This window comes from Rhinatrema bivittatum, chromosome 2, assembly GCF_901001135.1.
Source record: "Rhinatrema bivittatum chromosome 2, aRhiBiv1.1, whole genome shotgun sequence".
Taxonomy (NCBI): domain Eukaryota; kingdom Metazoa; phylum Chordata; class Amphibia; order Gymnophiona; family Rhinatrematidae; genus Rhinatrema; species Rhinatrema bivittatum.
The window spans coordinates 494,311,194-494,558,483 of NC_042616.1; the positions used below are offsets into that span (position 1 = coordinate 494,311,194).

At 43.6% G+C, this 247,290-nt stretch overlaps 1 protein-coding gene across 1 annotated transcript; it reads right to left on the reverse strand.

Annotated features, from left to right (window-relative positions):
• Positions 1-59,827: 59,827 nt before the first annotated feature.
• CAGE1 (cancer antigen 1) lies at positions 59,828-236,736 on the reverse strand. The gene is made up of 11 exons (XM_029590619.1): positions 236,725-236,736; positions 233,131-233,259; positions 230,749-230,850; positions 201,897-202,111; positions 170,966-171,065; positions 159,951-160,504; positions 154,104-154,289; positions 128,167-128,271; positions 115,977-116,047; positions 110,413-110,481; positions 59,828-60,059 (listed from the first exon to the last, which is right to left on the reverse strand). The coding sequence occupies exons 4-11, from the start codon at positions 202,107-202,109 to the stop codon at positions 60,044-60,046; spliced, it is 1,314 nt and encodes a 437-aa protein (XP_029446479.1). The 5' UTR covers positions 202,110-202,111; positions 230,749-230,850; positions 233,131-233,259; positions 236,725-236,736; the 3' UTR covers positions 59,828-60,043.
• Between the last annotated feature and the right edge of the window lie 10,554 nt (positions 236,737-247,290).

Sequence of the window (247,290 nt, forward strand, 5' to 3'; positions counted from 1 at the left end):
TGTACTGTAGGATGTTGATGCCACTTGTCTTGCCACTTTGCCTGTCATGCTGCCTTCGAGGGTTCATGCATCTGTTATCGATGCTCTCTTTTGAAGCTGCGGTGTGTTTTTGACACTCTCGCTGCTGCTTTGCACCTCTGTTAAAGCACTCTTGCCACTTCTGGTTCCCCTTTGTCCCTTTAAAGTGCCTTAGGCTATTCATGCCACTTTGCCACAGTCTAAGTACTTGGAGCTCTTTTCTCATTCTGATGATTTCTCCCCAGAAGTTTCATCAGAATTGATAAGAAAACTCCAATTCTGCAGCCAAAAATAGGCTGCAAATACTTCCCCCATTGACTTTAATGGGAAATTGGAAAACGAATAAAACTAATCAATGAATTGGTTTCCCCCCTATGAAATGAATGCAACAGATTTGGGTCCCGGCGAAACGAATACCAAATCAAAATGAATTGTTTCCTTCTGCACATCCCTATTGCTCATGCATATAGAAACATATGGGATGAGACTGGTGAAACTTTTTGAAAACCCTGTGATCTATGATATTGCATTAGCAATGAAATTGGCTTTATGATCCTTATCTATTGTCATATTATAAGTTGCATTTAGGTCCTTTAATCATTTGAGCTTACAAACCCTGCTTTATAGTCACCCCTCTTCCTAGGAATAGACGTGCTGGAAAGAGTCTGTATGGAAGAAAACAAGGAATAAATTAGAAACAAAAAGAAACCGTTCTCATTTTATACATGGCCAACAAGGTGACCATGGAAAAGAAATATAGAGGACAGTTAATTACTTTTTTGCAGATTATTTATATTATACTACTAACATATTCTGTTATTTGCCAATTTGCTCATTTTAAATGAATGGTACATCCGGCCTTGCATGAAAATACTCACAAATTTTGGGGTATTTTCATTTTGTTGAAAATGGCCTTTTTGAGGATCTCCAAACTTTCTCCTGCTCCCCAAGAAAACCATGGGGCATGGGCCTAGCCAAATGAGCTGAACCAAAACCAGATGGGATCTCCCCAGGCTACTTGGCCTCCACTTGTTCTTTCCGTGGAGGTCTCGAGATGAAAGGTGCAGGAGCATTGCCTTTAAAAATGGAATCAGCAGCACCATTATATTTACAGCCATTTTGGTTTTGTTTGTTTGTTTAATGTTTATTTTGTTTGGGAAATTAATTGAACCAAATAAAATATTAACCAAACTGAAGAATGAAAAAATAAAATCTACCCAAATGAAAAAATGAGCCAAAACGAAATTCTCTGTTCTGCATATCCCTACAATTAGTCATGTGTCTTGATTGTCATATATATGTGTTGTGAGGCGAAGTTAGTGAGCACTTGGGCCACAGTTAAGTTTGTACAATCTATCTTGTGCTTGCACAAGATAGGCCTTAACAGATGGCAGCTGGTACACCATGAGATTAGTCATTCTGCCTGACCAGCCACCTCCCCCTTGGGTTAAGCCCATAGATTCTGGCAGCCAGCAGGACTTTCTAGGCTAGGAAGGTAGAAATCAGCAAGGTAGTGGCCAGGCTGAGGTGGAGGCAGGCAGACAGTGAAGTGGAGTCAAGGGCTAGGCTGAGTTCAAGACAGGTGGAGAGCAATGTGAATTCAAGGTCCAGGCTGAGGTCAAGGCAGGCAGAGGGCAAAGCATAGTCAAGGTCCAGCCTGAGGTCAAGGCAAAGAGAAGTCAGGCCAGAGGAAAGAAAATACAACAGGATAGACAGGAGCTGACAAGGCAGGAACAATGCAGGGCAAGAACACACACAGTAACAAAACAGAAGCAAGATAAGAACACAGGAGAAATCAGGAACTAGGTAGGAACACATTGAAGCAATTAGTACTGCAGAAAGAGCAGGATACCTGCTGCAAAGACATTGAGTGGCAGGGCCGGTGGAAACACTAGACGAATTAAGCGGGGCCAGGGGCAGCAGCAGCAAGATCCAGTGACCCATCCATCCTCACCCGATCCAGCACTTCTCTCAGCCATGCGGTAACCTAGTCCCGCCCCCTCACCTCAACTGTGGCGGCTCTCTCAGGCTGGACCCCGGCTCGCACCACTTCCTGCCATCTTGCTTTGGCTTCCTCCGCGTGGAGGAGTGGGAGCCCGGGCGGGGCAAGGCAGCATGATGGAGGTGGGTGGGCGCAAGGCAGAAGGTGCCTAGGGCACCTAATACCCTTCTACTGGCCCTCTTGAGTGGTAGTTCTGAGCTTCCTTATACTAGGCAGGATGTGATGTCATCAGGACGTGTTACAGGAAGTCCAAGTAGCAGGGTCTATCAAAAGGGTTCAGGAGCTGCAGGAAGTTCAGCCATGTTCCTGGGATGTCGCATGATTCTTGAGGCTATGTTGGAGGTGCTTCAGACTAGTGGTGAGGGGCATTACAATATGTGACCCAGCTTTGCCTGTCACTAATATTTTTCCTCAGTTTTCCATCATGGACAGTAGGAAGGGATTTTTGGTTTCTGTGAATCCTTCCCTGGCTGTAATCCCATCTTTTTGGGTAAGTCTTCCGTGGGGTATAAAATCCCCTGGGGTGTGCTCAGTGATTTAAAGGGAAGGAGATACATAGAGGCAAAGGAGTAGGAGCTCTTTATGGTCATTGCCTCATCTCTATGGGCCAGTGACAGCAAGGAGGAAGAGGAGTTACATATTTCTGAAAAAATTGATCAGTATGGGACCTTGAAGGACTGCATCAAAAATCTTTTTGCCCAAGCAACCAGCCACAGCATGGGTGAAGAGAACTACTGACTCTTGAGAAGAGGCCTCAAGAAACTTGAAGATTTTTAAGAGTTTTTAGATTATAGTTGGATGTTTGGCTTGTTGGAGTTTTTTGGGATTTTTGAACTTGAGGATATTTTTCCATCTTTTGAGCAGTGTATGCAGGAACTACACTCCAGTTCCTTAATATGAATGGTGGTGCAGAAGGTAGGAGACCAGTAAGGATATATAGAATAAACAAGGAAACCATGATTCTTCTTACATTCATTTTTATGATGCTATTTCTAATTTTTACCGTCCTTGCCTGGATACTTATCTTTAAGTTAAAGTAATCTGTTCGTTTTGAACATCAATTGGACTTTCTTTGGTTTATTTCTGTCTTGCCCTTGCTGAATGGACAGTGAGTGTGCTGGCTGCTATTGGACATTTTTATTAATAGTCTTCTCTTTGGTTTTATTCTGGGTTTGCCTACACCTGGTGAGCATCATTCAGTTGGGGTGTAGACTATTGGATCTGTACCAGACTGACCACATTAGGAGCCCAGGAAGTTAGTTCCCCCCCCCCCCCCCCCCCCCCCCCCCCCCAGCAGACTTCAACCCAGTAAACCACAGCAGCCCTGGATGACTCAAACATTCCAAACGGGGAACTGGCTACATATATGTTTACTTTGTATATTTCTACGCATACTGTCAGCATTACATGAAATATGTTTTCTTTTTCCACCCTAAATGTTTTCTTAAAACTCCGGAAAGATATCAGCACAGTACTGCCTATGGTTCTTCCAAGACGGATACTTAAGGTGCATGCAGACACAATTATGACAGCTGTATATGCTCACAGATAATTAAATGCAGACATGGGAAATTAAAGGAGTAGGAATTTCCTGCTGGAATGCAAGGTGTTTCTCGCTGTTTCTTTTTTCTTTGAATGTCCCTTCCTATTCCTACTGTTACTCCACATATCCTTATCAGTCCATTAAGGCTGAGTGGATGAGGATCAGACAGAAATATCGATTTACTCCACAGACTCCAGTACATCTAAAGAAAAATTATTCTGAGGAAGAGGAAAACAGGAAAGTTAAGACTTGTTTAGTAAACAACATGTAAATAAGCATTGCTAAAATTAATTTGATCATTTAGCCCTATCATTTCTCTGGATACTCAGATATTGTACCGCTTTTAAGTATTCTATATGGGAATGTTTAGAGGTGGTATGTTAATAATACTGAAGTCCAAAAAACAGTATAATGTAACTCATTGTACTTGGACACATCGACATTTCTGTTTAATTGACACTTCCTGAACATTCAATGTTTCCCTCTTGAAAGACAATACATTTTATTTTATTTACATGCATAGGCATTTTGGTTGAACATACAAAATTTTCTGAAGTGAGTATGCAATAAATAACATTTCGGTCCATACTCAATAACTGGCCGGATTGCAAAGTTAGCCGGATAAACATATCCGGATGTTATGGCCGCCGGTTGCTGCGGTCCGCGACCGGGGCTGGTTTCTCACCCAAGGCAGCGGAACACCTCAGACGCACCTTCGATCATGGCCACCGGCCGCGGTGGTCCGCGACCGGGGCCAGGTACTGGCAGGCCTCTTTGGTCCTCTTCCGGGGCTCCTGCTATGCAGGCAGCCCTCTCAGACACTCCTTGTGCGGCCACTGCCACTGCTGAGCCTGGCCGCATGGATCCTGCTCGGCCAGGCTGACTCTTCTCCCTTCAGGCTGTTAGAGCCGCGTGCGGGCTGACGATTTCATTTAAAGGGGCCACAACAGGAAGTTGTCGTGGCTCCTTCCTGTAAACTCCTCCCTTGACTTGGGTATTTAAGGCAAGGTCTGCTTCTCAGACCTTGCCTTGGTATTGAGGCTTCTTGTTTGGTTGGTTTCAGTGCCTTTGTTCCTGGTTCCTGGTCTCATTCCTGTTCTTCGTCCCACTTCTGCTCTCCTCCCTCGTTGGACTGATTCTTGGCATCTGACCTTTGGACCGACTTCTGTTCTTCTCTTGGCTCGACCCCGGACCAGCTTCTGACCCTTCTCCTGGCTTACTCCTGGACTGGCTTTGGACCTCTTTCCTGATTTGCTCCTGGACCGGCTTACGACCCCTCTTCTGGATTTGACCATTGGACCGGCTGCGGACCATTCTTCAGCTTCCACTCCTGGACTGACTACGACCTGCTGGAGGCGCCTGCATCCAGACCTATCTTCAGTCTTCAGTGAGTCTCCTAATTCCCAGCGGCCAGGTCCCTACGGGCTCCTCCTGGGGGGACCACGAGCTTCCACGAAGTCTTCATTCAGCCGTTGATTCACCTGGCCTTGCCCTCCGACGGTAGAGACCTCAGAGGGTTGACTCTCTCTTTGGTAGCTCTAACTCTACCTTGGAATAGGGGTCCACCTTCTGATTCGTAACACGGCTAACTTTAGAGGATATTCAGTAGTGCAGCCACACTATTGAATATAGATGGCTATCTTAAAGATAGCCTGAAAAGTTTATTTGGCTAACTTTAAGACAGCTCTTCGGCTGATCAGAGTTAGCTGGATATCAAAGTTAGCTGAATAACTTAGCCGGCTAACCTAATTCCTCCCAGAAATGCCCCTGGATCACTCCTAAGTTACCTAGCTAAATTTTAGTCAGATAATGAGATATGTGGCTAAAGCGTAGGTGGATAAGTGGGGGAAATATTCATGTCGGCATTTAGCCAGATAACTCATGAGTTATCCAACTAAAATGCCTCTGACTATGGACCTCATAGTTGTTAGAGCAAGATTCTCTGTTATCTTGATAAAAGGCCCTATGTACTAAGCAATTTTTCCCATAGAAACAAAATTGGAGAAAACCTTAGTACACCGGCCTCAAAGTCTTAACACAGAAAGTGAAGCTGCTTCCCTGTAACAGATGTTCTCCATGGACAGCAGACTAAATCAGCCAGACAAGTGGCTGATGTTATTTGACTGCACCAGCATAAAAAAAAAATCGCTCTCAGAGCTCAGAAAAACTGCACCACCACTCAAATCTCTTCAGTCATTTACAAGCTGAGCTTCATCTAGGAGAGGTGGGATGGGTTTTTTGTGGCTTTATTTATTGATTTATTTATTTAGTTAGAATGATTTATCTACTGCCACTCCAAAGATCGTGGCAATTTACAAATAAAACCTACATAATTTACATAAAATTGTACATTCCTCTTCATTGATCAGATACAATTAAGTTAAATAGACAGGTGGACTCGTTCAAGCCTCCCGCGAGGCCACCGAGGCGTCCCTTTAAATAAAAAAAAAAAGGGCCACGGAAAAAAACGGACGGCAGACGGAAACGCAAAGCTTGAAAAGAAAAACAAAAAACAGGAAGGGAACCGGTAAGCCCGCCCTGGAAGCCCCGACGTCTCCCTCGGCTCCCCAGAGCCCTTTAAAGGGCTGAGACAGATCCAGGCATTGTGCGCCTGGCATTGGGCGCCGCAGATGCACAACAAAGGGGCTGCCCCTTTGTGCGCCCCTAACCTAAGCGCTCCTACAACAGCTCTCCTCAAGCATTCGCCCAGCAACTCCAGCATCCATTCCAGACACTCCAGCATTCATCCAGCCACTCCAGCATCCATTCCAGCCACTCCAGCATTCATCCAGCCACTCCAGCATCCATTCCAGCCACTCCAGCATTCATCCAGCCACTCCAGCATCCATTCCAGCCACTCCAGCATCCATTCCAGACACTCCAGCATTCATCCAGCAACTCCAGCATTCATCCAGCCACTCCAGCATCCATTCCAGCCACTCCAGCATTCATCCAGCAACTACAGCATCCATTCTAGCCACTCCAGCATCCATTCCAGCCTCTCCAGCATTAATCCAGCAACTACAGCATCCATTCCAGACACTCCAGCATTAATCCAGCAACTACAGCATCCATTCCAGACACTCCAGCATTATTCCAGCAACTACAGCATCCATTCCAGACACTCCAGCATTCATCCAGCAACTCCAGCATTCTTCCAGCCACTCCAGCATTCATCCAGCAACTACAGCATCCATTCTAGCCACTCCAGCATCCATTCCAGCCTCTCCAGCATTAATCCAGCAACTACAGCATCCATTCCAGACACTCCAGCATTAATCCAGCAACTACAGCATCCATTCCAGACACTCCAGCATTCATCCAGCCACTCCAGCATTAATCCAACAACTACAGCATCCATTCCAGACACTCCAGCATTAATCCAGCAACTACAGCATCCATTCCAGACACTCCAGCATTAATCCAGCAACTCCAGCATTCATCCAGCCACTCCAGCATTCATCCAACCACTCCAGCATCCATTCCAGCCACTCCAGCATCCATTCCAGCCACTCCAGCATTAATCCAGCAACTACAGCATCCATTCCAGACACTCCGGCATTCATCCAGCCACTCCAGCTCTTGTCCAGCAACTCCAGCATTCACAACAGTATCTCTACCCTCTCGCAACATATTTCCCATCAACATCGCCACAAAGATGCACCTTTGCACCATACCTACAATCTGGAACAAACGCAGAATACACACACAACCTGCATATCATCACGTTGCACGACAACAAAGGCTAATACCAATAATGATATCGCCAATCACTCAACTCTTAGGTCTCTCTCTGTTTACTCTAACTCTATTCAACACCCAATCGCTCTCCAAAAAAACGCACATCCTCAATGATTATCTTATAGAAGTCAACCCTGACGTCTGTGCAATCACAGAAACCTGGTTAAAAAATACAGACATTGTACTAACAAACCAGCTTCCCACACAAACTTACGACCTCTTCTCAGTCCCCAGACCCAAAAAAAGAGGTGGAGGGCTCCTTCTGGCAGCAAAAAAAGAACTTGGCATAACTTTACAACAAACAAATACCTCCACCAAACTAGAATTCTCCCTCTTTAAATCTGAACAACTTCAATTAGCCCTCATCTACGCCCCTCCAGGAACCTTAGAATCCCCATTGATTGAGCTTATAGCCAAACACATTAACGCTGATAAACCCGCAATAATCCTAGGAGACTTTAACCTACATGTGGATGCTTCTCCACAATCCATCAATTGCGCAACAGTTCTCTCCTCACTCAGTCACTTGGGTTTCACTCAAATTGTCAACAGCCCCACCCACAAGGCAGGCCACACATTGGACCTCATCTTCATTAACGATAGCTTTACCATCTACTCCAATCCCACCTGCTCTCCAGTTCCCTGGTCAGACCACCGGATCATCTACACAACCCTTAAGGTCAATAATCAACCACCTCAAGTCCCCACCAAATCCACCATCTACTTCAGGAAACCATGTTCAGTAGACCTAGTCAGCGAAAAGATATCCAAAGCACTAAACCAACTAGACCTCACAGACGCAACCACAGCAACCTCCTCATGGATCAATCTCACCAACAAAATTGCAGATCAAATCTGCCCAACATCAACCAAAACCCTACAACCCGCATCGGACAACAGAAAACCTTGGTTTACCCCTGAACTTAAATCCCTCAAGCAAACACTAAGAAATAAAGAACAAAGCTGGAGAAAAAACCCAACCTCTTCATCACTCAATATTTACAAATCCCTTCTCAACACATACAGGAACGCCATCCTTAGAACCAAGAAAGATTTCTACGCAAAAAAAATCCACAACTTCATTTTCGACTCAAAGGCTCTTTTCTCCTACGTCTCCTCACTTACCAAACCATCCCCTCCCACTATCCCAGACCACCAAGCACTCAACAAAGCCAATGAACTCGCCAATTATTTCAAGACTAAAATCTCCAACCTTACCTATTCTCTCACAACCAACAGCCTCCCTCCAATACATCACCTCATAACCCTGCCTCAACAAAATGCTAGTCTCAAGTCATTTGAGCCCACCTCTTCTTTGGAGATAGAAAATACCCTCAAGAAACTCAAACCATCCTCCCACCCATCAGACCCATTACCCGACAAACCTGCTCATCGCCATCCCGAACACCATCTCTAAACCAATTTCTGAAATTATTAACAAATCGCTAGCTCAAGGTCTAGTACCTAACCAGTTAAAATTGACAATCCTCAAACCTCTGCTAAAAAAAACAAACGCCTCTCCATCGGACCCAGCTAACTTCCATCCAATCGCAAACCTACCTTTCATTGCCAAATTGATGGAAAAAATTGTCAACAAGCAACTGTCAGAATATCTGGAAGACCATAACATTCTATCTCCGGCTCAGTACGGCTTTCGCAAATCCCTAAACACCGAATCTCTCCTACTATCACTTACGGACTCCATCCTCGTAAACCTGGAGAAAAAACAATCCTACCTGCTTGTTCTATTAGATTTGTCTGCAGCTTTTGACACGGTAAAACACACAATACTTATAGACCAACTAGCCAACATAGGCATCAAAGGCTCAGCTCTCAGTTGGTTTCGATCCTTTCTGAACAATAGGTTCTATAAAGTCAGGATAAACAACAAGGAATCTCATCCCATCCTTACAGACCAAGGAGTCCCTCAAGGATCTTCACTTTCACCCACCCTCTTCAATATCTACCTCCTCCCTCTCTGCCACCTACTCGCAAACCTTAGGCTTACCCACTACCTCTATGCGCATGACATACAAATCCTTATCCCGATCACGGAATCCCTTCAAAAAACTATTTCCTACTGGTATGACTGCCTTCAGCCAATTAAAGACCTACTCTCTAGTCTCAACTTAGTTTTGAATGCCAATAAAACGGAAATGCTCATTATCTCCCAGGACCCTTCCACCATCTCATCAAGCTCCTCTCAATCAACTAACTCAAATATCAATTTCTCTCCTGACGTCAGGGATCTAGGAGCTTGGCTAGACAACAATCTAAACTTAAAAAAATGTATAAACACTACCACTAAAGACTGCTTTTACAAATTACAAGTCCTCAGAAAGTTAAAACCCCTCCTACACTTCAATGACTTCCGGCTAGTACTCCAATCCATCATTCTATCTAAGCTAGATTACTGTAACTCCCTTCTACTTGGACTCCCCACAAATACTATCAAACCCTTACAGATGGTACAGAACGCGGCCGCCAGAATCCTCACAATCTCCAACAAAAGAGAACATATCACTCCAATCCTCCGTAACCTTCACTGGCTTCCTATCAAACATAGGATCCTCTTCAAAGTTCTTACAATCGTTCACAAAGCGACTCACAAACTCGCACCCATCATGTTAAGCACACAACTTCAACCTCATACATCTTCCAGACCCATCAGAAGCGCTTACAAAGGCACACTGTATGCCCCGCCTGCAAAAACATTACTAAGGAAACGAGCACTATCTTCAGCAGGCCCCCACCAATGGAACGCGCTCCCCCCAGATCTAAGACTTGAACCGAGTCATCAGGAGTTTAAAAAAAAAACGTAAAACCTGGCTCTTCCGCCAAGCCTTTCCAGACACTTAACGCTACCAAGATGCTCGCATGCTCACATACTCCCATACTATATATTCAATAGTCACTCACGTCAACCCGTCCACTTGTTCCCTATTAAGATACTGCGCTTTATTGTATATACTGTATTCATATATACTTTATTGTATATACTGTGCATTATTGTTTTATTTGTCACTATACTATGATACTTATTGTTTTAGTTGTTACTATACTTTGATACTGAGTTCAAATGTTTCTTGTAACTATACTTTTCTAGGTTCAATTTGTACATTGTTCTATTGTTATATGTAAAGCCCCTCCCTTTTTTGGGCATCTCATTGTTTTATGTAAACCAGAGTGATTTGTATTTGATTCAAGAACCTCAGTATATAAAAATTATAAATAAATAAATATATGAATGAACAAAACAGCTTAAACCTGCAATTCTCTCTTCAAAAGCTTGTTGAAAAAGCCATGTTTTTAGTGCTTTTAAAAAGTTTTCAAAATGGCCATGGTTTTAAGCTGTTTGGGCATTTTGTTCCATATTAATGGGCCTGCTCTGGATATAGCATGGTTTCTGACTTTGCCCAAATGGGCTTGCGGGACACTCAAAACTGTCAGTAGGCCCTTGTTGGCTGTCCTTAGAGTGCAATGAGGGGTATAAATGTGTAAAGACAATCCTGCCCTTGATTACTATAATTCCTTATATGCAGGCCTTCCTCAATACGTAATTAAACCATTACAATTAGTTCAAAATGCTGCTGCTGCTTGTCTATCGACTGGTACTAGATATTTCATCACAGTACTCCAACATTACAAGAGCTACACTGACTCCCGGTCCAACAACATATCCATTACAAACTGGCTGTCATTCTTTATAACCTATTTATTTATTTATTTATTTATAATTTTTATATACCGACATTCTTACATTAAAATGCAAATCATACCGGTTTACATAAAACAGAAAAAGCAGGAAAAAATATTTCCATAGTCAAATACAGAGAACATATATAATAAAATTGTTAACAAAGGCATAACCTACTCAGTAATGTCGGTTTGACCATGGCTTTGCTCCACTCTCTAGTTATACATACTGTCCAGAATATTAGGCTCTTCATTATTTGACATACCATCCGTTCATCATGCCGCCTTGCGATAACCAAAGAGAAAGAGCTTTTTCAATAGCAGGCCCCCGAAAGTGGAATTCCATGCCAGTGGAGATCCGGTGCATAAAATGTACGAAAGACTTTAAAAAGCTTTAAAAACTCACCTTTCTGAAATTGCCTTCCCAACACTGGACTAACTGGCCTTTTTACAAGACAGTGTGCATGCTTGCTGTAATACAGACTTGTTTTGACTGCCCTTTTTGTAAATGTTGCCCTGCATTTGTCTTCTGTAAGCATTTTTATGTACGTACAATTGTAATCCACCTCGATCTGTGCAGGGCGTGGGATGTAAATATCTTAAATAAGTAAAATAAATAAAAGAATCATTACTATTGATTATTTTGTGGATAAGTGTTAGCACTTTGTATTGAATATGAAACTGGATGGGCAAACAGTGCAGCACAGATAACATTGGCTTATTTGTTCTTCTGCCCACAGAGAACACCCGTTACAGGGAGCAACTTTGCTTTCTGAATGGATAAACAGGAACTAAACAACCTGCCAAGCAAAGAGCTACGTAGATGTTTGCCTTTTAACTACAGAGGGCGTGCAGCCTTTAAGATGCGGATGGAAGTTGAATCTGTTATCAAAATAAGTTTTGTAGATCTGCATGGCCAAAGCTACTATCAGTACAAGAATCCTGGTTCATGCAGAAGTCTTCAGTAATAAGCTTGTATGAACATCCAAATGGCAGCTTTGAAAACATATCCTGAATAGAGAGGTGGATGTAAATGCACTACAGGAGGTTGCAGTGGCTCTTACTTAATGAGCCTTAAGCTTTTGCAGAAGTTGAATTTCTGCTTATGTGTAGCAAAAAGGAATATAAGAGGAAAGCCAAGATGAAAGCATTTGTTTCCTGACCAGACATCCTTGCCTGTTCACATCATATGAGAGATATAACTAGGTACACTTTCTGAAAGGCTTTGTTCTGGCCAGATAAAACAACAAGGCCCTTCTGCAATCCAGAATATGAAGAGACTGTTCAGCTAAGGAAGAATGAGTCTTTGAAAAGAATACTGGAAGTTAATAGACTGGTGCAAATGTCAATGAGATCACTTTAGGCAGGAATTTTAGATGAGTTGTTAAAATAATTCTATTGAGAAATATTTGAGTATAAGGAGGATACACCACCAGAGTTTGAAGTTCACTTACTCTGGGGCTGACGCAATATAGTGCGCAGACATGAGCGCACTGTTTAACCCGCTGTCGGACGCAGAGTGAATGAGATAGCGCTCGTCATTAGGGATGTGAATCGTTTTTTGACGATTTAAAAAAATCGTCCGATATTTTTTAAATCGTCAAAAATCGTTAGAGTGCACAATACAATAGAAATTCCCCCGATTTATCGTGAAAAATCGTTAATGGGTTAGTGTCCACTAACGGGAGTTATTTCGGGGGAGAGCGGGAAAACCAGCACACCAAAACAACCCCTAAACCCACCCCAACCCTTTAAAACTAAACCCTTACCTTCCCCCACCCTCCCGAACTCCCCCAAAACTTTTTACGAGTACCTGGTGGTCCAGTGGAAGCCCCGGGACCGATCTTCTGCTCTCGGGCCATCGGCGCCATTTTGGCTGCCACTAATAAAAATGGCGCCGATGGCCCGATAAAAAAAAAAACCACTGACACTTTAAAAATGACCCCTTTGCTTCCCCCACCCTCCCGAACCCCCCCAAAACCGTTTTAAAATTACCTGGTGGTCCAGTGGGGGTGCGGGGAGCGATCTCCCGCTCTCGGGCCGTCGGCTGCCACTAATAAAAATGGCGCCGATGGCCCTTTGCCCTTACCATGTGACAGAGTATCTGTGCCATTGGCCGGCCCCTGTCATATGGTAGGAGCATTTTAGCGCCAGCCATCCAGTGCTCCTACCATGTGACAGGGGCCGGCCAATGGCACGGATACCCTGTCACATGGTAAGGGCAAAGGGCCATCGGCGCCATTTTTATTAGTGGCAGCCACCGGCCCGAGAGCGAGACATCGCTCCCCGCGCCCCCACTGGACCACCAGGTAATTTTAAAACGGTTTTGAGGGGGTTCGGGAAGCAAAGGGGTCATTTTTAAAGGGTCGGGGTGGGTTTTTTGTTTATCGGCTCAGGTGCAGCCGATAAACAAAAAAACAATCGTGCCGGACTATAAAAATTGTAAGATTTGAATTGGAACCAGAACCGAACTGATTCTGGTTCCGATTCATATCTCTACTCGTCATCACATGCAAATGTATGTGAATGAGGCTATTACTCATTCATATTTCAAGGCAAATATTATCAGCAAATTTCCGGAACGGCCATGGGCGCAACCATGGCCCCTACCATTGCTAATCTCTTCATGACAGAATTTGAACAAGAGTGGATTTATAATTTACCGTTTGTTTCTAAGATCTTTTTTTACAAACGTTATATAGACGACATTTTTATTTTGTGGAGTGGTACTGAACAAGAACTACATTCATTTGAGAAGTGGATCAATACTTGCGATGAAAAAATACAATTTGTATTAAATTACAATTTTGTTGAAATCTCTTTTCTGGATGTTTTATTGAGAAAAATGGAAGATGGCGAAATTATTACCAGTGTATTTAAAAAACCTACTGATCGTAACACCATGTTGCACTTTGATAGTGCACACCCTATGCCATTGAAAAACAGCCTTCCTTTTTCGCAATTTCTGAGATACAAACAGAACTGTTCTAACACTGCATTATATAGACAACAATCAGAAAAGCTCAAATTGGATTTGAAGAATAGAGGCTATCCCAACAAATGCATCAAAACAGGATTCAAACGTGCATTGTATTATGATCGGGATGCGTTACTTACACCACAATCAAAATCCCAAGATGAGAACATAATCACGTGTGTAACCCAATACTCACCTTGGTCACGTAAAATCATACAAGCCATGCGTCATCATTGGTTTTTTATTAAAATGATACCAGGCATGCAAAATATGGAATTCCGAGCAGCTTATTCAAGATCACAAAATTTGAGGGAAATCTTAAGTCCGTCCACGTTGAAAGATATTGAACATCCTCAAACAATTGATGGTACTATACCATTGGGTCATTTTAAATGTGGCCACTGTAAAATCTGTGACCAAACATTAGAAATGAAGGAATATATATGCACACACACACAATACAGATATAAAATGAACAACTTTACCACATGGCAGACAGATCATGTGATATACATCATAAGATGTCCATGCAACAAAATTTACGTGGGACAGACAATGAGATCATTCAAATTAAGGATAGGTGAACACAAAAGCTGTTTGAAGAATAAAAAGACATCTGCTCCAATAGTGATGCATTGCATGCAGGAAAACCATGATATCAAAGAGCTGAGATGGTTTGTCTTAGAACACATTAAACGTGACATAAGAGGAGGCGACAGAGAGAGATTATTATACAAAAAAGAGCAAGAATGGATTTTTAAATTAAAATCCGAAGAACCAGATGGTTTGAATTCCAAAATAGAATGGAACAGCCTCATCCATTGAATTACCTTTATCCTTATTCATAAAGTCATCGCTAAGTATGTTAATCCATTCCACAACAAAGAAGTAGATTTATGACGGTCTGTAACTGAGTTCAACATCAAAGATCTTTATTGACAAGTAGCAAGCGTTACATTGCAACAATACGCATGGCATTGACAGCATAGCACAACGTCAGTACGTTGGCAGCTTGTAACTGAGAACACCCATTGGTGATTTTTTAAGCCAATCAACAGTTTAAATCTAGCGCGGCCATTTTTTGAAAACAATTTCAGTTCGAGCCCGACCACAGTAGAAGAAGTTTCTCTCTACAAATCGTAAGTAAATTCAAGTTCGTCTCAATGCAACAATTGGCTTTTAAAACGATATATAATTTTTTCATTTATGTGTTGTTTAAATCTAGAGTCCGCCCTGAAGCAGCGTGTTTTGCGAAACGCCGGCCGCGTTGGCGGCGGTTATTAGACCCTTTCGGGTCTCAGTCACGGCAGAACAAAGTGAAAGAACAATCTATAACGTTTGTGATCATCAAACCCATCGAATTTAAGATAAGTGTTCTGCCGTTCATAAACATTGTCGGGATACAAAATCATATGAGAGACGATGTGAATCATACCGTCCGTCTCATATTCAATTGCAAGACTGAAATTGGATTGCTCAATTTGCATTATATATTCGGCTGCAGAGAATTTTATATCAATTTCTGAGACACAATGTCATTGGACTAGTTTCATACAGGTTTACCAGTCAACATTGTGGTTTATTCACACAGAGACATTAAGAGTTTAACAAATTGCTACAAAGTTGCTGAACATTAACATTATGTTACCTTTTTGAGATGATCGGGTCCATCAGCATAACATAGCTAATTGTTTGGCTGAGTGAATGATTTGTCACCTTGGTTCATCAATGCTACAAAGTTGCTGAACGGCAACACCATGTTACCTTTTTGAGACGTGTTAGTCCATTTAATCAGCACTACTTAGCTAGTTGTTGAGCTGAGTGAATGTTTTGTCACTTTATTTCATCAAAATTAATTATAACAAAGCATCAAGAACCTCAATTAAGAGGCAACAAAGCATAAACAACATAAATTAAGAGTGACAAACCAACTTTATTAACATTCAGGAAACAGTGTTTAAGAATCCATGAACCAAGCTTAACATCAAGCAAATCAATAATATTCAATTCATTGAAATTCACAATGTTGCTTTACTAGTGCCAACAGACATTAATTTTAGTAAAAAGTTTAAATTAATAAAATAATTTGTAAGTTTGTTACTACAGTAATATTTAATAATAAAATAATTTTTTATCAAAATCAACAAAATTAAAATTAGAGATTATAAGACTGATGATTGGACCAATTGGCCATCAGAAGTTTCTGTTAATTCAGATCTCTTGCCAAAACTGAGGTCTTATCTCTATATTAACATTCATGTTTAAATAAAACAACACCATACAGTTCTAATATTAGTTATATTTAGAGATCAATTCATTATTTTCTTGCAGCCCATATCAATTACATAGCTAGTTATTTCCCTTGTCTTGATTGTATACTAGTTATATCCCTTTATTTTGTTGGTTATTACTCATTCACTCCGCATTCAAAAAAATAAATGTGCATCTTAGACGCACATTTATCGCTCAGATACTAATGTCTGCCTGGAGCAGGCGTTAATAGCTGAGCACATTGAAAAGAAGTACAGAAAAGCAGAAAAAACTGCTTTTCTGTACTTCTTCAGTAGAAAAACAAACAAACAAAAAATACCTCGGCAGACTGCTCTACTAGCACTTTCTTATCGGTGGCCATTTTCATTACTGGCAGACGGCCGGTTATGAAAACCGATGCTGAGTTTACTGGCCTTCATAACTGGCAGCCGCCTCGGGGTCACGTTAGCAAGGAGGCGCTAAGGTTGCATCCTTAGCACCTCCTTGCTAGCGTGACCCCCTAATTTTCCTATTGCATGGTGCCCCCCCCTTGCGAGTGCCATGCATGCGTTAAGAAAGCGGGTGCTGAAAAGTCAGCGCCCGCTTTCCGCGAAAATTATTGCATCAGCCCCTCTGTGTGCTGATGTGTTTCCAAAGGGGCCCACCCACCCTCAACAGGGGCGGGGAGGCCACAACCAGATAGGTGCTCCACCTCGGGAGCAAGGGAGGGGGCAGGGGTTGGGGGATGGGGCCAGCAAACAGAATTTAAAGGATAAGGAAAGTTCCTGCTATCTCTCCTCATACCTGGACCCCTGGTTTTTTCTTCGGGAGCCTGCAGCTGGTCAGCGCATGGTTCCGGCGGTGAGGCCCCCAACTTCCTGTCCCAGTTTCTTCTTTCTTTTTTCATCTTTCCTCTTTCCTCCCTCTTTCGGCCTACCTTTGGCCTTCTTGGCCTTTCCTAGATTGAGATCCTTCAGCCTTTTGTGCAGCTTAGCGTATCCCCTGGGGGCTCGGTCGGTCTTCTTCGGATGTAGGCCCTTCAAGCGGCGGGGGCTGGCTGCCTCCTTATGTCCCGGGTTCAGAAGGCCCAAGGGACTTGGTGGTCAGAGTCGAGCCACTCACAGATTGGGGGTAACATCCAGGGGCCGCGGCAGAGCACCTGATGGTGCTTTCAGTGTGAAACGAGGCCGCGTGGCCTATCGGGGGAGCAGCCCCCTCCCCTTTGGCAGTCGGCGGTGCTCTGTGCCCAGAAGGCAGCTGTTTGGTGAGGCAGGGCACTTTCAAAAGTACTCCTGGGGTTCGCGCTGTCCTGTGAATGGTGAAGACCTAAGAGGGGAGACCCATCCCCAGGTCACCAACCATGCATCTCGGCATGCGGACAACGGACTGCGGGGTCGGGCAGTGGGTGTTTGATGAATGGTGCCAACAGGCCTGCTCCAGTAGAGCTCTTTCCACTTTCCTTCAACTATGCAGTAGGGATGTGAATCGTGTCCTCGATCGTCTTAACGATCGATTTCGGCTGGGAGGGGGAGGGAATCGTATTGTTGCCGTTTGGGGGGGTAAAATATCGTGAAAAATCGTTAAAAATCGTTAAAAATCGTTAAAAATCGAAAAATCGAAAAACCGGCACATTAAAACCCCCTAAAACCCACCCCGACCCTTTAAATTAAATCCCCCACCCTCCCGAACCCCCCCCCAAATAACTTAAATAACCTGCGGGTCCAGCGGCAGTCCGGAACGGGCTCCTGCTCCTGAATGTTGTCGTCTTCAGCCGGCGCCATTTTCCAAAATGGCGCCGAAAAATGGCGGCGGCCATAGACGAAAAAGATTGGACGGCAGGAGGTCCTTCTGGACCCCCGCTGGACTTTTGGCAAGTCTCGTGGGGGTCAGGAGGCCCCCCACAAGCTGGCCAAAAGTTCCTGGAGGTCCAGCGGGGGTCAGGGAGCGATTTCCCGCCGCGAATCGTTTTCATACGGAAAATGGTGCCGGCAGGAGATCGACTGCAGGAGGTCGTTCAGCGAGGCGCCGGAACCCTCGCTGAACGACCTCCTGCAGTCGATCTCCTGCCGGCGCCATTTTCCGTACGAAAACGATTCGCGGCGGGAAATCGCTCCCTGACCCCCGCTGGACCTCCAGGAACTTTTGGCCAGCTTGTGGGGGGCCTCTTGACCCCCACGAGACTTGCCAAAAGTCCAGCGGGGGTCCGGAAGGACCTCCTGCCGTCCAATCTTTTTCGTCTATGGCCGCCGCCATTTTTCGGCGCCATTTTGGAAAATGGCGCCGGCTGAAGACGACAAGATTCAGGAGCAGGAGCCCGTTCTGGACCGCTGCCGTTCCGGACCGCCGCTGGACCCGCAGGTTATTTAAGTTATTTGGGTGGGGGTTCGGGAGGGTGGGGGATTTAATTTAAAGGGTCGGGGGTGGGTTTTAGGGGGTTTTAGTGTGCCGGCTCACGATTCTAACGATTTATAACGATAAATCGTTAGAATCTGTATTGTATTGTGTTCCATAACGGTTTAAGACAATATTAAAATTATCGGACGATAATTTTAATCGTCCTAAAACGATTCACATCCCTAGGCAGTAGCTGCGCTCCAACAAGCATGATTTTGTGAGAGGGAGGTGCAGGACCACGGGATGTGCAGGCCTGCGGCCTGTAGCAGGGAATTTGGTGCCACGTGGCAGATGCGGGAGCAGTCCTTTGGGTGTGTGCAGTTGCAGGCCGCGTTTCCACTGCTCATTTGGAAGCATGGCTGCGAAGGTCTTGCACCATAGGAAAGTGTGAACCGAAGCCTGCAGGTGGAGGGATGCATGGGTAGCTGCTTCTTGAGCTGCAGCACGTGGTGAGACCCTATGAGGGCGCCCTGTGTATATATATTAAAAAAAAAAAAAAAAGCTTGTCAGCATTGCTACTACCAATTTCTGCCAGAGATGGTATTGGGGGGCTGGTGGCATGCTGGCGCCTTGTGGGCCTGCAGAGAGAGTTAGGAGTCAGAGGTTCCTCGCACCGAGGCCCGGATGCAGCTAGGACTCATTGGGGTAGCGACTTCCGTTACCCGAAGTTCTATTGTAAAAAAAAAAAAAAAAAGTGTGGGGAGAAGGAGAAGCTAGTATTGAAGCCAGAGAGACGATTTTTGGTTGGATTCACCATCCAGCACTGATTGGCACAGGATGCACATGGGATGGGAGAAGTCACGCAGGCGTGCTGATTAAAAAGGAGGAGAACGAAGAAGGATGTGTGCACTCTGGGCTTTATGTCTCTCTCCCGCCCGCATAATTCTGTGCTCCTGCATCTGGGGGGTGCCGGGATCCAGGCTGGTAAGATCTCTACTAGCACTGGGGCTCTTTCTGCACTGGGGGCTCCGGGGAAGGCGGGGGGGGGGGGGGTGTGTGTCAAATCGCAGCAACATTTGATGGGTGTCACGTGCAGGGACAGTGCAGTTTAGGGTAAGAGCTGCATGGGGTTGGGAAAATATCCACACAGCCCTCTGCAAGCAAACGGTGCAACAGTTCCCTGTGGGCAGCACCATGAGGTGTCTTATCTGCATGGCCATAGCTACATGCTAACTGAAGGCAGATAAAGACCATGATGCATCCAGTCTGCCTAGCAATTTGCTTACAGCTGTAACTGCTGCCCCATGCTGGTTACACCCACCCAACACACACGCCTTATATTAAGGGTGGTAGCTGCCACCTCATGCAAATTACCGTCATGCCTCCTGCTAAGGGTTTTAGCTGCCTCCCAGTGCAGGTTAGCCTCCATGCTGCTTGTTAACAGTAGTAACTGTCGCTTTGCAGGTGACTCCTCCCCCCCCCCTCCCAACCAGAATTTATACCCAAATTAACACAGGTCACCTCATTTCCCCTGCTGTACTGTACGTTTACGGACTAGCCCATGTGGAGGCTGGGTTCGAGCAGCTCTAGTTCTGGCTGATGGCCTTTTGAGGAGACGGGAAAGCCCCCAGTTGGGGGAGGTTGCCAATGGCCTCTAAGCTGTGCAAGTGCCCAGGAGCATGGGGGTGCCATACACATGCAGCAATGCAGAACTTGGTGCTTTCCATGTTCTCCATAATATTTTGATTTATTCCCATCATTGGATCTGTGCTGCCTAGGGGAATATCCACTTGCTAATGGAATTTGGCTTGGGATCAGGTGCTATTTGCCTTCGTGCCTTCTTCTTTTCATAAGAAGTGTATATTTTGGAGGTACAGGCAAAGCATGGCGGCTTAGCACCAGTGGTGACTTGATGTGTCATGGCTTCTCTAGCAGTGGTGCCTGCGTAGCTCAGCCTTTGTGACAGTGCACTGGGGCCATATCTTCAAAGCTGCCCAATAACCTTGTTCACCAAGTCAGTGGCTGCATCCAGGTACCCATTATTTGCAGGGGATAGCATTTGCTGGTGGTGCTCAGGCACCTCTTCCCCGGCACTGGGATGGCAAAGCAAGGGCTATAGGCGGGACTCTATTGGCCCCCCTGCCGCAGGATATTATTTATTATTTCTTTAAGAATATTTGATATTCTGCCTTTCAGTTTGGTCAGAGCGGATTACAATAAATTCAAATGAACAGAGGAGGCATTCAAGCGAAAGGTCTGGCGGGCACTGCCAGGTATCCCAGCTCTCTGGCTGGAGTAGAGCTTCTTGCTGGCCGAGAGGCGAGTGCAAGGCATAACACAAAATTAATTTCTGTGGCATGTTGTAGGTTGGATCTGTTAACCATGCACAACTGGGGCGGCACAGGCCAAATGCAAAGTATTAGTGAGATGACTCACTTTCATAATTCCCTATTGAGACCTCATTTGGAATGGGTACGGCCTCAGAGACTTAACTGAACCAGCTGACTGCATTTTCATATACATGGAACCTCCTCGTCTTTAGTGCCCCCCCAAGCCTCTGTTTTATACCCAGACTGAGACAGACAGAAATGGGGTGCAAGGAGGAGTCCAGGACATGACTCACACTGAGTTTTGAGCTCTAGCAGCTATATGCAATAGCCTAGGTAACTAACTGAACCAGATGCCTGCACTGCTAGGATGCCCCCACCTTCTCTGGCATTGGTATACAACCTTATTTGGTATGGAGTCATAATTTCAGACTACTGGCATTGTCATCCAGAGATTTGGAATGTCTATGTTATAGGAGTCCTCAGCCAGCTTGTCAGCAGATCATTCAGGTAGTTTGGAGTTTCTTTCTTTCTGAAGCTCTGGTATTTAAGCTATTGTGGTCAGTTTTTACCTGCAGGCTTGGTACTTAAATACTCCTCACTCCTCTGCATAAAACTGCTCTTGCAGGCCTGATCAAACATCTACCCGGGCAGCAAAGGTCTGCAAACCCATTTTCCTACTTTCACATGGCAGCTAACAGTGATAGGCTTGTTCCAGGGGCTTCATTTCCAGCTCTGGCACGTTAGCATCTTATGTTTGTCATCTTTCCTTTCTCTCTCAGGTCATTGGACATCCAGGCACCTGTCGCAGGATGTGTTTCACCCTGGCCAGTAGTGCATATGTCTTTTAGCCTTCGGTCAGCTTGCACTTTTCTGTTTATGCATTTGCATTGACATGAAATTTGTGGTCAGCTTTGGTCAGTAAGTGATTTGTTGCACCAGGGCAGAGTCTAGAGTCCCAGCGCTAAGCAATTTGGCAGAGCTATTCTTTGCTGAGGAGTGCCTAAGGTCTAGCAGGCAGATTTTATTTTCTTGTGTGCTCTCCTGCTTTGCCACTCATCACAGATCGATGGCAAAAGTGTTATTTGGCAGTTGGCGGTTTGCCGTTGAGGTAGCCGCACTTAGGAAAGGCTTGAATGGGCATGGACGATTAACAAGATGGACTTGCGGACTCCATTGGAATCCATCGATCTCCTATGGGTTCCTGCCAGGTACTGGTGACTGTTTAAAGCAGGATACTGGGGCTTGACATACCTTGGGCAATCCAAGTAAGGCAAATTCTGTTCTTACGTGGATCCCCCTGAAACAAAGTTCTTATTCCCTGCCCAACTGCATAGGGCAATTTCAGGATACGGTGTCAAAATACCTGAGACTTGGCACCCTGCAGTTCTGACACTGTGACAAAGATATCAAATGGAGGCAATCAAGGAGATTGGTGACAATATGCAGTATCCTCCTGTGGAATTTTAGAGGGCTAGTGCTATCTCCTGAGGTTTGGGCAGCCCCACACTCGAGGAGATGTGTGTGCTCCCATTTAGACTAGGGATCCGGTGCTTTTTGTTATGGGGAGATCTATTCCTGCATCCTTCATTGGTGTTGCTTCCTCATCTCAAAACCTGTGCTACTTACAGTGGGGTTTGCCTTCTGCACATTCCCCATAAGGCTTTTGACACAATTTCAGTTTAGCCCTTTGAGTGCTTTGTGACGTGTATTATCCAGTTATGATGGAGAAAGGCGCTTGGTGGATCCCTTGTTAGTCAGATTATTATTATTATTATTTATTAGTTGATGAATCTTATTGCTTACATATGTAACTAAAAGCAATGCAATTCAGGAACACAATATACCCATAAGGCATTTAGCAGTTCAATGTGGCCATAGGCTGAGAAGCAAAGTAAAACATTGATTTCGATGTGTGCTTATCCTGCAGCTCTAGCAACCTGGTAATCAGGCATGTGATGGGGATGCTACTTATATTAGGTACCCATTCATTTTCTTTACTGAACATATGTGTTTACATCTCTTTCGGCAAGGTCTCCATCCCAAATACTAGACAATTTAGCGCTATTCATCTATGCTTTAGAAATGAGCTTAGTGGACCACGGGCAGTTGGGGTGATTCAGGATGACCATATTCCCTTTTGATTATTACTGCATTCAGCGCATCCAACATAATAAACCCCATAGGTTTCAGGATAGAGAGTTCGACAGGCACGTGGCGATATTCAGCTCATTCTAGAATGGAGACAATCAAGGAGACTGGTGACAATATGCAGTATCCTCCTGTGGAATTTTAGAGGGCTAGTGCTATCTCCAGAACAGTGTGCATTTTAGGTAAGATACTGAATAAGAGCATCAAGAGTTGTTAAAGCTCTAGGCAGCATCAGTTGGTTGTAAGATATGGCATGGGTGGCAATATGCAGTATCCTCCTGCGGATTTTGGAGGGATGGTGCCATCTCTGGAGCAGTATGTATGTCGGGTAAGATATTGAGCCGGTGCATTAAGAGTTGTTTAGCACTTGCCAGAATTAGTGGTTGTAAGATATGGCCGCAGCTAGGTTGATGGGGAGCCCACGGCAAATGAGGTGTCACTATCATGGGCTTGTGGAAGGGGTTGACCATGACCCAGAGTGCATGTACAATTCTGGAAAGCTAACTGGGCAGAGAATACCAAGTAGCATGGTATTTCTGCTCCTATGCTGCATCGGTGGGTGACAGCTAGATGAGTTGACTGTCAGGTCTTTGGCCTTGACAGCCGGGATTGGCTTGCGCATCACCCAAAATGATGTTGCATGCTTAAGGAGTGACAGCTCTATTACAGAGCAGGACTTCAGTACACTGCTGAGAACTTCATTGGTAATCAGGATCAAATGCAGGACAACTTGAGGAACAATGCTTCGATGACCCTGTGTCCCCCAACGGTGCTACTTTGCAATAGCAGGATCCTATTGAGCATTTAGCGAATTGAAATTCAGCAGTTGAGGGCATAGTCACCCCTGGAGATTGAGAATATTTTAGTAATTGATGTCTTGTAAATTGAATGAATGTAAGTAATTGTTTTGTAATATATAATAGCTGTAAGCTATGACCTATGCTTGTGTTGGCATGCTTAAAGAGTGGCATTGGCTCTTTTACGGAGCAGGACTTCAGCGCACTATTGAGAACTTCGTCAGTAATCAGGATCGAATGCAGGATAACCTGAGGGGCAAGGCTTCGATAGTCCTGTGTCCCCCAACAGTGCTACATTACTATAGCATGGTACTGTGGAGCCCTTGTGAAATTGGAGCACGGCTTTGACGGCCCTGTGTCCACAGCAGTCCTACATTGCAGTAACAGGATCCTATTGAGCATTTAGTGAATTGAAATTCAGCAGGTGAGGATGTGGTCATCCCTGGGGATTGCAAATATTTTAGTAGTTGATGTCTTGTAAATTGAAAAAATGTAAGTAATTGTTTTGTAATATATAATAGTTTTATGCTATGACCTATGCTGCGGCCATATCCATCCAATAAAGATCTTCTTTAGAATAATGGATTGATAGTATTTTCTTACAAATATGACAGCATGGGACAAGGGTGGGAATAATTATAGATAGGTGAGATGAGGTGGATGTACTTGAGATGGTTGTGAGAAAATGAAGTTTCCAAGTGAACCACTTAATGTCTCCAAGAGTTCAAACAGGAGTTTCATTAATTGAGAAAGAGCTACATTAAGATCCCATTGGGAAGGAGGGATCTTGATTGGAAATTTCAGATGATACAATCCCTTAATAAATTTAAATGCTATGGGATGATGAGATATAGACAGACCTTTTGATTGAATATGGTATGCCGAAATTATATTTAGATAAATTTTAAGTATGACTTCAAACCAGAGTTTAAAAGTTAAGAGATATTGAAGTCATGTTGACTTAAACCATACAAATGGATTTCATTGACCAAGGAACACCAACTAATCTTTTCCTTTTGAAGTTATAAAAGCATTTGGTGGCAGGCTTCTTAGCAGCGAGTATAATCTGTTTAAGTTCTGACAAACATGGCATGATTCTACTTTGATTTCAATATCCATGATGTGAGAGCTAGAGATTGAAGGTTGGGATGGAAAAGAGAGCCCCATATTCTAAACTGCAAGTCTAGTAAAGGTTTGTGGACAAGGACTGCTCTGACATGTTTGGAGGTTGAATGAATTTCAGAACTTCTTGAAATTCCTCTATCTGTTGAGAATTTTCCTTCAGATGGAAAGGAATATCCTTGGATTATCTTCTGCAAAAAAGCTAGTGTAGCAGTACCCCTGTTTGTATTGCTGAAATCATCCAGAGTGCTACTGTTTACCGTGGTTCAAGTCTGGTGGTGAGGGGAGAGCTAACCTCCTGGGCCCCTGGTGTGGTCAGCTTGTCTAAGTCCAAAGATCCACACTCCAGCTGGATGATGCTTACCAGATGTAAGAGAACCCAAAATAGGAGCAAGGAAGTGAATATCAACAAAAGGGTCCAATAACAGTCAACCCACTCTCCATCCAGTCACCAGAGAAAGCAGAAAAAATAACCAAAATGGAGTCCCAGTTACTGTAATTTTTGTTTTAAATATCTTTATTGAAGTTTTTTATAACATTTATATAACAAAACTAACACTTCATTCAAATTACTGAATTGGAAATACATTCCACAAACATACTCATGAAAAAAATCCCTCCCCTAATTTCTAGGATACCATTTAGTCCATTCTTCTTCTTTTACTTATGTTATTATTATTGTTTGGGTGGTGCCTGCTTAGTATATTCTCTTTCTTAATCCTAATTCCAGTGAAAGACATATAACTTAAAGATGAATATCCAGGCTAAAATAGTAAAAATTAGAAACAGATTCAGAAAATGTAAAATAAAAAAGTTCATGGTTTCCTTATCTATTCTCCTTACTGGTCTTATCCCTAAATCAAACCCTTCTGATAGCATTTATTTTAGAAGTAGAAGTTCAAAGAGTTCAGTCTGGCTTCCCACGATCCTCCCACCTGCTCCCCGGTTCCATCAAAATGTTACAGATTCAGCGTCCCTGTGCCTCCCCCTCACCCCCCTCATTCCAACCCTAACCCTCCGAGTACCTTTTACATTTGAAATTTTCTGCCCGGATTGCAGTAGGCTACTACTATGATCCTAAGCTGATGCTATCTTTGTTGCTATACAGCAACGCTCAAATTGTAAGTAACCAGTGTACACTAAGTTAGTAAAATGTTTCTTAATCTGCCAAGAATGCCATGATTGGAATGTAATTTTAATTGTTAAGTTATTTTATGCTATATTTTTGTTCTATGGAGAGAGGTGGTGGTGGGTTAAATAATTTTTTGAAAGCATGTAATGCCTAGCCAAGTAGAACAAAGCTGGTGAAAGCCCCTTCATAAGAAACTGGCAGCACATCACTGATCACGTAAGAATCAACCAGTACAGTTTATCCCTTTGGCTCTTCTATTGTGCTTAGTGCCCAATTTTTTAAAAATTGTTAGGGATGTGCATTTGTTTTGAACAAATGCGAAAAACATAATGAATAAGGCCATTTTGGGTTTGTACCATTTTCATTTTGTACAAATGACACGAACAAAAATAGGCCTCAGACGAATATAATTGACAATTTGATTGTCATACATATTCATTCCATAACCCCCGCCATAAAAAAAAACATACCTTCTGCAGGAACAAGACTTAGCCTAGTCCTGTCGCCAAGGCCCAGGCCTGGGTCTATGCATAGGTCTGATGCAAGGGCTCGGCCAAAGCCATAGAATAAAATGGCACCATCCACCCTGGAGGAAAGTATAGCAGCAATATCACCACAGTGTGTCCTTCGAGCAGAAGACATCATTTGTAGTCATCAGCTCAAGAAAAGAGGATATTGGAAGGTCTACTTTTGGGCCTATGGGCCTAGGCCTCAGGTCTGAGCTTAGCCTTCGCCTGGGTCCTGGCTTTGGCTGGGCCCCAGCATCAGGCCTTGGCCTCAGTGACCAGGACCCAGCCTCAGGCCAGGCCCCGGCATTGCGCCTAGGCCTAGGCCCAGGCCAAGGTCTCAACAACTGGGTCTGCCTCGGCTGGCCTCTGGTGTCGGCCTAAGCCTAGACCCTAGGCCTGGGCCTTGGTGACTGGAACCCATCTTCAGCTGGGCCCTGGCATCTGGCTTGGTCTAGGCCCATATCCATGCCTTTGCAACCAGAACTGGCCTCAGGAGGGGCTCCAGCATTAGGTCTAGGCCTAGACCAAGTTCGGGCTTTGGCAACTAGGTCCCAGCCTTGGGTGGACCTCGAGGTCCAACCTACGTCTAGCCCCTAGGCCCAGGTCTTGGTGATCAGGACCTGGCCTTGAGCACAGCCTAGACCCAGGTCCATGTCTCGGTAACCAGGACCTGGATTTGGCCAGGCCCTGGTATCAGACTCAGGCCTAACCTTGGGCCTAGACCTTGCATCCAGGCCTAAGCCTTGGTGACTGGGATCCAACCTTGGCCAGGCCCTGGCTTTGGACCCTGGCCTAGGGCTGAGCCTCGGCAACTCTAGCATCGTGCCTAGGCAACAGCAACCTGGCCTCAGCCGCATCCTGGCTTCAGACCCATGCCTAGGCCTTTGTTTTTATTTTACAATGAAGTCAATGAGGCTTTTCGCCATTGACTTCATGTAAAATCAAAAAGAAATGGAACGACTGAATGAATATTTCTTTTGTTCCAAAATAAATGAAATTAACTGAGGTACGCACAAAACAAACCAACAAACTGAAATTAATTGTTCGAGGCTGCACATCCCTAAAAATTGTTCCCAAAAGTCCTGCAGAATCTCAGTAATGCTAGTGTGCTTTAGTGCCATAATGATGGCATTGGACCCAGTTTAAATGGCAATTTAAATTGGACCCAGTTTAAATGGCAATTATCATGTGCTTATGCTCATTGCCTGACAGACCCAAACATGGCATGCTGCAGACACCAGCTGCAATAATGAATATGCATGAAATAGATTTGTGTACACTGGGTCTCCAATGTATGCATATCAATCTCATGCATGTTCATTATGGCATTATTTCAGTGTGTTAAATTTATTGAAGAAGCTAGTGGAGAAAGAGGAGGCAAGATGGTGTCAGCTGAGCACTGCCAGTCATGTGGGCTCCATTAAGTCCTTGCCCAAGTTCTGTTTTTCTCCTCTATTTTTTTCTGTCAAGATGATACGCCAGAGGAAGGAGAAGGTGCAGTCTGACTCTTCTGGCCCTCCACCATTGAGGTATGGGAAACACTATGGTACATTAATATATCTGGGGAGGGGAAAAAAAAGGCAAGAATAAAATTGGAAATTGAGGACTTGTCTGCTCAAATTTCAAATTGTACTATAAAGCTGCAGTGCTTAAGGTTTCCAAAGATTTTTAGGACCAGTGTCAGGATGTTCAACAGATGCCATTTGAAGGTTGATCCTTAGATACTAAGAGGTGGATATTCTAATGCTTCTTAGCCAGATAAGTAGGGCTTATTCAGTGAAGTGGTGGCCGCTGAATATCCAGCTATGTTCAGCTATCACCACTTAGGTGGAAAAAGTCACTTACGTGGCTGAAGAGTTAGCTGGATAATCAGTGGGTGAGCAGTGGCATAACTGGGCAGCGCTACTTATCTGGCTAACCTAGTTAAGCGGATAAGAACTTAGCCAAATAAGACTTATCTTATCTGGCTAATACAGGGCTATTCAGCTGCATAGCAATACTGCTGAACATCCTGAGTAAGTTAGCTGGGTAAGTCTTATCCAGCTGACTTGCATAGCCAGCTATGTCTGAATATTGACCTTTAAGGGTTCATATTTTTATTTATTTTATTTATTCATTCATTTATTTAGATTTATATTCAGCTTTTCGCACTTTTTTCAGTGCTTCAAAGTGGATTACATTCAGGTACTGTAGGTATATTTTAGCAGTGTGCTAAGAGGAAAGTTAGCAGAGTAACGTTAGGACAGCATTTGCTGCGACCAGACTTAGCCATATAAATATAGCCAGGTAGCATTCAATAATCAGCACTATCCGGTCAAATTTAGGCCATGAACCTGGAACACCCCCTGCCCGCCCTCTTTTTATCTGGCTAAATCTTATCCATGCAAAAAGTTCCCTGAGTCAAATTTATCCCATCAGCAAGGCAGGAATTTCAAATACTATGAAGATAGCGACCCCTTTATGAAAACTGTAATAAGCACAAAGAAAGCAGTATGGAGGAAGCTTGGCATGACAGGGAATATGTTCCCACACAATAACGTAGAACCTTACCGCTCGTTCAGTGCCATGGGATTCAGAGAATGGATAAATACTGAATTCAAGGGGGCTGCATGAATGGCACACCTGTCTGAGAAAAGCATATTTATAGCACAGCAGAGTGAAGCTAAGATAATGAACATAAGAACATAAGAAATTGCCATGCTGGGTCAGACCAAGGGTCCATCAAGCCCAGCATCCTGTTTCCAACAGAGGCCAAACCAGGCCACAAGAACCTGGCAATTACCCAAACACTAAGAAGATCCCATGCTACTGATGCAGGGAATAGCAGTGGCTATTCCCTAAGTAAATTTGATTAATAGCCATTAATGGACTTCTCCTCCAAGAACTTATCCAAACCTTTTTTGAACTCAGCTACACTAACTGCACTAACCACATCCTCTGGCAACAAATTCCAGAGCTTTATTGTGCGTTGAGTGAAAAAGAATTTTCTCCGATTAGTCTTAAATGTGCTACTTGCTAACTTCATGGAATGCCCCCTAGTCCTTCTAGGGGGCATTCCATGACTCTCATGCCCTGCTACCAACATTTTCAACTCAGGTGCTTTGCTATGAAAACAGATCACAAAAGAAATATATTGAGGGCTATACACACACACTAGAAAGGTGCTTATTTAAAAACAGAAATATCCAGATTAAATAGGTTTGTCCAGTGAAGTTTGTGACTTGGCCAGGCAAACCTGGGGTTTTAGATATTCCTCCACTGATCAGCTAAGTTTCATCCCAGTAAACTGGCTAAAATTTTCCCAGCTACAAAAGAGGCGTTCTGGGTGCGGGACTTAAAACTATCCAGATAATTTTATCCAGGTAAATCCAGCCATAGCCCAGAGCAGGTCTAAAGTTATCTGCTACATTTACTTGCATAACTTTAGACCTAAGTGGCTATATTCAAATATTGCCAGTTAAGTAAAAAACAAACAAAAAAAAAAACCTAGCTTCCAAACAAGCCTGATTCCCCATCTCCATATTCCCCAAAATAATTCTAAAAAAATATTGGTGCCTAGCATCTGACTCCCCTCTCACTTACCCAAAAAATATTAATACAAGCACAGTCATAGCTACCCAAGACTCTCCCCCCACCCACCAGTATTAAATTCAAAGGCCTACCTCATGCCCCTGCCCCACCTGAAATGCACACCTTCACCGTTCAGAGCCACAGAAACTCTCTAAGCCCTCAAGGCCAAGATGGGATGTGGTCCAGCGCTGCTCTTACAGCAAATCTAGTTGCGTTCACTACCAATGTTGCTGTTAGCGTTTTACCAGCACACATTACATTCCATGTCTTTTCTCTGCATCCTGCCTTTCTGTTCCTTGCTGATGCACATAAGAATAAGTGTTACCCCCCTTATATCTGTTTCTCACTTCTTTGCTATTTTTCCCTGACCACCCAGAGCATGCAGATTGCAGAAGCCTCTCCAAAGGGCTGGTGTTTGCGGTCTAGGGCGTCATTCACCTAGAGGATGAATGCGGGTAGGCATTGCCATTCATGCATTCCCTGGGCGTTGCTCTAGAGGTAGAGAGATTCCCACTACTAGACATGTGGTTGCATGTGCTGCCTTTCTTTCTTGCTTTACACCTGCTGCTTTCCCAAAGGCAATCCTCACTGATGGTTCTTCCTTCTCTCTTTCTGCCTCTCTGTAACATGGAATTGCTCTGCCTCGAGGGGAGGGGGAAGAGGGGCAGAGAAATGAGGAGGACCCCCCCCCTTGGAACTGGGGACAGGACTCTCAGCTTAAGAACCACTGAGCCACCCTCCTCTTCCTCTCCTCCCAGGATGGGGAATAAAATGAAATAATTTAAGTTTTTTTTTTAAATAAAAAGTTTTATTTTTGATAACTTCAATGTCCTGGGAGTGTTAATGAATAGGCATGAGTGAAGGATCTGAGTGCCAGAGTCTGAGCACGAGTGCACCATTTAGTTGTGGGTAGTGTAGTTGTGGGTAGTTGTTGCTGCAGCCATCACTGTCTCTTTAATAATTGCAAGGAAGGGCTTTGAAATGGTACTTTTAGCCCAACTCTTTATTGCACTCTTTAATAATTCCATTCAAATGGAATTTGACAGAATTAAACAAGAGTGTCCTGGCCTGACTCCCATTATTTTCCATCGGAGGGCAAGAAAATAAGCATGTCCTCTGTCCTGCCATTCAGAATAATAGGAGCTACACAGGCAAAAGGAAGGCCAGGAGTAGATGCAGTATATTCAGGATAGAGGCCCTGGAGAGTCAAATAAAAGCCATGTATCTAGGTGAGGGAACAGCTATTTGTTTATTTATTTAATCTCATTTATTAACCGCCCCTCCAGAAAGAGTCCGGGGCGGGGCACAAAAAAACCCAATTCATTAAATATCCCAAAACAAACAAAAGACAAGCATAAAATAAAATAAAATAAATAAAACAAAAGACAAGCATTAAATAAAATAAATAAAATTAAAGCTTTAAAAACCAAAAGTGGAGCAAGTAACTGAGCTCCAGCTACTGAAAAGCATCATCAGTCATGTGGGTTATCAGGAGCTATTGGGAGTGGAGCTCGAGATGGCGCGAAGTCTGACACGAGAGGATTTCAAACCACACCAAATAGCACCTTAATATGCCCTTTTATGATACTAGATATTTGGGGAAACTATATTCCTTCACATTTTGCCAAATGGAAGCTCAAACCTCCAGGGCTGACAGAAGCCCAATGTCACAAAGAGCCTATAGGAATACCAGAAGACCCAGGAACTCACATGCAAACCCATCTCAGCAAGCAGAGGGTATGACTCTTCATTCAGGAACTTGATTTATCCGTCAGCGCTTGTATATGCAAAACTGTGAAGAGTTGCAGTCTAATTCCATCTACATACACGCCGAGATCAGGGAGGGCTGTGGCAACAGACGTATTCCACAAAGAATATTCATTCTACATAGCAGGCAGTTGTGCTCGCCCAAATTAATGCAGCTTGGCTACGCCTATAGCCCGGAGCACTGCACTATTTATTGACAAAAGATGCTGAGCATTGATGAACAGCAGTAAGGTGATTAAAAATTATTAAGATACAGAGTTTGGCAAATTTTTGCATTCTAGCCCCAAGGAGAATGATTCAGATTTGAATACCATGAAAAGAACTGCAAGCATCATCCTTTGGCGATGCACTTGAGTTAAGCGAGAACTCTACAATATATTGAGTTTCTCATGGAAAACTGATTTGAACATTCTGGAAATTTTGTCAGAAATGTTAGAGGTGTAAGGCAATACATAACCTGTGACCTAAAAATAAGCAGGAAATGTATTTCTGAAAACGTCTTTGGTTCTGTACATGTGATGCAGCACCAACACAAACATGTATATAGTTGACGCTTGCACAAAATGCAAGCAATATCCAGGACTCTTGAGACAAGGTTCCTTGCTGCATGAAAATATGGAAATCATGGAATCTTTCAAATAGTTGCAACAAAACTCCACTGGAATCCTTCAACAAGTTACTGCACCTAAAATTACTTGGAATGTCCAACCGGGTTAACATGAGTAGACGGAACTGTTTCTCCTCTCACTCCTTCTCAAAATGTCTCACAACACTCAGTAGGCACACATTGTTTTGGAATGTTAAGGCCGCATCTTTATAGTAGACAAAAAGTCAAGTATCCAAAGATTGGATGGACTGTCTGCAAATTTGCTCCCTCAGCCATGCCCGCTCTGCCACCGAACTAGGCCAACAAATATTCCTGAGTACTCCATCATGTTTCCAAGCTAGAGAGCTCTTTACTGGCTTGGCTGTACCCAACCATGCCACACTGCTTGCCAGCATTTTCCCCATGTTGTCCAACCTAAAAAAATTCTTTTTAGGCATTCTTTACCGAAGGTAAGCAAAGAATGGTTAATGGGGAGGCCATGTCCATCTCTCTGTGTCTTAGTATCAATGGAGAAATGAGCAAATGGATTCACATGAAATTGGAGATTGGAGAATTTTACAGTATGAAAGTATGATTTTTTATTCTTAGTTGGTTATTAGTTTTAATTCTCTAATTTGCTCCTTATTCTGTAGATATTCCACATGTACTAGAAGTTGCCAGGAAGCCGATAAAGGAGGGTGATATGAAAACTCTTTTCCATCTAAGGAAAGGAATTGCACTTGTGAAATGCAACAGTATTGTCTTAGTATGAAAAGAGGAATAATAACGAATGAGGGGACATTTTTCTTTTATTAAAGAATGCAGTTGTTCTCAGCTGCAGGCCCCACTTTCTGGAATATCCTCCCTGTTCAATTGAGATCCATGAGGCACCAGGTGCTATTTAAGAAAGCGTTAAGGAACTTCCTTTTTAAGAAAGCATTTGAGGAGGATGATATATATTAGTAACTCTGCTAAGAATTGGTATTTTTCTTGCAGGGATCCTGGAATTTCTGAGTTTGTTATAACCTGGTTTGTAATTTTATTTTATGTTCTTTTATTTTGTCTTACTTTGTTGTCATTTTTATTCTTAAGTGTGTTTTTATATTTTGTTATTATTTTTTTAATTTATTTTATGGCTCTATTATGTATGTTTCCTTCTAATCCTCCTTGAATCATGGAAAGAGTGGAATATACATCTTTTTAAAATAAATAAAGTATGTGTACAATCCTTGAGAATACACCCTGTCTACTTGTTGCTCTATTGTTTCTATATATTTCCTATGAACATTTCATGACAACTGATACCATTTTTTATTTCTTTAGTGTGCTGTGATGCTTGAATTCAGAATATTTTGTTTTGTTATCAAATCTACCTATTTGAGTTACATTATAGCTGTTTCTGTGGCAATTCAGTGATTCATCACCCCTTCCACCCCTCCAAAAATAAATTAAACAACAAAAATGGAAACAAATAAATAGAAGCAAGGCCTGATTTTATATTGGGGTATTTCCATAGGCATAAAATGGGACACCCCCCCCCCTAATAAATCATCAGGCACCTGCGGTGTACCTGCAGACAATTCTGCAACTAAAAACCCCCATTCCATACCCCAAACATGATGATCCACAAAAGTCCTTGAATTCGATTTTGTTTTGCATTCTCATTAGTTCTTCATACCTCACCTTTCCTCACTCATTTGTCTTCCACCATTTGTTCAGTTTAGTTTGGAAGCTCTGGCCTGATGTTTGATGTCTGTATATTTGTCTCCCAATCAAAACACCTCATCTTATATGTTTCTCTCAGCTGCTGTTTTCCATGTCACAAAATCTGTAAATGTAGCACAATTTTAGTATTGAAATGTGCAAATTACATATTTACCTAGGATGTAGATGTCTAATCTTACCTTATGTATCCTGTGGTCTGCTATGCAACCTAAAGCTGTTTGCTTTCAATTGATCTTAAATAAAAACAGATCTAGAAATGAATGATAACTTAAAAGAGTGAGTTTTATGACTCTTAAGACCTGTACAGTATGTTACTTATTTATAAACATTCAATATCCCACCTTTTCCAATCAGTTCTCTAGGCTCCTGCTCTTATGGAGTGGGATGAAGGGGATGGAAGGATGTATGCAGTTGATGGGCATGTGAGGATAGGTGAACGAGTGTGTGTAGGGGGCTGTGGTGGATAGGGGAAGGGGTATGAGGGTGCTGGGTGTGTGGTTGAATGAGTGGAGGGTGAGTAAGGGGGTGAGGATTATGAGAATATGTGTGTGGGGGGGGGGCTATGGGGGTGGGGTAGATTGTGTCAATGTGCTGGGGGAGGGGCTCTCCTCTTCTCCTCTGGTGGTTTCCAGTGGCTCCGCCTCTTCTTTGGCTGGTGGGGAACCCCAGGCACACAAAGTCAGTGGAGAGAACCCAAAACACAATATCAATGGGAGCCTCAGAGTTAGGGAAAACAGTTTAATGTCCAGAGTCTTAAAGCTGTTCCAAGGAGCTTTATTAAAGTATAAAGAAAGTCATTTCAATATTGACAGGTCGGTTGACGGGCCACCTTTCGAAGAACTGCATGGGGAGGGACCATATCAGGAATCGGAAGTCAAAAGACTTAAATGGCAAGTTGCTTTCACAGATTTAACTAAAGCATTCAAGGACACGATAAGTAAGGAACAGCTGCGGCTCCTAGTGGGGAACCCCACCAGGCCCCTTGCTTCTGCTAGTAGTGATTCCACTTTTCGGACAGGCAGGACCTGGGGAATACCACCTGCCACACTGCTTCCCCATGGCAACATATGTTTTCTGTTTGTGCGCCACTACTTCCCATCCGTCATGTCAGTGTTGCAGATGGTTGGATGGACAGACAAAGCCAAAACGAAAGCACTTTCTTTATTCCATAAAACTTGCTAAAAATTGAGAGGCATGATACTCCAGTACCGGAAGTCATCGCTTTTTACAACATTATCAGTGGACCACACAGCACGGCACCATATAAGACAGAGCAGAAGTCTGCTTGTGCTTGGAGGCAGAGTATGAAGCTGAAAAATATCCTCAAAGTCACAAGGTGACTGACAGAGAGGGGCAATGGACCTGCACCAGTTTCACAGCTCTTTGCACTGACCATTTCTTCAGAGCTGGCTCGAAACTGGTCTGCCCTGCAGCCAAGAAATGACCAAGAAAACGCTTATTATAGGAGAACTAGCACTAATATGTACATACAGATAGCTAGCCATACTTTACAAAACAAGGTTCACATCGACTTGCTTCTGCCTGTAAATCAGAAACTTGTTCTTTTTTACAATCAATAGGATGCCAGAGGGTGGATGCCTGGCAGTACCAGACCATACACCCAGCACTGGAGGAGCTGGAAAATCTTAATTCACAGGCAACCAAACTATGGCTGGAATAAAAGATTAAAAAGAGCTCCCCACTCATTCGTACCCATGGGAACCTGAAAGAAGCCGAGCATAATGTGAGTGCTACACCCAAGAAAGGACATGTAAAAGCCAGGTGGATTTTTTTATTATTATTATTTCACCGGAGCTGTGCTGTGAGAAAACCTCTGCTGCCAGCAGTTCCCATAAGACAAGCCACTCTCTCTCTCTCTCTCTCTCTCTCTCTCCCTCGTCTTCAAGTGTTGCAAGGGGATATGCAAAATAAATATGGCACTTCTTTTTCAAACAGTTTTAGCAAAAATCAAAACAGGCCGATGCTGCAGAGTTTCATGTCAAATGGGACTGAATAAAGCGTGGCGGGGTTTCTGTTTCATGGGAATGGTGGTATTCCCTTTCCACCGCAGGAGGGGCTGAGAGTGAGCGCTCTCACAGCCACCAGGCAACTGCAGCAGCAGAGCCCTTCACTTACCACTTCTCTGAAGCAGGACCCTTTCCTATGCCAAACGTAGCAGCCCAAAATAGTTAAAGTGCTTTAAAACAAGCCATGAACATTTAAAGATCCTCCATTGTCACAAGAGCAGTTTTTCTAGAATAGGCGAAGCTCTCCTACTGGATTCCTGCCACAGAGCAGAAGAGAGCAGAGAACTACTGTGCTGTTCAAGCTTTATTCACTCATTTTCTCAGAAACATATATATAGAAATGACGGCAGAAAAGGACCAAATGGTCCATCCAGTCTGCCCAGCAAGCTTTTGGCCATACATAATTATCAGCTTCCCAGACTGTCAAAGTCAGGGCCCTTATTGGTTGCTGTTTGAGTCCAATTGAATTTAATTAAAATAAAATACAATTTCAGCAAACATGAACTCTGGCACTGGTTTAAGCTTCTATGTTTTCATGCACAGCTTTATGAAAACCTCTGCCACATACAGAGTGAGAGAACCATTGTTACATTAAATTATACAGTACTGTATTATACTAAGGACAAGTTTGAATTTTGTGTATCTTCCATTCATTCAATTTGTGTCACAGCAGCAGCCGCCTCTTTGGGAGTAATAGTTTTATTTATTTATGTTATTATTTGATTTATATTCCGCTTTTGGGCACTTCAGGTTACTGCAGGTTCAATACAACTGACTGTTCCATCTATTGATGTGCTTCCAAACCTGGACCTGGAGCCTCATCTCACTGCTCTAGTTCTCAGGATCTTCACCATGAATATGCATGAGAAACATTTGCATGTACAAACTCCGTCTACGTCATGCATATTCATCATGTTAGTTATCCTGAAATTACTTCTAAGAACTGAGTAGTGGCTGAAGCAATTTTTCTTTGTATTGATATACCTCAGTGTTTCTCGCTTCTAACGTCACACATCCAAGAATGACCTACACAAGGCATTCGTTGATGTGCGGAGGATCTTTAAAAGTTGTTGGCATTTTTAAAGCAGGATAATTACTTTGGGGTTTTTTTTAAAGGGAATCAAAAATTCTATGTTTGAAGGTATTTACGAAAAACTGCCTTGTGTAGGTCATTCTTGGATGTGTGAAGTTAGAAGCGAGAAACACTGAGGTATTACGGCAGTTCCATCTGGACCACCCGAGTAAACCCGGACCGGCTAAGAGGGGGCGTAAGAGGGGAGGTACTGTTGCGGTTCTGGCCGAGAGCACCGCGACCAGACCCTTAGCTCTGTGTTCCTGGACCTGTTCCTGCTTTCATTGGCCTAGTTCCTGGCCTGTTTGGCGGCGTCCTTGCGAGGGCCGCACCGCTGGGAAGCCTTCTGTGGATGCCCTGTCTCTAGGCGCGTGCGCGCGCCACTTGGGTGCTTTTCTAGGCCATTTACCGCCAGTGGTGACCCCGCCCAATTCCTGACATCAGACGCCGCGGCCTTGATAAGCTGGCCGCGGCCATCCAGTCTCGGCCTTGCAATGGGCTTACCTACCGGATCCCTGTTGCGCTGTGCCCCAGAGCAACCTGTCTTGCTTATTGCTCCGTTCCTGCTTGCCTGCTACAGTACCTGCCTGGTTCCTGTTTACCTGCCTGGTTCCAGTACCCGAGTCCTGCTACAGTTCCTACCTGGTTCCAGAACCCGATCCCCGGTACAGTACTGACCTACTGTCCTAGTCTTGTTCCAGTTCCCAGTCCTGATCCACTACCGCCTACGTCCCAGCGGCCGGGCCCCTACAGGCTCCTCCCAGGGGGGGCTTCGGCTTCCAAGGGTGAAGCCACCTAAGTCTCAGTGGTTGGGCTCCTACGGGCTCCTCCTGGGGGAGTACCAGCTTCCAGGGTGAAGAACACCTCTACGTCCAGCCAGAAATCTGCCTCCCGGCCTGCCATATACTAGAGACATTGACCATCTTCTCCCAGTCTCCTGCAGGTCGGCCTAAGGGTCCACTAAACAGAGACTCTCGTAACAGCTCTACTCTTCCCCAACACCTCTAACAAAGAAGCCTTTGTTAGAGATGACATCATATGTGACCTGCCACATTGTAGCTAATTTCCCTTTCCCTGCTAAAGTCATTGAGAAAGCTGTCACTGTACAGTCCTCCTCTTGTTTGGAGAAGATGTCTGGTTTAGATCGGTCAGTCAGGATTTACGAAGGAGCATAGCACAGAGACAGTTTTGCTGGCAGTGGCGGAAGAGGTATTGCATTGTAGGGATCAAGAAGCATTCTACTTGATCTTTCAAGCACATTTGATTTGGTCAATCATGAGATATTATTGGATTAATGTAGGCAGATGGGGGAGTGGTCGATTAGATTGCCTCGTTCCTGTCAAATAGGGCCTCAATTGCAGCAGTAAGGAGTGAGTTGTCTGAGCTATTTAAGATCATTGTGGGGCTTCACAGGATTCCCCACTGTCTCCACTTCTGTTTAACATTTATATGCACCCAATGGGAGCCTTGGGAGGCATTATATGAGCTTTAAGCATAGCAGGTTATTTATATATACTGATGACATGCAGCTGGTCATCTACATGAGCTGCTTTCTTGCAGCCATGATAGGTTTAAAATAAATAATGATATGAGGGTAATCTCAATATCATTTCTAGATAGTCATTTGATCTTGAATGTTTGAAGAATTGGGGTGGGTCAATAGCAATCCCACTGCATTCAAGATCTATTTCAGTGATAGTCCAAATAGTCTTTTTAAAACTCAGACAAGTCTGGAAGCTTTGTCCCCTGCTGAGTAAGTCTGCGTTGCAGTCAGTAGTACAGGTTTTAGTCTCCTGCATGTTGGATTATTGTAACTGTTTGTAAATTTACCAAGTAAAAGTGTGCAGCATTTACATGTACTACAGAACATGGCGGCAATGTTTGGTTGTTCTTGCAGATTCAGTACAGCACCCTTATTGTGCAAGTTACATTGGGCTACCCATAAGGAGCAAGTAAAGTTTAAGACAGTGACTTTGATCTTTTGGGTCATCAAGGGTGTAAGATCTGGGTATCTGCAAAACTTACAAGGTTATGTTCCAGGTAATAATCTGCATTGGGCTCAAGGTGCTTTACTGCAGGCTCCTTCAAAGTCAGGGACACAAAAGGTAGCATATTGTGAGAAGGCATTTTCAAGGGCAGGAGTGAAGCTATGGGACTCCGCCCCCCGTTGCCATCAGGTCAGAGTTGAATTATATGACATACTGAAAACAGGTGAAATCTTGACTGTTCTCAATTAATCAACTCAATAGTGTGATGGAGAGTTAAAACTGAGCATGGTTGGTTTGATGTGGTTTAGAAGTTGGAATGTAGGTCTGATATAAATCTGTGTGAGGTTTGGTGTAATACAATGTGGGGGTTTGTGGCAGTAGGGAGGTTGGGGGAGGAATTGTAGGTGGAGGGGGTTTTCTTGTCTTTAATATTTTAATTTCCATCAAGTCTCTCTAGGATACTGCTATGTTTTTTATATTATTGTACCTCACCATGGGCAAGTTTGTGCTTGGTATGGCAGTACATAAGAAATAAATGAAATGTCAGGATTAGATCACCTCATGCTCAGGCCTAATCAAGAACCCACAGAGATTTAGCCTGCTGTAAGGCAACTAATTCTTTAATGGAAATTCTCTACCGGCTCACAAATTAACAGAAAGTCTCCAACAATAACTTCAATGGAACATCTCAGTGTGAGGAGCCACGCTCCCTGTGACAAGGTAAGGGCAAAGGTGCTCGGCGCTCACTGGACCACCAGGTAATTTAACATTTTGGGGGGGGTTCGGGAGGGTGGGGGAGTGTAAGGAATTTGTTTTAAAAGGTCGGGGTGGGTTTAGAGGTTGTGTTGGTGTGCCGGTTTTCCCACCCTCCCCCAAATAATTCCCGTGCCCTATTTAACGATACAATATAAATGCTCCTGACGATAAATCGTGGGCATTTGTATTGTATCGTATACTCTAACGGTTTAGAACGATTTTAAAATTATCAGACGATAATTTTAATCGTTCAAAAACGATTCACATCCCTACTTTTTATTGTATTCCCTGCTGCAATCTATTCTCAGGATAGACTTCATTCTTCTCAGCTCCCTCCAGCTGCTCAAATCAGTCCCTTTTCTCTGTGCCTTTTCCTGTGCTGTCCCTAGAGTACCTACAGAATTCATTTCCCAGTGTGATACACTGAGACTTCTTCTTCTGAACCCTGAAGATGCAACCACCTTCTCTGTGATTTTTTATTTATTTTATTTTTATTTATTATTTTTATATACCAAATATCACTCTTGCAACTGCCCAAACCCAATAGCTTTTTTTCTTCCCTCACACTGCAAACACTTTGAGGCAGGAAACTTCTCACTTGCAGGACCTGTGTTAAGAATTTATTATATTCCTGTATTGACATATATGCTTACTTGATGCATCGCTGTGTATACTCTCTCTATATATATCAGTTAAATTATGTAAATCAGGGGCTGGTATCCCCTTTCAGGACGCCAAGGATCATACCTCAAACTCAGTTCTAGCTGTTACAGTCCTGTCCTGGTGTTAGTTTATTCTGAGTATCCAGAATTCCTTGTCGTGTGTGTGTGTAAGTGTGTATGTGTGTGTGTGTGTAAGTGTGTGTGTGTAAGTGTGTGTAGGTAAGAAAGAGATATTCCTATTCTAGGCCTTGTGTATTTTTAAAGTTGTTTTTTTTTTTATCAAGCATTAAAGCCAATTGTAAATAGCACTAATGATCACATTGGAAGCTGATGTGGTTTATAACTTAGCTTTTACTGATTAAGGATGAAAAAGGTTCCTTACAGCTCTTGATATCTACAGAGTTCTCATTACAGCTTTAGATCTCTAATAAACTTGTGACCATATTCTCCCAATCAATTTATCTTGTAGTTTAAGACAATTTCAATTATGTACTTTGTTCCTTATCCTATTCAAACATAGGGGTAGTTTTTAAGTCTCCTTCCAATAGATGGTTAGCTCCATTTAGTTGGGTTAGTTTCAAGTCCCATTTGTCATACCATTCCTGTGGTCACTCCATGTTCTCCTCCTTCCTTTGATTCATACCTGGGTGGTACCTTCATTTTCCTCTCCTGTCTAGATGATCTCATTGAAATGGTTGTGGATATACCTGAATGTGACACTGGTCTTCACCTCTCTCCCCATACTCGTTTCCCCTGAGAATGAATGCAAATTTGTTCCGTCATGAAGACACTGATAGTCTGTTGGTTCTCTCTCTGTGAGAGACATCACTTCCTCCAGCTGGTAGAAAATTGAGTCTCTGGGCCCTAGAGTACTCAGGTAAAAGACAAAAAGGCAATTCTTTACAAAAAGAGGAAAACAAACAAGAGGCAGGAAGAGTGGAAATATTTCCTCCCCGCAACAGAAAAGTTTCCAACAACCATGGCAAAACTAGATGAAGGTATTCTGTCTCTTTTCATTACCCAGGTCTCAATCCCAGAGACCCCAGCATCCTTTGCTAGGAAAAATAAACCAAAATGGGAACAGCAATGGGAACAGCAACGGGAACATACTGCCCCTGGGAGGGTCAACTAAAGATTCCACAACTTAAGACAGTGGCAGGGGTTTGCTAGGAGCTCACCATCTCAAGCTCCCACATGGGGGAGCTAAAACCCACAACACTGCTATGTCTGTTCCCACTGTAAAATTGGACCATTCCTCTTAGTTGGAATGCTCAGGATACTCTGCAATTATAATAACTGCAGCAAGTCTTAAGCTATATAAATGATATTAACTGCTTTTACCTTAGCAGTGCTGCTGTGTTTAAATGTATATGAGATGTCTGGTTTTATTTCTTAATTTCCATGAAATAAGATTACACCCAATGCTTATTATTGCATTGAAATGTCCTAAATAGAATGTTTTTTCTCCTGCCCAGCCCTTGCATAAAGAAGGTTTATAAACCTATTAGGTGTTGCATTTACAAAGGGCTTTTACATGTTTTGATGAGTCTTAGGCGTGGTTCATGAATGCATGGCAGATGCCAAAAAAGCCAAACACAGAGATAGATGTCTGCAGGCCTGTTAGAGCTGGTTGGGCATGCTTCAATCACAGTATCATCCTGAAGATACAGGTGTCCCCATGCTAACACACCTTCAATATATGCACAACTGGTTTTACAGGCTTCATCTACACTGCAGGATGCTGGTAACAGATGTTCTAACAAATCCAGGAAAGCATTAACTGAAGAGAAAATCAATGGTCACTCAAGCACTGCAAGTACTAATCCTGACTTCACAAAGAAGCTATATTTACACAGCATTGCCACACATACTGTGAATAGGAACATAATTCCTTAAGTATCTATACATTATTTTGAAGGATTATTTTTTAGTGTTTGTTTGTGAGGTCCCAATAGGCAGTTTTCTCTTCCTGCCAGCAGGATCTCTGTGGGCTTCTGGGACTATCTGGTCAGTCCTCCCAACTCCTTGACCCACACTTCCTGTCTGGATATATATAATTTTCAGGCTTCCAGTCAGCAGGTTGCCAGATATTGGTTCTCATTCTCTGGCCCTGTCATTGGATTTCTATTTGCAGAGTTTATCTTACCGCGTTGACTCCAGCGTATTCCTTACTTCTTTGGATTTGCTGATTTGTGTCATCTAATCTTGTTTACAGTGTTTTCTTGTGCTTCCTGCTTAACCCTGGCTCCAGGTCTATTACCTAAGCCCTGCCAGCCACCAGCACCTGAGGGCTCATCCCAAGGGGAAGGTGGCCATGTAGTGCAAAAGACACCCTCCTGCTGTTCCAGTTGAAACCTGTCAGACTTGCCTTGCTGGCATACCAGCCACTCTTGCCCTCAGGGAAAACAACTCTGGCTGACCACGCCATCACATTATTAATGTGAGCACTTAACAAATGGTGGGCATAATGTAAACAAGTGCTCTGAAGATTTCCCCCACAAAAGTCTGGTGGTGCACCTTACCCATGGCACCTGGGTATTCTGTTTTGGTGAATATCTTAAACAAAGGGCTCTACTGGTGTTTTATTGCAATGTGCAAAAATAAGTAGTAGTTTGTGCGTGTAACTCCCCTCCCCCGCCCCTTCACTTGGGGGGGGGGGGGGTCACATTTGGCAACTGCAGGGGTGGGAAAACCTGTTTGCAGTCCTGGAAACCAGAGCTCATTCCACTGGCAAGAGCTATGGGGGCCCATGGAGAAACTTGCAGACACAAGAAAATGTTCATGCCTATGTTGTGTTACAAAGCAGGAAAAAACCCAAGGAATTTATTCAGAGTCCAAAATAAGTACAGTCCAGAAAAAAAGGCAGAAACTTCAGCATAGAGTTCAAAAAACACCAAATGACAGGAAAAAAAACCCAAAGCTTCTTAGTCAGTTTCACAGAGTTCAGAATTGTTACTCACTTCTCAGATCACTTGGGTACTGTCCCATAGAAGGCTCTTTCCTCCTTCTTAGTTTTCACTAAGGCTTTTCCTTCCTTCAAGCCCCAATGAAAAGCAGGAAAATTCTCCTTTGCCAAATACTCAGGCTGTAGGCTTCCCCAAGCAGAATGGTGTCCCTTTGCTCTGAAGGCCCTTATCTTCCTGGTTGGCTTTCCAGTCTATATTGAAGGGAACTCCCTATTGCCCCTCCAGCAAATCCACAACTTCCACACTTCAGCTCTTAACTACTTGTGCTAAATGCAGACCTTCATAGCCTCTCCCAGGCTTCTCTTCTCTACTCTCTCTCTCTCTGCTTTGTGCCTCTTGGGAAGTACCTTTTGGGGAAGACAACCTCCATTCACCGCTGTCTAAGCACCCACCTACTTACACTTCCCATTACTGGAAAGTTCCACATTGTACCTGATTGCTCATGTACCCATTAAAAAGGAGAAAAAAATATTCTTCTCTTCAGTGCCTTTTGCTGCCCTTTGGGCTCACCATGGAATCAGTTATTCTGAATCCTGCTCCGATTAAAGGACAGCATTGACTTAGGGGGAAAGGAGAAAGAGAAAGAAACAGTGATTTGTAGCATTATTTTGTAGTAAGTATTAAACATAAAAATCAAATGGCCTGCAGTACTATGCACATGCAAAGGTGCATCACGTTCAGTCAGCAACCTGAGTTATTCTTAACTTTTGGTGACATTGCAGGGACAGTTTCACATTATGGACATCACAATAATCTGAATGAATATTCCATCTTTAAAGTGCAGATATGCTTTACATGTAGTTTGTGCTTCTGCAGTGAATCTCTATTAGGCCACAGACAATTGGATAAACGACACCTTTAAATCCACCCTATATCTGTGGACAACTAACTTCTAAAACGTGCATCGCATTGAGCCTCAGCATTGCACACTGCATTAGTGTTTTACTAGGTCAGTCTGGCTGAAATTCCTTTTAACTTAGGTTAGACTAATAGGGTGCATGGGGAGAGGTAGAACCAGTAGAAAAAAGGAGATGATACCTCTATTCAAATCACTGGTGAGACCTCATCTGTTCTACTGTGTCCCGTTCTGGAATCAATATCTCCAAAAGGATGTGCAAAGGTACTGCAACAGGAAGTAATCTAGCTGGGCCTTAGAGTCCTTATCTGCTGTCAAATTCTGTGTATCTAGAAGCAGGCCAGGGTAGGGTTTGGACTTTAGTATCTAAGAAATGAGATGTATGTAATCCCCACCCTCAGGACACATAAAATGATGGGAGGGTTTTTCCTATTGGAGTAAAGGTCCATCTCCCAAATGTATTTAGTGAATTCACAGTGGTCATACAACTGCTGAAGTGGACCCGAAAGGAGAACAGTGCACGTATGGAGGAGAATCTTATTTCTCAACTGATCAAGGGAAACTTCAGCTCTTCCCCCTCCATTGAACTCCGCCTCCAGCTCTGTAAAAACTGGCATGGATATTAGCAGGAAACCAGCAAAGCCACTGCAAGTTACAATTCAGCTCTTAACTTTATTGGATTTTTTTTCTGGATTGTCCAAGCAGAACAGAATTTTTGCTTTTCCAATAATCAACACACAATAGAATCTGTCAGTCATACACTCTGTCCCAGGCCCTCTCTTCTCTGCTGAAAAAAAAGCCCTGCTTCTTCTGGTGAACCAAAGTTTCAAATCTGACACCTCCCTCCCCCCCCGAAACTTATCTAACCCCCATCTGCAACCCCAAAATTCCTAAATTGTGCAAAAGTGATCCCCAGGTGCTCCTGCCCCACCTCCTGGTATGTAAAAATGGTGCTGGCTGGTCATGTAGTCGGCATCATTTTGCAGTACAGAAATATATGCACTGCTGTGGTGCCACCCAGAAAATCCTGCAATAAAAGACACTTGGAACCTATATGATATTAGTCCTACTGTAATGTGTGTAAGGTATGGGTTTGGCCCTTGGAAAACTTTGAGTAAACTGAATTACAATATAGAAAACTTCTCATACCAAAACAATACTAACTGCCAGTAACAACCCTACATATGAAAAAGCATCACTGCAAATTTAACACCAGGCCCTAAAACACCAATACACCTCTTATTAGGAAAACAGAATAAGCCAGGCTGCTATAGATCCCTACACAGAAACTGCACACTAGTAGAATACCTCACCTCGATCACACATGTAGAACACAGATGGACCTTCACCAAATATAGAATGGAGACACCATAAGTATAAATAGCAATATATAGACAGAAACCAAACTGGAAACTGCAACAAGTCAGACTCTGTATACAATGCAACAATGGAAAAACAGAAATATCACTATTCCTCATAAATTGAACAATACAATCAAGAAATATAAATCATAATAATAAAACCACACTAATAAAAAGAATATTTCCAAAGAACCATGAATAGAATAACATCCAATAATTATGAACTCATAAAAGGTTTAACATTTTTTGAAAGAGCAATAAAATATTTAAAAATAGTAGATATATCAAACATCCAATAATTAAAACTAATAAGGATAAAAAATATCTACCATTCTCCATACCTGAACCTTTTGATTTCTAGTCACCCAACGCTTGTCGTCGTTTATTGGGGCAGCACAAACTTTCTTCACACACAGTCCAAGCAGGCATCCATTTTCAAATACACACACACACACACACACACACACACACACACACACACATATATACCCCATGCAGGCTCCTATTCACACACACACACACAAACAATCCAGGCAGACTCCCATTCTCTTTCTTACCACATATACAACCTAGACAGGCACTCATACACACACACACACACACACACACACAAACAACCCAGGCTCCCATTCTCTCTCTCACCCGTATACACAACCTAGGCAGGCACCCATTCTCACTCACTCACACACACAAACACACACAATCCAGACAGTTCTCTCCTTTCGCTGGCAGCCTCACTGGGGCTTGTCTTATACCTCTGCTGCTGCTGGTGCCTTTTTGCAGGAACTTGCTCTGCTGCTCTTCCTCATGTGCAGCCCTGTGGTATTCCAAACTCGTGGGGCTTGCGCTTTTTCTATGCTGATCTTATCCATGCACTGACACCCTGGGGTCCTTTCTAAATTCTTGCCTTGTGTCTACAAGGAGCATTGAGGAATCCTGAAGATGAGGGTGGGATGGGGAAGGGAAATGCACTGAGACCCTCGTGTATCTGAGCAGGATCAGCAGTCTTGTATATTTTCAAAATCCTTCTGTTGTGTCTGTGAAGGGCAAGGAGGGGTCCTAAGATTGGGGGTAGGAATGTCTGTCTAAACCAACCTTTGTCCCTGTATTAGTTAAGGACTGAATTTTTATTATTAAAACCAGCTGTTCTGTGCCATTTTAAAAATAATTGGGCATACAATATAGGAATCAAAGTACAAATGTTTTTGTTTTATGTTTTTATACTTATTTAAAACATTTTTATAATTTTATGTTTATTTTATTTGATTGTACATCGTTTTGGGTGATAATTTTATTTGGAAAGTTATTAATAAATGCAAATAAATAAATAGGTGCTAGAAATGTGTTGTTGTTTAAGCTTCCAGATACTGGGAGCACAGTATTCTGATTTTCTGTTAATTTTACTGTCTGTGGTGACACCTAGTGGTGCTGGACATAGTAACATAGCAGTTAATTGCAGAAAAAGACAAATTGGCCTATCCAGTCTGCCCGAATAATTTAATCTTTTATTTATATTCCACCTTTCATGACTAGTCAGTCACTTCAAAGCAGATTACATTTAGGTATTGCAGGTATTTAATTGTTCCCAGAGCATTTACAATCTAAGGGCCTGATTTATTATGGATTTTCTCTCATTCTGTATCTATGGGAAAAATGTTTAGTAAATCAGGCCCTAAGTTTGTAATTGAGGCTGTAGGGGGTATAGTGATTTGCCCACAGAATGTCATTAGCATTTGAACCCTGGCTGCGCTCGTTCATAATCTGCTGCTCTAACCACTAGGCCATTCCTCCACTATTCCTATCCCTCTGCTCACTTATCCTGATCATACTGCAAGGACATATCCCAACACTAGAAGCTTGACAGCTTGCAGGACATCCCTGCTTGAAAATTCAGCTTTTGTTTGTTTCTTTTTAGGTTCTCTATTGTTCTGGTTAAATGACAATACGAGATTCTGTAGCCTCTGTCCTGGTCAAGTGTTGGGCACAGGATCACATGGGGAGAGTCACAGACCATGTAAAGCCTCATGGCATCCGAGGGTTCCCACACAGGGGGAAAACAATCTGTCTTTTCAAGGCCCTTAGGGTTTTTAGCTCTCTGGGGCTCTTCTGCACACCAGCTCCAAGCACTCCAAATAATCACGCCCCACATCTGTGCTATTGTTCACAAGAAAAAGACTTTACTGAAGCTGATGGTAGGAACACAAGTTCAAAGATAGTACAATACAAAACAGTGCATATCTGCATCACAAAGTCCAAAAGGGTAGCAATAATTCAAATTCAGGCTCTCTTCACCTTCTTGCACCTTTCCCCAGCAAGTAAGCTCTTATGGGCAAGTATCCTTCCACCGTGGCCCTCCCAGTACCTCTTGGGTGATACCAGTCTTCTTCTCCTTAAGGGCTCCTTTATCTCTTGAGTCTCTGGCTGATTTTTGTTTGAATCCATCTTTGACTCTGGTGAACTATCCCAGGCATGATGTCTCTCCTCTGGCACCTTCCAGGACACTCATCCCCAGCTTCTAGAGAATCCCTTACTCCCCAAGATTCAGACCCTTTCCCTTTCACTCTCCGGACTCCCAGAAATTACCTCCTCCTGTAGCCCTTCTCCTCAGACCTCTTGTGAACCTTCTCTGTAAAGTAACAGGCACACTGCTTGCTGCCAGAGTGAGGAGAGAGTGCCAAACACCACCAGGACTCCAGACCTTGCAATCCTTTCCTTAGTGCCTCCCCCCCCTTCACCACTAGGTGCAGAGGTGTTTATACCCTCACATCACTGCTCCCCAGAGGGGATGGTGCTCCTTCTTAGCACTCTGACACTACACTGATGTCACATGAAGGGCAAGTCTAGTGAGACCTCTGTCACACTGAGGGCACTCAGACCAACTGAAGCCTCCAAATGCTTATTTGTAGGGCAGGGCTAACATCTTAGAGACAAAAATGGGCTTCACCCCCTACAATCCCATCCCTAATCCAATAACCTTCCTTCCCAGCCATGCCCTACCACCAGGTGCCAAGTTCCATAATAATGTAGAGAGCTACAAATGAAAAACTAGCTTTCTAGGTCTACATGGCTTTGATGGACAATACCCAGCCACCACCAATCTGCCAGCACCAACACTGTTGTTTTCTAGCGAACTGTAGCCTGTTTCTACCAATCTGGCTACCTCTTGGCCTGCAGTAATGCTACATTGGGCTTTCTTACTCTATCTTTATCACTTTTCCTGTTGGTTCTTGAAAGAGTGAAGAGTGGTATATTTGTATGTGGAGACCCCCCAAATTTATTCTCTTTTTCAGTTTTAGTCATATCAGATATTTTGGGTGGGGGAGACCCTTGGATTTTCCTTGTTTAAAAGTTATCTAAAATGTTTTAACTGTTTGTGCATTACTACTGATTGACCACAGGGTGGCATTTGCTATTGGGGGGGGGGGGGTGTCTTATATGATGTCTTAATGTTGTGAATATTGGGTGGTGTGCTGTTCCCTTTAAGAGTGTGGCCTTATGTGATTGGTGGAATACTGTATCCCAGGACGTATAAATTCTGGGACTTTTCCCTTTCTAGGATGGAGCTGGTAGAGGACCCTCCAGAATATAGTTGATCTGAAGTAGCCAGCCTGCAGGCTGGTGGGCTCAGGGCCACACCAGTTAGGAGTGAGAACCTGCAGGGATTTTTATCTTCAAGGGAAAAGCCCAAGGCTATGGAGTAAAGGAAGGATTTCCTCCTCCCAGGGAAATGGGAGAGACAGGTGTTTCCTCCTCTTGAGGGAAGGGCTGGCATAAGATGGAGATGGAGGTAATCTGAGATGAGGAAGACTCCAGTAAATTCTAGAGAGAGGAGGGGCCCAGGGACCACTACACACTGCTGGAAGGATGGAGAGGGGATGGCAAATGAGACGTTCAGGGGAAACTGAGGAGGTGTGAGTACAGCAAGGAGATGGTGTATGAGGCCCAAGATTTAAGGGTTGTAACAACCACTGATACCCCAAATTGGATCTTTGGATAAACAGATGAGGAGTTTGGGAGTAAGGTGCCTAATCTGAGTGGCTATGTTTGGTTGGGATGTGATGGGAAGTGTACAAAAGGTGTGAAGATTTGAAGTACCATTATAGAAAGGGATGTAAGCAATATATTCCAGGAAGAATATTGATAAGGGAGCTGGGATATCTAAGTTCATTTCAAGTGAAGACTGAAAGTCTGTGAGTGTCCTTTCACCTGTGGGGAAGACCTGATAGAATGCAAATGGAAGATTTTACTTTGCGGTATCCCATGAATACTGATATTTTCAACGTTGAACTACATTGACTTGCTCCCCTGATCATGGTGCAAGAGTATTTAACACCGAAGACAAACCTTCAGTTATGCATCCCTCCTCCCAATTTACCTATTGGCAACAGCTCCAGCACAAAACTCCCTCCTACTGGTGGAAGTGGCTCTAGCACAATACTCTCTTCTTTGAAGGGATTATTTTAGATGCTGTATCATTCATCTTTTGGATAATTTTGAGTGACTTTTTACAAGTGTTTTTGAAGGAATCTGTTGTGAATAAATAGAAAATATTTTATAGATGTAAGTTTGGTAGGCATTTTCTTTTGTTAAACTATTTCATGAGTGCTTCCCTGAAAATGTATTCTATCTATTTACTACAATAGCACTTTATATGATTATGAGCCTTACATTTATCTTTGGACTACATACATATATCTATATATATGTATATACACATGAAGACTCAGCCACAAACTGTGAAAGATTGCAAAACAATTCATGGGCTATCCCACAGGAGAATACAAATTTTCAGGTTTAATGAGTGTGGACATACAGAACATTTTATACATCCACTAGAAACCTCAGATCCTCCAATCAATTCTTTCTGGATATCCCAGTCACAAGACATACTTGTCTACCTCACTCATGAGAAGTCTTTTTCCATTGTTGGTCCAACTTGTTAGAACTTACTTCCTCTAGCTATCTGCTCCCTTACAGGTCCAAAGGAATTTAAGAAGGCGTTAAAAACCTACCTGTTCATATTTGCCTTCAGCCCTTAGCACTTTCCCTCTGAGGGGTGACCTGACTGGAATCTGTGCTACAATCACTGTTTTGTGCTGTTTTACTTATGCCATGTGCTCGTTTTGTGCTTTATTTTAATTATATCTATTTTAATTACCTTTATTTCATTTATGTTTATTTTAATCATGTTTCTTGTTGATGATTATATATGTTCTGATGTAACCCACTCCAAACTTTGGAGGGCATGGGTATAAATCATTGCCAAATAAATAAATAATTTTTCTACACCTAAATGGTCACGTAGATCAGACAAACAATTTAGAGAGATTCTTCGAGCTTACAGGTCATAAATAAGAGGATGCTAGGCAATCCTTAATGACGCTTCAAAATATGCCAACGCAGGGCCAGATTTAAGATACTGGCATCCATAGGCAGAGGACATAAAGTTAAAGAACTGGAAAGCAGAGTGTAGCAAAGGTAGTCCCAGTTTTTGGGTGCCTTCAGAATTTGACACCCAAGGCATGAGCCTATGTAGCTTATATCTAAATCTGGCCATGTGCCAATGTCTGTAACATGATCCACTTGATTAAATATGCATTAGATTTAAAAGGTGAAATGCAGATAAGCTAATCAGAGTTCAGCTATGGACAAGAAATTCTTGAATTAGATTTCAAAAGGCACATGTATCATTTGAATTTACAATAGATGACTCCTCATCTAGAGGGACAGATGGGCAACCAATCCAGAGTCGTTCCTCGATGGTGTCATCTGAGGTCATTTTCTTGCACCAGAAACACCTCTATAAATTGTGGCACCTTGCTGACCCAGAATGGGGATATCATGAGAGGCTTGGATTCCATTGTTAGCCTTACCAAAGGGACAGTTGGGGAAGTCAATCTGGAGCTGCTCCTCAAGGGTGGCATCTGAGGTCATTTTCTTGCTATGGGAACACCTCTATAAATTGTGGCACCATGCTGACCCAGATTGGGACAGTGTGAGAGACTTGGATTCCATCATTGGCCTTACAAGGGGGATAGACGGGTTAGCCAATCCAGAGCTGTTCCTCGAGGACGGCATCTGAGGATATGTTCTTGCACCAGGAACACCTCTATAAACTGTGGTGCCTTGTGGCACACCACCAGCAACATGCTGTCAAAGCTGCTTGCCAAAGGGGCACATCCTAAGAATGGATTTTCATTCCCTCTGTATTGTAAGTAGTCAACTTTTTGTCTTAAGGAACTTCTAGGATGGGGAAGAAAAGATAGGGTGTAGTGTGGTCCCTCCCACCTGGGTCTGCGTTTTCCCCTCCCCTGGCTTCTCAACCAACAATAGAAGCCTTTATGACTTTGGTGAATCAGAGTGATTACATTTCAGGACAGTTGGGACTTGGAGGTGCTTCTTCCGTCCATAATGAGACTTCAGTCTCTTTAAGACCTGGATCTCATTCTTTGCCTCAGCCAGGAGTTGACATTTCTGCAGGCTCTCCGGTAGGGGAGATTTTGATCCAAAGTATACAATTTACCTCGCCAGATGGTGGAGATATGCCAGCAGATGAGACAGTAATAAGGGGTGTGAAGATATCTACTCTTGATGTTACATCTAGAGTTTCTGTTTGTATCATTCCTGTAGATTGCCCTGGAGACATTGTGGATAGCAATAGTGGGTCGTGAAAGCTCCATAAACACCAAAATTGATAATGTTTTGTCTTGAGTGAATGAATTATCTCTGGTCAGGTATCTTCTCATGCTCAAAAATTTAATGGTTATGATTTGATGATTGAAGAACTGATGGAATAGAATAAGGAGATCAAAAACTAATTTTGCTTTAATCAAGGATAAGGAATTTATGAATCGTAAAATGGAGAATTGTGAAAATTATATGAGGCAACTTAATTTGAGGTTTTTTAATCTTCCTAGATCTCCATTGATCGCTCCACTGGAATTGTTGAAGAAATTCTAAAGGTTTTGCAGGTACCAGCTGACTCTTTTCCCTCCATATCTAAGCTTTATTATCTTCCAACTCAAGGCTCAGTCTGATAATAATGTGCAGGGAGGGGGGCAGGGGGTGAAGAGTGGAGCCAGTCAGTCAAATTTGATTTGTCTCATTTCCTGCAGTATTCCAAAGCAGAATTTAAAGCCACCTTATTGGTCGTTTTTACCTTGGAGCATGATAAGGAATGGATATTAAAAATGTTTTTTCATAGTAAAATTAAGAATTTTGGGGGCCATGTGGTGACCGTCCTCCCAGACTTATCCAGAATAACACAGTCTAGAAGGAAAGCTTTCTTTTTGCTTAAAGAGAGAGATATTGCTTTGGGATTTAGTTTTATGTTAAAGTTTCCATGAAAATGCTAGGTGAAATCTGGGAATACTAGGTTCATACACTATGAACCTAAACAACCGGAGGGTATTTCTTCAAGCTTCTTCCTCTTCTGTTTCTGTTCACTCATCCTAAGGATATTACGGAATGCAATGCATATAACTCCTTATGTTAGTTTTTCTTGTGATATTGCCTCACTCATCTCCTCTAATACTGAGATCTAAAATTTTGTTAATTTTTTTGTGTTAAAATTGAGATAATGTTTTCTATATATTTTGTATAGTTATGTTCCTGATGATATTAAATTCAATAAAGAGTAAAAGAACATTTTATTAGCTGGTTTTACATGATTTATGCAAGCTAACAAAATGGATGAGCAATTTATTGAAAGAGGATACTCGAGTAAGGAACCCTTGGTTTTCCTAACTAATCGGAGTGCACCAACCAGCTTGAGAGGTTTATATAGAAATTAGTAGAGAGGTTTGGGTCTTACTCCCCTATGTAGGAGATACAGATGGTGTATTCTAGTTGTTTATCATCCCAAAGCAACATCTGTCCTCATGGATTTTAGTTTAGATTATGTTGAAGTAGGAACACTTTGGGCCTCATTTTCTAAAGTATCTCAGGCCTGCGATACTTTAGGGAATGAGGGGCGGGGGGCAGAAATGGGGGGCAGGCCTGCACTAGCCAGCAGTGATCGCACTGTCGCGGTGCGATCGCTGCCTGTTTCGCACCCGATAGCGCCACCATAGGAGGTGTAGCTATTGGGCACGAACACAGATGCGAAAAGGGCCTTACCTTTTCGTCGTCCGTCGTGTCTTCGCGGAGTCGGCCGCGGTGACGCCCTGACTCCTCCTCTTCCGGGGCCGACTCCACCCCCATTTTGGTATCTCACGCGAAAAGGGACATTTCGCGTGCGAAACGTCCCTTATCGCGTGCGATTCGTTTAGAAAATAAGGTCCTTTGTCTCCTGTCTTTCTTCTTATTTGTGGGAAAAGAGTAAGGAATTTTGCTTTTTGGAGTCAGCCTCCTGTCTGACCTGCTTAGAACTTGTTTTGACTCTTATAATCTGTTTTTGGAGAACTCCCTGTGAGAGCTGGTCCCCCTTATTGCAGTGGTTTGCTTACTGAGTCTCTGTGTTCAAGAATGGATTTGGGGTCGGGAAGATCTGCAGTAACCCAATGCTATCTCTCCTTTAGAGGATAGACCTGCCAGTGACCCAATGCAGAGGAGATTCTACTTTGAATTAACTGTCCTTTTGCATTATCACCTCTGTTTGAGGCCAGGAAGATTTATTCCACCTTCCTGTCTCTTGTTTGATTTTTCCCTTTTTGGGATCAGAGGCTATTTTTGTTCCACTGGGAGCTGATGGCCCTTGTTACCTGGGACTCAGTAACTAAATCTTTTAGAGAGTGGCACCTTTCAACTTTTAAGAAGCTGGAAGTATGGAGTTTTTTTGTTTTTTTTTACAGAATATTGAAATGTATCTCTCAAGAGTTTAGTGCAATTGTATACCTACATGTTACCCTCCTCCCCCCTCCCTTCATGTGTGTATGTGTGTGGGGTCTCCTTCTCAACCTTGGGAATCCCTAGGTTTACTGAACTGGGGTGGGGAAATACACACTCTGCTTCCCATGGATTGGGGGCAGGCTATTCTGCAAGGCTAACTGGGCAGAGGTTATTTATAAAAATAAACACAGACCACACAGTAGTTGGTGCTCTAAACAAGAAAAAGGTTTATAGGAAAAATAAATAGCTCAGCAGGAAAAGCATTTTCAAAGCCATAGCAGAAACAATTAAGTAGAAAGAATACACAGTCCAAAATTCCTCCAACTTACTCTCCAAAAGTCAAATCTTACAGAACATAAGAATCTTCCCCAGGCTCTCTGTTGTTCACAGAAAGTTGACAGATTCTGCCCAGTCATTGCTCGTAGTACTTGCAAATCTGCTGACCCAGAAATATCCTCCCCTTTGTACCAGGCAGACAGATGATCCAGGTCTAACTTCTGAAATATCCCAAAGAAATGGGTCGTTTCCTTTCCAGGAAACACTCCAAAGGACTGAAGAGGCAGACCAGGAACCCTTCTTCTTATAGTTCCTCCTTTTCTCCCAGCTGCTTTATTCCCAGCATTAGATCCACACCAGATCAAATCTTCAGTTCTTCACTCAACTGTGCCAGAACTCCTTCAAGAATCTCTCTTAAGACTCTCCGCAGAAAATTCCAATCAATCATCCAATCTCCTCTTGTGTCTCGTGGAAAGCACTTTTTATACCATTGAAAAATCCCAACCCCTTTGGGGGAAGAATCTTCTTGTCACTCAGCTAAACACACTAATAAATACACACACACTCTGAACTCTTCTCAAACCTCCTAAGCTAAAGTAGAAGGTTCCTCATTTTACCAAATAGTCCAAACTTTAACACACAATTCTGCCCTTTTAGTGAATCCTCCTAATCAGAATATTCTCCAGTTTGCAGGATGGGACACAATTCAGGAAACCTCTGCTCCTTTTCTGAACCCTCCAGGCTGAAAAATTCCTTGTAATTCAGCATAAATTACATTCTACTATCATTTACACTCACAATTTTTCTGATGTCCACATTACTGAAAAACATAAAGACATACACAAGCAGCTCAGCAAGACGGGAAATGTCCAGTGCCTCTAAGTGGCCAACTTAGTGATCTGTATCCAGCACAGAGAACAGCACCTGATGACAAAGAGTTAACACATCACAACATTTCACATACATAGCAATACCGCATTGTATTTTCTTTAGCCAAGAAGATAGCATTAATATGCACCATTTTTCATCCCATTCTTTACATTCTTCAGATCTCGTGAGAGAAACTTTTACTTCCCATCTCCATAAAATAGCATAGTAAATTTTATCACTGTTGGATTCGTGGATCCTTGAGCCGACTAGGACAGATGATGATGCACTGTGGGAAGGCCCACAGTGGATGTCGAAGCCGGGAGGTGGCACAGGCAGGAGACGGGAGGGTCTTCACCACTGGAGACCCGAGGTCCCCCCAGGAGGAGCCCGTGAGGACCCGGGCTGCTTGGACTTATGAGCGGTCTCATGTGGACAGGTGTCAGAGGAGGAGTTCCAGAGGATAGAGGAGAGTAGAGCTGGAGCCAGGAGGCCAACTGGAACTTCACCACTGGAAGCCCGCTGTTCCCCCGAGAGGAGCTCATGAGGACCCGAGCCACTTGGACTTAGGCGAGACCTCCTGGATGAAAGCCGAAGTCAGGAACCAGTGGACGAAAGCCGAGGTCAGAAGCCAGTGGACGAAATCCGAAGTCAGAAGCCAGCGGATGAAAGCCGGAGTCAGAAGCCAATGGATGAAAGCCGAAGTCAGAAGCCAGGAACAGCAACTAGCAACTCTAGGAAGAGTGAACCTCGTTGCAAGGCAAGGAGATGTTTGTTGAGCCAGTTTAAGTACTGGCAGCGTCTGACGTCACGTCCAGAGGCGGAGCAGGGTTTTCCCGCGCTGGTCCCTTTAAATGGCAGAGCCCCTGTGCGTGCGTGCGCCTAGGGGGCGGGACCAGCCCAGACGTCGGTGACGTCTCCCTCGCTGAGGGAACACCGCAAAGAAGCTCACCGGTTTGACCAGGCCTCCGGGATACCGCTGCAAGCCGTCCCGGGGTAGGTGGGGGACCGGCCCGCGGACCTCTGCGGGTCGGGCACATAACAATCACATAATACTTCTAAGTTCTTCATCTATCATAGACCTCACTTCTGCATGATTACAACAGTATAATTCTTGCCTTGACGAACTTCCTTGCTCCATCTTTGTCCACAATGAAGACTGCATTTTTCTTTATACAGCAGGCCATTTGCCACTGTGCATTTTGCTTGTTAATGGTAGCAGTAATCAGTGGATGATCCAGGGAGTAATGCTTGTAGGCAATGTCTTTTTTCATTATATTGTAGAGCTCCTATCTGGTCCACTCTTCTCTCTGTATCACTACCATGCTCATAGCAGGCAAAGGCACATAAGGGTATGAGAATTCCCTCAACTCATACACCAGCCTGTGGATTAACCTTTTTTCATGTGACCAAGCAGGCAGTCGTTTACATCCTGGGCTACCCTGCTCAATTCATAGTTCTAATGCTAATTCTGAAGTGATGGGTATATGTAACCCCTGGGCAGGAAAACCCTGATAGTGGACCCAAAGGCTCACATCTCAGTTCTGACCCTATTTTTACAGTTCTCTACAGGTGTTAATTCAACTCTGAGTGAATTAACATTGTTTACTTCCAAGTCACCTGTCTAACTCCTTGAAAACAGCAGCACTGACAATCTCTTAAAAGGAATAGCAGCAATGAACACGCTGGAAACGGAGTGAGTTCCAACTCAGTTTTACTGCTATGCTGCAAAAGTGAATTAGTGATTCTTTATAGGTCTTGTTGATGATAGTTCAATTTATTCTCACAAGATAAAACTTAATAAATTTGTGATCTTATTCTTCCAGCAAAGGTCTTCAGAATAATTCAGCAAATTCTTTTAGTACTTTAATCCCTTACTTCTCAAAACTGTAATGCAACCTTTAGCTTCTCCCCATTGGTAATGGTTAGAAATGTATCCCAATTGATTACCAGAATAGAAAAAAACACAAGTCCCAATTTACATGCCTCTCCTTTAGCATTCACTAGTCTTCACTTCTCTCTTAGTACTGGTTGGGCACTGTATTACCTATTCCTCAGAATGATCCTTTCCTGGATCCGCAACAAAACTTCTTAAACCAATCTTCCCATCTCCTTTACACTGGAAATGGATGTAAGTCCATTCCTCCTCAATGAAACAACTTCTCCTCAGGTCCCTTCTAAGTGAAAGACACCTCATCCCCTGCATATCCATAAATCTAAGTCCCTGGGCCCTACGGTTCTCAGTCAATAAAACACAGACAGGAAAAAAAATCCTACTCAAAAGGAAAAACCAATGAAGAAAAAGGAAGGGTGGAAAAAAGTCCTTTTCCATTAACCAAAAGGTCTCCAAAACTCTGAACCCAAAGTAGGATTATGGCACTCTGTCTCCAATTCTGTACCTAGGCCTCTGTCAGAGAGAACCTCAGAGTCCTTTTTCCCAGGAAAATTAGAGATGGGGACTGCATAGACAGGGCTGTCCCCTATCAGGGTAACTCAGGAAAAATTGAACTAAGAATCCACACAATGAGATACTAGCTGTGATTCTCCCACATGGGGGAGCCAAATCATCAACCTTTAATCACTGATAACTTTATACCTTTCCAGGAACTTGGTTAAATCATTCTGGTAAGGAAACCTGGGGTTTCCTACATCCTCCCTCTGTTTTTTTTCAAATTTGGGACAAAGTCACAAAAATAATATAGCCATAGATATAAAAATATACATACATGGAGAACATAAAGAAGACCCATTTTTATCATGACTGTGTGCATCAGTCATATGAGGCTTTACACCTGGTATAGGTATTCTAATACATAAGCTTATTCCCCACCTAAAACAAAATTTTAATGCATTAATAGTCTCTATATGGATTGAATAACCTTTTACTTTTAACCCGTACATTCAAGAAAATTCCTTACACCAAATACTAACAGCCCAGGGCATGTCTGGACAGCAGGCTGCCATAATGTGAAGCAGGACATCCAGCACCTACTGCTAGTTCAAAAGAAGAAGTTTAGCACGTGATTCATCACTGAGCGTGATAGTCACTCACCATCCCTGACACAGACCAAAAGCAGACAGCCATGCAACTTCTGGAAGGATAAAAGAAAAAGTGTATTACTACAAAGCATTCTCACTGCTAGGTTATGACAGATCCTTTCTCAATCCAGATGTATCAGGATGCTCTCACCATCCTGTAAATTAAATCAAATAACATTTTTATGAACACTCCACCAACATGCAAGACTACATCCCACCATAACCTGGAAAGGCAAGGAAAGATCATGATGTCACCCGACTTCAACTTCTTCAAAACTTCTCCACTTGAAATAAAATTCTTATAAAACTCAAGAATGAAAAACATTTCCCATTGTAGCCATTAATAAGAAATATTTCCTCATAAACACTTAACACAAAAGAATTTCACATGCACACAGAAATACCCTTATGTTATATTATGTTATATAATCAATATCTTCAAGGATACACGTGTGACAAAGGTATGAACCCCCAAAATATCACCATCCACAGTTCTCTTCATACCACAACTTCAAATCCTTTCAGATTCTCTTCCTTGGATTCTACACTCCTCCTCCCTCACATTTAACCTTAGGTCACAATTTCCAACTCCAATCTTCCTATAAAAGAAATTATTCATTGCTGCAAAGGAAATAGGATTTAGTAAAGTTAATAGCTGCTTCCAATAATCCATACCCCTAAAAATATGAAATATGTTAATAAAGCATTGGGCATAGGAAAAGTTGTCAGAAACTGATTTAAAAAATTGTATTCATTTTTATAGCAAGGTTTTTTAATCAATTTTTCTTCGTAAACAAGAATATGTTCATAATCAGTTTTACCACATACTTCATTGACAAATACCTTTTCAACAACTTCAACATTAATGTGGATCAGAACAAAATGATGATTTTTTTTTCGTCTATATAGTTAAGTAACAAAATTTCCAGGTATGTGACTGAATCCCCAAATCTGTTATGTAGTGTCACAGTGACCTGCGTTTTTCTTGTCACAATTCTGTATCCAGGTTATTACAAAGTTCAGTCCTGAGGTGCAAACTTTCAACAATTTTGGTCTCCTCCAGAAGGACCTTTGGGGACATCAGGGTCTCAATCTGGTCACCTTACATGGGACCTGCAATCAAGCAGAGGAGAACACACAACTACAACAACAATGCAGCATGATAATATTTATTTATTTATATTTATCAATCTCCTAACTGCCAAGGCTCTAGGTGATGTACAATTTCGAAAAACATAATTAAAATAACAGATTGGACACAACACATAGGCTATATAACTACAAATCAATACATGTTATTGATATAAAATTACAGAAGTAGCACTGATCACAGCATTAATCTCAATAAAATACCAAAGTTCACAGAAGCAGAGAAAAAGAAAATAGCATCCAGTTTCAAAACAGTGATAAAAATTAAGATAAAAGCTGGGTGGAGCTTGCACACAGTGGTCCCATCTGGCAAGATCTTTTCTTCTAATAAGTATCGCCTACCACCTCCAGGTAATACATATATGACATAATGTTTATGTATGTTGCAACCCAGTTTCGTTTCCTTTACTCACCACTCCACGGTCTGCTGGAACATTGGATGACTGTGGGTATATTCAGCGTACAATTTATCTTTTAAAAGCTGGGCTTCAATATGGTCGCTCAGGCACTCATCATGCATCTAGGGGTACTGGGCCCCGAAGATCTGCATATGTTTGAGAGCAAGGCGATCTGCTTGGAACAAATGAGTCAAAGTCCATCCCTCTGGTGAATTCTCAGGGCTTACCTAATGCCCATTCTCCATGCCTCCAGTATAAAATGGTAGAGAAGTCTACCTCAGGTAAAGATGACAGCTCGCTCCACTCATCTCCTAAACTCTTAAGACTTTGGCTGGTTTTTCCTTTCCCCTTAAAAGGGGGAGAAAGATCTTTGAGACCTATGATTGCCACAAACAATCCCTTCACCTAATTCAGAGGAGGAGGCGGCTCTTAATCCAGGTCCATGTATTCCTGGAGAGTCTCTGGCTTGGGAGGCAGTAAAGGTGGATCCTTTCTAATACAAGGAGATTCTTCCTTCCAATTCTCCAGGGATATCTCTAATTGATTCCAATTCTCCAATGCCTCAGTCCATTGTTTGATGGCATCTGACTCAGAAGTAGGCAGGGAAGGCAAACAATCCAACAACTTCATGCTCATATACCTATATCAATTCACTGTATCCTCTTCCCAGAGAATGCACTGGAGCTGTAGTTGGTAAAGATCTGTGTACCCCTATGCCTTCTTGCACCTCAAAGCTAGTAGGCCCCAGTCATGAAGTAGAAACAGGTATCTCGTTCTCCCAATGCTATGGCCAAGATCCAAACTTAGGGCAGATAATAGGGCTACTAGATGTGCGCCCCGCTTGGGTTCTTATTCTTCTGATGCAGTTAAATTGAACACAGACTGAAAGGTGATACAAGTCCATTCTGCAACAACTGTAATCACAAAGTCTTTGGGACTTGAAGGCTCTCTTTCAGGTTTACTGTGAGCACTGTTGCTTCTAATGGCCAGTGATACTCAAAAGCCCCATGTGGCTCTTCTAACTAGGTGCACAAAATCTTGTGTTGAAGGCAACACTAAAGAGTGAGATGCCTGGTCTGATCCTTCACTGAGAAACAAGATGGATTGGCAGCCTTCACAATGTAGGATTACTGGCAACCACCATTGTCGCATATGACAGCAATTACACTCCATACTTATATGGGGAACTGCATGAACCAGGCCAACCACTCTCTCCTTCAACTCAGTATGCATTAGGACCATACCTATAGGGATCATGCATGTTAGCAGCTCTTGTAATAGCAATGAGGCCTTCAGAATGTGGAACCTAATGGCATCTCTCATCTTGGACTAGCCTTAGCTGCTCAAGTCTCAGTCTTGGTACACAATGGTCCTAGTGTTGGAATTTCGAACCTGTTTAATGGACTCAGTGATCTCAATTTGGGAACAGTGATGACAATTTCAAAGTCTGGTTTAGCAGAAAAACTTTTTTCTGACAAAAGGCTCACAGCACAATTCACATGTCTTCTCTATTCTGCCTATGCTGCACCCTGCTCCTCTCATGCTTTTCGACATCAAGGATGTGGTTTACATGCTGTCACAGCGATCTACGTTGTTATACTCAGATTGGTCAGCACTCAATGATGCTGAATGATGACACTCTAGGATGCATAATAAGATGTTCCTCATGGTCACTTTTGTGCACTTTAGTCTCTAAGATGTCCTCACGGTAGGAATGGCAGCCAATGTTGCAGTTCACAAAAAAATAGTGGTTTCATTTCAAAACATGGCAAAAACACTCAAAAACAGTCCAAAACCCACATCTCACATCTCAGTTCTGAACCTATTTGCACTTTTCTCCAAAGGTGTTAATTCAACTCTGTCAACGGCTCCCTATGGGGGGAAGCCTAGTTTTAAGGCCCTTTTACATTGTTTACTTCCAAGCCACCATGCCAACTCCTGTAACAGCACTGACAATCTCTTGAAAGGATTAGCAGCAATGAATATGCTGGAAACTGTCGGTTTTAACTCAACTTTACTGATATGTTGTAAAAGTGAATTACTTATTCTTTACAGCTCTTGTTGATGATAGCTCAATTTATTCTCACAAGATGAAATTTAGTACATTGTGACCAGGGGCATTGCTAGGTACTTCAAGATCCAGGGCACAGGCCCAGAGGTCCATTTCTTCAGCTCACCCTCCACCCCCCCCCCCCCTCCAGGGTTGCCAACTTTTCCATAGTCTAGGACTGCATAGTTGAAACTCAGTCTCTTCAGTTCTGTAGCCCAAAGGATACATGCAAGTGGCTGTGTGCTGTACTGTGTCTTGGTCCCTCAGCCAGCTGTGAGCGCATCATAAGACAAGATCAAGTGAAGGGTATGGATGATTGATGAACTCATATTTATGAAACTATTGTGTGATTTAACGCTGAAAATAACTACACCTTTTTTCTTGGCATTTGTTGCATCCGTCGGTCTCAGATGGCTTTAACCCTTGTGCCTCACCTTTTTCTCTGCTCTCCCCACTAGCCTTGGGAAGATGGCTACTGCCATGTCTGCAAGCCGCACTCTCCGGCGTCCCCGGAACGGCTATGGCGTTGCCTCCCACCATGTTTCTCCCAAGGGCCTCCTAGGGTGTGCGCGTGCGCGCTACCCACGTCTTTATTCCAGCTATGGCGCGAACCTCGGGGGTGTCCCCTCAAGTGACGGCACACCATCCACAACCATCCAGGTATTTAGCCTGCCCAAACTTGCTAGCTAATCGAGTTAGCAAGGACTGGAACATGGATTGGATTTGTCCAGTCTAAGCTACTCTGCTGCTTCCGTGAAGTACCCATGTAGGTGCGAGATTCTGAGTCAAAGTCAGAAATATATATTTTTTGAGACTTCACAATTACGTAAATTTCTTGACTCCCATACCCATGAGGCTTTAGCTTTAGAAGCCGAGGCAAAGTGAATATAATCTAGGTGCAGTCTTCTTTTCAGTTGTTTTAAGGGGATTATCCCTTTATTTCCTTTAACTGCTTATTATTCCTTACTTTCTTCCTGAGGATTATTTTATATACTATACAGATAAGAAAGTAAAGTGAGATATATATATCAAATATTGTTTTGTTTATTAGACAATGGAAATATCTGTATTTCTTATTATTTTTCTGGTATTTGTATTGTAAAATGCATAAATAATAATAAAAAAAGAAATGGACGCAACCCTCATGTCTAAAGGCTCTCAGACGATTTCGGGGATTTACCAACTACTATAGAACATTCATCAAGAACTACTCCTCACTAACTGTTCCACTTACAGCTATGACGAACAAAGGTGCCAACGTTGCCAATTGGTCTACGGAGGCAGTAACAGCATTCCAGAAACTGAAAGATGCCTTCTCGAGCAAGCTGTGCCTCCGATATCCGAATCCAACTCGGCCCTTCATTGTAGAGCTTGATGCCTCAGACGTTGGCGTAGGGCCGTGCTAAGCCAGGCCGGTGACTCCAAGGCCTTACACCCATGCTCATTTTTCTCCCATCGCTTCTCGTCTGCAGAGAAGAACTATGGCATAGGAGATAAAGAGCTCCTGGCTATAAAGATGGCTTGAAGGACAACATCAAATCACAGTCTTTACAGACCATAAAAATCTGGAGTACCTCCGCCACGCATAGCACCTAAACCATAGGCAAGCGAGATGGTCCCTGTTCTTCAATAGATTCAACTTTGTGCTGAAATACCGCCCTGGAGATATGAACATCAGAGCAGATGCCCTATCTCGCTCATTCCTCTCTGAGGATGTTCCAGATAAACCTCAGCATATCATCGACCCGAAAAGAGTTATCTTGTCAGCTACTCACCCAGTACCTATGGGTAAGACCATTGTACCCAAGAACCTAAGGAAAAAGCTGTTAGCATGGGCTCATGACTCTAAACTGGCTAGGCACCCTGGTCAATGAAGAACTCTGGCTAAACTCCAGAAGTATTACTGGTGGCCCACCATGAAGGAAGATACATTCTCCTATGTTGCTTCGTGTTCTAATTGTGCCAGACAGAAACTGCCACCCGGTCATCCTTGGGGCCTACTCCAACCCTTGCCAGTACCAGACGAGTCATGGACACACATTGCTACAGACTTTGTGGTAGACTTAACACTCTCATGAGGAAACAGCATGATCTGGGTAACAGTAGATCATTTCTCAAAGATGGCTCACTTCGTGGCTCTCCCTGGCTCACCCACAGCCATGGAGCTTGCAAAGCTTTTCATCACTCACATCTTTCGCCTACACAGCATCGCCTACACGGCATCATCTCTGATCGAGGAGCCCAATTCACAGCTAAGTTCTGGAAGGCATTGTGCAAAAAGTTTGATATCTCTCTTGACTTCACCTCAGCATACCATCCACAGTCTAACGGGCAAACGGAGAGAATAAATAGGACACTCAAGCAGTTAATTCCTGCCTATGTGGGCACTCACCAAAATGACTGGGCTGAGCTATTGCCCTGGGCTGAATTCGCCATCAACTCTCATCCAACAACATCAACTGGATCAACACCATTTGAAGTGGTCTATGGACGACTACCAGCACCACCATTACCACTTCCACTTTCAGTGTCGTCCCGGCAGCTCAATCTACTGCCAAAGATATTCAACAACTATGGACTAAGACCAAAGAGATGCTTCATAAAGCAGGATAACGAGCAAAGAAAGGCTATGATGCTCATCACTGCAAGGCTCCAGAATTTCAGCCTGGTGATAAAGTCTGGCTTTCCACAAAACATCTCAGACTCAAGCTACCATCAGTTCATTTTGCTCCACGCTTCGTCGGACCCTTTCCCATTCTCCGACGACTAGGTACTCTTACATACAGTCTGAAACTTCCACCAGCACTGAAGATTCATAATACGTTCCATGTCTCACTATTGAAACTATTAATCCTTAGTGAGTTTTCAACCAAGACACCTGAACCTATACCTATTGATGCAGAAGAAGGCATTGAATACAAGGTAGACACAATTCTTGATGTGAGAAAGAGAGGCAGAGTATAGGAATACCTCCTGTCATGGGAGGATTATGGACCTGAAGAAAACTCTTGGGAACCTTTTGCTAATATCATGGATAAAGAGATGCTTCAACAATACCACAGAATGCATCCTCAGAAACCAAGACCAGATAGGAGGTCTGGAAGAGGCCCTTTGAAGGGGGGTACTGTTGCATCCGTCGGTCTCAGATGGTTTTGAATCTTGTGCCTCACCTTTTTCTCTGCTCTCCCCACTAGCCTTGGGAAGATGGCTACCACCGTGTCTGCAAGTGGCACTCTCCAGCGTCCTCGGAATGGCTATGGCGTTGCCTCCCGCCATGATTCTCCCAAGGGCTTCCTAGGGTGTGCGTGCGTGCGCTATCCACGTCTTTATTCCAGCTATGGCGCGAACCTCGGGGGTGTCCCCTCAAGTGATGTCACGCCATCCTGGTATTTAGCCTGCCCAAATTTGCTAGCTAATCGAGTTAGTAAGGACTGGAACATGGATTGGATTCGTCCAGTCTAAGCTACTCTGCCGCTTCCGTGCTGCCACTGGAAGCTCTCTCTCTGCCCTTTGGGGTAATCTCTAACTTGGGTACCCGCTCCTCACGGGCCTTCTGCTTTATTTCAGGTGCCTTACTGGGATCAGGTACTCGCTTCTCGAGGGCCTGCTCTCCCTGCCTCGGTGCCTGTACCATCTACTTCTGCCTGGTGGAATCGCCAACCTACAGCTACCATCTACTGAGTAATCTAACTCTCAGGCTGTCTCATCTACAGCATTGCCTTGCTGGGAAACCTACACCGGAATCCCCCTATACCAACGGGATGAGATGGGTTCCCTCTGCCGAGGGCCCCGAGACTGCTACATCTGGATCACCTCACTACTGCCATCTCTGGTGGTACACATCAAGCAGTACAATAAAAGATTTAATTCTGTGTTTGTGCATCCTGAGTCTAGCCCAGTACTGTGGCTCCCCACGGGCTCCTCCCCGTGGGCGTGGACATCTGGCACAGTACCCAAGAATCCACCCAAACACGGCTGAACCATAACACCATTATGCTTGCAATAGCTGTAAGGGGAGAGGAGGGAGGGAGAGAGAGAGAGCGCCTTTATGGAGGCCCACTGATTTTTGAACTATTTATGCCACTGTAAGAGGGGGCACTAGTAACTCAGGGTGAGGTTTGTGGGGTTAGTTGGCCGGCGCCATTTTCTAAGATGGCACCGGCCATCCATTGCTCCTTCCATGTGATAGGGGCCGACCAATGGCACCGGTAGCCCTTGTCACATGGTAAGGGCAAAGGGCCACCAGCACCATTTTGTTTACTGGCAGCCGATGGCCCGAGAGCGGGAGATCATTCCCAGGATCCTCACTGGACCACCAGGACTTTAAGCAAGTTTTTGGGGGGGTCAGGAGGGTGGGGGGGGGGGTTTGTAATTAACTAAATTTGAAGGGTTGGGGTGGGTTTTTTTTCCTGTTTTTTTCGGCGAAAATTACTGGGGAAAAAAAAACGACCCGTATCCCGACCAGGCAGATAAAAACAAAGCACATCCCTATTCAACAGTGCAGCCATACTATTGAATATAGCCATCTATCTTGGGTCTAGATTCATCATATTAGAGATGTGGTTCGGCCTTCTTTATCAGCTGGCCGCGGGAAATTTTGTTTTCCCGCGGTTCGGGACGATTTTATTTCAGCTGCCCCCGAAAAGAAGCCCGAAACCTGCCCCAAACCATCAAATTTAATTTACAACAGGGCGTTGTAAACCCCCCCCCAAAACCCCCCCAACCCTTCAAATTTAATTAATTGCAACCCCCCACCCTCCTCACTCCCCCAAAACTTGCCAAATTCCCTGGTAGTCCAGCAGGGGTCCTGGGAGCGATCTTCTGCTCTTGGGCCATGGGCTGCCAGTAATCAAAATGGCGCCGATGGCCCTTTGCCCTTACTGTGTGACAGGGGCTATCGGTACCATTAGCCGCCCTTATCACATGGTATGAGCAATGGATGGCCGGCGTCATCTTAAAAAATGGCGTGGGTCATCCATTCCTCCTACCATGTGACAGGGGCAGACCAATGGCACCGATTGCCCCTGACACATGGTAAGGGCAAAGGGCCATTGGCGCCATTTTGGTTAGTGGCAGCCGACGGCCCGAGAGGGAGATCACACCCGGGACCCCGCTGGACCACCAAGGACTTTCGGTAAGTCTGAGGGGGGGTCGGGCAAGTCTTGGGAGGGTCGGAAGGATTGGGGGGTTACAATTAATTCAATTTGAAGGGTTGGGGTGGGTTTGGAGGGGATTTTTTTGTTTTAATGTGCCCTTTCTCCCCCCCCCCCCGAAATACGATAAGAAAACCACACAAATTTTTGTGGGTTTTCTTATCGTTTCGTCGCCCCCCCAAAATGCAATGAAATAGGAAATATCGTCTGTATTTCCTATTTCATTGCAAACGAATGTAAATCCCTATTATTTATTGATTTTATTTGAAACACAAATTGAGTGCTGTAAATATTATTCAGTCATCAGTAAAAGAAGTTGGAAACCACATTTCTTCTCAGTGTGCTTTTTGAATATAAAAGACTTTGCTTCTTACTAGTGCTGTTTGCGATGGAGGGAGGGGGCTTGTACTGGGACTAATGCAAAAGCTCCTTGGAGCTATTATTCCCCCTCACAGGGAGCTCCGGAACTCAGAATGTGAAATGCTATTCGCGGAGAAACTGAGAGACTTGAGTGCAGAAAGGGTCCCATCTCCTTTTCTGTGTGCCCCTGGGTGCAAGTTAAAGGATCCATCCCGCCCAGGGGTTATAAAAGCATTGACCGTTTCATTCAGAGTAGGCCTACAAGCAGGTGTCAGCAGCAGAACTAATAGCATGACAGATGGCTGCACCAGTACAAACTTCAGGCACATGCTGATACTGGAAATCTTCCACATTGCTAATTACTGATTACCACACAGCATGCAAATGTGGGGAAGCACCCAATATTTACCTCTTTTGGAGTTATAGTACACAAGAAGATTTGGGTGGGGGAGATCCTGCCATTATCATGTTGAATATGTTCGGCTGTTTTAAACTGCAGTACTGCTAAAAGACCACTGGATGGCATTTTAGATATGCGAGCACTGTAGTGTAGTCTGATAATGTGCTTTGGGGAAAATGGGGTGAATGTTCCCTTGAAAGTTTGGGCTTTTACGACTGGGTGCTAAAATGTTTAGCGGGATCTATAAAGATGGCAACTTTTGGCAGGTTTTTGTCCTTTTCGTTCCTATCCTTTCCAAGCTAAGGTGGGGGACAGGGACCTCCAGGTATGTAATCTGCTGGAGCAGCCAGCCCGAGGGCTGGTGGGCTCAGGGTCCCCGCCAAATGGGACTGGGGCCCTGCAGGACCTCTCCTCCTCATGGGTGGCCATGGAGCGGTGTGAGTGGGTTACTTCGTTCTCCCCGAGGAACTGATCAGGAGGTGAAGTAAATTAGAAGCCCTTCTTCCTTCTGAGGAAAAGGGCCAGGTGTTCCGGTGTGGGGAAGTCCCAGAAGACACTTGTGCCCCAGAGCGTCCCTTAGAGTGCAGTGATCTGGGGACCTGCACCTGGGAAAGGTGTTGTGCAGATCCTTAAGGAAAGTCAAAGATCATGGAAGCGTGAGTAGCTTATGTAAACGTGAGTTGCCTTGGGTTCCTTTTGGATGTGAATTTTGGAATGGGTATACACGTCATTCCTTACAGGGGGTTTGGTTTGAAGATGCTTGAAAGCAAGTCAGGAGTATGGATTAACAGTCATGCTGGGTCCAAAGACATACAGTAATAGTTTAGCATGGGATGTGATTATTAGGTTCCCAGAGGCAAGCGGTTAATAAATATGAGTTACCCAGCTGTGAGGCCCATGAAATTCTGATATATACAGTCAGTGGTTAGGTATGTCACATTCTTTCACAGCCATGTATATAGTTGCTGGCTGGCTCGTCCAGAGAATAAAGTTCAAGTTCGGTGTTTGAAACATGGTGTCAGTTTCGCTTCTTTAGTTAGCACTTTTGGAATGCATGGGAATAGAGTTTCATGGAGAGGAGTTGATGGGGAATTTTCCCTATCCAGTCAGGATGAGAGTGATGGGGAACATTCATGTTGTCACCTCACAGGTCCTCTTTACCATATTCATGACCGTGTATTGAACCCATCAAATTTGGGATGGAGGACCTTAAATCAAAAGGGAATTCCAACCCATCATTTTATGTACCCAGTAAGGGAGTTACACAAACAATTATTTTTACATAAAATGGGACATAAGCTTCAAATGCACACCTTAAATGTTTATTGGAATCATTGCTTTGATGGGAAACCATAGAAGAATAGCTGGTGGACCTGGAACCACAATGAGCATACATGAGTTGGCACATTTTTGTGCATCAATCTGTAGAATCCAATAGTGACCTCCACTATGCCAGCATGCAGATTTAAGGTTTAGGTGTTCTACCTGTGGATTAGATTGGTATAAAAAAGTCTAAATTAGGAATTGTATCTATATTGTTAAAATTAAGGGGCCAATATTGAGCGCCACTTAGCTGGATAATTAAGGATTTATCTGGTTAAGTGGCAGTGGCTGAATATCTGGCCATGTATAGCAACCACCACTTATCTGGATAAGTGATAGGTGGGAAATGGGCATTTTGGGGAGAAGCTACTTATCCAGCTAACTTAACCAGATAAGTAGCAATATTTAAACTTATTCGGTTAAATTAACTGGATAAGTTAGACCTGCTCAATCACAGGTCTAAAGTTAGCCAGATAAGGCGCATCCAGTTAATTAGTGACTTATTCAGGGATATTCAGCAGCATAGCCGTGGTGCTGAATATCCCTTGTAAGTTAACTGGATACGTCTTATCCGGCTAACTTACTCAAGACATTTTCCTTTGAATATCTACCTCAGTGCTTCTCAACCCAATCTTTGGAGCACACCCTGCCAGTCAGATTTTCAGGATATCCACAATGAATATGCATGAGATAAATTTGCATACAATGGAAGCACTGTATGCACATCTTTCTCATGCATACTCATTGTGGATATCCTGAAAATCTGACTAGTTAGGTGTGCTTTGAGGACTGGGTTGAGAATGACTGATGTACCTCAAAGTAACTGATTATGCCCACAGACCATCTGAATAACTACTTTCTTTTATTCATTAAATAAACAGTTAACCAATAAGGAAACATATTCCTCATAAAAGGACAGTAGAGTTTTAACAAATATGAGGTCCACATTCAGTAAGCCGGCAAAGGGAAAAGTTATCCTCATACATTTATATAACTTTATCCAGATATTCAGCAGGACTTATCCAGATAATTCTGCCGCTGAATATAGCCAGATAAAGTTATTTGGATTATTTTATCTGGACAATTTTAGGACAGGCCTTCACCATGACCAGACTTGTCCGACTAATTTTAATTGGCCAGTGCTGAATATCAATGCTGACCATAATAAGTTTTGCTGTGCCCTGGCCAGTGGCATAACTAAAGTATCTGGCATCAAGGGTGGATACTTTCTTTGGCACCCACCCTTCCCAAGGATCCTCCTCCATTCCCCCAATGATCTCTGGTTCCCCTTTCCTTCACATAGGCTCCCTCATTCTCTTGCATACACGCACACACCTTCACATAGACTCCCTCTCTCATTTGCACACATACAGCCCCTCTCACAGACTCACCCTCACACAGGCTCCTTCTCTCTCACACATACACACACACACACACACACACTCACTCTCACACAGGCTCTCTTTCTCTCGCACACCCCTCCCCCTTTTTTACAGGCTCCCTCTCTCTCTTGCACACACTCTCCACACCCCTGCACTCAGGCTCCCTCCATTTCTCTCGCTCTCTCACACATACACACCCCTTCATACATCTCCATCTCTCACACACAAACAAGCACTCTCACTCCCAATCAGACATACATGCTTGCAGTTTTTTACATACATACACACACACACACACACAGACACATATGCGCTCCCATACACACATACACAGAAGTTCTCAAGTCTTACTCATATACACATACGTACATCTACCTTATAAATGGCCTGTGACCGACGGCCCGCAAATGCGCAGTAGAGACCAGCTCTACCGCGCATGTGCGGGCGAGCACGTCGCTCTGAGGCAGCTTCAGAAAGAAAAAAAATGGCGGCGTCCAGTGGCAGCAGCGGGCGGCGACGGCGGTAGCGACGGCGGTAGCGAGCGGCGGCGGTAGCGGCGACAGCGGGCGGTAGCGAGGGAGGGAGAAGAGAGAGAGAGAGGGAGGGACGGACTGAGTGGGAGGGAGGGACGGAGAGAGAGAGTGGGAGGGAGTGACTGAGTGAGAGGGAGGGACTGAGTGGGAGGGAGGGATTGAGTGAGGGGGAGGGACTGAGTGAGAGGGAGGGAGTGGGACTGAGTGAGAGGGAGAGGGGGGACTGAGGGAGGGAGTGGGACTGGGAGAGAGAGGGAGGGAGTGGGACTGAGGGAGAGTGAGTGGGACTGAGTGAGAGGGAGGGGGGAGGGAGTGACTGAGTGGGAGGGAGGGATTGAGTGAGGGAGTGGGACTAAGTGAGAGGGAGGGAGGGAGTGGGACTAAGTGAGAGGGAGGGAGGGAGTGGGACTGAGGGAGGGAGTGGGACTGAGGGAGAGGACGGAGGGAGTGGGGACTGAGTGAGAGTGAGTGGGACTGAGTGAGTGAGAGGGAGGGAGAGAGGGGGGAGGGAGTGAGTGAGACTGAGTGGGAGGGAGGGACTGAGTGATAGGAGAGGGAGGGTGGGGAGGAGTGGGTGAGGGAGGGGGTGGTGAAGAGTGAGGGGAGAGAGAAAGAGGGGGAGGTGAGAGACAGAGGGATGTAGCCCGTTTTAACGGGCTTAACGGCTTGTATATATATATATACACACACACACACACACACACCCCTTCCTCTCTCAATCACATAGGCTCATGTGCTGTCATTCTGGGCCTCTCCCTCTTCAGCTGCAGGTGGGATGACCTCTGCCTGCGGCTATCCAGTTGCTCTTTTCCCTGTTTTCCACCTCAAGTGGGATGGAATCTTCTCACAACCCGCCGGATCTTGCCACTCCTTGGCTGTGAGTAGGATGGGCTCCGCTCGTGGCCCACCAGATGTCGCTGCTTCTCAGCTGCAAGCAGAATGGGTTTCGCTTGCTGCACACTGGGCCTTCTTCATCTTCTGCCGTGAAGAGGATAAGCTCCACACGTGGCCCGCTGGATATTGCCACTCTGTGGTGGACCACCCCATCACTTCCCCCCTTGGTATGCCACTGGCCCTGGCAATGCCTCTGGACCCTCCTTTTTATATGGGCAAACATTTGCCTGGACAAAATTTATTCACTGAGTAGGGGGCAAATTTTAACCATGAAGATTTGTCTGGCTAACTCCCTTTATGTAACTAACTAATCAGATCATAAAAATTCAATAAAGATATACAAAATAATGACCATTGGGAAAAGCTCTTAATTCTCTTATACTCTGGATTTTATAAGCCACTAATAATGAAGCTATTCAAACTAGGAGGGATTTTAATATGGCCTTCCGCTCCAATATGTTTACGTGAAGTTTCTGTTTTTGTTTGGACCAAGTCCCCTGGGAACTGATTGTGTTTAGGTATGCTCCCATGCTTGAATGGAGGCATCTGTGGTCAAGATTGCCTGAAACAGTAGATGACGGAAGAATTGACTGGCTAGGAGATAGATTTAACTGTCCTATCTCCTCCATAAGGTGAATTTTAAAAGCGTTATTTGCATTAAAAGGCCCATATTTGTGAATATATGTCTCGTGCATGAGCAATGCATATTTTAAAAGCCACAAATTATGCTTATGAGCTAAAAAAAAAAGGGGATGGACTTAGGGCGTGTCAGAGGCATTCCGAGATGGGGCCAAGAGTTACGCAAGTAAATTCGTTTTTTAAATCTGGTGGCCGCAGCATGCAGTGGGTTGTTAGCTGCACATGTTTACTTTTGCTCTTGATGAGTTGCCTCTATAAATTTCTATTTAGTCCTAAATTGACTGGGTAAGAAGTCTGGATCAATTGGGGGACGTGCAGGCTGAGGAACCAGAGAGGTCTGGATGACTTCAAGTTGGACTGGGCAAACTGGTAGACTAATTGGTAAAACTGGGAATGGCCTTCACACGAGCATGTTTTAAAATCTGCTTATCTGTGCGTCTTAAAGCCAACAAAATCCTAAGGAAGATCCACAAAATATGTTTTCTCGAGCAGCCACACATTTGTGCGGTTTGCGTGTTTTAAATCATACATGCATAATTGTGAGCATGATCTAAAATTTAAGTGTATGGGCACTCGCACACCCATACACATGCTCATTTTAAAGTTACCATCTAATACTGCATTGAGAAGCTGTCATTTTAAAGCCCCATTCATAAATATACATTTGCAAGATCAACAGAAAGTGAACTATTGCTTTCCAAAATAGTCATCTGCAAGCAAACTGATAGGGATCTGAATCATTTTTCTGACGGATGAAAATATCGTACGATATTTTCTCATCTGTCAGGTATCAGGGGGTCCCCAAAAGTGATAGGAAACCCCCACACAATTTTCGTGTGCTTTTCCTATCATTTGGGGGGGGGGGGGGGCGGGAAGAAAGGGCACACAGAAAAACAATCCCCAAACCCACCCCAACCCTTTAAATCAAATTATTTAGAATCCCTCACCCTCCCAACCCCCCCCCCCAAAAAACTTTTCTAAAGTACCTGGTGGTCCAGCTGGGGTCCCGGGAGCAATCTTCCACCCTCGGGCCGTCGGGTGCCACTAATCAAAATGGCGCAGATGGCCCTTTGCCCTTTCCATGTGACAGGGGCTATCAGTGCCATTGGCCGGCCCCTGTCACATGGTAGGAGCAATGGATGGCCTGCGCTATTGGTGCCATTTTGATTAGTGGCAGCCGACGGCCAGAGAGAGGGATATCGCTCCCGGGACCCCCGCTGGACCACCAGGTACTTTAGAAAAGTTTTGGGGAGGTCGGGAGGGTGGGGGATTCTAAATAATTCGATTTAAAGGGTCGGGGTGGGTTTGTTTTTTTTTGGCTCGGGACAGCCGAAAAAAAAAAGCATTCAGAACCACGGGAAACGAAGATTTCAACGGTTCTATGAACCCGATACTGGAAACGAGTCTGGTACCGATTCACATCTCTAAAAACTGATACTTTGATATCATAAAAATTTCTCTCTGTATTTTTGCTAGGTGGTATAAGAACATAAGAAATTGCCATACTGGGTCAGACCAAAGGTCCATCAAGCCCAGCATCCTGTTTCCAACAGAGGCCAAACCAGGCCACAAGAACCTGGCAATTACCCAAACATGAAGAAGATCCCATGCTATTAATAGCAGTGGCTATTCCCTAAGTCAACTTGATTAATAGCAGTTAATGCACGTAAAGATATGACAGACAATATGCATTAGGCCCAGCTAGTTTGCTCAAACCTTATGCAAGGTTACAGATTTATTTACATTCCACTTTTTGGCACTTCAAAGCAGATTACATTTAGGTACTGTGGGTATTTCCCTATTCCCAGCAGGAATACAATTGAAGTTTGTATCTGAGGCCACTAAGGTAAAGTGACTTACACAAGGTTACAAGGAGCAGCAGTGGGATTTGAACGCTGGTCTCCCTGGATTTATAAGGCCTCGAACAAAATTCTTTTGCCTTCTGAGGAAAATTTTGCATGCAGATTCAAGGCACTGTGAAAGGCGCTGTGATTGCCCCTGATATCGCCAACATCTGTGTGATAGCCTTTGAGTTTCAACATATTCATGGGAGCAAAAGGAAAGATCAGATTTGCTGTTGGAGGTGCTACATTGAACATATTTTTGTTGTCTGGAAAGGCACGGTTGACTCCCTGGTGCAATTTCATCAATGGCTTAATGAGAGAAACGCTCACTTAAATTTCACTTTGAATTATGACAAATTTCAAATTGCATTTTTGTTAGCTTTATAGTTAAAGATGGCACTCGTTTATATACTATCCTTCACAGGAAACCAAATGAAAGAAATAACTTGTTGTATCAAAGCTTTCATCCATCTATTTTCAAGAGGAATCTACCTGTGGGAAAATTCCTCCAGTTATGAAGAATATGTTCCTATGTATTAGAGTTCAAGCAAGAGGCCATCCCAGTTTTTAGAGAGGGGTTATCCATTACCAACGATCAAATGGGCGTACCGTAGAACTCTATTTAATAACAGAGTTGCTCTTTCTGCCAACCAATCATGAAAATGATGAGCATCATACTTGTGTTTTGAGCATTACCATATTATCTCTCACAATTTGTCTCATTACGCATCATCATTGGCCCATTTTGAGAACATTTCCTACTCTTCACTCCATTGTTGAGGTTTGCTCTTTCTCATGGAGGCAATATTAAAGACTTGGTTATTCATTCAAACTTTCTGCTTGATTCTACATTACAGGATGAATCAAGCAACATGACCAGTACTGAGTCTGTTATATGTTCCTTACAGTGCACAGACACTTACGTTTCTTCATCCAATGGCAGGAAGCTTTCAGTACAGCAGGTTTCTACATGTAGTATAAAGTACATTGTATATATGCTTCAGTGTCCCTGCGGATTGCAGAATGTTGGAATTGTTCTATACTTTATTCAATATAAACACCTTTTTTATGGATAATGAATAGTCTATTCTTGAACAGGTAAAGAAAGACTGGAGGGGCCATCAGGCCTGAATGTTGAAACTGAGTGGAGGAAATTGTCATTACATTTACTTTTTATTTTTACCAAAACTGGGATTGTGATGATTAATGTAACTTGTGCAATTATACCTCTTTGAAATTGAAACTGAGAGTACAAATTGCTGATTGGGAAAGTAACCATCTCAGCTGGTTGCCATTTGTATTCATATGTGACAAAAAGGCAGCAAAAAGAAGGAAAGCAGCCATGGAAAAAGATCAAAGATGGAAGACACTTCTACAGAAAAAGAAAAAGATCAGCCGGTATTGATTGTATCAGAAGATGTGGCTAAATATCTCACCAAATGTGTGACAGAAGTTTTGGAGGACAAACTTGCAAGGTACAATTGATGACCGAGGAATTTCGAGAAACTGCTGTTTTCTATAATCAATGAATTACAGCAATGGAAAATAAATGGAAGGGCAGGAAATAGAAATGGTGAGCCTGAAAGAAAAACTCCAACAACTACAGAAAAGAAACAATAAATTAAAAGAACAAATAGATGACCAGGAGAATTGGAGCCGATGGAAAGATATCAGGTTCATTGGTATCGATAAAAGAACATGAGTTTCAAAATCTTTGGGGTAGATTTTTAAAAAATACGCACGTGCATCAATGTGCGCATGGTACCCGGCACGCACACATGGACGTTTAATTTTATAACATGCGCATGCCGGTGCACACATGTTATAAAATCGCAGACAGCACGCGCAAGGGGGGTAGAGTTAAACAAAAATTGTGCAGTGACGCATCGTTGGGCTTCCCCAGTTCCCTCACAGTCCACTCCAATTAAGGAGCAGACTGGGAGGGAACTTCCATATTCCCTACCCTAAACTCCCTTCCCCTTCCCCTCTCCTACCCACCCCCTTCCCCTACCCTAGGTACCCCTATTTTTTTTTAAGTACCTTTTTGCTCCTTCAAAGGAGCAGTAGCACGTTGCCTGCACACGATCCCCCGGCACAGCAGCAAATGGCCGCTGTACCAGGTGCCTCCAGCCCCGCCCCCCAAACCACCCCTTTGCCAGGGCCTGGCTATTATGTGCGGGCCATTTAAAATCGGGTCTTTAGTGAATTCCTAAATCCTGGAAAAATTAGGCTTGCAGTCAGATCAACTACCATTACGTGACGAACATGCTCACCGCATGGGGCCTCTCCTTGAAAACCAACAGCGAGCCAGGCCAGCGATAGCACATCTGCTTAACTATGATGATAAGGTAAACTTATTTCAAGTTTATTGATCAGTAAAACAACTGGAGCATGAAAGCAATAAACTACTTATGTTCCAGGATTTTTCAACACAAGTTGTGGCTAAGCGTAAAGAAATGACACCGTATTATACTAAACTTTACCAGAAAGGGATATGTTTCACACTTCAATACCTGGCACAATTGCATATTTATTATAAGGGTGAAAGTAAACTTTTCAGTGCTGCAGAGGAAGTGAAGCAATTTATGGTCACAACTGATGACACTTCATGAAGATGTTTTCTGCCGAGATTGCAGGTGCTTTATATGGTGTTGATGGTATGACACAGTATGAAAATCCAGGCTGTATTTGAGTTTTGGGGTTAAAATATCAATATTTCTCAGTGTAGACCAATTTATATGATACTAAGAAGATAGTTTGTCATTTAAAGTTTATTATTTTTAACATGCTTTCTGAATTCAATAGAGCTCATATGGATGGTTGAAATATGCTACAACTGATCTCAGTTTCTATCCATGTAGTTTTATAGCAAGAGTATTGTTAACAATTGCATAAGAACATAAGAAAATGCCATACTGGGTCAGACCAAGGGTCCATTCAAGCCCAGCATCCTTTTTCCAACAGTGGCCAATCCAGGCCATAAGAACCTGGCAAGTACCCAAAAACTAAGTCTATTCCATGTTACCATTGCTAATGGCAGTGGCTATTCTCTAAGTGAACTTAATAGCAGATAATGGACTTCTCCTCCAAGAACTTATCCAATCCTTTTTTAAACCCAGCTATACTAACTGCACTAACCACATCCTCTGGCAACAAATTCCAGAGTTTAATTGTGCGTTGAGTAAAAAAGAACTTTCTCCGATTAGTTTTAAATGTGCCCCATGCTAACTTCATGGAGTGCCCCCTAGTCTTTCTACTATCCGAAAGAGTAAATAACCGATTCACATCTACCCATTCTAGACCTCTCATGATTTTAAATATCTCTATCATATCCCCCCTCAGTTATCTCTTCTCCAAGCTGAAAAGTCCTAACCTCTTTAGTCTTTCCTCGTAGGGGAGCTGTTCCATTCCAATTATCATTTTGGTAGCCCTTCTCTGTACCTTCTCCATCGCAATTATATCTTTTTTGAAATGCGGCGACCAGAATTGTACACAGTATTCAAGGTGCGGTCTCACCATGGAGCGATACAGAGGCATTATGACATTTTCTGTTTTATTCACCATTCCCTTTCTAATAATTCCCAATATTCTGTTTGTTTTTTTGAATGCCACAGCACACTGAACCGACGATTTCAATGTGTTATCCACTATGACACCTAGATCTCTTTCTTGGGTTGTAGCACCTAATATGGAACCCAACATTGTGTAATTATAGCATGGGTTATTTTTCCCTATATGCATCACCTTGCACTTATCCACATTAAATTTCATCTGCCATTTGGATGCCCAATTTTCCAGTCTCACAAGGTCTTCCTGCAATTTATCACAATCTGCTTGTGATTTCACTACTCTGAACAATTTTGTGTCATCTGCAAATTTGATTATCTCACTCGTCGTATTTCTTTCCAGATCATTTATAAATATATTGAAAAGTAAGCGTCCCAATACAGATCCCTGAGGCACTCCACTGTCCACTCCCTTCCACTGAGAAAATTGTCCATTTAATCCTACTCTCTGTTTCCTGTCTTTTAGCCAGTTTGCGATCCACGAAAGGCCATCACCACCTATCCCATGACTTTTTACTTTTCCTAGAAGCCTCTCATGAGGAACTTTGTCAAACGTTTTCTGAAAATCCAAGTACACTACATCTACCGGTTCACCTTTATCCACATGTTTATTAACTCCTTCAAAAAAGTGAAGCAGATTTGTGAGGCAAGACTTGCCCTGGGTAAAGCCATGCTGACTTTGTTCCATTAAACATGTCTTTCTATATGTTCTGTGATTTTGATGTTTAGAACACTTTCCACTATTTTTCCTGGCACTGAAGTCAGGCTAACCGGTCTGTAGTTTCCCGGATCGCCCCTGGAGCCCTTTTTAAATATTGGGGTTACATTTGCTATCCTCCAGCCTTCAGGTACAATGGATGATTTTAATGATAGGTTACAAATTTTTACTAATAGGTCTGAAATTTCATTTTTTAGTTCCTTCAGAACTCTGGGGTGTATACCATCCGGTCCAGGTGATTTACTACTCTTCAGTTTGTCAATCAGGCCTACCACATCTTCTAGGTTCACCGTGATTTGATTCAGTCCATCTGAATCATTACCCATGAAAACCTTCTCCATTATGGGTACCTCCCCAACATCCTCTTCAGTAAACACCGAAGCAAAGAAATCATTTAATCTTTCCGCAATGGCCTTATCTTCTCTAAGTGCCCCTTTAACCCCTCGATCATCTAACGGTCCAACTGACTCCCTCACAGGCTTTCTGCTTCAGATATATTTTAAAAAGTTTTTACTGTGAGTTTTTGCCTCTACAGCCAACTTCTTTTCAAATTCTCTCTTAGCCTGTTTTATCATAAGAACATAAGAAATTGCCATGCTGGGTCAGACCAAGGGTCCATCAAGCCCAGCATCCTGTTTCCAACAAAGGCCAAAAACCAGGCCACAAGAACCTGGCAATTACCCAAATACTAAGAAGATCCCATGCTACTGATGCAATTAATAGCAGTGGCTATTCCCTAAGTAAAATTGATTAATAGCCATTAATGGACTTCTCCTCCAAGAACTTATCCAAACCTTTTTTGAACCCAGCTACACTAACTGCACTAACCACATCCTCTGGCAACAAATTCCAGAGCTTTATTGTGCGTTGATTAAAAAATTATTTTCTCCGATTAGTCTTAAATGTGCTACTTGCTAACTTCATGGAATGCCCTCTAGTCCTTCTATTATTCGAAAGTGAAAATAACCGAGTCACATCTACTCGTTCAAGACCTCTCATGATCTTAAAGACCTTTATCATATCCCCCCTCAGCCGTCTCTTCTCCAAGCTGAACAGCCCCAACCTCTTCAGCCTTTCCTCATAGGGGAGCTGTTCCATCCCCTTTATCATTTTGGTTGCCCTTCTCTGTACCTTCTCCATCGCAACTATATCTTTTTTGAGATGCGGCGACCAGAATTGTACACAGTATTGAAGGTGTGGTCTCACCATGGAGCAATATAGAGGCATTATGACATTTTCCGTTCTATTATCCATTAGAGATGTGAATCGTGTGATCGATCGTCTTAACGATCGATTTCGGCTGGGGGGGGGAGGGAATCTTATCGTCGCGGTTTTGTTATTTAAAATATCGTGTAAATCGTAAATCGGGGGAGGGCGGGAAAACCGGCACACTAAAACATCCCTAAAACCCACCCGACCCTTTAAAATAAATCCCCCACCCTCCCAAACCCCCCCAAAATGCCTTAAATTACCTGGGGTCCAGAGGGAGGGTCCCGGTGTGATCTTTTACTCTCGGGCCTCCGCTGCGTTGTAGAAATGGCGCCGGCGCTATCTTTGCCCTGTCATATGACAGCAGGGCAAAGGTAGCGCCGGCGCCATTTTGTTTTTTTGTCCCCCGACGTCAGGAGCGTAGGAGATCGCTCCCGGACCCCCGCTGGACCCCCAGGGACTTTTGGCCAGCTTGGGGGGGCCTCCTGACCCCCACAAGACTTGCCAAAAGTCCAGCGGGGGTCCGGGAACGACCTCCTAAACTCGAATCGTTTTGCCGTACAATATGGCGCCGTCCATATGCCGCATGGCCGGCGCCATTTTGCCGTACGGCGCCGGCCATATGCCGGCCATACGCCGTACAAAATGCCGTACAAAATGCCGTACAAAATGGCGCCGGCCATACGCCGTATGGCCGGCGCCATTTTGCCGTACGGCAAACTGGAATAGAAAACCAAAAAAGCCACTCTGCATGCAGTGCGAACCTGGAGAAATGGAAAGAGAAATACAGCACCTAACAGACTCTCAGGATTTACAATAACGCACACAGACTAATCCGCACAAAGTTACACCTGTATTATGGAACACACTCAAACAGTAACAACCCTATCTAAGACATACAACTATTAAACCAGGCCCTAAACACTAATACATTTCCTATTGGGAAAATAGAATAAGCCAAGCTGCTATAGAGCCCCACACAGAAATAATTGTAAAGCTATACTAAAAATGTTACAAAACAGCTGCTGAACAGCATAATATCCAACAATTAAAAACTCATAAAAATTATAAAACATGTCCAAATATCAATAAAATATTTCAAAACAACAGACATCGCATAATACCCAATAATTAAAATGGCAGTCAATCAAGAAAAATACATTTAAAAGCCACCTTTACTTACCCTCTCCAGCAACTTTCCTACTCCTTTCCCTTCCAGGCCAATAGCATTCACCAGAAGCAGCAAGGGCTGCTGAAGCTCTGTCCTCACAGTCCTCTTCCTTAGCGCCCACAACCAGTCACTCACACACCCCCACCCCCAATTAGACCCCATGACCAGTCTCGGTCTCTCTCACACAGTCATCTTCCTGAACAGTCTCTCTCTCACACAGAAACCCATCACCTCCCTGACCAGTCTCTCTGTCAATCACACTCATGGTCTCTTATATACAAGCTCTCAATCACACACAAATGCTCTTGCACCCATTCACACCAGCTCTTACCCAGGCTTCCATTCACACCTACACACAGAAGCTCTCACCCAAGCACCCATTCACACCAGCTCTCACCCTGGCACCCATTCACACCCACAGACACAAGCTCTCACCCATGCATCTATTCACAACCACAGACCCAGGCTCTCACCTATGCATCCATTCACACCCACAGACACAAGCGCTCACTTAGGCACCCTTTCACACCCACACATACAAGCTCTCACCCAAGCACCCATTCACACCAGCTCTCACCCAGGCTTCCATTCACATCCAAATGCACAAGCTCTCACCCAAGCACCCATTCACACCAGCTCTCACCCTGGCACCCATTCACACCCACACACACAATCTCTCACCCAGGCACCCACACACACCAGCTCTCATCCAGGCTTCCATTCATACCAGCTCTCACCCAGGTTCTCACCCAAGCACCCATTCACACCAGCACTCACCCATGCATCCATTCACACAGACACACCAGCTCTCACCCAGGCACTCATTCACACACAGACACACAAGCTCTCACCCATGCACTCATTCACACACAGACACACAAGCTCTCACAAAAAACTTATTCTTCCTTCACTGCAGGGATGGGCTCCAGTTCTGCCACGGCTTCATTCCGGCAGGCCTTCTTTTTGTGCCAGGCCCCAGGCATCGCAGGCCTTCCAGACCCCAGAGCAAACCCTAGACAGTTCGCAGGCGAGACCCCGGCTTCGGAGCGGTCTCCAGGAAAGAGGTAAGAGGCCTCCTGTAGCAGCTACAGGAGGATTCATAACAGTATGTTTATGTATGAAAGGGGTATGAATGGGGAAAATAAAAGGAGAAAATATGCAGAGGAATTTACTATTGGGTTGTAAATGAAAATAATTTGTGAATCCAATATCATTAATATATATATTTTTTTGTATTTGATATGCTATTATAATTATGATGACCCTTATGCTACTATGGATTATTGGATGGAACAAAACATGTTATCTATTTTTGGATGTGTCATGTTTATTCTGTATTAATAAAGATATATTAAAAAAAAAAAGAATTACCTACCTTTCTTTTCTTTTGAATCAGGCAAATACACTTAAAGCTGGATTTTGTAAGGCGAGTAGGCCTTTCAAAGTTCCCTCCCAGTCTGCTCCAATTAAGGAGCAGTCTGTGAGGGAACTTTCCTATCCTCCTACCTGACATTCCTCCCTTTTCCCCGACCCCTAAACCTATTCTAACTAGCGTACATTTTTTTGTTTTCTATCTTACCAGCTCCTCCAAGCAGGTGTAAGTTTAGCGTGCCAGCATGCTGCCGATGCGTACTTCCCCTGTACAGGGCCTAATGGCCACTGACCCGGTTGGCCCCTGCCCTGCCTTCGCCCCTCTGGCCGCCCCTTTCACCAAGCCTGGCACTTCTGCATGTATTGGGAAATACACGCATTTTTAAAATGCATTCGGTGTGGGGTAGATTTTCAAAAAGCGCGCCTTCGCGTACTTTTGTTGGCGCATCAGGCGCAAACAAAAGTACGCTGGATTTTAGTAGATACGCGCGTAGCCGCTAAAATCCTGGATCGGCGCGCGCAAGGCTGCTGATTTCGTGTAGCCGGCGCGCGCCGAGCCGCGCAGCCTGCCGCCGTTCCCTCCAAGGCTGCTCCGAAATCGGAGCGGCCTCGGAGGGAACTCACTTTCGCCCTCCCCTCACCTTCCCCTCCCTTCCTCTATCTAACCCACCCCCCCGGCCCTATCTAGACCCCCCCCCCTACCTTTGTCGAGGGATTTACGCCTCCCGGAGGGGCCTCTAGCGCGCCGAGACGGGACCTGGGGGCAGTTCCAGAGGGCGCGGCCACGCCCCCGGATCGCCCCGGGCTGAAACCACGTCCCCGGGCCCGCCCCCGAAACGCCACGTCCCGCCCCCAAAATGCCGCGCCGATCCGACACGCCCCCCTCGAAAAACCCCGGGACTTACGCGAGTCCCAGGGCTCTGCGCGCGTCGGTAGGCCTATGGAACATAGGCGCACCGGCGCGCAAGGCCCTGCTCGCGTAAATCCGGGTGGATTTACGCGAGCAGGGCTCTTAAAATCCGCCCCTGTGTGTACTGCCCAACCACTCACATATTCCCCGGTTTTTGCGTGCGCGGACTTTTTAAAATTAGGGCTTTAGAAGCTAACTTTCAAACAACTGTGAACGGCAGCATATACACACATATGTCTACATGCATATTTGCTATAATATTTTAAAACATAGGTATATATGTGCGTGTTTACTAAAATATGCGTAATTCTACTATGCAGCATACGTGCGTATGTAGGCATTTGCACAAATACATGCAATGCATTGAAACCACGTATATCAATGGATTCAATGCACGTACTTTACCAACTTTTTAAAAATATATGTTTGCATATATTTTAGGCGTGAAAGTAAACTAGGACATACTCACGTAAGACCCAATTTAGAAATGGAAGTTGGCCAGTTTTAAAACATGTGTGTTGAAGAAATTAACCAGTCTACCAATTATTCCACCAGTTCACCCAGTCCTTCTCCATGCCATTCAGACCATCCTGGTTCTTCAGCCTGAACTCTCACCAGTCCACCCAGACTTCTCACCCTGTCAGTACTACACAATAAACTCATTTAATAGTCACCTACACCACATAATTAGCAGGTGTAAAAATACGCAAGTAGGTTGGAAAATGTACACATTTAAGTGTACACTATTTTAAAAAACACATTTAAGTGTTTTTTAAAATAGTATCTTATGCATGTAACTGTTAGCCCCATCCCAGAACACCCCAGATCAACCCTTTGTTATAGATGCAAAGGTGTGGTCGAAAGTGAATATATAAGCGCATTTTCAACTTTTATACGCGTGTATAGGCTACTTATACACGTATATGCTAGATTTTAAGCACACAATGTTTTGAAAATTTACTTTACAGAATTAACTACCTCTCTTTCCTTATTACTCAGGCAAATAGAAAAGAGAGGTATGTAATTCTAAGTGTGGTTGTGTCATTAAAAAGAAAGAAAGGTAGGCAATTCTAACAAGTGAATTTTCAAAGGAATTACTTGGGTAAATGTTAACATACTATTGTAGCAAATTTCAAAAGCCATTTCTGCGCATAAAGGGGTAGATTTTAAAAGAAGCGCGCACGGCCTACATGTGCGCGCACTACCCGGCGCGCGCACACGTATGCCCGATTTTATAACATGCGTGTAAGGCCCGGTGCACGTAACCCTTTTAAAATCCGGCCCAAAGTGCACGTACATGGGTAAATCCTAGGGACAATTCAATGACATATATTGTAGCAATTTTCAAAACCCCACTTACACAGGTAAAATGTATTTATACATGTAAAACCCATTTTTAAGCACATAAATGCTTTTGAAAATCAGGTCCTAAGTGAGGGAGGACATCCATGTCAGTGGCAGATGGCACTCATCTACTTGTGGGGCTGAATTTATTAGAACATATGAACATAAGACTTGCCTTACTGGGTCATACCAAAGGTCCATCAAGTATCCTGTTTCCAAAGTGGCCAATCCAGATCACAAGTACCTGGCAGGATCCCAAAGGGGTAGATAGATACCAAGCTGCTTATCCCAAGAATAAGAAGTGGATTTCTGCAAATCCACCTTAAAAATGATTTATGGACTTTTCAACCAGGAAACTGTTGAAATCTTTTTAAAATGCAGCTACACTAATAGCTTTCACATCTTCTGGCAATGAATTCCAAAGCTTAATTATGCAATGAGTAAAAAAACATTTTCTCTTATTAGTTTTAAATGTATCAACTAGTAACTTCATTGTGCCCTAGTCTTAGTACTTTTTGAAAGAGTAAACAACCAAATAACATTTTATTCTTTCCACCCACAATTTATAGCCCTCTATCATATCGCCCCCTCAGCCGTCTCTTCTCCAAGCTGAAGAGACCTAACTCCTTTAGCCTTTCCTCTAAAGGGGGAGTCCCCTTTATCATTTTGGTTTCCCTTCTCTGTATCTTTTCTAATTCTATTATATCTTTTTTTGAGATGTGGTGACCAGAACTGCACACAATATTCAAGATAAGGTTGCACCAAGGAGCGATACAGAGGCATTATGATATTCTCAGTTTTATTCTCCAATCCTTTCCTAATAATTTATAGCATTCTATTTGCTTTCTTGGCTGCTGCTGTATGCAGAGCAGAAGATTTGAACATATTATCAACTATCATGCCTAGATCCTTTTCCTGAATGGTGACTCCTAATGAGGAACCTTATATTGTGCAGCTATAATTTGGGTCACTCTTCCCTAGGTGCATCACTTTGCACTTGTCCACATTATATTTCATTTGCCATTTTCATGCCCTCTCTCTCAGTTTTGCAAGGAGTTCTTGCAATTTCTCACAATCCTCATATGATTTAACAAGTATGAATAAACTGGTGTCATCAGCAAATTTGATCACCTCACTCACTGTTCCTATTTCCAGGTCGTTTATAAATATACAAGCCGTTAAGCCCGTTAAAACGGGCTACATCCCTCTGTCTCTCACCTCCCCCTCATTCTCTCTCCCCTCACTCTTCACCACCCCCTACCTCCCTCCCTCACACTCACCCACTCCTCCCCACCCTCCCTCTCCTCTCACTCAGTCCCTCCCTCCCACTCAGTCTCACTCACTCCCTCCCCCCTCTCCCTCCCTCTCACTCACACTCAGTCCCACTCACTCTCACTCAGTCCCACTCCCTCCCTCCCTCTCTCTCAGTCCCACTCCCTCCCTCCCCCCTCACTCAGTCCCTCACTCCCTCCCCCCTCACTCAGTCCCACTCCCTCCCTCCCTCCCCCTCCTACTCAGTCCCACTCCCTCCCTCTCACTCAGTCCCACTCCCTCTCTCTCCTCCCCTCTCATTCAGTCCCTCCCTCTCTCTCTGTCAGTCCCTCCCTCTCTCTCTCCTCCCTCACTGCTGCCGCCCGTCTTTGCCGCCGCCGCTGCGGCCCTGTCTCTCACCTCTCCCTCATTCTCCCTCTCCCCCTTCCACTTAATCACATCCCTGACTCTCACCTCTCCCTCATTCTCACTCTCCCCTTACTCTTCCCCACCCCTACCTCTCTCCCACACACTCACCCACTCTTCCCTCCCTCTCACTCAGTCCCTCCCCCTCACTCAGTCCCTCCCTCCCAGTCCCTCCCCCTCACTCAATCCCTCCCTCCCTCCCACTCAGTCCCTCCCTCCCACTCAGTCCCTCCCTCTCAATCAGTTACTCCCTCCCACTCTCTCTCTCTCCGTCCCTCCCACTCCCTCCCTCCCTCTCAGTCCGTCCCTCCCTCGCTACTGGCTGCTGCCGCCGCCGCCATGTTTTGTTTTTTTTGACGCTGCCTAAGACCGACGTGCTCGCCCGCACATGCGCAGTAGAGCTGCTCTCTACGCGCATTTGCGGCACGTCGGTCAAGCGTCGTTTATCTAGTTAGATTAAAGAGCAGTGGTCCAAGAACAGATTACTGGGAACTCTACTATTCACCTTTTTCCATTGGGAAAATTTACCATTTAGCCTTACTCTCTGTTTTCTGTTAACCAGTTGGCAATCCACAATAGGTCACTGCCACCTATCCCATGACTTTTTAATTTCCTAAGAAGTCTCTCATGAGGGACTTTGTCAAATGTTTTGTGGAAATGCAAATGCACTATATCAACTTGTTCATCTTTATTCACGTATTTATAACCTGCTCATAAAAATGTAGCAGATTGGTGAGGCAAGACTTCCCAAGGCTAAATCCATGTTGTATTTGTCCCATTAAACTATGCCTATCTATATATTCAGCAGTTTTGTTCTTTATGATAGTTTTTACCATTTTGCCTGGGGCAGATGTCAGACTCACTGGTCTGTAGTTTCCTGGATCATCCTGGATCCTTTTTAAAAATTGGTGTTAATTGGCAACCCTCCAGTCTTCAGGTACCATAGATAATTTTAATGATAATTTACAAATTACTAAACATGAGATCTGCAATTTCTTTTCTCAGTTCTTTCAGCACTCCTGGATGTATACCATCTGGTCCAGGTGATTTGATACTCTTTAGTTTGTCAATTTGCCCTTTTATATCCTCCAGATACACTGAGATTTGATTTAGTTTTGCTGAATCATCACCTTTGAATATCATTTCTGGCATAGGTATCTCTCTTACTTGCAGTCTTTCTACTTTGAATGTACCTGAAAAAGTTTTTATTATGAGTTTTTGCTTCCACGGCAAGCTTCTTTTCAAAGTCTCTGTTTGCCTTCCTTATCAATCCTTTGCTTCTAAAGAGCCAGAGCTTATGCTGTTTCCTGTTTTCTTCTTTTGGATCCTTTTTCCATTTCTTAAAAGATGTTCTTTTAGCTATTATAGCCTCTCTCATCTCACCTTTTAACCATGCTGGTGGTCATTTAACCTTCTTTCCACCTTTTCTAATGCGTGGAATACATCTGGTCTGAGCTTCCAAGATGATATTTTTAAACTAGGTCCATGCCAAATGTACACTCTTAACTTTTGCAGCTGCTAATTTCAGTTTTTTCCTAATCATTTCCTTCATTTTATCATAGTTACCTTTTTGAAAGTTAAATGCTGTCACAGTAGATTTTTTTAAGTGTCCTTCCAGTTATTAAATCAAATTTGATAATGTTGTGATCACTATTGCCAAGTGGCCCCAGCACTGTTACCTCTTGCATCAAATCCTGTGTTCCATTAAGGACTAGGTCTAAAATATTTTCCCCTCTTGTTGGTTCTTGTACTAGCTGCTCCATGAAGCAGTCATTTATTTCATCTAGGAACTTTACTTCTCTAGCATGTCCTGATGTGCCATTCACCCAATCAATACAGGAGTAATTGAAATCACCCATTATTATTGTGCTGCTGACTTTGTTAGCTTCACTAATTTCTTTTAGCATTTCATTGTCTGTTATTTCATTCTGGTCAGGTGGATAGTAATATACCCCCACTGCTATTTTATTCCCCTTTTACCTGGAATTTCTATCCATAAAGATTCAACATTGCATTCTGTTTCTTGGAGAATCTTTATCCTGTTTGACTCAATGTCCTCTCTATTATATAATGCCACCCCTCCACCAATTTGACTCATCCTATCATTTCGATATATTTTGTACCCTAGTATCACAGTGTCCTTCTTCCACCAGGTCTCTATGATGCCAATTATATCTACCTGTTTCTGCTTATCCATGGACAACTATAAGAAATTTTGCAGTAGCAGACAAACAAAACAGCTTAACTCCACCAACAAATCTTGTAAAAAAAATGCTATTTTATCATAAGGAAATGATCTTCAACTCTGCTTTCAGAGGTTCTTCAGCAGAAATGTGTTAGGCAGCAAAATTAAGTGTTCTCACTTTAGTGTTCAGCTACACAGTTTGAAGCCTGGAAATCCTAACCTGCTGTAACAAGCTTCAGGAATAGAGTTGGAAGTCCTGGCCTGGAATTTAGACATAGAGAAGTCAGTTTTCAAAGGAATCTAGCTGATTAAGTAAAGACTTAGCCTGCTAGACTAAAGTCTTTGAAACTGAAAAAGCAGAGTGGCTAAATTTAACCACCTAAATTTCAGCAGGTTACTAAATTAAGCTAGCCAAATTCTAGGCAGACCCTATGTGAGGTTACGTCAGAATTAGAAACTAAATCTGGCTGGTGAACTCCATCCTTCCATCCAACCTTTCAAATAAAACTTTAATGTGGGGGCCGACAGACCCTCCATTTCTCTTCCCACCCATCTTCTTCATGCCCCCACCCTGCAATAAAAATGAAATGCAGGCAACAGCCTATCCATCCTCTCTCCTACTCACCTCTCCCACTCCCCAGAATAAAAACTGAAAGTGGGCAACTACCCTTCCTACCCGCTGGTTGGAATACAAATTGAACATAGAGCTGTCAGTTCTTTCACCCTTCCACTACCCCCTTCAGAATACAAAATGAATGTGGGGCTGATAGTCCCTTCATACCTCTTCCTAAAGGATGGATTAGAAAATGTAGGAGGTCTGATAAGCCTTGCTCTCATTCCATATTCCACTATGGGAATAAAATCTCCTCATCCTCCCAACCCTCCCTCGAAATTCCAGAAAGCTTCCCTAGCCAGCCGGGAGGATGACATGAAGCTTAGGGAGGAGGTATGTTTGCATCCTGCTCCTGGCTGGCTGGGGAAGTTTTCTGGGTGGTTTGGGGGGCCTTCTAGAAGAAGGTATTACAAGTTTCACTGTGTGTGGTAAAATGCAAAGACACAGAGGGCTGGTATCCCCCAGGTAGACCCTTGGTGAGATCTGCCACTTTGAGACACAAGATTGGCATCCCCTGGGCAACTCCCCTGGCAAGATCCACCACTTCAATACACAAATGGTATTCTGCAGGCTCCCTTCCTGACAGGATCTGCTACTTTACAAAACACAAAGCCACACTCACACATTCGCTCACACTCTGAGTTAGCACACAGTAGATATTGGGATAAGCAGTGTTTATTATTATTGCTATGTTACATTCCAGAAAGTGGGAAGAATTCACAGATACTGCAAAGGCAATAGCTGCAATGATAATAATACAGTACAAACACTTTTCTTACAGTTAGGGCAGCTGAGTTGCTTCTGTAGGTGAGGATTCTATCATGCTGTATAGCCCTCTACCATCTCCCTTCTCTGTCACTGTTAGATATATCCTTTTTGTCTGCTCATCTGAAATCGTCTTTTAAGAAATGCATACAATTTCCCAAAATATACTGGCTTTTTCTTGCAATTCTAATTCCTTCACCACAGATTCTTCCATCTGGTGATTTCTTCTTCCATTCTCATAGTTGTTGTACAGTCATGTGATGTGGGAGTCAGTGTGAGAACACTGAGTCCACTATGGCTTAGCTTTTATTTACATCCTTAGCCAGAATAGTCAGACTCAGGCTAATCAAGTCCATTATAGGAGAATGAAGGGATATTTCTTCAAAAGTGGGTAGGTTGGATGTGGGATATGGGATTTGGGGGATGAATGGGAACTACTGGCTCCCCCCTACATTTTCTAATCAAGCCAACAGGAGGGAAAATTAAGGGGTTGTTGGCCCCACAATCACTTTTTATTCTAGGGTGTGGATGGGAGATACAGTGAAGGGGCTATTATCCCTGCATTCAATTTTTAGCTCAGGCATTGAGGGCCATTTATGTATACCCTCCCTAGGCCTGATGGTCGTAACCAGGCCACTCTACAGGTAGATATGGATAAGGCAGATCCTCCTGTTTTCTTCATTTTTCTTTTGCAGATACTATGCTGGGGAATCCTTGTTTCTGGAGGAAGAAAGGCTGAAAAGTTTTGTAACTTTTCTTTAGTAGTGTACATGTATGGCACCTTGAAAGTTTGGTATGTTGATATAAGAGTGGAAAGCAAGGTGTTTTAAAATAGATGTCTACCTAAATAGTCCAATGTGGATTTTATCATGATGTAAACAAAGCATGGGGTCTTGCAATTTTTAATTTTAATTTGATTCTATTACCACTTGTGACAGGGACCACAGTCTTGTCACCAGTAAGACCTGTGAACCTTTGTATAATCAGCAAGAGAGCAGATTAGAGAACAGGAAGGCTCCATTTAAATGCAGCCGCCCCCTTTGAGGGGTCTGGAATGGCTGCCCTCCAAGAGTCTATTTAGTGAGCTGTCCACAGTGAGCTTGGGAGGCAGCCCCTTTAGATTTGCAAAGAGTTCAGAGCTAGAGAGGAGTTTTGTCTTTTGTTGTTTTTCGGGCCCAGTTAGTAAAAGCAGGCTAGCCCAGCCTGTAGGTCCTGGCCAGGATCAGGAGGGGTTTCTTTTTCCAGTCCACAACCTGGCTGGTTAAGATTTCTCTCTGGGTCTATTTTTAGGGATTTTGAGATTTTATTGTAAGAAGCCTCACTGGATATCTGGGTCTTTCTTGCACACAGGGATTGGGAAATCCTGTGTGGGGGATGCCCAGGGAATGAGAAGACCTGCCCCTGAACTGCTGGTGACCTGCTGTGAGGAGGACTACTGTTTTTAAATTTTCTTTGGGTGGGGAAAAATAACTGTTTTATTAGAAGCTCCAGGAGGACATTTTGGCTGCCCCTTTCTTCCTGCCAGAAGCAAGAGAACTGCTTGTTTTAAAGAGAATACCTCCCATTTGGGATCCAGAGAGAGTACTAAAGAGACTGTATAAGATAAAGAAGATCCAGAAGATCTCCTATCCATGAGTAAAGGAAAGCAACATCATTGAGGACACCTATCCGGTGTTTATCACCCTGGGGAGAGGAAGGAGAGAAAGAGAGGAATTACTCTCTGTACCATAGACGTTTGCCAATTTTTGTCATTTTGGAAGGGATTTTGCCCAGCGTAAAAGACCTAATCTATCTGGGAGCGATACTTCACTTAATCCAACAGAGTGGATGTTTTCCCTTGTCCCGACATAAGTGAGTCCTGCGAGGAGAAATTGTAATAAATTGAGAAGACAATTCTGTGGTGCTGCAGTTTAATAGGGTCATTTATCAAAATGCTATAAGAGAGAGAGAGACTAGCCATAATGCCTGAACACTAGATAGGTATTTATATCTCTATGGGAGGCCCACTTAGTAACTCGAGGTGAGATTTAGGTAGGAGTTAGGGGCCGATTTGACATTCAAAGTGAGACATACGAACAGAACAGTGCTCTCTTCTGAAGATTTGATGACCCTCAGAGTGAGGAAACTCACTCAAAGATGATACTTGTGCAATGTTCTCTCAACCTAGCTTGATGGACTCTCTACCTGGGTAACATTATGTAGGAAATTTAGTGCATTTTGATGACGCCAAAGTATTCTTTTGCACCCACATTAAGAACTACATCTTCCCAAGGGAAATCTCAAAGGATATGTATAAAGAGGTCACCCCGTCACATCGGGCCCTGGAAGTTTACCTTCCCTCCAATTACAAAGGATCCAGCCTTGGGAGAAGGAACATATGTGTGAGAACTAGCCCAGGAAAGGTTCCAGACATGAAGAGTAACAAATTATTTTATATGTCCCCACCCATGCAGGACAGGCAGACCGGGGTATGGTTACACACTGAATCGTATAGCAATTGAGTTTTTTCAAATCCTGGAGCTGGTTGGACTTGATATTTGAAATCTAGTTTTTTTTATATTGGAGGTTCAATGAGAGATGCCTTTAGATTTTCATTTGAGGATCTTAAGGATCTGATGGATTAGGGCAGCCACAGTTTTCTTAGGTATGCTAAGATACTTCAAGATTCCTAGCTTTCAAGCTCTTGTTTCTGATTCCATCTATAAATCAAAGGGGATGACTTGGGACATTCTTTTAATGCACACTGGAAAAGAGAGGTTCTCCAGAGGGAAAGTGCTCCTTGTAGGAGGAGGAGAAAGGTTGGATGTGAGGCAAGATCATGTCATCTATATCCGACTCTAGCTTTTGTGAGTCACAGTCCAGCTCCCAAAAATGATCTGACTCAGAGTCAGGTGGTGGAGGAAAACATAGGAATCAGCAAATGGAAGAGGTAAGCCTCTTTGTTGCAGCTACTCTGAAGAACATGAAGTGAAATTCCCTCTCTGAGGTTGAAAAGTTGTAAATGACAATATCCTGCATCAAATTCAGCCAGGACCGTGCTGCTTGCACCCCAGAGTAATATTTATTTATTTATTTTACTTATGTAGCAGACCCTACAGTCATGCTACCAGTAAGCCCTGGGTTCTTAGATGTTCAGCTAGCTTAGTGCAGGATGGTTGAAGGGGAGGTTTCTATTCAAATGTAGCTCCTCCCTTAGAAGGGTCTGGAATGGCCATCCCCATGGTGAGTATTTATAGCACTGCTCTGGCTAGAGCTCAGGAGGCAGTCCCTTTATGTTTGTAAAGAGTTCAGAGGCAGATAGGTGCTTATCTTTTGTTGTTTACAGACCCAGTCGGAGGAGCCAGGCAAACCCTGCTTGGTGGTCCTGACCAGGATCGAGAGTGATTTTCCTTTTCTGTCCACTTACTGGCCAGGTTGGATTTTCCCTCTGGGTGCATTTTATAGATTTACTATTTTAAGTGATAGGAGCCTTGCAAGAGCCTGTATACCTGGGCCCAGGAAACGGAGAACCCTGTGTCTGGGGCTGTGCAGGTTTGCGAAGACCTGCCCCTGAAGTGGTGGTGACCTGCAGCAAGGATACACTCTGGTGTTATTCTCAGTTTTTGGAAAGATTTTGTTTCAAGATCCAGGAGAAGGTTCTCACTGCCCTTCCTTCCTGACTGAAGCACAGAGAGTCCTGCTTCAGAGGATCCCTCCCAACAGGGATCAAAACAGAAGATAAAAGAACTGTATCAGAGCAAAGTACTGGAAATCAACTAACTGTGAGTAAAGGCAAAGCCTAACATCCTTGAAGACACCCATCAGATGCTTCCAAATCCCTGGGGAGAGAGAGAATTTATCTCTCCGTGCAAAGACTTTTAACTTAATATTTTGGCTACTTTGAAGGGGTATTCCTCCCATTCAAAGGACACCCTACCCACTTGTGACTCTATTTTTTTCCAAGCCATGGAGGGTAGAAGCTCCCCTGATCCTGGCAGATTGAGGAGGAGATTGTAAAAGAAACATATTGTGGTGTTATGGATTAATTTGCTGAGCCATCCTTCACGCCTTTTCAACAGTAAAGATTTTATTTGGACACTAACACAATGGTTCCAATGCCTTTATCTGGCACATCCAACACACACTGGGAAATACAATTACCCTCTCCCAGGGATAAGGACAGGAATACAAGGTGTCACCCTTAGTGCACGGGGCCCTGGGAGTAACCTCTCCCCACTCGAGAAAGGATCCAGGCCCTGAAAATAAGAATCAGCGTTCAAGCTAGCCTGGGAAGGTTGTAGCCCCGAAGAGTAAAACAAATACTTTTATGGCCCTATCAGGTAGCAGTCCGCATCTGGGGATGGGGTTACACTTTCTTATTTATTTATTTATTTATTTTATTTATTTAAAATCTTTTCTATACCGTCGCTAAGTTATATACCATCGCAACAGTTTACATGTAGGCACATATTTAATGTAAGTAAAAGTGTACTATAGTACATTCTAACAGGTGCCGTCAAAGGTTCGGTTACAATATATCATTAGGCAAAATAATTTTTAGAGAAGTGGGTCATGACCGAGGGTACTGAAAGTACTTTTACGGGTAAATTTATCATACATAGTGTTATCAATATGCTAGTTGTGATGTGCGGTTCATAGACTACTCTACTGTATTGTCCTAATTACTGTGTGTCGGTGCTTATCTGCTTATTCCTGAGTAATTTCTATTCTCCCGTCTCCTTGTAAAATGCCTATTTAAAAAGCCATGTTTTTAAACTTTTCTTAAATGCCTTGAGATCACTTTGTAATCTGATCTCTGGAGGCATTGTGTTCCAAATTGTGGGTCCTGCTAATGATAAGGCCCTTTCCCTCACTTGGGTTAGTCTTGCTGTTTTAACTGAAGGGATGGTTAGGAGTGCTTTATTTGCTGATCGAAGATTTCTGTGTGGGACATGTACCCGTAATGCTGTGTTTAGCCAGTCTGATTTCTCATCATGAATTAGTTTATGGATGGTACATAGGGTTTTGTATTTAATTCTGTGTTCAATCGGTAACCAATGTAGTTCCGCTAGGGTTTCGGTTATGTGGTCCCTCCTCCTTTTTCCGGTTAGTATTCTAGCTGCTGTGTTCTGAAGTATTTGAAGTGGTCTTAACGTAGTATTTGGTAGTCCTAGCAGCAGGGCATTACAGTAATCCGTGCTGGAGAAAATTAGTGCCTGTAGAATTGTTCGGAAATAATTTTGAGTTAGTAGTGGTTTTAGTTTTCTGAGTACCATGAGTTTTGCATATCCTTCCTTTACTTTTAGTGATATGTGCTGTTTTAGATTGATTTCAGGGTCCATTATTATTCCAAGGTTACGTACTTTTCCAGCTAGTTCAATTTTCTGGTTGTCTTTGAGGTTTGGCTGATTTCAGTATTTTTCCGTTCTAGGTGTAGAAATTCTGTTTTATCAATATTAATAACAAGTTCCATTTGTGTCAGTAGTTGTTTTATAATGCTTAGGTACATGTTAGCTAGATTTAATGTTTATTTATTTATTACAAGGATTTATTACTATTGTCCTACCATGGTACTTAGAGCAAGGTACTTGGCTATCAGGAAGTCTACATATATTACAGGGTTACATTTAATATAATGTTACAATTACATATAAAGCAGAGCAGTATATGTACAGTATGGTGCAGATTATACAGTTATGTAACACAGAGATAAATATGCAGCGCACTAGGGTCAGTGCTGCAGACAGTGGGGGTTGGGAGAGAAGACTTGGTTAAAAAGCCATGTTTTGACTGTAAAGTGGAAAGTTGGTATATTACTTGCACATCTGGCCTCTGTTGGGAGAGAATTCCAGAGCCTGGGGAGGAACACTTTAGAGTTTGGGTAAGATTGTTGATAATTTGGATCTAATCCAGGCTCCAGATGTACTGAAGCAGATAATAAGGAAGGAACTAGCACAGTAGCTTCTGAGCTCACTTGAAGTGTAGCTAGGTGCTTGGTCACAAGAATTTTTAACAATCTGTTCAAGTTCTTCTCATATGCTGTTCAGACAATTGCTTACTCACAATTTGTGGAAATAGTGATGTTGGCCTTGAATAGATAGGGATGAAAAGGGCAAGTTACAAGGCAGTATGGTCACTGAAGCAATCTGCATCAATATTGATGTGCATGGCATTGATGTCAAAGTATAAGGTATAGATATCAAAGTACTCAGCCCTGAGTTTGATGTCTTACCTGGCTCATTTTGGAATTTGATGCTTGCTATCAAATATTCATACTCAACCATGCCTCTTTCTTCAGGGGATTAAGTTGAGAGCAGCTAACCCTGGCTGTAGAATTATCCTGCTTTGAACATAACTCTGAAGAGGAAGCAATCATCAATGTCAAAGGCTCTGTAGGTAATGTCTATGTTGTTGAAGACTTTAGTGCTGAATGCTTCAATATCAAGTGCTTCAATGCTTTGATGTTGATGCCAAAGCTGGACTTAGAAATGTCTGGAAGATCATAGGCTGGGTCCTATTGTGGAGTGGTAACTAGATAAGGTACAGGAAACTGAGGGTAGGACTAAAAATGGTCACTTTTCAAAATGGAAAAAGGTTGTTAATAGAGTGTCCCAGGGGTCTGGACTGGGACCTACGCTACTTAGTATATTCATAAATGATTTGGATGTAGGAACAAGAGAGGTGACAAGATTTGCAAATAACACAAAATTGTTTTGAATCATTAAAACAGGAGAGGATTATGAGGAATTGTAGAAGGACCTACAGACTGGGCTTCTAAATGGCAGATGCAATTTAATATGGAGAAGTGCAAAGTAATGCACTTAGGAAAAAATAATCTTAATTAAGGTACATGATGCCGGGTTCCATGTTAAGAGTCACCATCCATGAAAAGGACCATGGAGTCCTTGCGGACAATACCTTTGGCTCAGTGTGTGGCATGGTCATAAAGACAAATACAATGTTAGGAATTATTTGGAAAGGAAAAGAGAACAAAACTGAGAATATCTTAATGCCTTGGAAGAGATCCATGGTATGACTGCACCTTGAGTACTGTATGTAGTTCTGGTTGCCGCATCTCAAAAAAGACATAGCGTTTATAGAAAAGGTACAGAGAAAGACAACAAAAATGTTACCAGGAATGGAAAAACTCCCTTATGGAGAAAGGCTAAACAGATTTGAGCTGTTTAGCTTAGAAAAGAGATGATAGAGGGGATTTGATTGAGATTTATAAAATCATGAGTGGAGTAGATCAGGTAACTAGCGAACAGTTATTTACCCTTTCAACTAGGACTGGGGGTCACTCCATGAAACTAGCAACTGGCAGATTTTCAATAAATTATAGAAAATACAGCATTTTTTCACTCAGCGCCCAATCAAGCTATGGAATCTGTTGCCAGAGGATATGGTCAACTAACATTGTGGGATTCAAAAGAGGGTTGGACAAGTTCTTTTTTTTTCAGCTTTATTTATGAATTTTTTAACGATTAACATACTCAAGTGTCACATCACACAAGGCAATTCGTATAAGCACAAACACTTATCGATTATCAGAATTTCTCATGTATTTGGTTGTATATGCCTCATATACAATTCTAATACTACTTACTATCAAAAGAACAGTTATAACATTGAAAAACAGTCATGGTTGCCAAGTTCATGTCAACCTTGATACTAAGAAAACTATTACGAATCATACTGGTCACAAATTAATATCAGGGAACACTTGGATACAGGCATTGACATCTTCTATAGCCAACTACAGTGCAACCAGCAAGATGAGGGAGGTGTTAAGAGCAAAGCATTGCCTTTATGTATGCGGCACGGTTCCTCTCATTATTTTCCCTTATAACTCCTACCCTTCCCCCCATCCCCAGTATTTAGATCACAGAGGACCAGAAATTGAAGAAACAGAAAACAAAGAAAATAAAGTGAGAGTATGTGATTTAATAGAAGGCATAGCAAAAGCGGAGAGTAGAAACCTGGGATGGGAACTAATCAATGTGTCTTAATTCTGTTTGAGCACAATGGCTCCATTAGCAAGGCAGTCAGATGGGGGCTTCTGGTGGAGGCTTCTGGTCCCCTACATTAGTATTCCTTGTGTAAGGATAGAGTCATCCAGCAGGTAGGGTAGCAACAATGGAGAGGTCTCTTCAAGATTTAGGAACCTTGCCAGTCTTTGGGGAAAGATAATCTCTATATAGAGATGTGAATCGGAACCAGAATCGGTTCGGTTCCGGTTCTGATTCAAATCGTGCATTTTTTTTCGTCCGGCCCAATCGGGTTTTTTTTTAAAATCGGCTGCGCCCGAACCGATAAACAAAAAACCCACCCCGACCCTTTAGAACCGCTCCCTTAGCCTCCACCACCCTCCTGACCCTCCCAAAAACATTTTAAAATTACCTGGTGGTCCAGTGGGCCCCGGGAGCGATCTCCCGCTCTCGGGCCGTCGGCTGCCACTAATAAAAATGGCGCCGATGGCCCTTTGCCCTTGCCATATGACAGGGTAACCGTGCCATTGGCTGGCCCATGTCACATGGTAGGAGCACTGGACGGCTGGCGACATCTTTAAAAGTGGACCATTGACATTCCAGGAGATTATTCTGTGTGTTGCCATTCTATAGAGCAGAGATCATACCTGAAAGAGTTAGGAAGGTATTATTAGGTGAGTGTTTGTTGTGGATCTGCTCCTCCAGAGGGGAGGAGTTAGCAATCTGTTGTACATCTGCTCCTCCAGAGGGGAGGAGTTAATAATCTGTTAGGATCTGCTATGCTGATGGAAGGAGCAAGCAGATGGGAGTAGCAATCTGTTATGATATAGCCTGCTGAGTTGGCAATCTGTATCAGTGGAGTGCTAGAGAGGGTACTCAGCTGGAAAGGAATGTAAATAGATGAGTCCTTGAGCCGATGGCAGATGACAGCGCCCCTAGGAGGATATCCTGAGAGGGACCACCGGCTAGGCTTAGGTATGGAGACAGACACAGATAGTTCTTTTATTAGACAGGTTAGTAGAACCACCAGAGGTGGCAGTAGTGAGCTGATATGCCCAGCAGGGCTGAAGTCCCTCAGGTACTGGAACCACGATCCCAGGATTGCTGAGCTGTAAAGAGACTGTAGATAGTGAATAGACAGTGTATGCAGTGTACATAGCCAGTACTTAGATGATAACTCACATAAGGTCTTGAGAAAGCTCAGTAGCTGGAAAGGGTTAGGCCCTCGAGGAGCGAGTACCTGGTTCCAGGGAAAGCTCTGAGAGAGCGATGGTAACTCATAATTGTATCTGTAATAGCTTCCAGGCAGTAGAGAATCTTCGGTGTGATCAGGAACATGGGCCCTCGAGGAGCGAGTACCTGTTCCTATATGCCATCTGAAATAGTAACTCACAAATATCTGTACCTGCGATAGCTTCTAGACAGTAGAGAATCTTCAGTGTTTAGGAACATGGGCCCTTGAGGAGTGAGTACCGGTTCCTATCTGTAATCTGAAATAGAGAAAAGAGAGCGAGGTCCCCGAGGAGCAGTTACCTCTGGTAAGTCCGAGGAGGCAGAGTAGCTTAGATGAATTCGTATCCTTGTCCGAGTCTGAATCCGAGTCCAAGTCCGTGCTAACTCAAATTGTAAGCGTAAGTGAAGACCTTTTATGTTGGAAGTGGATGATGTCAATATAGGGGGACGCCCCTGAGGTTCGCGCTCTTGCTGGTACATACTTCGGAGCGCGCGCCATACATCATCAGGAACATGGTGGATCCGCAGTGTCGAGCCGGTCCAAGGACGCCGGAGAGAAGCGGCATGGAGACGCCGCGGCAGCAAGCTGTCCATCAGGCCCGGAAAGAGTCGCCACAGAAGTAGAGAGGGTGGAGCGAGAGCGAAGAGCAGCCACAAACGCAACAGTGTTCCAGTCCACTCCCACCTTGAACCTCAAAACCTAGAGATATATTCATAAATAAGGGTCCATTCTCCTTCCCATCTGGCCCCTCACCCTCAGACAAAGGTAGATTTCATTTGGATTTAACAAAATGGGGAGGATCCTTTACCAATATATCATTAACTCTCACACCTCTTCTGGATGCTTTCATTGCACATAACCAAACATGCAATAATCACTGCAATAACCAATAATTTACCAATCATTAAACTCTCAATGATTGTGAATTTGCTTTCTCCAAAACATTAACATACAAAAAAACCCTTCCACTCCCTATATCTCTTCTTCCCTCCCCACCCTTCCTTCCATCCCCTATCACCTTCCTACTATAACTCGGGTGAGTTTGTCCCTTCTTGATCAAAGGGTATGAGGTAATGCCATGCGTGTGAGCAGGTGACGCACCCTCATCTTACACGATAAGAGTAGTGGTGCGGCTTATGTATCCAAATAAAGAGATTACTGTTCATGCATCTATGTCCATCAATGGGACTGCAAAAAGTGCAAGGTTGATTCAGGTATTATAGCTCTGGGGTGCCTCCTCCTCCTGCCCCCAGAAGTCAAGGGCAGCAGACCGATGAACCTCAGCAGACGTGGTGGTGTGATGATGTCATAAAGCAGAAGATCTCAAAGTCTAGAGGGAGAGACAGTGCTGCCCCGACAAACATGAGCATGCAAACAGAGGGGCAGGGGGACACTCCCCCCCGCTGAGGCTTGGGCCCGCGCAGCACAGCAGATAAGGAAGATCTGAAGCTGTTTTGGGTCAAACCTACTTCGATTAAAGTCTTCCATGGGAAACACAGTGTGTAACAGAGTAAACATGTTCACCCCCTTAAAACATTTCTGCTACAACACTGGTGGAGTCAAGTCTGATGATGGAAGTAGGGTAGTGTCGCATCCGGGCTGAATAACGAGGGTGCCCAGTCTCCCAGTGGTATGGGCTACATGTTCGTCCAGGCCCGACAAGGCAGCCTCACTGGCCACCCACCCCAGAAAGTCGGAGGCAGTTTCCAATCATCATTTTAAATCAAGCAGTTAATGCTCACAAAATGTCAAACATGAAATCCCACCTTCTCCGATTTTCTTTGCAGCTTATTTTCCCATCAACATGCTGGGCATGTCGCTGTTTTCAGGAAATCGTTGCCACAAATTTTGTGCTTCTGCAGGAGTTTCATAGATTTTCGGTTGCCCATTGTGCCATATTTTTAGCTTTGCCGGGAAAAGGAGAGAAAATTTTATTTATTTTTTTGAAGAGAGTGACACAGATTGGTGTGATTGTCCTCCGCAAGGCTGAGACCCATGCTGAATAATCTTGAAAGATGCAAATTCTTTGACCCTTATTGAAGAGTTCTGATTTCTTCCGGTACGCTTGAAAAATGGATTGTTTATGAGCAAATTTTAGGACCTTAATAGTTACAATTTGTAGTCATTGGTCGCCTTCCTTGCAGGTATATAAATGGTGCGCTTGCTCCACAACCATCTGCTGGGCCAGATCGGGGAGGCTTAGTTCTTCCGGGATCCACTGTTCAAGATTTTGGGGTAAGTTCCGATCCACACCGTTTCAGGTATTCCTAGAAGGCGTAAGTTAGAGTGCCTTGAATGGTTTTTGAGGTCATCTAATTTGACCGCTTGTTCAGCTGTTAGTTTTTTTAGGGCTGCAAGTTTGACTGCTGTCGAAGTGGCGTTGTCTTCCAGCAGAGAGATTCCAGCCTGATCCATTTGTGGATGTAGTTCAGAAAGAGCTGCTTGGACTTCAGTCAATTGTGCAGCTAACCTGGCCAGTTTTTCGTCTAAGGCCACTAAGACAACTGCTTTGATTTTGGCCAGCATGCCTTCCAACATTTCTTCTATTCTCGGCAATGACGATCCCGCCGCCATCTTAGAATCTGATCCCTTCGGTCTCTCCTTTTCTTTTTTACTTACTTAGAGGTAATTTCTGATGGCAATTTGTTCATGAAACAAACTATGGACATGAGTTGAAGCTGGAACTGCTAAATTAAGTCTCCTGTGTCACAAAATGTAGCCAATGGAGGATGATGTTGTAGGCATGGCACCCGGATCTGAGACAGTAGTGTCTATCCCAGCTTGCCACATCAAGTGACCTCTCTGGACAATTTCTTGAAGGAAAAGTCCATGAATAGTTATTAATCAGGTACACTTGGGAAAGCCATTGTTTATCCTTGGGCGTGAAATACAAGAAATTCATCAACTAGTGGGGATTTGTGGGGTAATTGGGACCCAGACTTGCCACTGTGGGAGACAGGATGCTGGGCTCGATGGACCTTGGTTTGACCCTGCATGGAACTTCTTATATTCGTTCCTGAAGCCTCCATCTTTGCAATTTTATGGTCCTAGAAGACTTGGGAGCATATGCAATTTTTTACTTCTCGCTCATTTCCTGAACACCAAATAAACTTTTTGTGGTGGTCAGTAATAGACATTTTTCTTTTGCATAAAGAGCATCATTTATACATCATGAAAGAAAATATAACTTCCATGACAGAAAGCAGCAACTGAAGCAAAGTCCTCAGGTCTCAATCAGAATGAGAAGATGAAGGAAATGAATGATAAAGAGGTCATGGATCTAGGCATGCTTTTTGGAAATTGAGTGGGCATTCAATAGGAAATATGGGAAAAGTATAAATGTGAGAGGAAGGAGATAACATGGATAAAGTTAGAAGGGCAGCAGGTTTGATGTTCACAGACAGGGATAAGAGTTGCCTTGAAGAGCCATGATTGAGAATGATATTTCTGTTGAGAGGAAGAGGAGAAAGGTTCAGAGATGAGAACTGCAGGCGTGATGACAATGATAAGGGTGAGGAAGTAGATTGCTGGATAAATGGGAAAACTATTGGAGCATGAGAACAGTGGACAAAACAGAAGACAACATGGATGGGAAGGTTGAGGATTCAGAGATGCAGAATAGTGTGTTCAGTGTTTAGAATAGTTTACACAGCTTAATGGAACCAAAGGATGCAAACTACAAGAAATGTTATTGGCCTGAGGTAGGAAGAATGTCCTATTGGTGAGTTGAATTGATAAGGCCTTCTGGCTTGCTGGTCACAGATAGGAAATATAGGTTTAAACCATCAAGAAACACAATTTAATCTTTACTGTTTGTCAGCTACTGAAGAAGAAATGTCAGGAACAACATAACCTCCCTATATGGCCTTCTTTGATCTAATGATCAAAGAAGCACTTTTAGGTTAAAGCACCTTAAGCTTTAACCCACATCCTTTATTATTATTATGTTACAATACTTCCTGCCTTTTTTCTTCCAGCTATATTTAGCTTCCAAGTTTCTACTCCTTGTTAAATGTAACTTTACCTTATTCTCCGCTATTGTTATTCACTTTATTTATTGCTTCAGTTATCCTTGTTCTATGTAAACCGATCCGATATGGTTATCACTATGAAGGTCGGTATTAAAAAAGTGTTAAATAAATAAATAAATAAATAATGAAAACCTTTGACTCTTTCAACTGAGAAGCGCTTTGGAGGATCATTCTGAAGTATGAATGCCCACAAAAATTCATCACCAGGGGAGTCTTTTCCGAAGGGATGGGCTCCACCTTAACCAGGGTGGAAACAGGCTTCTGGTGCTAACCTTTAAAAAGGAGAAAGAGCATCTGGGAGGCAGGGTGGTGCTTTATGTCTGGGATGGCAAAGAGTCTAATAGGATAAAGATCCTGCATGAGACTAAATGCACAATCAAATCTTTATGGGTAGAAATTCCTTGTGTGTTGGGGAAGAGTATAGTGATAGGTGTATACTAGCACCCACCTGGCCAAGATGGTGAGATGGACAGTGAAATGCTAAGAGAAATTAGGGAAGCTAACTTAACTAGTAGTGTAGAAATAATGGGAGATTTCAATTACTCCAATATTGATTGGGTAAGTGAAACATCAGTGCATGCTAGAGAGATAAAGTTCTTGGATGGAATAAAAGACAGTTTTATGGAGCAATTGCTTCAGGAGCCAATGAGAGAGGTTGCAATTTTAGGTCTAATTTACAGTAGAGTGCAGGATTTGGTGAGAAAGGTAATGGTGGTGGGGTCGCTTGGCAATAGTGATCATAATATGATCACATTTGAATTAATGGACTGCAAGGGAGACAGTATTTAAATCCATGGCTCTAGTGCTAAACTTTCAAAAGGGAAACTTTGCCAATGAGAAAAATAGAAAAAACTGAAAGGTGCAGTTACAAAGGTAAAAAGTGTGCAACACTGAAGAGCAATAAATCGCCTGGACCAGATGGTATACACCCCAGGGTTCTGAAAGAACTAAAAAATGAAATTTCGACCTATTAGTAAAAATTTGTAACCTATCATTAAAATCATCTGATGTACCTGAAGATTGGAAGATGGCCAATGTAACCCCGATATTTAAAAAGGGATCCAGGGGTCATCCGGGAAACTAAAGACCGGTGAGCCTGACTTCAGTGCCAGGAAAAATTGTGGAAACTGGTAAAAAGAATAAAATCACAAAACATTTAGATAGACATGGTTTGTTGGGACACAGCCAGCATGGATTTACCCAAGGGAAGTCTTGCCTCACAAATCTACATTTTTTTGAAGGGGTGAATAACATGTGGACAAAGGTGAACTGGTAGATGTGGTGTATTTGGATTTTCAGAAGGTGTTTGTCAAAGTGCCGCATGAGAGATATCTAAGAAAACTAAAAAGTCAGGGGATAGGAGGTGATGTCCTTTTGTGGATTGCAAGTTGGTTAAAAGACAGGAAACAAAGAGTAGGATTAAATGGTCAGTTTTCACAGTGGAAAAAAGTAAACAGTGGAGTGCCTCAAGGATCTGTACTTGGCCCGGTATAAATATAATATATTTATAAATGATCTCGAAAGGGGTACAATGAGCGAGGTGATCAAATTTGCAGATGACACAAAATTATGCAGAGTAGTTAAATCTCAAGCGGATTGTGATAAATTGCAGGAGGATCTTGCGAGACTGGAAGACCGGGCTTCCACATGGCAGATGAAATTTAATGTGGACAAGTGCAAAGTGATGCATATAGGAAAAAATAACCCTTGCTGTTAGGTTCTATTTTAGGAGTTACCAACCAGGAAAAAGATCTAGGAATCATAGTGGATATTACATTGAAATTGCCAGCCCAGTGTACTGTGGCAATCAAAAAAGCAAACAGAATGTTTGGAATTATTAAGAAGGGAATGGAAAATAAAATGGAGGATATCCTAATGCCTCTGTATCACTCCATGGTGAGACTGCACCTTGAATACTGTGTGCAGTTCTGGTCACCGCATCTCAAAAAGGAGAAAATGCAGAAAAGGGTGAACAAAATGATAAGGGGCATGGAATGGTTGCCCTACGAGGAAAGGCTAAAGAAGTCAGGACAGTTCAGAGAAGAGTCGACTGAGAGGGGAATATGATAGAATTCTACAAAACCATGAAAGGACTTGAACAAGTTAATGTAAATCGGTTATTTACTCTCTCAGATAATAGAAAGACCGAGGAACACTCCATGAAATTAGCAAGTAGCTCATTTAAAACAAATCGAATAAATTTCTTTTTAACTCAGCACATAGTTAAGCTCTGGAATTCATTGTCAGAGGATATGGTTACAGTAGTTAATGTAACTGGGTTTACAAAAGATTTGGATAAGTTCCTAGAGGATAAATCCATAAACTGCTATGACAGTAATTAATAAGCAATAGTAGCTTGTGTTTGGGTACTTGCCAGGTACTTGTAAGTTCCTAGAGGATAAATCCATAAACTGCTATGACAGTAATTAATAAGCAATAGTAGCTTGTGTTTGGGTACTTGCCAGGTACTTGTAACTTAGATTGGCCACTGTTGGAAACAGGATACTGGGCTTGATGGACCCTTGATCTGACCCGGTATGGCATATCTTATGTTCTTCTGTACCATTCTTTGTCTGCCTAGTGCCCTTGACTATATGAGAGTGGGAGTTCTCTGAAATGGAACCCTCACAGACCCCTTTGGAAGTCATAATGAATGAATGAGGGCAGATAAAGACCAAAATGGTCCATCTAGCCTGTCCAGAAAGTTTATATTTTTTTTTTTTAGGGTTGTAGCAACTGCCGTTTCATACAGACTACCTCCAAACCTTCTGTAGCAACTTTCGCTACAAACAAGATTGGCTCACTGCCCCAACACTTTTCTCAATATTCCTTTCTCTGATACTGCATTTGACCACCAACAAGCTTCCATAGTGTAGTGAAACTACTAATGGATGGTAAGCTGTTCAACCTCAGCCAATTCTAATCAAGAACCAAGAACCCCCCCAACTTCAGTCATCAAGTTTCAGTATTATGATGGTGTAATTTGTGGTAATTTGGAAGCGGATCTTCAGGTAGTCACTGACATCTTTATCTTTATCAAGCTCTCAGTGAGCCATCTCCAGCACTTGCAATTCAGATTCACAGTGTGACTTTGGAGAATACTGAGCATTCCTCATATCAAGAAAGCTATCTCTTGCATAAGGCTGACATTGATGAAGAAATCCAACATTGCTTCAAATGTATAAGCGGAATTTTAGGTAGCCAGCAAAAAAGGATTATTTCTGGGGGAATTCTGCACAAAAATATTTAAATTTTGCATACAAAAATTTAAAATTCTGCACACAAAAACTTAAACTTCTGCAAAATTCAGTATAATTTATAGTGGTGTGCATTTGTTTGCAACAAAATAGGACATAAAGACGATATTTCCTATTTTGTTGCTTTTCGGTAAGTGAACAAAACAAAAGGAAATCCCACAAAATTTCGTGGGTTTTCCTATCATTTTTTTGGGGGGGAAGAAAGGGCACATTTATTTAAAAAAAACAAACCCTAAACCCACTCCAACCCATCTTAAAAATGGCTCCTACCATGTGACAGGGACTGACCAATGGCACCGGTAGCCCCTGTTACATGATAAGGGCAAAGGGCCACCGGCACCTTTTTGATTACTGACAGCTGACAGCCCGAGAGTGGGAGATCACTCCCGGGACCCCCGCTGGACCACCAGGGACTTTCAGCAAGTCTTTGGGGGGGCTCAGGAGGGTTGGGGGGGTGCTTAAATTTGAAGGGTTGGGGTGGGGCTTTTTTTGTTTTCTCGAAATTGGATGAAAAAGGTTTTTAGATCCGGGGAGTGAACCAAAATGGCCTGCCCCTGACCCGAAAACGAAACCCCAACAAAAAAGAAAATGTATGCACATCCCTAATAATTTATATTGGTCAAAATAACCCAACATACATGACAGTCTTTAAGTAATTAATTTAAAATGTAATACAGAAAAATGTTATTACTTAATTATGTAGAGTTTTAAATATTTTGAGCAGAATTTCTATAGAGGTTCACTGTAAGAGTGTCTTTTCCACCCTCTCTCCCTACTCCCTTGGCCAGACTCCTTTCACTTTGCCCTGTTAGGCCCCTACTCCTCCACCTGCCACTATCTCTCCCCTCCCCCTCCAGGATCAATTCCTTCCACTCTATCTTCACTCCCAGAGTTTGACCCCTCTCTCAGTACTGCCTCTCACAGAGGCTCCCTCTGTCCCTCTCTTTCTCTCTCTCTCACACACACAGGCTCCCTCTTATGTACATACACACCACCTCATACAGGCTTCCTCTCTCTCTCTCTAGCTTACATATACATCCCCTCATACAGGTTCCCTCTTTCTCATGCACACACACACACACAAACCCTCATAGAGTCTCCCCCCCTCACTCCCCCTCATATAGGCTCCCTCCCTCCCTCTCTCTCTCACACACACACAAACCCACAAAGAGTCCCCCTTTTCTCTCATGCATACACCCTCATACAAGCTACCTATGTCTTTCTCTCTCACATAACCCTGCACTCTCTCTCACTCACCCCCATACATAGGTTCCCTTTCTCTCTCTCTCTCTCACTCACACACACACATTCCTTCACAGAGGTTCTCTTTCTTACACATACACACACCCTCACACAGGCTCCCTCTTTCACAAACAAATAAGTACTCTCATACACACACTCCCTTTTTCACACACACCAGCTCCCAATCTCTCACACATATACACACTTCTTCACAATCTCCTCACATAGGCTCCCTCTCTCTGACACCCACACCCATGCACTCTCACCCATGCTCTCTCTCACCCCCCAGGCTCATAGTCTTACACACACTCACACAGAGACTCTCACCCACACACACACAGACTCACTCTCACCGGGGCCTGTTCCATCTTTGCTGTGAGTGGGATGGCCTCCGCTCATGGCAAAGATGGAACAGGCTCCGGTATGCTGTGAGCGGGGGCTGTCCCGGTGTGCCACAAGTGGAGCCCATCCCACTCACGCAAAGATGAAGCAGGCCCAGGCTTGCCATGAGCAGGACGGCCTCCATTCGCGACACACTGGGAGCCTGCCAAATTCTGTGCAGATTTTGCGCAGCTGCTCTGGAGGGGAATTCCCCCAGGACTAAAGGGCGCTTAATGCTTATGACATAAGATCAAAACAAGTTCATGGTTTATGTTGAAGTTGTAATCACCATCTTACTGTATGGAGCGGAAATGTGATCAATGTGCTGTGATACTGGACATGTACCATCAACTCTGCCTGAGGAAGTTCCTTCATATTCAGAGATGATAGATTCACCAACATGTGCATCCCCTGACTAGCAAACTCCATAAACATTGAGCTGATGATCATATGATACCTACTTGTCTGGTTGCCTGATTTCATACTCATGACGCAAGTATTATTTTCCCAGCTCAGTCATGCTGTACACTCAAAAGGAGGGCAGAAAAAGTGCTTCAAGGATATCCTCAAAACCAATGTGAAGAAAAGTAATGCTGAGAACAGCTGATAGGAAATTATTACCCAGGACTGTCCCAAATGGAGGAAGAGTATGCTGCATGGATGTTAACACTTGGGAATCCTATGATGGCAACAGGAAAGTGGAAAGTGTGAACAGCAGAAACAGTGTGCCATAGGCTGAATCAATAAGAACATAAGAAATGCCATGCTGGGTCTCACCAAGGTTCACCAAGCCCAGCATCCTTCCTCTGACATTGACCAGACCAGGCCGCAAGAACCTGGCAGATCTCATAAAGTAGATCTATTTCCTGGTACTCCCAGGGACAGCAATAGCTTTCCTTAGTTTACCTGGCTAATGTTTAATGGACCTTTCCTCCAGGAACTTGTTCAAGCCAGTTTTAAACCCTGTTATTTTAGGCCCCGTGACCATGTCCTCTGGCAACAGACTCCGCAGCTTGATTGTGTACGGAATGAAAACGTACTTGCTGTGATTTTAATCTAAATCTGCTGGTTGTTTCATGGACTGTCCCCTTGTTTTAGAATTATTTGAAAGGGTAAATAATCATCATTTACTCATCTGCTCCTCCCCACTCATGATTTTATAAACTTGTCATGTCCCCTCTCGACCATCTCTTTTCCAAGCTGAAGAGCCCAGACCTGTGTAGCCGTTCATCATAGGAGGGGACATTCCATCCTCTTTATCAGTTTGCTGCTCTCCCCTGCACCTTTTTCTAGTTCTGCTTTTTTTTTGGGGGGGGGGGGGGGGGAGGGGAGGGGGAAATCTGTCCTGATTGAAAATACATACCCATGTTGTGACAGTCTGATCCTGGAACAGGTGCAGCAGCCATTTTCAGACCCAGAGACAGGACAGTCATGGAAGACAATCATCCTCAGCTGTGAGGGATTGGCAGTGACATTGAGGTGAGAAGAATGTGCTGAATGCAGTGTACAGTTTAATCCGATTCCATAAACAAATACTCAGTATGCAAGAATAACAGGCAACGGAATAAATATGATTAAGCCACTAATTGTATTCTGTGCTGCAACATAAACTCTTCCGGAAGATAAGACTATGATACATGCTGAACACTTTCTTTTCCAACTTATCTTAATTCTATTGATGGTTTGAAATAAATATTTACCTGGTATTTCTGCCTTTTCCCTTGGGCTTTTTATTCAGTGTTTCCAAATACTGGTTTCTTTTCTCTAACCTGTCAACAAGAAAGAATTGGATTGCTCATATTCAAAACCCACTGAGCAGGTCTTTCCTGGCACACATCTGGGTAGAAGTGCCGCTGAATATACCTGGTTAAAGTTACCCAGGTAACATCAGGACAGCAATTTCACCGTCCAGAATTATGCAGGTAACTTTAGCCAGCTGGCATTAAATACTGGCGCTGACCAGTTATTGGTTGCTTTTTCTAAAGTTGCATGGAAGAGTTGAACAAACAGCTGATAGAAACAAAAAAGACAGAATCACCTGACGTGATTACAAAGAAAACAAAAACAAAATCCACCCCAGTAGATCCCAATAGCAATTTGTGATTCCACGTTGTCTGGCTAAAGTACAACTGTACCCCGAGAATGCCTTCAGCGCTGCCTCTTTTTACGCAGATAAATTTTGTGCAGGCAATGATTTTCCTCAACAAAATTCACCTGCCCAGCGGGGGAATAATTTCGACCCCAAAGATTTGCTGGACAAATCTTTCAAATATGGATCTCCAAGGTTTTTAATTTAATGTATACTCCATTAAGAGGTTGGGGGTGGAGGTGTCACAGAATTTAGCAATATACAGCTGTGTGCAAATGTTTAGACAGCAGGTTCATCCGGGATTTAGAAGTAATGAGAAAAGAACCAATTTTTATGCTTGATACGTCAGATGTGACCAGCCCAAGTCACCCCTGGGATGAACGACCAACTAAAAGGTATGGAAACATAAAAAAAACCAACCCTGTAAAATGTGCAGAAAGCAGAAGTTTCACCTGTGGCATTTACACCTCCTGCTCTTCCTCCCGTCACAAAAAAGAAGATCCCGACGAAGTCCTTTGCTCAAGAAACTTCACCCTCTAAAGAAATGCTGTGGCTTCAGAGAAAAGTCGCTGGATTGATGTAAACACGAGCTCAAACAATTAAGAGTCTGCTTTAGATGCAGATTGACCACGGCACATTTTCTTTTTTTTTCTTTTTTGTTTTGGACACCTCTAATTTTTCAGTGACTCCAACTTAATATTGTCACGATATTAAGAAATGAATGCCTTTTCCAGGGCAGGCATAATTTTGAATAGTAAAAATATCAGGCACACTTTTTTTTTTTTGCATGGGGGGGGATAGCTAATAACCTCATCAACATGAATTTATATGTGATGAGCGCTATTAGCTTTGAGGGGGGTTGGATGCGCATTTTGGCGGCGCTAATCCTCTTATAGCATAAGGGGTTGTGGACATGCATCCAAAACATGCATCCAACCATGGGTTAACCAGTGCACTGGGCTGAGCACACTAAGGGGTAGATTTTCAAAGGGTTACGCACCCTTTGGCTGCCGGCATGCGCAAAGCCCCGGAACGCGCAGAAGTCCCAGGGCTTTCCTGGGGGGGTGTGTCGGGGGCATGTCGCGGCCGGCGTGTCATCAGGAGCGTGTTGGGGGGCGTGTCACGGCCGGCTCGTCATTGGGGGCATTCCAGGGGTGTGGCCGCAGCCTCCGGACCAGCCCCCGGACCGGATCATGGCGCGCCGGCGGCTGGCCCGGCGCACGCAAGTTACGCCTGCCTTGGGCAGGCGTAACTTGTTCAACAAAGGTAGGGGGGTTTAGATAGGGCTGGGGGGTGGGTTAGGTAGGGGAAGGGAGGGGAAGGTGTGGGGGGGGGGGTGGAGGGAACGGAGGCCGGCTACGCGGCTCGGTGTGAGCTGGCTGCCGATTTTGGGCAGCCTTGCATGTGCCGACCCTGGATTTTAACGGCTACGCGCATATCTATTGAAATCCGGCGTGCTTTTGTTTGCGCCTGGTGCGCGAACAAAAGTACGCGCGCGCTTTTTTATAAAATCTACCCCTATATTGCATTGGCCCGATAGAATGCAATCAGATACCAGACAACAGAAATCCCTATGCCAGAAACCACATGGTATCAGCCTTACCCGAATGTAATAGTCAATTGTATCCCACGTTTAGATCACTAGGCAAAGATCCTGCTTCTAATTGGTAGGGATATGCTGAGACTTTACAAGGTTTGTCAGCAACACAACAGTCCTCACAACATTCCTTATGCCCAGAGACTGGTTGGGTAATAGTAGATGACATTTGCATTGACAGATTACACAAGCCAGATAGTGTTCATGCTTTTACTACCAGTGTGCTAGAAAATGGATGCACACCTTTTTGCAAGCCATGTCCTAATCATGTCTTCATTAAAGAAAAGCCTAACTACAAAGAACAATCAGATCATGTTGCACAGACCTACTTAAATACTTTTACAGCAGAGAACTGTGATGAGAATCTGGGGAGCAGAGTGTTCCAGCTACAAGAGATGATAGTAAACCTGCACTTTCAATGGAAGGCAAAGAATTCCTAATGAATAAGGAATTCTTCAAAGATGAGTCAAACAGCTCAGTGGCACCACTTCCATTCTGCATGCCCTGACTTTGGCTTCCCAATAACGGACATAATAATGTCCTGGCTTGTTTCCTTGCGTCAGGCTCTGGAGAGAAAACCAGAGACAAAGGATAATGTTGTGGCTTTCATGAAAAATATATTTTGCAGTGGTCATGCAGAGCTCCACCACTGAAAGAAGGAGAAGAGTGCTGGTATCTTTCTACTTTTGGTGTATACCATCATCAGAAACCTGGTCAATTCAGAGTTTCTCTGAAAGATGTACTTCTTGCTGGACCACACTTAAGAACCAGCCTTTTAGGAGGCTTAATCAACTTAAAAAAAAAGCCTCTTGATGTAACTACAGACATCCAGCAGATGTTCTACTGTGGTCCAAGAAGGCAATAGGCATTACTTAAGATTCCCATGGTACCATGACAATAATATCAGCAATGACATCACTGAGTACCATGACAGAATGCATGTCTTTGACAACAGTCATCACCTGCCATGACTACCAATGAACTCGTAAGAACAGCAGAAGAAGGAGAAATGGAGTATGGTACAGATGCCAGAGAGTTTGTGGAAAGACAAAAGTCTTTTATGAAGATGATGGACTCATCATCTCTGCCATCAAAGGAAGAGGCCATTAACCTGCTGAAAAGATTAGTTAGCTGTCGCTAACCTGAGACTGCGTAAAGTAGCTAAGACTGCACAAACAACAGAGCAAAAATAATGAAGGCATTCTTTTCCGAGGACCATGCAAAGGATTTGAAGGACCTTTGCTGCTAGAATCACTTGTCTTATTTCCTCTGGAAAGGTCATATACTGTACTAACACCTTCAAAAAATCAAATAGGTTAGTAAGGTACAACTGCTGAAGTAATCTAATACTGTCCAAACAGGAAAAATACATTTTTTTTTGGAGGCTCACAATAAAAAATGAGAAAAAAACAAAAGTAAGCTAAACTGACCAATAAATATATAAAAAATAAATAAAATGCAAACCCTGCAAAAACAGAGACAATTTAGATAGAAATCTGTTTTGTTCGTTTTGATGGAATGAAAAAGCCCAGGAAGCCCATTAGGCAACACCTGCACAGGAATTCCTGTGCATGCTCGGAAAGCCTCCAGAGAGAGCACTTTTGTGGATGGATTTGTCCTTCTTGTGCATGGAGAAATATTTTACAGAAAGTGTGGTGGACATATGGAACAGCCTCCCCTGTGAATGTGGAAGAGAGAAAGACTATCAAAATTCAAGAAAATATGGGACAAGCACAAAGGATCTGTAAGGGAGAGAAAGGGATTCCAAAGCTATGCAGCAGATGTGGCTGGACAAACTAGATGAGCCATATAGTCTTTATCTACTGTCATGTTCTTTGTTTCTATTATTCCCCAATCACTGCTCTCCTTGAAAATGCAGACTCTGCCAAGGTCACCTTGCGTGAGCTGTGCAATTTCAGCAGGTCTTGTGCTCTTCCTACCTTCTCATGAAGAAGAAACACTGACCCAGAGGCAAAGAGAGGCAAATAGATATGCCACTAGTGCATTGCAAATTCTGAATAGAACCATAGAGGTGAATATTAAGACCCTCGCGCGGGTGCACATGTGCGCACATTTTCTGGCTTACGCACATGGACACGGCAATTTTATAATATATGCACATATATGCGCGCATACGAGTGCCTGTTATAAAATTGGTTATATGCACATACATATGAGCATGATTTTATATTGACATGCACGTGCAAATGCTGCCTTGATCGCGTAAGTGGGGGAGAATTTAGTAGATATGCGTGCCAACACAATTGCCTGTTTCCCTAATTCGTTCCCAGTTCACCCCAGTAATGAAGAGGACTTCCTAAACCTTTAATTTGCCTCCCTTTTACCCTATTAGCCCCAACTCTTAAAACCCCACTGACTAGCTTAGTTTTTTTTGTTACATGACTTACATGTCGTCCATTGCAGAAGTAAAGTTACGCGGTAGGGGATCCCAGTGCACGCTTGTGTGCATAAATACTTACGCGCTGATTTCATGTTACAGACTTGGCTCACCCTTTCCCCGTCCACACCCTGTCCCTGTTTTGATTTTTATGATTTGTGCATGTAGCAGAAGATAGATACTCGTGCATCCACGCGGGTTTTAAAATCTGCACGGCCTGCGCCGGGCCAAGTCACGCACGTGTCTCCTAGCTTTGGCGCACATAGGGGTTTTAAAATCAACCAGTTACAGTTTAAATATTAGCTCCCATTAGATTGTCGGCCGGATTTGAAAAGGGTTACGCGCATAACCCTTTTAAAACCCCCCTGCGCGCGCCAAGCCTATTTTGCATAGGCTCGGTGACACGCGTAAACCCTGGGACTTCGCTAGGGGTGTGTGTCGGGGGCGACACATCATTTGGGGCGTTCTGGGGGGCGTGTCAGGGGTGTGGTGCCGGCCCGGGGGCATTTCAGGGGCGTGGCCGAGGCCTCCGAAACGGGTCCCGGGCCAGGGAATCGCGCGCCAGCAGCCCGCTGGCGTGCGCGAGTTACGCCTGCTTCTGGCAGGCGTAACTTTAAAAACACAGGTGGGGGGGGTTAGATAGGGCCGGGGGGTGGGAAGGAAAGTTCCCTCCAAGGCTACTCTGATTTCGGAGTGGCCTCAGAGGGAACGGGCAGCGTGCGCAGGGCTCGGCACGCGCAAGGTGCACAAATGTGCACTTCCTTGCACCCGCCGACCCCGGATTTTATAAGATACGCGCGGCTACGCGCGTATCTTATAAAATCCCGCATACTTAGATTTATAAAATCTACTCCTTTGTGTTGTGTAAGAATTCACAGATGATGGAAGAGTCACACTTAACTAGTGAGGCACAGCTTGGTTTCCTCAAGATTCGCTTGGACAAAACCACTTTTGAATGGGATAGAGCTGATTTATATTTTATTCTATAATTTCATTTTTGCATAACAGATTATAGTTTCTGTTTCTTTTGCCCACAGTTTTCCATTTGAGCCTATTAACAGTTATACTGAGGAGTGCAGATGCATTTATAAAAGCTTCCTTACACAAAGAAGACAAATACAGAAATACATAAGCATCTGCAAAAGAAAGGAAACAGTAGTATATTTTTAGGATAACCTACTGTGAAACCTGGGAAGTGAGCACATCAAGCCGCCTGTCAGCACACTGAATAATTTCTTCGTATGACTTTACCTTTCAAAAGAAAATGTAAAAGTTAATTAGAAGCTGAATTACAATTATTTCTTATACTTCACAGTTTGTTTCCTTGCAGCTTTTTTCTCTCACAGCACTGCCCTCCTTTCAAATTAATAGAGTACTTTATCCAGATTTTAGGGATAATTGTGCTGTCTGAGACTTCAGTCTTTAACAGTTGTATAGGCTTATGACTTACAGGTTGGACTCCTGACTGTAGCAACTCAAATCTTTCATCTTTTAAAGGTTTATACAATGATTATACGTTGCATTTTGGTAACAATACTATTGTAATTCATCTGTAAAAATGATATCTTGCGAGTTGTGTGATTTTTTTTTTTTTTTAATTTCCATTTTGATAGTGGATTGTGATCAACTAAACCCCACTCATTGGCAAATCCCCTGATTGTGAGCACTGAACAGGATGTATGATCAAGATCCAGATTTGGGATGTTCCTGCCCAACACCCATAAACATCTAAATGGTTATTGTTTATTTCCAGATAAAACAAGACCATGAGATAAAAAGTTTATATGAAAGCCTTCTAAGTTAAACATAAGGAAATAACGCTACACAATGTATTTCAAACAAAATCATCCACTGTGAAATAAAATGAATCTGAACTTATATCTTTATTTATTCCATCTTAATACCACATATTTTAAGAACAGCTCACTCTGGTATACATTTAAAAACATTAATATACAAAACATTCAATATATGTTTTTAGTAACATACACATTAAATCAACCAGGAATAAATTCCAATATAACAAGGTTATATCATGAGGTTGATATTTCAAAGGCATTTATCAGAGGTGTTAGTTCTCAGCTGTTCCTGTTTGTAAGGGGAAAAAAAAAGCCAGAACTGATTTTGGACCAGAGTCTACCCTATTTGAAGGTTTATGCTCTGGCCATGAGCCAAAGGGTGAGTCTATTATTTGCAGCCAAATAAGCTGAGAAGGCTTGCATACTTGTTCCCAATCGGACAACCCTGTAATCCCATCCTGGAGGATTCAGATTGGTCCCAAGGGGTTCATGAGGGATCATTGAGTATAGCCCAGTGTTTCTGGTCATTTGAATGCTGTAATTTGTACTGTGGATCCTAGGATGAGGAAGAACTGTAAACCTGAGCATCTATGAAGCAACCCTGCAGAACCTGTTGGCAGTATTTGCAATATATGTGAAAGCTACGAGGAAGCAGGTAACTTTCCACCTGCCGCTGGAAGGGTGGCTCTTTATGGTCTGGTGTGATACAGGAAGGATCACACAAGAAAGCAGGAAAAAAGGAAGAATGGGGAGTAGAGAAGGCGGAAGGCAGGAAGAGAATGGGGAGAGAGGCTGGGGAAACAAAAAGGGGCAGATTATCAAAGGGTTACGCACATAACATATGCGCGTAACCCCCGAAAAGCTGCCCCTGCGCGCGCCGAGCCTATCTTGCATAGGCTCGGCGGTGCGCTCAAGCCCTGGGATGCACGTATGTCCAGGGGCTTTCAAAAATGGGTGGTCCGGTGGCAGGGCCAGGGCGGGGTGACAGTCTGGGGTGGGGTCGGGGGCTTGGCGGCGGTTCGGGGGCGGTCCAGGGGGCGGGGCCGAATCCTTCGGCACAGTGGCCTGTGCTGGGGGATGGCCTCGGGCAGGTGTAACTTTTTCAACAAAGGTAGGGGGGGATTTAGTTAGGGCTGGGGTGTGGGTTAGATAGGGGAAGGGAGGGGAAGGTGGGGGGGGGGGCCAGAGAAAATGTTTCCTCCAAGGCCGCTCCGATTTCGGAGCGGCCTTGGAGGGAACGGGGAAAGCCATCGGGGCTCCCATCGGGCTCAGCGCACGCAAGGTGCAGGTGTGCACCCCCTTGTGTGCGCCGACCCAGGATTTTATAACATGCGTGCGGCAGCGCGCGCATGTTATAAAATCGGGCGTAGATATGTTCACGCCAGGTTGCGTGAACAAATCTACGCCCGCACATAAGTTTAAAAATCTGGCCCATAATGAATTGGGGAGCGTAGGCAAAGGGGCTGGGAAATGAGAGCAAGGGGAGCTGGAGGGGTGAGATAGGGAGCAAGAGGGGCAGGGGTAAAAACAAGGGGCTTTCAAGGGAAGAGAGAGACAGAAAGCAAGGGGGTTAGGTGGTGAGAGCAGCAGGAATGAAATAGCAAGTGAGGGGGGATGGGGAGGTGAGAGAGTGAGCAAGGGGGCTGGAGGTGACAGAAAGAGGAGGTTGAGGGGGTGAATGAGAAATGGGGAAGGGAGTATAAGATAGCAAATGAGGGGGCGTGGCTAGTTGAGAGTGACGAAGGGTTTGGGAGAGTGAGCATTTGAAAAGAGAGAGAGAAAAAGTGACAGAACAAACCTGAGATGGGGCAGCGCTTCATCATTTGATCCATTTTGGAAGCTCAGGTTCAGGCAAGCCGACCCACCCATCACATTGGGATCTATATTCAGTAGGACGTTAGTGAACAAGTTATCCCACTGAATATCCCCAATTAACGTTATCTGCATATGCACACGTTGTAGCTGCCCAGCAACTACGGTAGAGTCTGGCCCTGATCGCAGTAGAATGCGACTGCAATCCAGGCTGAAGAACTGCAACAATTTTAGGTACCGGGGAAGAGTGCAGGAAGGGAAAAGGTTGGGATGGGCATTAGGTGGGTGGTGGACCTGGAGAGTACCATTAGATTAGGAAATATCAGGAACCGGGAGCGGGCGGGTGGGGAAGGGGATTGAGTGGCAATGACTCCCAGCCCTGAAATCTATTTTTTTTAACTTAGCGATGGGGCGATTTGGGAAGGGGGCGGTAGGTTCGGCTCCGCAGGGCCTTTGCAGCTTGGTTGGGAGGGAGGTGGGGGACAGGTTTGGGGCTGTAGGCCCACAATGTGAGGGATTTTTTTTCACCTTAAGTGCAACTTAACCTGCTATATCCTTGAGGTTATAGCTGGTTAATTGTAAAGTTATCTGGTCTACAAGGCCGGATAACTTTAGATCTGCTCTGAAGCAAGTCTAAAGTTATTCGGCTAACATAGCCAGTTATAGTGGAAAATCAGCTAAGCTTTCTGGATAGCTTTGTGATGCCAGAAACACCTCCAGAATGCCTTTTTTAAAATCTGGCTCAATTATATCTGTCTAAATATCTCAAGACTTGCCATTTAGACAGATAACTGAAAGTTGTCCGTTAAATGGCTTCTGATTATCTACCCCATTAAAGATGTGAGACAATTTGATCTTTTTAAATCATATTTAATTTAATTGAATTGGGGATTTTTTGCCAACCTTTCCAAATAATGCTCAAGGTAATTTACAGCCTTTTATTGGTTATAGAATTCAGGTACAATATGTGCCTGCCTCAAACAGCTTACACTCAAAGGGGAAGATTTTCAAAGGGTTATGCGCGTAACTTTCGCACATAACCCCAAAAACCTGCTCCTGCACGCCGAGCCTATTTTGCATAGGCACGGCGATGCGCGCAAGACCCAGGATGCACGTATGTCCCGGGGCTTTGAAAAAGGGGCGGGAAGGGGGCGGGGGCGGGGTGCCGGTCCGGGGCCGGGACAGAGGCCTCCGGCACAGTGGCTGTGCCGGGGGGATGGTGCGCCGGCAGCCGGCCAGCGCGCACATGTTACGCCTGCCAGAGGCAGAGGCAGGCGTAACTAATGAAATAAAGGTAGGGGGTGCTTTAGGTAGGGCTGGGGATGGGTTAGATAGGGGAAGGGAGGGGAAGGTGGGGGGGAGCGGAAGGAAAGTTCCCTCCGAGGCTGCTCCGATTTTGGTCTCTCAACCACCCATTTTCCCCTGTGCCCGCCCATTATTCTTCCCCCCTACCATTTGTACAAGTTCCTCCTCCCTCTAAGCACCCCTCCCATTCCCGTCATTTCTGCCTCTTCTAACCCATTATCCATATCCCACCTAACTTATGCCATGTAATTTGGTCTTACTCATTGTAACTAATAGGTAATTTAGCCCGAGTCATCTTGTAATTGTACGTATATATATAGCTTTTTTGTATTACAGTTTGTTATTCTATTTAACTACAGCCTATCTAGTATTGATTTTGTTATTGATCTTTAGTTATTGATCTGTTCACGTTCTGTGTCAAACACTAATTTAGTGTAGTTCTCTGTTTGTTGTAAACCAATGTGATATCTCTATTGAACGTCGGTATATAAAAACAGTTAAATAAATAAATAAACAAACAAATAAATAAATAAATGATGGCATTGGATGACATTAACATGGAACATGCTCTCTCAGAACTCAGAAAGGCCTAAAAGTCTTCCTCAGCATACATGGGTGTTCCATACATGTTCCTACAGACAATACCAGACAAACCTCCCCAGTCAACTCACCTGGTCAAGATGGTGAGACGGACAGTGAAATGCTAAGAGAAATTAGGGAAGCTAACCAAATTAGGGAAATTAGGGAAGCTAACCAAATTGGTAGTGCAGAAATAATGGGAGACTTCAATTACCACAAAAACAACGTGCAAGGAAACAATTAATGAGTCCTCCTTAATATTCAAAATCTATTCAGCGTTTATTTTCCAACATTCTTCAATGGCAACTCCATTCATTCAAAATAATCAGCAGCCACCCTCCCGATGCAGCCACCAGCGAAAATAATCAGCAGCCACCCTCCCGATGCAGCCACCAGCGAAACACGGTCCCGTGTTTCGCTGGTGGCTGCATCGGGAGGGACCATAGAGTCAGTGTAATCTACAATACAAGAGTATAACATAGGTAGAACTAACAAAATGCGGCTACTCAATTTTAATAAAATTATTCTCAACTGTACATACCCTGTGTATAGATCATGGAGCGCGTCGGCCCTCACTGCTGTTGACTATTTAAAGAAACGGATTGGCGCCAAAACAGGTTCTATCGCGAGATACGTAGACACTGGGAGAATTTATCATTGGCCTCCCTTTTTCAGGGTTCTCTTCGCTTTACGTTTCGGAGGGGCAGTAACCTCCGGGACCAGCTGGTGCATGCCAGGTTTGCCAGGAATGAGATAGACACTCGGAGGAGTGGGCAGCATAGCCCGTGTGGTCACTGCACCATGTGCAACCACACTTCAAAATTTGATTCCTTCATTCACCCGAATACCGGTCACATTTTTAAACTCCGAGGGGTATCGGACTGTACAACTAAGGGTGTTGTATATGTGATACAATGCCCGTGTCCACTTCTGTATGTAGGGAAAACCTCGAGGATGGTAAAAACCTGCATAATTGAACATTGTTCAAACATCCGTCTCCTGAGGATGGATGAACCTTTGGTATCGCATTGGGCTCAGTGCGGGCATACCATTGCAGAACTTTGTTTTTCAGTACTTGAAGTTATCTTGCCCCCGTTGAGGGGAGGTGATTACGCTGAAATATTGGGTAGAAGGGAGCAAAAATTGATTTTTACACTAGCCCCAGTCCATCCCAGAGGGCTAAATAAAGAAATAGAATGGCACCTGTTTGGATGAGGGACAGGTGGGCGGGGTCTGTTTCGAGCCTCTCGCGATAGAACCTGTTTTGGCGCCAATCCGTTTCTTTAAATAGTCAACAGCAGTGAGGGCCAACGCGCTCCATGATCTATACACAAGGTATGTACAGTTGAGAATAATTTTATTAAAATTGAGTAGCCGCATTTTGTTAGTTCTACCTATGTTAAACTCTTGTATTGTAGATTACACTGACTCTATGGTCCCTCCCGATGCAGCCACCAGCGAAACACGGGACCGTGTCGGGGGACATTTACTGATTATTTTGAATGAATGGAGTTGCCATTGAAGAATGTTGGAAAATAAACGCTGAATAGATTTTGAATATTAATGAGGACTCATTAATTGTTTCCTTGCACATTGTTTTTGTGATATTCGCCGAAGTGCAAGGTTTTCGCTTCATGTTTTGTTGGGTTGAATAACCAGACTTCAATTACCCCAATATTGACTGGGTAAATGTATCATCAGGACACGCTAGAGAGATAACGTTCCTGGATGGAATAAATGATAGCTTTATGGAGCAATTGGTTCAGGAACCAATGAGAGAGAGAGCAATTTAGATCTAATTCTCAGTGGAGCACAGGATTTGGTGAGAGAGGTAACTGTGGTGGGGACGTTTGGCAATAGTGATCATAACATGATCAAATTTGATTTAATGACTGGAAGAGGAACAGTGTGCAAATCCACGGCTCTCGTGCTAAACTTTCAAAAGGGAAACTTTGATAAAATGAGAAAAATTGTTAGAAAAAAAACTGAAAGGAGCAGCTACAAAAGTAAAAAATGTCCAAGAGGCGTGGTCATTGTTAAAAAATACCATTCTAGAAGCACAGTCCAGATGTATTCCACACATTAAGAAAGATGGAAAGAAGGCAAAATGATTACCGGCATAGTTAAAAGGGGAGGTGAAAGAAGCTATTTTAGCCAAAAGATCTTCATTCAAAAATTGGAAGAAGGATCCAACAGAAGAAAATAGGATAAAGCATAAACGTTGGCAAGTTAAATGTAAGACATTGATATAGAGAGAATTTGAAAAGAAGTTGGCTGTAGAGGCAAAAACTCACAGTAAAAACTTTTTAAAATATATCCGAAGCAGAAAGCCTGTGAGGGAGTCAGTTGGACCATTAGATGATCGAAGGGTTAAAGGGGCACTTAGAAAAGATAAGGCCATCGCAGAAAGATTAAATGATTTCTTTGCTTCGGTGTTTACTGAAGAGGATGTTGGGGAGGTACCCGTAATGGAGAAGGTTTTCATGGGTAATGATTCAGATGGACTGAATCAAATCACGGTGAACCTAGAAGATGTGGTAGACCTGATTGACAAACTGAAGAGTAGTAAATCAAGTAGTAAATCAAGAAAGTAATTCAAGAAAGCATTTAAGATATACTTTTTTGAACAGGCATTTCAGTTACGGAGGGTCCTTTTTCTCTTTCCTGAGTGTTTTTCCTCTATGATTTTTGTAAATGTTTTTTATTTTATTTTATTTTTTATTTATTATGTATGCATATTGTAAGCCATTGTGAACTGGTACATGGAATATGTGGGTTATAAGAATTTTATAAATAAATAAATAAATAAAGAGAGTCTTGCGGGCAGATCACACAGGATATGGAACTCAACCTGTATTAAAAAAGAAAATATGATACAGAGGTCCATATTCAGCTGCTGTCCAGCTAGCTAGTTAGCCAGCTAAACTCTATTCTATCTTTCGGAATAATTCCTAGCATTCTATTTGCTTTCTTGGCTGCTGTCACAAACTGAGCAGAGGATTTCAACATATTATCTACAATAATGCCTTGATCCTTTTCCTGAATGGTGACTCCCAGAGTGGAACCTTGCATTGTGTAACTATAATTTGCATTGCTCTTCCCTATATACATTACTTTGCACTTGTCCACATTAAATGTCATCTGTCATTTGGATGCCCAGTTTCCCAATCTCGCAAGGTCCTCCTGCAATTTCTCACAATTCTCTTGTGATTTAACAACTTTGAATAATTTTGTAACATCAGCAAATTAGATCAACTCACTCATTATTCCCATTTCTAGGTCATTTATAAATATGTTAAAAAGCAGTAGTCCCAGTATAAATCCCTGGGACACTCCACTATTGACCTTTATCCATTGAGAAAAATTACCATTTAGCTATAATCTCTGTTTTCTGTTTTTCAATCCACAAAAGAATATTGCCTCATGACTTTTCAATTTCCTCAAGAATCTTTCATGAGGTATTTGTCAAATGCTTTGTGAAAATCCAGATACACTATGTCAACTGGCTCACTTTTATCCACATGTTTATTCATGCCTTCAAAAAAATGTAGCAGATTGGTTAGGCAAGACTTCCCTTGGCTGAATCCATGTTAGCTATGTCCCATTAAAATATGACTATCAATATGTTCAGTAATGTTGTTCTTTATAATAGTTTCAACCATTTTTCTAAGCATTGATATCAAACTGACCTGTTTGTAGTTTCTTGAATCACCCTGCAATCCTTTTTTAAAAACTGGGGTTATGTTGGCCATCCTCCAACCTAGCTATGGCCTGGATTTTCTAAAATGGCACGCCTGCGGCCTTCCTGAATCGTGCGGTAACGGGGGGGCGGGGGGGGGGGCAAAGCGGGGGGCGGGCCTGCGAAAGCTGGCAGCTTTCACGTGCAATAGGGATAGAAAATGACCCCCGATGTTAGCCAAATAATGCTGAAAGTTAGTGCTTATCTGGCTAACTTAGTTGAATATCCAACTCCTCCTCGGAACGCTCACAACTTAGGCCTGGATTTTCTAAGGTCGCAAACCTTAGAAAATCCGGCAATACTGGGGGGCAGGGTGGCGAAGCAGGGGGCGGGCCTGAAAAAGCCGGCAGCAATCGCACCTCCGCGGTGCAATCGCTGCCGGCTTTCACACTCAATAGCGCCATCGTAAAAGGTGGTGCTATTGGGCGCGAAACTGGCAGCGAAAAGGGCCCTTACCTTTTCGCCGTCAGCGATGTCTTCGCAGTGTCCGCCCCGGTGCCGACCCGACTATTCCCCTTCTGATTCGGACGCCACCGAGAACCCGCTCCGATCCCTTTTGAAAATGACCCCCTTAGTTGGATAAAAATATATCCAGCTAACTCTTGGATAATCAGGGGCAGATTTTAAAAGCCCTACGTGCAGGGGGGTTATGCGCACTGAGCCTATTTTGCATAGGCCCGGCGACGTGCGCAAGCCCCGGGATGCACGTATGTCCCGGGGCTTGAAAAAAAGGGCGGGGCATGGGCGGTCCAGGGCAGGGCGGGGTCAGAGGCGTGGCCAGAGGCCGGGAGTTTCCGTGCCGGCACTTGGCCGGCGAGCACAACCTACGCCTGCCCAGATGCAGACGCAACCTGAAAAATAAAGGTCGGGGGGGGGGTTTAAGTAGGGTTGGGGGGCGGGTTAGGTAGGGGAAGGGAGGGGAAGGTGGGGGGTGGAAGGAAAGTTCCCTCCAAGGCTGCTCCTATTTCGGAACGGCCTCGGAGGGAACAGGGAAAGCCATCGGGGGCCATCAGGGCTCCCCTAGGGTTCACCCCCTTGCGCTACGACCCTGGATTTTATAACATGCACGTGGCTGCGCTCGCATGTTATAAAATCAGGCTTAGATTTGTGCACGCAGGGTTGCACACACAAATCTACGCCCGCGCGCAGGTATTAAAATCCGACCCTCAGTGTGGCAGGATATTAAGATCCCACCAATTATCTAAGCATGAACTTAACTGGATAAATGGTGCTGAATATGGATCTCACAGTTTTTAATAGTATTAGAGCCTCTCTCGAAAATATCATTGAAAAGAGCAAAGAGAAGCACAGAAGAAGAACGTTAAGGCAAATTAACTCTTACCATTTCTTTTTCTTATTTTCAAGTATCCCTTTTGCTTATGGGTACATTCCAGGGGTATGTGCATATAATTAGCAATGCCATCCCCATTACTGGAAAAAAACCCAGTTGAATTTATATATGGAGCACAGCACAACTAGTTATTTTGTCAGTAATATGAAGGTTTCGTCAGTGCATACACAATATATAGCTGGCACCAACAACAGTGTTTTTAATTTACATTATCTGATCAGACAAGTTCTTCAGTATGAATATATTATAGAATTCCTGAACTGGCATATGAATTGATCAACATTCCTGTTTTACTCGTCCAATTTCACAGTTTACTCTTTTTTTCTCTTTTTTGTACCATTAACTTGGAATGCTAATATTTGTAAGAGACCCTTCTCTAGGGCACCATATAAATGTCAAAATAAATAATCTAAAATATTTCCTTGTGAATTCTTTGGGAGCAAGAGCCTCAAAGAAGAGCTGAGTAACCTTGCTTCCCTAAAGATACCCAATAATGATATCCTCTCAGCAAAGAGATAGTGGGCATGCAGATTACTATTTCATAGATAATGCTACATATTAAAAAAGGCAAAACACATAGGGCCAGATCTTAAAATCTACGCGTGGGCGTAGATTTGTTCGCGCAACCCAGCGCAAACATATCCACGCCCGATTTTATAACATGCGCGCACTGCTGCACGCATGATATAAAATCCAGGCTCAGTGTGCGCAAGGGGGTGCACGCATGTGAACCTTGCGTGCGCCGAGCCCGAGGGGAGCCCTGATGGCTTTCCCCGTTCCCTCTAAGGCCACTCCGAAATTCGGCCCCCCCCGCACCTCCCCTCTCTTTCCCTATCTAACCCACCCCCCCATCCCTACCTAAATCTCTCCCCACCTTTACTCCAGCTGGCATAACTTGTGTGCGCCATGCCCCGGCACAGGCCACTGTGCCGGGGCACTCAACCCTGCCCCCGGCCACACCCCGAACCGCCTCCACGCCCCTGGCTACGCCCCCGGACTGCCCCTTTTTGCAAGCCCCGGGACATACGCGTCCCGGGACTTGCACGCGCCACCGAGCCTATGCAAAATAGGCTCGGCGCGCGCAGGGGCAGATTTTCTCGGGTTATGCATGTATGTTACGCACGTAGCCTTTGAAAATCTGCCCCTTAGAGTCTAATATTTAGTGCTACTACATAATAGAGACTTATCCGGTTAAGTAGATAGCTGGATATCTTGGGGCAGGAAATGGGTGGATCAATGCAGGGCAACTTGACTGGTTATCTTAACCAGATAAGTGTCTATATTCAGTCTTATCCAGTTAAGTTAACCGAATAAGTTCGACCTGCTCAATAATAGGTCTAAAATTATCTGGCTATAACTTACCCAGCTAACTCGAATTTATTCGGTTATATTCAGCAGCAGTTATCTGGATAACCAGATATCTTTGAAATATTGGGCCCCTTAGAGGTTGATATTCAATGCTATTCAGCCAGATAATAAAGGACCTTTCTGGTGGCTGAATACCCTAGCCGCATGTAGCGACTGCCACTCATTCAGGTAAGTACTTAGCTGGATAAGTACTTATCTGGCTGAGTGGTGGGCAGAAAATGGGTGTTTTGTGGAGAAGCTACTTATCCAGTTAACATAGCTGGATAAGTAGAGATATCTAAATTTATCCAGCTATGTTAATTGGATAAGTTAGACCTTCTCATGCTGCTAAATATCCCATGCAAATTAGCCTAATAATTCCTACCCTGCTAACTCACTTACCTCTAGATTCATCAAAAAGTGCTAATAATTCATTGATAACAAAAAGGGGTATATTTATGGAAATTTTTGAATTACCACACCATGGTAGTATCATGTGGTATAGTAAACTTAGCATACCCTGTGATAATATCTAGTTTTTGAGAGAGACTGAGAGAGAGACTATCTATAAAGGCCTTCTAGTGGTTAAGTATTTATATCTCTATAGGAGGGCTATGCAATAGATCGAGGTGAGGTGTTGGTGGTGGTTTAGGGGCCAGTTTTGCATGTAGAGTGAGACGTATGAACAGCCCCTTGGTGAAGATTTGATGTCATTTGGAGTGAGGAAAGTCTCACAAAGATGAAATTTCTACTATGTTCTCTCACCCTAGTTTATTGGATTCCATAACAGGGTACCATCAAGCTAGGGTGATATAAACATAGCACTCTCACTCTACATGTGAAACTGGCCCCTAAACCCTAAACCACCACCACCACCACCACCTCACCTTGACCTATTAAATGGCCCTCCTACAGAGTTATAAATAGGTGCACACAGTGAGGTTCTCTCCAAAGGCTTTCTCTCCTTCTCTTCAAGCCAAATTGGAATTGTGTTATGGCCATATTGCACAGCTGAACACCAGGAAAAAAGGTATAGTTAAAACCATGCAATAGCATGTGCTATTGCCCCTCATTTAACTAACTCCTGCCCCTCCCAAAAATTTGCATTTGCGCCTTGCATTATAATTCTTTTCATGTGCATTAACGCCATAATGCATTTTGATGAATGACCCGGTTAGCTGGATATCTTTGACTATCACACTTAAAAAAATGTAGTATGTCTAAAAAAATTGTGCCAAGATTTAATGCAGATGCAAATTGCTTGAGAAATTGTTTACAAATATATTCAGGAAGTGATCACTCTGGTAATTAAAGAGCAAATCAATTTAAGAGGTGAAATTTAGAAACAATTTTTTCACTTATACTTTTTAACCTTCTTTATTAATATGAAAAATTATATTTGGCAAAAATACAAGCTGAACATGCATTGCCGCCGTACCTTGCATAGTAGCTTATTCTGATTTCTTCGAAGGTCTACGTTTTCTTTTCGAAGTGCAATGCATTCATCAGACTTCAAGTGCAAAAGATTTCCCATTCTGCGTATCTAAGAAAGTATCGGCGAAAATATGAACAGCTGCTGTATAAAACATACACTGTGCTGATTACAAGCTCAGAGCAATGCACCACAACCTTAGCATATACCATTCCATAACTACATTGAAGAAGTTCTCCAATTTGATTCCCAAGTCAGGTCTTCTACTTCTTGAGCTGACTAGGTAATCTGATTGGGGGAGGAGGATGTAAAAAAACAGAGGGGAAAATCCCTGGGCAGTCACAAATTGAAAGAGCTGGAGGCCCAGAGGAACAGGAGGAATCTGCAGGTTCATAAAAATGATTTAAAGGTGGTAGGTTTAGTTTATTTATTTATTTTATTTATTTATTTATGCTTTTTATATACCGTCATTCCAGAAGTAGATCACAACAGTTTACAAATATATAGTATTGAATACATTGAAAATAAGTAATAATACATTTCAACAGCATTAATATAGGTATGTGAATAATGGATATAAAAGTTATAAAAGATAGTAATTACTATAACAAAATACAGGAATAATAGATTATGAAAGTTATAAATGTTAGTAATTAATATAACAAAATACATAAATTATTCATATAGTGGATGTAGTAGTTTCTAAAAGTAATAAAAAATTAAAAGTATGAAAAGTCTTATGAGTCTGTAAATTAGAGGATATTTATCAATGAATAATTCCAAGAAAGTTCATAGGCTTTTTGGAAGGGCCATGTTTTGAGATCTTGTTTGAATTTTTTTTCAGTTGTTAATCTTAAAGGACTGGGTAAAGAGTTCCAGAGTTTGGGACCAGCAGCAATAGAGAACATACGATCCCTGATTTGAGTTAGGGGTGTACTATTGTTAGAAGGGACTGAAAGAATGCCTTTGTTCTGGGATCTTAGAACTCGTGATGGATTATAGAGTTGTATTGAAATTCCAGGAGGAGTTTTAACTATGATTACTGTAATAAATATATTTAATAAATATAAAATATATTTCATGAAGTCCCTTATTTGTCTTGACTATGTGTCTTGACTAGACTAAGCTCCATGGAACAGAGACTGTCTCTTATGTGTATCTTTACAGCACTTCCTACGTCTAGTAGTACTACAGAAATAACAGGGGATGCAGTAGTAGAATATATGTAAGAAGTTTCAATAAAATCCTTGTCTGAACTGTTTTAGGGGGTCCCCCATACCAAATCATGGGATACATTGCATCTTTTACAGAATGTCCTTTCCCAGGATTTGGGAAGGAGGAAACTGTTAGGGCATAATGTGCCACAGCTGGCCTTGACTGAGGGTCTGCTTGTTTCAAGCCAGCTGGGCAGTGTGTGGAGTCACAGAATGGCTCAGATTACTGCTAGCTCAGGATCTGATTTTAAAAAGCATTTACATGCTTAAACTTGGGTTTTACACATGTAAATGCACTTTACCCGTGAGAGCGGGCTTTTTAAAATTGCTGCAATATATGCCATTGAATTGTCCACAGGACATTCACTTGTAAGTGCACTTTATACGTGCAAGTGGCTTTTTAAAATTGCTACGATAAAATGTTACATTTACATGAGTAATTCCTTTTAAAGTTACCTCCTGTCTGTATGGGCCCCACCTCTGAAGGATTGGTTTTCTGGGGATTCAAAACAAAGCATGTTGGGAGGCCAGGAAGACATTCCTGGCATTTAGAGAGCTCGTAGGCCCAGTGACACCGTGGGACCCTGGCGGAAGACCCACGAGCTCTTAATCCTGTGTATACTGATGTTATGTGATATGAACGTCCTGATGCTCTGTGTTAACCCTGTAAGTAGAAATTATGCCTCACGTATTCACTGTTTGTCTACGGAAAGGATTTACTGTAGAAAATGACCAGATCTGGATAAGTAAACTGAAATTAAGCCGTGGCCACTGAGAGGGCTTGTAGCCTTGATTGACATTACTTGTTTATTTATTTCTGCAGAACATTGTAAGGCAAGGAATGTTTATGTTGTCTCCTTACTTATTAATAAATCAGCATTAAGATACCATCCCCAGAGTGGTTTGTTCTGCAGGAGCTTCCAACCCTACAGAAACACACTGGCTAGGCTCAGACTGTGATGAAAGTAATCAAGTCCAAAACAGATGTCCCCATGCAAACCTCAGATAAAATCTACACTACCTATATAAATGAACTGCTGAGCATGTAACTCCATAACAGCCCATGCAAAACAAGAATTCAGAAACAAAACAGAAATCTGTTATTTTGTATATTAAACAGGCATTTACAAATATCTCGTTGCAGCACCCAGTATAGCTTCCACATGCTATATTAACACTTTTCAAGAAAGAAAGAAAAAGCCGCTTATTTATCTCAATTACTTATGACTCACATTTAGTAACTCACAGTCATTCTAAGCAAGGAACAGTATTTACCTAACATTAAGGGCCAGATTTTCAAAAGGTTACGTGCCTCTGTTCAGATGCTCACACCTTAATGCAGGGAGGGAGCTGTCTCACCCTTCACCATCCTCCCCCACCCACACATCATTCACTGGCTGGGACAAGGGGGAGAGGAGGGGGTGAAGGGCCAGGCAGCTCCCCGATCTCTGAAGGACAGCTGACAAAACTGGTGAGAAAACTGTGGCCAAGTTGTCCGTCTCTGTGTTAAACTTTTTTTCACTATCTAGCATAAAATAAAATGAAGTACGTTGTGTGTTAAACTTTTAATTTCCCCTGATGTAACTTAACTTAAAATGAAATAAAGTACTATTTTTATATTTTATGCTACTTTAGTGAAAAAAAATATGCTATAGAAAAACCAAAACAAAATCTTATATACTTACAGTGGTTGTTATTCTCTGGTGGTTAATAATTCAACACAACACTGTCACTCAGTCTCAGTCTCTGGTGCTTCTGCTTTTACAAGTAGTTACTGCGTGCACAACTGCACATCGAAGAAACAAAATGGCCCCTGAGGACACCACCAAGCATGCTCGGATTAGTGCGCACTAAGGGGCGGATTTTAAAAGGTGTGCGCGGGAGTAGATTTTTTCGCGCAACCCGGTGCAAACAAATCTACTCCCGATTTTATAACATACGTACGCTGCCGCGCGCATGTTATAAAATATAGGGTCAGCGCACGCAAGGCTGCGCAAAATTGGCAGCCTGTGTGTGCCGAGCTGCGCAGCCATCCTCTGTTCCCTCCGAAAGTTCCCTCCGAGGCCGCTCCGAAATCGGAGCGGCCTCGGAGGGAACTTTCCTTCCAGACCCCCCACCTTTCCCCACCTTTCCCTCCCTTCCCCTATCTAACCCACCCCCCCAGCCATAACTAATTCCCCCCCACACATTTATTTTACAAGTTACACCTGCCCGACTTGCGCGTGCCGGCCGGCTGCCGGCGTGCCATGTTCCGGTCCGGGGGCTGGTCTGGAGGCCGCGGCCACGCCCCTGGGCCAAAACCTCGCCCCGCGGCCACGCCCCCGGAACACCCCCAATGACGCGCCAGCTGCAACATGCCCCCCCCCGACACGCCCCCCCCCAGGAAAGCCCCGGGACTTACACGCATCGCCGAGCCTATGCAAGATAGGCTCGGCACATGCAGGGGGTGGAAGGGGCAGCTTTTCGGGGATTCCCCCTCCCCCACCACCTCCCCTTTAAACCCTTGAAGAAACTATTTCCCAGTGTTTCGACCGCCTTTGTCGACCTTTCGACTCTTCCGTAATTCTACTTAGTTAAGTGATACCTATACATAAGTCAGCTGTACATAGTCTCCCTCTATCCTACTGTATTTTCTCCCTTTTTACTTCCTTTTAACTATGCTTTTCTCCCTTTCTCCTCCTCAACCCCCCTTTCCCACACGCCTCCCTCTGGGAGGCGTAAATCCCCCGACAAAGGTAAGGATGGGGTTTAGACAGGGCCGAGCGGGTGGGTTAGGTAGGGGAAGGGAGGGGAAGGTGAGGGGAGGGCAAAGAAAGTTCCCTCCGAGGCCGCTCCGATTTCGGAGCGGCCTCGGAGGGAACGGAGGTAGGATGCGCGGCTCGGCGCACGCCGGCTATACAGAATCCATAGCCTTGCGCGCGCCGATCCCAGATTTTAGCGGATACGCGCGGCTCCGCGCGTATCTACTAAAATCCCGCGTACTTTTGCTTGCGCCTGATGCGCCAGCAAAAGTACACGAACGCGCCGTTTTTGAAAATCTACCCCAAAGTGAACAAAATAAACAGTACAGAAATGAGCCAAGGGAGCAGAGGTTTAAAGGGGAAAACGGGGGAGGGAGAGGAAGGGGAGGGTAGGTTAGGGGTAGGGTAGGCTAGGGGTAGGGTGAGGGGGGGGAGGGTGGGTAAAGGGGTAGGAGGGGTGTGGGAAAGGGGGGTTGAGCAGGGCCCTGCTCGCCTAAATCCGCCCGGATTTGGGCGGATTTAGGCGAGCAGGGCTCTTAAAATCCGCCCCTTTGTTTTTGTCTGGTTGTTTTTGTTCTTGTTTTTTAGTTTAATTAGTAATATTATATTACATTGTTATAATGTTATATTGTTATATTGTTTTACTGTATCTCCCACCTGAGTTCTGTGTAAACCGGCATGATGTGCTTCACGAATGTCGGTAAATAAAAGTTAATAAATAAATAAATAAATAAATAAATAAATGAATTGATACATTTTAATTTTTAAGTAGCACTTTGTTAGTGCACACTAACGGACCTTAATGCACATTAACATCTACCTAATGTGCACTATCTCGGTCATTGTACTGCACACTAAAGCTGAGATAGTGCACACTAACTGGTTGGTAGCGCTCAGTAAGGCCCGTTAGTGTGCACTAATGCACTTCATCGAAAATTGCCGAAAAAAAAAAAGACCCGTTGGAAAACGAATTTTACCACAAAGCCCCCGACCCGAAGCCCGACCCGAACGCTGAAAACGAAGAACATCTCTACTGACTATACATAATTTAAGAAAAGGCAGCTTTAGGACAGCTTTAAATTGTGGTTTCAACGTGAGTTGCTGGTCAAGTAGGATACCCAGATCTCTAGCCTCCAATAAATAACCACTGACTGTTACCTTGCAGGAGTAAGACCAAGAGTAGAATGATTCAGATACAAAACCCCAGACATTTAAATTTAGCAATCATCCATTATATTTTAACTTAGAATTGATAGCTTGGAGACACTTGGCAAGTATCTTAGAGTGGTTGGATGTATACATTAAATAGTGCCAATGATAGGGCTGATCCCTGGGGCATACCCATAGAGATGGCTTACCAGGATGAGGTTTGATCTTTTAACTAAACTTGCTGCTCACAGTTAGTCAGAAATAATCAAAACAATCTTATTACCTTACCACCAACACCCAATGAAGCCTATCTAGGAGAATGTTAGGATATTTTTATTTTGCGGTAAAAAGCGGAAAAATATTTAGAAAACCATAATGACAGAACCATCTGCTGTAAAAGTGTGTCAGTTACAGAAAACCTATTGCTGAGGTACTGGAAGGGCGTCCAGGAAGGCCTTAAATAGGGAAGAGGCTGTGAAGTCATCAGAAGGCACCTCAGGTTGATTCCCACTACTACACCTTTAAATATCATACATTTGGAGCGTGCATGCCCTAAGAAAAAGGAAGCCTGGCGAGCAGTGGCCTTGGAAGGTAACCGTGCATGGCTTGCTGCACAGCAGGAAGATGGGGTGGGCCAGTATACTGTCTTGGGGGTTGGACCCAGTATCAGGGAGCGTCAGGACCCAGCCTGGCCAGGAGGTGAGCATGGTGGCTCATGCAACATGGAGTTGGCGGAGACAAAGTCCCAACTGGAGCTTCACATTCACCAGCTATAGTTATACTTAGGTTGAGTCCTCAGGTGCCAGGGCCAGGAGGTCTTAGGCCTTAGAATGAGCCCTTGGCGAGAAAATGCATGGCACAAAGAAGCCTGAAATGGCATGTCCAGGCTCTGTCAGAGGATCTATATCATCCTTGATTTCTTCAGAGAGAGAAAGAATTGCCCTGGAGCACAGTCTATATACCGACTACGTCTGTCTCTGGCAACCCCAGCAGAGTTGTCCTCAGGCAGAATATCTACTGCCTGCAAGCCCATCTGTGAATAGCTTGAGCCAAGTCCTACTCCTCTCGGGCCCTCCTCTCTTCTTCTGCAATAAACAGTCTTCTTTCGGTCTGTTCTTTCTCTCTTCCTCACTGTAAAGCCTCTGCCACTATTATGCTTGGGTTGACCTGCAAAGTATATGTAATCCACCTCCCCACAGTCATACAAATGCCAGCAATGGACTAAAATGCCACCAGACATGCGCTTTATTACTCTTGCCCTTACTCTGTGTAAAAAACAGGCACTAAAATGTATCCCTTCTAACATGGCTGTTTGCATTGACCAGTAATAAATAATAGTTTTGTTTACATGGCATTTGCATGTGCCCATGCTAAGCCAACCGTGTGCTTTTACTCTGATTTTTGCACAGGCTTTTTTCAGTGCTAAAACCTATATTACATACATGAGTAACATTAGCACCGAAAAATCTGGGCAAAAATCAGACTCAAAGCACACGGTTGGCTTAGCGCAGCTTATTACATCTGCCCCTCAGACATCTCCTATATGGGGGAGGGATGTCTCTTTATAAGAGTTTTGTTGAATACATAAGCAAAATGGGCAAAAGCATATAAACAAACACCAAGTGAAGCTGCTTCCACATAAAGAAACTGTAAACCAGTAAAGAGGCACATAGGTGGCCAATTTCTGCTATTTGCAAGATGCCCCTACTTCCAACTGACTCTTGCTAGAGGTATTGCAGACCAATTGTAGGTAGAGGAAAACATATATATGGTATGCTGTCCTGATTTGCCCCAGCTGTCTTTCTGTTTGAGCAACTGCCTTTAAGAGTAAAAGTGGTAGCTGCGTTCTACATGTGCAATCTGCATCACTTTTGTTCAGTTTTTCTAGAAGAAGTGTAAAAGGTCTGTCAGAGGTGGAAAGTGTGTTGTGTCACCACATAGACCTTAATATCAATGGCGCTCAGCTCCTTTCTCTTTGCCTATCCCTCTGGTTTACCTTGGAGAGAGAAGCAATCCTTCAGTTGGGAAGTATAAGCCAGGCAATGCTGTCCTGCAAAACACAATAACAGCAGAATAAGGGAGGAAACATCCACTCTGGATAGCTCTGTAATTCTGTATCAGCAGACCTTGACCAATACTTACACGCCAAATAGTGCTCAATGGTTTAGCTGTGAACCTGACTCCCATTCTGACACTGAACATAAGAAGGTGCCATACTGGGTCAGACTGAGGGTCTGTTTCCAACAAAGGCCAATCCAGGATACAAGTACATGTCAAGTACCCAAACATTAAATAAATCCCATGCTACTCTGCCATGCACAGAGAAGCACACAGGATCCTCTTCTAGATTCTGGTTAATATCTGCTGTGATGCCGTACCTGACAACAATATTGTGAAGCATACAGCAGGCAAGCAAGATCTCAGCAACTGTGTGTAGCTTGTACTGGAAGGCACCCCACTCGTTTTTTCCAGACACCTGAAACATCTTTCATGAACCTAAAGGTACGCCTGATGACAGACTGAGTAGATGTGAATGCTTCATTGTACATTCTCTCTGCAGCTGTCCTAGGAAGAGTAACAGAAGTGAAAAGCCATGACCGGCAGCAATATCCTTGTTCAAAAGAGAGATTGCATGAGATGGGCTGGCAACTGTCCTTATTAAATGTTCAAATATCCATGGTGTTATGGCAGCAGGCCACGAGGCCACACGGCCTGCAGCCGCCCCGGTCTCTTGTCGCAGCTCCCTGCACTGCTGCCGTCCCCCTAACGCGGCGGGGAGCTGACAAGGCCATCACCGCACCTCCAGCCCCAGCTCCGGCGCGTGTGCAGCTCCACCTCGAACTTAAAGGGGCAGCAACAGGAAAAGCCTCCGGTGACCCAGACACTCTCCAGGGCCACCAGCAGTATTTAAGGCAGCCCCTGCTACCCAACCTTTGCCCCAGCAACAGGTCTTGCTCCTTGGAGTAGCTAGTTGCTCATCTGTTCCTGTTTCCAGCCCTGTGTCTTCAGTTCCAGCTCCATGTCTTCAGTTCCAGCTCCATGTATTCGTCTGTTCCTATCCCCTTGGCTTGCTTCTCTGGTTTCGACTCGGCTCGTTCTTGGATTCCGTCTTGCCTGCTGCCTGCCCTGACCTCTGGCTTGCCTTTGGACCCTCCTGACCGCTGCCGGCCTCGACCCTGGTACATTTGACTCTGTCCTGCCTCTTGTCTTCAGACCCGCTCCTAAGTCCTGCTGGCCCTGGCACCCAAGGGCTCAACTTGTGGGGGAACAAGGGCTGGTAAAGTCGAAGGTCCTGTTGGGTCTCCATCTCCAGCATCCGCCTCCCGACAGCGAGGGCTTGTGGGAAACCCTCCTACAGGAAGCGTCGACCTCATCTCGGCCTAAGGGTCCACCGACTACGTGGCAGCGCAACAGTTTGCTGAGGCCATGGACCCGGTGGATCTCTCCGGTTTACAGGCCTAGCGCTGAAGATTCAACAGCAGCAACAATGCTGGAGTCCTTGGCTGCTTCCTTACTACGTTTGAACGCCCGTCTGGATGCCTCTACAGCCTCAAGTGTGGCTCCCAATACACCAGCGCCCACGCCTCTTCTCTCCAGTTACCAGCCCCGCCTCAGTATACCGGCGACCCAGGGCTAAGCTGGGGCTTTCTCAATGAGTGCTTCATGCACTTCTCTCTGCAGCCAGCCCAGTTCTCCTTCGATGCTGTGAAAACCACCTTTAACCTTTCACTATTGGACGGCAAGGCTTTGGCCTGGGCATCCCCCCTATGGGAACATGGGGACCCGCTCCTCCAGGACCTCCAACACTTTGTCCAAGTCTTCAAGCGGGCCATCCAGTGCTCCATGTGACAGGGGCCGGCCAATGGCACGGATACCCTGTCACATGGTAAGGGCAAAGGGCCATCGGCGCCATTTTTATTAGTGGCATCCGACGGCCCGAGAGCGGGAGATCGCTCCCGGGTCCCCCACTGGACCACCAGGTAATTTTAAAACATTTTGGGGGGGGGTCGGGAGGGTGGGAGAAGCTAAGGGAGCTGTTTTAAAGGGTCGGGGTGGGTTTAGGGGTTGTTTTTGTGTGCTGTTTTTCCCGCCCTCCCCCAAAATGAAAAGAGAACCCCACGAACAATTTTGTGGGGTTTTCCTATCGGTTTTGGGGAGCCCTCCGATTTCTGATGACTTTGAAAATATCATACGATATTTTCAATCGTCAAAAAAAACGATTCACATCCCTAATGTGAGTGTTACGGCTATGGCTGCTATGCAGCCGCCTCACCACCAGAGGTCCCCCACGAGCATGTTCTTCTGGCTGGCCCACTCCTTCCTTCCTGTCTACTCTATACCCCAGACTTTCCTTTATAACCCTGTCTAGCAGTTCCATCGGTGCTTCAGCATCGAGCTTGCCTGGGCTCCCTGCTCTAGCCTTCCTTGCTTTGTTACGTGTGGCCTTCGAGCCTTCTACCCTGCGTTGCCTTGCCTTGCTTACTCTGTGTGTGGCCTACGGGCCCTCTGCCTGCTGTGTGTGGCCTACAGGCCCTTTGCTTTCTTTGTGTGGCCTTCGGGCCCTCTGCCTAGCACTGTGTGTGTGTGGCCTTCGGGCCCTCTGCCCTGCCGTCTGTGTGTGGGTTTCGGGCCCTCAGCCCCGCCGTGTATGTTGGCCTTCGGGCCCTCAGTCCTGCCGTGTGTGTGTGGCCTTTGGGCCCTCAGTCCAGCCGTGTGTGTGTGGCCTTCAGGCCCTCAGTCCAGCTGTGTGTGTGTGTGGCCTTTGGGCCCTCTGTCCTTCCGTGTGTGTGTGGCCTTCGGGCCCTCAGCATTACTGTGTGCGTGTGGCCTACGGGTCTTCTGCGTTGCGGTGTGTGTGTGTGTGGCCTTCGGGCCTTCTGCCATTCCTCGCTGTGTGTATGTGTGGCCTTAGGGTCTCTGCCTTGTCTGGCCTTGTGTTAGACCTTCGGGTCCCCTTCTTGCCTTGTTGTCTTCAGGCTTATGTGTTTCATGTCCAGTGTAGGGTTGTCCTGGGTTGTCTGTCTGTCTTGTCTCCTTAGGTTCCCTCAGTCTAATCACATATACCTCCAGTCAGTTTCACCCTTACCTGCATGCTTTCAGTATTCAGCCTTACCAGCACCCAGTTCCAGTTCCTGTTCACTTTTACTTGCAGTCACTCTCATACATACCTTCATGCTGATCCAGTACTAAAGCTCACCCATACTTCCATGCATCTAGTATCAGATATTGCCAGCCTGTGTTATACTCCATCTGTCTACTCCACCTTCAGAATTACCATAGGGTTTTCTCATTCCTGCCTGCACCAGCCAGTACTAGACACTACTGTCTCTCTCCACCCCGAGACACTCCTCATAGTGGTGTTCACAACATGAGACCTGTGCCCAGTCGTAACAGTGAGGGGCTCCGCTTTTTCTGAAAGGTTTGGTATGAACCGTCGATAGTAACCAATGAGACCTATAAAGGCTCTCACCTTACTTTTTGTCTGTGGAACCGGGACTCGGGTAATTGCTTCTATTTTCCACGCCTGCGGGTGGACTTTTCCTCTCCCAAGGGAGTATCCCAGATATTGTACTTCTTGACCCCATAATTTACATTTCTTGGGGTTGGCAGTCAGTCCAGCTCTTTGTAGACTTGTAAGTACTGCCTGTAATTGTCTTAGATGTGTCTCCCATTCACCACTATAAATGACGATGTCATCAAAATAGGCCACTGCATAACCCTGATGTGGGCATAGCAAGTGGTCTACCAAGCGCTGGAAAGTAGCTGGAGCCTCATGAAATCGCAACAGCAGGACCATAAACTGGAAGTGTCCTTCCGGTGTTGAGAAAGCTATCTTCTCCTTTGCAGTTGGCGCCAGGGGAACTTGCCAGTATCCCTTTGTCAAATCAAGCGTGGAGATGAACTGGGCAGTTCCCAAGCATTCAATAAGTTCATCCACGCGGGGTATTCGGTATGCATCCACCTTTGAAGCCTCATTGACTTTCCGGAAGTCAATACAGAACCGGATTCTACCATCTGGTTTAGGTACCATTACAATGAGCGAGGACCAATCGCTATTGGATTCCTCTATTACTCCAAATCAAAGCATTTCTTTCACCTCAGCTTCTACAACCTGCCTCCTGGCTTCGGGAATCCGGTAGAGCTGTTGTTTAACTACTACTCCTGGGTTTGTAATAATGTCGTGACAAGTTAAGTGAGTTCTCCCGGGCATAGTTGAGAAGACCTCTTTATTCTGAGTCACCAGTTTATCTAGGTCCACTTTCTGCATTGTGGAGAGTTGGTCCCCATATGGGATCATCTGGGGCCTGGAAGTTTGGACCAGACTGCAAGTTGGAGCAACCCAATTTTTTTGTAGATTCACGTGGAAGATCTGGGCCTTCTTCTGTTTGTCGGGTTGGGCCACCTTATAATCCACTGGGCCCATCTTCTCCAGTACCTCATATAGACCTTGCCAACAGGACAGCAATTTACTTTCTGAAGTCGGTAGAACACTAGTACGTGGTCTCCTGGCTGGAAGACCCGATGAACAGCGGACAGGTTACATTGCCGGGCTTGGGTAGCCTGGGCCTTTTCCAGGCATAGTCGGGCAACCTCCCCTGCCCTCCCCAGTTGGTCCTGCATCTTGATCACATAGTCGGGCAAATTCCGTCCAGAGTTGGGTTCCTCCTCCCAAGTCTCTCGTACTACACCTAGGATTCTCCGTGGTCTTCTACCATACAATAATTTGAATGGGGAAAACCCGGTCGAAATTTGAGGGACTACCCGAATGGTGAACAATATATACAGCAAGAGTAAGTCCCAATTCTTTCCATCTTCTGCTTAAGAGTTTTGTTAAAACGCTCCATGAGCCCATCAGTTTGTGGATGGTAAACTGACGTCCTCAGGGTTTTTACCTGCAATAATATGCAAACTTGTTTCATCACTTTAGAGACAAACAGGGTCCCTTGGTCGGTTAATATCTCTTTGGGTAATCCTACCCGGGAAATCACCTCCACCAAGGCCGTGGCTATTGTTTGAGTCTTCATATCTCATAGGGGAATAGCTTTGGGATACCTGGTTGCATAGTCGAGAATGACCAGGATATATTTGTTTCCACGGCTAGACCTTTCTAGGGGGCCTACCAAGTCCATAGTGACCCTCTCAAAAGGTGTCTATATAATTGCCATGGCACTAGGGGAGCTATGTGCGTTGCTGCCGGACTGGTCAGCTGACAGGTAGGGCCGGACTGACAGTAGTCCTGAACGTGTCGATACAAGCCAGGCCAATAGAACTGGGCTAAAATCTTTTCTTGTGTTTTCTCTTCCCCTAGGTGGCCCCCCAACAGATGACTATGGGCGAGCCACAACACTTGCTGATGATACTGCTGGGGAACCAAAAGCTGCTTAACCGTTTCGCCTTCCAGATTCCCTTTTGCTACTCTGTATACTAGATTTTTCTTGAGTACAAAAAAAGGGGGGCTAACTTTTGACCCTCCACCCCAGAGACTAATTCCCCATCTATCATCTGTATATTCTCCTGGGCCCCTTTTAGTGCCCCATCTTCTTGTTGGGCCCGCCTAAAATTCCCGGCGTTTCCCTCACCTATCCAGTCTGAGGGAACCTATATTTATTTATTTATTTATTTATTGTTTTGTTATACCGAGTTTCATGACAGGCATCACATCAACCCGGTTTACAATTAACAAAGTGTGAAAGGCATAACGTAGCGTAATAACAATATTCTCAATAAAAACCTTGAACTTTAAATACAGGGAATCAGAAAAGGATGTGAGAAAGTTACAAAAAACAGGGAAAATTAACTTGGAACTGGAAGAGGGGAGATAAAGGAACAGAGCAATATTTACATTTCAGCCAATTAATGTAGAAGAGTAACAAGAAGAGTAAATAAGACTATGCGAATAAATGTGGCGGTATATCACAGTGAGATGGAACCTATGTATCTAGAAGGCTAAGTATGACAGAGAATATGAATAAATATAACACAGAATTTAGATCCAGTTGTGCTGTTGCGTGAAGGTATTATTCAGGGCTTGGAAATGCTTTTTTGAAAAGCCAAGTTTTTAGTCTTTTCCTAAATGTTAGAGAGCATGGCTCCTGTCTTAAGTCTGGTGGGATAGAGTTCCAGAGAGCTGGACCTGCTGAAGAGAAGGCTCTGAGACTCAAGGATTTATGTTGGAAGGTTTTGGCCTTTGGAATTTGGAGAGACTCTTTGTAGTATTCCCTGATGGGTCTGACGGAAGTGTATTTTTTAAGTGGTATTTGTAGGTCGATTTGCGTGTGTTGGTTGATAGTTTTGTAAATGATGTTGATGGTTTTGTACATGATTCTATAATGGATTGGTAGCCAATGGAGGTTTTTGAGGATAGGGGAAATGTGGTCGATTTTCCTGGAATTTGTAAGGACTCTGGCTGCAGAGTTCTGAACCATTTGTAGAGGTTTAGTATAAGAGGCTGGGAGGCCTAGTAGTAACGAGTTGCAATAATCTAGTTTGGAAAAGATTATAGCTTGCAAGATTGTTCTAAAGTCCTGAGCGTGGAAGAGTGGTTTAATTCTTTTCAGAATATGCAATTTGTAGAAGCAATCCTTTGTGGTTTGATTAATGAATGGTTTGAGGTTGAGACGATTGTCTAGTATGGCTCCTAGATCTCTTACATGGGCTGTTTGAAGGAGTGTGGGTGGTTTTAGAAGTATGTTATTGTTTTCCGGTGATATGAGCAGGAATTCTGTTTTCGAAGCATTGAGCACAAGATTTAGACTGTTGAGGAGAAGTTTAATTTCTAATAAGCAAGTGTCCCAGTATTCCATTGTTTTTGAGATTGATTCTTTTATGGGGATCACGATCTGTACGTCGTCTGCGAAAAGGAAGTGTTTCAGGCTTAATTTTGTAAGTAATTGACATAGTGGTAGCAGGTAGACATTGAAGAGTGTGGGTGAAAGTGATGAACCTTGCGGCACCCCTCTATTAGATGGGTGGTATTGGGATTCTTTGTTGTGAATTTTGACTCTATATCCTCTGTTTCCTAGAAATGTTTTGAACCAGTTTAATGTGGCACCTGTTAAACCAATGTTTGCCAGTTGTTTTAGAAGGAGGGAGTGGTTGACAGTGTCGAAGGCCGCCGAGAAGTCGAGGAGGATTAGTAAATATGCTTGGCCTTTATCAATACCAGAGAGGAGGAAGTCCGTGAGTGAGAGTAGTAGCGTTTCTGTGCTTGCGGCTTTGCGAAAACCATATTGGTTTGGGGACAGAATACTGTGGTCTTCTAAGTAGTTGGATAGTTGGGTGTTTACCAATTTTTCCATGATTTTGGCTATGAAAGGGAGGTTGGAAATAGGGCGGAAGTTGTTGGGATCACATGCATTTAGATTAGGTTTTTTTAGTAGTGGCTTGATTGAGGCAGTTTTTAGGTCATCTGGGTAGATACCATGTGCTAGAGAGCAGTTTATGATATCTGCTAGGGTTTTTGCTATTGTGTCCGGGATGAGAAGAAGCATTTTAGAAGGGATTTGATCAAATGGGTGAGATGACGGTTTCATTCTCCTTAACGTCGTTTGTATCTCTGTGAATGTATATGGGTCGTTTGTATCTCTGTGAATGTATATGGGTTGGGGAGCCCCCTCTAACTCCACGACTGCCTCTAAATCTTGGGAATAATTATACTTTTCTATCCTACATTGTCTACAAGGCTTGGATGTCTTAGGATTATTAATATACAAGTCCATGTCTTCAAATGGAAAGACCTCCGGAAATGAGGACTCTTCCTCGCTGAAGTCATCTGGGCCCCTCATTAGCCGGGCCCAAAGAGTCCCAACGTCTGGATGATCTCGTCCCAGTATCACCGGATATAGTATTCAGGGGAGCACTCCCACTTCTACTGTAGCTTGTCCCACTGGAGTCTTCAACAGGACCTGACTGGTCGGGTATTGTCTCTGGTCTCCATGTATGCAAGCGAGGGTCACTGTCTGTTCATAATCAATCTGTGTTCTTTTGACCAGTTTCCTCTGAATGAGAGTTTTTGCACTTCCCAAGTCTACTAAGGTTTGGGTCAGGTCGCCATCTAGCTCCACCGGAACCATGAAGGTTGTAAACCCTGAGCAGGGAATGTCCACAAACGAGAAGAAGGAGTGAGGGGCCACCAAATTGATGTCCATAAATTCATCCTCCATTCGATAGCAGTCCCGGGCAAAGTACCCCTCTCTCCACAGTTGAAGCAGGTCCCTTTTGGCATCACTGCTCCTGGGTGTTTACTCGTTCCGCCCTCAGGCCCTTCTAAGGCGTTATCGGGGTCTCGTGAGGTAGAGAGATTCTTCACTTCTCAGCTGATATAGCAGCTTAGGGTTCCACCTCTCAAATCTCTCCTTCCTTTCTCCAAGCCCTTTATTCGGGAATTCTTCTCTGCTGGAGTAAGCCCACGGCCTGTGTCTGTAGCATCCAAATAACGCTCTATTAGGGAAACCACATCCTTCAGGATCACCGCACCCATTCATGCACTCAGGAGGGGAGAACGTCCACAAAATGTTCTGCCACGACAGTCTCCGCAACTTCAACTCCCCTTTTATTATCGGGTTCTAGCCACCGCCAGAACCTGAGGTCTCTCTACTGGTGTAAAGGTTAAGTCCCGGAAGCTTTTCCGATAAGACTCCTTAGACAGTCCCTGTCTATCGAGTATGGCAGCCTTGACCTCCTGATAGTCTTGGGTTGTTGGTTGTCAAGGGTCCGGTATGCGGCCTGGGCCTCACCGGTTAAATGTGGAGCCACTCTCATGGCCCACTGGGACCTAGGCCAGGGACTTAGGCCAGGCCATGGCCTCCGCCTGTTATGACTGTCGCTGCCCGACATCTCCACTCCACCCACCTTACCTTTTTTGCGACGCCTCCCACGGTTGATGGATGTCTGGCTGCCATGGTGTCTGCCTGCTGTCCTCTCCGGCGTCCCCGGTCCGGCTTGGGCGTTGCATCCCGCCATGTTGTCCAGGTACCATAGGGCGCGCGCGCCACGCGGCCCTGCTTCTTATTCTCTCTTTGGCGTGAACCTCAGGGGCATCTCCCTGTGATGACGTCACGCATCCCGGATACAAAAGCCTACACTTTTCGCTAGCTATTCGAGTTAGCAACGGTCGGGACCTCCTTACGGATGGGATTCGCTCTCCATACCTAGCTACTCTGCCTCTCCAACTTTTGGATTTTATCCTAACGGGGTACCCGCTCCTCGGGGGCCTCTCTCATTTCTTTCAGGTCGCTATCAGAAACCGGTACTCGCTCCTCGAGGGCCCATGTTCCCTGACTCGCTGCCTGAACTTATCTCTTCTGCTTGGAAGAAACCGCTGCCTACATCGTCAGGGAGTTATCAACTTTATTTCCTCAGAGCTGTTCCCTGGAACTGGGTACTCGCTCCTCTAGGGCCTGCCTCTATTCCAGCTTCTGTGTCACCTTCCGGGAGAAACCGCTGTGTGAGTAACTTTACCAACGAGGCTCTATACCAGAACCCTGTGTATGCTCCACTGTACTCACTATCTCAGTTTTCTCCACTACAGCACAGCCATAGAGGGAATCGCTGTTCCAGTATTCTGAGGAACCCTAGCCTAGCCACGCTTCATCTCTACTCACTACTGCCACCTCTGGTGGCTTCTCAACTCTGTCTAATAAAAGATATAACTCTGTGTTGTGTGTCCCAAAGCTGAGCCTGATCTGTGGCCTCTCACGGGACTTCCCCCGTGGGCGTGGTCAGCAGTCACAGTGTCCAAGGGTCCACCCAAAACCTTACAAACAATAACACCGCCACCCTCATCTTGGGGCCCCATCTTTGTCAGCCAAATTTCCAGTATTGGTGGGGTTGGACGCTGTTCCATTCCGGTGTGTACCCCAGCGGTCCCTAGCGCTGATGTTCTTTGTAGTAATTGGCCGTTAAGCTGTGCTTGGGCTTCCAGGTGTTGCTGCAATTGTTGCTGTAGCTGCTGGTGCTGCGCATACTGGCTCTGAGCAGCTGCCCGGAGCTGTTACTGTCCCTCCACCAGGGCTTGCTCCATTTCTCAAGGAGGTTCCTGTAAAGGCTAGTCTGAGCTCCTGCTCCTTCAAGGCCGGAAACCTTTCCTCTTCTTTCAAGAAAATAACCAAATAAAAGAAAAGCCTGCTTCTCCAGCTCTGACTCACTTCTTCTGTTCCCTCCTTCCAGCAGAGCTTCTCTCCTAGCCGGTACCAATAAACAAACAAAAAAAAAAAATCCTGTGTGGCTGCTGTTGCAGCCAATGCCCCCCCCCCCCCCCAAAAAAAAAAAAAAAAAATTTTCTGCTAGTGTGGGTCCCTGTCTGTGCAGATGCTTAGAACAGGTAATCCCACTTCCGCCACCATATGTGATGCCCTTGGAGCGGTCTATGGCTGGAGTAGGCCACAGAACAGACCAGGCTGGAGAATGGTCTGCTTTTCATCAGTTTATTTTAAAAATCACATAACAGAAAAGAAGCAAATGGCTGCTTACCTCAGCAGACTGATATGCAAAGCAAAATGTCCAGAACAAATACAGCATTGGATTGCAGCTTCCTTCTCCTTCCTGGGGCTTCTCTAACTCTCTCAGGGCCTCACCTTTGTATCCCTTACCTCAGGGAAATGGCCCCACCCGAGGATCCCTTTCCTGTCTGTCTTAAGGTGGATCGGCCAGATAGCTGGAGCTGGTCCGTTAAGGCAGTCTGAGGCTTTCTATCACATACTCTATCACAAGTACATATATACTGTGTCTATAATTGTTGAAAATTAGCCCTTAAAGTTGTAAGAGCATTCCTACGCCTGTCAATATGCAGGACTGTCACATGCACACCCTCTCCGGAGGACAACCACTCCATGAAAGTTCTGCAAAAGGTGACTGTGCCCAATTTTTCAACACATACTGGCTGGTAAGGTGTTTTGGAATTGAGGTGCAAGGGACCAAGCTGGGAAATCTATACCGCCATCACACAGCGAGTAAGCAAGCCCCATACAGAACATCTGGCACTGAGTGCCATACTCACTTATGTTAGCAGTAGGGACTACATGCTGCTGTCCCTGCACGTACATATTAGCAAAGCCTATGTTCCGACAATGGTTGACAGTAAACGAAAATCAGGTATGTGTCAGCTTCCTGTTACATGTCATGAGTCGGTGTGACTCCTTCCTCCACAAACATTATGTATAGCTGCCCACAGATAATACTTCTGTGACTGCCATGATTCACCCCTATTTACTGCAAGTTTGTGACATGGGCTCCTGAATGGATTAGGTGGCACAAAAAGCCTGCTTGTCAAGATGCCTACATGTAAAGGAGATCATAAATCTTGACTATCACATCATATCTGTGCGAGCACTAGCTCTATGCGGTTAGAATGGAGGCTGTCTGTACACTCATAGCATGTTCACCTGACCACACAATGTCACCAGAGCATGCAATACACATAGGACTGCACTGGATCATAGTAGGCCACCTCACTGATTAAAGTACTAGTGTGTAACAGGAGTTACTGGTGAGCCTACAGCATACCAGTTGTTCACCAGAACACAAATGTCCTCACACGCATGTCCATCAGCAATGCCACAAAAGCATGAAAGCATGGAAAAGTGAGCCGTAATTTTGGTGCCATACTATATGCTAAGTGCTTCGCACAGTAGTGCTGAGGCTGTGTGCTTTACAGGGCCTCAGAAAGAACACCTGCACTGTTAACAGTAGCAGGTGTAGGTTAACACTGAACATTGTGCTTATGAGAAGGGAACAAACATATGTGCATACTGCTGCAACACATGACTATCTGTGATGCATTACCCAGTATTTATGTTCCAACAACCAGCCATCTGCAGATGACAGTGATGTGTGACAGGCCAGTTAAAGGCATGTAAACCCTTGGCCTGCATGATGTCAACGGTTGATGCGGAAAGATACGGCTGCAGTAACAGTGGTTCTGAACTATACTGGCACGGTGACATGTCACAGATGGAGTGAAGGCTGGACAGTAGCAGATGCACTTTCCTGCCCTCACTCACCTGTAAGTGCATACTCTTGGAGCTTTCCCAAGAAGGCAATGCCACTTACATAACATCATGACAGCCAAGACCCTCAACTTTTGCACAGCTGTTCTGATAAATTTCCACATTTGATGTACTACAGTGCATGCATGTAGGGGTGCATGCACTGAGAAAGGTTAATGCAAACTTTGAAGGAGCTGTGCACATAGGAAACATGGCACCACATAGCAAAGTCCCTTTCATCCTGGCTGTATTGCAAAGTGTGAGCCCAAAGCAGTGCGATGTGTGCAGTATTGAGGCCACCTATCCATAATGAGAAGTATGTTCATGCTGCTATTTCATGACAATGGCAGCAACATCAACACTCTCTATACCTGCTGGCATGGGAGTTAGACAATGGCTACATGTACATATGCTGCAAATTGATATGCAGTTCAAAATCCTAGTGTTTTCTCACTGTTTAAATGATATACCATCGGTGACAGATTGTTCTGGTAATGTCCTTGTGACATAAAGCACACCCATTACAGAGGTACTAGTTCACCTGAACACCTGTAAGTCCTTCCAAATGAGGGTGTATCAATAGCTATCTGGCAGTACTACTTTTAAGTGTGCCCTTCGTACGTTGCCATGCATGTTACACCTTTAGTGTTTTTTCACATTTACTGTATAACTACAGCTGTCTCTCTTCAGGGTCCAGGAGCATGTGGGCCACAAACACACTTATGACTCAGTGGTATCCACATGTGAGGGTGATAATGAGGGCCACTGTTGATGGCTCTCAGGCCACACCATGTAGATAGGCCACCGAATGTCATACCAAACGTCACTCAATTTCTGTCACTAACAGCCAGAACACATGCTGGCGGCCACAAGTCTATCATGTAATGTTTACAGTGACAAACTTTATTTCAAGTACACTGTTCAGCTCCATTGCAAAGACAGTTCATGATCATCCATATGTGTTTATATGGTACACGGTGACCTACTCAGCCAAGAAGTGATACAAAGACAAGTGATAGCAAGTATAGCAGCAGCTAACAGGCCTCAGGCACACCTCCCCTGGAAGGGGAATAGCAACGTGAACCCTATCAGGCAAAGTGTGTCCGTATAAGGTTTTGCCGAATCTGGCTGCCACTCAGCATGTTCTCCTGGCCTCCAGCAGGGAGACATGAGGGATTCCGTAGCAGATCTGGATGTATGTCCATTGGTAGTCCATGGCGTACAACATTATGAAACACGCAGCACAGCAAGACAATCTTTGCTACTTTGGGTGGGGCGTACATTAAAGCTCCACCTGTCTTGTCCAAACAGGGAAAACAACTTTTCAGAAAGCCAACGATGCGTTCTATGACGTTTCAGGTAGCATTTAAGGCGTTGTCGTATATCGTCTCTGCTAGCGTGTTTGGCATGTGTATAGGGCTGAGAAGCCAGGGCTTGAAATCGTACCCTGAGTCTCCTGAGGCAATGGCAGAAAAAAGGCATGAATATTTGCATTGCTAGTGGCAGATATGACTGGCAAACCACAACATCCAATAAGACTGTATAAGCTAGCCAGTACCTTTATTGAGCCGTCAAACCTGATGAGCGTTGCCCGAGACCATTTAAGTATTGTTGTTGGCCGTTAGATGTGCAGGAACGCTGTAGGCAAAAGGAGCTGATCTGTTCATTACAACAGCATCTGATGAAACAATTGTTTGGAAGTATGATATGACAGGGCCTCGCAATCCAGCAAAGGGTACTGCTGTGTAGCTGCCTGCCAAACTTCCAGACATATGTAAGAGGACAGAAAGCTGTGCTACCAGCAAATGGGGTACTTCATGCAGTTGCAGTTATTTTTCATCGTGGAGCTCCAGTCTGTCCTGTGTTGAAAACCATTAGTCACCCCACACACAGGAAATACACCAGTTCTGCAACATACACTGCAGACTGCTCGTGGTACAAGTGTATGAAGCTGTACAGAAAGTACAGGTGACAATGTTCCTGACAGTTCAGTAACGGCCCACACGTGAAGGTGCTGTACCAGCAATATTCAGCATAATACACGGTTCGGACGCATATGACACATTGTAACAATTCCCAAGGGGAGGATAGGAATGGGGCCTTTTAGGTAATAAATACATGCTATGTATATAGTGCATTCTGACTTTAGGTCCTGTGCCTTTTTTCTCCCACTCATTTGGCAGTCCTCTGAATCATGAGCAGAGAAAGGCATGGCCTTGGACAATGTCCTGCATACATAAATGCAGAAGGCAGGTGTTATGCCACTGATCGTGTCCTCCTCCACTGCTCTCCACCTCCAGTTGGGTGCCATTAGCCACATACTGATAAGGATTGATGGAAATGTGAAAGAAAAGGGTGTCTTACCTATAAGCCAAGGGTCACCGTACAGGCCAGCCTCAAAATTTTCAAAGATCCCCGATGGCCTAACTATAAAGGAACATAAGAACATGCAATACTGGGTCAGACCAAGGGTCCATCAAGCCCAGCATCCTGTTTCCAACAGTGGCCAATCCAGGCCATAAGAACCTGGCAAGTACCCAAAAACTAAGTCTATTCCATGTTACCGTTGCTAATAATAGCGGTGGTTATTATCTAAGTCAACTTAATTAATAGCAGGTAATGGACTTCTCCTCCAAGAATTTATCCAATCCTTTTTTAAACACAGCTATACTAACTGCACTAACCACATCCTCTGGCAACAAATTCCAGAGTTTAATTGTGTGTTGAGTGAAAAATAATTTTCTCAGATTAGTTTTAAATGTGCCACATGCTAACTTCATGGCGTACCCCCTAGTCTTTCTATTATCCGAAAGAGTAAATAACCGATTCACATCTACCCGTTCTAGACCTCTCATGATTTTAAACACCTCTATCATATCCCCTCCTCAGCCGTCTCTTCTCCAAGCTGAAAAGTCCTAACCTCTTTAGTCTTTCCTCATAGGGGAGCTGTTCCATTCCCTTTATCATTTTGGTCGCCCTTCTCTGTACCTTCTCCATCGCAATTATATCTTTTTTGAGATGTGGCGACCAGAATTGTACACAGTATTCAAGTTGCGGTCTCACTATGGAGCGATACAGAGGCATTATGACATTTTCCATTTTATTCACCATTCCCTTTCTAATAATTCCCAACATCTGTTTGCTTTTTTGACTGCCGCAGCACACTGAACCGACGATTTCAATGTGTTATCCACTATGATGCCTAGATCTCTTTCTTGGGTAGTAGCACCTAATATGGAACCTAACATGGTGTAACTACAGCAAGGGTTATTTTTCCCTATATGCATCACCTTGCACTTGTCCACATTAAATTTCATCTGCCATTTTGATGCCCAATTTTCCAGCCTTACAAGGTCTTCCTGCAATTTATCACAATCTGCTTGTGATTTAACTACTCTGAACAATTTTGTATCATCTGCAAATTTGATTACCTCACTTATCGTATTTCTTTCCAGATCATTTATAAATATATTGAAAAGTAAGGGTCCCAATACATGCACGGCTCCGGGGTACCTGGCCACCACATCAAGGATGCGCATTTGAGTTTCGCAGACCACTTGCACATTGATGGAGTGGAAGAGTTTTCTGTTGTGGTACATTTGCCATGGGGTGGGACGATGGCCATGTGAGTGCAGTTGATAGCTCTGATGACATTGGGAAAGTGTGCGAAGGCATAGAAACCTCTCTTCAAGTCCATCAAGTCCTGCTTGGTCACAAGGGAACTTTATGTATCGATTAATGCGGTCAGTTACAGCTGCAATGACCTGATTGAGACAGCGTGAGCATGTGATTTGGGACATTCCCCCCACCACCCCTACAGTGGTTTGGAAGGAGCCGCTTGCCGTGAAATGAAGGATTGTCAACAGTTTGGTGATGCCGGGGACAGCACAGGACCTTGCCGAGACTGGATCTAGATCCCCTCGAATGTCTTCATATAATTCCAGGATTGCCCAAGAGCTGAGACGATACCTACCTAGCATAAAGTTTTCAGGCATGTCCAGCAAGGATGTTCGTGGAGGAAAGATACTCTCCCTGTATCTCCCGGCCCGTGGCCGGGCACATGCATGTCGCTGGGCAGGACCCAGACCCCGCCACAGCGGAGCCTCTGCCTGTGCTGCTGGTACTTCCCTGGGAAGTCTTGAAAGTGGTTTTGGGTCCTGTTCTGGTTGTTCATCTTCCACATGTCGTTGCATGCGGCGAGACTGGCCAGGCATGAAGAATGCCACTCACCAAAAGCAGTTAGGAAGCTTGACCTACTAAAAAGAGCCGTTTTTATTGGTCCAGGAATGCTTGGTAGGTGTGTGTGTGTATTGACTGCAGTTTTTATCTCGTGTAATATGCACAACAATAATGCCGCGGACTGCAATACCGCCCATGATCCGATCGTACCGCCCAGAAAAAAGGTGTAGTTATTAGCTGCGTTACTATTAAGTTTAGGGTGAAATATAAAATACTGTCACTAATTTACTCATTAATTCATGATCCGGATTCAACTTGGCTCTGTACTTCATTACGGTTATATAAACCTACTAGAAATCTCAGATCTACCACCAAGTATCTACTTGATGTTCCCACGGTTAGGCTGGCCAGATTGAATATAACTAGAGAGAGAGCGTTCTCAGTGGCGGGACCCATTCTTTGGAACTCAATCCCAAATACACTAAGATCAATTACTGATCACAATGAATTCAAGAAGGTTTTGAAAACCTTTCTATTTAAAATGGCTTTTGCAGGAATTGAGGAAATGAATATCTTTCCTCAAAGATCTTCATAATAATAGTGCAGGAATTGAGGAAATGAATATCTTTCCTCAAAGATCTTCATAATAATAGTGGATGTATATTATACATACATAGAGCTTAATAGCTTGTTTTTGCTAACCATGTGATAACTCTGGTCTCTGGTTTCTTAACCTTTTCTGGCTTTTCTCGTTTTTAGTTATAAATTTTAGCATAAGTTATGTTAAAGAATTAGGGATTATAATTATACATTGTATTTTTTTTCCATCTTTTAGTTTATTTATTGATTTTGTTTTTTATTATGTAGTCTTTTGTGTTTAATTATCTTCTTCAGTTTTGTTTTTTTTTTTATTTTGAAGTTGTGAACCGTCTTGGTCAGACTTTGTCTGTGAAAGTCGGTATATAAAATGTTTTAAATAAATAAATAAATAAATAAATACTAACCCGCGATATTGTGAGATACATATCACGCAGCGTGCTACCACCTCCTGTTTTACATTTACCCCGCCCCAATTCCTCCCACTTGAATATGAAATGTTTTATTTATTTATTTTATTTATTTATTTGCAGTTTTTATATACCGACATTTGTTTAGTAACCTCACATTGGTTCACAATTGACAGAAACATTGCAGCTGTGCTAACTAGAACAAACATATGCAACAGTGCTTTACAATAAACATTTACAATAAACAATAAACTTTACAATAAACTTGTTAACGAACATATGCAACAGTGCTTTACAATAAACTTGTTAACCGGGGGGGGGGGGGGGGGGGGAGGGGAGGGAACAGTGGAACAATGGAGGGGAAAAATAAAATAGCGATAGGCTGTTAGTGCACGCGTTACGGCATTATCACATTTTGATGAATGATCCCATAAGTTACTTAGCCATATAGGCTATGAAAATCTACCCCCCTGGTGTCAGAAACTGTATTGATAAAAATCAGCCACTATGATGTATCTCTAATATAGTGCTGTGTTATGTATGAAAAACAGAACATTGTTAGATAACTGCTGTGCTTAATGATATTCATTCTGTTGCTAGTGGATAGTCATTAAAACATAAAGGATACAATACTGCAGAAAAATTAGTGTGCATCACAAAAATGTAGGTAGGAAGGGTAATGGGGTGTATTGCCCATATAGAATGTGTAAATAGAGGTGTGGTGACTTTCAAATAGGTGCGCGGGCACATGGCCAGAAACGCGGCCATGTTATAAAATAGTTCTGGCACGTGCATATATGCTCCTAATTTTACAAGTGAGCCGCGCAAGTGAGGGAATTTTATAACAGGCACACGTCCACACCATGACCAATTTAACCAGTGCGTCCACCAGTTTGCTCAGTCTAGAGCTAGGTCCTCCAAACCCCTCTGGTTCATTAATCTGCACACTGCCCCCAGTTAACCCAAACCCCCTCAAATACTTCAGAGATGCCTACAAACAGTTTTATTTAGACTTACACTTCCTCAATAGCAGACGTAAAGTTACATGGTACTGGGCCTGGGTGTGTGCCCCACCCTGGAATGCCCACGCCACATCCACACTCCACTCTTGTTTGTCCAAAGTGAGATGTTTGCACTTCGGGACTTATGCATGCATGTGGGAGGCTTTTAAAACTGGGTGGATGCAGCATGTACTACATGTGCGCATACCTCCCAATTTTAGCATGTACATCTCATTCAAAATTCATCTTTCAAAGTGTGACGGTTTAAGATGTATCGTTACAGATGTGAAAGAAAGGTAGAAGAGCTTGATCCTTGCTCCAACTAGGACTATTACAGCACCAGCAGCTTTCATTTGCAATTACCTGAGTTTTGGCTTTCTCCCCTCACTTGTTTCTTGCATTTCTTCATTGGTTTGCCATCTTATTCTATGTTAAATTGAAACTTAATATACTGCATATCACATTCTCGCACTCTGACTTTATCCTGAATTTCAGCTTTTCTCTCTCCTAAAGACCCATTTGCTATCTGTGCTCCACACAAGATTTCATTCTCTCTATACCATCTTCAGAGGTTTCTTATCGCTGGGTAATCTTTCTTACCTTAGAAACCTGGATGGTTGGCAATTTTCCTCATTTTTCCCTAGCTGGATTTTTCTATGATTCTAACCTGATGTTGAAGCTCCAGATTCTCGTTCTTGATCATCTCCATGCACAGCTCCAGGTTTTGTGTCTCATCTTGCTTCTTCTCAAATTCCTCATGCAAGGTTTTCACTTCATCCACAACCCTGTTGTACTTGGAGTTGAACTGCAGCTTTTCTGCCAGCCTGAAATCCAACTGCTTTTGCATTTCTGCCTGCAAGGATGATAAGTAACAGCACAAAGTCAATGTGACAAATCTTCAATCCTCTCCTATCTATTGTATTTAAAGCAGTTGTACAGTAGTAACATTTCAGTATAGCACTCATCCAGAATGCTGTCAGATATAACATGGAGTAAGTAAGAAATGAGTAAATTGTTCCTTAAACAAGACCAGTAGGTTCTTTGCTCAAAGGGAATTTCTGCAGACTCCATTGTACAACTCGTGTTAGATTTCAGCCATGTCACTAGGATTAACATCCATAGGCTTGTGAAAAGTAACCTTGGCTCTTTAATGTCGTCAGAGTCGTTGCTTGGAGATCTCCCATCAAAATACTGACCCCGATTAGTTTAGTTTCTAATATTTCTGGAATCAAAGTTCAGAGTAGCATGACTATTTACTTCCTTTATTCTTACCCTGTTTCCATGTTTTCTCAAACACTACTGAATTCTTTTATAAAAGTCAATTTTCAAAAGGTATTTACCTGGTAAAACGGCTTGACTGAAAATTGCCCCCCGCCCAGTTAAAAGTGCATGCAGGATTCTACCACAGAGAGGAGGTGATCCCAGGGACTGGGACAGGATCTGGTAGGGAAACACCACATGTAGATTTGATTTTCAAATCTATGTGCATTGTTTTGCATTAATTGTTTTGGCTGAACTATCCAAAACAAAAAAAATGAAACCCATCACCCGATCAATAATAAGTCGCCCTAAAGCAGAGAACAATGACTCTGTTAGGTCTTATCTCCTTTATACAATACCAATATCTTTATAATGAAACAATATCTAAACTTTTTAAACAGGTTTTCTATCGGGTGTTAGATTAGGCTACATGCCACCATTTGTTAATGAATGTGGTAATTTGCCATTATGACAGCTGAAATAAGTTGTATATCGCCAGTTATAATAATATACCAGCATGTTGTCTTGGTCTTTCCAAATATGTAATTTGAAGGGAATAGACAAATAATTTTGAGTCTTTTTTTGCTTGCACTAAAACCTTATAAACAAGTACTTATTTTATCCTTAGTATTTCTGTTACTTAGGTGTGATCAGACTTCTGGTTTTTTCATTAATATAAAAAAAAAAACAAATGTCACATCTAGGTTAGTTACTGTCTTAAGGAACCCAGACACAAATATCACATTTTAATAAACACTGCTGGCTTGAAAAACCCAGGATGTAGCATTTCAGTGTTACTTTACCTGGCTCGGGGGTATAATCTTCATGACTAAAAAGATAGCTACATTTTAGTACTTGTAGAATCCACTCACACTAGAAGATAAACACCCTTAAAAAGCATACAGTACTTACTAAATCTGCACTAGCGCCTCACTCTTTTTTTTCTTAAAAAATGGCAGCTGCACACATCATCATCTTACCACCATTTAAATTACTGTATATGTCAACCAAACATTTTTTACAAGCCCTGGAGCGCCAGGCTTTTCAAGCCAGAAGCAATTTTCAAATGTGATATTTGTGTCTGGGTTTCTTAAGACAGTAATGGTTACCTAGATGTGACATTTGCTTTTTTTTATGCCCATTTGGGACATGCCCCATGTCATTAACTTTATCTTCATTCAAACATCCAGTCACAGGATACACCTGTTTGTTGAACCACACATCAATCAATTTGAAACACAGTAGGGGTTATTTACATTATCCAGTGTCCATGTAGGTAAAACTATTCGCAAATTAAAGACCCATATCTATGAGTATTGCTCATGCATCAGAAATGCCGAGTTGGAGGCTCCATTAGAAGCCCACTGGTTAGATGGCCACCATTCCCTAAATGATTTCAAGTTATTTGCCCTGGAAGTGCTGCTCCAATCGCCACGTGGTGGCAATTTTCCAAACTTCTGACTTATCAGGAACAACATTGGATTTTTTTGCTTAACACCTTTGTACCCGCAGGCTTGAATAAGGAAATAGAGTGGTCTGTCTGCTATTAGAACCGCTTTAGTAATTTTTGACTTTGCGACTCCAGTCAGTTCATTTACCTGATGTTCTATGCCGCCTCCGGTAACTTAGGCCTGGATTTTCTAATATCGCACTGGTTTGTGAATCCAGCGGTGACAGGGGACGAAGCGGTGGGGGGGGGGGGGGCGGGCCTGCAAAAGCCAGCAGTGATCGCCCCACCACGGTGTTATCGCTAGAGATGTGCATTTGATTTTGCTGAATTGTCCAAATCGGCATGGATAGGGGGACCCGAATCCCAAGACGGATTTTCCCCGAACTTCAGGTTAGCGCAGGGGGGAGGGGCACCTTTATTAAAAAAAAAAAAAAAACCCACCACAACTCTTAAAATTTAGTTTATTACAACCCCCCCACTCTCTGGACCCCCCTAAAACTTGCCTAAAATCCTTGGTGGTCCAGCGTGGATCCCGGGAGCGATCTCCCACTCTCGGGCTGTCGGCTGCCAGTAAACAAAATGGCACTGGTGGCCCTTTGCCCTTAACATGTGAAAGGGGCTACCGGTGCCAATTCGACAATTTGGTGTAGAGGCGGTGTTCTCGAAGTCTCAGTAATACTTGTTTGACATCTGCTAGATGAGTAGACATATCTCGCGAAAATATCAAGATGTCATCTAGGTAGACAATGACACTTTTGTACAGAAGGTCCCACAGAATGTCGTTCATCATGTTCTGAAACACGGCAGGGGCATCACCAAATATTCGAAATGGTCATCTCGAGTGTTGAAAGCTGTTTTCCATTCGTCGCCTTCGCGAATGCGAACCAAGTTATAGGCTCCCTTTAGGTCAAGTTTCGAAAACATCTTGGCTCCTTGAAGTCGATCAAAAAGCTCTGAGATCAGAGGTAAGGGGTATCAGTCTGTAATCGTGATCTCGTTCAGACCTCAATAGTCAATACAAGGATGCAGTGTGCCGTCCTTCCCCACGAAGAAGAAGCCTGAACCTGCAGGAGACTTAGATGGTCTAATGAAACCTTTTTGCAAATTTTCCTCGATGTACTCAGACATGGCTTTGTTCTCCACCACCGACAATGGGTAGACACGTCCCTTAGGAGGTTCAGCATTAGGTTTCAGTCTTATGGCGCACACGATACCGGAAACAATTTCGGAACTGATACATATCTCTACAAAGCATAATTACAGATGAAGCAAAATTAAGTTTAAAGTCAGACATTTCACCAGAACTTTCCAATAATGTCATGAGTGTTGTGGAGGTGGACCCTTGGCCCAAAGGGGTATTGGTGCCACCTGTGGAGGAAACCCCTACAGGTCCCAACTGTCGGGAGGTGAGGCCAAGATCACAAGAATGCCCGGTGTGCGCCAAATCTGGGAGATATGCAAGTATGTCCAGTTGGCGCGCACCAATTGGATTTTAAAAGCCACCCCGTGCGCATGCATCTCCTGGTATGTGCACAAAAGAGAAACCCCATAAAGGAGCTTGGGTGTGGTCTGGGCGGGGCAAGGGTGGGACATGGGCATTCTGGGACTTTAACATGAAATGTGCACATAAGTATTTACGTGCACACGTGCACACTGGGGTCCCCTACCGCATAACTTTATTGCTGCTATGGATGGCATGTAAATCCTAAAACAAAAAATATAGGCATGTCAGCAGGGTTTTAAGGGTCGAGGTTAAGAGGGAAAAAGGAAGGCTATTTAAATAGGGGGGCTAGGAAGTCCTATGCCTTAACTTGGTGAACTGGGAATGAAGTGGTTTAACTGATAATTGCATCGGCACGCGTTTCTATTAAAGTCCCCCCCCCCCTACACGGTAGAAGCAGCATTTCTGCGCACATGTATGCACACATATAAAATTGTGGGCACTATGTGCGCGTAATTAAAGTTACCATCTACACTTTGTTGAAGCTTATAGAAATATTGTATAATCTAAATCAACATTTGTTTTATCACTATTTTTGTTGTTTTTGATTTTAAGTATTATTTTATTGAATTTTTATGTATGTTTAACCTGTACTCTGCACTGAATACTGTGGAAGATGCAGAAAACAAGAACTTCCAGCAAATAAATAATAAAATAAACAAAATAATAAATAAATGAGCTTTGAGAGAGAAGCAACCCGATTTGGTGCTGGTGAATGACGTCATTCATCTTGTGTGGCTGTTTGAGATAACTGTCCAAGGAGAATAGCAGATGTGTGAGCAAAAGGGAAGCTTACACAGATATATTCCTGCTCTGAGCAAGAATAAATACATTTGGGTTACAGGCTGTAGGAAGCTAAATAAAAACTAAACCTTTTGGGATGGATAAGAGGTAGACCAGGATGGGGCAATTTTATAACAGCTTGTCTATATTAAGCAGCAAAAACAAGGGCAAATTATACAAATTTTCAAAATAGACTTATGCACTCAAGTCTACTTTGAAAATTATCACATTAAATTTACCCACTCACAGTTATACCTTCTATTATGTATGCAGAAATGTTTCAGAAAAATGTACATGCACTTTTAAAAATGCAAAAGTATGCATGCAATTCCAACCGTTCCCCTAACCCAACCACCAGGAATGTCTCTGTTATGTTTGGGTAAATGTATGTATGAACAGGCAGTACACATGTACATTTACCCAAACATCAGGCAGGTTATTTTGTTAACAGGCCACTTCTGCAGGTAAAGCACTCTTTTACCCATGGAAAATTTACATTTGAAAATTGCCTGCTGTATGCAGATAGGCTGATAATGGAGAATACAGGCAGGCTCTGCCTCATATATAACTTTTTTCAAGACTTTCTGATTAAATTTTGGGGAGTTCAGAACATACTGAATAGCACCCAAAAATCCCTTTCTTAAGACCCAAAAAATTAGTGATATTTGGCTGCTATATATTCGACCTAATAGAGGCCTATGCCTCTGGGGATGAGTTGTGTCCACTGATGTTACAGACTTGATGGGCATTGAGGTCTTTCTAGCCATCATGTTGTATTGGTTCAATTTCCTTAGTTGAACATTTTTTCATTATTCAACACTCGCTCAGTGGTTTAAGTTCAAATTCCAGATCCCAAGCAAAACGTTTCTAGAGGGCACCCTAAGCAGAGGAGGAAGAGGCTGAGTTCAACTTTCTCTTTCTTCCACAAACATTTCCCCCGCCCAAAAGGATGAGCCCAGTCCTCACCTACAGACCCCTTCCCAACCCAAGCACTCTTCTCCCTCCCCCATCCTATCTATGAGGCTGCAGCCCTGGGCTGATTCCGCCACAGCTGCCGCTTCCTCCTCCCTCGGGTCTGCATAGGCAGACTCTCCACCTCCTTCCAGTGGTGCGGGGCCATACCTCTGCAAGCTCTGCTCTATTTTCTTGGAGGGGGAGGGAGCGAATACAGGAATCAATCCACGCAGCACGTGCTCTGCCACACCTGCTCAGTCTTTCCTGCCCTGGTGCCGGAACCCGTATAAGGTCCTGAAAAGTGATACTGGATTGCCGGTCAGGATAATTCTGCTGGAAATTAAGCCCTAAGTTTTGGGACTACAAGGCGAAGGGCCGCCAGGCCCTCTTCTTGCCTGAGCCTCCCTTTCATTGTAGGGGCTCTTTGGGTGGAATAATTTACACTCCTGCTTTCACTTCCCTCAATGGTTATAACTATCTAAGTAATTTTTAATGACAAGCTCTAGGCAGGAGACAGACACTTCCTCTCTCCCTCTCTTTATATTAAAGAGCAGTATAAATCTTACCTTTGTTTCCTTATCTTTAGTTGGTTGGTCAGGTACATTTAAGATGTCCTTGTTGAAACTAAAATTGACCCTGTCAGGACACGAGTGCCTCCTCATTAAGGACCGGATAAGAGAGTCAGCAGGTTGGGTTAAGAAAAGGGCTACTTCCTTGCTACATGCCTTCACAATACAGTCAAGCAAAGACTTTTGTGTTCCTGTAAACGCGTCTGCATCGTTCTGCACAAGGACCTTATCTTCTGATGCTGACTGGCTATTCTTCTTCACTGAGAATTCATTTTCTTTTGAAATCTTATTAGCAACTGTTTCAAAAAAGGTATTTTCCACAACAGAGTCTTTAAGCCTTGCACTGTCTTCTTTGGACATGTCATGTAATGTGTCTTGTAAAAGTAATCCTTCTATGGCCAGTGACTCCTTAAAGTCCTTTTCAAATAATATTCTTTCGTTATAGAAGGATCTGTTTTCATCCCATGAAGCAGGATCGATGCCAGTTTCGCTGGCTTCGTTGATTTTAACAGCTGATTCCTCTTTCGGTGAAAAATTATCAAAATCTGAATCTAGTCCAGAAACAAAAAATAAAGTTAGACTAACATTAGCTAGCTGAAATTTTACACAATGGCAAATTACTATGAAACTGTGTGATAATAATGACACTGCCTGAGAGAGGAATACTCTACTAACACATAGGTTTGAGTATCAAGAGAGCTCCGTGGTCTCAGTGAAGTAGATAGATCAAAGTTTTACTACAGCAATATTAATTTCCAGTAGCTGATCTACTGGGTAATACTGCTTTATCATCATCAGTGGAACACGCTTCCCCCAGATCTTAGACTAGAACCCAGTTATCAAGAATTCAAAAAAAGACTGAAAACTTTTCTCTTCCAACAAGCTTTCCCAGACGCTTAATCTTACTATGACTGACAGACTTCCATCCCTTAACTATGGACACTGTATAAAGTACTACTTTTAAGAATCTGCAACTGGACAATTATCTGTGAGCTCAAAAATTCACTTTAAAAAAAAAAAAATTCACTTTATTTCATATATATATTAGGCATTGCCTATATTTATATTTATTGCTACGTTAAATAGTTATACTTCTTATATAAAATATTATATTTCTTTATTTATTACCAGTTAAAATATTATCACTTTATTTAGCACTATGTTAAATTGTCAACCAGTTATACTGTTCCATATGTTATACGGTTCCATGTAAAGCTCCGCTATCTGTTGAGCAGTTCTTCGTTTTATGTAAACCGGAGTGATTTGTAGTCCCTACTAGAACTTCGGTATATAAAAATTAAAAATAAATAAATAAATAAATAAATAAATTCTAATATTGCTCCTGCCCAGTAAGAAACTTGTTTGTCTGTCAGGTAGCTTCCTTTCTATGTTACAGATCAGGGGAAGTTAATGCCAGTCCTCAAGTGCTGGCAACTAGACAAGCATTCACAATACCCAAACAAGCATGTATAAAATGATATTGACGACAACAGATCTGACTGAACTTGCTATCCCCATGCACTGGCCACTCTTAAGTCCAGAGTAATTTCATCTATGCATGAATAAAGCAATGTGGTTGCCATATTATTCCACTCAGACACATAAAAATAAGAAGTTAACAAACATATTTGGATTAACTTAATACATTTGTGACTAGTTTTCAAGAGCTATACTGATGAGAAGAAAATAACAAAGGTCTTGAAAACTAGTCATACATTTATTCAGTTAGTCCAATATAAAGGTTTGTTCATTGACCTTCATTTCTTTATCCATATCTATCTTTTCTAAAGCTACAAACATGTGGATATTAGGGAAGGCATTTAGTGTAGAGAGAAGAAGAGGAAGAGCTAGTACACTCTAGAGCAGTGGTTCTCAACCTTTTTTCTGTCGGGACACACCTGACAGATGGTTCTCACATGCATGACACACTGACCCATGATCGTCACAGGGCTAGATGTAAAAGTACAGTTTGCATCCACGGGAACCCTCCTGACCCACAATAATGGATGTAAAGCAGAATTATGACATTCCCCATACAACTCACCCTACAAAAAAGATATTCTGGTTCTGGTGTCATCTCAGTAACAGCAACTCAAACTCCTTCTACTTCCAGGCTCAACAGCCCTACTTATGAAAAGACAGCTGTTTACCACCAATGCATGTCCTCTTGAGAAAACACAACAAATAAGACTGATACAAACGCTTACATGCTAGTAAAATATCTCATCTCGGTAACAGACACAGAACCGACCTAACATACTCCCAGGATCTGTAGTAATGCACATAAACTAATCCACACACAGTTACACCTGTATTATGGAATACACTCAAACAGGAGCAACCCTATCTATGAAAAGGCAACACTACAAATATTAAATCAGGCCCTAAAAACCAATACACCTCTTATTAGGAAAACAGAACTAGCAAGCAGCTATAGATTCCCACACAGAAATAATTGTAAAACTATACTAATAAGCAGAATAAATGTTTCAAAACAGCTATAAACAGAATAACATCCAACAATTAAAAACTCATAAAAACTATTAAACATTCTCCAAACACCAATAAAATATTTCAAAAAAGCAGACATCACATAATATTAAATAATTAAAATGGCAGTCAATCAAGAAAAATAAACTTAAAAAGCTACCTTTACTTACCCCCTCGAGCAGTTCTCCTACTCCCCTTCCATGCAGGCCGAGGCACACACCAGAAGCAGCAGTAGAAGCTAAGCTCTATACTCATGGTCCTCTTCCTTAGTGCCCATGTCTCTCACACACACACCCATACCAGTCATGCCCCCATGACCAGTTTCTGTCTCTCACACACCAATCATCTCCCAAACAGTCTTTGATATACACACACCAGTCACCTTTCTGAACAGTTTCTCTCATGCCATACACACACACACACAGGCTTCCCACTCCCATAATCTCTCATAATCACTTTCTCTGTCTCACACACACACACACACACGCTCACCAGTCTCTCACTCCCATGCTTGTTCTCTCCACATGCACAGGCTTCTCATTCCCATAATCACTTTCTTTCTCTCACACACACACTCACACACAAACACACACCAGTCACCTGATCTTGCTCATGCATACACACACACACACACACACACACACACACACACAGAGACTTCCCACTCCCATGTTCTCTTTCAGATATACAGGCTTCTCTCTCCCATGCTGTGTCTCACACATACCCAGGTTTCTCACTTCCATGCTCTCTTCACATGCACAGGCTTCTCATTCCCATAATCACTTTCTTTCTCTCCCTCTTCTCACACACACACACACACACAAACACACACCAGTCACCTGATCTCTCTCATGCATACACACACACAGGCTTCCCACTCCCATGTGTGTGTGTATAATATCGCTGAAGCCATGAGATGTCATGGCTTCAGCGATATTATAAGTTAAGTCACATGAATTGCATGAATGGTTCACTTAGCAAAAGAAAAATATATATAAAAATTGCCTTAATACTTGGGATTTTTGACCAATGATTAAAAATAAGGCCAATCATCTTGCTACAATGCTCTAAAGATGAAGCCTATTATGACTGGTCAAATAATTATTTGAAGCGTCTACTTTATAACAGTACAGTACTTTTGGTTTTCTGCTGTGTCAGATTTGGATCCAGCCATAGTACTTTAATTCTTCACAATTGGGCTTTTGTGAGTTATTGTAGATATGTGATTATGTCAGAAGTTACAAGCTATAGCAGGAAGCTGATGGGTAGTGGTAGAAAGAGTTAGCAAGAGAGACTTGATGTTAATTGCTTTAGATATCATATAAAAAAAATTATAGTGGAATGTGAATCACCAGCATGAGATGCTGACAAACAAGTATCTGAGACCTGTACCAGAACTCAGCACAGTACAACAAGACATCCTGCTAACCACAGATGCAGGCTTTTTTTTTTCTATCAAATAAGATATGATATTCAACTGACTCTATGGACAGACAACCAGATTTTAAATTAACTCTAACCAAATGACAATGAGCTGCTGATGTTGCAGAGCATCCTTCTGATTTCAGAAGACTCAGTCATACTCAATGAGATATCTGAAAGGCCTGGCCACATAACAATCAACAAGGTATCTGTGGATTAGTTTACCAATCAAACTGATTAGTAACCAAATACCAGCCACTCATGAGCCAGATACCCACATTGACAAACTAATCTTCACCCACAAAGACTGAAAATAAAATCACCAGCACAGAAGCTTTAACAGAAAGATCTCAATGGACAACAGGAATTGAAGAGAGACAATTATATCACAGAGGGTCCTGGCTATACTAAGATATGTCCTGCTAAAAAATATCAATTTGGCCAATGATTTCCGAAGCCAACATTTAGGTGATATAAACACAGCATTGTTGTTTAAGGTTATCTGACCAGCCACACAGGATAAGCAATGAATGTGGTGAATACCTGTAATAAATCTTACATAATTACATCATTATTTCCTCTTCATTTTGTATCCAACAGAGTGGGGCCCAAGATTGGGGACAGTTCTTTATGGGCCCCAGTTTGCAACAGCTAAGAACTTTGTCCTCTAGCAGCTATTGCTTAGAAATACATGTGTAAAGAAAGGTGGATTTATTTTTTAAGTACTTAAGTGTGTGTTATTACATCTCTTGACACTCCTTCTCTCTCTCTCTCTCTCTCTCTCATTCTTTTCCTCTTCTCTATGCCACTCTATCCTGCTGGTGCCCTGTGAAAGCTTTGTTTGTATATTTATTTTTTTTGGGGGGGGGGGATTTGTTGGTCACCCTATTAGAAAAAGACTGTAATGGATATAGGTTTAAATGCCATCAGATCTCAGTGGCCACACTAACTAAAGCAATGATCCTGAGAATCAGGCCAATACCCTGTAGGTTATTCAGTTCCATTGCAGTATGAAACCTCTGCCTCCTGTTCATGTAAGAGGTATCCCCTTTGTGCACCCCTTTGTGCATCCCGTAGTGTTAGCCATTCCCCATGTTCTTTTATATCCCTTGTTAATAATTCCCATATTTAAATGTTTAATGTATTTGACAATGGTAACACATTAGTTCCTGCAAATTTTGTTTAAATGTAAACCGATGTGATATGTAAAATCGAACACCGGTATATAAAAATAAATAAATAAACAAACAAACAAACAAACAAACCTATGAATTACCCCTATGCTTATGGTAGGGAGTACCACATGAGAAATTATATTTACTAATATGATTTAGCTTCAGGTTCGTAGCCTGAGTGAGGTATCAGACAGGGTCCCGGTCACCTAAATATGACAATTCTGTGTCCTTCCCAAAAAACATCTCACTTATGGCACCACAGACCAGATAAAATCATCACACCAGAATAAAACAGTAATTAACCCTTTTACTAATATTATGTAAGTAGACAGTAAATCCATTCAGAACATTAAATGGGAAAAGTGCAATAGTGAAGTATAATATAAACTTGCAGTTTTCTTTTATATCAAGCAATATATCTTTTATATCAAGTAATACAAAAATAACACTGGGTATGGCTTGTTAACCAGGGCAACCAACATATTCATATGAATAGTAAAAAAAAAAAAAAAAAGGGAATGCTAATAGAGAAAGGTAGAGGGGAAATAGAGCCACCCCAATGTCACCAGTTTGTAAAGGGTGCAACCTGTTCCAAACACAAAATTGTGTGGAAAAAAAAACAATCAAGAAAATGAAGAAGTCATTCTTAATGGTGGAACAGGGTAGACGACAAACTAAACAAATGAGCACTGCAGTATGTGGCAGGTCTCTCTCTGCTGGGCAGCTTACTTGGTACTAAGCAGAATGATTATTGAGAGAACTCACTTGGAGGAAACCATGCCAGCAATCAGATTTCAGCGGGTACATTGTATCGGTGCTTGAAGAGATTTGGCTGACAGACCTCGGCCAATAATCATACAAGTTTTAGACTTTGCAGATAAACAACACATTTTAAGAGAATACCAAGCTTTAAAAGAGTTGAAACATGAAAGATCACGAGTCTTGATTTTTAATAACTTCTCAGCTTATCTGGCAGCGAAATGGTGCCATTTTGTAACTACTTGGTTAAGAAGAAGGTAAGATTTATGTTGTTGTTTCCTGCCATCTTGAAATTTGCTTGGGAGAGCCAGCAACAAAAATCGGAATCTGCTGCTGCCGCGAAAGTATTTCTTGATGTCAGAGATCCCACATGGGTGGAGATATGATCATGCTCATCATTCCGCAATGGCATTTATTTAAGAAACCTGTATTTCTGTTTCTGTGGTAGCTATCAGCATGATACCCCAAATTTAGTTTGTCTTTGTTTTACTAACTGCTCCAGGTGTAACCTGAATCCTTTGAAATCCAGATGATATCATGGTGCATAGGCGATGTTCTTTTGGAGCGAATCAATATGAAGAGGAGAACTGTTTTTGTTGTGATAGTGTTTGCCATATCACTTGTGACATGGCGAGATGGGTCACCTCTGATGTATTTTAAGTCACTGGACATAATGGTAATCTGGGCTGATGGTGATGGCATCTGCATACCTTAGAGATTATATTTGGATAGCAGAGACAATACAGAGATGCATGAAGATCCCTGAAGTCAAGCGAATGAGTTTAGTGTACTCTACACCCATGTCATGTGGGCAATTTATGAGAGGCCTCTTTTGAGACACTTTTGCTCTACTATGAAGTCTCAGGACAATATTACACTGAAGGTGAACTTTATAGTGGACAATTTTCAATCTGTTGGTGTGCCATAAGCCTTAAATTAATGTCTTTCATCTGCACCCTAAAGCAGTTCTCTTATAATGATTTGTGAAGTTTTTGGTGGCACCATATTTTGTTATTTACCTTGCTTGTTTGGCAGTGAAGGGAGAATCGTGGGGATTGTGTGAATGTGTGACTATATGTGAAGAGAGATGGGGATTAGGAGTGGAGGGGGGTGGCACCCAAATGCATCAAAATGAATAGATGAATCTTTGGAAGATGTGGAAGGAATGTATTTGAAGGCCTCAGGAAAGAGTTTGCAGAAATGTTGATGTGCTTATTCCACTTGCAGTGCTCCGGTGAGTTCCGGGAGGGAGAGGGCCTCTGGCAGCCATTTCTCTAAGAATCTTGCTAGATTCCATTCCTTGACAGTTTCTGGAATGCCAATCAGGCAAATATTATCATGCCGCGAGTGATTTTCTAAATCTTCTATCTTCTCCTCTTGCTTCTCCACTAGCTTTGTCAGCGAAGCGATTTTACCTGTTAGGTCATTCAAATCATCTTCTAAAACTGGCATTCTTCTCCCATATTGCAGTGGGCATGGTTTCTAATTCTGCTATCTGCTCTGATAATGATTGAAAGCGCCTGCCCAACGCAGCAACAACTGCATCTATAATATCTGTGGTAGAGGCATTGTTTGGTGTAGGGGTATGCACAGGCCCTGCCACGCCAGCCATCTTGTCCACACTGCTCATCGGAGTGTCTCTCTCCTTTCTCCCTCCTTTTAAAGGCATAATCCGTGGGGATTTCTGCATATATTTGTCTATCGACATAAGCTGTTTGCACCGTGTGAAAACTGATGAATAATAATCAGGGATGTCAAAGATATCTTGTAGATAGCAGGGGATGGTATACAGAGCCAGCTCAGATATGTCTGCTCCAACGCACTGCATCATGTGACCTCTCTTAAAAGATTTTTAAGGAAAAGGTGGAAGACATTTGCGCAACATAATGCTCAACAGGTGGACATGCTGCAACTTTATTGTGAAACAGCAATCATTGTAATGCAGGGAGAGATATTCTCCAATACTATACACAAGAGGAAACAGTTGAATAGTGAATTGCTTGGGCTGGGAAAGCAGTTAGAAAAAGCATGAAAAGTGATGGCTAGAGATATGATTGAAGCTAGTGGAGTGAATGTTTTGCTGTGCAAGCTCAAGTAAATATCTGAAACATCAAAAAACTATGAATACTTTATCAAAAACATAGATTTTTTCGCTTTAGGAATAAAGTGGGAAAAGCTTGGCATGGTTAATTACATCTTTGGAGGATCATGTTTCATTTCTGTTTTGCGGGATGAACAGGGAGTTGGACATCAGACCAATAAACAAATATGTGAAATTTTGAAAATATTTTTTGAGTGCCTCTATGCAGAGAGAAATCCAAGCTCAGTATCTTGGGATTCATTTTGTGCAGGACTTACATTGCCCCGACTAAAGAATCGGTTTTCAAAGCAGTGCACAGCCATCCAAGTGCACACACATGTGCTTTCTGTACATGGGCTGCAATCCACCCCTGCTCACACTCGTGCCTGGGAACTCTCCAAATTTGGCCCAGAGACTCCGGAATTCTGAACGAATTGCTGGGTCTCCGGGCCAACACCCGAAAACTCTGGGTGCCCTGTTGCAGAAGGCCGAAGAGAAAGGGCCTGGAGCAGCGCGCGCTCAAAGAAGAAGGAGCATCAGCACCTGTGCCCCCAGAAGAAAACGCGAAGCCCGGTGCTGCGCGGCAAGAAAGACGAGCAGGAGCGTCGTCCTCCTCCGCGGGAAACAAGAAACTGAAGACGCAGGAGGAGGAGCAACAGCGTTGGGCCGCGCACCGAAAATAAAACAGAGCGGGCCTGGGGAAAGAGGAAGCTCCTGTGGCTAATGAGAATCGAGGTGAAAAGAGACAATGAGAGTGCAAGTGTGTATGGAAGAGGGAGAGAAGTGAATGAGTGCATATGTGTGTGTGTATGCATGTATGGGTGTGTGTGTGGAAAAGGGAGGGGGCAGCCGGGCGCCATCTCATCCCCATCTCAGGAGGCAAATTCCTCTTGAACTGCAGCACAAAACAACTGACCGGCAAATACCTTGGCCTGCCTTGTCCTGGAGCTGCTGCGCAGCTTCTTCTTTCTGATTCTCGCTTCTCTTTTTTTAAATTTTTTTTCACATTATATTAACCTGGTACAAGGACAGAGCAGCAGAACAGGGAGGGAAAAAGATGAGAATAAAGGAGGAAACCTTAATTGCCTCTTCTTCTTTTTTTTTTGTGTTACCTTCAGAGATGGAAAGCCATAGAAAATTACAGAGAAATTAGAAGCAGGAAGGAGGAGGAAAATTTCATAGCCAAGCTGGAAAAAGCCCATTTCCAAGCACTTAAAGCTCCCTGGTCGAAAGGCTATGCTCAACCAGGGGAGGAAATCCAGAGACTACCACCCTAGGAGCAGCCAAATCCATACCAGGCTCTTCTTCACCTAGCCTACACTAGGCCTCAGTCACAACACAGTATGTTTGCCTACTATCTGCTGGAGATAGAGAATACTGGCAGGCTGAGTGCAGCATGGGACTCTGTAATGGGTGATGTTATGAAACCTGTTGTTTTTGGTCTCCATCAGCTAGCTGAAGAGCAAAACTCATGCATCTGGACTGGTCTGGTTAGATGAAGAGGAATACATCCTTTGCATGTCTGCATATGAGACAACCCAATGGCACCTAAGACTCCAATGTACTCAGCACTCCCAACCACTATCTCAGAAGATACTGCTGTCCCTTCCGTTTCTGTGGTCATTATAATGGTGGATTCAACCATCCAATCTCCTATATGGGCATTTTTTCCATACATCCAGTCAAGTGTGGAAAACACACTTTGACATACTCTGTTCTCAAGGAACTTGGTCCAAATAAGAACAGATCATTTGCGATGCTTAGCTTGGGAGTCTCCATTTGTGTAGCTGACTACTGCCTGCTTGTCAATGGAGAAATATTTGTATTTTGTTAATTCAAGAATATTCTTGGATTGCAAACAATAAAGAATTCATCTTCATTCTCTTCCCTATCTCCTTTCCCAAAACATTTTGCATTTCCTACAATTTCTAGATAACATCAATGATGGATTTAGGATTTTTGCTGCCATTAGCACTGTTGGCGCTGTTGCGTCCTCCTCCACTCCGCTCCCCAAAGATCAGACAATAGGAATTGGAAAGTCTAAGGTATAGCAAGCTTAGGTCCTGCGGCAAAAATTTAAAAAAATCTGAAGCAAATTGCCAAATATTTCTGGGAAGGACTGGGGATAGAAGGAGGAGTGTGAGAAGGAAAGAGAACTGGGGATGGGGAAGATCAAGGAAAGGGGGAGATCAGGAATCTAAATGGGGGATGAGATGGGGAGTGGGTTCCAGGATCTGGGGGGAGCAGGGAGACATAGGAAGGAAGGGAGATTCCAGGATCTGAGGGACAGATTCCGAGATCAAGGGAGAGAGGATCTGCATTGCAGTGAGGGCAGGGGATAGGAAGCAGAAATCCCCACCATGCATCCTGCTCCCCCTTGTATCCTGTCTCTAACTTCCCATTCAGTCTGACATATATACACACACACACACACACACACAGACGAAACACCAATCCTTTCTTTCTCACACACACACAAATACTGTCCTCGCCTCCACTCCCCTCTCATTCACACAAACGACACATGCTCTCCAACTGATCCCTTTCAGCCGCCAGCCTCTCCCCCCTCACCGCCAACGATCCCCCACGCATCCTCTACTAACCTCCCTAAAATGATTCCTCTTTGCTCTATCTGCCCCAGGCTCAACCCCTCTCTCCTCCTGTCCCTGAACGGCAGGAGGGAAAGGGCTGGATTAGGGAGCAGAGTGGTTCTTCTTTGCTCTACTCTACTGTGTATGTTCCAGGCTCACTCCCCCACCAGTCCTGTTCCCTGCACCTTGCTAGGGATGGGAGGTGCTGGATCAAGCAGCAGAGAGATGTTACCTGCTGAGTTCAGCACAGCTTGAAGGCTGCAAATCTTCAGCCATCCCACTGCACCCAGATTTTTTCCATCCTAGGCACAGGCCTAGTGTGCCTGTTGACACATCCAGGCTTCTATCCATTTTCATCTCATGCTATTTCATCTGCTTTGGCTTGATAGGCAAAACAAACTTTTGCTGCTGTTAAAAACTACAGCTTTAATATATCTTATAGGTGATAACTCCTTCTAATACTGTTTTTCAGACAATTTCCACACAAATGCATACCATGTGTTTCGTTCTCCTCCACTGAATTTTCTTCCTCTACAAAATGCTGGTCCTCTGGAAATGTGATGTTATCTTCCTTCAGTAGGTCCCCTCTGTCTTCCTGTAATGATAAAGTCAAACTAGCAGTTTTTATTGAATGATCCTTTGAAAATAATCTCTGTGTAATCCCATTTTCAGTGAACAGAGAACACCATTTTTCTTTTTAACACTTTATTCTACCTGCCTTTATCTTCCTTCCAGCTTGTTTTTAAGCTTCCAAGTTTATTCTATTCCTTGTTGATTGTAACTTTGACTTATTCCTTTTTCCATTGTTATCTATTGTTTACCAGAATTGTTACCTCAGTTTACCCTTGTTAAATGTAAACCGATCCGATATGGTTATTTACTATGAAGGTCGGTATAAAAAACTGTTAAATAAATAAATAATAAATTTTCCTCTAGGGACACAATAACAGATCTTTTCTGACTCTCTTAGACTGTTAATGCAGGCTTTTTACAGAATGGGGTAAGAAAAGCAATAAACAGCTGACACGGAGAAGGCTGAAATCAATATAGTTCCATTTTCTTTCATGCAAACTAACAAACACACCACAATGTAAGCACATGAGCATACTAACACCTCTAAGTTGTAGTAACAATATGTAAATGAAAAGAAGAGTCAGCACACCAAAATGAGAGGAAAAGAGAAATTTATATGTTTTACCAATATTTCAGTCCTATGCAAATGTTCATCACCAAAACTACCTATTCTCTTAGATCTTCCTCTGCTTTTATTCAGATGAATATCCTGACCCTGGCTGCTACCACCCGGGTCCTACAACTGAGGGTTACAGGTCCCTGTCGAGGAAGATCAGAAGACAGAACCCACTCAGTGTGTAGATGCCTGCTGCTGGATCCCCTCAGGCATGAAATGATTTGCATACAGGAGGTAATGGCACAGCTGAGGGCCACCCTAGTTAAAAAGGTCATAAATTAAATTACATATAAGATTATATAAAAGATATATGCTCTTTTCTATAAGACCAGAATGTCTCATTGTTTGTAGTAAGCTATTGTGGTTATAAGTTAAGAGGTCTTCTATTTAATGTGGACTTTACTCCATTTGAGCAATGAAGAAGGAAGAGTTAGTGATTCAGCGTTTTAATTTTGTATTCGCAGCCATGATTCTAACCCTTTGCATTAATCCAGATATGATTATATAAGAATTCACTTAACATAAGCCGTTTTTTTTCTCACCGCAAGGCATGGCTGATTATTTTACTGCAGCAGTAAAATCTCTGCCTATTGGGGGCTGATATTTAAAACTTTTTATACAGGTAAACTCATTTTTCTTGCGTAGAAAGTCCTTTTGAAAACTGCCCTCCCTCCCCCCAGTGCAAAACGGGGCAGAGTCTGGTTGGTGAGTGAAAAGTATGCGCGGAGATTTCAAAGCAGGTACAAAGGACACGAGCACCAAAGTCCCTGCATTCTCTGCTTGCTGTTTAACGGCGGCGAGCCTGCATTCTCTGCAGGCACAAAGTATGGCTCGCAAACTCCGTGTGGAAATGGAAAGTTGCCCCTCTGTATTTCTAGTGCTAGTATTTTTTTTTTTGCAAAGGACAGAACCGCTATATAAGAAGTGATCGATTATTTTAAATAGAGTGAGGGTCTGAAATCATTACCAGTCTTTTCCCCCACATTAAAAGTAAGATCTCACCTCTTATAACCAGAATAACTTACTAGGTATGAAACATATTTGTCTTTTATGAGCGATAGATCAGATCGCTTGTTATTGATTTGCTTAGATATTTTTCTCCTTTTGAGCGTGCATGATGTATTGTATATAGTGACCTCTAAGGTTCAGGATCTTAGCCAATTAGAATGGAAGAACCGACTGCAGTGCAGCGAGGGGAGCTGCCTATTGGTCCCCTCTGGCAGTAAATATTGCTTCAGCTTGTTACCACTTTCAACAGAGATCACCCACTATTCCTGTAAGGAAACAAAGCGGATTATTAGTCGGTGACTACCATACTTGTCTGAATATAGGATACTGGCATTTAAAAAAACTTTGTTTCCAAACCTTACCTCATCTTATATTCGGAGCATAGTAGGGAAGGAAGCATCGGCATCCCGTAAAGCCCAGAAGGATGGTCATGGTGGCGTTACAATGGCTCCAGTAGGGGAAGGAGGCAGCAGCATTCCTCCAGGCTCAGTAGGGAAGGAACCATCAGGGAAGAGAAAGCAGAGCCCCACCAGGCCTGACAGGAAAAGAGCTGGAGGTCTAGGTCCATTGCTATAGGCTGCACCAAAGAGTTTATAACACATTGACCCAAAAATAAAGTGATCATCTTATATTCAGGCCATCTCATATTTGGGCCAATACTGTATTTTCTAAGGGGGATGGAGGTATCCATGTGCTTGGGAGATATGCAACTTGCCAGATAACTAAATTTGATACATAGCAGAGACATTGCAAAGGCTCATCAGAACTCATCAGGCTCTCTGACTACTACTCCAAACTGCAAATATAAATAGATTCTCACATTTTCTTGAAAGTGAAAGCACCTATTTATATTTTTGGTTTGGGTGAGTGATCCCAAGCCAAAAATTCCAGCCCAACTTGTGTGTGCATCCCGCAATTGATGCACGCAACGGGCTTTTAAAATTCACCTCATAGTCGATAAGGGTGACTATAGGAAAATTTTAGCTGAATATAGATTAGCATTTAATCGAACTAAGAGGGAATATTTTGCTAAATCATTAAGAGAGTCTAGAATTGTTTTCTTTGGTTAAAGCGGGTATGCCATCAAACAAAATACACTGGAAGCATTAAACCTAGGTATACAGTATTGGAAAATTTATACTATGATAAAATCCACAATCTGTGTGCCCAAGTTATTAACACTCAGGTCACTACGAGTTGCGTTTTGCAACAGTCTTCAGATGAAAATCTATGGGCTGGATTGTTTTGTTGAGCTCTTCAGGATTAGAAGAAATTATCTCACAGCTAAAAGTCAAACTTAGCTCTTTGGATCCCTGCCCATTCTTATTGATTAAAAATAAATGCTCATCATTTTTGGGTTGTTTAGTCGAGATACTAGAACGGGTAAATTTACTCTTTCGGATAATAGAAGGCTTAGTGGGAACTCCATGAAGTTAGCATGTGGCACATTTAAAACTAATCGGAGAAAGTTCTTTTTCACTCAACGCACAATTAAACTGTGGAATTTGTTGCCAGGGGATGTGCTCAATGCAGTTAGTGTAGCTGGGTTTAAAAAAGGTTTGGATAAGTTCTTGGAGGAGAAGTCCATTACCTGCTTTTACTTAGAAAATAGCCACTGCTATTACTAGCATCAGTAGCATGAGATAGACTTAATTTTTGGGTACTTATAGGCTGGATTGGCCACTGTTGGAAACAGGATGCTGGGCTTGATGGACCCTTGGTCTGACCTAGTATGGCATGTTCTTATGTTCTTATTCATCAGGTTTTTTTACTGAATTAGTAGCTGGGTGGGAGGTCTGGATGAACTGGGGGAGTTCAGGCCAAGAGCCAGTAGAGTCTTGATAACCTGGAGAAGGACTGGGAAAAATGGTGGACTAATTTGTAAAACTGATCATGTCCTTGATAAGCACGTTAGAAAATTTGCTGACCTACACATGTAAATTTTCACATGTAAATTATCCATGTGTATAATATGTACATTTCTTGCGTCATGCACGCATTCAGCAGGTCAGCAGCACTTAACTTTTAAGCTTTATTAAGCTATCTTATTTAGCCAGATAAATAGCACTTTATGAGACTTATCTAGCTAACCAGGTCATTCATCAAAATGCATTATGGTGTTAACGCACACGATAACACATACATTATTGTTCATAACGCGAATGCAAACTTTTTGGAGAGGCAGGATCAGGGAGGTGTTTGGGCAGGATTTATCAGTTATTATCACACAGCTTTAACACTGAAAATAACTACACTTCTTTTCCTGGTGTTAGGCTGTGCGATATGCCCAAAATGGCCATAACACAATTCGCAATATATTTTTGGAATTGCATTTTGGGCATTTCTGGCCTGAGAAAGAGAGAGAGAGAGACTCTGGGGAGGGCCTCACTGTGCGCACCTATTTATATCTCTATAGGAGGACCATCTAATAGGTCAAGGCAGATATTAGTGATAGTTTAGGTTTTAGGGACCAGTTTCGCATGTAGCGTGAAAGAACATAGTAGAAATTTCATCTTTTTTAGACTTTCCTCACTCCAAATGATGTCAAATCTTCACCAAGGTGTACTGTGCTGTTCATACATTACACTCTCTCTCTCTCTCACTCTCTCTCTCAACACAAGATGCAAAAAAATAGGGATTATTGCTCAGTGCACTAAGTTTACCACACAATGCAAAGCAATAAGTTGGTGCAATAATTTTAAAATTTTCATAAACAAGGCCCTTTTTGTTATCGTGGGCGTTATCAATGTCTTAGTAACACTTTTTTATAAATCTAGCTATAATTTTGTTCTATATTCGCACATATCTATATGTATAGGCCACATAGAATCCCCCCCTTTCATCTCTACCCTAGGAGTTCCACAAGGATCATCGTTATCCCCGACTCTATTCAACATCTATCTTCTCCCTCTTTGCAAACTTCTTTCCGAGCTGAAACTTACCCACTACATATATGCAGACAATGTCCAAATCCTGATACCAATCACCGACTCGCTGCAAAAAACCATCCTCCATTGGAACACCTGTCTTATCCACATTAACAACCTCCTCTCAAAGCTCAATTTGTTACTCAACACAGACAAGACAGAGTTCCTACTTATCACACAAGATGGTAGCTTACCGCTAAACAACCTGCAACTTTCAGTGTGCCCTTATTCTCACCTAAGGTCAGGAACCTCGGGGTAATCGTGGACAGCCAAATGACCTTCCCAGGCTTCATCAACAACACGGTAAAGGAGTGTTACTTTAAACTCCAAGTTCTAAAAAGGCTAAGACCCCTCCTCCATTTCCACGATTTCAGGTCAGTCCTACAATCCATCATTTTCTCAAAAATTGACTATTGCAATGCACTTCTTCACGGCCTGCCTGATATCTCACTCAAGCCCCTCCAGTTGCTACAGAATGCAACTGCTAGGATTCTCACAAAATCCAACAAGAGGGATCATATTACTCCAATTTTAAAGAAATTACACTGGCTCCCAATTAAGTTTAGAATCCTTCACAAACTATTAACAGTCACTCACAAGGCCATACACAACATCACACCACTGGATCTTACAATACCTTTGCAACTCCACACCTACACCCGTCCTCTAAGACTAGCCCAGAGAGGTACTCTGCAAGCACCTACCATCAAGACTTCCTTCAGAAAAAGAGCTATGTCCGCTTCGGGCCCCAAGCAATGGAACCTGCTTCCTCCCGAACTAAGACTTGAACAATGTCCAATCACCTTCAAGAAGAGACTTAAGACTTTGTTATTTGACCAAGCTTTCCCATAACCACTCCTTTCCGCCATGGTTTCAGTCCGTATCATCATGTTACTGTCTCCATAAGGAGGTTAGCATAGTCCCTCCCAATATAAGTTCCCAGCTTTTGCCCAAGTTATGTCTACCCATGTTGCTATACCTGCTTTCACCCTAGTTATGTTATCCAGGTTTCTCTACCCTGTTCTATGTAAGACAAGATTGTGTCACTGTTGTTTTTTTTTGCTGGTTGTAATGTAAACCATAGTGATAATTAATCCTGTTAATTGAACCTCGGTATATAAAAGCTATAAATAAATAAATTTTTTATAATCTGTGCATATATGATATAAGTAGGTTGTAAATTACTAGGGTAGATCTTTGTGTGGCCATATACACAATCTCACACACAGTTCTTTAACATTATCCTTCCTGTGGATGAATTTTCATGGCAAAACTAACATTTCCAAATAGCAGGTGTAACTGTGTGTGGGTGGTTTTGCCAGACTAATTTTCAAAATAAACTTACACATGTAAGTTTGCTTTGAAAATTGGTGAAACTTATACAGGCTGTTACAAAATTATTCTTTGTACACAATGCTGGGTTTCATATAAGGAATTACCACCCTGGCCAAGAACCTTGGAATAATTGTGAACAATACAATGAAATCCTCAGTTTAGTGTGCAGCAGTGGCCAAAAAAGCAAATGATGGACCTCATTTACCAAGCATTTTTCCCATAAATACCAAAATGAGAGAAAAGCTTTAATAAATCAAGTTAGAAAAGAATAAAAAAACAAAACTTTGAATATAATGTGACGGTGGCTTCTCCCCCTCACTAAACTTTTCCCTAGTGACACCTTTTTTGGGATTTTTGCATAATTGATGTTATGATATCGAGGTGTTTGGTGGATTCTCAGGGGCAACAGTGATGGTATCTCCCACGGAGAGGAGCCCCGTAGGGGACTGTAGCACCGGCTAGCTCAGATGCTCAAACACAGAGGGGCAGATTTTAAAACATATGTGCGGGCATAGATTTGTTCGCGCAACCTGGCGCGAACAAATCTATGCCCAATTTTATAACATGTGCGCGCTGGGGGGTGCACAATTGTGCAACCTGCGTGCGCTGAGCCGAGCAGCCTGCTTCCGTTCCCTCCAAAATCGGAGCGGCCTCAGAGGAAACTTTTTTTCCAGCCCCCCCCACCTTCCTCTCCCTCTCCCTTCCCCTACCTAACCCACCCCCCCCAGCCCTAACTAAATTGCCCCCCTACCTTTGTTGAGAACGTTACGCCTGCCCAAGGCAGGCGTAACTTGTGCGTGCTGGCTGGCCAGGCCCCGACACAGACCACAGCTACGCCCCCGGACATGCCCCCGGACCACGGCCCCGCCCCTGGACTGCCCATTTTTCGAAGCCCTGGGACATATGCGGATCCTGGGGCTTGCACACGCCGCCGAGTCTATGCAAGATAGGCTCGGCGCGTGCAGGGAGAGGCAGGGGTAGGTTTTCGGGGGTTGCGCGCATATCTTACACGCGCAACCCTTTGAAAATCTACCCCAGAGAATATATCTTTATTATATAGCTTGTATGGTTCACCAGAGGTAGCAGTAAAGAGTGGATTAGATAGCAACAGTCTGTGATCCTCGATTTAGGAGACCCATCCCACAATGGTGGTGTAAGGCCCCGATGCAGATGTCCAGTAAGGCACTGTAGGAGAGACAGACTGGCAGATGTTATAACACACTCCCTGGTAGCTGAGTAGATAGAGTTCCCAATGAGCAGTAGAGAGAGGATAGGTGACCCTCGGCAAAGGAGAACCGTTCCACAGTGGTGGTGTAGGACCCGATGCAGATGGACAGCGAGGAGCTGTAGATGGACAGACTGGGAGAAGTAGTACTCACTCTCTGTAGCTGATAGGTAGTGTTCCAGCAGGTAGAAGAATTGGTAGCAGGCACCAGGATAGACACACAGGCCCTCGAGGAGCGAGTACCTGTATTTAGGATAGGCACCTGGAAATAAGCAAAGGGCCCCCGAGGAGCGGGTACCCAGTTTAGTAGAATCCCGGAGGGTGAAGGTAGCTTTCAGCAGCAATAGAAGCGGCAGAACAGCTTCAGACCGGAGCGAATCCAATCTGTTGCTAACTCAGCGAGAGTCAGCAAATGGGTAACCTTTCGAAGAAGGAAGCAGTGACGTCTCTCGAGAGGGACGCCACGAGGTTTGCACCAACACTGCTACAAGACGTGAGGCGTGCGCATGCACGCGCCCTAGGAGGCCTCAGGTTAACATGGCTGGACACCACGCCAGAGCCACTCTGGGGAAGCCGGAAGGTGCGGCAAGGAGACACTACGGAAGCCATTCTCCCGAGGCTGGTGGAGAAGGCTGAAATAGAGGTGAGGCATGTCGGGCGAAGCCGTCTGAGACCGACGGACGCAACACTTAAATCCTCCCTTACCTTTTGATCATCCTCTTTTTTGGGATGGGCCTTGCCCTTTATATACTGGGTAAGCAGGCTCAGATCAAGCTCTCGAGGAGAGACCATTTTGAGCATTCTTTTGAGGAGCTGGAATTCCTGGTAGGCCTCATGGCTCACCAATTGCAGAGTTTTGTGGACAGACTGGGAGTTTCTAGTGATTTTTGACCAGTTCCCAATGGTGGGGTCAGTACACCCTTACTGAAGGGACTGGATTCTCCAGTTATCTCGCCCAGTGACCTGTTAACAGTGGGGAATGGGACTAATGGCTTGGAAGAAGTTTTTGTACCCAATTTGTAAGGAAAGTTTTCCCATTTTTGCCTCTTGCTTATGATTGTGAAAGAGGAGAATTGTTCCACCCTTCAAGGGGAGGGCATACTGGATATTGATTCAGATCAGAGAAGAGGTATGAGGAGAAACACTATGGTCAAAAACTGCAACCCTAGCAGTTCTTATTCTTCTGTTTATGTTAATAATGTTTTCCATTCTGGCATGGATTCTGTTTTTTTTCAGTTGAAGTAAACCTATTTTTATTGAACACCACCACTGGACTGTTGGCTGTTTCTCTGAGTGATTCAACTTATTGAGACAATTTTCCTTTGTGAGTACCCTCTTAACTCTGATTGAAAAGGTGTTTGAGATTTCTGACAGTAGTTGGATTCCCACCACTGAACCTAGGCCCTGGAAGTTACACCTCCTTCCCATTGGTGGAACCCTGGCACCCAGTCCGATGGAAGTCTGATGTGTGAGAGAGAGAAAATAAGGCCAGGACGGTGAATTTAAGCCCTGGGACTTTGCTGTAGACCCTGTATTAGGGACTCTGAACCCAAGAGGGCGTTACAATAATAATGCCTCTATATTACTCCATGGTGTGAGCTGAGCACACCTTGAGAACTGTATTCGGATCTGATCACTACATCTCAAAAAAGATATAGGAGAACTAGAAAAAGATTATTGCCAATTCCGTAAAGTTTTAAAGGTTTGGCTCCTTGAGCAGGCTTTTAAATCCACATTGAGTTAAACAGATGTTAAATGTATCAGGGGGACGTTAACATTTTTTTATTTGATTTATATATTTATACTTGGATGGTTTTAATGATCATGTTAGAAATATTTGTTCTTACTGTAAACTTTATTATGTATTGCAAATTATTTTGGCATTGTTTTTATTGTGTCACCATCTTGTTGTTATTTGAAAGGTAGGTAGTCAAATACCTATAAATAAATACAAAGAAAGTCAACAAAAAATGGTAAGCCCATGCATTGCAAGTCAGCTGCCAGCTCTGGGAGTAACGCGGCAGGTGGGCAGGGAGTGCCCTTCCCCCATGGAAAGAGGTGAGAATTCCTCACTGGCACTGATGCTCTTGCTCGGCCCCATTGCCCGCCCACCGCCTGCCCAACAGCACCACCAAACTGCGTCAGCAGTGCCAAAGGCGCACGCATGAAGGAACATAACAAAGGAGCTTGCCCCTTTGTGCACACCTGAAGTGGCACCTGAAGTAAATATTTAAATACTGCTCTTACCAAACAGCTATTATAATGGAGCCAATACACCTCATTGAAACAATCTCAGGACAAGGGATATATGGATATCTTCACAGAACTTCAAAAAACAAGCAAAGAAAGAGTGCAAAGCTGATCTACCCAACGTTAAGTAGCAACTCTCCTGTAATCTCTTCCTGCCTAATGTTTACTCTCCTATTACTAAATGTTCAATCACTGTCAAAGAAAATCCCATTGATAAATGATCTGCTAGAAGAACTAATACCAACTATTTTCTGCATTACTGAAACAGGGCTGAAAAACAATGACAACGTTCTCTTAAATAAAATTGATCACTCCAACCATGATATATTTCACTTCCCCAGATACAAATATAAAGGAGGGGGTCTATAAATAATCAGTAAAAAATAACTTAAACTTAAACCCTACAAAGTTGAGATTAAGCCTCCCTTCGAGGTGGCAATACTAACATCAACAAGGTGGCAATACTAAAAAAAACCTGGAACGCTCCAAAAAGACTGCTCACCTCTAATCAAAATTTTCACTAAGTGTTTCCATCACCTGAATCCACTCTAATCATAGAGGACTTTAACCCTCATGTAAGACAGCATATTTAAAACCACAGCATGTTGTTACGCCCGTCAGTCACAAACAGCTGCGACCACTACTGCTCACCTCCTTCTTTGCTTCCCTGACTCCATGGAGTAAATTGGCAGCCTCCGCTAGCTGCCGATGATCTGCCTACTGCTCTCAGGCCTCCCGGGTCGGCACGGATGCCGCCAACCGCCATCTTGCCATCAGGTCCCTCTAGGCGCGTGCGTGTGCACATGGGCCAGTCTTAACCACGTCATGGAGGGTGTCCCCTCCAGATGACATCATTTCCCTCGGATATTTAAACCAGCTGGCCCTGCCTAAAGATGATTTGGCAAAGAGTCTCATCCTTGCTAATTCCGCCTCGCTTCATGACAACCCTGCGTTGCAGTTTCTGTTCCGACGTGGACATCTCAGGTACCCGCTCCTCGGGGGCTTCTCTCTCGTCCTGGCTATCCGCTCCTCGGAGGGCCTGATGCCTGGAACTCTACCTGCCCCGTTTCCCGGAGTTTCCCTGGAACCAACACTGCTCTTTCGTGAGTACTGTGCCCTGCGGATCACTTTCTGCTCTACCAAGTGCCTCCCTGGTGTACCCCGCTCTGCGGAGCACTACCATCTCTACGGAGGACTCCTTCAGAGGTACCCGCTCTACGGACCCTTACCACTCTATCGAGGACCTGACAGGCGCACCCCGCCTTGCGGACCGCTACCAGCTCTATCAAGGACTCTCACCAATGTAACCCACTCTGCGGGCCATTGCCACCTCCACCAAGGGCCTCAACTGTGCACTTCACTCTGTGGACCGCTGTCAACTCTACAGAGGACCCCACCAGCATACCCCTCTCCATGGGTCATTATCATCTCTACCGAGGACACTATTGGTGTACCCCACCCTGCGGGCCACTACATCTCTACCAAGACCTCTTCGGTGTACCCTGCTTCGCGGGCCATTACCATCTCTACAAGAGACCTCTTCGGTGTACCTGCTCCACGGACCTCTATCAACGCTAAGGAGGTAGTCCCTCTGAGCACTTCCTATTCCATTGACCCTGTGTCTCTGGGTCTGTGTGACCTCCTCTCTGGCACCCCCCGCTCCACAGGTAGTGCTTCTATCTCTTTAATAAAGACTCTATATTGCTTCCGTGTCTAACCCCAGCTGAGCCCTAGCCTCCCGACAGTGAGGCTCACGGGGCTCCTCCCTGTGGGTGGTACCACTTCTCACTTCGGCCCTGTGGGTGGTACCACTTCTCACTTCGGCCCAACTGATATTTACAGAATCCCAACACATGTGAAATCTTTCTACATTCTATGGAAGCAATGGGTTGGCCACAATTTGTAACCAACCCCACTCATAAAGCAGGACAGATCCTTGACCTAATATTCGCCAATCACAATTACTAATCAATTCATCCCACAACACACTGCCTTGGTCTGATCACCAACTAATAAAAGCAGAAATAACCCTCCTCAACACACAGCAAACAAGATCATATATTAATTAATCATTCGCATACAGAAAAAAAGATAGAACCAAAAATACTTGAAGAAACTATTAAAAATAAAATAACTGATTTTAAACTTGATAATGCCTCCTCAGCTTTTGACTCCTGGGAAATAAATCATCAATGAAATAGCCAATAACCTATGCCCAGAACAGGAAAAAAACATTCCAAAAAGAACACAATACCTCTAAACAAAAGAACCCTTGGTTTAGTGAAGAACTAAGACACACTCAACAAACCCTGAGAAAATCTGAACAGCATGGTGGAAAAGCAAATTTATGAAATCCCTCGAAAAATACAAATCCATATTAACAAAATGCTGTGAACAAATCAATAAAGAAAAAAAACTCTTACACTAAATAGATTCATGGTGTAATATTTAATTCCAAATTACTCTTCGAAAATGTTAAAAATCTAATCAAGGACCCATCTTCCTCCATCTCAAATAACCACAACTTTTCAAAGAACTCCTGAAATGACTTTGCAACTTCTTTGTTAGATAAAATCAATAAGTTAAAAACACAATTCACTTCCTGCTTACCACTAAATTAACCTGAAGAAAAACATAGGCAAGCAAAATGGAACACATTCGACTCAGTATCTAAACTTGAAATTAACCAAATCATTACAAAAACGAAGCCTGCTATCCACCCATTTGACCCAATCCCCACAAGTTCCCTGAAAACAGTTCACAGCGTAATCATTCCAACAATCACAACCATGATCAACCACTCACTATCAGAAGGATTGGTCCCTGATAGGGCAAAACAAGCTGTGATTAAATCAATCCTAAAAAATAAAACTGGCAGAATTGATGATTGGGACAATTATCAACCAATATCCATCCTGCCTTTCATCACTAAAATACTGGAAAAAGCTGTGTTATCACAATTAGAAAGCTACCTAGAAGACAATAATATCCTATACCCAAATCAATTCGGATTTAGAAAAGATCGCTCAATAGAAACCCTTCTCGTTTCCTTAACCAACTTTGTACTATGGGATGTCTGACAATGATGACACCATAGATCATATCCTGCTATGCCATCAGTTGAGGAAAACTGGAGTAGAAGGAAATGTTATCAAATGGTTCTCTTCCTTCCTAACAGATAGGTCATTCCAAGACAAACTGGACAATCACATATCTGACAACTTCACAATCGATACAGGTGTCCCCCAGGGTTCAGCACTCTCGGCTACACTATTCAACATTTACATACTGACTCTAGGTACATTGCTAGCAGAACTAGGAATCAACTTCTTCCTATATGCAGATGACATACAATTCTACATTCCATTCGACAAATCATTTGAAAAAAACTGCAATGACTCTGTCAATATACATGAAGTAATACATCAAAAACTTTCTCAGCTGAAAATAACACAAAACACAAAAAATAACTGAAATTTTGTGATTAAGAAAAAATTCAACGATAATCAAACTGCCAGTTCTAGATTTAGGAAATTTTAAAATTACACCCTCAGATCAATGAGAACTTTACAATGAAAAAGCATATAAGCAAATTAATTAAAATAGAATTGGTTTGGGTATAGAATATTATTGGCTTCTAGGTAGCTTTCTAATTGTGAACTGAAGACATGGCTCTTCAGAAATGCATATGATCTAACGTAAAATACCAATATGCCGATAATGTTGCTGTCAGAACATGGATTATGTTAGTAAACTGAGCAATAAGTATTGAGCGATGTAAAGTATAACAAGACAACATACTGGGGTAGATTTTTAAAAAGTGCGCCTTCGCGTACTTTTGTTGGCGCACCAGGCGCAAACAAAAGTACGCTGGATTTTAGTAGATACGCGCGTAGCCGCGCGTATCTGCTAAAATCCAGGATCGGCGTGCGCAAGGCTGCCGATTTCGTGTAGCCGGCGCGCGCCGAGCCGCACAGCCTGCCGCCGTTCCCTCCAAGGCCGCTCCGAAATCGGAGCAGCCTCGGAGGGAACTCGCTTTCGCCCTCCCCTCACCTTCCCCTCCCTTCCTCTATCTAACCCACCCCCCCCGGCCCTATCTAAACCCCCCCCCCTACCTTTGTCGGGGGATTTACACCTCCCGGAGGGAGAAGTAAATCCCCGCGCGCCAGCGGGCCGCTAGCGCACCGAGACATGACCTGGGGGCGGTTCCGGAGGGCGCGGCCATGCCCCCGGACCGCCCCGGGCCGAAACCACGCCCCCGGGCCCGCCCCCGAAACGCCACGTCCCGCCCCCAAAACGCCGCGCCGATCATCCCCGCCCCCGACACGCCCCCCTCGAAAAACCCCGGGACTTACGCGAGTCCCGGGGCTCTGCACGCGCCGGCAGGCCTATGGAACATAGGCGCACCGGCGCACAAGGCCCTGCTCACGTAAATCCGGGCGGATTTACGTGAGCAGGGCTTTTAAAATCCGCCCCACTGAGTATTATGTGAAGGATAATGCAATGAAATGAAAGTTATGGTTTACAATCCATCATCATAGCACCCTAGTTAACTTGTTCTTCATGATGATGTGTTGACCTAGAATACATATTTGCTACCATGTTGAACTAGATTATAATTGGATATAACCTAGAATATGTATGGGCTGCTGTATTGACTTAGAATATGAATATTGACCCAGAATTTGAAGGCTGGTTTTATAAACATTTGTGATCTTACTCTCATATAATAGTATACAAAACACCTAAATAAATAAATATAGGGGTGGAACGGCTCTCTTACGAAGAAAGGCTATCCAGGTTAGGGCTTTCAGCTTAGACAAGTGATCACTGAGAGGGGATATGATAGAGGTCTATAAAACTATGCGTGATGAGGAACAAGTTATTAGGGAACAGTTATTTACTCTTTCAATTAGTATTAAAACTAGGGAACATGCCATTAAACTAATAGTGGATTTAAAACAATTAAGCTTAAGCTATGGAATTTGTTGCCAAGAATGTAGTCAAGGCTACTAGTTGAAAAAGGCTTGGACAAGTTTATGGAGGTCAGGTCCATTAATAATTATTAGCCAGCAGTGGCATGCAGTGACATTCTAAGCAGGGGATTCAGTAAATAAAAAACATCTCCACCCCCACTCCTACATAATCACATTTTTTTCCCTCTCCCTCTCCCCCCTCAATCCCCTAGAAAAATTCTCTAAAATTTCCCTCCTCCCCTTCCTCATATAATCACATAACTTTCCTTGTCCCCACCACCATCCTTCACCCCTTAATCCCAAAGAGTGATATTTATTTAACATCCCAATAAGTGAGACTGAAGGCCAAACGGTGACCATTTTCTGGTGGAGTGTCTGTGGTGTAATTCTGGAAAGATTTAGTATTAATTGGTTTTGGAAATGAATGATGCAACCCAAAATGGTATTTAGCTTTCTTTAATTTCATTTATATTGTAATTCTTAATCCCACACACCAAAAAAACCAAAACGCTAGGTCCTTTCGTCCCCTCTTTCATTTCATTTATTATTTATATACTGCACATACCATACTCATATAGCCAATCAAGGCAGTTCACAACAATAAAATATAAAATAAAATATAAAATAAAATGTATATAATCCTCAACATACAAGCCTGGTGTATAAACCTTTGTATATAATCCCTTTGTTATATAATCACTGTATAAAAGTCCACTTTATATTGAAATCAACAGTTGAACTAACCTCCTTCTCCTTCTAAGTAACCAATGATTTCCGAGCAAGTCATCCCCGTCTGCTATAACTCTCATCTCAACCTATCTCTGATTCCTTCCCCCTCCAAGTTAGTCACCCCTGTTTTATTGTAACTTTGCCTCTGCTTCCGTTTTAAGCTACCTGAGTTCAATATAAACCAATCTGATATGTTTATGAAGGTCGGTATAGAAAAGTTTTAAATAAATAAATAAACATAAAAATGCATCATTTAAAACACACAAAACAAATAAGGTTTCAAACCTTCCCTTTAACCATTCATTTACAATACCTCAACCCACAAATATAACTGCATTCCTTATATCAACCTACTACTCCCCACTTCCTGAACTACCACACTGTTCTTCCTGAAAACACTATTTTGGATTATACTTCATTTCATTTCTTTTCAGCAACCATTGTTATGCACTATGAGGTAGATTATAAAAGCGTTGCTCATGCAAAATGGCCACATACGCGAGTATGAGGGCTGTGCATGAGCAACGCAAATTTTGAGAATCTGTGAAGTAAGTGCATATATATCCATGCGTGCATCAAGAATAAAGGGTGTGGAAAAGGGGCAGGGTATGGGTGTTCTGGGGCGTGGCTAAGACTTATGCACATAACTCCAAATTTTAAAAAAGCTGACCATGGTGCAAGTCCGGGTATTATACGCGTAACTTTGCTGCAGGTCCTGTTGAAGACCAAGTCTAGAGATCTTGAGTTTTAGGGTTTTCAGCACAACATGAATGTTCGGGGTCAAGTGGGGGGCTTACAGGATGAAGAACCTGAGGGGTCTTGAAGACCTCAATATCAACTGGACAAACTGGTGGACTAATTGGAAAAACTGTTTTTTCCCTTGTGCAAGAATGTTTTAAAATCTGCCTACTTACATGCATAAAACCCGCTAAAGCCCTAGCAAAAATACACATGGGAAATTTACTCGAGCCACCTCTTAATATTATATTATATTATATATTATATTATATTATATTATATTATATTATATTATATATTATATATTCAGATTCTAGCTGCACTAGATGTTCATTTTAAGATTTATGCGGACGATATTCAAATCTATGTCCCTTATAAATCTTCCTGGGCTGACACTATTTCATTATGCAACCTGTATGTTAATACAATTAAACAGTGGCTATGCCACAGTCGACTTAAACTTAATACAAAAAAAACAGAACTTCTTTTTCTGAGTGTTCTAGATAACTCTCCAAATGGTCCTCCTTCACCGATCACTCTGGGCAATGAGATAATCAATGTTAAGAAAGTTACCCGCAATTTGGGAATTCAAATGGATACAAATCTATCCTTATCCTATCACGTTTCCAATCTGGTAAAAAATTCATTCTTTAAGCTGCATACTTTAAAAAGATTAAAACCTCTACTCTTCAAAAATGACTTTCAAACTGTTTTACAGTCTCTTTTGTTCTCGGGTTTAGATTACTGTAACAGCTTGTTTCTGGGTCTTCCAGACTCTGCGATAAAACCATTACAGCAAATACAGAATTCAGCAGCTCGTCTTTTAGTAGGACTACCTATGAGACATCATATTTCCCCTATCTTGTATAAGCTTCATTGGCTCCCAATTAAATATCGAGTAAAATATAAGGTTCTCTCTATAATTCATTCATTAATTCATGACCATGATTCTACATGGCTTTGTACATCTTTACGGTTGTATAAACCAATGAGACACCTTCGATCAACATCTCAATATTTGCTCGATATTCCTACAGTTAAAATAGCTAGACTTAATATGACCAGGGAGAGGGCCTTTTCAGTGGCTGGACCGTTGTTGTGGAATTCTCTCCCTAACACCTTAAGGCAAATTATTAGTCATAGCGAATTTAAGAAGGCAGTTAAAACTTATTTATTCAAGATTGCATATGCTCATCTTGATAATTGACTACTTCATGTTCTAAGCCACATTTTTTGTAGTAATTTACCATTCGATTATACATTTTGAAGGAAAATGGTTTATATGAGTTATATTTTATATTCATTATCTCCTTTCTATCTTTGACTATTTTTGTTAAAAATTAGTATATTTATTTTATGAGTAGGGACTATAACAATTTATTGTATTTTTATTCTTTCTATGTCTTATCTATATTTTTAAATCTGATGTTTTTATTTTATTTTATTTTTATTTTCATTTTTTTATTTTTTCCTGGTTAACTGGCTCTATATAATCGAAATATGTAAACCGTCTTGATCAAACTAGTTTGAAAAGACGGTATAGAAATATTTTTAAATAAATAAATAAATAAATATATGCAGACATATGCACAGCAGGGGGATTTCAAATGATACGCGTGTTCTTGCATGCGCCTTTATGGGTACACACACGTTCCTTTTAAAATTAGCCATTTTATTTGAAAAGCCACTTTTTCACTTTCTTCCTGAAAGTCATATAATCAATCTCCTTCCAAACTTCCTTAGAGGCAGAATTCCATAATTGTACCCCAAACACTAAGGAAAGGCTAAAGAGGTTAGGGCTGTTCAGCTTGGAGAAGAGATGGCTCATGGAGGATAGATAGAGGTCAGGGGGGATATGATAGAGGCCTTTAAAATCATGAGAGGTCATGAATGAGTAGACGTGAATCGATTATTCATACTTTTGGATAATAGAGGGACTAGGGGGCATTCCATGAGGTTAGCAGGTAGCACATTTAAGACTAATTGGAGAAAATTCTTTTTCACTCAATGTACAGTTAAGCTCTGGAATTTGTTGCCAGAGGATGTGGTTAATGCACTTAGTGTAGCTGGGTTTGAAAAAGGTTTGGATAAGCTCTTGGAGGAGAAGTCCATTAACTGCTATTAATCAAGTTGACTTAGGGAATGGCCTCTGCTATTAATTGTATCAGTAGCTTGGGATCTTCTTAATGTTTGGATAATTGCCAGGTTCTTGTGGCCTGGTTTGGCCTCTGTTGGAAACAGGATGCTGGGCTTGATGGACCCTTAGTCTGACCCAGCATGGCAATTTCTTATGTTCTTATGTTCTTAAAATTCACCTGCAATTCTTTACCTACTTCTCTCTCCAAGATGAAATTTGCAACAAATATTTATCTCCCAACCTGATGTTTCTAGCTGGAATATACCTCATCAATAAATGTCTCAAGTAACCTGCACCCCCACCCCTTACTGCTTTGAAAATTAACAACATGATTTTAAACTTAATTCTCTCTCTCACCAGTAACCAGTGTAAGTGAAGTAGCAAGGGTCTCGCACTCACCCTTCTTGGACAATGAAAAATCATTCTAGCCACCATATTCTGGACTATTTGTAACCTATGAAGTAAACTTTCTGGTAACCCTACCAACATAACATTGCAATAGTTCAGCAAAGGGGTGACATAAGCCTGAAAAAGGTTTTGGAAAAAGCCCCTACTCAAAACTGACCACAATGGGCAGAACTGATGCAATTTATAAAATGCATCGCAAAATGTCCGAGATACTCACCTCCAAAGAAAAATCTAAATCTAAAATTACTCTCAAATCTCGTACTTTTAATCAACTAACCCTATTTTCTTCAAGTTTACATTAATTTTCAATGGCATCGGTGGAGCCTCAAAGGCTTTTATCAACATTTCTGTTTTTCATGTGTTGAGCAACAGACAGTTAGTAGTCAGACAAAGACAATGACAAACCTTTTCCATAGGAAAAAAATCAGCAGAACCAGGGGTCACGATTTGAAGCTCCAGGGAGGAAGATTCAGAACCAATGTCAGGTGGATGCCTGGAATGCCCTTCCGGAGGATGTGGTGAAGACCAGAACTGTGAAAGACTTCAAAGGGGCGTGGGATAAACACTGTGGATCCATAAAGTCAAGAGGCCGCCAATGAAGAGTGGGTGACTCGCCAGAATGATGGCTACTGCCTGGAGACAATACCCTTATTCAATAAACGTACACATGCTTACTGTGACTCCAACATCGTTCTAGCTTCAACAGCAAGAGGAAATGTGGAATAAAGGATTTGCACTCACAAAGAGGGGAGTAGCTGGCTTGTTACGGCGGTTACTACCCCAAACCAAATAAGCCTGATACTTCAATTTCAATGCATATACAGCATAGTTCTCTGCTTCAACGGCAGGGGAGAAGAAAAACTGATACTATACACATCCAGCAGAGCTCTCTGCTTCAACGGCAGGGGAGAAGAAAAAAGGGTTCACACTCACAAAGCGGGGAGTAGCTGGCTTGTTACGGCGGTTACTACCCCAAACCAAATGTGCCTGATACTTCACTTTCGATGCATATCCAGCATGGCTCTCTGCTTCAACAGCATGGGAGAAGAAAAAACTGATACTTCAAGCATATCCAGCATAGCTCCTTGCTTCAACGGCAGGGGAGAAGAAAAACAACCAATAAGGGCTGTATAACATAGTCTGGGTAAAACAAATAAGCATGGGTGTAGCTTGCTTATTGCGGAGGTTACTACCCCTACTACCCCTAACTAAGCTAGATATTTCACTTGGATGCAGCTCCATCACTGCTCTCTACATTAATGGTGGGGGTGGAAGGGAAATAGAACCAAGAGCTAAGAGAAACAGATAAGTATGAGAGAAAAAATGTGTGAAGCTTGCTGGGCAGACTGGATGGGCCATTTGGTCTTCTTCTGCCGTCATTTCTATGTTTCTATGTTTCTATAATTTGAAATCTTCTGCAAACCATCATTCACTTTAGAAATAGTCACTCCACAATCTTTCCCCAACGAGACCATCAGTAGAATATCATCAGCATATAAAAAAACCCCCTTAAAACCCCAAACTCAGATTACCCTTCCCAATGGTTTTAAAAACAAATTTAAAAGCAAAGGAGACATTGTGGAGCCTTGTGGCACTCCACATTCTATTTCACAAACTTTGGATAATTCACCTCTAACCATTACTGCAGACACACGTTCACTTAGAAATGAGAGAATCCACTGCAGTACCTTTCCACTCAAACCCACCTGACTACACCGTTCTGCCAAAATCATATGATTCCCTAAATCAAAGGCACTAGATAAATCTAACAAAATGATCAAAGCCGATTCCTCCTTATCTGGCAGTCCTAACACCTCTTCATTCACTGCCACTAAAATGGTTTCTGTACTATAGCCCCATCTAAAACCTGACCGACATTCATCCAAACCATTTATTTCCTACAAATAGTCTGTGAATTTCTGAGCTACCACTTTTTCAATTACCTTAGATAGAAAAAGAATATTTGCAACCGGGCGATAACTCACATAATTAGCTGTATCCAGTGATTGCTTTTTTAATAATGGTATCAAAACAGAGCTTTTCAATTTTGCTCTTATGAATGCTGGTCGCGGGACGCTGCCGGGCTCTCACCTGCCTTGCTGTCGGCTCCTGCCGAGTCGCAGCGTTCTCCGACCTTCTCCGGGCCATGGCTGGGCCTCTCCGTGGCGGAATCTCCACAAGGGAGACGCCGCCGAGCTCTTGCTGCAAACCCCGCCCCTTAGGTGCGCGTGCATACAAGGGCTCGGGTTTTAAAGGGGTCGTGGCGGGAAACCCTGGCATGGCCCCTAGGATGATGTCAGATGCTACTAGGTATTTAAACCCAGCAGCTGCTTCTATGCTTTGCCTTGCAATGAGGTTCACTCTTTTGAATCACTAGTTGCTGTGTTCCTGATCCTGCTGTTCCTGATCCTGCTCCAGTTCCTGCTTCCGAGTCCTCGCTCCAGTCCCAGCTTCCTCTCGGCTTGTCTTCCTGGTTCCTTGCTTCTGGTACTCCATGTCTGCTGCCTGTCCTGATCCTTGGTCCATCTCTGGCCTTCGCTGTTCTGCTGCCTGTCCGACTATTGGTCTGTTTCCTCATTGTGCTTCTCTGCCTCCTGCCACGACCTCTGGACTCTCTTTGACTATGTTTCTTGTCCGCCTGCCTTGACCCAGACTTCTCTTTGGACTCTTCTTCACCAGGAGACCGCACCTAAGTGCAAGGGCCCGGGTCCCCAAGGGCTCCACCCGAGGGGATCTAGGGCTTCCAATGGTGAAGCTCCAGTTGGTCTCCTGGCCTTGATCCGCCTCCCGGTTTCGGACTCCACTGTGGGCCACCCCTCAGTAGCCTCTCATCATCTCCTAGCCGGCCCAAGGGTCCACTCCACAACATTTGCTGGAAGTACATCCTACTTTAAAGAGGTGTTTACAATCTGAATCAAAAACAGAATAAAATTATCCACAAATATTTTAATTACAAACAAAGGGCAAGGATCAAACCAACACTAAGTTACTCTACATTCCATTAAAATCTTTTTAACTTGATGGTACTAATCTCCTCAAACTCCTTTAATGCAAGCAACAACCACCCTCATCCTGTACTTCATCACCCATTCTCCAGTGTAACTTCTCCTCCTCCACATTTCAATCCTTAATCTTCTCTTGCAAGCAACAAACAAAACAATTTCCATCTAAGTATTCTGGAATTTGTGGAATAAATCTACACTCCTTACATAACAAAGCCTCCACTGTTTTATGCAGTTGTTTTGGAATGTTCTCAGCCTTCTCAATCTCATTTTCAAAATAGCGCTTTTTCGATTTCATAATATTCCTTGAATACATATTCAAGGTTTTATGCCACTATAATTTGTTACTTTAATTTATCTTTATACTTCACGCCATATGTCCTAGATCTTTAGTAAATATGTATTGGAACATTTCATTTGATAGATATTAATGCCAGTTTATGGATAATACCTCTGTAACCTTTCATTATTTGCTGATTCTAGTTATGAATGTTATTTTTTTTAGACCATTGTGATCATTACATGGAGCAATGGTATATAAAATGCCCAAATAAATAAATAAATAGCTTCCCATACATGAAATCTCACCCACAATCTCTCTGTCTTTGGCTTCTCAAATCAGCAGAAAACCATGGAGGAACAACCCTAATCTTATTCACCTTCAGTTTTACAGGGACAACCTCATCCAAAGTCTCAGATAATGACTCTTTCCAAGTTAAGACCATCTGATCTACATTATGCCCTAAACTAACCAACCCTCTCTCCAATCATGATGACATAAAAGATTTGAAACTGTGAAATGTGTGATGTATTACTCGGCCATCTCTTTATGTAGGACAGACGAGTAGACAGATGAAAGTCAGGTTACGTGAACACAGGAGCCGAGTTAACACTGCTAACATTGAAGCTCCTATCATCAAGCATTGTCTTCAATTTTCTCATACATTTGATCAACTTCAATGGACTATATTGGAGCAAGTTGCAGTAAGTGAAAGAAGGGGAGACATCAGCGGCCATCTCAACTATCGCGAGCAATGATGGATCGCGACCGAAGCTCCAGCTGGCCTTAACGACAGCTTTGAATGGTCATCGCTTTCCTAGTTTTTCATTGGGACACGTATTCTTTCCTTTGCGCTTTCATTGGTCTGCTGGGAATTCAATGTTCCTTTTAAATAAAGCTCAGTTTAATAATGGCGGATCCTGCTTTCAATAAAGCTGAGATCTTGCTACAGCGTAATGAAATGGGACAGACTTTATAAATGTACGGCTTTAGTGTTTGGTGATTTTTTTGCTGGGATTTCACCATTGAATGAGTCAGATATAACTTTGTTTGATTTTTATTGTAGACACCGCAACAACGTCTTACCCCTGAAGAAGCCTACGAAACACGCATTGTGTCGGGTCAGGCTGGTGTTGTTAAAAAGCTGTCACCACCCACGCTACGCAAACGATAAGTGTCTTGTCTCTTAAAATATAAAAAACATACAAAGAAGAAAAAAATGCAAATCACAGAATGTGGTTACCAATGATTAAAATCAAGGTTGATTTAGTCAAACAGCTACCAAACGTACTGGTGAATAGTACTTGTGCAAGTTTGATACATCCGTTGTGAGCATTCTCTGATAAATATTGAGAAGCTCAATTGACATATGAGGTACCACATTCCTACCAAAAATATTTTGAAAAAAATTATTTTTCAGCTTGTGTATATGATGTTGAATGCAATATAGACATAAAAAATTCACCATCAATCAGTCACACTTCATCAGATCACTGGCTCTGGGCATCCGAAGCCCAAGTTCAATGACCCTGTAATCAGACCAGATCACCTCTCGATCCCCAATACTCAAAATGTCCCACTCAAAACCTTCTGAACAGAAAACTAGATTCTGGGTATGACCCCCTCTATGGGTTACAAAATCCACAAACTATTTCAAACCAAAAAATGACAAATTTGAAAGAAAATATTGTGCTGTGAAACACAATTCACATCCTTCACATGAAGGTTAAAATCTCCCACTACCACTAATTAATTAAAACACATTTCTATTTCCCCTATAAATTCCACCAAATTTTCTATCCTCTCCGAGGAAAAACCTGGGGGAGAGTAAATAACAAAAATACCCAAATCCACACCCACCTTAACTAACAAATGTTCGCATCCTTTCAATTCCCTCAATCTAACCTGATCTACTTTGCACTCTTCTCTAAAAATAATGGCAACACCACCCCCTCGTTTTCCCTCCCTATTGTGTAACATAATCTTAAAACCCTCTGGATACAAATAAGATAACATATATTCCAATTCTTCAGTTAACCAAATTTCTGTAATTAAAACAATATCTGCCCTTGTTTGCATTACTACATCACTGGCTAATAAAGCTTTTTTACCCGCAGACCTAGTATTCATTGGCAAATAATGCAATTCTACATGACAATCCGCTTCTACCTATGCTCTTTCCTAATAACAGATTTTACATGAAAAACTACATTCAAAGTAAAGTCTTCTGAGGTAAAAATATCACTTACAACAAATATTATATTTACATGCACTGCTATGGTGCCAACCAGAAAAGCTTGCAAAAAAGTAAAGAAAGGCACTTAGAACCCATATGGTATTAGGCCTATTGTAATACGTGTTGTGTGTGGGCTTGGCCCTCAGAAAGCCATGAGTAAACTGAATTGCAATTAGAATATAGTAAGTTTCTCATACCAAAACAGCACTAACTGCCAGTCATCAATCCTACCTATGAAAAAGGGAGGGAGCACTGGATGGCCGGCGCCATCTTTAAAAATGGCGTGGGCCATCCAGTGCTCCTACCATGTGACGGGGCCGGCCAATGGCACGGATACCCTATCACATGGTAAGGGCAAAGGGCCATCGGCGCCATTTTTATTAGTGGCAGCCGATGGCCCGAGAGCGGGAGATCGCTCCCGGGACTTCCACTGGACCACCAGGTACCTGTAAAAGGTTTTGGGGGGGTGGGGGAAGCTAAGGGATTAGTTTTAAAAGGTTAGGGTGGGTTTTTTGTTTATCGGCTCAGGCGCAGCTGATAAAAAAAAACCCGATCGGGCCGGACGAAAAAAAAATCACGATGTGAATCGGAACCGGAATCCGAACTGAATCCGGTTCCGATTCACATCTCTATTATAGATCCCTATACAGAAACAATAAGCTAGCAGAATACCTCCCCCTGCTCTTACAGACCCTCATCAAATACAAAAAACAGATACTATAAAAGCATAAACACACAAACACTCTCTCAAGCATGTTAATTCTCACACAAATGCACACTCTCAGGCTCACATATGCTCACTGCTCTAGAACACAATATGCCCTTGTACTAGGAGGTACAGCTTGGAAAACAGAGCAAGATGACTGCTGCTGATTCTGACATCGAAACTACCTGCTGTTAGGATCCTGCCTGCGGCTAAAACGCAGGCCGTCCCTTACCTTCCGCCGATGCCGTCCTTCGCGGCCCAGAGGCCACAGCTGCTGCCTGTCCCTTGCGGCAGGCCGAGCCCGCCCAATGCCTCCTTTCATCTTCGCGGCTGGAGCCGCCGCTGGGGTCCTTGCTCTAGCGGCAGGGAAGCCACCTCTGCCGCTGCCTGCTTCCATCTTCTTCGCGGCAGGGAGCCGCCTTCTGCCTGACCTCCCACGCGGCATGGACGCCATCGCAGGCTCCTGCCTCCCGGCTCCTCTTAGGCGTGGGCACGCGCCTCTTCACTTCTTTTAAAGGGCCAGCAGCGGGAAAAGCTCCGCGGCCCTCACCGGTGATATCATCCATCCTCGCCTGGACCAGCCCTATAAAAGGGCCCTGCCTCAGTTCCTCAGGGCCTTCGGATCCGGTCTTCACAGTGTCTGTGGTCTTCTTCCGGTCCAAGTCCTCCGTGGTTTCTTGTGCCTTCATGAATCTTTGTTCCTTGTTCTTCGTGTTCCTGAACTTCTTCACCTTGATGTTCCTGGTCTCGTCCTTCATCGGAACTGGTCTGGAAGGGATATCGAGTGGCCTGAGGACTACTCTTGAGACCAGCATTGCGTTGCTGGGTCTCATTGGTGTGGGTAGGTCTAGTGGAGGGCTGAGCCTGACTTGTTCCTGTTCCAGACGTTCCTTGCCTTGTCTTCAGTCCAGCCTTGCTCCTGCTCTGCCCGTGCTTGTACCTGCTCACTTCTCGTGGTGTGTCTTGGGGCTCCTCCCTGAGCCACGCCGTGATCCAAGGGCTCACATTATCCCTCGAGTAGTGACCGCACCTTCGGTCTTGCAAAACCTGCAAGCAGAATACCTCAATTTGGTCCCTCTTGCAAAACACAGAAGACCCTCAGCAAATACAGAACTGACCACATATTAGAAATAGAAATAGTGAGAGAAAAGCTTAACTGGAAAACCTAAAAAGCCAGATGTTGCCAGTAGTGTAACACCAGAGAAATAAAAACAAATGCATTTTCCTGTATTACACACCATAGAAATATTCAGAGATGCACATTTCCCAAAAAATGACAGAAAAGGAAAATTCTTCCCACTTTCCCTCTCAAAGAAGCAGAACCAACAACTTCTGCAAATCATCCCTTCCCAACCCTCCCAGTCCCCAACAGTTGTCCCTCACCCCCTCTCGCCTCCCCATCCTTAGCACTTGAGTCCCTCTCCCCCTCTCCCCCAGTTCCTAGTAGCCGAGTCACGTTCAAGCTGAGAGCCAGAATGCTGGGGAAGAAGAAGAGAAGGTGAGCCTCAATTTCCTTTCCCTCCCCGAGTCCCCCTGCAGTATCTCTGAACCGGGAACTGAACCTTTCCCCTCCCCAAGTACCAAACTCAGCAAACATCGTGACTGCCACTAACGTTCTGCAGTTCAGACTCACACACTAGGAATCCTAAGAGAGAGCAAATACTGGTGCCTCTTGCCTGCCTGTCTCACTTCACTCACAGGCACAGCAGCCTCTTCCCCCTCTGCTCCGCATTGCAACTTTCTTAAGGTCTGACTCTCCCAGGTCCCGATCCTTCTGCTGCAGCTTTTTGCACAGGGTAGATGATGGGACCTTGTTTCAAATTGAAGCAAGGTCCCACCTTCTGCCCCTTGCTGTGTTGTTTCTTCCTTTCAGTGAAGGAGATATCAAGAAGAGGCTTTTCTCTGTGGAATTCAGCACCAAGAGAGTTGGAGATGGAATTAAGCTATCTGCTCTTTCAGAAGAGGATGAAATCTTGACTTTTTTCATGTTAGATCTTTGAGCAGTATGTTTAATTCCTTGGTTCAGGGCAAGTAATTTTTATTAATTTTAATTAATGTTATTTTTAGTTTAAATTTTGTTTAGTTTGTATGATTTGTTTTTGATTTTTTATTATGATTTGTTATTGTATATGGATTTGTTTGCATTTGCTGCACACCACACCGACCAGGGCTCCCTGCGTGAGCGGTTAATAAGAATGAATAAATAAATAAATAAACAATGCTCTGACTGACTGCACACAATACACACAATAATAGACCTGAGCCGCCACCTAACTCCATGATTGGCCCCCACCACGATGAGACAGTCGCCTGCTCTGCAGCTCTGCTCCTTCTTATTGGCTCCATAGCTGCCTGATGATGACAAAAAAAAGTAGCATAGGGCAGCAGATTCACTAAATACCCTGAAGGCCCTAACTGCATACCACTGTTAGCCAGATAGATTTGGAAATCTCCATCTCTTATGTAATTTATTGCAATTCTATTATGATGTTAGCTAGGGATGTACAGGAAGAAAAAATTGTTTTCATTATTTGGTTCATCGGGAGGTTGCGTCCCACGAATTTCAGTTTGTGGAATGTTTGATTTGTTTCATTTATGTGGAAAAAAATGAATCCATCATAAAACAAAAAAAAGAAACAGCTAAAAAAGCAAAAAATAAAGGCCTCCCGGAGCCTCCCATCCACCCAGAAAAATGCTGGGACCAGGATTGCCCATGGCCTCCACTTACCCAGTCCAGTAGGGATCCACCAGTGAGATCTAGGCCCAGGTCAAAGCTGAGGCCTTGCATAAGCTGAGGCAGGTTGCTGCAATCTTGGCCTCAGCCTACTCAAGGGCAATGCCTCAGCCTAGGACAGACCCAGGCCCAACACCTCAGCCCGGCCCAGATACCAGTCCCAATGTCTGGGCCTGGGCCTAGGCCAGAGCCTGGACCCAAGCCTGATACCACGGCCCAGCCCAGTGGCTGGGTCTTGATGCTGGGGCCTCAGCCTGGACCCATGCCTGTCTGATGCTGAGGCCTGGCCCAGAGTCCAGGTCTCAACACTTGGGCCTCAGCCTAGGCCAGAACCCAGACCCAGGCCCAGATTGGAGCCCAGACCCAGGTCCAATGCTGTGGCTCAGCCCGGATGCTGGGTTCCAACTCCAGGATCTTGGCTCAAACCCTGGCCTGATGCCAGGGCCTGGCTTGGAGACCACATTCTGATCCCTGGGTCTCAGCCTCAGGTCAGGCCCAGGCACGGAGCCCAGTCCTTGAAACACAACCATCATCCTCTTCTTTCTTCTTCAACTGACACCATCCGCTGGGATGGAAGACTTTGGTCTGATTCCTCGGCCTGGCTCTTACTCCCTGGGACAATGAGAAATGAGGATGCTGTGAAGGTAGCATACACAGCCTGAGAGGAGGAAGTCCCAGTAATTGCACAACAGTGACACCTAGTGGCCAGATTTTGGCCCCATAACGCTGGTAAACAAAGTTTTTGTTTCCTTCAGGCTTTTTGGTGTTCCTAATAGATTTTTTGATGCTGATCACAGAATTACTTCTAAATTTGTACATCACGTAAGATTTTTGAGAAAAGGCAAATTTTGTGTTACAATAATTGTGAAATTTTAAAACATAATCTCACGTAAATATATTTTCTTGCTGGACAGTAGTTTTTATGATTTTTAAAATCCATGTTGTATTTTTGATGGCCATAAGCAATGTAACATGTAACAGAGACTAATTTTTTTAAAAATACACCAAGAAACTCTGCCTGATCATGCCAGAACTTGCTCGGGCAAGCCCCAGCTCTGCTGCAAGATTCCAACTTGTTTCCATGACGACGCATAAAAGAAGGTGTTTTCATTGGCCCACAAATCCAAGCTGTGATGAAGGACAGCCACTTTGATGGTCTTCTGCAAGGTACAGAACATGTTGCGTGGACACCTTCAAGAATGTCATTTGTAAATTTCTAGGCAACTATAAGGCAGCAGACTATGTTGAACAGGTTGAAAATCTGCTTCAGGCACACAAATTGATGAAGTGTAACATGTCATTGAAGATACATTTTCTTCATTCCCACTTGGATTTCTTCCCAGACAAACTTGGCACTGTGAGTGACAAACATGGTGAAAGGTTTCATCAACACATTGTCAAAATGGAGAAACGGTATCAAGGCAAGTGGAACCCCTCCATGCTGGTGACTATTGTTGGACTCTCATCCGCAAAGCGTCGGTCAGCGATTACAAACGAAAATCTGCGGAAAAACATTTTTAGTTTTGTTTTCTGGTGCCAACATTGCCATTATAGCTTATGCCGCTAGACACGTAAGAATGCTTAATGTTTATCGCACTTTTCTGGCAAACGGTACGTGATACAGACATAATAAATGTATATTTGTGTTCAGCTTGTTAAAATCAACTTGTTAAAATCAAGGTTTTAGAGGAAACAAAATGTTCCCAGAAATTTGTTTACCAGTGTAATTGCTCAAAGGTGACACACAGTGGTTGGAACAAGGATACATGCATAGCAGGCTGCAGAGGGAATCGTGGTCTGTAGTTCCCAATGCCGACTAAGTTGGAATCCCAAAATAGAAGAAAAATGTTGCATCAAAAATATAATTGAAAAAAAATGGTTCTGTATGCACACTGGCCGCAGCAGACCCACAGCTCAGCCCCCTCACCTCTGTCAAAGTAATCCAGCATCTGGTCTCTCGTCTCTGACGGCTGTGGGCCGCTGGCTCCTTCCTCGAGCTGCCCCTGGTGCCTCCAGCTCTGCGCACAGCTAGTCTTTAAATAGGGCCTGTGGTGGGAACCTGGCCATAGCCCCGGATGATGACGTCGGCAGAGCTCCAGTATATAAACCCGGGCTCTGCTCTCTCAAATTGACTTTGCAACAGGTCCCCTCGCTAGTCAAGTACTCATTGCCTCTTCAGTTCCTGGTTCCCGATCCTGATTGCCTTCGTTCCTGTTTCCTTTTTCCTGTGTTCCTGTTCCTTCTTCTCTCCTTCGGATTGCTGACCTGGTTTGACCTCTGCATTGCCTGACTACTCCGTTGCCTCTCTCCAGCCCCAGACCTCTGCATTGCCTGACTATTCAGTTGCCTCTCTCCAGCTCCAGACCTCTGCATTGCTTGACTACGCCATTGCTTCTCTCCAGCCCTGGAATTCTGCTTCATCTGACCATCCTTTTGACTTTCTCCTTGTCTACACCTCAGCCTTGCTAGCCACTGCTTCCAGATTGCCACCAGCCCTGATCCCAGCTTGCTTAAAGATGCCTCTTCAGCCTTTGTCCTGGACGTGGTTCACTCAGGCTTCGGCCTGCTCTTGCTCGGGTGCCCTCTGTCAGACTGTGCTCCTATTGGCACCCGGGACTCCGGGACTCCGCCTCATCCAGGACAGACTGATACGACACTAGTTGCTGCCTCTGGGCTGACCTCGATCCACCCATCGACGAACACTGATGGAGGCCCCTAAGTCCAGCCAGCCCCGGCACCCAAAGGCTCAACCCACGGGGAACGAGGGCTGGTATTGGTGAAGCGCCAACCGGCCTCCGTCCATTAGCCCTCTCTGCCTGCCAACGGTGGGGACCCATAGGATCCCTCCTACGGGTAGCGTCAACCCCACTTCGGCCCAAGGGTCCACCTCCGGCACAACAGGTTCTGGTCTGGGAGCATGTATATTTGTATAATTTGTTTAAGATTCTCCTAGTAATACAAAAATAACTCAAATGTTTTTCAGTAAGAAATTATTAGCCCAAGGAAGAAAATCTGAGGCTGTTAGTTTCTGAAAGACAGATGACTCAACCTTTTCTCCCACAGACCCCACAATATTAATTTTAAAATTCCGGTCCATCACTTACAATGTAATGTAAAAGAAAAATTAGTATCATTACTCCAAAGGCTGACAATCTGCCTCAAAGTCTAATCACTTCCTGTACAAATAAACAGGTTGTCATCAATAAAGAGGATCCAAAAATCCATACACTCAAATAAATCATTATCATCAATTCTAGCATCCTTTTACCATCTCAAGGACAGGTTTGAATACGATAGCACAATTAGAACCATTATGGTTGGCCCCTTTTCTGGAAAAGGATTTTTTTCCCCTATTTTGTACCTATGGTGAAAATGCTTATTACAACCAGCACTCAGAGAGGTCAGAACCGATGGTATAAAATAAAGATTCAGCATGTGTATGTTAAGAAAAATACACAAAATAAAGTTGCTATCCATTTCCTTGTAGCAGCATTCTAGAGCTTATTTACCTAATAATGATTCCTCTTTTTCCTGAGAGGTGTGTACCTGGGATATTTCTGAAGCAGGATTGCTCCTTTCATAATCAAGCAAAGAGTCTCCAGGTGGCATTTCTAGAGAAAAGCTGCTGAGGGAACTGACTTCTGCTTCAGACATGTTCTCCACTTGTTCCTGGGTGCAGGCCTTCTCCGATATGCTTCCTTCCGTATATGTTGCAGACTTTTGATTTCTTCCATCTTCAGATTCTGAATGGTGGTACATGCCTAAAAATAACATAGTGTATGGTTTTTGATTTGTAACAGCATGTACTGATATGGTTATTTCAATAGCAAAACACAAACTCCTGCTAAACAGTTGAGCAAGAGAATCATATTTTCCTTACCCTAAAGGTCTTTTTATCATTTGAGTTGCCCAATTCATCAAGCCTTTTTCCATGAACACAGGAAGGGGAAACAGCCTTAGTGAATTGGCCCCCTAAGTTTGCATAAACAAGGTAAAATAAATAAAATTAAATATAGATAGATAGATAGATAGATAGATAGATAGATAGATAAATAAATAAATAAATAAATAAATAAATAAATAAATAAATAAAACAAACTTCTGGGAGGCAGTTTATGCACTATATAAGACATAGGTATTTTATATAATAAAAAGCAGCTCAGAGGACTACAGTAGTGAGCAGTGCAACACTGCCCAACACTACAGGTGGGAGGTATCTGTATCAAGGGTATCATCTCACAGACCAATTACAATACTATTTAGAAAAAGATTTCATTTGATAAAGTGATATACAAAACAAAGGAGTACACAGAACAGCAATGGAAAAATGTACATTCTACCCACCACTGAACTGTCATACCCAGGCCATATTCTGCCTTCTCAAGATGTGGCAGTTTCTGTTTTCATGATGTGCTCAATTCACTCATAACAATTTTTGCCTCTAAAGGGCAAACAGTGAGAAATATTCATGATTTGCTATATAACAACTGTTGTAAAAGAAGATATTTGGGGAGATATTCAGCTAAAAAATAAGATATTAATTATGACTGAAAAAAAAAAAAGATATCAGGAATGTGCAGCAGGAGCATCCACCATAGATATTCCATTAACACCATCCTCTCCATGAACAGATCTGCCCTCAACTATTCATTCACCCAAATATACACTTTCCTCCTATATCCCTCAGACCTGAATATTTACTCCTGCTCTAAGCAGGTTTTAGTCTAGAAACACCATGGCCAAGGTTGCACAGCTCCCATTACTTTCTGTGGGTTGTTTTGAATACTTGTAATTCTTCATCTTCATATGTTATAAACCTATTACTTTAATAGTCTATTTCAGTATTGTCTAGGGAGTGGTGGCTGCATAGATGCATGCATGCAGAAAAAGAGAACAGTACAGTCATTGATGGTGAGCCTAAATTATGGAGCCACCACTAAATATATATTATAGTTGTAAAGCAAAGGTTTGGTCATTGGTGTGTTTGATGATTATGGCATTTGGAATGTATTCTCCATTATAAAAAGGACATCTTCACATACTCAGAATCTTGTAGGATTTACTATAGGTATCCTATAGCAGTCACAGCTGATTATGTTACAGGTATACAGTGCTATAAGATTATTCTCTTACCAGGATAAGACTGAAATTCAGCTTACAGCCTCTGGACAGTCTTCTTAGTAATGGTGTATTCTGCAATCATCTCCTCCAGGGGCAGTTGTTGTTTCTGGTGAGATGATCCCCTGACCCCTTTTCAGTGCCTCTGACATGACACCTCAACTTGGGTGAACTTGCATATCACCTATAATCTCACATTTTTCCACTTGTTTTTGAGTTCCTCTGTCTACCAAGCTTCCCTCCAAATCTATTTATTTATTTTATTTATTTAGGATTTTTATATACCGAAATTCTTGTTGGGAAACAAATCAGTCCGGTTTACAGGTAACAACAATAATGCCGCGGGATGGGAAACAGTGCCCCTGGCTTTACAAGAAACATATTAAACAAGGCTTTACATAACATAATGAATAGTAACGATTCAAGGAAACTTCATAAGGTAACTTCTCTGGGTTAGGGACAAACTGGATGGTTTTAGATAAAGATGAACTAAGTCTGGTTAAATTTTTAACTTGGTTAGATTTCCCTGAAGTGTACACAATAAATACAATATAAAAATAAAGTAAAAATTGGAATTGAAATTAACTACTTAAATGAGGTAAAAATACAATAACATGTAACAGATAAATAAAGAAGTTACTATTAACATCAGCCTGATTTGACATCAGATCTGCTGCTTGATACTATTCTCAATGGGGCGGATTTTCAGAGCCCTGCTCGCCTAAATCCGCCCAAAACCGGGCGGATTTAGGCGAGCAGGGCCCTGCGCGCCGGTGAGCCTATTTTACATAGGCCTACCGGCGTGCGCAGAGCCCCGGGACTCGCGTAAGTCCCGGGGTTCTCCGAGGGGGGCGTGTCGGGGGCGGGCCCGGTCGTCACGGCGTTTCGGGGGCGTGTCGGCAGCGTTTTGGGGGCGGGTACGGGGGCGGGTACGGGGGCGTGGCTACGGCCCGGGGCGGTCCGGGGGCGTGGCCGCGCCCTCCGTACCCGCCCCCAGGTCGCGGCCCGGCGCGCAGGAGGCCCGCTCGCGTGTGGGGATTTACGTCTCCCTCCGGGAGGCGTAAATCCCCGGAGAAAGGTAAGGGGGGGGTGTAGACAGGGCCGGGTGGGTGGGTTAGGTAGAGGAAGGGAGGGGAAGGTGAGGGGAGGGCGTTAGAGGATTCCCTCCAAGGCCGCTCCGAAATCGGAGCGGCCTTGGAGGGAACGGGGGTAGGCTGCGCGGCTCGGCGCGCGCCGGCTATACAAAATCGATAGCCTTGCGCGCGCCGATCCAGGTTTTTAGCAGATACGCGCTGCTCCGCGCGTATCTACTAAAATCCAGCGTACTTTTGTTTGCGCCTGGAGCGCAAACAAAAGTAGGCCTATTCGCGGAGTCTGAAAATCCGCCCCAAAGTTTTTAGATCACTCCCCATAAAACTTTAGCAAATGTGAGATCACTTCATGGATCAAAATCTCCAGTTCATTGAGATGAAAGCTGGTTTTCCAAGGCATTCAGTTCTTTCTGTACATGGATAGCCATATGTAAGTAGGCTCTGAAACATGTGTATTCCTTTGGTCACTAGAACCTGAAGATTAAGCAGGGTCTTAACTACTGCAAGCAACAGGCCACTCTTGAGAGGCTGAAATTCTTGTAGGCCACTCTTCCTCTCCGGAAGTAGGATTGTGGTTGTTATCAATGGTATCTCCTTGTGCTTACATTGTTCAGGAGTAAAAGAGTACAGTGTGTTCAGGTAGCTCTTATATTTAGGGGCAGATTTTCAAAGGGGTACGCGCATAAGATACACGCGTACCCCCCGAAAACCTGCCCCAAGTCCCCCCTGCGCGCCGAGCCTATATTGAATAGGCTTGGCGGAGCGAGCAAGTCCCAGGATGCGCGTAAGTCCCGGGGCTTTCCTGGGGGGGCGTGTCGGGGGCGTGTCGGGGCAGCACATCATTCGGGGCAGGGCCGTGGGCATGGTTCTGGCCCGGGGGCGAATCGGGGGCATGGCCGAGGCTCTGAAACAGCTCCCGGGCCGGGGAATCGCACAGCAGGCGTAACATTTAAAACAAAAGTGGGGGGGTTAGATAGGGCTGGGGGGGTGGGTTAGGTAGGAGAAGGGAGGGGAAGGTGCAGAGGGTGGAAGGAAAGTTCCCTCTGAGGCCGCTCCAATTTCGGAGCGGCCTCAGAGGGAACGGAGGCAGGCTGCGCGGCTCGGCTACGCGCATATCTATTAAAATCCAGCGTACTCTTGTTTGCGCCTGTTGTGCGAACAAAAGTACGTGCGTGCGTACTTTTATAAAATCTACCCCTTAGTCTGCATCCTGTTGAGTGCTGAAAGGTGTTAATTCTTTGATAAGATACAACTGATTTGATAATGACGTGTATATTGAGAATGTTCTCACCACTGCGGCTCAGACACCTCAAAAGGTAAAGATAATATACAGGAAGTAAATATTTTTCAATGAAAAGGAAGTTGTAGAACAAAGAATCATGAAAGATGGCTCATAGCAGTAGGACTCAAGTGTAGTATTAGAAAATATTTCTTCAATAAGAGGATGACAGATGCATGGAGCCACCCACACAGTGGAGATAGCAGAGACCAATATAATAATAGAATTTAAGAATACCTGAGTTAAGCACAGAGGATCCTTAGATCAAATGGGAACTATGGCATTGCACCAGGAAGTACATTGGGCAGACTAAATAAGTCTTACAGTCCTCATATACTATCATATACTATCATATTCTATATTTTTATGTTTCCTTTTGGGGTGGTCTTATTGCATTGCTGTTGAGAAATATCCAATTCATTTCCTACTGTTAGCTATTACTTCAAGATTTTACTTTTACAAATCTTTGGATGGTTTTTACTTTTAATGTTAGTATTTCTTATCAGTTCTGCAGATAACAGTCCTGTTGATCTGTGTGCTAAAAGATGTTTGTAAAGTTCCATGTTCTAAGCTTGATAGTAATCTGCTTTTCCTAAGATTTCTTATAGAGGAGGGACACATGTTTCAGTCAGGGGACATTTAGAGAGCACAAGTGAAGCGACCAAAGTGTTGGGAAGAGTTTTTGGCTTCCTTGCCTTTATACTGAGCTGACATCACACAGTAAGCATACTCCACATATTTCCTCCACCCTATTCCAGATGTTGGAATTATCAGGGGAGTAATTCTGCAAACCTAAAAAGGAATAATGATGTTCATACATATTGTAATGTACAAACAGAGAATTTAAGAAGAACACTGAACACATGAGAAATCATATACAGATATGGGGTAGATGATGAAACACTTGGAAACAAACATAAAGGACTTTAACAGAGGCAATGGTTTCCTTATATATTACCAGACATAGGGCCAGATGAACTAAAATGTTTTCCATTTTGGGCCTGATTTACAAAGTTTCCACCCCGTGGCTGCAGATAAAGTACCGGCCAGCCTGTGTTTCCTGGGTCACGGCGGTGAAGAGCTGTAGGCTGGGAGAAGAGGTGGAGCAAACTCCTGTGATCACAGGTGAACCTGGGACTTACAGTACCTGACCAGCTGCAAGCAGGACAACGATGGAAGTTGCAGCTGTTCAGATGTATCTTATCTCCTCCCCTGCCAGGGACTTAATGGTACACTTAGAACCACGGCAGCTAGATCAATCTCTCCGGTCATTCCCACAGCCTACACCTAGGACTCTGTCTCTGCACTCCCTGCTCCTCGGGGCTGCCCTGTGCTTCTATTCCTGGGAGTCTGTCTCCGTGCTTCCCTGCTCCTCGGGGTCAGGCTCAGCGCTACTATACCTGGGATCCTGTCTCCGCGCTTCCCACTCCTCAGGGCCTGCCTTAAGCGTTTCTACATTGGAGATCCTACGTCAAGGGTATCCTCTCTTCAAGAACTGGCTCAGTGCTGCGACATTACTGAACTGTATCTCTGTGTCCCTGCTCCTCGGGGCACCTCGCAGCACGGCTACAGCACAGGCTCCTGCGGCTACACTGCAGTGACGCAGGCTATTCCTCTGCACTACTACTCCGCTTGTACCTGCTTCAGCGGCCCCTCCGCTCTAGCCCTGCTTCAGCACGTCATAGTACAAGCCTCTGCTTCTGCACCTCCTCTCATCAGGGCCACGTGGTCCTGCCCTATTGTTCCCGGAGCTGCAGTGGCCTCTCACCTTTTGAGGCCTTCTCTCCCTCTCCCTCGGAGAGTACCTCGGTCTTGGACTATACTTAACCTTACTGACACTCTCTGCCTCCAGCCGCTTACTCTCTCCGGGACCAGCCACACAGAGGTGCTCCTAAGACCAGCCGGCCCCGGCACCCAAGGGCTCAACCTGCGGGGAATGAGGGCCGGTACTGGCGAAGTTCCTGTCTGCCTCTGTTCCCGGCCAGCCTCGCCTCCCGACGGTGGGGACCTGTGAGGCCCAACCCCTCAAGTAGCGTCAACCCCACCTCGGGCCAAGGGTCCACAAAACCTTACAGAACCTAACACCCTCTAGGTTTTACTCTAGTCTTATCCATGGGTCACAGCAATTTTCTTACTTTTGTGGGCCAAAAAATGCCCTAGACTTATCCATGACATCGACTTGTACATGAGAATATATAGTACTCAGTTTCCTCCCCCCATTATGGATGGTAATCCAGTTCAAGTCAGAATTCTCATCACTACACTAGGTGTCCATATGGATTCCAGAGCCGACGTGTCCCAATGGGTGAACTTGGCGCTCACCTAGTGTGCCAACCATTAGGGGGCAGCAAAGAGCAGACATGTGGGGCTGCGAGCGGAGCCCTTCCCACTCACAGCCGAGTGGTCGTGGTCGTGAGTGGCAGAGACTCGGCAGGCTGCAAGCAGCACCCATCCTGCTCATGGCCGAGAGAAGCAGAGTCTCAGCAGGTCATGAGCAGCATTTCTGTGTGTGTGTGTGTGAGTGTGAGTGAGAGGGTTGTATGTGTACAAGATAGCAATGGTGTTAGTGAGAGAGAGGGAGGGAGCCTGTGTAAGGGTGTGTGTGAGAATGAGTCAAGGAACCTAAGGGGTAGATTTTCAAAGGGATACGCGCGTAACCCCGGAAAACCTACCCCTGTGCACGCCAAGACTATTTTGCATAGGCTTGGCGGCACGTGGAAGCTCCGGGACGAGCGTATGTCCCGGGGCTTCGAAAAATGGGTGGTCTGGGGGCGGGGCCATGGGCGGGGCTGTGGTCCAGGGGCATGTCCAGGGCGTGGCGGCAGTCCAGGGGCGTGGCCGAGTGCCCCGACACAGCGGCCTGTGTCAGGGCCTGGCGCTCCAGCAGCGAGCCGGTGTGCGCAAGTTACACTTGCCAGAGGCAGGCGTAACTCTACGAAACAAGGTGGGGGGGGGGATTTAGGTAGGGCTGGGGGGTGGGTTAGATAGGGGAAGAGAGGGAAAGGTGGGGGGGACCAAAAAAAAAGTTCCCTCCAGGGCCGCTCCAATTTCGGAGCGGCCTTGGAGGGAACGGGGAAAGCCATCGGGCCTCCCCTAGGGCTCGGCGTGCGCCAGGTGCACAAGTGTGCACCCCCTTGCGCGCGCCAACCCTGGATTTTATAACAAGCGCGCAGCGCGCACATGTTATAAAATCAGGTGTACATTTGTGCGCGTCAGGTAGCGCGCACAAATGTACCCCACGCGTGCAAAATTTTAAATCGGCCCCTATGTGTGTGTAAAAGAGGGACCTGTCTAGGTGAATGAAGTCTGGGCTGGAGGGGGGGGGGGGGGTGGAGGGTGCAAGGCAAATGGCTTGCTTAGGGCGCCTAATACTCTTGCACCAGCCCTGATTGATTCAACGCTTTCTTTTTGAAATCATATTTTGCATGTTAGAGTTTGTATTTCTTTCTGTATTTTTTGTCATCTTAAACCTTTTCTTGAAACTTCTGATTTTAAAACCTTAACACATTTCATATTATCGCGACAGTTATTGCAATATCCTGTTTCAAGGCTTAACATCTGTTCAAATAAGAAGTTTGCAAACTCTTCAAAATACAGCTGCAAAACTCATCTTTTGCAAAAATACATTTTACCATGTCACTCCTCTACTGTGTGAACTGCACTGGCTTCCAGTACCTCAGAGAATTCAATTTAAAATAGGATTTCTGACTTTCCAAGCCTTGCATTGGAGAATACCTTCATACTGTTAGGAACCAAAGCTTGCAGTTGGACCCCACGAACTGCCAGATTCACCCCGATGCCACTGGCAAATTCTGACTCCAGCAAGGCAGGGACTCTGCCAAGCATGGCCTGACATGCCGCTATGTCACTAACATCCTGGCTCCAACTAGGTCGCGTGTGAGCACACAACACTTAAGTTTTGAGGGGCTCGCAGTGGGAAAACCCCCACGGCGCCCTCCGATGACATCAACAGGCCCTTCTCTTCTAAGGGTTCCTTTCATGAAACTCCAGAGCCTCAACAACAGGTCTCCTACTCTTCTGTAGTGCGTGTTGCTTCAGCATTGTACTGTGTTCCTAGTTCCTGTGTCCTGCCTTCCTTGTTCCTACTTAGTCTCCTTATTCCAGTCTTGTCTTCTTGTCCTGCCCGTCTTGTCCACTCTTGCTGTCCGGTCTTACCCGATCCAGCACTCTTGTCTTGTTGGTCCATCTGTGCCTTCTCTGAGTCTTCATCTCCCCTTGGCCTGTCTCTTCAGAACTGACCCTTTGCCTGGACCCTGACTATTCCTGATAGCTGTCTGCCATTGACTTCTTGCCTGGATCATGACTATTCCTGTTCACCGCCGGCCACTGATCTCCTGCCTGGACACTGTGTATTTTCGCCCGCCACCTGCTTGACCTGAACCACCCTCGTCCCTGTCTTTTAAGAGATTCTCGCCTAAGTTCTGCCAGCCCCCAGAACCCAAGGGCTCAACCTTCAGGGAAAGGGGCTGGTAAAGGTTAAGCTATAGACCAATCTGTTGGCTAACAACCTCTACCAGCTGTCATTGAAGGCAACAGAAAGGATCAACAACAGTTAAACATGCCTCTTGAGTTTAAATTGTTTCCCATCAACCTGTTTGTTTACTGAACTCCTCACAACAGGAATTGCTAGTTTTACCTTATCCTAAAGATTTTAGCTTAGAAACAACCAAGGAAGTAATTTTTAAAAATAATTATTATTGCATAAATTGAAAAAGCGTTGAAAAAAACCTGCCAAGTCTTGGAACTCTTTTCCTTTAGATCTGCGTTTAGAAAAAGGTTATTTTAATTTCAGGAAAGCTTTGAAGACTTTTATTTTTCTGCAGCCCTTAATCTAGTTAACTAGGATTTCTTTCTTTTACCAATGTCTTACTTTATATTTTATGCTTGTTGACAAATGAGTTTTCTTATTTTTCTTATTTTGAACTTTTGTGGCATCATAGTGATTTTTTTGTTTCATTTTCAATTTTAAATATTTTATTTATTAATTTACTGATGACTGGTAATGTTTGATGATTACTGATTATTTTCTCTGTTTTATTTAGTGCTGTTTAAATAAGATATTGCTTGTTTTATTTATCATTTTATTGTTATGTTTATATTTAATTTATATATTTACTTGTTATTTTCTTGTTGTTTATGATGATTTGTATTTGGATTTTGTATTCAGTTTTTTATTGTACATCGCTTAGGTTATTATATATAAGATATGAGATCAAGTGTGTAGAATAAATAAATAAATAGTACATTTGAACTTTTATCTTCCTTATAGCAGTCAGTTCTGCTGTTTGCCTCATCCTCAATTTTTGCACACCCATCTTTAAACACATTTCACGCCCCTCCCCCCATATCATCCTTTTAATTTACAACTCTTCAAAACTTTGAAACATAGGCGGTCATTTTCTATCGCTTATCGCGTTTGATAAGCGGCTATTGCACGCGAAAAGTCCTTTTTCGCATGCGATAGCTTGCTGGGGGCGGAGTCGGGGCATAGTTGGGGTGGCGAGGGAAGGAGTCAGGGCGGCGAGGACACTGACGCTGCGATGCCTTTGCTGGTGGCAATAAGGTAAGCACCGTTATCGTCACCAGTAGCGCGCCCAATAGCGCCACCTTTCTCGGCAATAGCCAGCAATGATAACACCGTGGTGGTGCGATGGCTACTAGCTTTCGCAGGCCAGCCCCCCCCCCACCCATTTTCGCTGGATTCACCATTCTGCGTTAGATTGGTGAATCCAGGCCATTTACTCTAACATCTTATATCTGGGCTACCTCTAGTTCAAATTAAATGCTTACAACTTTTGCAAAACACAGTGGGGTAGATTTTAAAAGCCCTGCGCTGTATATAGATCCACTTTTCTTCATTCCCCCTGCTGTTGAAGCAGAGAGCTATGCTGGATTTGCACGAAGTATCAGACTTCCTCCCCTGCCATTGAAGCAGAGAGCTATGCTGGATATGCTCGTAGTATCAGACTTTCTCCCCTGCCGTAGAAGCAGTGAGCTATGCTGGATATGCACGTAGTATCAGACTTTCTCCCCTGCCGTAGAAGCAGAGAGCTATGCTGGATATGCACGTAGTATCAGACTTTCTCCCCTGCCGTTGAAGCAGAGAGCTATGCTGGTTGTGCATTGAAAGTGAAGTATCAAGCTTATTTGGTTTGGGGTAGTAACCGCCGTAACAAGCAAGCTTCTCCCCGCTTTTTGTGAATGCAAATCTTTTTCCACATTTCCTCTTGCCGTTGAAGCTTGGAGCAATGTTGGAGTCGCATTAATCGTGTGTATGTTTATTGAATAAGGGTATTATCTCCAGGTAGTAGCCGTCATTCCCGCGAGCCACCCACTCTTCATTCACGTCCTCTAGACTTTATGGATCCACAGTGTTTATCCCATGCCCCTTTGAAGTCCTTCACAGTTCTGGTCTTCACCACTTCCTCCGGAAGGGCATTCCAGGCATCCACCACCCTCTCCGTGAAGAAATACTTCCTGACATTAGTTCTGAGTCTTCCTCCCTGGAGCTTCAAATCGTAACCCCGGGTTCTGCTGATTTTTTTCCGACGGAAAAGGTTTGTCGTTGTCTTTGGATCATTGAAACCTTTCAAGTATCTGAAAGTCTGTATCATATCACCTCTGCTCCTCCTTTCCTCCAGGGTGTACATATTTAGATTCTTCAATCTCTCCTCATAAGTCATTCGATGAAGACCCTCCACCTTTTTGGTCACCCTTCTCTGGACCGCCTCCATCCTGTCTCTGTCCCTTCAGAGATACGGTCTCCAGAACTGAACACAGTACTCCAGTTGAGGCCTCACCAAGGACCTGTACAAGGGGATAATCACTTCCCTTTTCTTACTCGATATTCCTCTCTCTATGCAGCCCAGCATTCTTCTGGCTTTAGCTATCGCCTTGTCACATTGTTTCGCCGACTTCAGATCATTAGACACTATCACCCCAAGGTCTCTCTCCTGCTCCGTGCACATCAGCCCTTCTCCCCCATCGAATACAGCTCATTCAGATTTCCATACCCCATATGCATGACTCTGCACTTCTTGGCATTGAATCTCAGCTGCCATGTCTTTGACCACTCTTCTAGCTTCTTTAGATCCTGTCTCATTCTCTCCACTCCTTCCGGCGTGTCCACTCTATTGCAGATTTTAGTGTCATCCCTTTCTCCTATGGCATAATTCTTCTCTGCTGGTGAAAATTTTTTTGGAAAAATAGGCACAGGTAAGTAATGTTCCAGAGTCAGAGGGTTGTAAGAGAATAGCTCCAACACCTATGGCTGACGCATCCACCTCCACGATGAAAGGCTTTGCCGGATCAGGTCGTATAAGGCATGGATTTTTGGTAAATTCTTGTTTTAGCTGCTGAAAAGCCTGACTGGCCTCCCTGGGCCAGTTATGAATTGGGGCTTTTTTCTTTGTTAAGGTGGTAAGGGGGGCTACCAATGTAGAGTAATTGGAAATGAATTGTCGATAATAGTTAGAAAACCCCAAAAATCTCTGTAAGGCCTTTAATCCTGTGGTTTGAGACCAATCCAAAATGGCTTTAAGTTTCTCCGGATCCATACGTAAGCCTTCTTGTGAAACAATATACCCCAGGAATGGTAACTCATTCTGATGGAAAAGACATTTGTCCAATTTAACAAATAATTTGTTGTCTCGAAGACGTTGTAGAACTTGCTTGACATGAAGTTGGTGTTGTTGCTGATCTTTTTAAAAAATTAAGAAGTCGTCCAGATAAACAATGACATGGGAATATAGCAGGTCACGAAAAATGTCATTAATCATATTCTGGAAAACTGTGGTGCATTACATAGGCCGAACAGCATGACCCGATACTCATAGTGTCCATCATGCGTGTTAAAGGCCGTTTTCCATTCATCCTGTTCCCGAATTCGGACTAGATTATAAGCTCCTCGCAGATAGAGCTTAGAAAAAATCAGAACTCCCTTTAGACAATCAAAAAGTTCTGATATTAGCAGAATCGGATACCAGTTTTTCTTTCTTATGGCATTTAGTCCTCTATAGTTGATACAAGGCCGTAATGATCCATCTTTCTTTTTTACAAAAAAAAAATCCCGCTCCCGCCGGGGAGGAGATAGGTTTAATAAATCCTCTTGCCAGATTTTCTTAGATATATTGTGTCATGGCTCTCGATTCTGGTTCTGATAAGGTATAAACTCTCCCCCTGCGGGGCTCCTTACCCAGAATTAATTCGATTTCGCAATCGTAGGAGCAATGGGGGGTAGAACTTTGGCCTGTTGTTTGCTAAAAACATCAATAAACTCTGCGTATTGCTTGGGTAAGGCAGCTGGGATCTTCGTGGAATCAGATGTGATAAGGTTGGGTGGATGAACACTCGATAAACAGTTGTGTTGACAGTGGGAGCTCCATTTAGCCAGCTGCAAGTTACCCCAGTCTAGGTGAGGTTGGTGTTGTCTCAACCAGGGTAGTCCTAAAATAATCTGGTTGACTGAAGAAGGTAGAATGAATAGCTGAATACTCTCATGATGGAGGACTCCTGTAGTCATGTTGATGGGTTGGGTCCTGGCAGTAATCTTTCTCCAATGGGTTGTCCAGAGACGGATGAGACTACCAAAGGAGTCTTGAGGCTCTTGATGGGAATACGAAATTTGTTAACCAATTGTTCCTCGATGAAATTGCCTGCAGCTCCGGAGTCTATAAAGGCCTGACATTGAAGTGTCTTTAGTCCAAAATTTAAGGCCACCGGAAGCAGAATCTGTGGAGAGGGGGTAATGGGACCCAGGGAGGCCTCTCCCACCAAGCCTAGGCCCGAGAGTTTCCCAACTTATTTCGGGCATTTGTTAGTAAAGTGTCTTGGTCCTGCACAGTATAAACAGAGATTGTTCCGTCTACGCCGTTGCCGTTCCTGAGGAGTTATATGACATTGGTCGATCTGCATAGGTTCCTTAGGTACTGCTGAAGTCTCAACAACCCGAGGGTTCGTAATAGGTTATTGAAAGGTCAGCGCCAGATGAACTGGTCATCGCAGCATGATTTTCTCTCGAGAACGTTCCTGAACTCGTAGATCCAATCGGATGGCCAGACAAATCAATTCCTCCAGACTGTTGGGTATCTCACGACCTGCCAATTGATCTTTAATGATTTCAGAGAGTCCTTGTCGAAAAATGGCCGTGAGACTGTCCTCTCCCCAACGTAATTCAGCGGCTAAGGTACGAAACTGAACCGCATACTCCCCCACTGAACGGGAACCCTGTCTTATTTGAAGAATTCTGCCGATGCTGACGCAGAACGGCCGGGTTCATCAAAGATTAGATGAAAGTCTTTTAAGAATTGAGTTAAATTGTCCAACAGTGGATCCTCTCTCTCCCAAAAAGGAGAGGCCCATGCCAAGGCTGGTCCCTCCAATAGTGACAAGATAAATGTGACCTTGGTTCTATCCGTAGTGAATACTGTTGGTTGGAGAGAGAAATGCACATGACACTGGTCGATAAACTCACGGCATAATTGCGGATTCCTGTTGAATCATGGTGGTGGAGTTAGATGTACTATGGGGGAAGGGGTTGGAGCAGCCGGATTCACGCCTGAGAACACGTCCATTCTTGTTACTAGTCTCTCCAGTACTCCTGTGACTTGATTCAGCTCCCCCTGCTGTTGCTGAATACGGGAAGCTAACCCGGGGATGGCCTGTAGAGCTGTTAAGTCCACGGGATTCATGGCCTCAGCTAACTGTTATGATTTTGTGAATTCTTGATGGTTAACAGTCTTACCTAGGCCAAAAGGAAGTTCAATTCCAGTCCAGGTTGAGGCAGGCAGCAAGGGAAGTGTATCCAAGTCCGGTCCGGGTCTAGGCAGGTAGCAAAGCAAGAGTATCCAAGTCCGGTCTGGGTCTAGGCAGGTAGCAAGGCAAGAGTATCCAAGTCCGGTCCGGGTCTAGGCAGGTAGCAAGGCAAGAGTATCCAAGTCCGGTCCGGGTCTAGGCAGGCAGCAAACAACAGAATCCGACAGAGTACCAGCACAAGAAGCGTCTAGCTGAGGCGAGGTTATGCTGAAGTCGGGGCTTTAAGTACTGAGGTTCTCCCGCGCAATTTGCCGGACTTCCAGAGATGACGCACTTAAAGAGGGCGGAGTCTCAGCCCGAGTCCCGTAGAGGAACGCCGCTGCCACCCGATGACGCCATGCGCTGGAAACGCCGAGGAGCCAGGACCCTGCTGATCGTGAGTGGTAAAACACTTACATGGTCTTTTAAAGGAGCATGGGCCAATCACCGTGATACATCCGGGTAATATCACATAACTTTATTGAGTTGTTAATTCTTTTTCTTTTACCCATTTTGGAAAATGCTTATTGAATAAATCACAAAGAAAATACATGTCATGTATAGATGTGGGTAGAGTTTACCTTCATACGATAGGACCTCGAGGTGGTTCCACTATCGTGTCTGTGAGCCAGCAGTGGCTTCTAATCATTAGGTAACTCTACCAGAATGGTTAAATATTGTTATAATCCACAAACGCTGCACTTATCTCATATTAACTCAGTCTGTCTCGAGCTGCCCGACACCACGGTGTTTCGGAGCTGCGGCTCCTTCTTCAAGGGCGGGACGTTTGAACGAGAAGCTGCTAAATTGTTGCAGAATGCTGTATAACATAAAAGACATACCATTACTTACATCCTGAATATTCGTGACTTATAAATGCCACTGAATGTGGTCACTATGCATCCGAGCTGATACATACATGCTGTTGCGGCGTTGTCGAAGACGTGGACTAGGCGTTAGTGTGGCGGTCAAGAATGCTCCGCTGAAAAAGATTTTTATGAATGCTCAAAGTGCTTGATCAGCCTTTTAATTGTGCTGCACGATGTTACCTCCAGTTTTATGATAGGCGGGTACTTACGGAGTTTGAAGCGGCTGGTTCTTGAGCGGCTGCTTTCACTAAGGCGAGAGCGGGCTTGCTGAACGCCATTTTTAAAGGATGCTGTCATGATGACGTGGGAGGGTGGTGCTGATGACGTGCAGCTGTGCTGACGCAATGAGTGGACAGTTGATGTCGGTAGTATTAGTTACGTCGCTGACAGGTTTCAGATCATCGTCATCCACTCTATTTTGTCATTTAATCCTTCCGGTTCCAGGGAACTGAGGCGGTAAATCCATTCATTTTCTTTGCGATTGAGAGTGTTATCTCTATCTCCCCCTCTCCATGCGGATCGAATATGTTCCAAAATTATCCATGTAAGATCTCCAAATGTGTGTCCTGAGTCGATGCAATGCTGCACCGTAGGAGCTTTCACATCCTTGTTATTAATACGGCATTTGTGCTCGGTAAGCCTGATCCTGATTTTCCGTGTTGTTCTTCCTATGTAGATCTTGGGACAGGGGCACTGCAGTGCATAGATGACGTAGTCGGTATTGCAATCTACATCATCATTTAATTTTACTGCCTGTCCTGTGCAAGGATGATGCCATACGATGCCAAGATGTGCTTGTGGACAAAAAATACATTTGCCACAGGCGGTTTGTCCGGTGATGACTGGTTTCACTAGTTCCGGTAGTGCTGCCTTGATCACATGCTGCCGTATGTTACGGCCTCTTGAATACGAGAACATGGGCTGATTGGTAAATTCTGGATAAGGACTGAGGACATGCCAATATTTTATAAGTACATTCCTTATTTGCGCGGTGAGTTGTGTGTGTGGTAATACACAAATTAAATCTGGAGCATCTGGTTTGGTCTTATATTGGAGGAGACTGGTCCTATCTGAAAATGTTGCTCGTTTATATGCATGTCTAATAACCTGTTTCGGATAGCCTCTGACCCTGAACCGTGTGGTCAAAGCCTGTGCCTGTGTGTGAAAGTCTTCTGGTTCTGAACAAAGTCTACGTATCCTGAAAAACTGCCCCACCGGTAGACCCTCCTTGAATCTTCTGGGGTGATGACTATCAAAACGTAATAAATTGTTGCGGTCTGTCGGTTTTCTGTATAGAGTGGTCTGCAGAGTCGATCCAGTCTTGATGATATTGATATCCAAATATGATATCGAACTTTTGTGATATGTGATTGTGAATTTCAAATTGGGATGGGCCTGATTCAACCACTGGTGGAATTGTAATAGAAGGGCTTCTGTTTCTGTCCAGACGAAAAATATGTCGTCTATATACCTTGTCCATTGTTTGACATAGCTGAAATATCTTGAGGGATAAACCGTGGCCTCTTCGAATTGTGCAACAAAGAGATTAGCCAAGTCAGGGGCAACCGGGGACCCCATAGCAACCCCATGAATCTGCAAAAAATACTGTTTTTCAAATGCAAAATAGTTATGACAAAGTATGATCTCTGATAAGTCGAACAGAAATCGAGATGGTATTCTATGCGGTTGCGTCCTTCTGGATAAAATCTCTTTAATGAGGATTAAGGCTTCTTTCTGGGGTATGTTGGTGTAAAGAGCCTCGATGTCCAGGGTGACCAGGAAACTGTCTGCCGGGACTGTTTGTAATAATGCCAATTTGCGCAGCATATCCGAGGTATCTTGTATATATGATTTTGCTGTTGGAACTTCTGATCTCAAAAAATGATCTATAAATTTAGCCAATGGTTCTAAAATGGAACCATTGGCTGAGATGATGGGACGATGCGGTGGATTGATAAGGGTCTTGTGTATCTTAGGGACCCCATATATTACTGGAGTTCTCGGATGTTGCACCCTGAGGAAGTTGTATTCTCTGGTGGTTATATAACCTTTGTGTAGGGCTTCCTCTAGAAGGTGTTGTATCCTATCCTGTATCATGGAAGTGGGATCTCCATCCAGCGGTTGGTAAAATTTATGGTCCTGTAATTGTCGCAATATTTCCGCCTTGTAGTCTGGTGAATCTAATATGACTACTGCTCCTCCTTTATCAGCAGGTTTAATGATGATGGACGGGTTTGTAGCGAGAGTGAACATGGCCTGGCGTTCTTCTCTGGATATATTATAAAAAGTATGTGCGCTATTTTTTTCTAGCTGTGCAATATCTCTCAAGACTAGGGTTTGATACGCCTTAATTTGTTCGTTGATGGGGCCCGGTGGAATCCACTTTGATTTATTTCTAAGAATGGAAACGTCTGGTATCTGCATTGGGACATCCTGAAAATAATGTTTGATCATGAGAGAACGAAAAAAGCGATGCAAGGAAATGCGGCAAGTAAAAGGATCATGTATGTTAGTGGGAACGAATGATAAACCGCGATTAAGTACGGTCTCCTCCTCCCTAGAGAGGGGATGGCTGGATAGATTGACTACAACTGATTCTGTTGCGTCTGTGACCTGGTGAAAGGTTTGTGCCATAGTACGTCGTCTTCTGGCGTAGCTTTGTTTCTTTTGGTTTGACCGCGTGGCGGTTTGGATTTTTGTTTGCCTCGGTCTAAAAAAGTGGATTGCTCCACTCTATTAAGTTCATCAGATCCGCTAGAAGAATCTTCTGTGCCAGAGAATGCTACTCTTCTTGGTTTGCGGGATTCTTGATTTTTCTGTTCCTTTTTGTTTTTTTCTTTTTTGTCACTTTTGCTTGGCCACGAATATATGTGACCCTCTGCATAGTCTTTCTTGTCTCTGTCAAATTTGTTTATTTTGTATCTCTTAATGTCCATTTTAAACTTGTCCATATCGGATTTTAATTTTTCCATGGCTGCATCCGCTGTTTCTATTGTGGTGCTTTGTGTGTATTCGTCCTGAATCACTATTAATTCAGCGTTGATCTCTTCGGTTGTGAGCTTCGTATATTCAATTATTAGAAGCATAAGATCCAGGGAACATTTATTAAGGATGGCATGCCATTTAGTGAGAAATTCCTCTCTTTCTGTGAACATCAACGGTTCCTTTCTCATGCGTAATCCCCTAGGGATTAGCTGCTGTTTAATATACTCTATCAGGGTGGCGCCGTGCAGCTCTGCTCTGATGCGTCGCTTATGTAGCTTGATCAAGTCGTCCAGTAAAACCGTGGAGGTAGGTTGCACTGCTATGGGATCTGAGAATAAAGACGCTTCTAATGATATCTGTGCCACATGTTCTGCCGTGTAGCTGAAAGTATCTTTCCACTCGGTAGTGGCCATGATGGGAATAATTGTAACTGCACTGAAATGTAGACCCAATATCTCATAACATGATAGTATATACACAAAGAAAATACATGTCATGTATAGATGTGGGTAGAGTTTACCTTCATACGATAGGACCTCGAGGTGGTTCCACTATCGTGTCTGTGAGCCAGCAGTGGCTTCTAATCATTAGGTAACTCTACCAGAATGGTTAAATATTGTTATAATCCACAAACGCTGCACTTATCTCATATTAACTCAGTCTGTCTCGAGCTGCCCGACACCACGGTGTTTCGGAGCTGCGGCTCCTTCTTCAAGGGCGGGACGTTTGAACGAGAAGCTGCTAAATTGTTGCAGAATGCTGTATAACATAAAAGACATACCATTACTTACATCCTGAATATTCGTGACTTATAAATGCCACTGAATGTGGTCACTATGCATCCGAGCTGATACATACATGCTGTTGCGGCGTTGTCGAAGACGTGGACTAGGCGTTAGTGTGGCGGTCAAGAATGCTCCGCTGAAAAAGATTTTTATGAATGCTCAAAGTGCTTGATCAGCCTTTTAATTGTGCTGCACGATGTTACCTCCAGTTTTATGATAGGCGGGTACTTACGGAGTTTGAAGCGGCTGGTTCTTGAGCGGCTGCTTTCACTAAGGCGAGAGCGGGCTTGCTGAACGCCATTTTTAAAGGATGCTGTCATGATGACGTGGGAGGGTGGTGCTGATGACGTGCAGCTGTGCTGACGCAATGAGTGGACAGTTGATGTCGGTAGTATTAGTTACGTCGCTGACAGGTTTCAGATCATCGTCATCCACTCTATTTTGTCATTTAATCCTTCCGGTTCCAGGGAACTGAGGCGGTAAATCCATTCATTTTCTTTGCGATTGAGAGTGTTATCTCTATCTCCCCCTCTCCATGCGGATCGAATATGTTCCAAAATTATCCATGTAAGATCTCCAAATGTGTGTCCTGAGTCGATGCAATGCTGCACCGTAGGAGCTTTCACATCCTTGTTATTAATACGGCATTTGTGCTCGGTAAGCCTGATCCTGATTTTCCGTGTTGTTCTTCCTATGTAGATCTTGGGACAGGGGCACTGCAGTGCATAGATGACGTAGTCGGTATTGCAATCTACATCATCATTTAATTTTACTGCCTGTCCTGTGCAAGGATGATGCCATACGATGCCAAGATGTGCTTGTGGACAAAAAATACATTTGCCACAGGCGGTTTGTCCGGTGATGACTGGTTTCACTAGTTCCGGTAGTGCTGCCTTGATCACATGCTGCCGTATGTTACGGCCTCTTGAATACGAGAACATGGGCTGATTGGTAAATTCTGGATAAGGACTGAGGACATGCCAATATTTTATAAGTACATTCCTTATTTGCGCGGTGAGTTGTGTGTGTGGTAATACACAAATTAAATCTGGAGCATCTGGTTTGGTCTTATATTGGAGGAGACTGGTCCTATCTGAAAATGTTGCTCGTTTATATGCATGTCTAATAACCTGTTTCGGATAGCCTCTGACCCTGAAACCGTGTGGTCAAAGCCTGTGCCTGTGTGTGAAAGTCTTCTGGTTCTGAACAAAGTCTACGTATCCTGAAAAACTGCCCCACCGGTAGACCCTCCTTGAATCTTCTGGGGTGATGACTATCAAAACGTAATAAATTGTTGCGGTCTGTCGGTTTTCTGTATAGAGTGGTCTGCAGAGTCGATCCAGTCTTGATGATATTGATATCCAAATATGATATCGAACTTTTGTGATATGTGATTGTGAATTTCAAATTGGGATGGGCCTGATTCAACCACTGGTGGAATTGTAATAGAAGGGCTTCTGTTTCTGTCCAGACGAAAAATATGTCGTCTATATACCTTGTCCATTGTTTGACATAGCTGAAATATCTTGAGGGATAAACCGTGGCCTCTTCGAATTGTGCAACAAAGAGATTAGCCAAGTCAGGGGCAACCGGGGACCCCATAGCAACCCCATGAATCTGCAAAAAATACTGTTTTTCAAATGCAAAATAGTTATGACAAAGTATGATCTCTGATAAGTCGAACAGAAATCGAGATGGTATTCTATGCGGTTGCGTCCTTCTGGATAAAATCTCTTTAATGAGGATTAAGGCTTCTTTCTGGGGTATGTTGGTGTAAAGAGCCTCGATGTCCAGGGTGACCAGGAAACTGTCTGCCGGGACTGTTTGTAATAATGCCAATTTGCGCAGCATATCCGAGGTATCTTGTATATATGATTTTGCTGTTGGAACTTCTGATCAAGGATGTGAAAGCTCCTACGGTGCAGCATTGCATCGACTCAGGACACACATTTGGAGATCTTACATGGATAATTTTGGAACATATTCGATCCGCATGGAGAGGGGGAGATAGAGATAACACTCTCAATCGCAAAGAAAATGAATGGATTTACCGCCTCAGTTCCCTGGAACCGGAAGGATTAAATGACAAAATAGAGTGGATGACGATGATCTGAAACCTGTCAGCGACGTAACTAATACTACCGACATCAACTGTCCACTCATTGCGTCAGCACAGCTGCACGTCATCAGCACCACCCTCCCACGTCATCATGACAGCATCCTTTAAAAATGGCGTTCAGCAAGCCCGCTCTCGCCTTAGTGAAAGCAGCCGCTCAAGAACCAGCCGCTTCAAACTCCGTAAGTACCCGCCTATCATAAAACTGGAGGTAACATCGTGCAGCACAATTAAAAGGCTGATCAAGCACTTTGAGCATTCATAAAAATCTTTTTCAGCGGAGCATTCTTGACCGCCACACTAACGCCTAGTCCACGTCTTCGACAACGCCGCAACAGCATGTATGTATCAGCTCGGATGCATAGTGACCACATTCAGTGGCATTTATAAGTCACGAATATTCAGGATGTAAGTAATGGTATGTCTTTTATGTTATACAGCATTCTGCAACAATTTAGCAGCTTCTCGTTCAAACGTCCCGCCCTTGAAGAAGGAGCCGCAGCTCCGAAACACCGTGGTGTCGGGCAGCTCGAGACAGACTGAGTTAATATGAGATAAGTGCAGCGTTTGTGGATTATAACAATATTTAACCATTCTGGTAGAGTTACCTAATGATTAGAAGCCACTGCTGGCTCACAGACACGATAGTGGAACCACCTCGAGGTCCTATCGTATGAAGGTAAACTCTACCCACATCTATACATGACATGTATTTTCTTTGTGTATATACTATCATGTTATGAGATATTGGGTCTACATTTCAGTGTATTGAATAAATCATGCATAATATGAGCAGATTGTAAGAATAGATGAATAAAGATGTTAAATTTAATAAAATATAGACCAATCTATTTCTCTATTAAGACCATGTGGGATGACAGTACACCAGTTGTAAATAAAGCATTGTTCCAATTGAATTAGTTGGAGATCAAAGTCCATGCGTTGGTGGATCATCGTAATTATACCAAACTGGCTGCCTGAACCTCTTCAATGATATGTGATGCCTCTATCCAAGCCTCTATTTTTTGTCATCGTAAACAACTTGGATGTTCTTGAATCTGTGTCCTAAACATTCTTGTTGTCTTCCCAATATAGACTAAACCACAGGGACACCAAAGGGCATATACCACCCTCTCTGTGGTGCATGTGAGATGTTGGCGAAATTTAAAAGATTTAAAATGTAGCAATGTAAGTTATTTCCCCTGGAAGACCACCTTGCAAATGTTACACTGCTCACATCCAAAATGTCCTACTAGAGAGGGCTCCAGGTCTGTCCTGTCCTGTGTATGCAGAATGGACCAATTGAGCTTGGAGATTCCTAGTTCTAGTTATGGCAAAAAGAGGAGGTGTTTGAAAAATATCATGAACACTTAACACTTGCCAGTATTTCCTGATACTGGCCTTTAATTTGTTCATAGTTGGTATGTAAGGAAACACACAGACCAATTTTTGATCTGTGTCTCTAGTAGAAGATAGGAACAAGAGCTGACAGTTGACCCATTGGGCTGTTTTATACACCTTCTTGATGACATACAGGCTGATTCAGTAAACCACGCGGGAGAGCTGGTGCTCTGAGGTGAGCGCCCGCTTTCCCAATGCATGCCCGGGTCACTCTTCTGGGCATGCAATTCAGTATGCAAATGAGGGCCTACGCTAATAAGGAGGCTGTGGTTGTCAGCGGGTTTGACAGCCGATGCTTAATTTTACCAACATCAGTTGTCAAACCCGCTGACAGCCATAGGTTCGGAAAACAGATGCTGGCAAAATTGAGCATCCATTTTCCAACCCGCGGCCATGGGCAGATTTTTTTTTTTTAAGATTTTTTATTTTTTTTTTATTTTTGGGGCCTCCGACTTAATATCGCTATGATATTAAGTCGGAGGTGTACAGAAAAGCAATTTTTTCTGCTTTTCTGTACACTTTCCCGGTGCCAGCCGAAATTAACTCCTGCCTTTGGCAGGAGTTAATTTCTGAGAGTAAAATGTGCAGCTTGGCTGCACATTTTACTTTCTGTATCGAGCGGGACTAACTAATAGGCTCATCAACATGCATTATTACCCCTTTCTGAATAAGGGGTAATAATAGCGCATCAAAAACAAGCGTCCAAAAGGGGGCTAATGGTGCGCTCGCCCTGAGCGCAACGTACTGAATCGGCCTGATTGTTTGGATACCCTCTTTCTACAAAGCAATGTTTCATAACTGTGGCTTGCTTTTTGTATTCATCTACTGTAGAACAAAGATGTTGGAGCCTAAGAAATTGTCCCACTGAAAGATTATCCCTTAGGTGTTTCAGGTGAAAGCTAGTATAATGTAATAACGTATTACAGTCTGTACCTTTACGATGAATGCTAAACTCAAACCCACTACTTGACAAGGATATTTGTATGTCAAAAATTACATTATACTAGCTTTCACCCGAAACACCTGAGGGATAATCTTCTAGTGGGACAATTTCTTAGGTTCCGACGTATTTGTTCTACTGAAGACGAATACAAAAGGCAAGCCACAGTTATGAAACATCACTTTGTAGAAAGAGGGTATCCAGACAATGTCATCAAGAAAGTGTATAAAAGAGCCTGATGGATCAATTGTCAGCTCTTGTTCAAATCATCTACTAGAGACACAGATCAAAAATTGGTCTGTGTCTTACCATAAACACCAACTACAAACAAATTGAAGGCCAGTATCAGGAAATATTGGCAAGTATTAAGTGATCATGATATTTTTCAAACACCTCCTCTTTTTGCTATGATTGCGGTTAGATATCTCCAAGATCAATTGATCCATTCTGCATATACCGCACAGGAAAACACAGAACCGGAGCCCTCTCTAGAAGTACCTTTTTGCACATGGGTGGTGTAACATTTGCAAGGTGATCTTCCGGGGGCATGAACTTACATTGCTATACGTACACCTTTTCAATTTTGCCAACATCTCATATGCCTACGGAGGGGGTGGTATATGACCTTTGGTGTCCCTATGGTTTAGTCTATATTAGGAAGGCAACACCCATGTTTAGGATGCAGATTCAATAACATCTAAGTTGCTTATGACTCCAAAAATAGAGGCACCCATAGTGGTACAATGGATAGAGGCATTGCATACCATTGAAGAGGTTCGGGAAGCCAGTTTGGTACAATTACAACGATCCACCAAAGGCAGGGACTTTGATCTCCAATTAGTTCAACTGGAACAACATTTTATTTACAACTTGTGGAATATTATCATCCTGCATGGTCTTAATAGAGAAATAGATTGGTCTATATTTTATTAAATTTAACATCTTTATTCGTCTATTCTTACAATCTGCTCATATTACACATGATTCATTCAATAAGCATTTTCCAAAACAGGTAAAAGAAAAAGAATTAACAACTCAATAAAGTTTTATGATATTACCCGGATGTATCACAGCGATTGGCCCATGCTCCCTTAAAAGACCATGTAAGTGAATAGACACTGTCAGACACTGAGAAAGTGGCAGCCTTATTAGGGAAGAACCCTGCAATACAGTAAGTCTTAAATTGCAAAGCTATATCTTGTTTGGTAACAAAAAAGTATTTATTTTGTTTATAATCTTTTAAGCTCTCTTTAGCCACTGATGTTGCGGTTCTGGCCGTGAGCGCCGTAACCAGACCCTTACCTCCGTGTTCCTGGACCTGTTCCCGCTTTCGTTGGCCTAGTTCCTGGCCTGTTCGGCGGCATCCCTGCGAGGGCTGCGCCGCCGGGAAGCCTTCCATGGACGCCCTGCTCTAGGCGCGTGTGTGCGCCACTTGGGCGCTTTTCTAGGCCGTTTCCCGACAGTGGTGACTCCACCCAATTCCTGACGTCAGACGCCGCGGCCTTGATAAGCCGGCCGCGGCCACCCAGTCTTTGCCTTGCAACGGGCTTACCTACCGGATCCCTGTTGCGCTGTGCCGCGGAGCGTCCTGCCTTGTTATTTGCTCCGTTCCTGCTTGCCTGCTACAGTGCCTGCCTGGTTCCTGTTTACCTGCTACAGTGCCTGCCTGGTTCCAGAACCCGAGCCCCGTTACAGTACTGACCTACTGTCCTAGTCTGGTTCCAGTTCTCAGTCCTGATCCACCACTGCCTAAGTCCCAGCGGCCGGGCCCCTTTGGGCTCCTCCCGGGGGGGCTTTGGCTTCCAAGGGTGAAGCCGCCTAAGTCCCAGCGGTTGGGCTCCTACGGGCTCCTCCTGGGGGGAGCCCCAGCTTCCAGGGTGAAGAGCACCTCTACGTCCAGCCCGAACATCTGCCTCCCGGCCTGCCAGATACTAGAGACATTGACCATCTTCTCCCAGTCTCCTGCAGGTCGGCCCAAGGGTCCACTAAACTGAGACTCCCATAACACCTGAAGCAGATATTTTTTGTCAAAATGCTGGCAGTGTCTGGCAATTGAAGTTAGAAATGGGCAGGAAGCAAACATTATCTAAAGCAGCTGTGGCTCTCCTCAATTAAGATAAGTGTTTTCCTGCTGTTTGACAGATACTTTTGAGAGAGGATGCTTTAATACAGCAAAAGAGTTATTTGAACAATTCTAAAATTGACATTTTATTTGCATTATAAAAACAAAAAAATGAAAGATTATACATATAAAAATTACTACATAGATATCATATTAAAATGGTATTTAAATTAAGTTAAGGCACAGCCAAAGTTATGGCAGGTGCCTAATTCAGAGAAACCAGACATCAGATATAGCCAGTAAGTTATTTACACCCCTTATTTTCTTTCTGTTTATTGTGATTTATTCATTGAAGGAGTATCCATAACAAGAGGCAGTTTTGTTATTTGTAGATAGTACATACTGCATTTCAGAGCCTCTATTGAAATGGCGAATCAGACAGTATGGGCAACACTCTCTAATTTTCAGAAGCATGCTTACAAGCATTGGGGGTTATTTTCCAAGCCGCGGCGGTAAGATTTAAATTAGGGGAAGGGGAGGAGTTAGGGCGGAGTTAGTGAGGGAATTATGATAATCAGCGGTGGCACCGCTGCTGGCGATAATGTTTCGAACATTATCGCCGGCAGTAGCACAGGGGATAGCACCATCTTTTATGGTGGCGCTATGCCCGCGTTAGCCTGCAGCCAGCCACACTGTGGCAGGCGAAACCGCACTGCCGTGGTGCGGCCGGCTGCAGGCTATCGCTCGACCGCCCCCTGCTTCGCCCCCCTGTAGTGCAGGGTTCATCATTCTACATGGAATGATTAATCCTGGCCATTGTTAGCTGCACCATCGGTATTCACATCAGCTAAGGAGGGATTTCAGTCACAGTGTAAAACCATCATAGATCTTCAAAAATGACGTATAAAGACAGATTCACATGTAGGAACTCTCATTGAATACAGCCGAGCACAAAGGATCCCAAGGGACCTTAGGATGCAGAACCAGCCTCATTTGTATAATGAGGATCAAGATTTTGTCCAAAATTGGAATAAAATCCTGAATAAATGCTCATTGGATTTGATGAGCCTGATTATAGAAAAAGCACAGACAGTGTCTTTCTCATTGAAAGAAGAAATTGAAATGGCATTATTTGACTTACAACAAAAGAAGAAGAGAATCAATATACATGCAGTATTAATGATTTTCAGAAACAAATGGGTAGCTTCCAGGAAGAAATCAAACAAATGAAGTTATCAAATATTTGTTTGAGATGAAACAGACTATAAGTGAGGGAATGTTTATTCCTGGTCCTCCTCCAACATATCTAAAAACCATAAGAAAAGAATCACCTTTGAGGGGTCATCTGATGACTCCTCAGGGAAAGAGATTTCAATACGGGCAGACACACGGGAAGCTTTTTTCATTAGATTAATCAGCTTCAAGAAATCAATCTTTTTTGGATCAGGGCCACCAATTGAGCAACAATTGAAGTACATTAGGGACCCTAGGTTCCAATCGAAGAGTACAACTGAGACCCATGCAAAGCAGTTACCAATGAATGTTCTTTCCATGTTACCAATAGAAACTTGAGACACAATCATTAACCTATCGAAGAAAGTACTTACTTCAGCACAACTCTCCCTTCTTGTTAAAGAGTTATCTTTTGCACCAACTAATTCATATACTACTTTTGAAGGTGAAAAAGCTCTACAGAGATTTATTAGGACACTTCAGTTGAAGTTTTTTTCAGAACAACCACAGCTTTTGATCCATCAGTAGTTTCTAAATCTTCTAAATAGGTTCCCTCGGGAGCCATGGATGCAGCAATATCCACCCTTGCACAATTAGTTAGACGGGAATGTATTTCTTCCCACTGAGAGTCCACAGAAAAATGGAGTAATCTCTCCAAGGTACCACATCAGGCATTGCAAGAATTGAGAGAATATAGTTCAATCATTATTAAACCTGCTAATAAAGGAGGGGCCATAGTGATATTGAACACTGAAGGCTATGTGAATGAGATAGTATGACAATTGTCAGATCAAACCTTCTATCAGAAACTATCTGAGGATCCCACTAGTAATATCAAGCAATGGATAGATGGGCATTTGGAAACAGCTGTAGAGGCAGGTTGGATTACCAAAAAAGAATTCCACTTCTTGAAAGTAGCTAATCCAGTTTGTCTGGTTCTCTACACTGTTCCTAAAGTCCAAAAATAATTGCAAAATCCACCGGGTCAAACCATAGGATCTGCAAAAGGAGCTTTGTTGGGACATCTGTCTCAATTCGTGGACAAATTTTTGATAGTATGTATTCCTCACCTTCCAGCATATGTTTGTGATTTAACACATATAATATCAATTTTAGAGAAATATAGGAGACCCAGGGAGCATCTTATTCTGGTCACAATAGACATAGCTGCATTATATACCAACATTCCTCAGAAGGAAGCATTGGAAATCGTCAACGATACACTCCACCAAAGAGAAGTGCACAGCAGCATTCCAAATGAATTCTTGGTACAGTTATCATCCACTGTACTACAAGAAAACTTGTTTATCTCTGATGCAGAGTATTATCAATAGATAAAGGGAACAGCAATGGGGGCCTCGATGGCCCCTGATTTAGCAAATCTCTAGGTAGGGCATTTTGAACGAAAATGGTTGCTTTCATATCCTTTCAAGTCAAATATTCATCTATTGAAGCAATTCATTGAGGATATTTTTATGCTATGGAGAGGAGCAACTGAAGAGTTTGATGAAATTCTAGCTTGGTTAAATTCCTGTGATGTTAATTTATAATTAACCTTGACTTACAGTAAGGAAGCAGTAGCATTTTTGGATATACAAATATCCTTGCCAAGTAGTGGGTTTGAGTTTAGCATTCATCTTAAAGGGGCAGACTGTAATACGTAATTACATTCTACTAGCTTTCACCCGAAACAGCTTAGGGATAATCTTCCAGTGGGATAATTTCTCAGGCTCCGACATCTTTGTTCTACAGTACATGAATACAAAATGCAAGCCACAGTTATGAAACATTGCTTTGTAGAATGAAGGTATCCAGACTATGTCATCAAGAAAAGAGCCCAATGGGTCAGCTGTCAGCTATTGTTTCAATCATCTGCTAGAGTCACAGAACAAAAATTGGTCTGTGTCTTACCTTATACACCAATTATGAATAAATTAAAAGTCAGTATCAGGAAATACTGGCAAGTGTTTTTTTTTGCCATGACTAATGCTAGGAATCTCCAAGATCAATTGGTCCATTCTGCATACATCACACAGGACAGCACAGAAGCAGAGCCCTCTCTAGTAGGATATTTTGCATGTGGGCAGTGTAACATTTGCAAGGTGGTCTTCCAGGGGAAAGAACTTAGGACCTAATTTACTAAGCATTTTTCTCATAGAAACAGAATGGGTGAAAAGCCTTAATGAATCAGGCCCTTACATTGCTACACCGTAAACCTTTTAAATTTCACCAACATCTCACATGCACCACAGAGGGGGTAGTATATGCCCTTTGTTGTTCCTGAAGTTCAGTCAATATTAGGAAGACAACAAGTATGTTTAGGATGCAGATCCAAGAACATTTAAGTTGCTTATGATGCCACAAAATAGAGACATCCATAGTGGCACATTGGATAGAGGCATTGCCTACCATTTAAGAGGTTCAAGCAGCCAATTTGGTACAATTACGATGATCCAACAGAGATGGGGACTTTGAGCTCCAATTACTTCAATTGGAACAATATTTTATTTACAACTGGAATACTATCATCCCACATGACCTTAATAGAGAAATAGATTGGTCTATATGTTATTAAATTTAACATCTTTATTCATCTGTTCTTACAATCTGCTTATTTTATACATGATTCATTCAATAACCATTTTCCAAAATCAGTAAAAGAAAAATAAAAAGAATTAACAACTCAATAAAGTTATGTGATATTACCCGGATGTATCACGGTGATTGGCCCATGCTCCTTTAAAATACCACGTAAGTGAACAGACGCCGTCAGACGCTGAAAAATGGCGGCAGTATTAGGGAAGAATCCTGCAAAACAGTAAATCTTAAATTGCAAAGCTATAATTTGTTTGATAACAAAAAAGTATTTATTTTGTTTATAATCTTTTAAGCTCTCTCTAGCCCCTGAAGCAGACATTTTTTGTCAAAATGCTGGCAATGTCACCAACTGAAGTTGGAAACTGGCAGGAAACAAACATTGTCTAAAGCGACTGTGGCTCTCTTCAGTTTAAGATAAGTGTTTTCTTGCCATTTGATATATAGTTTTGAGAGAGGGTTCTTTAATACAGCACAAGACTTATTTGAACAATTCTAAAAATGACATTTTTTTTACATTATAAAAATGATTGTATATATAAAATTAACAAAGATATCATATTAAAAACAGTTTTTAAATTAAGGCACAGCCACAGTTATGGCAGGTGCCTAATTCAGAGATACTGGACATCAGATATAGCCAGTAAGGTTTTTACACTCCTTATTTTGTTTCTGTTTATAAGTTATGTATGTCAATTTTTTCAGTCTGTAAACCACTTGAATGGCTATGTTATAGGTGATATATTGAATGCAATAAATAATAAGAGCAACAACATTATACTTATTTTAATTAGCATTAGCCTGATGAAGGAAGCATAGCTCCCTATGGGCCTCATTTTCCAATATCGCATGCGATACCAAAAAGGGTGTACCTTATGCTAATAAGCATGTGTATTGCAAATTGTGATATCAGCTATGCAAGTTGCACTATTAGCCGAATTTGGGCTACATGGTAGGCCTGTTTCAGTATGAGAGAGAGAGAGAGAGAGAGAGACTTGCTAGAGTGCCTCCTCCCTAGACAGGTATTTGTATCCCTATGGGAGGCCCACCTAGTAACTCGAGGTGAGGTTTAAGTATTAGAGTAGGGGGTTAGGGGCCACTTAGACATTCAACGTGAGATGTACGAACAGAACAGTGGTCTCTTGTGAAGATTTGATGACCTACGGAGTGAGGAAACTCACTCCAAGATGAGATTTGGGCAATGTTCTCTCAACCTAGTTTGATGTTACCCAGGTAGAGAGTCCATCAAGCTAGGTTGAGAGAACCTTGCACAAATATACATTTTCTGTCCACTTCCTTGAGTAAATGTTGTGTCAAACTCATGAAAATAATCATGAGTTACTGAACACCAATAACAATCTAATGGGTAAACACATTTTTTGAACTGCAATCCCCCCTCAAAATATGGGTTATTATATTATATATAAACATACATATGTGAAGGGTGTACTAGGCAGTCACACTGCCAGCCATGGAGATGGAGTAAAGTTTCCAGGACTAATGTTAGTCTATGGGCAGACATTGGAGTTCTGGTACAGGGACCTTTATTCAGGACTTATGGGCAGAAAATATATTTTGAACACATAACCTATGTTTTCTGTGCATAAAATGTGATTTACAAATCATCTACACTAAGCATATTTTTTGCACATTTTAGGCTTGGTACACTTTTTTAACTTCTGATGCATTAGGAATTCAAATTTTAGCTTGTGCGTTAGGTATCTGTGCACTGACTTTCAGCATACAGTTTTAATGCACAGCTTATTACATCATCCCCTAAGGCTCTTTTCTCGTTCGTGTCCATGGGGGGGGAAAGCATTTTAATGTGTTTTACATAAAAGGGTAGAGATGGTATATGCTCAAATTACTGCAAATTTTACATTGTATACAAGCAGATTGATATTGTCTGCAAAATGAAACAAAATGGACATTTGTTTGCAAGTCCCACATCGAAAATGAACTGACATTACAATCTTGTAATGCAAAAATCAAATTAAATACAGTTTTATAATCACTAAAGTGCATACTACTGGTGCATACTTAGCTGAATTGTCCAACATTCTCAACACCTGAACATCATAATCAGCAGAAAAACAAAAATTAGCAGATTCAGCAAAATGTAGGGATATTACTTTACACAAATAGGCTTCCTTTCTGAGCCCACACACAAGATCAGGATGGTGGGTGTGGGGGAGGGGTGACACTTGCCCTTGCTGTAGGGAGCTCTGGTTTTGCTGTCACTACCCTAATGGGCATTTTCAGTCCTCCATCATGTCCCTAGCTCAGGATAAGCTTTGTGTACTGTGCCCACAATGGGGGGGGGGGGGGGGGGTGATGGGAGGGAGCAGAATCAAAAAAGCACCCCCAGCAGCAGGGAGAGACTCAAGGAGACGGTCTCCATTATCTCACTTGCCGGCATTGCATGAGCAAACCCAAAGTGATGAGGCAGAGCATGCGCCACAGGCCTTTCCACCCCCTCCACTGATTACTTGCCTGTGCTGGTGGGACGGGGAGCACAGATTTGGAGAGGAGCGTAGCTGCATGCCCCGACGTGGTACGAGGAAGCTGTGGACACATGCCCATGAGAGTCAGTCACACGAGGAAACAGAGAGTGCGCTTCAGCTAATGTAAGACAGAGAAAGAGAGAGAGAAAATCAAAGCAAAATGCGAAGGACAATCAACAAGAGAGCCCTCACGCCTCACCGCCCTTGCAGCTGCTTCAGCCTGTAATAACAGCTGCTGTCTGCACTCCTCACATGCCGCTTGCTGCTCTATTTAAGCCAGTATGAGGCCTCTCAGACCCATGATGTCACAAGACCAAGTGTGATGGTCCATGACCTCATAAAGCTCAGCAGGCAGAGTTGCTGCTCACAGAGTTCAGGCTACCTGGTTGGATTCTGGCTCAGAGTTGTCAATAGACTGCTTATAGTGCCCTGTTGCATGCCTATCTACAGTGCTGTTCCTACATGTAAGCACCCTTTGCCTTAATTAAGGGGGTAGAACCTTTAATACAAAGAGCTTTTCTTCTATTCTGTGTCCATGGTGGTTGGGGGGGAGGGGGAGTCTAGTAAATCAGGCTCTAAGAATGGTACATTCCTGATCACCCCACTTGGGTGTTTTCTGCACACAAGGCTTCATGACCTTCTGGGGTTCCCACATGGGGGAAAAAGACAGTCTCTTCAAGGCCCTTAGGGTTTTGCTCCTCTATGGGTCTCTTCTGTATACCAGTACAGTCATGCAAAGAAACACTCTTCACACCAGCTCTGTTAAAAATAAAAGCCTTTGTTGCAAAACTGGTGGGAGGAAAACAAAGTCCAAAGCAGTACACTATAGAGCAGTGCACTCCAGTTAACACAATGTCCAATAATGAGTGTAAAACACAATAACAGTCTCATTTCACACACATAGGGGGAACTTTCTCCCTATGCCCTTCCAGTACTTTTTGTGGTAATTGAATCCACTTATCTATTTCTTTTTCATACTGTTATGCTTGCCGCCCACTGGAGGCCCGTGGCGCGGCCCTCTCACTTTCCCGGACGGACCTCAGCACTCACTTCTCCATCGCTGGTGGCAGTCGGCCACCGGCTCAGACCTCAGGCCCCTGCCAATGTCCCCGGTCCTGCCGTGTTGCCTGGGACCTCCAGCCAGGATTCCTCCTCTGGATAGGCCCCTCCGCTTGCTCCGCAGAGAGACGCTGCCGATTGCACCGTGCGCGCATCTTTGATCCTTTTAAAGGGCCCGCGGTGGGAACCTGGCCGCGGACCCAGATGCTGACGTCACCACTCTCAGCGTACTTAAGCTCAAGCAGCGCTCCTAAGCTTTGCCTTTGCAACAGGTCTCCTCGGTTCCCTGTTAATCGAGTGCTCGTTGCCTCTAGAGATTCGTCTCAGCCTTGTGTTCCTGATTCCTCGTTGTTCCTGGTTCCTGTCTCTTCATTCCTACCCTGCTCCTTGCTTCGGATTGACTTCATGGACTTTGACTCTGCTATGCCTGACCATGTCTGCCGTCTCCATGCCTTGACCATTGCTACACCTGACCTTGTCTGCCTTCTCCAAGCCTGACCTCTGCTACGTCTGACCTCGCCTGCCTTCTCCAAGCCTGACCACTGCTACACCTGACCACTGCTACATCTGACCTCACCTGCCTTCTTCAAGCTTGACCTCTGCTACGTCTGAACACGCCTGCCTTCTCCAAGCCTCACCACTGCTATGCCTAACCACGCCTGCCTTCTCCGAGCCTTGACCATTGCCACACCTGACCACGCCTGCCTTCTCCGAGCCTTGACCATTGCTACGCCTGACCACGCCTGCCTTCTCCGCGCCCTGACCATTGCAATGGCTAACCTTGCTATAGACTCTCTCTTGTCCAGAGTTCCACATTGCTTGCTACAGTTTCCCCTGGCTGCCAGCTTCCATCCGACTTTGACAGTGACTCCTCTGCCTTTATCCTCTGGACGTGGACTTACAAGGCTTCGGCCTTCCTCTGCTCAAGCACCCTCAGTCTCTCCTTGTTCCTTGGTACTTGGGTTCCAGTTCCATAACCCGTCTTGGATAGATGTACGCCACCTGCTGCCTGCTGTCTCTGGGCTGAACCATCTATCTTCAATAACCTATCTCAAGGCCCGCCTAAGTCCTGCCAGACCCGGTACCCAAAGGCTCAACCCGAGGGGAACGTGGGCTGGTATAGGTGAAGCTCTAGTGGCCTCTAGTTTCAGCCCACTCCACTTGCTGATGGTGGAGACTCGTAGGTCCTTGCCTATGGGTTGCATCAACCCCACCTCAGCCCAAGAATCCACCTCCAGCGCAACACTTACTTCCTGAAGTCTCAGACTGATTTATAAAGTAAGTCTTAACTCTGTGGATGTTCCCAGTTAGGACACCTATCCCTAGACATCTTTCTGGTACACTCATCCTGTGATGCCCTTAGAATACAGTTTCTTAGCTTGTATTCCTAGATAGCCAGTTAAACCTTTTTCCTAGTTTCAGATACCAAAGAATTTTTTGTTTTTGTTTTGAATACTAAACAATATTTATTAGAATGATGAACAGTTCAACACTTACTATGAATGGCAAGGTGCCAAGAATAGCCATACTGATAGCAGAGCCTAATTCAGTCTCTGGAAGCCCAGTAGTTAGAGGAAGGCATTTGCAATTGTAGTAGAAGCGGATCATACTAGTGGATGGGGAAAATGCAATGCTTCTAGGAGCTTGGTGTTACAGCTCTGGTTGTGTGCAGCCTCCCCTCCACTAGGGGCTAGCCCTACTTAATTCTGTCTGTCTCTTGCTTCAATGCTTCAGCATAGAGTCTCCATTGACTCCTTGCCCTAGCCATTCATGCCTTGCTACCTCCTCAGCCCTTTCCTTGTGGCCTAAGGGCCTTCCTGTTTTGTCTTATCTTGTGGCCTATCTAGACCTTTCCTTGTCTTGACCCTCGGGGCTTTCCTGTAATGCTGCCTTCGGGATTTTAGGTTTCATGTTCTGTGTTGTCCTTGTCTTGTCCTGCACTGTCTTACCTGTACTCTGTTCTTAAGTTCCAGTCTTACCTGTGCACTGTTCCTGAATTCCAGTCTTACCTGTATGCTATTCCTAAGCTCCAGCCTTACCTGCACTTCATTCCAATTCAAGTCTTGGTTCCAGCCTTACCTACACTCTGTTCAATCAAGCCTTGCTTCAGCTATACCAGATTGACAAGCCTTGTTCCAGCCTTGCCCTGCCATCCTGCGCCACTCTGGAGGTGGTGTTCCCCATGCTCTGCCTGGACTGGAGCCACAACAGGATGCAGAAGTCAACCATTGCCTTCCTGAGTGAGGGCTGGACCTCTAACCAGCCCATGTCTATAAGGACTTGCATTAACTATGATGTTCCTAAAGCAATTTCAGATACAATACCTGCTCTTCCAAAAGCTTTACAAGAAAAACTTGTTTCAACATTGATTTCATGTAACATATACTCACCGAGATCCCTAGCTCACCCAATGAATAATTTGCAGTTCTAGATGTTGAAAGCAGCAAATCCTGCACCTGAATTAAAACCCCTGATTTTTACAAATACAGCAAAACATTCTTTACCAGTGAAGACTGACACATACCTTTGTTGCAGTAATTCTGTGGCTTCCCTGTTCAGTTCGCAGTGTTCAGTTCGCAGCCACCAGACCATCTGAAGCAGAAAGGACAAAATGCCTCAGACGCAGCTCAGTCCTTGTCAGCTGCAGTGCAGCAGCTGCTAACAAGCTCTTCACCAAGATGCAGCCACCCCAGCAGAGGGCTCTCACCTAGATATAGTCAGCCTAGTAGAAGGCACTCATCCAAAGCCTGACCTCATCCGCCCAGCATAGGGCATCTGCCTACCACCAGTCTGCCCAGCAGGGGGCACCTGTCCATAGCCAGCCTACCCAGAAGAGGGCACCTGTATCCAGCCATTCTATCCAGCAGGGGGTGCTTGTCCACCACCAGTCCGCCCAGGAGAGGGCATCCATTCATAGCCAGTCCATCTTGTAAGAGGTGTCTTCGCTGGCAAACAACTTTTCAGCCGAGCCGAGCCTTGCTATGACCCCCATGGAAAATGGGACCCAGGAGGAGGGGGTCTTAAAGGGGGAGTATTGTTATGGTTCTGGCTGCTGTGCAGTCTCACTTCCACCAGGGGACTCCAGCAAGCATACCCTTCAAACTTGCTAAGTCCCTCCTTCCTGCTTGCACCACATTCTGACTCCAGCCCTATTTAACTCTGTTACTTTCTTCAGTGATTCTGCATCAAGTTTCCATTGACTCCTTCCCTTAACATTTGTGCCTTGCTGCCTCCTCAGACCTTTTCTTGTCTTGCCTTATGGCTTAAGCCTTCTTGCTCTTGTCTCTTGCCTTGTGGCCTATGTAGGCCTTTCCTTATCATGCCCCTTAGGGCTTTCCTGTAGCGCTACCTTTGGGCTTTTATGTTTCATGTTCTGTGTTGTCCTTGTCTTGTCCTGCCTTGTCTTAGTCCATTCCTGTCCCAGCCTAAGTTCCAACCTTACCTGCATGCCGTTCCTGAGTTCCAGCCATAACTGTACTCAGTTCCTGAGTTCCAGCCATAACTGCACTCCTTTGCAGTCCAAGTCTTGGTTCCAGCTTTATCTGCACTTGTTCCAGCCCAAGTCTTGCTCCAGCCTCACCCTGCCATCCTGCACTACTCCAGAGGTGGTGTTCCCCAAGCTCCACCCAAATTGGAACCACAATATCTGGAGGAGGATTTAGTTTAAGCTGTGAGCCAGAAGAGCCTTTTCCCCAACTGAAAAATCCCTCCATGTAGGGAACAGTCCCAGATTGCTTTGGGTCAAGGGACCAACAGGAAAAAAAAGAAAGAGAGGTGGGAGGGAACAGATTCAATAGGAAGTTCAGAATTATTCAAATAGCAACCAACAATAACAAATCTGAAAACGTAGCCAACACCCTGGAGAGACTCTAAGCTAAGCAATATCACAATATGACACAGGATGGCAGTATAATAAACATGTAATACATTGTGGAAACAAAGAAACAGAAAAATGACAGCAAAAAAAGACCATATGACCCATCTAGTCTGCCCATCTATCCAACTTATCTAACCCTTACAATTCCAATCAATCCCTCAGAGATACCCTGCATTTATCCCATGCTTTCTTGAATTCAGATATCATTTTTGCCTCCACCGGGAGGCTGTTCCATGCATCCACCACCCTCTCTGTAAAGAAATATTTCCTAAGATTACTCCTGAGTCTACTCCCTTTCACCCTCATTCCAAGACCCCTTGTTGTAAAGCCTCTTTTCTATTGAAAGAGGCTTGCCTCCTATGCATTGAACTCTTTGAGATATTTAAATGTCTTTGTCATATCTCCCCTATCTTGCCTTTCTTCTAGGGCATAGATGTTTAGATCTTTAAGTTTATCCCTATATGCTTTAGAACGAAGACCACTGATAATTTTAGTAGCCACCCTCTGGACCGACTCCAACCATTTATATTCCTTTGAAGGTGCGGTCTCCAGAATTGTACACAGTATTCCAAATCAGGCTCTCCGGGGATCTATACAGGGGCCATATCACCTCCCTTTTTCTACTGACCATTCCACTCCCTAAGTAACCAAGCATCTTTCTGGCTTTTGCTGTCACTTTATCAACCTGTTGGGCCACTTTCAGATCATCAGATACAATCATCCCCAGATCCCGCTCTTCTTTGGTGCTTAAAATTTCACTTTCAGTTCTGTACCTTTATCTTCACAGAAAATGCTTTATTCACAGTGCAGCAAAACAATAACAGAAACAGTCTGCTTACCTCAGCAGCATAAATCAAGACTTCCAACACTTACAGTCTTGGCAATATACCTGCCTCCCTCCATCCCAGGGCGCCTCTGTTCCCTCTTGGTCCTGCTCTCTTAATCCCTGCTCAGGGAAAGGTCTTGGGACCTGTGTCAAAGTGACCCTAATTAAATTTCTGGTCCTGGTCTTTTAAGGGGGTCTTGATATACATTCCTTTACCCAGAGACATCTCAGTGCCATCCAACAAGTAAGATACATTGCTTACACTTTGCTGAAGGCTTTTTGCCTATCAGCATGAATTAACCTGGATTCTGTCTCTGCATTATAATTTCAGTGATTTTTCACTTATAATTGTAGTTAATCCTTTCAGTCCTGTAAGGATTCTTACTTAGGGTTGTCAACGGGCAATTTTTTTTCTCTGGCTAGACCAACTGCTGGCAGAATTTTAAAAAAATACCAGCACCATAAAAGCTGATAATCTGAACTGTACAAGGCTGCTGCTAACAGAGAATTTCAGCAGTCCTGAGTTCCTAATACATACGGATTTTAGTTTTCTTTTTTTATTTAATATTTCCTGGAAATTTCAGTGTTATGACAAAAAGAGTGGAAAAATGACTTTTTGCCACTGATTTTTCTCCAGTGTATTGTAAAAAAAAAAAAAATCATTTTTCCACTGATTTGTTGTTCTTCTAACATTTAAATTCCCAGGAAAATAAAAATAAAAACTGAAAATGAAGGCCCATATGATAGAAAAAGAAATTCAGCATGGAGGGTCTAGAAAACCTATTAAATAAATAAATAAAATAAATAAAATTTCTCATGTGGTATTCCCCACCCCAAGCATAGGGGTAATTCATAGTCTGGACAAATGGGAGGGGCGCACACCTGCAACCTTTGATTCAGGCTGGCTTGTTCTTCTTGGTTTCCCCTCAAGGAGTTCACCCTTTCAGCTGTTGTTGCTCTGTAAAAACATAGATCTCCCAGCAGCAAAAGTCAAAGTCCTGAGTTTAAACACTGACAGCCTCTCTGTCACTTTGCTGCTGGCCACAGCACAATCAAACAGTATCCAATAGATCTCCATTTTTTCATTTTGTCTGGATCGCTGTTGGCCCGGTCCATACTGATTAACTGTTCAAGGGCTGCATTGTACAGCCCCTGCACGAGCTAAACTTTGTGTCTATGCCTCTGACATGACTCTAAGCTGCTAACTTTCAATTCTCTACTGTCATTTTATTTATTATTTTATTTTTAATTTTTATATACCGAGGTTCTTATAGAGACTACAAATCACTCCGGTTTACATATAACGATAAACTGCCCAACAGAGATAAGGGGCTTTACATAGAACAGTGGCACATATGGAACAATATAACTGGATGACAATTTAACATAATGATAATAAATAATATGGTATAGTTTAACATTGTAATTAATAAAATTATGTAATATAATCTGTATAATTTAACTATTTAACTTGGATATAGTGACATATTAACCATGCCAAATATAAATAATAATATAAAATGAATTTTTGAACTTAGAAATTGTAGTCCAGTTGCAGAGGAAAATATAAATAATAAGATTAATTTTTTAGAACTCAAAGATTGTTGTCCAGTTGCAGAGACCTGAAGGTAGGACTTGGTATGGTGACCATAATTAGGGGATACTTCTTATTTGGGAAGTCTTTCCGTCTTGGGTAGTATTGTGAGTCTGGGAAGGCTTGTTGGAAAAGAAGAGTCTTTAGTCTTTTTTTGAACTCTTGATGATTGGGTTCAAGTCTTAGATTTGGGGGGAGCATGTTCCACTGGTGGGGGCCTGCTAAGGATAGTGCTCTTTTGCTCAGTGATGATTTTACTTGTTGGGCATGCAGTGTTCCTTTGTAAGCGCTTCTGATTGGTCTAGAAGATGTGTGCGGTTGGAGTTGAAAGCTTACGTGATGGGAGCTATTTGTTTGTCGCTTTGTGGATGATTGTGAGTACCTTATAGAGTATCCTTTGTTTAATGGGAAGCCAATGTAGGTTACTAAGGATTGGGGGTGATGTGATCTTTTTTGTTAGTGCTTGTTAGAATTCTGGCAGCAGAATTCTGTACCATCTGTAATGGTTTGATCGTGTTGTTGGGTAGACCTAGTAGCAGGGGAGTTGCAATAGTCGAGCTTAGATAATATAATGGATTGAAAGTACTAGCCTGAAGTCGGAGAAGTAAAGGAGGGGTTTTAAGTTTTTTGAGGACTTGCAGTTTGTAAAAGCAGTCCTTCGTGGTATTGTTACGAACTTTTTTAGGTTAAGATGATTGTCAAGCCTTGCTCCAAGGTCTCTGACGTCCGGTGAGAACATGTTATTAGCGTTTGGTAGAGAGAGGCTAGAAGAGATTGTGAGGGGATCTGAGAGACAATGAGCATTTCGGTTTTATTGGCATTCAATACTAGGTTGAGGCTTGAGAGTAATTCCTTAATGGGCTGTAGGCATTCGTTCCAGTAAGTGATGGTTTTTTGAAGGGATTCTGTAATCGGGAGAAGGATTTGAATGTCGTCTGCATAGAGGTAATGGGTAAGCTTGAGGTTTGAGAGTAGGTGGCAGAGAGGGAGGAGGTAGATATTGAATAGGGTGGGAGAAAGTGAGGATCCTTGCGGGACTCCTTGCTCTGTAAGGATTGGATGTGATTCTTTGTTGTTTATCCTTACTTTGTAGAATCTGTTGCTTAGGAAGGAGTGAAACATTTGAGAGCGATGGCCTTTGATCCCTATATTAGCTAGTTGGTCTATAAGTGTAGTATGTTTTTACCGTATCAAACGCCGCAGAAAGATCAAGTAGAACCAGCAGGTAAGATTGTTTTTTCTCCAGGTTCACGAGGATGGTATCAGTGAGCGATAATAAGAGAGATTTGGTGTTTAGTCGTTTTCGGAAGCCATATTGAGCTGGGGATAGAATGTTATGATCTTCCAGATATTCTGACAGTTGCTTGTTGACAATTTTTTCCATCAGTTTGGCGATGAGTGGTAAGTTTGCAATAGGGTCGGAAGTTAGCTGGGTCTGATGGAGAAGCGTTTGGTTTCTTTAGTAATGGTTTCAGGATTGCCCAATTTTAACTGGTTAGGACTAAGCCTTGAGACAGGGATGTTGTTGATAATTTCTGCTATTGGTTTTGAGATGGTGTTTGGTATGGCAATGAGGAGATTTGTTGGTAATGGGTCTGATGGGTGTGAGGATGGTTTTTAGTTTTTTGAGTGTATTTTCAATCTCCAGTGAAGAAGTTGAGCTCGAATGAGTCCAAGCTTGTGTTTTGTTGCGGCACTGTTGTTAGATGGTGTGTTAAGGTGGGGCTATTGGATGTAATTGAATGGGTAAGGTTAGTGATTTTTGTCTTGAAGTAGTTGGCTAGTTCGTTAGCTTTGTTGAGCGCTTGGTGGTCTGGGATAGTGGGAGGAGATGGTTTGGTTAAAGAGGAGACGTAAGAAAAAAGAGCCTTGAGTCGAAAATGAAGTTGTGTATTTTTTTTGCGTAGAAAGATTCTTTCTTTGTTCTAAGGATAGTATTCCCTGTAGGTGTTGAGGTGGGATTTGTAGATGGTTTGTGTCGAAGTGGTTGAGTTTTTTTCTCCAGCTTTGTTCTTTTTTTCTAAGAGATTGTTTAAGGGATTTAAGTTCGGCTGTAAACCAAGGTTTTCTATTGTCTAATGTAGGTTGTATGATTTTGGTTGTAGTTGGGCAGATTTTATCTGCAATTTTATTGTTAATATTGATCCAAGAGGTGGTAGCAGTTGTTGCGTCTGTGAGGTCAAGTTGATTTAAAGCTTCGGACATCTTTTCACTGAATATGTCTAGAGAGCAAGGTTTCCTGAATTGGATGGTGGATTTGGTAGTGATTTGAGGTGGTGGGTTGTTGATCCTAAGGGTTGTGTGGATGACTCTGTGGTCTGACCATGGAACTGGTAAGCAAGTGGGGTTGGTGTGAATGTTGAAGGGTTCGTTAATAAAGATGAGGTCCAAAGTGTGGCCTGCCTTGTGTGTAGGACTGTTTGATAATTTGAGCGAGCCCAAATGGTTGAGTAAGGAAAGAAAAGTTTGGCAGTTGATGGATTGTGGAGTAGCGTCTACATGTAAATTAAAGTCTCCGAGGATTATAGCAGGTTTGTCAGTGTTTATGTGTTTGGCTATAAGTTCGATCAGTGGGGAGGGATCCAGTTCTAAGGTACCTGGTGGGGCGTAGACTAAGGCTATTTGGATTTGATCCGATTTAAAGAGGGAGAATTCTAGTTTGGTGGAGGCGTTGGTAAGTTGTAAGGTTATATTAAGTCCTTTTTTTGCTGCAAGGAGGAGTCCCCCACCTCTTTTTTTGGGTCTGGGGACAGAAAATAAGTCATAAGATTGAATGGGCAGCTGATTTGTAAGTACAGTATCTGTGTGTTTTAGCCATGTCTCTGTAATTGCACAGATATCTGGGTTGACTTCTATGAGATAGTCACTGAGGATGTCCATTTTTTTGGAAAGAGACTGAGCGTTGAATAGAGTTAAGGTAAATAAAGAGAGTCCTAGGATTTGTGTTATAGGTGATATCATTATTGGTAAAAGCCTTTGTTGTCGTGCGATGTGATGAATTGCAGGTTTTGTGTGCTTTCTGAGATTGTGCCAGATTTTGGGTATGGTGCAGAGGTGCATTGTTGTGGTTCAGTTGGTTGGGAGCAATGTTGCGATATTGAAGATGCTGCGCTAAGTATTGGTGAGGCTGACTGAATGCTGGACTGAATGCTGGAGAATGCTGAGTGAATGCTGGAGAGGTTGAGTGAATGCTGGAGAGGCTGGGTGAATGCTGGAGAGGCTGGAAGAATGCTGGAGAGGCTGGGAGGCTGGATGAATGCCGGAGAGGCTGGAGGCTGGAGAGGCTGGATGAATGCTGGAGAGGCTGGATGATTGCTGGAGAGGCTGGAGGCTGGATGAATGCCGGAGAGGCTGGATGAATGCTGGAGAGGCTGGAGGCTGGGTGAATGCTGGAGAGGCTGGAGGCTGGGTGAATGCTGGAGAGGCTGGATGAATGCTGGAGAGGCTGGAGGGCTGGGTGTGAATGCTGGAGAGGGGGGAGGCTGGGTGAATGCTGGAGAGGCTGGATGAATGCTGGAGAGGCTGGAGGCTGGGTGAATGCTGGAGAGGCTGGATGAATGCTGGAGAGGCTGGAGAGGCTGGAGGCTGAGTGAATGCTGGAGAGGCTGGATGAATGCCGGAGAGGCTGGATGAATGCTGGAGAGGCTGGAGGCTGGGTGAATGCTGGAGAGGCTGGATGAATGCTGGAGAGGATGGAGGCTGGGTGAATGCTGGAGAGGCTGGAGGGGCTGGAGAGTCTGATTAAATGCTGGAGAAGCTTGTGAGTGTTGGAAAGGCTGGTATGTGTATGGGCCCTGGAGTATGAGGTCGCTGGACGAATGGTTGGATGAAGTTGATGTAGCGTGCTTCGGTAGTGTAGGCTGGGTTGTGTGGCAGAGTCGTTTAGCATAGGTGGTTTCTTGTTGTGCTCAGGTTCACACGAAGGGGCACACAAAGGGGCAAGCCCCTTTGTCGTGCTCCTTCGGCGCGCGACGCTTAGCTGGGTGGGATTTAAAGCTCTGCCGAGCTTTAACTGGTTGGCTGGCTACTTTATATTTGGGCGGATCTTAGCGTGTTTCCCTGCTTTTTAAATTTTTTAGTTTGTCTTTTTATATCTTTTCGTTGAGTTGTGTCCGCCGGATTGGGCCTCGGCGCGCGCGGCTGGCGTTGGGGTCCCCCGGGTGGGGAGGCCGAGCACTGACCTGACCTTCCCCCGGTGGGGCTCCGGCGCCGGTCGCGCAGGTCTTCGGTCGCCGTGTGGAGCAGGAGGAAAAGGAGGTAATGGCGCCTGCAGTCGGGATTTAAAGCCCTGTCGGGCTCTCTCTGGTTGGCTGGTAAGTTTCTGATTTGGGCGGTCCTTAGCGCTTTACCTCGTGGTGTCCGCCGGATTGGGCCTCGGTGCGCGCGGCTGGCGTTGGGGTCCCCCGGGTGGGGAGGCCATTAGGAAGCATGGCAAATAATGTCTTTGTGGGATTAATTAAATTAAAAATATATAAACCAATGAAGTCCAACAACCTAAAGTTCAATTGTGGATTGCAAGAGAAAAACAAAGGCCATAAAAGTGTCTTATCAACAGAAAACAGAGTAATAGAAAACTGATCTAAAAAAAAAGCATATTTTCCATACCTACGGTGTTAAGGCACCATCTAGTGGGCTGAACTGGAATATTTCTCAGTTTAAGAATTGATTGAATAAGGAGAGTGTTCAGAAAGTATGCACAATTTGAACATCAGTTGTTTTTATGATATAGTGTGATATAATTCTTTGTAAAAGAATGGCAACTCCTGGTGTAGCTGTGTTTAAAAAAGGATTGGCGGTTAGTGCAGTTGGTGTAGCTGTGTTTAAAAAAGGATTGGATAAGTTCTTGGAGGAGAAGTCCATTACCTGCTATTAATTAAGTTGACTTAGAAAATAGCCACTGCTATTACTAGCAAAGGTAACATGGGATAGACTTAGTGTTTGGGTTCTTGCCAGGTTCTTATGGCCTGGATTGGCCACTGTTGGAAACAGGATGCTGGGCTTGATTGACCCTTGGTCTGACCCAGTATGGCATGTTCTTATGTTCTTCTTATGTTCTAGAGATGTGAATCGTGTGCCCGATCGTTTTAACGATCAGGTTCGGATGGTGGGAGAAAAAAATTGGATCGTTAGAGATGTGAATTGGAATCGGTTCCGATTCCAATTCACATTGTTAATTTTTTAGTGAGGCCTGAGCAGATAAAAAAAACCCCCACCCCGACCCTTTACAAATGACCCCTTTGCTCTCCCACCCTCCCAAACCCCCCCCAAAATGTTAAATTACCTGGTGGTCCAGTGGGGGGGGGGGGTTGGGTCCCGGCGCGATCTCCCGCTCTCGGGCCATCGGCGCCATTTTGGCTACCACTGATAAAAATGGCACCGATGGCCCGATAAAAAAAAACCCCACCCCGACCCTTTACAAATTACCCCTTTGCTTCTCCCACCCTCCCGACCCCCCCAAAAACCTTTTACATGTACCTGGTGGTCTAGCGGGGGTCCGAGAGCCATCCCTTCAATCATACCCTCGGTGCCGGTGCTGGAGGTTTCAAAATGGCGCCGATCGCCTTTGCCCTCACTATGTCACAAGGAGCGACGTCGCTCCCTGTGACATAGTGAGGGCAAAGGCGATCGGCGCCATTTTGAAACCTCCAGCACCGGCACCGAGGGTATGATTGAAGGGATGGCTCCCGGACCCCCCGCTAGACCACCAGGTATATGTAAAAGGTTTTTGGGGGGGGTCGGGAGGGTGGGAGAAGCAAAGGGGTAATTTGTAAAGGGTCGGGTGGGTTTTTTTTTTATCGGGCCATCGGCGCCACTTTTATCAGTGGTAGCCAAAATGGCGCCGATTGCCCGAGAGCGGGAGATTGCGCCGGGACCACCCCCCCCCCCCCCCACTGAACCACCAGGTAACAACATTTTGGGGGGGTTTGGGAGGGTGGGGGAGGGTAAGGAATTGGTTTTAAAGGGTCGGGGTGGGTTTAGGGGTTGTTTTGGTGTGCCGGTTTTCCCGCCCTCCCCCAAATAATTCCCGTGCCCTATTTAACGATACAATACAAATGCCCCTGACGATAAATCGGGGGCATTTGTATTGTATCGTGCACTCTAACGATTTAGAAAGATTTTAAAATTATCTGACGATAATTTTAATCGTTCAAAAACGATTCACATCCCTATTATGTTCCATGTCTTTCAGATTTTGATCTTTCAATATTTTCTGCAAGAAATATCTTACTTCAGGGTTGGCCAGCTCTGGACTTCGAGAACCTCAAACAGCCAAATTTTCAGCATATCCACAAGGAATATGCATGAGATGGATTTTCATGTACTGCTTCCATTGTATGTACGTCTATCTCATGTACACTCATTGTAAATATCCTGAAAATCTGACCTGTTTGTGGCTCTTGAGGACCAGAGTTAGCCATCCCTTAATCAACACAACAAAAGAACATAAGACTTGCCATGTTGGGTCCTACCAAAGTCCATTTAGCCCAGCATCCTCTTTCTGACAGTGGCCAAGCCCGGTCACAAGTACATCCCATGAAGTAGATCTAATTTCCGTTACTCGCTCCCAGGGTAAGCAATAGCTTTCTTTAGTCTATCTTGATTATGTACTCTGGCATCAGATTCCACAGCTTGATAGTGCACGGAGTTAAAAAGTACTTTCATGAAACTAACAACCAGTAGATTCAAAACAAATCACATTGTCCCCTTGTTTCAGTATTATTTGAAAGAGTAAATAACTGTCCTTAACTTACTTGTTCCATCCCACTCTTGATTTTATACATTTCTATCATGT

Excerpts from the sequence above, each read along its gene's own strand:
- CAGE1 (XM_029590619.1), bottom strand. The coding sequence starts at position 202,109 with ATGTACCACCATTCAGAATCTGAAGATGGAAGAAATCAAAAGTCTGCA. Across the intron at positions 160,505-170,965 it reads GGAGGAGAACGAAACACATG|ATTCAGATTTTGATAATTTT; the intron begins GTATGCATTTGT and ends TTTCTGGACTAG. Across the intron at positions 110,482-115,976 it reads CTCACTTCCCAGGTTTCACA|GTTAGAGAAAAGAAACCAGT; the intron begins GTAGGTTATCCT and ends TCTTGTTGACAG.